At 41.7% G+C, this 269,118-nt stretch overlaps 6 protein-coding genes and 1 long non-coding RNA gene across 24 annotated transcripts; 5 read left to right on the forward strand and 2 right to left on the reverse strand.

Annotated features, from left to right (window-relative positions):
• Positions 1–3,435: 3,435 nt before the first annotated feature.
• SERPINA9 (serpin family A member 9) lies at positions 3,436–13,281 on the forward strand. The gene is made up of 4 exons (XM_019744343.2): positions 3,436–4,068; positions 8,876–9,149; positions 11,071–11,218; positions 13,066–13,281. Exons 1-4 carry the CDS (start codon positions 3,438–3,440, stop codon positions 13,267–13,269), a joined length of 1,257 nt encoding a protein of 418 aa, XP_019599902.2. The 5' UTR covers positions 3,436–3,437; the 3' UTR covers positions 13,270–13,281.
• Positions 13,282–16,978: 3,697 nt separating this feature from the next.
• Positions 16,979–62,996, reverse strand: LOC141570507 (uncharacterized). Its single transcript, XR_012494550.1, has 3 exons — positions 62,903–62,996; positions 62,015–62,111; positions 16,979–17,098 (listed from the first exon to the last, which is right to left on the reverse strand). It is a non-coding gene; the product is annotated as an uncharacterized LOC141570507 (long non-coding RNA).
• SERPINA11 (serpin family A member 11) lies at positions 18,510–31,074 on the forward strand. 2 transcript variants are annotated; one of them, XM_019745987.2, is made up of 5 exons: positions 18,510–18,662; positions 21,844–22,489; positions 25,748–26,021; positions 28,817–28,964; positions 30,715–31,074. In XM_019745987.2, the coding sequence occupies exons 2-5, from the start codon at positions 21,847–21,849 to the stop codon at positions 30,916–30,918; spliced, it is 1,269 nt and encodes a 422-aa protein (XP_019601546.2). In that variant the 5' UTR covers positions 18,510–18,662; positions 21,844–21,846; the 3' UTR covers positions 30,919–31,074. The 2 variants fall into 2 exon arrangements, with proteins under 2 accessions (XP_019601546.2, XP_019601529.2); XM_019745970.2 differs by lacking the exon at positions 18,510–18,662 and adding an exon at positions 20,145–20,312.
• Positions 61,516–73,308, forward strand: SERPINA1 (serpin family A member 1). Of its 5 annotated transcripts, none has more exons than XM_019745926.2 (6): positions 61,516–61,825; positions 63,256–63,359; positions 69,027–69,673; positions 70,880–71,150; positions 71,962–72,109; positions 73,037–73,308. In XM_019745926.2, exons 3-6 carry the CDS (start codon positions 69,031–69,033, stop codon positions 73,226–73,228), a joined length of 1,254 nt encoding a protein of 417 aa, XP_019601485.2. In that variant the 5' UTR covers positions 61,516–61,825; positions 63,256–63,359; positions 69,027–69,030; the 3' UTR covers positions 73,229–73,308. The 5 variants fall into 5 exon arrangements, with proteins under 5 accessions (XP_019601485.2, XP_074183090.1, XP_019601496.2 ...); XM_019745937.2 differs by having other exon boundaries at positions 61,682–61,825; positions 63,256–63,363; XM_074326987.1 differs by having other exon boundaries at positions 61,702–61,825; positions 63,259–63,363.
• A 20,892-nt stretch (positions 73,309–94,200) lies between these two features.
• On the forward strand, positions 94,201–117,855 carry SERPINA6 (serpin family A member 6). 5 transcript variants are annotated; one of them, XM_019745889.2, is made up of 6 exons: positions 94,217–94,339; positions 94,659–94,782; positions 105,302–105,930; positions 113,069–113,339; positions 115,751–115,898; positions 117,343–117,855. In XM_019745889.2, the coding sequence occupies exons 3-6, from the start codon at positions 105,321–105,323 to the stop codon at positions 117,526–117,528; spliced, it is 1,215 nt and encodes a 404-aa protein (XP_019601448.2). In that variant the 5' UTR covers positions 94,217–94,339; positions 94,659–94,782; positions 105,302–105,320; the 3' UTR covers positions 117,529–117,855. The 5 variants fall into 5 exon arrangements, with proteins under 5 accessions (XP_074183091.1, XP_019601448.2, XP_019601439.2 ...); XM_019745899.2 differs by lacking the exons at positions 94,217–94,339; positions 94,659–94,782 and adding exons at positions 99,937–100,039; positions 102,040–102,130; XM_074326990.1 differs by lacking the exon at positions 94,659–94,782 and having other exon boundaries at positions 94,201–94,339.
• A 5,572-nt stretch (positions 117,856–123,427) lies between these two features.
• On the forward strand, positions 123,428–132,135 carry SERPINA10 (serpin family A member 10). Of its 4 annotated transcripts, none has more exons than XM_019745846.2 (6): positions 123,454–123,580; positions 123,776–123,884; positions 126,152–126,898; positions 128,077–128,350; positions 129,916–130,066; positions 131,784–132,135. In XM_019745846.2, exons 2-6 carry the CDS (start codon positions 123,791–123,793, stop codon positions 131,973–131,975), a joined length of 1,458 nt encoding a protein of 485 aa, XP_019601405.2. In that variant the 5' UTR covers positions 123,454–123,580; positions 123,776–123,790; the 3' UTR covers positions 131,976–132,135. The 4 variants fall into 4 exon arrangements, with proteins under 4 accessions (XP_019601422.2, XP_019601405.2, XP_019601411.2 ...); XM_074326997.1 differs by having other exon boundaries at positions 123,542–123,672; XM_019745863.2 differs by lacking the exon at positions 123,776–123,884 and having other exon boundaries at positions 123,428–123,580.
• Positions 132,136–135,640: 3,505 nt separating this feature from the next.
• On the reverse strand, positions 135,641–236,507 carry PPP4R4 (protein phosphatase 4 regulatory subunit 4). 6 transcript variants are annotated; one of them, XM_074326992.1, is made up of 25 exons: positions 236,089–236,507; positions 234,541–234,614; positions 201,411–201,513; positions 177,613–177,760; positions 177,028–177,101; positions 174,526–174,632; positions 173,604–173,711; positions 171,127–171,248; positions 168,727–168,849; positions 167,544–167,713; positions 167,086–167,205; positions 165,008–165,085; positions 164,062–164,145; positions 163,290–163,472; positions 158,371–158,476; positions 156,715–156,862; positions 152,277–152,421; positions 149,673–149,714; positions 149,499–149,573; positions 147,319–147,388; positions 146,801–146,881; positions 146,406–146,499; positions 145,326–145,396; positions 139,908–140,055; positions 135,641–136,722 (listed from the first exon to the last, which is right to left on the reverse strand). In XM_074326992.1, exons 1-25 carry the CDS (start codon positions 236,209–236,211, stop codon positions 136,698–136,700), a joined length of 2,622 nt encoding a protein of 873 aa, XP_074183093.1. In that variant the 5' UTR covers positions 236,212–236,507; the 3' UTR covers positions 135,641–136,697. The 6 variants fall into 6 exon arrangements, with proteins under 6 accessions (XP_074183093.1, XP_074183094.1, XP_074183095.1 ...); XM_074326993.1 differs by having other exon boundaries at positions 135,641–136,713; positions 236,089–236,491; XM_074326994.1 differs by lacking the exon at positions 149,499–149,573 and having other exon boundaries at positions 236,089–236,491.
• Positions 236,508–269,118: the final 32,611 nt, after the last annotated feature.

A 269,118-nucleotide genomic window follows, 5' to 3' on the forward strand; every position in this document is an offset into this window, starting at 1 on the left:
TAGGTAGAGCAATGAATGACAATGTAACTCCCAGAACGATTGTTGCCAATTCCACTGGGATTCAGGCAGTCCTCTGTCTCCATCCTTCTGTGGGTCCCACAGCCCTGTATACAGAGGGTGCCAAAACAAGTATACACATTTTAAGAAAGGAAAAAAAACTGTATGAAAATTACACTGATGGTAACCACTTTGAGCACCTCTTGTAATTGCAGAAGTCAAACGTGACTTGTGTTCATCTTTTGTTATGGGTATATATTGAAAATTACAACTTTAATACAGTTTTTTCCTTTCTTAAAATGTGTGTACATTTTGTTGGCCCCCTCTGTATGTCTGCACAAGGCCTCTGATCTCTGCAGCCTGTCTCTCACCACCCCCTTTTCCTCCAGCCTTTCTAGGGATCAGGCTCTGTTTCATGGATACTTTTCTGTTCTCCAGACCTGCCGTGTCCAGGCAGTTCTCTCAGCCTAACCCTCTCTTCTCCGCTTGTCCCCTTCACCTTATTAACGCTTCCCAAGTCTTAACAAGCTCACTTCTGGTAGAAGCCATCTTTACCGTGAGATAGGTGTACCCAGTGTCTCTACTTACCCATCACGTACACTTCTCATACCAGTTGATACTTGCTAATTGTCCATCATCCCAATAAGCTCTTGAAGGGCAAGGACCCCGGTTATAGTCCTCCATTGGAGCCCCAACACCTCATAGAAAGCCCACGTATGTTCACACATCCCACTCAATGTATTGAATGCATGAATTATAATGAAATGGTCCCTATTCCTCAGATAACTTACTAATTATTAGGCAGACATATGTGTGCTCCACAACAATCCATGCGGTAACAGAAGGAGAATCAAGTTTAATAAGTAGGAGGAGAGAGAGTGATGGAGTCACGACAGGGAAGGAGGTCGGGGGTCTCTCAAGGAGGTAAATGGCTACGTCGAGTTTTCAAGAGTGAGAAAGAAGGGCTTTTCCATGAGCGATGGGAGGGGCATCTCAGGAGCGGAACCAGCTTGTTCCAAGGCATAGCGGTGTTAGGAGCAGGGAGTGTTGTGTCAGAGCGGGGTTGGGGAGGGGAAGACGGGTGGAGGGAGGTGGATTGAGCAGTTGGTCATTGCTGTGGAGTGCAGAAGGGCTGTGGACGGGTGTACTGCTGGGCAGTGGGGCTGAAGAGAGGGGAAGGGGCCAACTCTCGGAAGGCATGTGCCACACAGAGCGTTTGGCCTCTGTCCCCCAGGAGATAGTCTTTGTGCAGAGACAGACTGGTGGATTTCACTTCAGCAACCTGGAGAAAAATTGATTTGAGGGAACGTGGCTGGAGGGAAGGAGATGAGTCCCGAGCCTTCAGAACTGTCCAGGGGAGAGCTGCAGAGGATCTGGACCACGGGAAGGGCAAGGCGGTGGAGAGAAGGCGGGCTTGACATGTCTCAAGGAGGAAAATGGTTGGCCCCGTCCTGGATGTGGGGAAGGAGGGTGACTCAAGAATGCAGTGTGATGGTTCGTCTTCTGATTTGGGTAACAGCGTGTGTAATGTGACCGCCTTGGAGAAGAGAAAAGAGGGAGCAGCCTCTGTGTGGGAGATAGCTTAGGAGGTCAGTTTAGGACACGTGGATAAAGAGTCCAGTAGGTGGGTGGATATAGGTGATATACATGAGGGTAGCTTAGGGAGAAAACTCAACTTCAGTCAGACAGACAGATACAAATCTATGAAACAAAAATAGCCAGTCCAATAAATGGAAATGGAGAGACAGTCATAATGTCCCCCATTTGGCAAAAATATTCCTCATATAGTATCTTCTCATTTTAATCAGAACCTGGTATTGTACATTGCTATTCTTTTGACATGAATTTGGTTTCGCCAAACAGGTTGTTGGGAATGTGGCCATCACATTAGAACGGGCGTGACATAGGCAAGTGACCTCATCACACTCGGTCCTCTAGGAGGTACAGATACTCATCCTATATTACAGAGCAGAAGAAGAAAACTGAAGTTCAGAGACGTTAAAACTCACCCATTGTGAACGTCAGAGCTGGGGACAAGCCCACTCCTCTCCTGCTTCAAAACGACTAGTTTCCAACTGCCATTTGGTCATTTAGTCTAAAATCTCCTGGTGCCAAAATCTCGTTGAATGAGACCTTGGAGGGGGGAGCAGGCAGGTGGGGCTATAGCCATGAGCTTGTCAGCAACCCGCACTCAGGGCCCTTTGAGGACCACAGTTCTAGCGCAGACTCCTGCTCCGGTTTCCCCCTTTTGAGGGACATCAAGTCAGTAAACGCCTGTGGCTAAGGATGTGTGCTGCAGGCATTTACTAGTATGTTGTGTAGGTTTGATCACGGTAAGAAAATGATCAGATATACACAAAAGGGACAAAGAATGTTTGGAGGGATCTCTGAGGGGTAAGATACCATTTTCTGGCACTTTGCAATCTGGTTTCACTATCTCACTTCTTCAAAAATAAACCTGGGCCGGCCCGGTGGCTCAGATGGTTGGAGCTCTGGGCTCCTAATTCTGAAGGCTGCGGGTTTGATTCCCACATGGGCCAGTGGGCTCTCAACCACAAGGTTGCCAGTTCAACTCCTCGAGTCCCGCAAGGGATGGTGGGCTCCACCCCCTGCAACTAAGATTGAATGTGGCACCTTGAGCTGAGCTGCCTCCCAGATGGCTCAGTTGTTTGGAGCGCGGGCTCTCAACAACAAGGTTGCCAGTTCGATTCCTCGACTCCTGCAAGGGATGGTGGGCAGTGCCCCCTACAACTAAGATTGAACACAGCTGAGCTGCCGCTGAGCTCCCAGATGGCTCAGTTGGTTGGAGCACGTCCTCTCAACCACAAGGTTGCTGGTTCGACTCCCTCAAGGGATGGTGGGCTGCGCCCCCTGCAACTAGCAATGGCAACTGGACCTGGAGCTGAGCTGCGCCCTCCACAACTAAGACTGAAAGGACAACAACTTGAAGCTGAACGGCGCCCTCCACAACTAAGATTGAAAGGACAACAACTTGATTTGGAAAAAAGTCCTGGAAGTACACACTATTCCCCAATAAAGTCCTGTTCCTCTTCCCCACTAAAATCTATAAAAATAAAAAAATAAAAGCAAACCTACGAAGCAGAAAGAGCAAACAACACAGGATCTGAGATTTGGGTTTTGAAACCTGACCTTGAATTTCACGCACAACGGACTAGCTGTATGACCTGAGATAAATTACATGATCTCTCTGAGGCCTGTTTCCTCATTTGTAAAACAAGGGCAACACTATCTACATGAGGGGTTACTGTGAGAATCAAATGAGGTTATATGAGAGAACCGGCTCTGTTAACTGTCCCGCTTGTCCCCATTCAATTGCTAAGGGTGTGGAGTGTTGCAAGGTCTCTGATTCATGGGCTGGACCCTCAGCGTACCTCTCCTGAATGGTTCTTTTCTCTCTTGCAGACTTACATCGTTCCAAAATGGCATCTTCGTTTTATCGAGTTTTCTTAGTTGTTAGCCTCTGTGTACCAATCTATGGTGTGTCCCCATCCTGTCCCCCCAGCAGAAGATCCCCCCGACCTCCCTCCACAAAGAGCATCCCCATCTCCCGGGTGTCTTCCAGCAACACCGACTTTGCCTTCCGCCTCTACCGGAGGCTGGCTTTGCAGACCCCGAGTCAGAACATCTTCTTCTCCCCCGTGAGTGTCTCCACTTCCCTGGCCATGCTCTCCCTTGGGGCTCGCTCAGCCACCAAGACCCAGATCTTCCAGAGCATGGGGTTCAACCTCACACACACGCCAGAGTCCGCCATTCACCAGGCCTTCCAGCATCTGGTCCGCTCACTCAGTGTGCCCAGCAAACACCTGGACTTGAAGATGGGGAGTGCCCTCTTTATCAAGAAGGAGCTACAGCTGCAGAGAAATTTCTTGGACAATGTCAACAAGCTGTATGACTCGAGAGTCTTTTCTACAGATTTCTCCAACACCCCCACTGCCCGGCAGAGGATCAACAGCTATGTGGAGAAGGAGACCAAAGGGAAGATTGTAGACTTAATCCAAGACCTTGAACCTCTGACAGCCATGGTCCTGGTGAACCACGTTTTCTTTAAAGGTAAGGCTCTGAGGGGTTGATATTGATGGCAAAGTTCTATTCCTTTTTTGCCCCCAGTCAAATAAGGACGCTAGACAAACCCTAGACAGCAGGGAAGAGCAGCGGGAAGGCCTACATTCTAACTAGCTGTGTCACTAGCTGGCTGCGTGACCTTGGCTATCTCATGTCCCTTCTCTTAGCTTCAGTTTGTCAATTACAATGGGGGCTCCTTCAGTTCTGTCTTTGTATAGCCTGATTTTGTGTCCTGAGGGGCTAATGTTGGGCTCAGTGGGCAGCTCATAGGAAAAGTCTTCTGGAAATTAGCTTGGGAGAAAGGACGTTATCTCTTGCCACCAGTAGCTGCCCCAATGCCCCCTGAAAGTTTCGAGGAGGAACGCAGAGCTCCCTGACACCCCAGTGTAAGAAGCAGTTTCATTTACACCCCTCACAAAGCGATAGCCCTCCTGCCCCAATCTACTACCCCCCAACATTGTATGTAGCTGTTACAGTTCCACTGACTCTATTCCTTATGCTGTACGCCACATCCTGTGACTATATATACCTGAAACTAATTTTTAAAAATATTAAATCCAATAAATTTGTACATTTTGGCAAGAGATAAAAAAAAAAAGCAATTTCAAAGGTGAGAACACCTTCATAGGTGTGGAAGCCCGGACAGGCCAGTATAACTGTCAGTCACATCCCCTGTACATCCTTCTAGAGCTTCACAGTTTACAAAGACATTTTCAGTAGAACGAGCTTCAGCCTTAAAGCTGGACAGCCCTGGGATTGAACGCCACCTCTCTCCCTTGCTTACTCCATGAGGTGCTGCTTTAAAAGACGTCATATATTAAGTGCCTGATGCATAAGCCAGGCTTTCTGCTAACTGGATGGATGGATGGATGGATGGATGGATGGATGGATGGATGGATGGATGGATGGATGGATGGGAAAGATAGCTTCCTAAGGTTGTGTTTGTGGCTGAAGTGCCTGGACTCTCCAGGCAGAGTTATCATGGACGCTACTGCATCATTCCCTCCCTCCCTTTCCTCTCTCTCCTTCCCTTCCTTTCTCCCTCCTTTCATGCATCCATCCACCCATTTATCTGTATCCACCTGCATCCACCTACTCACCCATCCTTCCACCCATGTATCCATCTATTATGCAAGGTGGGAGGAGAAGGGAAAATAACTAATATGCTTTGAGCCACTACTAAGTTTCCTGCACTTAGTATATGTTGTTCCATTTGACTTAATTTTATTTTTTATTGAAATATAATTCACAAACCATAAAATTCACCATTTTAAAGTATATGATCCAATGGGGTCTGGTTTTTAGTGTATCCAAGAGGTTGTGCAAATACTTCTACTGTGTAATTCCACACCATTTTTATCATCTCAAAAAGAAACCTCCCATCCATTAGAAGTCACTCCTCTTTCCTGCTCTTTTCCCAGCAACGAATAACCTATTTTCTGTCTCTATAGATTTGCCTCTTCTGGACATTTCATATAATATGTGCAGGTGTTTCTGTGAACATAGTTTTTGAATTCCATATACCAAGGAGCATGATTGCAGGATTGTGTAGCAAGAGTATGTTTGGTTTTTAAAGAAACCACCAACTGTCTTCCAAAGTGTCTGTACCATTCTGCATTCCCACCAGCAACGTGTGAGAGTTCCTGTTGCTTCATATCCTTGTCAGCATTTGATATTGTCACTGCTCCAGATATTGGCCATTTGAATACATGTATAGTGATAGCTCATTGTTGGTTTAATTTGCATTTCCGTGATGACATACGATGTAGGAAACCTTTTCGTATGTTTATTTGCTATCTCAATATCTTCTCTCAAGGTCTTTGGCTCATTTTTTAATCCAGTTGTTTATTTTATGTTGTTAAGTTTTAAGAGTTCTTTGTATATTTTGGGTAACAGTTCTTTATCAGATATATGTTTTTGAAAATATTTTCTTCCTGTCTGTGGCTTGTATTCTCAGTCTCTTGACATTGTCTTTCCAGAGCAGAAGTTTTGAATTTTCATGAAGTCCAACTTATCAATGATTTCTTTTATGCATTGTGCCTTTGGCGTTATAGCTAAAAAGTTATTGGCATACCCTAGGTCATCTAGGTTTTCTCCTATTTTATCTTCTAGGTATTTTATAGTTTTGTGTTTTACATTTAGGCTGTGATCCCTTTTTAGTTAATTTTTGCAAAGGGTGTAAGGCTTATGTGTAGATTCATTATTTTTCATATGGTGTCATTTATTCCAGCACCATTTTTGAAAAGACTTTCTTTGCTCCATTGTATTGTCTTTTGCTCCTTTGTCAAAGTTCAGTTGACTGTGTTCATGTGGGTCTATTTCTAGACTCTGTTCTGTTCTATTGATCCATTTGTCTATTCTTTCACCAGTACCACACTGCCTTGATTATTGCAGGTTTATAGTAAATCTTGAAGTTGGTTAGAGTCAGTCCTTCAACTTTGTTCTTCTCCTTTAATAGTGTGCGGCCTGTTCTGGGTTTTTTTTGCATCTTGATATAAACTTTAGAATCAGTTTGTTGATATGTACAATATAACTTGCTAGGATTTCTATCAGGGCTCCATTAAATCTATAAATCAAGTTGGGAAGAATTAACAGGTTTCTATACCTTGTCAGATTTGATTTCCTAAGATTTTGTTGAGGATTTTGCATCAATGAGAGATATTGGTCTGTAGTTTTCTTTTCTTATAATTTCTTTGTCTAATTTTGGTGTTAGGGTAATGCAGGTTTCACTGATTGAGTTAGGCAGTATTCTCTCTGCTTCTTTCCTCTAAAAGAGATTGTGGAAAATTGGTATCATTCCTCCCTTAAATATTTGGTAGAACTCACCAGTGAATCCATCTGGACCTGGGGCTTTGTGTTTTGGAAAGTTATTAATTATTGCCATTCTCTTTAATAGGTATAGGTCTATTTACATTGTCTATTACTTCTTACGTGAGTTTTAGCAAATTGTATATTTCAAGGAATTGAACCATTTCATCTAGGTTATCAAGTTTGTGGGCATAGAGTTCTCATAGTATTCCTTTATTTTCCATTTAATGTTTAGGATCTGTAGTAGTGTTACTTCTTTCATTTCTGATATTAGTAGATTGTTTTTTCCTCTGTGTATTGGCCATACTTTGTTACTTTTCATATGTCACATTTTTGTGTGTGTAAAAGCTGGATTTTTAAAGTAATGTAATGTGGCAACTCTGAAAGTCAGATTCTTCCCCTCCCCCGCCAAGGGTGATTGTTGTTGCTTGTTGCAGTAGTTGTTTGTTTAATGATTTTTTTTTAACTAATTTTTAAAAGTCTGTACTTTGCCATGTGTGGCCACTGAAATCTCCTCTTGGTTAGTTAAATAATCAGCTATGATTGGGCAGAGATTTCTTAAATGTCTGGAATAAATAAATATCCCAGTCTTGGCAGAGGGTTTTTGTGTGCATTTTGGGGCACACCATCAACACGCAGCAAGGCAGATTTAACTCTGATTCAGCTTCCACTTTCTGTTTGTGCAAACCCTCAAGGTCAGCCAGAGGTAAGAACTTACAGCCTTTTCATTTTTTTTTTCAAATATGCATACAGCTTTACACATGCATACAGTCTCTAAATGCCCAGGGTGTACTTTCCAAAGGCTCTATGGAAATCTTTTTCCTCAGCTTTCTTTTTAAACGTTTTGGTTAGTCTATTGTTTGTGCCATCTGTTATCCTCATCCAGGTAACCATGAAGCTAAAACACTCACCTGTAATTGTTTCTAACAAATACTCCCTGACCTGGGGAGGAGGAGGCTTTTAGCACTGAGTGAGCTCCAATCAACGTTGTAAGTGTGGTCTTTCAGGAAACTATCAGACAGGTCATGCAATTATAATTCTTTGGGAATGAGGCTTTGAAATTTCTCCAGCTCTGTTCACCTCCCTCTGTATTGGAAATACAGTCTGCTGTTTTTCAAGGCTACTGCTGAGCTAGAGAGTGAAGGATGAAACTAGTGCAGGTTAAAATGTCACAACATTGACTGTTCTCATCAAGATTGAGCCATTTTAAAAAAATAAACTTCCCAGTTTGCTGCAAGCCTTAAGTTAATTTCCAGAGTTCAAAAAAAGCTGACTATTTTTGCCAGTTTATTTTGTTGCCTTTATGAAAGGGTAAATTTACAGAGGCCCTTACGCTGTCATTTTTGCTGATGCACCCCCACCTTCACCACCAACCTGTCCTGTTAAGCTTTTTGATTAGTCAATTGTTTTCCCTAATTATTACCCACTGTCTGAGGCAGCTGCAAAATTTATCACTGCCTGTAACTATTTTTGACTAATTTTCCCAGAGGAAATAGCTTTTTGTATTGGTTGAGCTCCAAGTCAGATCAAATAGAGATAACTTTGCAAGTTAAGTCTTTCAGGGAAGCACAAGACAGCTCAAATAATGACAGTTCTTTGGGAATGAGTCTTTGAAAGGGTTCCAGCCTCATTTATTTTCTTTAGTGGCTGTCAGGTTACCAGAATTTACTGCAAATTCATGCTATTATTTTTCAAGGCTACTGAGGAGCTGGGGATGAGGAATGAAACTAAAGCATGTTAAAATACCACAAAGTTCACTGTTCTTACCAAGATTTACCTGTTTTTCTTTAACAAATTGTTTCCCAGTTGCTGAAAGCATCTGGTTAATTTCCACTAACCATTGTTCATTTCCATTAACCTCTGTTGGCTTTTTCTCATTGCTTTTATGGAAGAGAGCGTTGTCAGAGGCCCTTACTTCACCATTTTTGCTGTTTCACCTCACTAATCACATTGTGGCATAAAGACCTCTCTTCTCTTTTTGTGTCAGCCAAGTGGGAGAAGCCCTTTAACCCTCTGTATACGAGTAAACAATACCCATTCCTGGTGGACAAGAGGACCACTGTGAAGGTTCCCATGATGCACCAGATAGAGCAATTTGCTTTTGGGGTGGATTCGAAGCTGAATTGCTCTGTGCTGCAGATGAACTACAGCGGAGACACCGTGGCCTTCTTTGTCCTCCCTGACAAGGGCAAGATGAGGCAGCTGGAACAGGCCTTGTCATCCAGGACACTGAGGAAGTGGAGCCACTCACTCAAGAAGAGGTGGGCATCCGTGTCAATTTACAGGGGCCTGAGGCAGGTGACAGTGTACATCTAAGCGTGGGGGGAAGACCGTGATAGCAGCTGTTGCATCATCACTGCTGAAAGTGGAACAGTGAGCTGGGTTCTCACTTGCACTTCACAGTCACCTGACTGCTGAGGAATGTTCATTACCACTCCCATTCACAGATAAAGGCCATGGAGCTAATCTGTCCCCATTATGTCACTGTAGCTATTCGGTGCTAGCAGAGCTCACTCTATCAGCCAATCCAATACTTCATTCCATGGCATGATTCCATAACATTAAACAAGAACAGCAACAGAAAAACATTGGTGCTCACCTACAAAATGTGGACCGGATAATAATATTACTGAACTCACAGGTTGCTGAAAAGATAAAATAAGTTACTATTTATGAAGTGCTTAGAAGATTGCCAGGGAGAAGTAAGTGTTCACTAAATGTTAGCTATAACTAATATTATTATTAGTTCTGTAATTACGTGATTATGAACAGTATTAAAAGGAAGTTAACCGCACGACAGAAAGAAGTGTCCAAGTCTTACGTATAGTCTCTCAGCGATATTTTCTTGGCATTGTGAGCATCAGTCTTAGGTGCTCATCGTTTAACAGGAGCAAAAAGACAAGATCAGGGGTAACTTAACTCAAGAAAGACAGAGATCAGTGCCCAGGAGAGGGCGGGCAGAGAGGGCTGAGCAGCGTCGAAGCAAAGAGATCACTTTCAGCAGGGATTGAGGAAAGGCTTCAAGGAGGTGGCACATTTGAGCCAAAGTAGGACTAGAACATGAAGGTGTGGATAGGACATGGAGGCTTGGGAAGGGCATTTGGGGTAAAGGAAACGGCACAAGGGAAGACGCAAAGTTGGGGATCGAAGGACACTGGAGGATGTCGCAGAGGTTTCTTTTTCTTCTCAGACAACAACCAGGGCTGGATAGCAGGAGAGGAGCCAGCACGGAGGCTGGTGGTGGGGTGTCCGTAAAGAGGCAGAGCAGAGAGAACACGGAGATGGCCAAGCCAGCGCAGGGAAGGCAACAGGGAAGAGAGCTGTCCGTGTGCTAGAGGTCACAAGAAGTGCATCAATGAGGATTGAAGTGTCCATCCCATACTTTTGTGCTTTCATTTCTGTGATTTACTAAGCATGGGACCTGGGGGAAAGCACTCAAATTAAGATTTACCATCATTTGAAATAGAGATAATGTTCATGAATGTACCTGAGACAATGCCTTGCACATAGTAAATGCTTGATAAATGCAGGCTGTTCACTCTTGGCTCAGGGAGACCGTTGCAGAGGAAGAAAACATTGTACCAAGCTCTAGGGCTATGCTGTCCAACACTGTAGCCACTGGCTACATGTGGTTATTTAAATTTAAATTCGTTGAAATTACATAAAATTAAAAATTTAGTTCCACATCGGCACCAACCACGTATAAGCTGCTCAACAATCACATGTGGCTAGAGGCTACCATGTTGAACAGCACAGATATAGAATAATTCCAACTTTGCAGAAAATTTTATTGGACGTTGCTGGTCTTAGGGATTAGCAGGGTTTGGTTCTGAAAGGGTTAGTGGGGGGCACTGTGGTCCAAGGGTAGTAGACGCACTTCCGTTATCGCCCGGTGTCTCCTATTGGTCTCTGCCATAGGCTCCCTTGCTGGGCCCCCTTCTCTGCTCTGTCCCCTACTTCATGAGGGGGCCCATTTTTCCTCTCATATGTCTTCAGGGCTGGACTTGCTCATCCAGCGGACTTATTTCCCGAGCAACCTGGGTTGGTTGTCTGGGATGTGTTGACCCCTTTGGCAGCAACCAGCACTCCCTGGCGGAAGAAGAGTCTTCTGAAGTGCCACCTAGAAGCAGAGATGGGGACCCAGGGCCTGACTTTCACCTCTTCCTTTCCCCTTCTCCACAGGTGGATAGAGGTATTCATTCCAAAAATTTCCATTTCCACCTCCTATGACCTGGAAACCATCCTCCCGAAGATGGGCATCCAGGATGCCTTTGACCAAAATGCTGATTTTTCTGGAATCACAAAGAAAGGCTTCCTGCAGGTTTCCAAAGTGAGTTGGTCAATGAGAGTATTTGCATGAAAACCTGCATTGGAAGAGCCTCTAGAGGCTGACCCATCGAGCGCTCTCATCTCAGTGACAAGGAAACAGAGCCTTGGGAGGCACAGTGACTTGTCTGTGGCCACAGTAGGGTGAAATCTCCCGGCTTTATGGCCACCATCCCTCTGCTACACGGCCACCCTTTATCCCTCTTCAAACAAATGTCCCTAAGGTCCAACTACAGTTCTTTGAGAATCAGACATCTCCTTGGCAGGCAGCACCTACTGCAGACGGGCTGGTGTCCCCCTGGCCTTCACCCTCACCTCCCTGGAGCCTACGTCCTCACACTGACGTCATAATGTGGCTGCCCATGGGTCATTCATACCCTGCAGATGTGTTGAGCTTGGCCTTCAGTGTTTAAAAAAAAAGAAAAGAAAAGAAAAGGAAAAGAAAGAAAGGAAAAGAGAGAGCTGACTTCTAGAATGTAGGATATTGGACCTAAAAATCTAGCCTCCTGATTCTCTTGAAACAAATCATCAAGTCCAACTCCTACATGGCAACAGTGAGTCTAAACCTCTACACTGTAGCCATTGGCTGGAGCTGAGCTGTACGCTGCCCTCCAGGTTCCCCATTGGCCCCATTCTCTTACGAGAGGTCTTCTCAGCTCATTGGGTTACATGTCTTGCCCCCATCTGCATATGGGTTTCTGATCCCTGACCCAAAATTTATTTTGATTATAACAGATTATAAGGGTCAGAAGTGGTCCTGAGCCACTGAAGGGCACCTACCTTTGTCATTGGTGTCCAGGGAAGGAGTGCAGAGATCCCACAGAAATATGATGAGCACAATGGACCTTTCCCCACTATGTGCTTATGTTCACATATAAAATAATGGCTATAATTGTTCACAGGCCCCCTGAAGCTTAGCAGTACACGAACCCCAGGTTAAGACTCTCTTCTCAGGCTGGCCCGGTGGCTCAAGTGATTGGAGCACCAGGCTCCTACCGCAGAGGTCGCAGGTTCAATTCCCACATGGGCCAGTGAGCTGCACCCTCTACAGCTAATATTGTGAACAACGGCTCTCCCTGGATCTGGGCTGCCATGAGCAGACAGAGGTTGGCGTGGGCTGCTGTGTGCTGCCGTGGGCCACTGTGTGCTGCCATGAGTGGCTAGCAGCCAACGTGAGTGGCTGGCGGCCATCATGAGTGGCTGGCAGCCAGTAAGAGCTGCTGTGAGAGGCCGACCTATGACTAGTGACCAACTGCCAGAGGGAGCACAAGGCTCATAATACCAGCATGGGGAAGGGAGCTGTGTCCTACACAAGTAGACTGAGAAACAACAGCTTGAACCAGAGTGGGAGGGTGGGGGAGGCAGAAGAAAGGGGGGGCAGGGAAGAATCTCTTCTCTAGAAGAACAAGAAGGGATCCAATATTTAGCAATACATCACCTGTGTTTCCCGTGTAACCATTGCAGCAATTCCTATGGCATACCTACTTCGTATGATTTCTTTCAATTCACCAAATAATCTTGTGGCACACATGCAGTTATCATCACCCTTTTGTAGACTTGGAAAGTGAAGCACACGGCATCTAAATAACGTGGCAGAACTGGGACTCAAACCTAGGTCTTTCTGGTCTGTGTTTGCAATTATTCAACTCCATGCTTAAGGACCAATTGACCCGTAGCAACAACAGCTGCCATTGATTAAGCAAATCTCATGCCAAACAGTTGGCATATACTATAATTTTGAAGCCTCTTGAGGGGTGCGTCCCCATTCCCAGGCAAAACACCAACTTTTAAAAACACCAGTTTTTTAAAAGTGTCTCTGTGGGGCTCTGACATTTGTTCCCCCCCTGGCAGGTTGCCCACAAGGCTGTGCTGGATGTCAGTGAAGAGGGGACCGAGGCTGCAGCCGCTACCGCTACCAAGCTCACGATCCGGTCAAAGGATGTCTTCCCTCACTCCACCATCTGCTTTAATAGGTCCTTCTTGATGCTAATTTTCAACAAAGCCACACAGACCGTGTTCTTCCTAGGGAAAGTTGAAAATCCCACTAAATTCTAGTTGTGAAAAGGCCTGTTGACTGATGACATCTTGACAATGCACAGGGAATAACAAACCACATTGCCTGATGCTCCTGTTGTGACATTAGGACGTGTGCCCTCCTGTTCTGAGGGTCCCCCTGACCCCAGAAGAGCTGTAGTCTCCATCCAGATACCACTGTTGAGTCTCAATCATCAAAAGTCAGCAGAGATGTGGGTTACAAACCAAAGCCCATGAACCCCAGTCAATGCCCTTTTCCACAAATCTCCCAGCTTCATGGAGTGTTTCTGGGTTGACATATTTCCATTCCTTAAAGCCTTTGGGAATGGTAACATATGGGCCAGTCACCTTTATTGAAGAATTACAGGATTAAATTCAATACACCTAAAATGTGGATTTGGCCAGTAACAGTGCTCCCACATGCATCCAGCATCATAATTTGAAAATAGTTTATTGGCTGACTCACAGTGACCAGGTTGTCACTATGTGACATTTCAGTGACTGCATGAATTCATCCATGCATTCAACAAAAGCATATTGAGGACCTAATATATGCGAGGAATAAATCAGACAGATAATGTTCCTGGCTTATTGGACCAACATGGGGGTAAGAGACCACCACCATAACAACAAAACCAAACCTATAAATAAACGTGATTATTACAGGTTATGGTAAAGGCTGTGAAGGCATTGACTAGGTGATTGGAACAAGCAGTCACATTGGAGAGACAGAAAGAGGCCCTTGTGTCTGCAATGGTAGAACCAAGTTCAGAGAGATATAAGGTCAGATCATGTAGGATGCTGTTGGCCAAGGAAAGGAGTCTGGGTTTGGTGGGAGGTGCCATTAAACCAGCTGAGTTTCTCAAACAGAAAGGTGAAACATTAGTGTACAGGTGGTAAAGACCTTTCTGAGTACATGCGTTGGTTTTCCACCCAGACTTTGTCAAGGCTGGCTGCTTTCCTGGCTCTGGCACTGTCACATACACACACACAACCCTCTGGGTGGTCAGCCTCCTCCCTACTGGTTTGGAGTGACAATGGCCTGGCTCTCTTACTCAGAGTCACACATGGTGCAGTGGGCCACAAGGGTACCAGGCAAGGCTACTCTGCCATCCTTCCCCCACCCTCTGCCAAATGGGCTGTTCTGGCTCCTCCCACTTCACCTTTCATTATCAAGGTGTCTTCTGTGGCCTCTGGTGGAGTGGAGCTCCCACTCCCATCAGATCCAGATACTCCTTTTCTGGGGCGGGGCTCGTACCCCACACCCCCTCAGATGTGCTGGGGACCTTACATTGGCTTTTTGAAGCTCTTTTGCAGAGAAAGAAAGAAAAGAGAAGGGAGTGCTGCTAGAGAGTTATAGAAGCTTCAAGGGAATTCCCACACTGCCACCTTATTTCTGAATAGGAGAACAGAGACTCAAAGGTTGACAACAGTTACCCCAGGCCGCAGTGATGCCCTCGGCAGAATGAAAACCAGGACCAAAGCTCAGATGTTGGGGCTCCAACGCTGAATCTTTGATTGTGCCACCTGTACCAAACTCCATTTTATGCACGATGATCTGCCCTCGGGCATGCCATACAGGTCACAGTGTCTCGGGAGCTCCCATAAGACTGTCAGTTGATTTCTCAACATACACTTCTCAGGCCAGAAGGGATTGGCAGGAAACATTCAAAGTGATGAAAAGTAAGGACCTACAACCAAGACTACTCTACCCAACAAAGCTATCATTTAGAATCAAAGGACAGAGAAAAGGCTTCCCAGACAAGAAAAAGCTAAAGGAGTTCATCACCTCCAAGCCATATTACAATGAATGGTAAAGGGGCTTCTTTAAGAAGAAAAAGAAAAAGAAAGATAAAAAATATGAATAATAAAATAGCAATAACTACACATCAACATTTTCAATATAAATGTGTTAAATAGTTCAATCAAAGATATTGGGTGGCTGAATGGATAAAAAACAAGACCCTTACATATGAAATGAAGAGACTCACTTCAGATTGAAAGACATACAGACTGAAAGTGAAGGGATGGACAAAGATATTTCATGAAAATGGAAATGAAAAAAAAGCTGGGATAGTAATACTTATACCAGACAAAATAGACTTTAAAACAAAGTCTATAACAAGAGACAAAGAAGAGCCCAGTAATCCCATCTCTGGGTATTTATCCAGAGAAATCCAAAATGCTACTTTGAAGGGACACACAAGCATCCATATGTTCATTGTAGCATTGTTTATAATGGCCAATACATGGAGGCAACCTGGGTGTCTCTCAATGGATGACTCGATAAAGAAGAGGTGGTACGTACGTACAGACAATGGAGTATTACTCAGCCATAAAAATAAATGAAATCTTGTCATCTGCGACACCATGGATAGATCTACAGGGTTCTGTGCTGAATGGAGTAAGTCAGACAGAGAAAGACAAATGCCATATGATTTCACTTATATGTGGAACCTAAAGCATAAAACAAACAAACAAAACAGAACCAAACTCATAGATACAGAGAACATTTTGATAGTTGCCAGATGGGAGGGGGCTGGGGTGTGGGTGGAAAAGGGGAAGGGATTAAGAAGTACAAATTGGTTGTTACAAAGTAGTCATGGGATTGTAAAGTACATCATACAGAATATAGTCAATAATATTGTAATAAGTTGGCTGGTGTCAGATGGGTATTAAGTTTATCAGGGTCATCGCTTCGTAAGTTATATAAATATCTCATCACTATTGATACACCTGAAACTTATGTACTATTGTATGTCAACTGTAATTGAAAAGTAAAAAATTAACAGAAAAAAAATCAGTGTCTTTATTGATATGATCATATAATTTTTATCCTTCACTATTGCCAGATGAGAGAGGGTGAAGGGTGGGAAAAAAAGGTGAAGGTGATTGAGACGTACAAATTGGCAGTTATTAAATTATTAATCACAAGGATATAATGTACAGCAGAGGGAACACAGTCAGTAATATTGTAATAACTAAGTATGGTGCCAGATGGGTACTACACTTATTGTGGTGATCATTTTGTAAGGTATATAAATGCTTAATCGTTATGTTGTATACCTGAAATTATTGTATGCCAACTATAATTTTAAAATAAATGTATGTATATATGTATGTATGTATGTATGTATATATTACTGGAAAAAAATTACAGAGCAGACACCAGTCATCCTGTCCTCTAAGGAGCACCCTGGGTAAGACTGGCTCCGTGCACAGAGAGTGTACCACAAAGGAAAATGATTCGAAGATAACACAAAGGAAATGGCGTGCACGAAGAATTCGCTAAAGCTACTTTTGTCATTCACGACTACTTGTTTCTTCTGGTAGCTATTGGGAGGCCCCATTAGTTAGGGTTGGGTGATGACGGCTGTCAGCTTTCTCCCCCACAGCCTCACTCCCTAGGGGCACATTACAATGAGAGCCAGCCTTCCAGCCCCCATTCAGACTTGCATTAGCAAGCAGGCACAAGATTGTCATAAAACATATTCTGTCAACTTGGAGAGATCGCTTCTCTCCTGCGTTCCGATGTCTCTTTTTTGCACTGGTTTTGGAATGTGCCCAGGATGTGTTTTAATCGGGTCTGGTAAGATGGCAGGCACAGAGACAACTGCCTTGGAAAGAACTACATTACTTAACAGCTCCTGGGAGGAGAGCATGGCAAACCATGCAGGGACACACGAGGAAGCACCAAGAAGTAGGAAGAGTGAGGGCAAAGTGAGGGCGCGAGCCTTTCTTACCATTGTGGGGGCAAGTAGTTCCCTGGGCAAATCCCCGATGGGGCAGGAAGCGACTCACAGAGGTTGAGGCTTGTGGTTGGAGGGTTTCTACTATGATTTTCATGTGCCTGTGAAAACACAGAAATGGTGTAGATGTAAACAACTTTGGCTGTTAGTTTGACCCATGATTTCAAGATGCCACATCATCAATCACATAATATTGGGAATGATTATTATAGAATTGCGTGCAGCGTCACTCAGGGCAGAAGTGACTATATTCTAAAGGCAGATGCAGCTAACTTCGTAGTCAGAGCCAGGTGATAAAACCTCCAAAGAGCATCTAAACAAACCAACAGACAAAAACAGGGACAGCGTGTTCTCTCGATTACTTGCACTGCAAATGTGTTCTTATAAAACACCCAGAAGGTTCTCAGCACTGTTCTGGGCCCAGGGGTAGGGTTTCCATTGCTGGGTGCAGCAGAGCCCATCAGTGCCTGGCCCAAATGCCCTTGGCCTTCACCTTTCCAGCACACGCTGACTGAGTCTCACCACGAGCCCTCAGGCCTCTCCACCTGGGGTTTTCTTGTGCCTCACATGAGACAGGCCAGAGCCACAGGCGCCTCCAGCCCCATCCCTTGGAGAATCAGCTTCAGTCTCCCAAAAGCCTTTATGTTTTGAAAATGCCTCTTGATTGGAACCACTGTGCCAACCAGAACAAGCTTTCATTTTGCTTGACATGTATGATTAAATAATTTTACTTTTTAAGATTGTTTTATTGGTTTTTATTATAAATAAGATACATGCTTTTTGTGAGAAATTAGGAAAATACAGAAATCTACAAAGAAGAATATGAAAGTCACCTCAATTCCATCACCTAAAGGTTCGTTCATAAAAAATATTCATTTAGTTCTGGGCTACATTCTAGATCTTGGGGGATACATAGGTGAACAAGAGTCAATATATGGGGCTTTCAGTATAACAGGAAAGAAGATTTTGCTCTATTTTCTGAATTTCCTTCCAGTCTTTTTTCTGTACATGGACTATATTTATTTAAAGAATCAGTAAAGTACTGAATGGTATGGTGTGGTGGTGGGGGTTTGGCTGGGGAGGCAGACGTATGTTCTGAGTGTGGCCCCACCTGACTAATGTAACAAGCAAGTTATTTAATGTCACGGAGCCTCAGTTTCCCATCTCTAAAGCAGGGATGATTGTGCCTCTGTCACATTCTTTTTTTTTCCTTTTTATTGATCAGTAATTGACGTGCATCACTGTATAAGTTTAAGGTGCACAGCATGAGCATTTCAGTTACACATATTTTGCAATGGTGACCACAAGAGGTTTAGTTAACATCTTGCATTCTTATTGTGAGGGTCTTCCTCAAAGACCAGTGCCTGAAACACACAAAACACCCCTGATGGGTCAGCAGCAACCGCATCACAACCCCCTGCCCTCATCACTGATATCAGACCCTCCTCAAACCCAGCTGGGTCCAGAATCACAATTCACCATTTGTAGGACAGATACTTTGGAAAAAAGGTCCCTTCCTGTTTGCTGCGCGTCGTCTTCACACCGGTTCCAGGAATTGACCTGACAAATATTGACCAGGCTGCTGTGATCTTCAAACAGGATTTTCCTGTGGGTAGGAGGTGGTGCAGTGCTGAAGACCCAGGGCGCCAGCCCAGGCACCTTGCTGTAAGTACCAGAAACAAGGCAGAGGTGGCGGCTGCCTCTCTGTGTCTGTCTGTCTGTCTGTCTCTCTCTATCTCTGTCTCTGTCTCTCTCTCTGTCTCTCTCTCTCTCTCTCTCTCCTCCTTGCTTTGACGGTGGGGATGGGAGAACTAAGCCCCCTGAAAGGAAAAATGTGATGATGTATTTATTGCTTCTAAGGCTGGAACTGGGAACTTCATGAAAACGTGGTCTTCAAAAAACTTTGAGAGGGAAACTCCCAGTATGCCTGGCAGTTAGGCAAGAAAAAAGAACAATAAAACCCGAAGCAAAATGACAACATTGTTATAGCAAATTTACTAGAAACTCTGTTATACGAAAAGGGTCATGCTTCAGAGCCATGGTCTGGACTTTGAATCGTGCTCCTGCCTCTTAACCAGTGTTCGTCTTGACCCTGAGTCTCAGTTTCCCCATATGTACAACAGGGATAATAATACCTGTGTCTCAATGTTCCAATAAGGATTCAGTTAAATGACATGAAGCCAGTATCTCTCCACAAGGGCACTGCTGGCATTTGGGCAGGACCAGTCTTCATCACATGTGACTGTTCTGGCATTTCCAGAGCTTTCTCTCTCCCACTAAACTCCAGTAGCACCCCCTTCTCCAATCTTTGAGACGATCCAAAGTACCACCCCCCTCTTCACATTCATTCCTCCCTTCGCATTTTAGAACCTCTCTGGTTGGAAACCAGTGATACAATATATCTAATATCCTTACCACAACATAAACAATAAATGGGAATATTATAATTAATTAAGGGAGTTCTTAAGTTTCTCTGGGATCTTTCTGGAAAAGGAAGAAAGACAGAAATTAGGTATAATGACACGAGCGTCAGTAGAAAGGGGTGAAAATTAACACTGAATACTTTCCCTGTACCAGGTGCTTTATACATTGTGTGTCCTGTAATCCTTAAGTGACCCCATCCCAAGAAGGCAGGCATTGTGATTTGCATTTTACAAGTGGGGACACCCCCGCGGTTCAGGGGGGTTCCTTTGCACAGCATGACAGTGAGTTACTGCAGAGCCTTACTTCAAACCCAGGCCCCCTGCTTACAATCCAGTCCTCTTTGGGAAATAGGCCCTTCTGCAAGTCTGGGAATTCTTGGGGTGCAGCATGGTAGAAAATGGATAAAAAGAATAAACTAGAAATAGTTTTGTCATAGTTGTATTTCTTATTTTCCCCAGGAGCAGATCACTTTTTAAATTGTTCTACTTCTTCCAAACCTCCCCTCAAAAGAATTTTCAGCGTGAGTGGAAACTGTACTAAGCGAGCCCACTGCAAGCTGTGGTGGGTGGAGGCACTGGCCTTGGGACATGGCCTGGAGAACTTTGACCAGCAAACGAGTTACAACATAACTGATAATGAGGTTACATTCATCCCTCCTGACAACTGGCCTTTGGGGTTTGGCAGGGTATTTAGGGCACCAGGTACCATGAACGGTCTGCAAAAATATGATCTCTCCCACACGACCACAGCGTGTGTACTCGCTCCAGAAGCCACTGGTTTGGGCAACAGGTATTCAAGGTGCTAATTAAGACACAAACATTATCAGGACAAACAAGGATGGGATGGTCATCAGGGGAACAGCTGCTGTGGAACGGGCCAGGGGAAGGAAAGGTCAGTGCTGAAGGGAGCAGAGGGACGATACTCTCCTTACGGGGGACATCAAGGTGGGCTCTGAGTGGCAATGTGGCGGTGTGTGCTCTGTGCTCACGTGAGGATGTGTTTAAGGGAAAGTGGGTCCTAGACAGACACAGAGAGAGCAGAGACGAGCCTTCTCCACAGTGCAGTTCCACCTCAAGCTGGAGCTCATTCCTGGCCCGGAAGCAAGGGGTCTCCTGCCCCCGCATCACCTGGACCCCCTAGAGGTGAATCAGAGGCTTTTCTGGCTCCTTTTATAACTTAAAGCACAATACATAATGTATTGGTTTCCCAGGGTTGTCATAACAAAGTACCACAGATGGGGCAGCTTAAACAACAGAAATTTATGTCTCACAGCTCTGAAGGCTGGAAGTCCAAGATCAAGGAATAGGGAGGACAGGTTCCTTCTGCGGCTGGGGGAAGCCCTGCTCCAGGCCTCTCCCCCAGCTCCTGGTGCAGCTGTCAGCCTTCAGTGCTCCTCTGCCATCCTCTCACATGGCGTTCTCCCAGAGTGTGTGTCTGTGTCCAGATTTCCCCTTTATATAAGGACACGGGCCATGTTGGGTTAGGGCCCATCTCATGATTTCATCTTAACTAATTACATCTCAACGACCCTATTTCCAAACCAGATCACACTCTGAGATACTAGGGGTTAGGACTTTAGCATATGAATTTGGAGGGAACACAATTCAACCCATGACATATCTTTCCCAAATCTCTGCACCAATTAAGATATAGGTTTCAGCCACTGCAGGTGACAAGAGGTCTTCAATATAAGAGGTTTGATGGAGGCAGCGTTGATCTCTCTCTCTCTCATCTTCCCAGGCTCCATCCATCCTCTGGCTTTGCCACCCTTCACGGGCTGCCCTCATACTCAAGGTCCCCGTGGCCGATCACCACAGCCACACTCCCGTGAATGGAAGGCCAAAGATTGCAGGGCTCTCGTCTCACTGAGGGCCTGTCCCAGCAGTTGCATACATCATCCTCTCCCTCCAGTTGGCAAGATTGTAGTTAATGGCCACACCTAAGTGCAAGGGCAGCCAAGCATCATTCGTTGTCACAGGGTCCTGAACAATTGCTCCAGAGTATTGAGTGCCACCACAGTCACTGAATGTTAATGGATGATCGAAAGAACTAGAAAGAAGAAAGAAAACCAAAAGGAAGAGAGGAAGGGAGGAAGGAGGGAGGAAAGAAGACAGGGAAGAAGGAGGGAGGGTCCAGGGAGGGAGGCAGGGAGAAAAGACTATGCAAGCTTTTTTTTTTTATAGCCCGGAGTCCTTTTCTCAATAAAATCTTATAGACGTATCAATACACAAAGCAGGTAAAGGGCGGCTGCTGGGACCGAAGGCTTGGGGGAGAGTGTCTGGAGCCCTGCTTGCTCACCCCCACCTTATCCCCATGCCCCTTCTGTGGGATATAGTCTGGATGTGAGATTTCTTGTGTAAGCAACAAGAAGCCATGACATGATTTACGCAGCAGAGTGATGTGTTGGGCGTCTTGTTTTCAGAGGATGGGGCCAGCACGGCTGTGGCTGCTGGGAGCAGGGATCCTGGTCTCCGTCCACTGCCAGCCCTTTCCTGCCCATGGAGACAAGAGCGTGGGGGTGCCTCAAGCGCCCAGTGGTCAGCTCTCAGAGCCAGCCCCCGCCTACCACACCATCACACCCGCCATTACCAACTTTGCTCTGCGTTTGTACAAGCAGCTGGCAGAAGCAACCCCAGGAAACGTCCTCTTCTCTCCGGTGAGCATCTCTACCACCCTGGCGCTCCTCTCTCTTGGGGCCCAAGCTGACACCTCGACTCAGATCCTAGAGGGACTTGGCTTCAACCTCACGGAGACCCCACGAGCCAGCATCCACCAGGGCTTTCAGAGCCTCATCCACACACTTGACCTGCCCAGCCCCAAACTTGAGCTGAAAGTGGGCAACTCTCTGTTCCTGGACAAGCAGCTCAAGCCTCGGCAACACTTTCTGGATAACATCAGGGAGCTGTATGGAGCTTTTGCTTTTTCTGCTAACTTCTCAGATTCTGCTACAACTGGGAGGCACATGAACGACTATGTGAGAAAGCAAACATACGGGCAAGTGGTGGACTGCCTCCAGGAGCTCCCCGAAGACACGCTGATGGTCCTGTTGAATTACATCTTCTTCAAAGGTGAGCCCTGGCTCAGGCAGAATTATTGCCACCTCCACCACCTAAACCCCACCCCAAAAAGCACCTGTCTTTGTAACTACCTCAATATATTGAAATAATGTGCTTATACCACTACTTGATTTATCAATAGTTGGTTTCTCTTGCCCTGTGTTTTTCTATTCCATTTTGATTCTGATTTCTTTGTTATGCACTCAATCTCACTTTTCTATCAGTAATTCATTGTTTAGAAAAATTCTATTTTTGTATATTATCATCTATTTCAAACATACAGAAATACACAGAGAATAACATGAAAACCACCATACATGCCCCCCGTGAAGAATGAACACATATTAACATTTTACCATTTGCTCCAGAGTTTTATTTTTTTTAAGTATGACATTGCAGATACAGTTCAATTTCTTTTTAATGCTTTGCTTGTCCTATTTCCCTCCTTCCATGCCTCCCCAGAGGCTGTGTGACAGTTGCTCAGACTTTCCTTGCTTTTACTGACCTTGACAATTGTGAAGAGTACTGACCAGGCATTTTGCAGAATATACCTCAGTTGGGATGTGTGTGATGTTTTTCCCACGATTGAGACTGGGGTTATGAGACTTGGTGAGGAAAACCACAGAGGTAAGGTGCCATTCTGATCCCATCATGTCAAGGACACATATTATCAGCATGACTTATTAATGTTGATGTTGACCTTGATCCCTTGGCTGAGGTAATAATTGTCAGATTTCTCCACTGGAAAGTTATCCTTTACCTGCCTTTCCGTCCTTTGAAGGAAGTCACTATGTATTATACACATGCATGGAGGAGAGTGTTGTGCTCCAGGTCCCTGAGGGAGAAGAATCTACATCAATTATTGTGAATTTTTGGTTTTATTAGCCCTGCTGATTCTAAGAGAGGATTGAAATTTTCAACTTTGAAATTGTGTGTGTGTGTGTTTGTGTTTGTGTGTGTGTGTGTGTGTGTGAGAGAGAGAGAGAGAGAGTTTCTTATGGCCTATTGTGGAAATGTCTCTAGTGGACAAATTCACATTTTCTTCTGGTCTAGTCCTATTGGTTTCACTAGTTCTATAGTAATTTCTAGGTTGCAGAGTTCCTGTGCTGAGTGAGTAATGCAAACAAAGAAAATAGAGTAGGTGACTCTTTCCCCTCTGGCCTTGGAAATGTGGTGACCTATCCTATCTTATCTCTGGGCTGCTGGGCAGTTTTTCAATCCAGGCTTCCCAGATAAGGAAGGGATTGCCTTTCATAACTCCTGACTATTTGTATAGAGCTCAGTTCCAAGTGTGAGCCTGAGTTTTATCAGGCTGAGTTACCCCTGAGAAGACATTAACCACCACCCCTAAGAGCGGCATATGGATTCTGATAACTCTTGAGCCAGACGATACTAGCTCCAGATCAGAACTATGCATTTTTGGTTTGTTTCTGGAAGCTCTGCTTTTTGTTTTTGAGCTGAGAACTATTTGTTTATTTTTCCATTATTTTATCCAGAATGTGTAAGTGTTTAAGCAGAAAAACACACACAGGTTTTCCTGCCTCCATTCAATCTATGATCCTGACCAGAGGTCTCAAAGGCCTGAGTCTTAATTGTCTTTGATTTTTCAGAGTCTGACACAGGACTAAGTATACCTGAAAAGTTTGCTGAATAAACTATTTCAAGTTAACTTAGGTCTCCTATTTGAGGCCTCCAGGAATGCTATTCATTCATTCATTCATTCATTCATTCATTCATTCATTCATTCAAGATCATATATTAAATACTGACTACATCACAGGAACTGTGCGAGCCTCTAGGGGACATTTATGAACAAGATAGTTTTCTCAGTGTAGCTCACAGTCCCATGAGTTGTAAAAAGGCAATTACATCTCAGTGGGAAAGTGAAGCTCTGCTTGAGTGGGTTTGGGTGCCTGGAGCTCTTAAAAGAGACACTTATCCAGACTGGGGGAGTGAGGGAAGCCTTCCTGGAAGAGAAGGAATCTGGACTGAGACATGAAGAACGAGTTGGATTTACTCAGGCAAAGAAGCTGCAGGAGAGGTGGAGAGACGCTTAGTCAGATTGAAGCAACAGAATGTGCAGAAGTCCGAGCAGAAGAGATATCATTGCATTTTCAGCGACATGAAACAAATTTAGTTTGACTGAAACACAGAACCAACAGGGAAATGCCTGGGGTAGGGGGAGCTGAGAGTTGCAATGAAAAGACAAGCAGGAACTATGTTGAGAATCCTAGACTTTACCCGTAGGACCCCAGGATTACCAGAAAATTTGAAGCAGTGAAGTGACATGACCACATCTCTTTTAGAAAGATCAGTCTGGCTACGATTTGGAAAATGTTTGGAGGGGAGAAAGGGTGGCCGAGTAGAGACAGGTAAGATGTTCTCAAAGTGGTCCAAAGTAAGTAAGACGGTGGCCTTGAATGAAGGTGTGGCTCTGGAGATAGAATCAGAAATACGTGGTCACTGATTGGGTATGGATGCAGGAGACAAGATGAGCCAGCTCCTTGCTTCTACCACCAAGACCACTGCGTTTAAGAGGCCAAGTCAGGAGGTGGTTGTAGGCAGAGACATAAGTAGAAAGGAAAGATACCATACACACGGATAAGATGGTGACCACCAAACTCTGCATTTCTAACTATGACTTAATGGGCTTTTGCATTATATATTACATCTCATTAACTGAATTCTTTCTTTTTTCCAGTTTGACTGCTAGGGAGTTGGGAGGTAGAGGGTGGCTCTCCAGCTTCTCTGTAGACGGTGGTTGTTGTCTAAAGGCATCTTTGTCTAGAGGTCGACTCTGTTTGCAAAGAACCTGAGCTATGGAGCGAGAGTCAGGCCCATCTCCGCTCTGCCACTTCATGGCTCTGCAAATTTGGAATGTTTCCACAAATTCACAGAGATGCAATTTCTAGTCTCTAACATGGAGATCATATCTGTTTAATAGTAATTTTGATGGCGATATAAAGAGATCGTGCCTCACACATGGAAGGTGCTCAGTAGATTGAAATACTACCTTTTTTGCCTCTTGAAAGTTAAGTTGCTCTGAAATGGAACAAAATCCTGGGCTATTAGAGCTCACACTCAGGGACTTGCTCTGGTGGCTGAACCAGACCTCCGTTCTGGCCTCCTGATTCTGTATCCATGCCACTTCTTTGCCTCATACTTATATACCCAAGAGGAAGTCACCAAACGAGTGTGGCTTAGCCTATGTGTGTCAGAGCTGCTCCCTTGGCCTGTGCGCTCATGGTTCTATGCGTTTTGTGTCCTAAGCCAAGTGGAAGCACCCTTTCCATCACTACCAGACCCAGAAGCAAGCGAGCTTCTTTGTGGATGAGAGGACCTCCCTCCGCGTCCCCATGATGCACCAAAAGGAAATGCATAGGTTCTTCTATGACCAGGACATGGCTTGCACCGTCCTCCAGATAGAATACAGCGGGAATGCCCTAGCCCTGCTCATCCTTCCTGACCCGGGGAAAATGGAGCAGGTGGAGGCCACCCTGCAGCCTGAGACCCTGAGGAAATGGGGCCAACTGCTCCTGCCCAGGTAAGTGTCAGAGGGGCACAACTCCTGCAGACCTTGTCCCAGAACCCGAGCAGTTCTTGTCACCTCCAGTTGCAAGAGTCCAACCCCTGGGCTCTTCACCAACTATGTATTCCTGGGTAATTTTTTCACCTTTTGGGCCACAGATTTCCTCCACTATAAAATGAGGCCATGAGAACCACCACATTGGGTCGCTTGGAGGATTCATGGAGTTAATACATAGAGAACACTGGGAGTTCTACCTGGTATATGAGAAGTATTCATGGGGCATTAATCATTATTATCCTTCCTGGCCATATTTCTGCCACTCTCCTTTCCTTTTCCTTCTCCCTTCCCCCAAATAATAATTTACTATTAGAAGGTAGTTAAGTGAAGACATAAAAATCAGAGCAAGGACAATTATTAAAAATAATTATGACACGTGCAGAACAGTGTGTATTTCTTAAAAGTCCATCCTTCTTAATTAAAACATTCCTTGAAGAAATTAAATGCCAAGAAGAGCACTGTAAAACCGAAATGCCAGTTTTATGGGACCTCAGTCCTACCCACTTCTGTCTCACTTGCTTTCTGGTTTGTAGTTTTCTCACAGTAATTTCAGTCTTCTCTGGTTTGCCTTGATCTCCTTCACATGCCAACCCTTTCTTGGGTGTATCTTCCTTTATGAGGTGCTCTGGGATAAATCTGACCTTGAGTTGTAATTACCTAGTGCTGCATAACAGACCACCCCAAAATGGAACGACTTGAAAAAGAACATCTATTATCTCTCTCGAGTCTGTGGGTGGCCCAGACTAGCTGGGCAGTTCTAACCTGGGGTCTCTTCTGTGTTGGGGTCAGATGGCAGCCAGGGCTGGAACATTGAGGCTCCTCCACTCAGGTGTCTGGTGCCTGGGCTAGGGGGTTGGCACAGCTAAGACTGAGCAGGCATCTCTATCTCCATGCAGCATCTCCATGAAGCAAGCTGGGTCTTCTGTGCAGCATCTCAGCCTAGTTGATATTGTTATATGGGAGCTCAGGGCTCCAAGAAGGAGTGTCCCAAAAGACAGGAAGTGAAAACACCTGCTCTCTTAAGGTTGGGCTTGGAAGTATCGCTTCTGCCATATCCTTTTGATCAGAGCAGTCAAAGAACCCACCCAGATTCGAGGGGCAAGGTATAGACCCATCTTTTTTTTTTTTTTAATTGGGGAATATTGGGGAACAGTGTGTTTTTCCAGGACCCTTGACGGCCATCTTTAATCTACTACCACCTAATAGGCGCCAGTCCCCCTCATGCCCACAGGAGCCTTCCCTCAGCACCCCAACATCCCTGAAGTAGCAGAGACAGAAAGGGTGTTTCATGTTTGGGCAGAGATTCAAATACCACAGAAAAGATACAGGTCAAGGACAGAGGCCAGGAAGTACGGAAGTATCCCTGTTGTCTAGAAAGCTCCATAGCTCTCGTCAGTTTCGGATTCCAGTCCTGTAGTCTCAGGCTCCCTCGGGGTGAGCGGGCCCCTTCCCCTCTCAGGAGGAAGCACCGTAGGATTCTAGACCAACAGATTTTCCTTTAGGAAGGGTCTGTTTTGACCTCTCACTTTGACCTTCAAGAAGCAAGACCAACCCAACTTACTTTTCTAAATCTCAGATGCTTCCCATTACCGTTTCTTGTGCCAGCATTATAATATTACAGCAGCATTTTAATGGGTTTTCAGGCATGACAATTTCAGACTGCCAGCTCTCCCTCCATTGGGCTGTGAGGAAGGTTAGGTTGCCTAGGGAAATCACACTTCCTGGGAACTGCTCATTCTGCATTTACGCTGGTTGAACACCTACTCTGTGTTGGGTTGTCCACCAGTACCTTTCTGCTAGCTTCTACTCAAACCCCCTCAATGGTAGGGCCTACGCTCTAAGTGCTGCCTGTTCTCCACCTCCATTTCCTCCTCTTCAGTTTAACCCTCAACTTCCAACTGCCTCCCACTTTATTTAGGCATCTGGACCCTTATACTGCTCCCAGGAGTTAAACTGGCAATGATTCCTGTACCTGAATTAGGGTCTCCAATTTGAATTCTTTGGAGGCAGAAGTTTCCAAACTGGCTATTCATTAACCAGTACTGGGCAGGTGCCCAGTAACTGGCAAACAAAAATTAAGAAGAGTAATCCCAAGAAGAAAAGGACAGCTTTACTCTGTGCCAAAAGAAACTTGCGAACTTAACCCAGCGAATGTGGTGATCTGATGGGAAAGGCATGCCAGTAGCAGGGGGGAGAGTTATTCTACTGATTTCGTGCCCACACTTTACATACACCATCTCTCATCGGATCCCTGAAGCTCAGACAGGTGGGAAATGACAGTGGCATGTGTCACGGTGGTTGCCAATAGATGGATTTAGTATGTAGTTCAGAAGTTTGGCCAACAGAACTTGCTGATGAATCAGATGTAGAGGGAGTGAAATGTGAACCGTATTTATCTTACATGGTTATTACGTGGATCTGATCAGTCAAACTTTGTAGAAACTCTAACCCAAGACCAGACATCTAGAAAGCCCCCCATCAGTGAGCCAGAAATGAAGCTAGATGGCTGAGAACACAGGGTCTTCTCAGATCCAGACACGAGAGGTCTGAAGAGGTCTGTGAAGCGGTCACAAGAGGTCTGTAAGGTCTGAAGAGAAGGGGGTTCTGGGTCATGGAATGTTCCGGCCTAGCAGGTAGTGTCGTGGGAAGACTGGTTCCCTGCACTGTGGGAAACACCCTCCTTCCCAGCGCTCAGGGCAGGAGAAGTACAGGTAAGGAAGTAGCGCCCCTCCGCTGTCTGATTCTCTCTCCAGCCTGTTGGACTTACATTTGCCAAAGTTTTCCATTTCTGGAACATACAACCTGGAAGAAATACTTCCCCACATGGGTCTCACTGACATATTCAACTTGGAAGCTGACTTATCAGGAATCGCTGAGCAGCTCAACAAAACCATCTCCAGGGTAAGGTGGTGAACGTGGATATTATATGTGTGTGGTGGTGGTGGGGGGGGTGGGGGTGTCTTTTCTCCTTTGACAGAAAGTGTTTGTTTGAAAGTCAAGTTCCCCCTTCTTTCTCCTAGCCTGGCTTTTTAATAACACAAACTTTAAGGCTTCTTTTTATGGGCAGCTCCCTTTCCACCTCCCTCTATAATCTTCAGAGCAGGTACACAGAGCCCTGAATCAAGTAGGCCCATATTCGGGGTCACCCACAGAGTCAGAATTTCCCCAGGTGTGGGACTGTTTTGTTTTCACCTCTTATGCTTCCTCCTAGGGCAGGCAGTGAAACTATCTGCCTTTGTTAGAGCCAGAGACACTAACGAGGGCGTGAACAGGAGGTGCAGCCACGAGCCTTGCTGTAGTAACAACCCCAGAATCTCACAGCCTTATCAGAACAGAGGCTTATTTCCTGTTCGTCTACAGGTCAGAGGTGTGTCACCACCATCTGGCTATAGATCTGCATCACATGGCTTCTTCCTTTCAGGACGTTGGTTAAAGGAGAGGACCCTATTTGGGACACGCCATTCCCACAACAGTGGGAAAAAGCAAGAGAAAATGTGCAATGGCTCTTAACACTTCCCATCACGGACAGCCTATGTCAAAGCCACTCACGTGCCACTGGCTAAAACCAGTCCCACCATCAAGACAGACGTCAGTGGGGTGGGTGGGTCTGTGTTCCTCTCCTGCAGGAGGCATCGCTAGTCACAGGGCATGAGTGAGGATCGATAGTCCCTTATAGGAAGGGAGAGTTACTATTGGGGAAGAGTAATGCAATTTTCCACAGGAGGGAAGGCAGCAAAATCCCTTCCCTTCTCTTCAGTTATCCTTTTTGTTCTAGAATAGAGTCAGTGATTGTCATTTGAGTGCTGGCTAGGAATTTCATAATGACAGTATTCTGTCTTTTATTTGGGAAAGACCAGCTGACATTTGGGATGTGAAACCAAGACAGTCAGGATATGATATTGTGTGTGTGCACACGCGTGCATGTGTGTGTGTGTGTGCATACATGCACACTCACGGTGGAGAGGGTGAACAAGAAGGGAAAGAAATTATTTCACCTTTTAAAGAATTTCTCTTCCACAGTGACCTTAAATGCCAGATTTATCTCTTCATGGGGCTCTTTAGAAATGAAAGGGATTGTCAAGGCCAAAGTTTTTCAACTTTTTTAAACCCTCAGAATCCTTTCTTCTTAAGAAGCTGTGTAACAATGAGTTTTGCTTAAAAAGGAATTCTTCTCACAGAGGTCGGTAGAGGGCTCGACACATCAGGCAGCGTGGTCCCACTGAATTCATCTGAAAACCACTGAATTAGGCTGAGCAAGCCATTCAAAAAATGAGAAAACTGCGGCTTAGCGAGGGGCAGTGCAGCTTGCAGCAGCAAAGGGCACTGGGGCCTGGGCCACGTGCACCCCGGTGACCTAAGAGGGTGTTTGCAGCCTGGCTCATGCTCACGGCCCTCAGCCCTGCTCAAGCCCATTTGTCTCCCCATCAGGGAGCAAACGCACCCTCAGGGTGAGCCTCCCAGATATGGCAGAGGGGGAGAAGTGGGGAGAGGGGGGAAGTAAAATACAGGCTGGAGTTTCTTTCTTGGGAGGTGGGCCTGTGAGGCCTGAATGGGGTGCCTCTGCCTCCACCTTAATGCTGCACGAGGTGGAATCTGTGCCCTTGAAGGGCCCTGAGCTGATGCTGTCTGTGCCCCTCCTCTCTCCTTCTAGGTGTCACACAAGGTGGCCATGGACATGAGTGAGCGGGGAACTGAGGCAGGGGCTGCCTCAGGCGTCCTCTCCCAGCCCCAGTCTCTGAACACGACAGCGGCCCCACATGCCCATTTCAACAGGCCCTTCCTGGTGCTGCTCTGGGAGGTGACCACCCAGAGCTTGCTCTTCCTGGGAAAAGTCGTCAACCCAGCTGCAGGGTGACTGGTGGGAGGCCGGGGGCTGGGGGTTGGGCTTGTCTCTCCCCCGCTAAGCAAACAGGAAGCCAGCAGCAGCCGGCATCATGGGCTGCGGTGAGGACGAGTTCCTCAGTGTGCAAAGAGCCTAATAAAGTTGACCTTGGGTTTTGTGAACACTGAACAGCAATGCTTACGAGGAGGGTCCACTCCATTGTAGCCATTTGCTCTACAATCTCCTTGAATCTGGGGTCAACTATGGTTAGAAAGTTGAAAATGAGAACAGCCTCATGTTAAGGCTTTCTGGGAGATCCCCGCCACCACTGTCACCACTGTGGGTCTTTCCCAAGTGTCCACTGGGGAAGCATCCCGAAAAAGGCACAAAGGACATCGGGAGGAATAAGCGTCTCTCCGTTCACAGTGGCCGATGTTGGCTGCACAGCAAAGCGAGGTCATCCTGAAATGTCATTGGCTAATCACCTTCAGTGGAGATGGGTGCCAGGGCAAGGGGCAGGGCGTAGGCCCCACACCATGCCAACTTCCTGAAGAGAAGGTGGTGCGAGGATGGGCCAATCCAACTTGGGAGATCACATACCCACGGGCAACCCCAAGACCAAAGGAAGTGGGAGAGTCAACATGCCCAGCTGGCAATGGGTGTCGCCACATTTTTGGTTAGTGGGATGAATTGAGGGTGGTATTTGATTACAATGGAGCGTCCTTCAGAGGTTGGGAGTCCCACTCCCACAAGTGTGTCCCTCCAGTCTTAAAGAGGCATCTGCCTGAAACTAGTGGCGAAACACAAAGGCATGCCAACTTAGCTGCATGTGTGTACCATGCAGGTGACAATACCCATCCCCACAATGCAGTTGGTGCCAGGACCTTGAGGGTGGCTGTAAGTGGTGCAAGTATAGGGAGAAATCACACACAAAAGCATCATTGGTACGACACCATCCCCCAACACCCACCCCACGTTGGTAAGACCTGAGTTGGAGTTTGAAAATCAGGTGGGTCTTAAATAAAGGCAAAGAGGGTAAGTCAGTCTGGGGGATGGTGGGGGAGACATGCTGTGGGCAAAGGACTCTAGGGAAAGAAAGAAAAGGGTAGATTCCGATAAAACAAGAGCAAACCTGTTTTGCAGCAATAGCAAGTTCATGGAGGGTCACAGTGGAAGGTAATGCTGGAGAGCTACTCGGAGGTAAAAGGATGGAGGCTTTGGCTGTCAGGGGAAAGGCTGTGAACTTTGTCCTGCAGACAATGGGGAGTATCTGGATAAAGTGGTGACTGGGGAAATCATCGGAGAGCCGGGCATGGGTAAGACCAAACCCAGGGTGAGTGGCCGGCAGGCAGGTACTGCATGGTGAGGTCCATCCTAACCACATGCCCCATTCTCATCCTTCCCACATCCCTCCTCCACCAGGCCACTAGCACACGTGATCCCACATCACAGCTAGCACCCCTGGACCCTCTATAACCCCTCCCCACCCTGCCCTACCTGCCTATTGGGTCTGTGGACACCACTTCCCTTATCCAAAAGGAAGGAACTACCGAAGACCCAGCCCACATTCGGAGCAACCTGCCATGCACAATACCCTTCTGTTGCTTTGAACTAAAAATTGAGTAATAACTATATTCAAGCACTTAAAGGTCTGCCCCAATCCTCTCCAGCAGTGGAAATGGCTCCTGCAGAAACAAGTGACTGACTTTCCAGGGGACACACAAGCCAAAAATATTACAGAAGATCCTTAATCAAACATCTTACATTGGGTCAGGCATTCTGGAAGATTCTGAGAGTGGTGTGGGAAACTTGACAAACACCCATCCTCATGGGACTCACAGACTTGCAGAGGAGATGGACATCGAACGCGTACTTATATTAGAGTGTGTGGACAGTCATTATGTGGGCTCCATGTAGGAAATTGGGGCACGCACATTCACCGCTTCAACCAGATTGATTGAACCCCCAGCCTGTGCCAGGTACTGTTTTAGGCCCTGGGAATGGAGACGTGAACAAAACAGACAATAAACTCTGACCTCATGGGGATTGCATTCTAGTGGGGAGAAAGCAGACAGTAAACAAAACAAGTAAGTAAAGTATACACTATAGAAGAGCAGGGAGGTCAAGTTTCCTGTGGACAACAATATACCCAGGAGAGTCCCTATGTTGCATGTGAAAGGGCAGCTAGAACCTCTGATGGTGACCAAGTGGAGTGCTTGGTGGTGAAGCTGGATTGAAGCTGAAGGCTGTAATGTGCTCGCTTTCATCCTATGAAGGGAAACTGTAGCTGGAAGATACCCCTCTGTCATCTCTTCTGTCATCTCAAGGTAGTCAATGGCCTACATGTATTTATTAACTCTCTGCTCTGGCCCAGGCGTGGTGATCATAGAACCACGGAACAACCCCCCTTCGGTCTCCCTCTCTGCGCACCATGTCTCCTTGCAAAAGTACACTGTGCACTTACTATGTCCTGGACACTTATAGGCAGCTGACAGATATCAACAAACTTAGCACTCCCAGCAATCAGGAGAAGTAATTTCTGCTATGTCTCCATCTACAGGTGGGGAAACAAAGGCACGATTTGCTAGCCTATAACAGAGCCTGGATTTGAACCCAGGCTAGAGGGCTCCATAGCTCCTATCCTTGACCTCTCTGCCACACCTCCTCTCAGGAGCACAACTCAAAAGCCACTCTTCCACAGCCTCCTGGCTGCTCCTCTGCAAGGACCTGACTCTCAGGGGCTGGAGGCGGAAGAGCAGGAAGAAACTCCATGAGCAGGAGCATTTGGGGAAGATTACAGGGGAAGCCCCAGAAGCATGGGTGGAAAGTGATGGTTTAAGTAGCACTTAATGCGGGAGGGACGCCCACTCATCTAAGTACTGACATTACCTGAGACCGGACTGGCCCCAAATAAGCAGCATAAACCCTTAACTAACTTAATGCTGTCAGGGGTGATGGGAAGTAGTTTGCCACCTCAAAATAGGCCTTTTTGGGATATTGATTATTTTAAGCTGGTTATTTTTAAGAAACAAAAGACTCAGAAAGAAACTTTGACCCTCCTCCTTACCTACCTAAAGGAATTCAGATAGAAAAACGAGATTAAAGGTTAGCGTAATATAAACTAATTGTGGCAGACAGAGAGGAATCTAACTAAGCCTTTTTGTTCAACTCCCTTCTGTGTCGCATTGTTTGGGGTGGCCCAACAGGAATCTGTCCACCACATCTTTGCTCTTTCTCAGCTACCTGTGAGTTGCCTGCTTCCCCTTGGAAATCCCAGGCACGTGCCTCCCTCTCTTTAGTCCAGATGGCATAGATGCCTCATCTGCCTCATTTGTCCTCAAGAACCACGTTCTTATGGAACCCCCATATGTGCATATGGCATACATTTGGTTATTTTCTTCTGTGAATCTGTCTCATGTCAGTTTGATTATTAGACCAACCAGAAGAACTTAGAAGGGTAGGTGGAAAATTATTTTTCCTCCCCTACAGGGGAAAGTGATGTCACCTGGTGGAATTTCGAGGTAAAGACTCAGAGGTAGGGAAGAAAACAGCTTGGTGAAGGACACAGTATAAAGGTACACAAATTGCGTGTGACACTTTAGTGAGAGGGACCCCAATGTACTCCAAGCTGTGTAGACAGCAGTTTTTTTTTCAGTCTTCCTCCTTTCCTCTTTCCTTGGGGAAGTAAGACTTCTAGATTCTAGCGAATTCTTACACCGTCCCGCTGGTCGGGCGGCCTTGGACTCATTGCTTGATCCCTCTGTGACTCACTTTCTTCTGCAAAATGGAAAGTATAAAACCCATTTTACAGAATTGTTGTGAAAATCATATGAGGTCCTAAGAGTAAAGTGCTGTCGTTATCCAGTAGGTGCTCAATGAACATTTGTGTTTCTTCCCACTCCATCCTTCTGGCTGCCCCAGCCATCGAGGCGTCCTTTATTTCCTCAGAGCACAGCTCATCTCTGGGGAATGTCCAAATCCCAAGTGACCACTGGTGTAGGTGTCAGATCTGACCCCTCCCAGTGAAACCCTGTAGGTAGCTCTTCTTCAAAGCCCAAAGGTGTGGATGGAAATGCTTTGGGCACTTTGCCTGGGCATGAAAGGTTTCATCTGGAAGGCAAGACCATTCTTGCTGCAGGGACATTTGCTATGACATTGTATCGCTAAAAGGAAGTCCCTGGCCCAGGGATCAGGGCTGAAACTGCGGAGGCTCATGTGAGTAAGAGCCCTGGGGCTTTTCTCCACAAAACATCATTGTCAGTGATCAAATACGCTGTTGCTTCTTCCCTCCCTTCTTAAGCTGTCCCTTTCAATCACCTGTGATTTAAGTAAGATTCTTTCCAACTGGAGATTCCAGGTGTATTTATACTCCACTTGGACCTTTTAACCATCTGGAAGAACCGAATCACTTTCACAGTAAGTCAACAGCTACCTAAAATTTATGTTTTTAAAAATCTTGTGATGCTCTCTCCAGTGGGTCTTGAGCCATCTTTTTAATGCTATTGAGGCCCAGATACAGTTATTTTGTCTTCAGTTGCAGGTAACTAGGCTTTGAATGTTGGTCCTAAGCCTCTGGCCAGGAACAGCTTACATGAACTCACAGGACCCCATAGTGAAAAGATCACTGGAGCCATTTGTGTCTGTCATCCCATCTCATAATTCCATGTGTCCCACCGAGCCCATGAAAACTGTCATAAAAATCTCTACTCCCTTCACCCCAGCCAGGAGCAGAGTTGAGAGCTTTAAAGTTGTCTGTGAAAGAGTGGGTCTGTTTCTAGACTCTCTGTTTACTATTCAATGTAAATATTTATCTTCTCTTGTGTCCACACCACACTGTGTTAATCAATGAAGTTGTATAATAAGTCTTGATATTAAGTTAAATCCTCCAGCTTTGTTTTTTAGAGGTATTTGCTTGTTTTGTTTGCTTTTAGTGCTTGTTATGTGGCCCACGCCAGCAGTTCAGGCTAAAGTAGTTGGTGACTCTTTCTATGATCCTTCAGCAGTGCCCTTCCAGATCATATGGCCCCCAATCCACCCACACTCATGTAAGCCCCAATTCCTGTGTTAAATTTCTAAAACTACTTTATTACAAAAAAGTACTTGCAGTGCCTCTGTTTTCATGATCAACAAAACAGATTGATTCACCTGAAAATACTTTTTTTTTTTTTTTTTCCTCTGTACTAGCAGGGTATTTTCATCTGGTTTAGAATTTTAGGTAGATAGATGTTTACTTTCAGTGTTAGACAGATATCATTCCATTATATTTTGACTTTCACAATTTGGGTTGAAAAGTTGTCTATAATTCTTAATATTATCCTTTGAAGGAAATGATTTTTTTCCCTCTGCCTGCTTGAAAATTTTCTCTTTGTTTTAGTCTTTAACCATTTTAAAATGATGTCTCTAGATGCAGTTTTTCTTGCATTAATTCAGCTTAGGGTCCGTAAACTTCTTGAATGTGTGATTTGATGTCTCTTTTGGAAAATGCTTAGGCACCATCTCTTCAAACATGGCTTCTATTCCAATTCTCTCTTCTTTTTTCTGGGACCACAATCACACATGTTAGATGTTTCCATTATATCCATATGTCTGTTATGTCCTCTTCTGCATTTTCTATTCTTTTTGCTCTCTGGGCTTAATCTGGATATTTTCTATTCTATTTGTCTCATCCCCAATTCTCTCTTTGGCTATGTTTGATCTGCTATTAAATGGACCTATTGAGTTCTTAATTTCAGTTATTTTAACTTTTAGCACAAGGATTTGAATTGGATTCTTTTTACGAATACAAATTCTCTGTGAAATTCTCTATCTTTTCATCGATTTTGTTATATAGAACAATGATGGCTATTTCTAAATCTGTGTTTGATAACTCCAATACCTAGATTCCTGTGAATATATACATCTCCTTTTTTCTCTTAGTTTTCCATTATTTTTCCTGTTATTTAATATGCCTAGTCATTTTCTATTGAATGCCAGACAGTGTGTATTAAAAATTATGTACCTTTAGATATTTGCTCCCTCCAGAGGAGATTTGACTTTCTTCTCTCCAGCAGATAGAGTCCAGTAAAGGCTGGGTTTCAGTGTTGAGGCCTGGCTTGTTTGGCCTTGACCCCATAGTGTAGCCGTTAGGAGGTCTCAGTGCAGAGCCTGGCTGTCTTCCAGGCCCCTCCCCCTTCGTATGTCCATAAACAAATTTTTGTCTCCTGAGCCCAGTGAGCCAGCTAAAATCTGTTGTTTTAGCCAATGACTTCTACATGGTTACTCAGTATCTCATCCCACACGTGCACCACTTAGGAGAGAGAAAATTCCTCGATGAGAAATTGCACGCCGACCCTTGGGTTTACCTCCTTGGGGTTACCTCTAGGACCTCGGTCTTTCAAGTCCTAACTGAAATCCAGTTTTTGTCCCCCCAGCCCAGTGGCACTGTTATAGCCCCAAGGCTACAGTTTTCTGTCCATCTCTCTGCCCCAGATTGCAAATCAGCAAAAGTCCCAGAGGGAAAAGGCAGCAGCAAACATAAGCCTCATCTCAGTGCATTTGCCTTCTCTCTGGAATCTTCTTCTCATCTTTAACTCATGCTTCCCTCATTGTATTCCAGTACCTCCAACCATCTATATTTTGTATTTTATTCAGCATTTATACTTTTCTTGAGGAAGAATTAGTCTCATATTGGCATTTCTGTCATAGTCAGGAGCCAGGTGTATTCTTAATACAGCAAAGAGAGCCCCAAGCGATGATGACCACGCCAGCTATGATAATGCCACATGATAATTTTATGTGTCTACCTGACTGAGCCATGGGGTGCCCAGATATTTGGTGCCCAGACATTATTCTGAGTGTTTCTGTGAGAGTGTTATGGGTCAGATTAATATTTAAATCTGTAAACTACGTAAACAGATTGCCCTCCATAATGCTGGGTGGGCATTGTCTAATCATTTGAAGGTCTCTCTAGAACAAAAGGCTGACCCCCTTCCTTGAATAAGGGAGAATCCTCTTGCCTGATGGACTTTGAACTGGGATGTCAGCTCTGCAGATTTTGGACTTGTCAGCCTCCATAATTACTTTAGCCATTCCATACAATAAATCAGAGAGCTATAGAGATAGAGATAGAGACATGACTGTAGCTATATAGATATCTCCTCTTGGTTCTGTTTCTCTAGTGAGCCACATTGCACTCACCTACAATCTCCAGAGACAACTTCATTGTGTGAGGTGACCCTTGGTAGTAAGAAAAGCTGTTACCTCTTTTCTAGATTTCTCAATATTGTGGAATAGGGTTTTATTTTGTTTTTGTTCACTGATGTGTTAGAAATCAGTGTGCTATTAAGACTGTAATGGAGCAAGGATCTGGAAACACTCATGAATTTCCCAACAGTGATGTCTGAACATGGTGCTAAAGGCAAATGGAAATCCAAGATCTGTTATATTGTTGGCTGTGGCTTTGAACAAATATCATCACAAAACTCTGGTCAACTGGGCTGGACCCACTGACATAGGCCTCAGAACCACAGGGCCTGTTTCACCCAAAGCCCAAACCCAGCTCTGGGATCTTGTTCTTAAGATGTTTCAAGACAGAAAGCCAATGGCAGGTGAGGGGATGAGGGTTGTACCCAGAAAGCAGACTGAAAGGGAATATGTCCCATGCTAAATGTGGGACAGGGTGTTATCCTACCCTGGCTGCCCATGGAAATAGAAAGCCCTCCCGCCAAAGTTAAAGAAAAGAATGACCAAGCCTGCTTAAAGGGCTCTGGGAGGTATATGGGGATGTTAGAAAGTGAGTGAGGTAACTGAGCCTTCTCCTGCGAGGAGAGGAAACCAGAGGTGAGAGTGTGTTCCTTGACTGACACTTTAACCCACAGGGTCTGCACCCCTGGGCAGAGTTCCCAAGTCCAAGTCTCAAGTTCAGTTGGAAGTATCTGTGAAATGTTCAGGCTACTGAATGTTTACGTAATATCAGGATAGCCTGGGCAGCGGAGTCCGTTTTCTTCAGCACCAAACAGAGTAAGAGTTATGAGCAAGTCTGAATCATGAGTCTACGGAGATGCTTTGATCATCTTCATGTTTGAAGGGCAAATGTTTCTCAAGGTAATTGGAATCTCTCAGATAATGGGTACCCTAAGCCTACATTTTATCACCCACCACTGACAAGAGAGAAGCACTGAGAAGAAAAGATGTTTATCCCACACCCACCACCCCAAAGGCTTGTCCTGCCCCCTACTGGTTACAGAGGGTCATTGATGCATCGTAGAAGCAGGTCCCCTTCTCCCCTGAGGCTGGGCTAGGGAGTTGTGAGAGGGGAGGGTTCCCAGATAAAATACAAGATGCCCAATTAAACCTGAATTGCAACAAATAACCTTTCAGTATAAGTATAGCCCATGCAATATTTGGGACATACTTATACTAAGTATTGTTGTCATCGTTTATATAATATTCTGATTAACAGGAAGTACTGTATTTTTACTTGTTAAATCTGGCAAGCCAGGGAGGGGCGTATATAGTCAACACTTACGCAGCAGTCAGAAGAAAAAGACCTGTCAAGCTAAAGGGCAGGCTGGTCTGAGTATCAGGATAGAGAGAGCAGTGAGTTCGGTTAAGAGAATTCAGATGAAAGCACTGTGAGACGGGCCCAGTCAGGACCCTTGTATGTGCTGTGTGAACGAATGTGGGTTAGCCGCTGAAGGATGCGGGACGCCTGGCTCAGCTTCCCCCATCACCGTGGTTGCTATCCAGCCTCTTGCAAAACTGTGAGTGAGGCCATCCTAGGCCACTGAAAAGTCCTGCAGCAAAGAAGCTTGCCTTGCATTGTTTAATCCAGTATTTATCAAGGTCATCGGATCACAGAAATATGTTTTCCTCCTAACACTTCCTACATCCCAGAGATTTAGTGTTCTGCGTTGCCCATGTAGGACCAGCACTCTGGTCCTGCATTATGTTGTCTAGTGTAATTTCTTCTTTCTTTGTCCCCCCATTTGTAAAGAAGCGCCTGAGGCCTGAAGAGGTAGTTGTCCCACCCAAGGTCACCCAGTCCCTTAGGAGCAAACCTGGGCATAGACTATTAGGCAATGTCAGACACAGTTATGCTACATATAGGAAAAACCAAGCACAGTAGCATGGCTGCCGAGCATTAAGTGAAAGGCACTGGTTTGAGATACTATGGGGGTCAGGAGGCAGGTGAGAGATAAACCCTCCATGTTGAAAGAGAAGTAAAACCAAAGAGCAAGTGAGACTCTTCTGTGAGAGCAGAGTTCTAGGCTGCTCTCTGCACCTGGACCCCTGGGCGCACACTCCTCGGTAACTATCTCTGCGCCTGGAAGACAGAAGCTGGACTATGGGGGCGGGGGGCTCTCGAGCCAGAGCAGGTTGAGTGAACTGGCAGGTGGGCTGGGAAAGTTTTGGGGCATTAGTGAACGATCAGAGCCCTAGCAGCCACAGGCCTCCATCATGAGGACCTCAGCCACCAACACTGGGCCCCCATGTCGGTGCTGCAGCCCTCCACGTGCAGGAGGAGACACCATCCTTGGCTCCAATGCCCCCACTTCATGCTCCCCATCTCTGGGTTCAATCCCACTGGGGACTGAGGCCTGAGTCTCCAGGGCTGGGAGCCCTCAGAATATTCCCTCCTTTAGCCTCTGGAGCGAGAGAAAACCAGACAGACCCTGCTGCACCTGCTAGGGTCACCACTAGCACCCCCCGCACTATTCCTGCAGGGCTGAGTCTGGACCTGCCAGAACTGGCTTTGTAACTACCACTTGGCATCTTTAGAAGCCAGGCCGACTATAGCTCTTGCTGAAGGCCACAATTTCTCCATCATTTCGGCCTCCCTGAGAAGGGGTCCCGAATCTAACTTTTATCCAGAAGGATTGAGGCTGCTTATATAACTACACAATATGAAAGAATATAGCTCAAGATTTTTTTTACATACAAGAAAAGCCATTTTAAAGACTATGAAAAAATGCAGAAATACGTGTGTCCATCATTTATATTGTTTGTATGCATGCACTGAATTCAGTTATAAGTTCTTGGCTTTTGAAGCAAAAGAAAACATATAAGCTTACATAGTTTTTAGTGGCAAGAGAGAGCATTGAATGGTTGTGGGCATAAAACGCTTTGTTCCCTTTTGAATTCCAGCTTCAGTTGGTCTTTGTATTAGTACAATCCGTCCTGCTCCGATTTTAAAAGGCACAGAAGTATTGTTCAAATGACTGATGCTTGCAATAGCTCTAAAAAGGTCAAGAATATGCCATAGATATATCTGACTTAGCTGAACTGGATAAAATAATCTGAACAATTGGGCTTTGAATCTGAAGCTCAGGTTTCAGAAAAGCAAGACAAATAGGAAACTAAATTAAGGTTCAGATTTTTCACTGTCTGCCAAGACATTTCTCCCCGAGATAGCCTTCCATTAGGATGGATGTGTCCTGTGACTAAATGAGTAAGACACTTGGTGATGTCATCAATAGTATGGAGTAGCAAATGAGACAGGACTATTCTACCAATGAGGATTTTCAATCACTTCCACAAAAGCTGCCTTTATTAATATTTAATTACATGCGTCATACATGGTTGCTATCAGCACTTCACAAAATCCATGAAAGCTCTACGGAAAATAAAATTTAGTCACTCAAAAGCCCACCATCCAGAGTAAGTCCCATTAGCTTTTTGCTATATATTTTTCTTATATAAATACATACATTGCTAAAATATACACACACACACACACACACACACACACACACACACACACACTCCTCTCTTTTTCTCTCTCTCTTACCAAAATGGGATCTTACTATACCTACTGTTTTTTTAACTTTTTCTGGACATATTCTTTTAATGGCTGTATAATAGTCCATTTTAGGTGTGCCACACATAAGTACTTAGTCTAAAATTCTCTTTTAACAGACTTTTTAGTTGTTAATTTTAAAAACACCAAGATGCACATCCTTTGAAAGTATCTGTGGAATTAAAATTGCTCATGCGAAGTACATACAGATTATAGGATATTGAAGTTTTGTTTTCAAATTATTTTCCAAAAAAAAGTTGTAGCAAATCAACTGGGTAGCCATAGTTTATTTGAATTGTGATCGTTTGTAAATCAAATTCTTATACACATTTCTTGATTCTCTCTTACCTAACGTGAACTGTCCATGTTTTTGTACCTGGCACCATAGGTGTTAATACTATAGTTTTATTATATAGCAGAAGTCCCCATATGACTCTTACTTTAAAAAAATTTTCCAGGATTTTTTAATAAAATGATTCTTCTAGATAAATTTTAGAATCCTCTTGTCAGGCCCCAAGAAACCTTCTGCTGGAATGTGTAAATCAACTTAGAGAAAATTTGTATCTTATAAAATGTAGAGTCTTTCCATCTAAGAACAAGACAAATCTCTTCTCTTACTCGCATCTTTATGTGGCCCTAACCAAGTTTTCTTTTTCTTTTTTTCCTACAGCTCCTGCACATTTCCTATTGATTTCATTCATGGGTGCATTATACATTTTGTGCCCTTACGCATAAATCTTTCCTTCCATTTGCTGACTGGCTTTTATACTATATATAGCAAAACTACAGACTCACATCTTAACTGGCCACCTGAATGAACATTTTGAACATGTTAATTGTGTCTAATAACTTTTCAGTTTTCTTCTCTTCGCTTTCCCAGCACTATAACGTAGGACATAGTCATATAATGATTATTTGTTTCCTCAAAATGCTTTATTCTACTCAGAGCCAGAGACGGAAGGGAGAGCCACCTTCTCTTCCAGATGGTGGCGCCCGTCTGAGCTCCACTGCATTGCCCAGCCTCTCCTGTCCCTAGCGTGGGTTCCAGGGCAGCTGTGTTCCCATCATGCGCTCTGGCGATGTGAAGCTTTACTTCCTTTATGTGGCCCATGGGGGTCTCAGACGCAGCAGGCAGAGACAAAAGACCAGGAGGCATTTCCTGATTCCCTCTTGAATCTCGCTCTGCCCCAGACCCATGGTGAAAGCTCAGCCCACAGTGCCTTGGGGACAATGACACCCAGAAGGGTGGATATGGACAGCAGGCACCATAGCCAATGCTTTAAACATTGTCTCCTTGTCCGCTGTTTCCTGTTGGTTCCCAACTCTATAGAAAGGGCTTCTTATTCATTTGGCTTTTCATTTTATGCTCCTCTCAAGCAGAGGTACTCAGGAGAATCTTCTACAAAGAGAATTATTGTTTCCATTATCCCAGAGTGGGGGGAATAAAACCCACCTGTGAATTGTACAAATCATGTAAAAACAAAACTTTACTGGCCTTTCCCTCCAATTCTAAGAATTTGACTAGTTAAATATAACTCTGAAAACCATTACAATTTCTGGAAGTACATTGCTTCAACATTCCAATTTGTGCTTTAGATGGCAGTCCCAAACAATGGTTTGGGTGTTTTCTTTAACACCAGTGCTTGTTGTTCTTGAGTTCGATTCCCATAGAAACCTTTATCACAGATCTATTGTACACCTGGGTCTTCTTTGCACCTCTTTGTAGCTGACTGTCACACATTTTCCATAAGCCTCAAAGACAAGCTTCTACCTGCCCCTCCCAACTTCCTCCACAACCTTTTTATTCTAATAAAAACACCTATCAGAACTATACCAATTAGCTCCAAAGAACAAGAGGCAACATAAAGTGGTAGCATAAAAGAACACACACACACACACACACACACACACACACACACACACACTTCATTCTTAGCTCCACTCTTTACTATGTGACTTTGGAAAGTTACTTAAACTTGCTGAGCCTCAGTTTCCTCATGTGTAAAATGGGGATAATAAGGTCTCTGTTTTATTAATAATCTTAATAGCAAACTCCTTTGAGTGCTGAATTTCTATCAGGTACTTTGCCAAGTGCTTATGTCTTATAGTTATTTTTTAATCATAGCTTAATAACAAAGAATTAAAATTTAGAATTCTAGAAGATGCTCTAGGGCTAGCAGAGAATATCCAAGGAAGGACCAGCTGAAAGGGGGTCCCCTCCCCAAGGGGTGCAGACCTCATTGGGGAAGGTGCCGTTGCAGTCCACTGGTGGCAGGGAAGTTCACTGGTTTGCCAGAGCTGGTCTGGCGGCACTGGGCAAGAGGAGGCAGCCCTCCAAGGAAGGCACACACAGGCCACAGTCAGAGGCCGGCTGTGCAGACATGCAGAGGGAGTGTGGGCTCTCCTGAAGACAGGAGGCCACGTGGTGTCCGTGTAGGGACGGCCACAGCCTCAGAAGGGCCACGGGAGACAAAATTCCAAAGGGACAGACAAGCAGAGGGAGTGAGGCACCAGTGCGGACAGGACGCCTGAAGCTCCAGGGGTCAGTGAGGGCAGAGCTGTGTTATGGCGGCCACCATGCTGGGCCAGGGCTATAAGGCTGCCCAGGGATTGCACATTTCTGGCGTGTTCTGGGACAAGAGCATCACAGGATGTCCTCACAGCACAGTCCTCCCACTGTCCTCCCAACTAAGGCAACTATCAGCTGCTGGGAGCCTCAGGGGAAGCCGGCTTCCTCCTGCAACGCCTCTCCAGCGCCCCCTACGGAGAAAGCTTAAAGTACTCACTCACTGTACAGGAAAAACGCTCAAAGGAATCATGCCCACTATCAAAATCTTCAATACAGAGCATGTACAGAAGAGTGAATTTAGAGGAGAGGCAATACATTGCTACTTATCGGACCCAGGAGAAAAAGAGAAAGTTGCATACTGATTTAAAACTTCCAAGATAAAATTAATTACTTGCAATTAATCAAGAGCTTGATACTGTATATAAATTATTTTTCTTTTATTTGAATATTCTGTTCTATGCCTAGATACTAGGCCTTACATTTAGTCTCAGAAAAATATAAAAAAAACAATGTGCTAGAATGCTGAAAAGAGGTTCTGAAATAGTGTTCCCAGCATTTGTACCCCGAATAGCTTTGGTCTTGCTGGTCTAAGCCTGAAACTGGGAGTTTTTCCCACAGGGAGTTCAGCTCCTGCTCAGCCCCTGGCGCTTGGTACCTCGGATAGGGTGACCTGGATAGCCGGACCTGGATGCTCTTCTTGGCTCCAACAGCCCCATTCCTGGGACCCCGTGCAGAACCCCCGGCATGCTGACTGGATGTGTTTCTTGCAAGCGAGCCCTACCCAAGTCAGGACCGTTCCCATCACAGGTCAGTGTCATGCAGCCACAGTAGAGGCACTGGCCACGTGGCCGGTTCTCCTTGGCCTCGATTCCAGAGCCAGCACCTTGACCCACAAAGCATCTTTCATCTGTTCCATTTTGCTTTCAGCCAGAGGAGACAATTGTGCCCTGGACTTTTCCCTCAAATCCATCTAGGTCTCACTGTTCCCCTCAGTGAAGGAATAATGCAGTTCAAGTGCCTGCACAGAGTAAGTGCCATAAAGTGTCATTTAAATAAAAGTACACCCCTGCTGTGCTTGAATGAGGACATTCCTGGGGGCTGATGCTTTTCTAAAAAGTAACCCAAAAATGTGCCCCTCCCTTGGAGAAACACGTTGTAAAAGCACCTGTGTTCCCTTATCTGTGACTTATGAGATTTTCACTGTTGTCTTCAAACTGGGTTTGAGATGACTTTCAATATGAAAACCAAACATCACATAGGATGAAACTCGAAACTGAACGGAAAATCGAGTAGAAAAATTCAGATGCTACAAAGCACCCAAGGAAAATACACGCAGATTCTATCAAGTTCACTGGAAGTACATTGGATCTGAAAGACTGGAAGAATCCCCAATATTTATTCCATGGACACTCAAAGCCTTGTGCCTGAGAGTCTGTTCCTATGCGTCCCTCAGAAATAAAGGCTTTTGAGCATTCCAAGTCTTGCCACTGTCATCTTTACAGGAAGCATACAAACTAGAGTGGGGTTTTATGAATCCTATTCTGGAAAACAGTGCAAAGAGTTGTGAAAAATAATAAAAGGAGCTGCTTAAAATGAAGGCAAGCTGCCATCCCAGAGGAACTGCCTTGCACGTCTTACTCTGCAAACCTTTGGAATAACAGGGAAAAATAAACCTTTGGACTGGGCCTAAAGCAACACTGTTTTCCAAAGCACTGTTAGGAAAGATAACAAGAGAATAGTTATTATGACTACAGGACTGAATTTTTTTTAACTGTTTTGAATTAACCTCACTATGCTATGCTATGTACACCAATAGCAACGGCTTTCTTTTATTGATATCATTGTTCCGCTTTCCTTTCTCATAAATACCCACTGCCTTTGTCCCCTATTAACTGTTGGAACATTTGGCCTTCTGCCTGAGTCAACGTTTCCCAAATAGCTGTTCCTTTTTTTTTTTTCAATCTCAAATAAATGCTTGTTGTCGCATACCTTGAAATGCCTTTATATTTTTATGTTAACAGAGTCTTTGGCATGATGTATTCCAGATATATTCAGCTTCATGACTACTAGGCTGTCCAGATGTTGACTCCCTACGGCTATAGGATTTCTCCAACAGTGAGGTGGTGAGAGCACCCTTGTGGGTCTCAATATCACCACGTCGTTCTAGGTTTTTCCAGAGACATATAGATTCCTTCCACCCCCGGTGAGGTTGAGATCTGAGTCACACCTAAAGACTAAGCCTACACAGTGAGGAATAAGAACAGGAGGGGTCCCTCCGACAGAGGGAGAAGTCACTGCTCCAGGACAGCAAGACAAAGACAGGCAGACTGTTACCCTAGTGGGAATGGGGAGAGGGCGGACAAGAAAAAGAGGAAGCCACAAAGCAAAAGATCACATTTTGAATGATGATAATGTGCCCCACATCATGTTAGTCCTTTGCGCATATTTTCTTGAATTATAATTTTTAATTATAAAAATAATACATAAATCATATATAAATATGAACCAACCATCCCACTAAAAACAATGAAAATTTCTGGATTCAATATTTTTCAGAAATCTTCCTCTACGCATGAAAAAAGCTAATAGACGAGTGAGGCTCCTTGCGCCAAGTTTTAGGAAAGGACGAAAATCCAGAAAGGTAAACTGAGACCACCATTAACGAGGAGGTGTTTGCTGATCTGGAAGAGACTACTGGTATAGGAGGCTGATAAAAGGCAGAGCAGCATTTTTGACACCCTCAGCAAGCTAGATGGACACAAGTCGGAGTCCAGACTGTGCTAAAAGCAGAGGCATGGTACACCAGGGAACCTGATGTGGGGTCATAAATGACTGCACCTGGGGTTTAGAGTGAACCAGTTGTAATTTCAAGACCCAAGTTGCATGAGGGTAAGTCCAGATGGCTTATACTCCCAGACACCTGGAAGAAACAAACAAAAACTTCTATCTGAAAGAAGATACCATTATCTTCGACCTGAAATTATTTCTTCAAATACCTTTTCAAATACAATGTCTAGCACACAATCAAATATAACTAACCTGAAATACCAAGAGACAAGACAACATGAATGAAAATAAGCATAAATAACAGACAAGAAAAAAAAGTCTGGAGTTCCCAAACAAAAACTATAAACCAACCATGTTTCTGAAGACTAAAAATAATCCTTTTAAACTTCAACGAGGAACTAGACAATATGAAAAGTGGCATTGCAGATTTGGAAGAAAATTGATTCTAGAACTGAAACTAAATTAAGAAGTCAATGGATGAATTTAACAGCAGAAGAGTATTCATCACATAGTAAGTGAACAAAAGTCATTTACTAGGAGCAATTGCTTTTTATACCCTAATATATTCTAGGCATTGTTCTAAACACTGAGGATAAGTCAGTAAACAAAATATAGTCCCTTCTATGATAGAACTTACAGTATAGTAGGAGAATGAAATATATAGGACATGTGATGATGAAGGATATTTATTACTATTATTATTCCCATTACTATTATCTGTGGGATCCCAAAACTCTATTATGGTATGTGGTCCTTTTCCATGGCATGAATGTTTGTATCCCCACAAAATTCATGTGTTGATATCCTAAGCTCTAACGTGATGGTGTTAGGAAGTGGGGCCTTTGGGAGGTAATTAGGTCATAAGGGTGGAGCCCTCATGAATGGGATTAGTGCCCTTAGAAAAGGGACCCCAGAGAGCTCGCTCACCCTCATATTACTGTGTGAGGACATGAGAAATCAGCAGTCTACAACCTAAAAGAGGACTCTCACCAGAATCCAACCATGCCAGCATCTGACCTCTAGCTTCCAGCCTCCAGAACTGTGAGAAATAAGTTTCTGTTGTTTTTAAGCCACTCAGTCAGAGGCACTGTGTTATAGGAGCCAGACTGGACTAAGAGCCTTTAACATAAAATGGATTTGGGTTAAGGCACACGCTCTGAGACCATGATTGGGCTTCTATGAATACCGTTTTGGAAGAAAGGCGTGAACGATGTACACTTGACTATGTATCATGTCAGCCTGGGACCATGAAACTATGGAAAACATTCAAGGACACAATCTGACTGAAAGAAGGGATATGCAAATCATGGCCAAAAGAGAAAACTTTGGATAACAAAAATATAAAGCCCTACCCTGCTCCCTGCCTCAGGGAAATGTATTCAGTCTCCTCTGGAGCCTGGGGGACTTTGATGACAAAGCCTGAAAAGCACAGATCTAGGAAGCTCTGAGTGACATCCAGCCAAGCAACCAGGGCAGAAGGGATTCTCCTGGAAGACCCGAATTGTTCTTGGTACACAGTCCATGGTTAATCTCTGCGTGAGGCAGCAGGCAGATGAGCATGTCTGTTTCTTTCTGAGAGCTAGAACAATCCATAGCAACCCATGTTGTTAACGCTGAGTGGATTTTCAAAGACCTCACCACATCAAAGCATCAAGGTATAGAAGCCAAATCTGACCAGGACGGCAGGCACAATTCCTGGTCATCCCTCATTCCAAGTGAGGAATTATAAACCCTTAAAACATTTAGTTAAAACCTGGAACCCTCACTACTCAAAGGAAGTTATCACCAGAGCCAAACTTATCAACACAGTACAGATAGTGGCTTATTCTGCCTTTGTTCACGTTTAACTTCACTATTTAGTGGTTTTCTTCATTCTTCCTCTCACAAGCCAGTGGAGACATCCAGTTGTGTCATCTGCCAGATAATGAAGGGCTGAGCCCACACTGCTGAGTTTCCCCTGGGGACCCTTGCACCACTCCCTTGGTGCACTCCACACCCTGTAATTATGTATGAGTGGTTCTGGCACAACCCTCCTAGTTCCTGGCATAGTTTCTACTTTTCTCTTCAGAACTTTTCAATCTTCTCCTAGTTCTAATACCTATTCTTCCAAACAACCTAGACAGCAAGGAACAGGTTTGTAACTCGTAAGCAAGCACATCCTTCTTAACAGAAGAGACAGATTGACCACAAAAAGAACTCATAATCCTACAGAGCTGCTTTCAAGGAGACGCCAAACAGGCCTCGAAGATACAGTATGAAGCAAGCAATTGTACCGGGAGGATATGTCTGTGGTCTCGATACCAAACCTCCCTTTTAGCCAAACCAAATGTGACCATCCAGAGGGGACCTCAGTGTCCTCTTTGGCAAAATTAGATTATTTACTGGCTACCTCTAGCTGCCTCACAGGAAAGCCGTGAACAAACACCGCCAGCAATGGCCAGTTCATGGTTCTCTTTCTAACAAAGGGACACAGCAAGGACAGAAAAACTGGAATTCATATATAGCACATGACACAATTTATATTTAGCCCAAAGGGTCTTCTTTGCTCTCTGATATGTATCTTTCCTCTGCATTGCACCCTGTTTGAGGTTCGATTAAGAAAAATCCAAATAGATTCCCTTGAACACCCTCTTTTTTCCTGGCCCAGCCCTGAGCCACTAAGGTATGAAATTACGTCCGGTGTGCAGAAGTTGCGGGGGGCTCAACAAGGGAACTAGGGCTGGCGTGACTCTCCTTGAGCTGGGGTCAGCATTGCCCAGGTGACTTGAGTAGCTCCAACAAGAGAGAAGCACTAGGGTCAGACCCATCTCTATCCAGGGGGCAGAGGTCACTTTGGGAGATAGAGGTCATTTGGGATTGGCAGTATGCCTCCTGCGCCCGCATGCAGGTCAGGGCCTCCCCTTGTGGGGCTGACTACTACCTGTGACTCAGGAGGGTCTTGGAAGAGGCCGGGGTGTCACTGATACTCTCCCCATTCAGAGGCTTGCCATCTGCAGCGGGGAAATGATCAGCAGCCCCCACCCAGGTGGAGGGAGAGGGACATTTGGGGCCCCCCACCAACTATAACAGCAATTATTCCAGTGTCTCTACTCTTTCCATCTCAGCCCTTGGCCATGGAGGTGACCCATTAGGGATAGAGTAGCCTCACTGCTGGGGATCAGAGGATGTCATCGATGTAAGTGTGCTTTATAAACTGTGAAAGGCTGGGTTTTTAGACTGTGAAGGGCTGTCTGGGAGTATTGCCAAAAAGCATAGGTTTTGAAACCAAATGTCTGCAGGATCTGGAAAGAAATGTAAACGAGTAAAAGAGACAGATAGAGGACAATAGTCTTAAAGGGTAGGGGAGGCAGTACCCCGTGCTGGTGGGGAATACGGGACCACTTGTATTGTACACCTGCCGAGCCACCTCCCAGCTGGGGGATCTTGGATATACTACCTAACCTCTCAGTGCCTCAGTTTCCTCTTCTGTAAAACGTGTGATACTAGTAATCACCTAAAGACTTGTAATGAGGATTACATGCCTTAATACATGTAAATCACTTAGAAGAGCGCCTGGCCAGCAATAGGCACTCAGTAAATGCTAATTACATTTACGTTATTATTGCTATTGCTGTTATTTGGCCTCAGCCAGTTGTCGCCAGGTGGGAATACATCAATGTTGCCAGATCTTTTAATTTTCTAAGCAAAAATGAAAAAGCTCTTGATTTTTTAAATACTGGCAACCGTATTTTTTAATGCGCAGACATGTGACTAAAGTCTAGAGTTTAGTTAATTTAGTTAGACAAATGTACCATGGCTATATATGAATTTACCGTGTTTCCCCAAAAATAAGACCTAACAGGAAAATAAAACCCTAGCATGATTTTTCAGGATGACATCCCCTGAACATAAGCCCTCATGCGTCTTTTGGAGCAAAAATTAATATAAGACCTGGTCTTATTTTCGGGGAAACACGGTAACACAGAGGAAACTGGATATATAGGAACTCAATCTTTGTAACTTTTCTATAAGTCTAATATTACTCAAAAATTATAGGTTGATTAAAAAACTGCCAGGAGCAATACACACGTACACACACACACACACACACACACACACACACACACACACGTTTGACATTTATGGGCCAGGTTTTGCTGCAGAGCCACCAGAGGCAGTTTGGATAAAAGGGCCCTTCGTTGGTGCTTTGATGGGACTGAGAAATACAGGAATGAGTCTCTCCTTTCTCACAGCTGATAACTAAGGGCAAACACAGACGTTCATTGTTAAAAGGCAACTAATCAAATAAATACCTGTGTCTAGGTAGTGGCCAGCTGCTTTATTTGAATCAACCCTACTACTGATAACAACTAGAAAATCTCAATGTAAACAAAATTCTTAGAAGTATCAAAGAGATAATATGCAAAATTACTTACTAAGGCAGAAGGATAAGAAACCAAGACTCCATAGAGATAAGCAAACACGAAAGAGGCTTTTACACTGAGGGTGTGTGCTAACCTCACAAAATTGGAACATTCATTTTGACTGTCCCTACCTCTCAAGGGACAGAACGCCCCAGCTGACACCTGGATTACTTGTGTATACTATGTACACGTATTTCTCTGGGCAGAGGAACCATCTTGTCCAATAGATTTTCTTAGGGGTCCTTGACCAGACAACCAATAGGAGGAGTGATATATGCTTAAGAGGAGTGAATGCAAAGCAGCTCGTCAACCATTTTCTGGTGGGAATTAAGACTTGGGAAGAAGCCTGCTGCTCAGAACCTTCCCCGGAGCTTGTCACTAAGGCCTGCCATCCCACCACCAGGGGAATAGGACTGGGAACAGCAGGGTTTTCAACCTCGCCAACCTGTCCTACTCGGTATCACATGGTCCGATCTTCTCCAGAGAACAGGCCCATGATATGAGAAGACAGAGAATCCTGGAGGTCTGCGGGGGGCTTGGAGGGAAGGGATGGAACGGAAAAAAAAGGGGCCTCCCGAGCAAGGACAGAATTCAGAAAAGGGTGACCAGCGTGGGTGCAGGCCGTCTTCCAGGAACTTTTTTGTCTTATTAAAATCCAGATACCTCTGTCCTTGCCCAGCCAGATTCCTCCAACATTCACTTTGTTTCCCTCACCCGTCCAGCAGGGGTCGCTCTCCCATCTAGGCAAAGTTTGAAGGTAACCATTCAAGACACACCCAACTCTACCCTGAGGTCCAGTGAGGAAAAGCATCCTGCTTAAGGTTACCCATGAAACTAGTGTCGCAGCTAAACTGAGACACTTACTTTCTGATGCCAGGCCGAGTCCCTCACCTGTTTGGCCTGAGCAGAAGTCAGTGAATATTGGAGAATGACTTTGGATGATTGTAAACATAACCACACTGGTCCACAACATGGATGATGTTATGCCAATTGCGGCCAGTGAGCAGGAAAAAAGCAAGTACTTTAGCTCCCCTAGTAATACATGTGCATATTAGAGACACCCAGAGGCCTGCCACCTCACTGGAGTTGCTGGGGAGTCAGTGGTCTGGGCCATGTCGAGATATCCTCTCTAGGGTGAAAGACAAGTTGCTGTATCCTGGACCATCTACCATGAGAAAGGAGGTCCAGTGCTTGTTAGGCGTTTTTGGTGAACTTAAAGAAATGCACATTGGAATTTGTGGTTCACAGTTTGTACTGTTATTCTCCGCGTTCCCTCTCTAACAAATATCTCCCGCCATTTTTCTACTTGCTATTATGCTCCAGCCACATGACTTTTTCCTATAGGTCCCAGCATACACTGTTTCCTGCCTCAGGACCTTTACACTTGCTATTGTTTCCTTTGCCTCGCATGTTTTCACCCTCAGCCTTTATCCTGTAGTATCAACTGGACTTCACTTCTTCATAGATGACGTCCCTGATCACTCTACCTAAACCAGGTTCCCATACACACCTGTACTGTCTGTCTTAGCCCTTTATTAGTTTCCTTCCTACCATAACATTTCTCTCCTTGATTTGTTTCTCTTTCCTGAAGAATTTTAGCTGCTGGTTCATTGTCACACTCTCCAACACTTCTTACTTAATTCTTCACAATTGCCATGTCTGCATACGCAGAACTTTCCAGTCCCTAGACGTTCTCCTCCCCTCCAGTGATGTTTCCCTCTACTCTAAGACACTCCCTCCCATGGTCACACCCTTGATCTTGTAATTGCCAGTCATTATAATCACTAAACTAACATGCCATGTTCTCCCTTTGTCACACTGGCAAACCAAACCCTAATTAAGCCCCATCCTTCATCTGCTCCACCGTAGAGCTGAATAACCAAAGACGATGGGACAAAAGCACATGGCCGTAATGACTGGTCACACCTGAACGTCACCATCACTGTAATCACAAGAGACTTTTAATGCTACTCAGAAACCATACTACCTTGCCCTAACCCACCCTTTCCCATTTTCCTATGACGACCTCACACATTCTCCCCTTTCCTAACGCTGCCAAACCCTCCTCTCCATGCTTATTCTCAGCTGATGACTTTATTTTTTTGCTACTCTGAGAAAATTGAAATAATGAAAAGAGAATTTCTATAAGATTCCAGCTCAGCCTTCTTCTACTTTCCTACAAATATGCCCTTATTCTCTTCCTTCTCTTCTGCACTTGGGGTGTTGTGGCCATGCTCCCAGCCATGACCAACGCCTGTACCTGTGCACTAGACCCACCTCCTTTGCCAGCTCAAGGAGCTGCCCAGACATCTCTCCCCGCCCCCGCTCCTGTACCACCATCTTTTCCCTCTGTCCTTGACCTTTGCCTTCTGCTAACAAGCGGAGCATACCCCTGCCAGACACCGCGTCAGGTGCCCCTGGATGCACAAAGATGAATCAGCAGGTTCCACAAGTCAGCCTTTTCCTGTTTGTGTGGGTAGAGACAAAGGAACTCTCTGTTCTCTCTGTGGGGTGATGAGAGGTGTCACCAGCTCCATGCAGAGCCACACGTTAGAACACAGAAGACACAGCAGAAAGGTTTTGAGCAATGTCAATCTCTGGACTTTTGTGACTATTGTTCCCTCAGAACTTGGAGGCCCTTCACAGGGAAAGTGAACCTCATCGCCGCTGAGAAGCGGGCTCATTTTCCCTGGTTACAAAGGCAGAGTAGATGTGATTTCACAGGCACTTAGCTCAGGTGCTAACCTCACGTGCATGTATGTGTGTACCTACATTTTGCATTGTTCATGTTAATACCCATGTGGACTTCCAGGGATGGTCGCTGAGTCTCTGATGCCACAGCTCCAGACCGCGCAGTCTTACATGGCTTTCCCTGACTAATCCAGGGGTACCCCAACAGACGCAGTGGATCCACAGGAGCACAGGAAAAAACACTGTAAAATTATATTATTAGTTTTAGCTCATTCCTAAAATGTCTTATTTGTTTTATTAAGGCCAGTGCTGCATCGAGGTGGTTGCACAGGTATATAAATTATAAAGAAACGAAGAAATATAAATTGGAGGTACTGTTTTTCTATTTCATTACTAGAGATGCATCAGCTCATAAGGCTGATTGAAGCCTTTGTCACACACGTAATTGTGAGTCACAGCTGCTCCCGGTGGAGGAGAACGTTTCCAACCTGCTCTAGCTGACCACATGACCAACGCTCTGAACAGGTTTTGGTAGGTGCTGATTTGCATCTGGAAGATGTTCTTTAGATGCAGAAATATCAGGTATCCCTAAGTCTTTCCTTTTCAGTGAGGCTAACAGGATAATCTTGAAATCCAACCATGGGGGTTTCCATCCCCAGGAGCCCTTCCGTGTCCCATTAGAGGGCACATCTAGGGTGCAAACTGCAAGAGGACAAATGAATGACCAACACAGACCTTCAGCCTCTCCAGGCACCAGGATCAAAGCCAAAATATGACATAACCATAAATTACACAACGTTTATGTTGTAATGTACAGAGAAGAAGGAACACTGCTGACTTTCACGGCAAAACTGGACAAGCCCCTTAAGTTCTCCGAGTGTTTGTTGCTCTCCTGCAGAGCAAGATAATAACAGGCAGTGCCCCCGGCACAGGGTTGTTGTGAGGCTGCAGGGGCCATCTCCTTGGGGACCATGACCGACACATTGCAGGGGAGGCAAGCTGCTCCTCCAATTGCTCAAGTTTCTACAGGCTTGGGTCATATATTGCCATCCTGCTTGGCCTTCCCCAAACTTCTCTGAAGTACATACAACTTCTATTTTTTGCTGGGCTCACAGAGAGATTGAGGCATTTTCCTCAGGTCCCACCTAGTAAACATCTGACCAGGATTTGAGCCCTGCGCTGGCTGACTTCCCTGGGAAAGCTTTTCCGCCCCATCAGGCTGAGTGACGTCCAAGGGTTAGGGTGGTTGGAGGGAAGCCAAAGATGTGAAAGAGACATCCCAGGCAAGCCACCTTTTTGGAAGATCCAGATGTCACATACAGCATCCTTCGGTTTGGTTATAAAGTTAAAAGGAGTCAAACATGTGCTTTTTCATAATAGCAACCCGTTCTTGTTGTGAAACATAAACACACAAGAATATACAGAAGATGAAAAGTCCCTCCAACTGGTAAGTGTGCATTCCAGGATAACCACTGGTTTATCTCCTTCCAGAAACTTCTATACATATACTTTAGTTTCTAGATATATAAGCTCTTGCCCTATACAGTTGTTCTTTTACGTCTTCATGTTCAAACCAAACCAAAAAGGCAGAAGAGGAAGGGGGAAGAGAAGGGAATCAACGTCTGTTTTATCTCTGGTCCTTTACGTATATTCCCTTATTTTATCCTAACAACCACCCTAAGACTTTGGAACTCTAATCTCCATTTACAGATAAGGATGGATAGTGGAGCCACGAGAGGTTAAGTAACTTGTTCACAGGGACCGAGGCTGCTCTGCTTGGCCCATAATCCCATGGTCCACACCGTCCCCGGCAGTGTCAGAGCCCCTGAATGCCCCCCTCCCCCGTGAGCCGGAGACTCCAGCCCCCGGGATGGAGAAGGGTACCTCTCTCTTAATCCTACCCCACTACCTCCGGGACCTGAGTGGAGTTCCTTAATGGGGCGTTTCCTACCTGCCTCCCTCTTAGCCCAGGGGAGGCAGGGGAAGAGGGCAGAGGAAGGCCCAGAAAAACACGCATCCTGTTGTTTGCTCAGCACAGACCTTCTTCCCAAAGGCAGTGTTGACTTAGCTATGTTTACCTTGCTTGCCCAACACTCCACAAGGTGAAAACTTGAATTCAAGCCCCCGAGAACTGGTTTAAGTAGAATGGAAATCATTGATTTTTTTCAATAAATTCCTGGACCACTTTGTTATTTTGTTCCCAGGCATTTCACTGAACTATTTAATTTCCATTTGCCTGTCATTAAAACAACAGTCACACAGCCCCAAGGGTGGAAAAAAACAAGGGAAATGATATTTCTTGAGTCAGGGCTTTCATGATCAGGGCGTCCTGTAATCCTCACTGGACCCCCACAATATCAAGGTCATCATCCCCAATCCACAAAGCAGATGGAGTAGCTGGCGCCAGGTTCTCAGCATTTAAAGGCAGGTCAGGGATTTGAACTGCTTCTCCGCTGCTGTCCTGGAAGCCTTCACAGACATGGGCAAGGGGAGGGGGGAGAAGAGAGGGACAGTCCTTATAAAGTTTAGCACACGCTACCCTAGAATTAGCCTCCGACCCAGGAGAAATGAAAGCAGGTTCACACTGAGACTCTCACTTGAACGCTCAGAAGCTTTTTTCATGATGGTCAAAGTTGGAAGCATCTAGACATCCATCAACAGATGAGCTAATTGTGGTACATGCTTACAATGGAACTGTACTCAGCAAGAAGCATGAGCAAAGTGCTGATATAGGCAGCAACTTCCATCAATTTCAACAACAACAACAACAACAACATGATGCTGAACAGAAGAAGCCAGATGCAAAAAAAAAAAAAAAAAGTACACAGTGTATTTCCATGCCCTTCTAGAAGGGGTGAAACTGATCTATGGAGACAGAAGTCAGAGCAGAAGTGACCTTCCGGGGAAGATGAGGAGATTGACGGGAAGGAATGTCCTGGGTTGAAGGATTTGTTCTTTACATCTCAGTCTGAATGGAGGTTACACAGATGTACACAAATGTGAAAATGGATTGAGCTGTGCACTTAGGGTTTATGGTTTCACTGCTTGTAACTAACACCTCAATAAAAATAAATACATAGAAAGTAAAAGCAGGGAAGCGATGATGGCACGTACAGGTGGTAACGGTGGAGAGGTGGTGTGAAAAGAGGCTTCAGGACAGGTTTTACAGGGTCATCCTATTTATTCTCTTTGAGCCTCACCTGCAAAATGGATATCATGAAACCTTCCTTGCAGAGCTGTTGGGAAGATGAGGGTGTGTGTTCACAGTGCCTGGCAGCCCTGTAGCCACACAGAATGGGTTGCTTTTGCTGGGGTGATGCTGTGAGCAGCTGTAGGGATGGGGAGATGGCAGGGTCAGCGCCTGGGCAGCGGGCCCAGGAGAAAGGCTGAGCCACAGGGAGACCTAAAGGAGGGGACAGCGGGTGTGATGCAATCCCCTTCCCTTGGTGGCATTTCACTATTCCATCTCAGTCCTCGCTCCATTGTTCTCCCATGAATGGGTCCCCTTTTCTCAGGGCTGACTGAGGAGGCAGATGGCAGAAGCAGCTTTGGGTGCTGGTGGGAGCCCAGGCTTGGTGAGCAGGAAAACCGGGCTTCAGGTCCTGGCTGTGAGGGGCAAGGTCATATGACGGCTTCCAGCTCAAACAGACGAAACAACCGTTTGTTCTCTAGGAAGTTGCATGCCTTATACAAATTTTTGCATTCTAAAGGTTTTCACACTTTCACCCTCGCAAGACACCTGAACCGTCTGTCAAATGCTCCGTTTCTACTCTGTTTCATTCCTTTTAACTCACCAAGCATCTGCTGAGCACCTGTCTCTTGCTCAGCACAGTCAGAGAGCTGGGGAAAGCCCGGCTCTGCCCTCAGGTGAGTGCATTCTGGGGTGAGAGCTGAGCTCTAGGCTTGCCCTCTAGTCACATAGCCTGGTTCACATCTCCCCTCCGCCACCCACCAGCTCCGTGACCTAGAGGTAGTTGCTTGACGTCTATGAGCCTCAGTTTCTGCGAAATGGGAGTAACAAAAGCACCACCCTGTAGGCGTATTGTGAGGATGGGAAGAGTTAATCTCTCTTAAGTGCTTAGAATGGTGTCTGGCGGGGGGCAGGTACTACTGCTCAATCATTGTCACCTGTTACCATAAGCGTCCTAAAGGGATATGTACAAAGTGCCAAGGAAGCAGCAGGAGGGAGACCTAACCCAGCAAGGCCAGGCTGTGGCCTGGGGGATCAGGACAGGGCCATGAGTTTGTCCTGGGCCTGGAGGTGGGGACACACTGAGTCCGCCATGTGAAGAGAAAGGGGAAGGTGCTTCCATCTTGGGACAGAGAGAAGCCTGCACAAAAGCTGGCAGCCAAGGAGGCAATGGTGTGATCGACAAATAGAGGTGGTGAATGTGACTGTCACCTCAGGCAGGGACCAGCAACTTTGTTCTGAAAAGGCCAGATAGTAAATATTTTCAGTGTTGCAGGCCACAGTGTTGTTGTCACAATGACTCAATTCTGCCACCGTAGCACGAAAGCAGCCATGGGCAATAAATGAACAGGCATAACTAGGCTCCCAGAAAACCTTACATGTGGACACTGAAAACTGAATTTCATATAATTTCCTTGCGTTACAAAATATTATGCTTTTTTTGATTTTTTCGTCTCAACATTTAAAAAACGTAGAAACCATTCTCGACTTGCCGACCTTACAAAACAGGCAGCAGGTCGGATGGGCCTGCGTTGTCAGCATCTCGCTAACTCTCTGTGCCTCAGTTTCCACCTCATCTGTACTAAGGGGATATTAATGGCACCCACTGAATGCCATTAAAACAGAGCCTGGCAGATAGTATGTGCTCAAGAAATATTAGCTATGATGCAGACAGGCCGCACAGTGGAGTTAGTTTGGGGATTTGTATTGCAAAACGAAAGCAGTGAGAGACTCGTTAAAACCAAGCAAACAGAAATGCTTAAAATCAACAGGAAAGACAACAAGGTGAATCGAACCATTGCAACCCAAGGTCCGAGTTGGGCAAGTTTTAAGAGCCCTATTGCTCTCTATTATCTGATCCACCCACGTAGGGCTTCTATTTCTGAAAAACAAGTCCCAAGGTCCTTGGGGGTCTCCCACAGTCCGCAGAGGGTCACTGGTGCCATGTCTTGGGACAGGAGAAAATGAAGATGGGCCTGGGACACATGTCATTGCTAGAAAACAAGCGTGTGCTTTCTGAAATGTCAGCAAAGATTGCTGAAAGCTGAAAGAGATAACTTAAAGGATCTCCTGTTCATCAAAATGTGACAACTTGAGCTTCTAAAAGGAAATATCAAAACTAGTTAAATAGGACAAGGTCAGTCTCCTCAAAATTGAAAGTCCATAATGGCCGCAATGGCCCATAAATTCAAAAGGGTAAAATTAAAGTGTAGAAAAGGTTAGCTTTATAATAAAAACATTAGTGTTTTTTGTTTTTTTCAATTTTAACAAGTAGAGGATGAAGCTAGAGACGTGTTTTATTCCTTCTATTAACTATAATGTCACTTCCAGTGCATAGATTTTTCTTCTTATTCTCTGAGCAAGGATGGGGTGTGAAGACAACACACTGTGAATTAGCCAAATAGTTCAGAAAAAGCAAGAATCGAACCACACACAGGAAGTGGCTCCAGAAGAAAGAGGAAGGAAACAGGGCCCACTAGGGTGTTGCAAGTTGCAAGATTTGCAACAAGTCATGAGAAGATGAACCAGGGGTGCAACTTCAATTCATCACCTGGAAGTTAAAACCTAGAACATTTGACTAACGAGTTATGAGAAGACAGACAGTGCCGGTTATGTGAAAAGAGCAGGCCTGGTGTTAAACACTTCACAAGCATCCCCTCATAAGAACTCTAAGAGAAAGACTCATATTATCCCCATTTTACAGATGAGAAAGCTGAGGCTCAGAGAGATGAAATGAAGTCCTCCCCTGAATCCGAGTTGGCCCAGCTCCATCCACCCCATGCCCAATTCGGCCCTCTGAACCTCACACATGCTCAGAAAGATGCTAACTGCACCTGGGCCTGTGCCCTTAGGAAGCAAAATGAGCTCTTGGTCCCGGGACAAAGAGTGCTGCTCCCCAAATCTTCCTCCTGCTCGGTCCCCTGGGACCCGTTTGAAAGGTTTCCCAGGCCCAGGACACATCCCCAAAAAGCATACAGTGGTTGGCATTGCCTTAGGGCCCATCTGTGCCTGAGGCCGCCCTAATTCTCACATGTCATCATCTCATTGACTCTTTGCAAACCTGGGAGAAGTGACCATTCTTCTCACAGATGAGAAAACTGAGGCCCAGAGAGCTAACATGGCTAAGACCTCACAAAAAGAGACGGGTGGAGTTAAGGATTGAACTCAGATGCTAGCAACCAAGCCCATACCTGACCCTTACTGCCCTTTGAAGAAGAGAGCCAGTGCCTAGAGGGGCAATCCCATAATGAGCATGGGGGATCCAAGAGTGGGGGTACATGTGGCATACCTGTGTGTGTGCATGGGACAGCTTGGCTCCCACACTCCCCAGGGAAGTCTGCCAATGGGTAAAGCACCCCTAAAGGTCACCATCGCTCTCCTGACCAGTCCAGGTCTCTGGTCCTTGATGTGCTTAGTCCAGGGCCCCTCGCACATTTCTCCCCTCTCTTCCTGTTGCAGACCTCACGCCTCAGCTATCAGGTTTCCCTCCCTCCTACTCCCATCTCTAGGCAGGGCCTATGGAGGGGAAGGGTGTCCCCAGGTTCCCATTATTTACAACCAGACTACAGGATCTTCCTCTGATGCATTCACTCCTAGGGAATTAGTCCAGACATTGCAATCGATGATTCCAGAAGTAACCAAGGGGACAAGACGTTCCCTACCATGCGTTGTGGTTCAAGGGACACAGTGCCTTCAAGAATGGCCACTGGGTTCCCCCACCCCAGGAATTTTGTGCTTTCTCGTTTCCCAGATCCTCTCACCCCCTTCTTCCCAGGACATGTCCAGGAGACCTCCCTGCAGAGGAATGGGGAGTGAGGGAGTGTGAGGATGCGGGTAAGGAAGGGCTGAGCATAGAGCCCTTGACTCAAAAGGGACACCCCTGAGCCCCTCACTTTCTCCAACTCCTCCTGCCCCCTCATCTTTCTTCATTCCTCCTCCAATGTTCCGGACTCCCTATGATGTCTTGCATCCCTTCTGTACCCAGCCAGGGTCTGGGACACACACAGACCCCTCGCAGCCTCCATGGGGCTCCCACTGGGCATTTCAGAGGTGGCTGATCCTCTTCTCTCTACAGCTGGCCCTGGAAACCTGCCAAGATGCTGGTGCCAGGCCCTGGGCAGGAGGGGGATGCCTGTCATCCCCATTAATCCTCTGAACTGGGTGCCACCATCCCTCTTGCAGAGGAACTACGTGACTTGTCCTGGGTCACATAGGCCAAACAGAGCAGGAACAGCAGGTGACACACAGGACTGCCTGGGCTGGGAAGGGCCACCTGATGTCCTCCTAGCTATTGGCAGCTTTGTGCAAAGCAACTTCCTGCCCCAGTTCCCCGCCCCTCCCAGACCTGCTGCCTCCACCGGCCACTCCTTCCTCCTAGGCGGGCAGAGACTGGACACTGTGCTTGGAGCACGTGTGGCCTGCATGCTGCAGTCCTCAGCACCCTGAAGCTCCAGAGGAAGAGGAGGAAGAGCAGGAGGTTGGGGCGACAGGAGGCGAGGCCACCGCAGCACTCGGAATCAGAGGTAGAGGGAGGACAGCCCCCTATCAGTCCCCAGGCCACCGGGCTGAGGGGGCCGAGCTTGGCCATAGCCTGGAAGGTGGGGTGCTTGCTGTTGTCCATCCAGTGCGAGAGGTGGGCGGGGCAGCCGAGCTTGGAGAAAAGCCAATGTACAGATGGGGAAACTGAGGCACAAGGAGGTTAAACGGCTTACCTGAGATCTCATGGCCCATGAGTGGGGAGCCAGTTCCCTGGTCTGAACCTGTGTGCTAGACAAACCTGAAGGTCATTCACCTGGCAGAGTTCCACAACTGAGAAGGGAGACAAAAATGTCCTCACCTATGTACTCATTCAACAAATACCTGTGGAGTACACACTATGTATCAAGCAGGCGTGGGTGCGGGGAGGGTGTACGGAGTGTGAGGTGGTCTGCCTTAGGTTTTTAAAGGGGTCGCAGTCAAGTGGGGGCCTACTGGCCTCAACCCTGCACCATAACCCCTAACCTCCACCATGGCCCCTAAGGGCCTGCAATAGAGTTGGAATGGGGTCACATTCAATCTGAGGAAGATTCCAGCAGTATGTGGTTCGCACTGGTCTGCCAGAAGCCATATCCAGTGGAAATAGACAGGTCTGAGCCTGATGGAGAATTGAGTCTCCTTTTGCCCAGAGAAGCATGGAGAGCAGGGCTTCCAGAGGGTTGTGTAGACCAAAATAAAGAGCCTACTGCGGCACTTTACGTAAGTCATTTTGTATATCCCTGACAACCATGGTACCATAGGAAGTGGGACTTCCAAACCCCGATGGTGCAGGTGAAAACACCCTCTGGTTCAGAGAGGTAAAGCAGTGTGCCTAAAGCAGCACAGCTCTTCTTTCTAAATTTACTCTCTGACTCCTGACCTGTGCCCATGGCCACCCAGCCTAAAATGGTTATGTCCCCATCAGTCAGACCCCCGTTTCTACTCAAGGAAGTTGAGCGAGGTTTTGTATCTGACTTTGAATGAGCAGCCTGTCTATTATGGGCCTCAGTTTCCCTGTCTGACAAGTGGGCACATCACCTATTGCAGCCTCCACCCCTCAGCCCCCCCCGCCCCCACACACATACCCACTGCTCATGGCAGCAGTGCATCTTCAGCAGCAGGTATTTCAAGGCTGCTCAGTAAATGGCAGCTCTCGCTACCGATAAGGCAGCCATGGAGAACTCCCCAGTGGAAATGTAGGGCCAGGAAAGTAATATTGTGCCAAAGTGCCTGAGTCACACCACCCCCACCTTGGATGCAGGATGCTGCGATTTACGAGCGGGACAATGATTCCCTTTGGTCTGTGGAGAGCGGGCTGTGCGCTGTCCAGGCCGAGCACATACAGGCAGCGTGGGCGGGCTGCTCATTGTCAGGAGGACGGACTTAGGCCCTGTTTGCTCCTCCGATAACTGGGTTGACCTTGGTTAATGTTCACCAGCAGCCTCCCCCATCGCCCCTCTGGGTCCACTGCTTAAATACAGACGAGGACAGGGCTCTGTCTCCTCAGCCTTGGTCACCAGCCGCGGCCCAGGACAGTGAATCGTAAGTACGTATGCCTTCCGCTGGGGAGAGTCTCTGGAGGGGGCTTCCGGGTTCCTGCATGCCCAGGCAGCACCCCACCCTCACCCCTGCCAGAGATGCATGGAAAGTGGAGTGGGGTGGGGTGAGGCCTCCTGTCGTCATAGCAATAGCATCCTGGAAGATCCTCTCCTGCTCCCAGAGCCTGCCCAGGGCCTCTCCAGTACCTACTGGTGAATAAACTGGCCCTCGATAAGCAGAAGTGGAAGTGGGTGTCTGGCTGTGGTGTCCTGCGACCACGGAAGGAGCACGTTTCTGTGGGCAGAGCTGCACCCTTCCTGCCAGTAGTCTCCACTGGCCTCACCTCTCCTACTGCTTGGCTGGGTATCTTTTCCTGTGCTACAGATGAAGAAATTAAGGCCCAGAGAGGGACAGTGGGAAGCCCAGGCTAATGAGGGGACGTGGCAGGGAGGCCAGTCCAGACTAGAAGCCCAGAGTCCCAGCTGCTCATCGGGCCTCCACCCTCTGCAGAAATGCTCAGAACAGAGCTGTGCCAGGCTTCAGCCTGGAGGAATCAAAACGGGCCTCCCTGTGCGCTGGCCTCTGGGTGTCCTTACGCGCAGAGCAGGATGGGAAACACTGGGAGGGGCACCATCATGGGGGCGCCGACCTGTGTTCCTGAGCCCTCCCTCTGACCAGGTGGCTTCTAGGCTTCTTGTAAGCAGTCCCACATTTAAGCCCCACAACAACCTTCTGAGGTGGTTACCGTGGTTACTCCCATTTTATAGATGAGGATGGAGAAGTGTATAACTTGCCCCAAATTACAGACCATCCAGGATTCAAACTCGGGCCACTTAGTTCCAGCACCCATACTCCTGACCCACTTCTTACTGCGAACATTAATTCTCTGGGGCCTTGGGCGCCACTGGGACGTGGGAAGCTCCACGAACGCTGGGCAGTCTCAACTTCTCTCTCCTCTTGGGCAAAATGTAGATAACCTTTACCTTCTTTCTTCTCACCCCAACCCCACTGGCCTTGACCTCTGGAGTGTTGAAGGATATGATTATTTCTGTCATTGGATTTTGGAGATGGGGCTACAAAGATGACCAAGGCCAAGGCAATTAGACTCTCATCTAGTGCTCTGAAAGACCCACAATGAAATCAGTATCAACTGATGCTTCCTGAGAGCTGACTGTGTGCCAGGCATTTCTTGGCACGTTGCACATATTTAAATTGCACAATAACTCTATGAGGAAGTACACCCTTATCATTTCAAGAAAACTGAGGTTCAGAGAGGTTAAGTAACTTATCCAATGTCACACAGCTGATAGCACATGGAACACAAGCATTCTGGCCTCGTAGCCTCTGAACTTAGCCACAAAGCGATGCTGCCCCTCTTCACTTAGCGGGCCACCTCTGCAGTTTTCTGTTTCAAGGCTTCTGGCTTCAGCTTGATACATAGAGAAAGGTTGAATGCCAGGTTCTGAAATTGAAATGCCTAGGGTTCAATCCCAGCTCCGTAAGCAACTAGCTCTGTGGTTTTCAGTAAGTTACTTAACCTCTGTAGGCCTCAATTTCTCCTTCTAGAAAATGGGGCTAATAATAATTCCCACCCAAAAGGGTAAGCTTTGAAGGAAGATTAGATGGAACAGTGCATATCAAGTACCAGATATTTACGAATTGTGATGATGACGACAGTGCTGTGATGTTTGCTGGGCATAGGGTTTGGCAGCTCATAGGCAATAAATAAATATTTAGAGGATTGAATTTAAAATTTTCCAAACTCAAAGGTGGTTCATTGCTGAGCAGGGGCTCCTTCTCTGGTCCTGGGCAATGTGCTGACTGGCCAGGAAGAAATCTGCCAGTTCTCCAGCGTGGCCCCTGCCTATATGCAGGTACAGGGAAGCTGCCACACCTGGTAGGTGCCCGCTCACCCATCACCTTGTTTATTTCTCACAACTGCCCTGTAAGAGATTCTTTTCTCCACTTTACAGACAGGAAGCTGAGGCTCAAAAAAGTGAAGTCGCTTGCCCAAGGCACTTGCCTGTAAGTGGCAGAGCTGGGTCACACCTGGGCTTATTCAATGCCAGGTTTCAGCAGGTTGTGACCTTGCACAGTTGTTGCCCTGAAACCCATTAGGTCACCGTCAGGCACTCATTTTGTGCTCCTGGGTGGACATGGTATGAGATTAGCCAAAAGGGATGGTTCCCTTCCCTCTACCCTACCTGCCACAGACTCTGGAAACATCATCACGGTGCCGTCATTCCTTTGGTCCATACACCTCCGGATGCCTCACTTCTACTTTCTCATCTTGGGGTGGCTTCCCTGGCACTAGGCTTTGGAGGGTGTGGGGTGCTGCCTTTGACAGAAGGGTGAGGAGAGAACAGAAGTCTTGGGCCCCCAAAGTTTTAAGAAACAGATTGGGAGGCAAAATAAAGCCAACAGGAGGCTCAAGGTCAGGGTCCCTTAGGGCCCAATTCTGACAATAGTAGAATCTGAGACCTGAGGACATGGCTGTCTCAGTCTGTAGTTCAAGTGGCGAGAAAACCAAGGCTTGTTCCAGCTTTGTCACTGACCACTGTGTGGCCTTGGCAAGGCCCTGACCAGCTTTGGGCTTCACACCCCTTACTGCAGAGGGAGGAAGCCAGAGCAGGTGATCTAACACCCAGGAAGATGGGCTGGGGGCAACAAGCGCTCACCTAGTTGTAGCCCCTCTCCACCTCAGCCTCACGTCAGGCTTGCCACCTTCTAAGTGAGAGGGCACCTCACCACATCCTTCCCCATGGGACGTCTCAGTCAAGTTTGCGCCACCAAACCTGGCTGCCCCTCTAATTAAGAATCCAACGTTAGTGCCCAGGAACTTCAGTTAGGTCTTTCCCCACCTTGATTTATCACGTGGAGAGAAAATGCCCCAGGACAAGAAGATTTTTACCCAAGTCCAAGTGGACAGTAGTGGCCTTGTCAGGGCTAGAAGCCACAGCCTCTGGCCCTGAGGTCTTTCGGCATATTTCATGTCCCCACCCTGCCAAGGTCCAATCCCTCCTGATCTCTGGGTCCTGCCTGCAAAGATGGGGAATTTCCATGAAATCTGAAGGACCACACCTAAGATCTCTGATCTCTCCTGATCTCTGGGTCCTGCCTGGAAAGATGGGGAATTTCCATGAACTTTGAAGGACCACAGTGGGGAAGTCAAAAGAAACCTGAGGCAGATGGAAACATACAGAACTACTTTTAGTAAGATTCAGCTCTAAAACCACAGGCTAGTTCAAGAAAAATATAAACACATATTATGTAATGCATGGTCTGCTTTGTGTGGATTATTTAGAGGCATGAATGCCAGAAAGAAGGTGGTGGGAAGAGACCAGTTTGCTGCTTCTTTTTGTTGTTTTATTGGGAAAAAAACTTTTAAAAGCCCAAGGGAATAGATGAAACCCAGCCTTTCTTATTTCCAACTTTTTCCACTCAGGTTTTTATGTGCCCAATTCAAGGACTCCTTTGTCTTTGTATTTTATAAAATGATAGTTTTAGTTATGTGAGGCATAGCTAGCTGCGAGGTATGATCAAAAGATATGGTGAATGTTTAAATTTTTAAAAATTTATTACAGTAAAAGACACATTGCCATTAATCCCTCTCAAAATACTCTCCTTCTCATCAAACACACTTATCCCATCATTCTCGCCACTTTCTGAAGCAGTTCTGGAAGTCCTCTTTCATGAGTGTCTTTATTTCATGCTCTATCAGACGATGGTCCATGTCACACATCGCTTCTGGTATGGAAATTTCTGTCAAATAAAAACATACGGTGTGTCCTCATCCACCTGACACCATGTGATTTCTGGCTTTTATCCAAAGTCAAAATGCCCATGAAAGGGAAACGTTTTGAATTGATTCAGAACATGGAGGCAGCCATGACAGTGCAAGTAAAGACACTCACAAAAGAGGACTTCCAGAACCGCTTCAGAAAGTGGCGAGAACGATGGGATAAGCGTTTTCGAAGCGAGGGGGGGGGGTATTTTGAGGAGGATTAATGGTAATGTCTTTTACTGTAATAATTTTTTTAAATTAGTTTCAGGTGTGCAACACAATGTAATAGTTAGACATTTATACCCCTCACAAAGTGATAACCCTCCTCCCCCAATCTACTACCCCTCTGTCATCATATATAGCTGTTACAGTTCCACTGACTCTATTCCTTATGCTGTACTCCATGTCCCGTGACTATATATATATATATATATATATATATATATATATATATATATATTAAATTGTAGTTGACATTCAGTATTATTCAGCTTCAGCTTCAGGTGTACAGTGCAGTGGTCAGGCATCTACATCATCCATGAAGTGGTCTCCCTAATAAGACAAGTGTCCATCGAATACCCTACAGAATCTTTACAACACTATTGATTCTACTCCCCAAAAGTAATACATTTTTTTTTATTTCAACATTCACCATATTGTTTGGTCACACGTCATTTGCGGCCACAGGCACGTCTTCCTCTGCTTGCACCTCGACATCCATGAGCAGAGCAGGCTGTGCCTGGGGGCTGCAGACAGGCGCTGGGAATATCTGGGGTGGAGGGAGCTCTGTGGGGCGAGCAGGGCTCCGTGTCGCTGCTGTGACAGTGACCGTCCCTACATAGAATCTGCTCCTGCTGGGTCAGCCACAGGCCTTGCCACTCCCTCCTGTCTGTCCCCACCCTCACCCCCAGCCATGGATCACATTTCCCTCCCTGCCTATCCTCTGAAGGCTTCCAGTTTGAACCCCCGACTAGCCTCTCTCTCATCCAGCTGCTCTCTCAGAGCCCCTCAGTGTAAGACTTGATGTCTATACTTATTTCACTAAGTTCTCCTAACAACCTCACTCTCTATATGAGGCTAAGTGAGGGCCAGAGTGACTAAATGATTTGTACCGAGAAACCAGGTCTGCGTGAAGAGAAAAACGATGCTATTTCAATAACTGCCCCTCTCCAAATACACAGAAGCCCCCACTACACAAGAAAGGCCCGTGTCTCGAACACCCAGTCCTTGCTGAGCCCAGAGCTGGGACACACACAAGTGGTGACTGGGATAAGCAGCTACGCTGACTGCAGGGACGACACCACATTTGTATGGCCGAGACCACAGACTCATTGCGAGGGCAGCCCTCTGGCCGTAAGGGCTGAGGCTCACGTGACTGTTCAGGGGACACAGCCCCCACCCCCACCCTGAGTTTCCTCAAAGCTCTGCTGTGTTCTGGTTGTACGTCCTTGTGTAAGATCCTCCCCTCTGGGCAGTAGCCTCTCTGTCCACCAAATAACGGGGTTCGATGGCAGTGCTCCTAGGGCTGTTCCGGATCCAATCATTCTCACGTCTAATCTGGCCACTTCCTGAGTATCATGTGCATGTACCTTATGCTTCCTGTTCTTCAGTTACCCCTTTTGTAGAACAGGAGCTTTGGCACTTGCACCTCAGGGCCATTGCAAATGTCAGTGGGGACACTGAGAGTGTGAATTCCAGACCCAGACTATCCGGGTGTGATTCCGGTGTGAGTCTTCCAATGATGATGACATAGGCAAGTGCTTGGCACAGGGCTGGCACATAGTAGATGTTTAATAAACTCTGGATGCTTTTCATGGTGTTAATCAGTGGCCAGGGGGACTCACCACGTGCCTGACTTGGGTATGGGTCCCCTTCTCCTCTTGCAGGACAATGCCATCCTCCATCACATGGGGCCTCCTCCTGCTAGCAGGCCTGTGCTGCCTGGTCCCTGGCTCCCTGGCTGCGGGTCTCCAGAGCGACGGTGTCCAGGAGACAGATGCATCCAAGCACGGTGACCAGCCGGCCAGCCACAGGATTGCCCCAAACCTGGCAGACTTCGCTTTCAGCTTCTACCGCCAGGTGGCCCATCAGTCCAACTCCAGCAACATCTTCTTCTCCCCAGTGAGCATCGCCACAGCCTTCGCGATGCTCTCCCTGGGGACCAAGGGTGAAACTCATACCCAGATCCTGGAGGGTGTAGGCTTCAACCTCACCGAGAGAGCAGAGGCCGATATCCACGAAGGCTTCCGGAGTCTCCTCCACACCCTCAACCAGCCAGACAACCAGCTGCAGCTGACCACCGGTAATGGCTTGTTCATCAGCGAGAAGGCGAAGCTAGTGGATAAGTTTTTGGAGGACGTCAAGAAACTGTACCACTCAGAAGCCTTCTCCATCAACTTCCAGGATTCCGAGGAAGCCAAGAAACGGATCAACGATTATGTAGAGAAGGGAACCCAAGGGAAAATTGTGGATCTGGTCACAGAGCTTGACAAAAGCACAGTTTTTGCTCTGGTGAATTACATCTTCTTTAAAGGTAGGTTGCACAACTAGCCTGAGCTTGTTCCCATGGAAAGAAACATCCCCAAATATTCTCAAACAGTCAGTTTTTAAACTTTCCTTGGCAGTGCACGATGTGATATGGCTGTGCACCTCTGCATGTGTTATTCAAGTGTCCTCACACAACCACTAAAAAACTTTCCATGATGAAGTAGGTTAGGGAGCGATGGGTGAAACAGTGAAAGCGCCATGTTCCTGGCAGAACTTCAGAGCCTTTTACGGTATGAACGTTCTCATGTGCATTGCACGTCCCTACCAGGGAGGGAGGGAAAACATGCAAGTGTGTCCTCCAACAGAGAGCCAGAAAAGCAAACTTTAGCAGAGTGTGTGAGGGAATAGCGTTTCATGGAACAACCTAGAACAACTCTAGTGTAGTGGAAAGAGGAACCCGTGGGGCCCAGAGGGCATTCTGAGGCCGTTTAAACAGTCTATGGAAATAGCCTGGGGAGGGGCGGTGACAGTCAATGTCAGGGGCTGCTTCCTTCACACTGTGGGCTCCGTGATCTGAGGCGGATCTGAGAGCAGCGAGGCTGGAGTCAGCCCATCATGGGTCCCAGGTGTGCTGTGGGACTTTCCGCAGGTCTTGTTCCCTCTGCAGCCTCAGTCTCCCCCTCCCACCCAATGAGAAACTTGAACTCAGGGGACCCCGAGGTTCCCATCTCCTCTGACTTTACAGGATGGTGACAGTCAGTGGGGACAGCAGGGAGGGAGATGGCCAGGCCCCTGCATGTCACATGTTGGTCCAGGAAAAGGTCATTAGAGTAAGAACAAGAGTGATTTCCCTGAATGCCAAGAACCGCCAATTAGCAAGGGGCAGGGAGACTCGGACGAGGAGGTGCCACGTATGACTGACACCAATAATTTTCATTTAGAAGCTTCTAAGCAGCCCTCAATTAAATAAGCATGAAATGCAAGTTCAAAGCGCACGCTGCCCAGCCAGGCTGGCATCCCTTAGCCTCTACAACACAGAAAATCTGGACCCTCGTCTAGGCTGGTGTCATCCTCACAAAAGTCCCTTCAGTGGACAGATGTGCGTTTTCGCTCCATTTTACAGATGGGGAAGCAGAGGCTCAGAGAGAAGCATCTCATCGAGGAGGCTCAGGGCTGCTTTACTCTCCCACTTGTTCCTAACCCCCCTACCCACCCCCGCCACCGGCTGACTTGCACCCTCCCCTCTCTCCAGGCAAATGGGAGAAGCCCTTCGAGGTTGACCAGACCACCGAGGAGGACTTCCACGTGGACGCGGGCACCACGGTCAAGGTGCCCATGATGGTGCGCCTGGGCATGTTTGACCTGCACCACTGTGACACGCTGTCCAGCCAGGTGCTGCTCATGGACTACGTGGGCAATGCCACCGCCTTCTTCATCCTGCCGGACGAGGGGAAACTGGAGCATATGGAGAACAAGCTCACCAAGGAGGCCCTCACCAAGTTCCTGGTGAAGAGACACCTGAGGTGACTGCCCAAACCATAGGCTGGCCTGTCACACCAGGCCTGGCCACGGGGCGGGGGAGAGTGGACTCACCTTCCGTGGGTCAAGCAACTGTGTGTGGCCTTGTGCTTGCAGACACAGAGGCCAACGTCCATTCAGGTAGCACCAGCCAGGCTCCGTGAGATGGATGGTGTCCACAGCTGAGGAGGAAAAGGTCCTGACCTTGGGGACTTCCTCCACAGCATGGACACTGCCTCTTCCTGGTACCCACACCAGGTGCAGGGAGAGTAACACCAATACACGCCATGAGAAACCCAAGAAGGGAGCGATGGGCTTCCTGGCAGAGATGGAGTGTGGAGTGAACAGATAGGAAGTCCATGGCTAGGATCATGTCAGGCCCTTCTCGGGGCCACACTTTGTCCCCATGGAAAACAAGAGCTGAGCCATCAGCCCCAGGCAGTCACTCATCACTCACTGAGCAAATGTCACTCAGCACCTGACCCCACGCCCCACGTTCCCCTGGGATTCCACCCACAGAGAAGTCCCCGTCTGAGGGTGACCAAACCCGCCAGGGCAGGGTGCAAAGTGCCTCCACAGGACACCCGGGGTCTGCCTGGACAGCTTCTCAGAGGAGGTGGCATTTGAGAGGTATTGCAGCACAAGGAGATCCCTATCGTTCTAACACTCTCCGACACAGGCATAGAGGACCCAAGCTTAGAATAAACCAACATCCACCTCCACTGAGCAAAGAAGCAGGGCGCTGAGTGGGAGAAATGACCAGAAAAGGAAACTTCAATGCTGTGAAATTCCTTTGTTTTCCCACTATTATGACAGATCTGCCACTTTACATTTGCCTAAACTGTCCATTTCTGGAACCTACGATCTGCAAACCGTCTTAGGCAACCTGGGCATCACCAGGGTCTTCAGCAACGGGGCTGACCTCTCCGGGATCAGTGAGGACATACCCCTGAAGCTGTCCAAGGTGAGTCTGTCCGTGGCGTCCATAGGTCAGAATGTGTAAGGAGACTGCAGCTCAGGGGTGAGCTGAGCAAGGGCCAAGGGTCGCAAACACACCTACAGACTGAGGTGGCCGAGGAATGCCACTGGATCCACCAAGATTGGGATGTGGTCAGATGGCTGACTGGAGGAGGTGGCCTCATGTGCTTTGGACATTTTAGGGACATCCTCTGAGGTGGTGTCACTGACCCTCTGCCTCATCTTTGGTCAGGGCCTTTCCTTCTTTGGGCCTCGATGGACCCATATTTACAAAGACAAAGTTAAGGTCAAGGATTTCAAAGCACTTTTGGCCCCCGTGTTCAGTGACATTGGGAGCTATCGATGAATCACCGAGTCTGAGTTAATGAGCGATTTGGGCCAAAAATGCCATTTGTTCAGAAGAATTAAAGGTGACCAACTACAGTTCAATACAGGCTACAAACTGAGTGCCTGGCTGTGAAGGTCCCCATCAACGTCCTGGCCCCCCAGGAGCTTAAAATCTAATACTACAAACAAGTGATATGTCAAAGAAGACAGAAAGTTCAAGTAAATGTTGTACCTCCTGAGGTGGTGGGTTGTTTCCGGGGAGGCGGAGAATGTGGTCAGGAAGGAGAAGTGAGGGTGTGCGGTTGGAGTCAGGCACAGGCCTCGAGAAGGTGGATACAGGGCCGTGTGTCCCCTGCAGGGAGGGATGACACGGCTGGGGAAGGACAGGCTGGTGGGGACAGGGCCAGTGAGCCCCTCCCTGGGTACCGCTCTCCTCTTCAGTCCTTGCTTCCAGGTTGTGGGGGGGGGAGCCTGTGGGGGGGGGGCCGGTGAGCCTGTGGGGGCAGGGAGCCTGTGAGGGCGGGGGAGCCTGTGGAGGGGGGAGCCTGTGTCTGCTCAGAACAGGCCTCTGCTCTCTCCCCTGCAGGCCCTGCACAAGGCTGTGCTGACCATCGACGAGAAAGGGACAGAAGCTGCTGGCGCCACACTTGGGGAAGCCATGCCAATGTCCATTCCCCCAGAAGTTGAGTTTAATAGGCCCTTCGTCATCATCATCTACGATAGAAACACCAAGGGTCCCCTTTTTGTAGGAAAAGTGGTGAACCCTACCCAAAAGTAACTGCCTCTCTGGTTCAGCCCTCCCCTCCCAGGCCAGGTCCCCTTCCTAGATGACAATAAAGAATGACTGGCCCGGCCAAACTTGAGTGTGACGTGTGCCAATCCCTCATCGTCTTGTCTGTGAATCTCCCTGTATGTCTCCAGGATGTGTGTGGGATCCAGGCCGAGCGATCTTTCATGTAGCCACTATATTAACGTGTATTATATTAAACACTTACCCTGTCCAGGCACTGTGCTCGGCCAAGGGAACAGTGGCTGAAAGCCACCGTTTACTGCCTCTTCCCCAATCACTATGGAAAGGCTCCATGTTTCCAGTCTTGTCTGCGAATTGCTCAAGGGGAATCACACGCTCAAATTCCAGTCCAGGGCCCATGCCTCTACCAAGGAGGTCCACCAAGGGTCCCCCAAGTCCTCCTGCTCAGCCTCTACCTCTGTGCCCCCGTGAGAGCCTCTCACCCTGCAGGGCGGCTGGCACCTGCCACAAGGCTGCCTCCCTGGTGCTCCCAGCCTGTGGGAGCCGCCACGTGTCCAGCAGCGGAGCTCAAAGGCCAGGGCCCCTTTTCATCCCACATTGTCACCTGGGCCAGGCTTGCGCCCCGACTGCTCACAGGTCTTTCTGCAAACAGCTCTGGCTGATCTTTCCAGGAGTCCTTTCCAGTGGGATTGGACTGGGAATATATATTCTGTCCTTGTCATTCCATCTCTGCCTCAGGTCCTTCAAAAGCATCTTCCTAGAAGCAGGTCTTTTCTCCCCAGGGGAAGACAATGGTCTCTGCTCTTGGTCTGTATCACCTGTTCAAACTGACCAGGAGGTTCAACCCCCAAGACACGTACCCTATGTCCTCTTGTCCTCCCTCAACATATGGCCAAGATATCTTGGGTGGCTGTGGAAAGTCATTCCAATGATTCTTTGGTCATGGGAGAGGAAGTATAGCAGACCCCTGACCCCCACTGACCCTGCCTGCCCTCCCTGGCTGAGCTCTGACGGATGACACATTTTATAGATGGTCTTCGAAGGGAAACCACAGCTTCTGGGCCAGAACTAGAGGCTGCCCCAGGAGCAGCCCTTTTCACCAAGGCTCCTTCTGTGTCCACAAGGCTCCACATGGCTCCTTCCTGTGTCCAAGGCCCTGCCGAAGGGCTACAGCAGTCAGGACAGCTGGCTGGGCCCCCAGCCTGAAGGAGCGAGCTCGCGGGGCTCTCAGGGGATTTGCTTGTCCTGGGGAAGGGCTGCTCCATCTCACACAAATCTAGTAATCACCGTCTAAGCCACTCACTGGGTTGAATGTACACCTAAAGAACATGGTTGAGTCCTAGAAATGCACACCTTTTAAGTCAAAATGGCCACATATGTGCAGTTTTACATCATTTAATATAATGGGTTCAACTGTTTCCTAAATAAGCCTCATATCCTCTTGAGTTTTCTCTGTGTAGAGACTTCCAGTTTCCACAAATCCCAATAATGATATGAACATTGTCAAACACCTACAGTGATGCCAGACGTGAGGGTCTAAGGACCTGGATCAAGTTCAGACTCTGCCACTTTCCCGCTGTGTGACTTTACTGAGTTTGCCAAACCTCTCTGAGCCTCAGTATACACTCATGTGTGGACATAAAACGTACCTTGAGTGGGTGTGAGGTTCACACTGAATAGTTAAAACAGCTTGTAAAGAACACAACAAGGTGCCGATGTCAGGGACTTTATTTGTGGCATGCTGAGCTTCTAAGCCTGGCTCTCGGGAGGGGTTATTCAAGCATTTTCTCACTGAATTTTCATAGCAGCAGTGTGATGCCGTGAGCAGAGCTGCTTTTTTTTTTATGACCATTCAATAGATGAGGACATGGAGGCTCAGAGAGGCTAGCTGTCTTGCTCATGGTCATGGAGCTAATAAGTGGCTTTAGGGCCTTCCTTGTTCCTCCAAACCTCATGTCACCATGCTCCCTCTCAGACGGCCCCACTGGACTGATGCAGAGCTGAATTCCTCCTTCAAGTATAAGGAAGGCTGGAGCCGACAGCACATACCTCTGCAAGAGAAACACCCCTTGGCCCCAGTGGGAAAGTGGCTGAGCTGCTACAGCTGTTCCCACCGCCCCCCAAGTTTACAGAGTGCATAGCCCTCAGCAAGCAACCTGCGCAACACTTCACATTCCCCAAATCGGCATTTCGTGGGAGAAAAGGGGCAGATGCCAAGGCCAGTTGGAACTCCTGAGAGTCCAGGGAAAGGCCAAGAACGCTGAATGAGCTGGGTGTACTCACCTAAGGTACCATCATTTCACTACTGAGAATGGCCTGTCCTTACATTAGTCTGCACTCTGATTGGCTGGGATCCAATTCAAATTAGCTTAAAACCCCAGAGGGGAATTCATTGGCTCAGAAGGGAATCAATAGGGTTCATCATGGGGTGGGCAAAGAATCAGGGCCACCTTGTCAGAAGGATGACGAGAGTGTGCCACCAATCAGTCAGGACAGCCAGGAGCCTCAGCTTTGCCTGCTCTTCAGAGCATTTAAAATATATCCACTGTTTATTTATCTACCTCCTCCCTTACCAGGGTCAAATATAGGGTGATGGAAGGAGAACTGACTCTGGGTGGTGAACACACAATGTGATTGATATATAGATAACATATTACAGAACTGTACACTTGAAACCCACATAATTTTACTAATCATTGTCACCCCAATAAATTTAAATATATATATATATATATATATATATATATATATATATATATATATATATATCTCCACTAGCTCTCGAAACCAGTCCTTGAAGGACATAGGCTAGGAATCATTATCCCCAATATACAGATGGGGAAATGGAGTTTCAGCAGGTTGGAAAACCTGCCAGCCAGACCTAGAAGGCAGGTCCCTCATTTAAGCCTGGGCTGCCCCGACAGTACGCATTTTCCAGACATCTCAGACATTATGAATAATTCCAACCTCCCAGTTCACACAGGGTCCACCTCTCTAGCCTAACACCAGCTGAAGACACAGCTTCTGGGGGTTCGGGACTGGTCCAGGTCAGTTTTCCCCTCCAGCAAGGACCCAGCTCTTCTCTGAAACACATGAGAAGGAAACACACAGGCAGGCTCCAGGCTGAGGCGGGACAGCATGGTCATGACATTTGCACCTCTCCATCAGTTTGCAAGGAAAGACACACCAATTCAATTTTAAGCATAAATAACAAACTCTTGAGTTTAAGTGCGAGCTCTGTCCTGACTGGGACATCTGAGCTTCATTCATAAAATGAAGACAAAAGTCAAGGGAGCGTCTGGGCTCTCACACAGGTGCACTGGTTCAGAAATGGGAAATACAGATCACACGTGGATTTCTAGCTCACGTGCTCCTTTTATCCTCTCCACAAGCCCAAGGAGTGGGCATTTGTTCAACAAGAAAACACTCATATTTCCTGCGTATCTGCAATATCCTGGGGATAGAAAAAGGAGGCCCAGGACCCACCCTTGAAGAACGCTGATCTGTGGTGGTAGACAATGGGTAACAAATCAGGCCTTGCAGTGTGGTGAGAGTGCATGGTCGGAGTCCTTCCAGAGCCATCAGCGACAACCCACAAACATCCGCAAACAACTTAGACAACTGAGAGTTCCTTCAGAAGCTGGGGCCTTTCTGTAGTTGTTCTCTGTTGGACATTCATGACTGGTGCTGCAAGCAATCACGCGGCCACACTCATGGCCAGGCCCTGCAGGATTGCGTTGGAATGAAATCAAACCAAGTCTTGCAGGACTAATGGAATTAGAGCTTCAGGGTGGAGAAATCAGAGGAAGGCCCTCTCACCAAGGCATCTCCCTTCCCAGCAAGGACACAGGCAGCAAATCAGGGTGCTAGCCATCGAGGTTCTGAGCAATTTGTTACCGCAGCAAAACCCAGCCCATCCTGACTGATGCAACTAGAATCGAGAAAATGCACTCAAAGAAGCCTTCACCTAAGAAGCAAGCCTTTAACGACAGCTAAGATAACAAAGGACAAGGAAAGGTAGAAAGACAAACCTCAGGAGGGAACTGGAAAGAAAATGTCGGAACAAACCCACGCCAGGGGGAAACAGTCCAGGTGGCCATTGTAAGCATGTACTAGGAAATTTGGGGGATGTGAGGTGGAGTCGCATGGGAAAGGGTAACAACAGGACAGTCCCACAGGGAAATCCTGATGCCAGATGGGGGTGACAGATAATACCAGGGACATTTGGTCTCCATGACCAGATGCTCCCTTGGTACTTTTTATCACTTTGGTTACCTGAGAACAAAGCGAACACCAGGCATCCTACATCAGCCTCTAATTAGTGTAGAACCCTGGCCAGGCCATTTGGTCTCTGTGTGCCTCAGTTTCCATTACTGAAATATGAGAATGATGAGACCTAACTCAGTCAAATTTCTTCTATGGATTATTCTGTGAAGTGTGTCTTAGTGCTGGTTCTTACCAAATGTTAATCACTCATCAAGTCTGCAGATTCCAAAAGTAATAGTTTGGGGCTAGCTTTCCACTTTCCTGTCTCTGGAAAGAGTAAATTACAGATATTCACACAGTTGGCTACCGTGGACGCTGAGCGGGAGTCAGACAGCCTGGGAGCTTTCCACAGCCTACCACTAACATTCTCCGGGAGCTGGAGAAGTCACCTCCCCACTGCAAGCCTCGGTTTCCTCACCAGCGAAACAGGAGCATTAAGATCCTTTAAGGTCTTTGATATTCTGCAAGATACTAATGACATGAGGGTGGCCCAACGTCATTCATTCTTTCACGTGGTTGCTCTGAGCCTTGGCACTTGGCCGGTGCCTGTTATCTCCCTTCTGTGCCAGGACAAATGGACTTTGGAGCCTGAGGGTCACGGAGCCCAGCTCTCGACATGAGCTTTCTTAGGGCTGGTACCTTGACAGCAACAAGCCCTGTGACTTCAGGCCACTGACATCTATGTATTAAAGGACAACCATGTCTCAGGCGCAGTTCTAGGCTCTGGGTGTGTTTTAATCACTTACTCCTCTCAATAACTCTGTGAGGTGGGTATCAAAGCGAGATGAACCCTTGGTCCTGCATGGTCATGGGCTCCCATCAGCCCACCCTCAGGTGGCCTTGCACCTGCTGGTTCCGCTAAACTAGGCCACTTCAGGGAGGCACAGCAAGGCCCTCCACTGGTATTAGGCGCGCTCGCTGGCCAGGGACGGGAAGCTCCCCAGGCTTATTTCCTGCATGAAAAGTGGGGGCGGGCAGTTATTGGGCTATGGAACTTGGCATCCTATCCCCTGAGACTGCCCTATAAATAGGTGAAGCCATGAGAGAGTGTGGGACAGCCCGTGGGCAAGACCGGCCCAGCGAGCCTCTCTGGAGAATAAGTGAGTTTCACGTGCTGAGCGAGTCATCCTCCATCAGCCTCCTGAGCTGGCGCCGGCGTGGGGTGAGGCTGGGCCACCGTGCCAGGACTGTTATCTCTACTTGATAGAGGAGAAAACAGAGGTGCAGACAGGTTTGGCTCCATTGGCCGGGGTCAGGATTTGAAAGCAGTCAGCTAGCCTCCACTGTCCTGCTCAGCACGGTCAGTGGGTTATAGAATCACTCCCCTCAGATGTCCCAGTGCACAGTAGGCCCTCTGTGACCGCAGGTGCTGGTGGGCATAGCTGCTTTGCTGTTACTTTTCTCCTTCCCCTCCCCTCCCCAGGCTTGGACTGGACCCTGTGGCTGTGGTGGTCTTCAGCTGTGACTCTCCCACCTGCAGAGGCAGGAACGAGCCACCTTAGAGGCCCCCAGTTCTTCACCACGCTTCTCTACCCCACGGGCCTTCTGTCTTACCTGGCTCCTTAAAACTTCAGCCAGAGCCGGAGTCCTTGCTCTTACCTGTGATCCCACGCCCTATCTTACCGGATAAAGCAAATGCCTGTTCAGCTTTCCCTGTGACAGCCTGTTCCCCAGATTCCCAGAGGATGGCCCCTGGTCTCCCCCTCTGCTCCCTGGCCCCCACCCTCGTACACTGCAGTCCCCTGGCCTTGATCTCTGAAAGGTTGAGGTGTATTCATTAACTCCTCAGATAACCCTGCTGCCTGTCTGTCACCTCTTTCCCTTTCTTTTCTGGGTTCGTGGCACATCTTGCTATCTCTTGGCCCCTCACTGATCCTAAAAGCTTTAGTTTGCAAAACCCATGAACTTCTTCCCCCAAAGAGCTGATCTCCAGGCCCCTTTCTGGCTGAGTTTGATGAGCAGACTGATTACATTCACTTCTCTCAACAATCTCATTTTAAAGAGGAGGCTCAGAGAAATGAAAACTTTTGTCCTGAGTCCACAGGGGATAAATGACAGAGGCGATTCGAACCCAGGCCTATCTAAAGCTAAAAGCAATGCTTTTCCACCACCTCCTGCCTCCCCTCCGCACCCCCCATGTCACTGGAGAAAGAAGCATCTTTGAGGCCTGTCCTCTGAGCCCAGGGCTGGGAGACAGGTGCTGCCCAGGTGGGAGGCAGGTGCTTCCCAGGTGGGCAGGTAAGCTGATCAAGCGCCCGGACTGTGATTTGGGGGCTGGAACCTGAGACTCATCATGGGGTCAGCCTGGGAAAGGCTTCTGGGGTCTGTGGCTGTGTGAGTGTTCAGTGGGGGCAGCCCTCATACTCAAACCCTGCTGTTATTAAAAACCTCTTCCAAGTGGCTGCCATTAAGCTCCCAGTGGCATAAGGACCACAGGGCCATTCGAGCTCCCAGATGCCAGGTGAGGAGGTTTGTTTGCTGTGTCTCCTGAGGCCTTGGCACAACATTCCACAGCGCAATGCTGGGATCCCTAGACAGGGTCCCCCGCCCAGGAAGAATGGGCACCCCAAACTGACTGGGTCTACTGAACACTTTGGCCCCAGAGAAAATTCAGTTGGGATTCCCTTGACCCAAGCCACTCTGAAACAAGAGAAGTCTGCCCAACCAGGGAGGAGAAGGCCTCCCAAGTGGGCCTCATGTCTGAGCCCCTCTGCCCCCACAGGGGACCTCCACAGGGGCACTTTTGACCTCAGGAGACACTGGGAAATGTCTGGAGAATTTCTGATTGTCACACCGGGGGGTTGGGGGTTGCTACCAGCATCTAGTTTTATTTAGGGATCGTGCTAAACACCCTACAATGCACAGGACGGCCCCCCACATCTCAGAATGTTAATAGTACTGAGCTTGAGACAGTGGACTCCCTGTGTGCTGGCCCCTAGAAGCACCCAAGTTCCTACCTCAGGGAGGGAGTCAGCAGGACAACACCCCTGCACAGAGACCTGCCTGCCCCAGCTCTGCTTCACCAGCTGTGTAGCGACCTGCTCAGAGCTCACTTTTGACATCCAGTAAAATGAAGATAACAAGATACTGCATGAGACAAAGGTTAATGTCTGTTCTGAGAAGGCCTTGATGTTAAGGGCTCTCGTGGGCGTTTTTTTTAACAGCATCCCCCAGGCCTGGAGTGTGTAGGATCAGACATGAATCCACTTCAGGCTCAAGTGGCTGGCAGGTGTGGGCTGTAGTAGTTGCGAAAAAGGGGAGATGAATGAAGTGTGTGGAGCGGGGGCGAGTCTGGGCCAAAGTCAGGCACGATGGGTTTCCTCACAGCTCCACTGTGGTCTGGCTGCACATCACTGGGCAAGAGCCTCTCTGTCCATTAAATAACAGGGGTCAACAGCAGCCCCCACTAGGGCTGCTCCAGATCCAGTCATCCCTAGGCCTGATCTGGCCCCTTCCTGGGTGATTGTGCACGTGTACCTTATGCTTCCCGTGCCTCCGTCTCTTCTTCTGTAAGACGGGGCTGTTGCGTTTGCACCTCAGGTCATTGCAGATGTTAGTGGAACTTTCTAGAGAATGGACTCTGGACCCACACTACCCTATTTGTTGACTTTCCATATTTTTCAATTTTCTATTTCATTGATCTCTGCTCTAATTTTTATTACGTCCTTTCTTTTGCTCCTCAAACTTTTCCCATAAAAATGAAGAGGAAGGAACCCTTTCTGACTTACTTTATGAGGCCAGTATTACTTTGAAAACAACGCCAGACAAAACAAGGAAAGTATAAACCAATGTCTCTGATGAATATTGATGTAAAAATCCTCAACAATATGGTACCGTGTTTCCCTAAAAATAAGACCCAGCCAGATCATCAGCTCTAATGCGTTTTCTGGAGCAAAAATTAATATGAGACCCAGTATTATATTATATTATACCCGGTTTATATTAAAATAAGACGGGGTATTATATTATATTACATTATTATTATATTATATAAGACTCGGTCTTATATTATATTAAAATAAGACCAGGTCTATATTAATTTTTGCTCCAAAAGATGCATTAGAGCTGATGGTCCGGCTAGGTCTTATTGTCAGGGAAACATGGTAGCAAATAGAATTCAACAGAACATTACAAGGATTATACACCACTACCAAGTGGGATTTATTCCTGGAATGTAAGCATGGTTTAACATGGAAATCAATCATTACAACATACCATATTAACAGAATGAAGGGGAAAACATGACTATCTCATTTGATGCAGAAAAATATTTGACAAAATTCAACATCTTTTCATGATAAAAACACTCAAAAAACTAGGAATAGAATGAAACTACTTCAGCATAATAAAGACCATATATTAAAAGCCCACAACTAACATCATAGGAACAAAACAAGGATACCTGCTTTTGCCTCTTCTATTTAGCATAGTATTGGAAGTTTTAGTCCGTGCCATTAGGAAAGAAAAAGAAATAACAAGCATCCAAATTAGAAAGAAAGGAGTAAAATTATCTTTGTTCACAGACAACATGATTTATATGTAGAGAGCTCTAGAGATTACACACACACACAGACGCATGCACAACACACATACATGCACACAAAACTGTTAGCACTTATAAATATATTCAGCAAAGTTGCAGGATACAAAATCAACAGGCAAAAATCAGTTGCATTTCATACATTAACAATGACCAATCCATAAAGGAAATTTAAAAATAAATTTCTTTGACAATAGCATCAAAAAGAATAAAATACCTAGCCATAAACTTTCTAGGAGGTGAAAGACTTGTACACTGAAAACCACAAAGAGTCGCTGAAAGAAATTAAAGAGGACATCGATATCAACAAATGGAAAGACATTCCATGTTCAGAGATTGGAAAACAATATTATTAAGATGTCAAAAGTACCAAAGCAATCTATATATTTAATGCAATCCCTATCAAAATCCCATACACATCTTTTATAGAAATAGAAAAATCTATCCTAAAATTCACATGGAATCTCAAGGAACTCAAATAGCCAAAACAATCTTGAAAAAGAATAAAGTTAGAAATCTCACATTTCCCGATTTCAAAGCTATAGTAATCAAAACAGTGTGGTACTGGCTTAAAAACAGACATACAGACCAATAGAATAAAATGGAGAGGGCAGAAATAAAACCTTACATATACAGTCAAGTGATTTTAAACAAAAGTGCTAAACTAACAGGATAAGGACATAAGGACACATTTCTCATTAAGTGGGTGCTGAGAAAACCGTATATTCACATGTAAGAGAATAAAGTTGGATGCTTACCTTATACCATATACAAAAAATTACTCAAAATGAAAAACAAACCTAAATGTAAGTGCTAAAACTATTAGAAGAAAGCATGGGGGAAACTTCATAACATTGATTTAACAATGATTTCTTGGATATGACACCAAAAGCACACACAACAAAAGTTAAAATAAGTAGATTATATCAAAATTTAAGACATCTATGCATCAAAGAACACAATCAACAAAGTGAAAATACAACCTATGAAATGGGAGAAAAATATTTGCAAATTATATATCTAATAAGGAATTAACATCCAGAATATATAAAATACTCCCACAACTCCACAACAAGAAAAAAACAAAAAACAACCCAATTAAAAAGGGGCCAAGGATTTGAATTAATATTTTTGTAAAAATATGTATGTGGCCAACAAGCACATGAAAAAATGCTCAAAATCATGGTCATTAGGAAAATACAAATGAAAACCGCGATGAGATACCAACTCACACCCATTAGGATGGCTATTTTTACTTTTATATTTTTTTATATTTACTTTTTTTTTAAAGAAAATAACAAGTGTTGGCAAGGAGGAATTGGAAACTGTGGGCAGTATCAGTAAGAATGTAAAATGATGCAGCTGCTATGGAAAAAGTACAGTAGTTCCTCAAAAACTGAAAACTGAAGTACCATATGATCCCAAAATTTCACCTCTGGGTATAGATTCAAAGAATTGAAATCAGGGTCTTGAAGAGATATTTGTACACTGTTCATAGCAGCATTATTCACAGTAGACAAAAGATGGAAACACCCAAAAGTGCATCTACAGGTGAATGAATAAACAAAATTTGGTATATACATATAATGGAATATTATTCAGCCTTAAAAAGGAAGGAAATTCTGAGACATACTACAGCGTGGATGAATTGTGAGGATATTATGCTAAGTGAAGTCAGCCAGTCACAAAAAACAAATACACGTGTTGTATAATTCCACTTACATGGAGTACCTAGAATATTCAAAATCATGAAGGAAGTAGAATGGTGAGTTCCAAGGGCTGCAGGGAGGACTGGGAGATGATGTTTAATGGGTGTAGAGTTTCAGTTTTGCAAGATGAAAATAGTTCTGGAGATTGGTTTCACAATAATGTGAATGTACGGAACATAACTGAACTGTACACGTAAAAACGATAAGATAAGAATGACATCAGCATCATGGTAGAGTGAGAAGGCTCCTTCTTATCTCCCCTTAATCTGTAATGACTCATCTGTCTATAAGCAAACAAGGGTTCCTCTGCTCAACACACTAGCATGCCTGAGATAGCCACACACCAGTACATTCGGATGTGTGTATACTGGAATGCATAGGGGAGGCAGGATGGGGGAAGAACAGGGACAGTACCCATAGGCATGCTTCCCTGCCTACTGTGGCTGAGCCTGAAGTCCCAGCTAACACAGTGGCAGTGGAGGAATCAGTGTGCCACCCCCACACTATAGCTGGGTAGAGGGTAAGAGGGGCAGAGCAGCGTCAGTGCCCAAGAATCCAGCTCCCCACCCAAATTGCAGTAGAGCCCAAAAGCAGCAGCAGAGATCTGTCTATGGCAGCCCAGCTACAGCACAGCAACGCCAGGGGCCATAGGGAACTAGTTAGCAGTGCAGTGGGCTCACAAACATGGCTCCTCCCAACCCACAACGGCACCCCCTCCGTCCCCCAACACACACACACACCGTGGTGGTGCCCTGAAACCCAGGCAACCTGGACACAGAGTACCCACCATCCTGGTCACCCAGGTGGCAGTAACTCCCACAACCAAAGCAATGCCCCCCACCCAACATAACCTTGGAGATGCAAGTAGAGCGAGTAAGAGAAAACAAAAACTTGAGCTGTAGCACCATCTACTGGAAAACAAAATAAAGGCCTGCAATGATCAACCTACTGTATTGTTAAAATCAAGATGGCAGACACCTAAATAAGAAAACTGTTCACTCCTTCAAATGTGCCAGCAGAGGAATAATCCATCTAGCACCAGGAACATCCAAGGTAACATGGTAACACAGAAAGAAAATGACAATTCTCCAGAAACCAATCTCAAAGTCATGGAAGATGGTGATCTAAATGGTAGAGAACTCAAAATAGCAGTCATGAAAAAAATCAGAGAGAGACAAGAAAACTCAGAAAAATAGTTCAATAAGCTCAGGGATAAAATTAATGAATGGAAGGAGTACTTTACCAAAGAGAATGAAACTGAAAAAAAAAAAAAGAAGAAATTCTGGAGCTGAAGAACTCGGTAAATGAGATGAAGGATGCATTAGAAAGCATTGGGAAGAGAGAATTAGCAAGCTTGAAGATAACATTTGAAACGATTCAGGTAAAAGAAGAGAGAGAAATAAGATTTTTTAATGAAAGAACTCTCTGACTCTTTAAAAAGGATAACATAAAATAATGGGTATCACAGAAGAAGAGAGAGAGAAGGGAAGAGAAAGCCTATTCAAAGAAATAATTGATGAGATTTTGAAAGCCTAGAGAAGGGACTGGACATTCAAGTACAAAAAGCTAACACAATACCTAATTATCTCAGTGGAAAAAGACCTTCTCCAAGTCACTTTATATTAAAACTCCCAAAAGTTAATGATAAAAAAAGAATTCTCAATGTAGCCAAGGGAAAAAAAAGACAGTAACCTACAAAGGAAACTCCATCAAATTATCATCAGATTTCTTAGCAGAAACCCTATAGACCAGGAGAGAGTGGAAAGATATATTCAAAATACTGAAAGCTAGAAACCCCCAGCCAAGAATAATATATCCAGCAAAGTTATCCTTTAAATATGAAGTAGAAATAGAGGCTTTCCCTGACAAACAAAAGCTGAGGAACTTTGCCACCACAAGACCTACATTACAAGAAGTGTTGAAAGAAGGTCTTCTAATGGAAACAAAAATACTAAAGTACACAAAACTCAAAATAAGGTGACAGAAAGAAGCAGGAAATTGTGTCTCTGTTTCACAATAGGGTGTTAAACACTTAATTATAGTATAAAGTTTATATAAGAGAAAATGCATTAAAAACAGCTATAGCTACTACAATTAGGTAACAAATGCACAACATAAAAAGGGATAATTTATGACAACAAATAGATAAAAGGAGAGGAGGAAAAGGGCAGAAGTTGTATAGGTGAATGAAAATAAGATGTTATCAATAGAAAAAAGAACTATTTTATCTATGAGACATTTTATACAAACATCATGGTAACCACAAAACAAAAATTCAGAGCTGAGACATGAAATATAAAAAAAGAAAAGATGGAGAAAAACATCATAGAAAACCATCAAATTGAAATAGCAGATGGAAGCACAAGAGGAAAGAAACAATGGAGATACACAGCAATCAGAAAACAAAAGATTAAATGGCTATAGTAAGTCCTCCTATATCAATAATCACCCTAAATGTAAATGAACTGAACTCACCAGTCAAAAGTCACAGATTAGCTGGATGAATTTAAAAATAAGATGCAACTATATCCTGCCTTCAGGAGACTCATCTCAGCTCCAAAGACAAACTTAGGCTCAAAATGAAGGGGTGGAAGCTTGTACTCCAAGCAAATAGTATCCAGAGAAAACTGGGTGTAGCCATACTTGTATCAGACAAAATAGATTTCAAGACAAAAAAAGTAACATGAGACAAAGATGGACATTTCATAATTATAAAGGGGACAATCCATCAAGAAGACATAACATTTATTAATATACCTGCACCCAACTTAGGAGCACCAAAATCTAGAAAGCAGTTATTAACAAAACTTAAGGAAGAAATCGAGCAACACAACAATAGTAGGAGACTTTAACACTACACTTACACAAATGGATAGACCATTCAGACAAAGCCAATAAGGAAATATCGATTTAAATGACACATCAGACCAGATGGACTTATAGCTATTTATAGAACTTTCTATCCCAAAGTGACAGAATACACTTTCTTCTCAAGTGCACATGGAACATCTTCAAGATAGACCATATTCTGAGACACAAAACAAGTCTCAATAAATTTAAGAAGGTTGAAATCACATCAAGCAACTTTTCCCATAATGGTATGAAACTAGAGATCAGCTACAAAAATAAAGCTGGAAAAATCACAAATATGTGGAGATTAAACAACATGCTACTTACTGCACAACTATTGGGTCAAGGAAGAAATAAAAGAAGAAAACAAAAGATAGCTAGAGACAAATGAAAATGAAAATACGATATATCAAAATCTTTGGGATGCACAAAAGCAGTGATAGGAGAGAAGATTATAGCAATACAAGCCTACCTCAAGAAACAAGAAAAATCTCAAATAAGAATCTCACATTACACCTTAAAAAACTAGAAAAGGAAGAAGAAACAAAGCCCAAAGTCAGTAGAAGGAATGAAATAATAAAAAGTAGAACAGAAATAAATGAAATAGAGAATAAAAAGACAATAGAAACAAATTAATAAAACGAAGAGCTGGTTCTTTAAAAAGATAAACAAAATTGATGAACCTTTAGCTAGATTTACTAAGGGAAAAAGAGAGGAGATGCAAATAAATAAAATCAGAAGTGAAAGAGGTGATGTTACAATGGCTACCACAGAAATACAAATGTTTATAAAAGAATACTTTGAAAGTCAATTCCACCACCAAATTAGACAACCTAGAAGAAACGGAAAATTCTTAGAAGTAAACAAGTTTTCTAGACTGAATCATGAAGAATCAGAACACCTAGAAGAATCAGTCACTAGGAAGGAAATTAAAACAGTAATCAAACACCTCCCAAAAACAAAAATCCAGGACCAGATGGCTTTACTAGTGAATTCTACCAAACATTCGGAGGAGATTTAATGCCTATCCTTCTTAAATTCTTCCAAAAAATTGAAAAGGAGGAAATGTTTCCTAATTAATTTCACTATGCCAACAGTATGCTGATACCAAAACTAGACAAGGACATCAAAGAAACAAAATTACAAGCCAATATTTCTGACAAACATAGATGTAAAAATTCTTAACAAAATGCTATAGTAAATCGAACGCAACAATACGTTAAAAGGATCATGCACCTACAATCAAGTGGGATTTATTCCAGGGCTGCAAGGATGGTTCAACATCCACAAATCAATCTACATGGTACACCACATTAACAAGATGAAGAATAAAAATAACGTGATTATCTCAATAGATACAGAAAAAAATATTTGACAAGATACAACATCCATTTAGGATTTTAAAATCTCAATAAAATGAATATAGAAGGAAAGTATCTCAACTTATTAAAGCCATATATGACAAACTAACAGCTAACATCTACTCCATGATGAAAAACTGAAAGCTTTTCCTCTAAGATCAGAAAGAAAAAACAAGGATGACCACTCTTGCCACTTTTATTCAACATAGTACTGGAAGTCCTAGACAAAGTAATTAGGCAAGAAAGAGGAATAGAAGGCATCCAAATTGAAAAGGAAGAAGTAAAACTGTTGCCATTTGTAGATGACACGATTTTATACAAAGAAAACCCTAAAGACTCCACCAAAAACCAACCAACCAACCAAACAAACAAAATACTATTAGAAATAATAAATACCGTAAATTTGTAGGGTACAAAATATACAAAAAATCTATTACATTTCTATATAATAACAATGAACTATCAGGAAAAAATGAAGAAAACAATCCCATTTACAATCACAACAAAATGAATAAAATATGTGGGAATAAACTTAACAAAGGAGGTGAAAGCCCTGTACACTGAAAGCTATTAAACATTGTTGAAAGAAATTGAAAAAAGATACAAAGAAATAGAAAGATATTCGTGTTCATGGATTGTTTAACAATTAACATTGTTAAAATGTTCGTGTTACCTAAAGCAATCTACATATTCCATCCAATCCCCATCAAAATTCCAATAGCATTTTTCACAGAAATAAAACAAAAAATCCTAAAATTCATAGGGAACCACCTAAAACAATCCCGAGGTGGAAAAAAAGCCTGAGGTATCACATTCTCCAATTTCAGACTACACTAAGTTATACTAATCAAAATAATATGGCATTGGCAGAAAAACAAACACAGAAACACAGACCAATGGAACAAAATTGAGATCCCAGAAATAAACTCACACATATATGGGCAACTAATTTACGATGAAGGAGCCAAGAATATATACAATAGAGCAAGGGCAGTCTCTTCAATAAATGGTGTTGGGAAAACTGGACAGAAATAAGCAAAAGAATGAAACTAGACCACTGTCTTACACCATACACAAAAATTAACTTAAAATGTATTAAAGACTTAAATGTAAGACCAGAAACCATAAAATATATAGAAGAAAACATAGGCACTAAGCTCATGGACATTGGTCTCAGTGGTGTTTTTGTGAATTTGGCTCCAAAAGCAAGGAAAACAAAAACAAATATAAACAAAAGGGACTACACCAAACTAGAAAGCTTCTGCACAGCAAAAACAAAACCATCTTCAAAAGAAAAAGGCAATTAACCGAATGGGAGAAAATATTTGCAAATGATATTTATGATAAGGGGTTAATATCCAAAATATATAAAGAACTCATACAACTCAACAGCAATAAAACCCAAACAACCACATTAAAAAATGGGTAGAGGATCTGAATGGATATTTTTCCAAGGAAAACACACAGATGGCCAACAGACATATGAAAAGATGCTCAACATTAATAATTATTTGGCAAATGCAAATGAAAACCACAATGAGGTATCACATCACACCTGTTAGAATGGCAATTATCAAAAAGATAAGAAATAACAAATGCTACAGAAGATGTGATGAAAAAGGAACTCTTGTGCACTGTTGATAGGATTGTAAATGGGTACAGCTGCTCTGGAAAACAATATGGTGGTCCCTTACAAAATTAAGAATAAAACTACCATATTATACAGCAATTCCCCTTCTGGGTATTTATTTGAGGAATATGAATACACTAATTGAAAACAATGTATGCACCCCTATATTCACTGCAGCATTATTTGCGATAGCCAACATATGGAAACAACCTGTGTTCATCAACGGATGAATAGATAAAGAAGGTGTGGTATAAATATACAACGGAATACACTCATCCATATAAAAAGATGAAATATTGCCCTTTGTGACAACATGGATGAATCTTGAGGGTATTATGCTAAGTGAAATAAGTCAGACAGAAAAGGACAAAAACTGTATGATTTCACTCATATGTGGAATATAAAATAAAAAGTAACAAATGAACTAACAAAATAAAACAAAAACAAATTCATAGATACAGAAAACAGAATGGCATTTACCAAAGGGGTGGGGGGGTGCAAACTGGGTAAAAGGAATCAAATATATGGTAATGGAACAAAAGTAGACTTTCAGTGGTCAGTACAAAATAGAGTACACAGATATTGAATTATAATGCTGTATACCTGAAATTTATGTTATTAATAAATGTTACCTCAATAAAAAAAGAAATATTAATAAAAAGTTATGAGATGGTAAATTTTATGTTATGTGCATTTTATCACAAAAGATAAAAATTATGTTTAAGTTATATAATAATCATTATATGACCAATATTTTCTAAGTAAGCGAGTGAAATGTCTGACATATTAAGATATTACTCATAATCCTGTGCCTTTATGGTAATTTTACATCAATTTGTTGAAAATATATACATTCAACTGTCGTATCAAAAATGCATAAACAAAGCCAAAGGACAAACTGAGAAATTTTATAACAGGTATGACAAAGAAGTGATCATTTTAATTTTAAAGAATTCTTTCAAATCTATAAGGAGATCATAGGTAATCCAGTAGAAAAATGGGCAAAGGATTTAAGCAGGCAGATTACAAGAAAATAAATATAAATGACCAATGAAAATATGCAAGAATTCTCAATCCTATTCATAATTTAAAAAACACAAATCAAATTAACAAAGTGCCATTTTCCACCTAGATTGGCATAAACATACGAGGCTGGCAATACTCATTGCTGATGAGCATGAGAGGAAACAGACATTTTTATATAATAGACAGTGGAGTAAAAACCTGTGCGATCTCTTCAGAAGACAATTTTTTAACAACTATTAAAATCAAAAGAAAAAAAACTAAAACCCCTGTTTGACTCAGAAAGTCTACTGCTAAGAATGTACCCAATAGAAATATTTACAAACAACGAATGTAAAAAAAAGAAAGTCTTTTTAATTGTATCATTGTTTGAAGAACAAAAACATCCTAAATGCCCATCAATAGGGAGTCGATTATATAAATTTAGGTACACCCCTACAACAGAAAGTCATACAGTCTAAAAAGCATAAGGCTAGCTCTGTATAGGCTGATAGGGAAAGATCTCTTAAAGAAAAAATACAGTAAAAAACAAACTACAAAATAGTGTGCATAGTATGATTTCTTCTGTGAACACATACATTTATTTATCTAACAACTATTTACTGAGCACCAGCTATGTGCCAGGCACTGGCTGTGCAACTGTGAACAAAACAGACACAATCGTTCCCACAGGGGCTCAATGGGGGAGCCAGGCAACAAACCAGATAAGTCAATCCCATGTATAGAACCAGGGAAGAGGATGAGTCCTACTGCAAAAAATAATACAGGGCCAGAGGATGGGGAGTGCTGGGATATGAGACACACTCAGACAGAGTGGCCAGGGAAGGCCTCGCTGAGAAGGTGGCACCGGAAACCCAAGGCAGGTGAGAGAGTAAGCCATCGGATATCTGGGCGAAGAGCAGTAGTCAGGCAGAGGAAACAGGCGAAGACTCTGGGGCAGGAAAGTGTCTGGCATGTACGAGGGCAGCGAGGGGCAGTGTGCCGAGAGCAGTGGAGAGTGTGAGAGAAAGAGAAGCAGTAGAAGAGGGCAGACATGCACCTGCAGTGCCTGGCTCGGTGGTGGGGAGGGGCCTGCCACACTGCACTCCTATAAGGAAGGGCTTTTGTTCTGAGTGACCTGGAGCCCAAGGAGGGTACACAGCAGACGCAGGAAGCGATTTATGTTTTGACAGGATCACATAAAGAGGTGGATGGTAGAATTGTAGACCATTTTGTCTTCTCCTTTAGAGTTTTCTATATTTAAAAAGTATGAAATACGAATTTAAGGATAAAATGGAAGGGGATGCTAGGAGATAAGGAAAGGTGGGTGAGCAAGCAGAAGCTCAGGGAGGCCATTCTATCCTGGACAGAGAAACAGGGGACCTATCTTGAAGGCATTTCCCTGGGGTGCTCGTTTGTGTTACAGCGGGAAAGTCTCCTTGATGAAATGTGTTTGGAAAACGGGACAAATCTTTACTGCAGGTCTTCTCAGTTCCTTTCAAATATTACCATCCACGCGGGAGAGAGATGATATAGTATTCCATGGAGCCATTTCTTTATGAATCCTATGTAGGGTTCCATGAAATACACTTTGCAAAATGCTGCTGTGGGTGCTGAGGCTCTCGGGGGGGTCTTGGCAAGGGCATATTGCATTGTCAGCTCTCTCAGGCAGTGGCCAAGGGAACTGGTTGGAGGGGCAAGATGGGGAGACCTGGGAGCTTCCTCTCCCATCACGCACCTCTGGTGCCCCTTCTCGGCTAACATGCCCTGGTTTTCATAGACCATGATTCAGGTGCCGGATCCCCCTGCACGCTGTGACCCAGTGGCATCTCCTAAAAGCTTGCTGATGCAGCAGTGACGTTTGACATTCTTGGTTCAGAGTGACAGCACCACCTGCTGCTGCCCAGAGACCCACCTCCTCCCTGGTCATTAATTGGAGGACAGTTGAGGTGCACGAGGCAGAGTGGACAAACAGGATGGTCAGCCACGGGGGAGGAGGTGGCCAGGCCTGTGATTACACAAGCTCCCATCACCTTGGGCCTGTTACTATTAACTGTTTCCAACCCAGGGAGCATCAGCAATCTCCCCCGTCAGGGCGCTGTTTTGCTCATCTCATTGGCTGGATCTCCAGTGATTCTCACCTGGCCTCTGACTGTGATCCTGATTAGTCCCTCATAAATATGCAGTGTCAATCCCCTGGACTACACATTGTGCGTTGTGTGAGTTTCATGGAAGTTCAGTGAACAATTTTGAATTACAAACGTCTTCGTAAAAAGAAGCAAGGGCTTTGTAGAAATGTTATTGCCCTGCTGCTTTTTCAGAGGATTATCTTTCCTGATCCGTGAGGACAGTGGTACAGGTGGTACCTGAACATGGATGCCTGACAGAAGATACGGGACCTGAAATCCAGCCCATGCTGCACCTGCCCAGTGGTGTGCCCTGGTCTATGCCCACACCCATCTGGTAATACAGCTGTTCTTTTTGTTTTACACAAAGATGCTGTTACTCCACAGGGTATGTGATAAAATGAGCACAGGACAATGTTAGTGGCATAATCTAGGTGGTAGAGTTAAGCTGTTGTGGGTTGAATTGTGTCTCCCCCCAAAAAAAAAAAAAAATTTGTATGTTAAAGTTCTAGTACCTCAGAATGTGACCTCATTTGGAGCTCTGGTCTTTATAGAGCTAATCAATGTAAAACGATTACCTCCACCAGTTTCTGCCCTGTCATTAGGATGGGCCTAAATCCTATGTGATCGGGGTCCTTAAAAGAAGAGGAAATGTGGACACAGAGATGTGAACACAATGGGAAGATGATATGAAGATGCCATGAGAACACCCTGTTATCACGCAGATGGGCACACCCAGGAGGGGGGCCTGGAACAGACCCCTTCCCTCACAGCCCTCAGAAGGAACCAACCTGGATTTCAGATTTATCACTTCCACAACTGCAGGACAATAAATTTCAGTTCCTTAAGCACCTAGTTTGGGGTACTCAGTTATGGTAGCCCTCGCAAACTAAAACAGATGCCTTTTCCTGGTCTGCTCCCTGGCTCGCAGTGGCCTGATCACCCCCTCGGACTTCCAGAGAGGACACAGATGGAAGGAGGGCTTTTGGCAGTGTTTCAGCAGAGAGAAAGGAAGTGAGTGATAATGAAGGGAAGGCGTTGCCCATTAGGATATAAAGACCAGCTAATGTCCAATAATGAGACTGTAAGCAAAGAGCTTTTGCCACTGTTGATTTTTGACACCCAATGCTAGTCCACAAATAAAGACACCAGAAGAGGTTGTTTAAAAACCCACAGGAACCCAAGCAACCAAGCAGGACAAAGAGTGGTGGGTGTGTGGGTTCTACTCCTGGCACGTCCACTCACGAGGTCTGTCATCTTGGGAAAGCCACGTGAACTCAACTTTCCCATTCACAAAGACACAGGTTATTGGGAGGATTAGATAAGGCATTCCATGGAAAGCACATAGTGGGTGCTCAAGAACTGGGGACAAAAATCCAGAGACAGGATTGAGATACGCCCCCCGAGGACTCACAAACAGGCTCAAAGGCTTGTTTGCACAATAAACAAGTAGCCACAGGTGAAGGTCAGCAGGCCTGTGGATGCAAAGTCAATACTGATATCAGGTGATTTCAGGTGTTTATCCCCACGAGACACTGAGAATAGGCTATGATTTCTAGTCAATCCAGAGAAAATTAACAGTGGATTAAAAGAACACTTGCTCATGAGACAAAAGAAGGGATCGTAATTCTCACTTTGCCTCGGGTGACCCTTGGTAAGTAAGCCCCTGCTATCTCTCCAAACCTCTACTTCTTCATCTATAAAATGAGCATTGACCTAGATACAAATGGCAAACCCGTGGCCATGTGCAATTCCTTCTGCTCTCACATCCACAAACAGGCATCACCGATCTGTCATGGCCTATTTTCATCTTCGTTTAGACACAGCCTCGGGATTCTTTTCAAGACAATACTCTAATAACCACTACAATAGATCCAGGGTGGCAGTTTAGATGGGCACCAATGACCAGTTTCTATGTTTTGTGAGTCTGATTCCTTTCTTGGCTGGATATGACTTCATTTTCCATCTCTCAGGACTTCCGTGTGGTGACTGGGCTATTTCACTGCCTGAGGTCTTACGTCTGGAATTGTCCTACTGTTCCACATCCCCTCCTCTCAGACCAGATGTCCAACACCCTCACCAGGGCCCTGGAGCGTGGTAATTCTATTATTTTAAGTGACCTGGCTTCCTCTGTCCGTGCCCAAGATAGTCACAGTTAATGGATCCGGCACGCTCACGTAGAAAGATGGAGGCTCAAATGCCTTCTCAGCTCAGTCTTCCAGGTAGCACCCACTGATTACTTAACCCTGATGTGTCAGATAAAATGGCCATTGGCCATTTCACATGTTCAAGAAAACATGTCCAAAGAAAGTCTGGAGCAAATTATTAAACCAAGAAAAAAGTACCTCTGTGTGTGTGTGTGTGTGTGTGTGTGTGTGTAGATATCAGCTTCAAACCAGCATCATAGGAATAGCTTTCTTTTTACTACTCAAGATGAAACCTTCAACCCCATTTCCCCTTCTCCTTTCCCCTCTGCAGCAACCTCAGAATGTGCCTATTCCCTAGAAGTTACCTGTTATCGTAGAATATAGATCTGGGTATCACAGCTTTTCATGCCAAGACTGACTTAATCTTCACAAGCTGTTTGCTTTTGAACAAGTTACTCAATCTTTCCCTGGTTTCATCTGCAAAACAACAGCACTAGTGCTTCCCCATATGGTTATTTTAGTTCATATTCTATTACCTAGAAGACATTCAACAAATACACCAGATTGGCTGCTATTTTTGTGTGTATTACTATCATTATTAGTACTATTTCTATATTGATCTATCAACCCTTGGGTTTTTGCACAGAGGAATACGATACTGTTCATGCCCCCACAAAAACGCGAAAGGGAGCAGAGATGGATGAATGAACTGGAGAAGCAGTGTGAACACGGTGGACTCTGCAGCCCCTTAGGGCTCTGCTCAGTGGTTTCTTAGCCTGCAAATCCTCTTCCCTCTTTGTGGCTGCCCATATCCTGCCCATCCTTGAGGACCCAGCTCAAGTCCACACCCCTATAGGAGCTTCCACTGAGTATTCAAATCCCTACTCTGTCTGGTACAGGACGCTTAATCTTAGTTAATTCTAGTTGAATTCTGTTTATTCAACATATCAACTCAGGATTCTTTCAAGGTCAATTCAAGGTTTCCTCAATCCAGAGTTCCATACACCCCACTACCTAGCCCTGAGGTATTTGGTATGGAAACCATAGGCATGCACAGTCTCAGCAATGCGATTAGTCTAAATCTTCCCTTAATGCCCAGGCAAGGTTAAGCATATAGCAAGTGCTTCAGAAGTGGATGGATGGGAGGATGGATGGATGGATGGATGGATGCGTGGGAGAAGGAATGGTGGGTGGGAGGATGGGAAATCACTCCCCACAGAATGCGGCATCTGTCCTTCACCGTCAGCCTCTCTGATAGTGCAGTGAGGCCACTCTCCATGGCCAGGTCGGTTCATCATTTCCTGTTTTTCTAGTTCCCCATGCGCCAGTGAGCCCTGCACACCATATACCCAAAAGATGTAGGTGCAGTAGGCTGAAGGCTGGAACATTGCCTGAGGAGGATACTACCTGTCCTTCCCATGTGTTTTTGCATCTTTGACCACCAGAATCAGCTGTTGATGTTGGCTACCCTCTCTACTCATCAGCCAAGGAGAGCTGTGCACATGGGCCAGCCTCCAGGGTGCTGTGGATGCATCAGACTTCTAGTACCTGGCCTATAAGTAAAATTTACCTTCCCTTAGCCTCATGTCTTGTCCCCATGACTCCCAGTTAGTACCTGAGGAGACAGAGCTCTCTGTATGGTTGTGGGCTGGGTGAGGGGGCGAGTAGTCAGTAAGGAGAAGAAGCAGAGCAGCGCCACAGGACCTGCAGGGCTCACGTGCAGGTGGGTCATATTGTAGAGAGTAGCCTTATTCTGAAATAGCAAGGCAGTAAAGGATAAAATCAAGCTTTTAGAGGCAGCAGAGTTGGACTTGGAACTTGGCTCAATAACTGGCTAGTTATTGACTTTGGATAAACAGCTTTACCTTCTAGGGACTCAAATTTTACAGGGGTTGGTTGTGAGGATTAAATGGAGTATTACTCAGAGTCCCCTCGATGGTTCAAAAGATGATGCTTTTATGAAGATACTACGTAGGAAGTTGTAGAAAGGGTTAAGGGAAAAAACAGGAGGGTGTCTGACAAAACACCCAGAGGTTAGCAAAACCAGGGAGTTCTCACCTGCCCAGAGCTGAATGAGCAAAGAGAAACATTCACCCTCAAATTAATAATTCAAACTGAAATCCATCTGGATTTTTTTCAACTTGGCAAATTGATTCTAAAGTTTCTCTAGCGAAATAAACCCGCAAAAATAAGTAATGATGTTTTGAAAATGAAAATTTGCAGAGATCCAAGATGGCAGAGTAGATAAACACTGTGCCTGCTTCCTTCTGTGAACACAATAAAATTACAACTAAATTATAGAACAATCAACCTGGAGATTCAACTGAAATCTGGCTGAACAGAAGTTTTATAACTAAGTACATAAAGAAGAAGCCATGTTGAGACTGGTAGGAGGGACGGAGCCGTGGAATAGGCCCCAAACCTCTGTGTGGCGGTTGAAAACTGGAAGGGATATCTCAGCCATGGAGATTCTCTCCAGAGGACTGAGAGACCCCAGCCCCACACCAGCCTCCCCAGGCCGGAGTACTGGTGCCAGGAAGAGGAGCCCCCATAACATCTGGCTGTGAAAAACAGTGGGGATTCTGATAGTTTGGGTGGGCCAGAAGGCTGCAGAAAACCCAGACGTCCTCTTAAACAGCCTGTGCATAGACTCGCTCGCTCCCTTGCAGACACTCACCTTGGGCTCCAGCGGAGGGACAGTCACTCGGAGGACATTGGAGGCATACAGGGGCAGGCAGAGGTGTGTGGCTTCAGGTGAGGACTGGAGGGAAAGTTGCCATTTTGCCTGCATGGGGCTTTCCTTAGTGCAGCCGGCAGGCAACCCACCACCTTTCCTGTGTTGAGCCTGCCCCCTACGCTTACGGCCAAATCTGAATCTGATTGGCCTGCCTGAGCTCCACTGCTCCACCCTGCTGACTCACTGGGACCCCGCCCCACCCAACTCACCCAACACCTGAGGCACTTTCTCTAAGAGCAGACAGTCCAGCCTGCATTGACCTCTTTCTTGAAAAAAAACTGGGGAGTCCACAGGACCTAGGTGGGCAGCAGCTGGCCTTGGTGGCTCTGAGATTTGTGCTGAGTTGCTCCAGGCTCAGCACTGGAATCACATCAAATTCTACATTAACCTGGTGACCACAATTCTTCCCACTCTAATGATTCCCTCAGATCCTGCCTCACCCAACTTGCATACCAAATGAGGCTTTATCAGGGGCTGATTCTTACAGGAGCTGGCATGTGGCAGCAGGTTTCTGGGTGTCCTGGCTTTTTGCCAAGCTACCCCAGGCCTGGTACTGCTGGCAGACATCTTCAGTTCACAATGTGTCCTCTCCTACCATATAGAATTGTAAACATGCCTCAATAAGTTCCAAATGTTCTGTATCACATAGATGATATCCTTTGACCTCAATGAAATAAAAGTAAAAATTAATACCAAAGAGTAGCCCAAAATTCTAAATAAACTAAATGACATATTATTAAATTACCCTTGGGTAACAATTAAAACAATAAAAGCAATTAAGAAATACTTAGAAAAAAGTGATGATGAAAATAGTAAATTTCAAAAATTTGAGGAACATAGCTAACTCAGAATTCAGATGAAAACTTTCAACTCTAAGTACATTATATGGAGACTGAAAATGTTAAAAAGTAAGGAAGCTAAGCATATAATTCAAGAAAATAGGAAAAGAGCAACAGAGAATTTGAAAGGATGGTAAAAAATATAAAAATAAAAATAAAGGCAGAAATCAATGAAATATAGATTTTAAAATACCAATAAGAATTAACAAAACTAAAAGCTGGTCTTTTGAAAAGATTAATTAGCTAGACAGATCTCCCTAACAAAATTCATTAAGAGGAAGAAAAAGACAAGAAATGTGTAAAGTATAGAACAAAAAAATAATAATTACTGATTGACATATTTAATAATAATAATAAATTCCTAGATAAAACTTGAAAATTGGCTTAAGAAATAAAAAAATTGAAACAACCAATAAGTATTAATAAAACTGAAATCCCCTCAAAACTCTAGCCCCAGCCATGTGCCCGATTTTCCTCTTTCCTCATGGAAACAGCTCCCCTCACCCCTGGAGGGAAGTAAATGGCACTGTCAACCCAGCAGAGGGCACTGGACCCTGGCTGGGCATTTTCAAATGCCTATTCTGTACACTGTAATCAGTCCAAGAACAGACAATCATGTTCAAAGTCCTTTGGGGGACTGACATGAATACTGAGAAAAAGTGACTCTCTCTCCTGATATCAAAGGATCCGTTAGAACCAAATAACCTGGAGCCACAGTGGCCACCGTTGTCTCCGCCTTAGAGAGACTAAAAGAGGAAAGCAGAAGAAAGCACGCACAGCTCAGAAAGAATTTTTTAAAAGAGAGACAGATAGATCTGATGACTAACTTGGGACCCCTGGATCCAGCCAGGCCTGAAGCCCTCTTCACCCTGCAGAACTCTCATTCAAGAGACCCAATAAATATTCTTTTTTGCTCTAAAGCAGTTTGAGTTTGGTCTCTGTCAATGCAATCAAAAGAGGACTGATGAAAAAAATATGGGGAAGAGGGGAGTTGTTAGATTTTAGAGTTGCATGGTCTTGGATTTGAATCTCAAGGACAGCTCACTTCAGTTCCATGTGCCTCAGTTGCCCCATCTAAAGAAAAGTAATAACAATATCCACTCATAGAGTCGTTGTGGAGATTAAATGAGATAATCCATGGGAAGCACTTGGCTGCTTTTATTCCATGTTTGTCTCTCTTACCAGAATGAGATCCCCTTAAAGGCAGGACCGTGCCAGGCTCATCTTTAGCATGAGGTTAGCACCTGGTTCTTCAAAGGTATTAGTGCCATCATGCTAATTAAGGGTACCTGTGACTTCTGTGTCAGCTGCCACTGGGCAATCACAGACATTGATGCAACACTAACCACATTTTGCTATTAAAAAATAAAACTTCAGGGAATCGAACGGAAAGTTAATTTGGAGCATTGTTGTGCTTACTCAAATTTCCTGGAAAAGCCTCCCTTTGGTTAGTGGCTAGGGGGAGGGGATCACCAATGAGGAAGGCCATTGGCCCCCCCTCTAACCATTAACCAGCAGGGAAGCTGACTAACAAGATTTAGCAGCAGCTGCTCCGCTGGCTTACTTACACACACAAGGACCCAGGACAGCAGGACCCAGTCAGCAGGTGCAGCCTGAGCTCTCTGCAGACCGTGAGTAACACCTGAGGTCACTCCATCCTCCCGCTCCGGCCAGGTCTGCAGAACATGATGACAGCAACTTGCTTATTTGAGTTTTTTAATGGGGCACTGAACATCAGAACAGACAGAGGAACAGGAGGCAACCCTGGGAGGGCTTCCCAGAGTCTGTGGGTCGCCCATGTGAGGGCTGATTTCCTCTGGCCTCCTGCTTTGCAGGGGTTGACACGCTAAGAGCTGTCCCCATCCATCACTCTCCCTGTGCTCCAAAGCCCAGCCAAACAACATAACAGCCCCGGAGACCAGATGGATCAACGCAAAGCAGCACCCTGTTGGGGACGCAGGGTGGGAGGGAGAGGGTGCCTGGCTGGCACAGAGCAGACTGTGTATTCTACAGAGTCACACACACCTCCTGGCTCGGTGACCTGGGGCAAGGATACTACACACCGAACAGAACTGGCTGTATTTACACCACATGTTACGAGGTTTCAATGCAGAGGGCCCACGACTATACTGGCCCACAGGGACATTTGTGGAAATAAAGAACACAGTGGGTGTTTACTGTGTGGGTCACTTCAGAAATGAGGAACAAGGAGGACACACATGAAATGAAAGTCATGATAATATTAATGCTACATTTTCACAGAGCTGAGTACCTTTTGGAAAGCGTTTTACTCATTCTTTTGCTTTCTATAGAGAATGGCATGGCACAGACTCTGCAGTCAGACCACACGGCTTAGAATTTCAGCTCTAACTCCTTGGGTCTCAGTTTTTTCATCTGCACCATGAGCCCAGGAAGACCCATTAAGTGAAGTCACATAAGAAAACACTGACCACAGTGCTGGCTGATCTTCCCAACCTTACTGTAGAGTTTTCACCCATCCTGAAGGATTAACACAGGAGGGGATGCAGTGAGAAAGGGAAAGCAGGAAGAGAAGGGAAGCACGAGGAACCTGGATGGGGGCAAACCCACCCCACTCCACGCTGCACAGTGCATGGGGTCCTTGCCCAAGACAAGGGCAAAGACAGAAATCTAAAGCAAAAATTTCACTGCAGTGTGATGGGGCAGTGACAGAGAGAAGCACAGAGGAAGGGCTTCCTGGAGGAGGTGACCTGGGACCAGAGTACAAGAGGCAGTGAGCCAGGCAAGGCAGGGAGGGGATGGGCCACATAGGGCAAGGGTGGGCAGGTGCTTTCTGCCCAGCTCCCAGGTCAGCACCAGCTCCGCAAACATTGGGGAACTGAAATGACCTTGCTGGGGAATTGAAATGACCTTGCCTCCCTGACCCCAACAGAGGGAATGAAAATCTGATGTGTGTGGGGAAGAAGCCCCTGAGACAGCCAGTGTTCTGCAGCCAAGACTTCAAGGGGTGATATTTGAGGCTGGAGTCAGGGCTATCACCAGGGATGAGGTCATGAAGATCAACCCCGCCTGGGGGCAATGGAGCCACTGAAAGGTTTTCAGCAGAACTCCAATCAGCTTGAATTTTAGAAAGATGCCTCTGGCTGCTGAGGGGAGAAAGGATTGGAGGGAGCTGAGCAAAAGGCAAGGAGCCCAGGTAGGAGGTGACTGCTAATCCTGGTGGTTAGTAATCGAGATGATGAGCCCCAAACTCGGGCTGTGTACAGAGACTGGAGAAAATTAGAAGATCAAGTGGGCAAGGTCCAGGGCAGGTATTAGTATCTATCTTATACTAAGGAAACTGACATAGAATTGAAACAGTCCCCCCATGTCACCTAGTTCATGACTAGCAATGCCGATTTCCTAATCCACCTTGGTTTGCCATGAAAACCAGGAAAATGACAGAATCATCTACAAAGACAGGCAGCTGGGGAGGGACGGGGCAGGGTGGCCGGGTCGTTATTGAAGCAGAGAAGCAGAACACAAAGGTGGGAATTTCAGCAGGAATTGTTTTTCCACCCCATGGAAAAAGGCACATGGGGAGGGTTGGAAGAGAACTTAGGGAGGTCAGAGGGATGTTTGCACATGTCTCGTGCGAAGGTTCTGGTTTCAGAGCGTGCAAGGAAAACGGCCTCGGGGCTGTTCCCACCAGTGGTGCCCACACTCTAAATGCACCGCATTCTCCTGGGGACACTGGTTTCACTGTGAGTTCCTGACCCCTCCCAGAGTGGCTGGTCCCATAGGTGGGGCAGTACGGGGGGGAGGGGCCTGTTTCTCCTATAAGCATCCATTCTTTATTGGCATGTAAGGTGGCTCCATAAAGCACAGGGCTTTGGACAACTGGCCTTGCAGACAGAACATCCACTTACTGATTCTGACCTTGGCTGAATTTTTTTTCAATTGCTCTTACCAAATATATTTTAATGGACTATATTTAAGTTATGTCAATACCACACTGTTGATTATTGTGGCTTTATAGTACATTTGGAAATCGGGAAGTATGAGACCTCCAAATTTATTCTTCTTTCTCAAGACTGTTTTGGTTATTCAGGGTCCCTTGAGATTCTATATGAATTTTAGGATGGCTGTTTCTATTTCTGCAAAATACATCATTGAGATTTTGATAAAGATTGCATTAGGGAGTAGTAACTCTTAACAATATTAAGTCCTCCAATACATGAACACAGGATGTCTTTCCACTTATTTATATCTTCTATAATTTCTTCCAGCAATTTTTTTTTTTTTTTTTTTTTTTTTAGTTTTCAGTATGTTAGTCTTTCCTTGGTTAAGTAGTCAACTCCTAAGTGTTTTATTCTTTTCAATGCTATTGTACATGAAATCGTTTTCTTTACTTCCTTTTCAGATTGTTCATTGTTAGTATATGGAAACAACTGATTTTGGGGTGTTGACTTTTTATTCTGCTACTTTGCTGAATTAGTTTATTCATGCTAACAGTTTGTATTGTGGGAAGTGGAATCTTTAGGGTTTTCTGCATATAAGATTATCTGTAAACAGAGGTAATTTTACTTCTCTCTTTCCAATTGGGATGCCTTTTATTTCTTTTCTTTTTTTTTCCTCCCTAACTGCTCTGGCTAGAGCTTCCAGTGCTATGTTAAATAAGAGGCAAAGGCAGGCCTCCTGTCTTGTTCCAAACCTTAGATAAAAAGTTTTCAATCTTTCACCATTGAGTATGATGTGGGCTTTTCATAGATGGCCTTTATTATGTTGAGGTAGTTTCCTTCTATTCCTAGTTTGTTGAGTGTTTTTTATCATGAAAGGGTATGTTGAATTATGCTAAATGCTTTTTCTGCATCAATTGAGATGATCATGTGGGTTTTTTTTTCTTCATTCTGTTAATGTGATGTATTACATTGACTGATTTTTTTATGTGGAACCATCCTTGTATTACAGGAATTAATCCCACTTGGTCATGGTGTGTCATCCTTTTAATATGTTGCTAAATTATAATTGCTAGTATTTTGTTAAGGATTTTTGCATCAATGTTCATAAGCGATATCATCTGTAGTTTTCTTACAGTGTCTTTGTCTGGCTTTGTTATCAGGGCAATGAATGAGTTAGAAAGTGTTCCCGCCCTTTTCAGTTTTTTTGAAGAGTTTGAGAATTTGTGTGATTTTTGTTTGTTTGTTTGTTTGTTTGTTTTTTTAATGTTTAGTAGACTGCAGCAGTGAGCCCATATCATCCTGGGTTTTCCTTTGTTGGGAGGTTTTCAATTTGATTCCATTTCCTAACTTCTTTAGGTCTATTCAGATTTTCTCTTTCTTTGTGATTCAGTCTTGATATGTTTTGTGCTTCCAGAATTTTTCTGTTTCTTATAGGTTATCCAATTTGTTGGTATGTAATTTTTTCGTAGTATTCTCAATTTTTCTTTTTTCTATAGAACTGGTAATAATGTCCCCACTTTCATTTCTGATTTGAGCAATTTGAGACTTCTCTTTTTTTTTCTTACTCAGTCTAGCTAAAAGCTTATCAATTTTGTTAATCTTTTAGAAGATTATTATATTGATTATTATTATATTAACTATATTGATTAGACATATTTTACTTTAGTTTTATTGATTTTTCTCTAGTTTTTCTAGTCTCTATTTTATTTATCTATGCGCTAATCTTTATTGTTTCCTTCCTTCTGTCACCTTACTACCAGCCTCTCTTGGTAACTATTTGCATGAAAATTTTTTTCCATTCTTTCATTTTCATATTTTTGTCTTTGGATTTAAAATTAGTCTCTTGTAATCAATGGATAGCTGGATAATCTTTTTTTTAACCCATTCTGCCAATCTATGTCGTTTGATTGGCTAATTTTATCCATTTATATTTAAAATAACTACTAATAAGAAGGGACATATTTTTGCCAATTTCTTATTTGTTTTCTATATGCATTATAGTTTTTCCTCCTCAGTTCCTATATTACTGTCTTATTTTGTGTCTTGTTGCTTTTTTGCAGTGAAACATTTTAATTCCCTTCTCACTTCCTATTTTCTTTATAGCTACCAGGGAAATTACATTTAACATCCTAAAGTGATAACACTCTCATTTGTTATAACACTCTCATTGAATTTATGCCAGCTTCACTTCAACAGCATACAAAAACTCTGCTCCTATATCTTCGTCCCCACATTCTTTCAGTTTGTCACAAAGTATATCTTTATTCATTGTGCATCCAAAAACATAAATTAATAATTGCTTTTTATGCATTAGTCTCTTAAATCATATGTAAGATAAAAAGTGGAGCTACAAACCAAAATTACAATGATACTGAATTTTAGATCTGCTCATGTATTTACCTTTACCAGAGATCTTTATTTCTTTATGTAGCTTCTATTTGCACCCTCGTGTCCTTTCATTTCAGTCAGAAGGACTCTCTTTAGCATTTCTTGCAGGGGAGATCTAGAAGTAATGAACTCCCTCAGCTTTTGTTTATCTGGGATGTCTTAATTTCTCCCTCATTTTTGAAGGGCAACAGTATGGTCAGACGAAGAATTCTTGGTGACAGTTTTTCTTTCAGTACTTTGACTATATTGATGGGGTAGATATTTAACCTTTCTGAACCTCTGTTTCTGCCTACCTAAAATCAGAATAATTGTCTACTTTACTAGTTTGTTAGCAAGAGTTAGATGAGAAAATATAGGCAAAATACCTAGGTCAGCATTGGGCACCTGGTAAGAACTTGGTAAATCATAGCAAGTATAATTCATACTTTCAGATGAGGAAATTAAGGCCCAGGATCCAAGGTGGAGGAAGGAGGTGGGGCTTGACTAGGGTCTTCAGTGGACAGTGGGGTCTTCTGCCTACTGTTCCACCGTGGCGTACTCTCTTGGAGACCCCGCATCATCTAATGAGCATTTCTAATTGTCCAGGGCCCAGCCATCCTGAACGATGCTGCTTACCCTGTACACCTGTCTCCTCTGGCTGTCCACCGGTGGCCTCTGGACTGTCCAGGCTCAGGACACCGATGCTGACATGAGCACGAGGAGCCATCACCGGAACTTGGCTCCAAACAATGTCGACTTTGCCTTTGGCCTGTACAAGCACCTAGTGGCCTCAACTCCTGGCAAAAACGTCTTCATCTCCCCCGTCAGCATTTCCATGGCGTTGGCTATGCTTTCCCTGGGTGCCTACAATGACACACGGGCCCAGATTCTCCAGGGCCTGGGCTTCAACCTCACTGAGAAGTCCGAGGCCGAGATCCACCAGGAATTCTGGTCCCTCCACCGCCTTCTCAGGGAATCAGATACCAGCTTGGAAATGACCATGGGCAACGCCTTGTTCCTCAACCAGAGCCTGGAGCTTCAAGAGTCATTCTCAGCAAGTACCAAGCGTTACTATGAGTTGGATGCCTTGACTACAGATTTCCAGGACTGGGCCAGAGCCAGCAGGCAAATCAATGACTATATCAAGAAGAAGACACACGGGAAGATCGTTGACTTGTTCTCGGAGCTGGATAGCCCAGCCATACTTATCCTGGTCAACTATATCTTCTTCAAAGGTATCTCTACCCATCCCATTCCGACAAGACCCCATCTACTATTGCCAAGGACAGTAACAGTTATCAGAACCCGGGGCACACTCTTAGGCAAAGCCTTTCATTTTACGAAGCACATGCACATCTGTGACTCTCCATCTTCACCATAATCTTAGTAGGAAGGTGGAATTATTAGGTTGGTGCAAACATAACTGCGGTTTCAAAGGTTAAAAATAATTGCAAAAACCGCAGTTACATTTCCACCAACCTAATATTTAATCTTATAAAAGATCAAAATGACAACCAGCATAGTGGAGTGATTTGCCCAAGCTCTGACAGGTGATTTGAGGCCCAAACATGGAATCCTGAACACTCTGGCTGCCTCATGAGCTACAAAGATTGGCTGAGTCCCAGCACTGAGTCAGGCACTGGGCCAGGCACTGGAAATACAGCCTAGGACCAGACAGACCTCAGGAACTCTCAAACTGTCCCTGAGCCACTGTATACACATTTCCTCGGCACTCACAGCCAGCTCTGACCAGGTCCCGCCCATGCCAAACTTTAGCCCCTCCCACCAGTTTGGAACAGACTTTCCAAAGTGCCTGTTCATAAAAATGACCAGGGAGATTTGTTAAAATTATAGATTCCAGATCTCACACCAGTGCCACTGAAGCAAAACCTCCTAAAGAAAGCCCTAGAATTTGTATTTTTAACAAGGTACCCTCCCCTAATCATTTTAATGATCAGATGATTTAGAGACATACTATTGTCCTTGAGAATAAATCTAAATGCCTTAGCTCTCAACCTCCATCCACCCTGAGGGACATTTAGCAATGACTGAGATATTTTTGGTTGTCACAGCTAGGCATGGGGTGGGGTGTGCTACTGGCATCTGTTGGGTAGAAGCCAGGGATGCTGCTAGACACCCTACAGTGCATGGGACAGTCCCCACAAATGGCTATGGTCCCAAGGATGAGAAACCCTGGCTCAGAGTCACCTGCTTCTCTGTCCTTTCTAGCCTCATATTCACATTTTCCCCCCACACACAAACACACACCACACACAGAATGTCTGACTACACTGAATTCCTTTCATGTCCTTGAGCATGGCTATCCCTGGGGAAGCCTGTATGAGTTCCCTACTGCTGTTGTAACAAATTACCACAAACTTAGTGGCTTAAAACAATGCCATTTATTATCTTACAATTCTGGAGGTCAGAAGTCCACAGTGCATCACGCTGGGTTAGCAAGACGTGCTCCTTCTGGAGGTATAAGGCTCTAAGGAAGAATTTGTTCCTTGCCTTTTCCAGCTTCTAGAAGCCACCTGCATTCCTGGGTTCATGGCCCCTTCCCTTTTCAAAGCCAGGAATGCATCACTTCAACTTATGCTTCAGTCATTACATCTCCTTTCTGACCCTGACCCTCCTGCCTTCCTCTCCAACTTTAAGCACCTTGTGATTACATTGGGCCCACCTGTATAATCCAAAATAATCTCCTCATCTCAAGGTTAGTTGAAGAGCAACCTTAATTTCTCTTGCTATGTAACATAACCTAGTCACAGGACACAGACATCTTTGGGGGGCTATTCTTCCTGCCACAAAGCCCATGCCCTTTTGGTCTCCTGACCCCTCCCTCCACTTGGCTGACTGCATGACATTTCTTCCTACCTTTCAAGTCTTGGCTCCAAAGTCACCTCCTCCGTGAAGCTTCCCCTGATTATCTCAGGGAAATCCCTGCTTTTCTCTCATATGTACTCTCTGCAGTCTTCCCACAGCTCATGTTAACAATCATCTTATCAGAACTTGTAACCCAAGTGGTTCAGTTTTGGTTAAGCAGTCATATTCAAAGAAGTATAGATGAAACAGAAAAATAAGTAATTACAATATTTCACATGTGTCTATCAACAATATTAAAGATCATCCAAATCTAATCCCCAGCAAAGACTCCTCATGAGCCCCTTTTGTTTTCCTCCTCAGCTTTCACTCAGGGCCTCCCATTGGTCAACATCCCCTCTTCCCTGTCCCAGCTCTTTATTACCTAATGGACTTAGCGTCTTGGTAAGCCCCCCTCCTCCTGCCTCTGGGTCTTTCTCTGCCTGTTCTCCAGCACAAGTCTGGGAACTCACCTGGCAGAGGCCTCCCTCCTTGGAGGGTGGCGAGGGTGAGAGCCTGCCCAGACAAAGGCCTCATTCTTTTTATCCCCAGCTTTACTGAGATAGAATTGACTTATAACACTGCGTATGTTTAAGGTGTACAATGTGATGATTCGATATATGTATATATTGGGAAATGATTACCAAAATAAGGTTAGTTAACACATCCATCACCTCAGTTAGTCACCTCTGTGTATCTGTGATAAGAATATTTAAGACCGGCTCTCTTAGCAACTTTCAAGCTTATACGTAATACAGGGTTGCTGACCGTGTAGGGACCGTGCTGTGCATTCGGTCCCCAGAACTTATTCATCTCATAACTGGGAGTTTGTACCTTTTGACCTTCTTCACCCATTTCTCCCAACCCTCGGCCCCTGACAACCATCATTCTACTCTCTGTTTCTATGAATTCTATATTTTCAGATTCCACATATACGCGGTCTGACTATTAAGTTCACGAACTTGTTGCAACGCTGTTGCTAACCTTTTTTGATATCAGAGGGATTATTCATTATAAATTTGTACCAACTGGACAAACAGTAACCAAGTTGACTATTTGGAAGTGCTGAAAAGGCTGCATGATAAAGTTAGATGAAAATGACCTGAACTTTTCGCCAACAATTCATGGCTCTTGCATCACGACAATGCACCAGCTCACACGGCTCTGTCTGTGAGGGAGTTTTTAGCCAGTAAACAAATAATTGTATTGGAACACCCTCCCTACTCACCTGATCTGGCCCCCAGTGACTTCTTTCTTTACCCCAAAATAAAGGAAATATTGAAAGGAAGACATTTTGATGACATTCAAAGACATTTTGAGGACAACAAGGGTAATACGACAACAGCTGATGGCCATTCCAGAAAGAGTTCCAAAATCGCTTTGAAGGGTGGACTAGGTTCTGGCATCGGTGCATAGCTTCCCAAGGGGAGTACTTCACAGGTGACCATAGTGATATTCAGCAATGAGGTAGGTAGCACTTTTTCAAGGATGAGTTCGCAAACTTAATTGTCTGACCTCGTAAGTGAGACCATACAGTATTTGTCTTTTTCTGACTTATTTCACTAGCATGATGCCCTCAAGTTTCGTGCGTGTTGTCACAAGTGGCCAGATGTCCCATTTTGGCTGAATAATATTCCATTTTACATATATATGTAATATATTATATATTTTCTTTATCCATTCATCCATTGATGGACACTTAGGATGTTTCTTGGCTACTGGGAATAATGCTGCAATGAACATGGGAGTGCAGATGTCTCTTTGAGATAGTGATTCCGTCATGTTTGAATATATACCCAGAAGTAGGATTGCTGGATCATAAGGTCATTCTATTTTTAATTTTTTGAGGATCCAACGTAGTGTTTTCCATAGTGGCTGCACCAATTTACATTCCCACCAGGAGTGCTCAAGGGTCCCCTTTTCTCTACATCCTCACCTATTCTTGTTTTTCTTGTCTTTTTAATGGTAGCCATTCTAACAGGTGTGAGGTGATATCTAACTGTGGTTTTGGTTTGCATTTCCCTAATGCTTAGTGATGTTGAGCACATTATCACGTACCTGTTGGCCATTTGAACATCTTCTTTGAAAAAATACCTATTCCAGCCACTTGCCCATTTTTTACTTGGATTATTTGGGTTTTTTTTTTTTGCTATTGAACAATATGAATACCTGATATATTTTGGATATTAACGCTTTATCCAATACATGGTTCACAAATATTTTCTTCCTTTCTGTTGGTTGCCTGTTATTTTACTGATTATAACTTTTGCTGTGCAGAAGCTTTTTAGTTTGATGTGGTCCTGCTTCTTTATTTTTCCTTTTGTTGCTTGTGCTTTTGGTATCATATCTAAAAAAATCATCATAAAGACCAATGTCAAGGAGTGTCCTTTTTCCTATGCTTTCTTCTAGGAGTTTTATGGTTTCAGGTCTTATTTTTAAGTCTTTAATCTATTTCAAATTAATTTTCATGAGTGCTATAAGATAGGTGTCCAGTTTCTTTCTTTCTCTTTTTTTGCATGTGACTAGTTTTCCCCACACCATTTATTAAGTATTCCTCATTGCGTATTCTTGGCTCCCTTGTCAAATATTAGTTGACCATATGTGCAAGAGTTTATTTCTGGGCTTTTAATCAGAACTTCATTGGTCTATGTGTCTGTTTTCATGCCAGTACCATACTGTTTTGATTATTATAGCTTTATAATATAGTTTGAAAGTAGGAAATGTCATGCCTCCAGTTTTGTTCTTCTTTCTCAAGATTGATTCGACTATTCAAGGTCTTCTGTGGTTCTGTACAAAAGGGCAGCATTCTTTACAACTGACAGTGAGAGGGCCAAGGAGTCTGGGAATGTTTGCCCAGAAATGTTTCTGGGTGCTCTCCCAAATTCCACAGGTCATCTCTCCCACTGGACTTGTACTCTTGTGCATGGCTTCCTCATCTCTTTGGTGGCCCCAGTGCATTTGCATAGTGCTTGGCATGTGGAAGGAGCTCAATAGTAGTTGCATAGACGTTTGACTAAAACAGACTTGGGAGAAAAGCACAGCAAACCCAAGTGCAAGGAGGGCTCCCCTAAGCCTGAGAGGAGCCTGCGAGGGGGCTGGTGGGACAGGTATTGACACAGCATCGTTTGGCACAGGGCTTCTCTCTCACACATCCTCAGCATTCTCACAACCTCAGTGGAGCTGAGTTGATGGGAAATAATAGTTCCTGGCAATAAAACCAGAGAGGCTTTGAATACCTGCATGCAGGACCGGACATTGACAAGTGTGTGGGCTGCCTCGTTGCACACAGATTTTCTGTGATGCAGCAGAACTAATTGGCAAGTCCCTGTTTAACCTAGTGAATACCCTGAAATGTTTCCAGCAAGCCAGGATATAAACAGGAATGAAGAGTGGTGTAGGTATCCTCAGGACATGCAACTGTCCCTCTCATCTTCCTTACTTAGTGAACTGTCATGACAACTCTTTTTTGAAGAAGATTAAAAATGTTGTTAAAGTATTTTCCAGGGGAATCATCCTTGTTCCCTCTGATTTTCCCCCATAAGTTCTTAAGTTTCTGTAGCATGAGTTCTCCTGGCCCAAGAATTTTCAAGAAGAAATTCCTTAAAGTAGACGTTAGACCCCATTTGGATATGTTATGCTTGCTTCTAGAAAAGAAATACTCAGTAAAAAGCAAACAGCAAACTTAAGGATGAAAACCTAACACTGAAAAGTATTTAATTCATATATCAGTGAAATCATATGGTCCTCAACTTTTTCTATCTGACTTATTTTGCTCAGCATAATAATCTCGAGATCTATTCATCTTGTCACAAATGGCACTATTTCATCTTTTCTTATGGCAGAATAGTATTCCGTTGTATATATACCACAACTTCTTTATCCATTCATCTATCGAAGGACTTTGGTTGTTTCCATGTCTTGGCCACTGTAAATAAAGCTGCAGTGAACATCGGAGGATACATATCTTTATGGATGTTTTCAGATTTTTTGGATAAATACCCAAGAGAGGGATTGCTGGGTCATATGGTAATTCTACTCTTAATTTTTTTGAGGAACCTCCCCACTGCCTTCCATAGTGGCTGCACCAGTCTGCATTCCTACCAACAGTGTATTGAGGGTAAACTTTAATTAAAATAAAAAAAGTATTTAACCCACTTTTTTTTTCCTTTGGTGAATTGGACAAGTTAGCCACAAAACACCAGCCCCTTCAGTTTTGAGAACCCCAGACTTCCTTTGGAGGGTGGTTCGAAAATCATCAAATTATCTCACTTGCTGTGAGACAGATAGAGCAGGAGTTGACACTCAGTCTCTAGGGATGGAGCACACACAGCTCCTGGGTCTCCAGGGTCTGCATCCGTAGCTCTTTTCCCTATGTCCTCCAGCCTTTCCCTGTTGTGTCCGTTAGTAGCCCTTATAGTGGGGTTGAGGCCAGCTCAGAACCAAGAGTTTTGGCCTCATAATCCATAGATCCCACAGGTGGTGGGATGGAGAAGGTTCTCCCTGGAGCTACGCTCTGGCCACCTTCAGGCACCCTCAGTTGGAAAACAGAAACCTCACAAGGGCTTCTGGACCTGAGGTCAAGGGCAGCCAGGATACCTGGGATCCGCTGGACTCAGGGTCCTCAGTAATCTCCAGACCCCAGGAGACTTAACCTAGAGTCCTGGTAAGATTCAACCCAAATCTTTAAATATCCAAAAGTCTGTCACCTGTGAGAGGACTCAGAGTTGTTTGGAGTAAGCTCAAAAGGGCCAAAGAGGTCCAGCAGCCACGTGTTACAATCAGACAGGATTTGGCTCTCAGGGGCAATTTTCTTTCAATCAGAGTGGACCCGTACTGGAAAGTCCCATCTGTGAAGGTAGTGAATTGTCCATCACCAGACAAGCACACAGGCTGTGCAGTGACATCGTGGACGTGCTGGAAGGGAACTGACTCCAGCTGGGCTGGGAGCCTGGGACCTTGAAGGAATCTTCTCACCCTGACTCTGCTTCCAGGAAATGTGGTGTAGCTCTCAGGGCCACGAGGAAGGCCAGGAATCTCCTGCAGGGGAATGGATACAATCAGCTGGCAGCCAGGCTGCCTACTGGGCTTCTGTGGCCAGGACATCAAGGGGTGAGGACGGAACGAATGGTCCATTCCTCCAAACCTCCCTTGACCCCGAGCTTGAGTCCAGCACCACGTCCAGGATACACTGCAGGCCGGGGGCCATGTGGCAGTCTGGTTTACTGAATCCTACCCCAAAACCCTAAGGCCAGCATTCTCTCTTTCACACCTTCTTTGCACTTTTAGAGACAAATCTCAGAAACAGAGCTAATCTGAAATCCATGCCAAGAAGTGGAGGATGGAACAGGCTTTAAACCTCTGGCAGGGAAATCACAGTGGCTCTGGTGGGGACCTCCCAGGGGTGAGCGAGGCTGCTGCGTAACTGGCTTAGCGGTGACCTCTGGTGCTCTGCTGCCACCCCAACTCCTGCTCTCACAGACCTGTCTCCTGCCTTCCCTCTCCTCTCCCCAGGCACATGGGCACATCCCTTCTACTTGGAAAGTACCAGGGAGGAGAACTTCTACGTGAATGAGACGACCCTTGTAAAGGTGCCCATGATGTTCCGGTCAGGTGAGATCAAGTACCTCAGCGACCAGGAGCTCCCCTGCCAGCTGGTGCAGCTGGACTACATGGGCAATGGGACCGTCTTCTTCGTCCTTCCGGAGGAGGGGAAAGTGGACCTGGTCATCACTGCCCTGAGCCGGGACACCATACAGAGGTGGTGCAACTCCCTGACCAGTAGGTAAGCCCTCCAGCCGACTGTATTGACTTCTGCAGTGGACCTGTTTCCAGAAAGTGGGGAGGGCAGAAGAGGGGTCCACTTGATGTCCTTCTTCCCCCAGACTCACCTCAAAGGTCTCATGGCAGCAACAAGGAACGAGAACATTCCCAATGGAATGAAGTTAGCAATCTAAGAATTTGCAGGCAGAAAAACTAGAAAGCAGCTCTTCTACTTTGTCATGCGTGTAGGGTTTGAGCTCTAGGGTTTTGAGTTATTTTTACTTTGAATGATACACTCCACTGCTCAGGGCTGGTGCTTTTGGAGAGATGCATCAGCTCCGTGAGGGGACGTGGTGGTACCCGGGAGTCTGACCTCACTAATGCAGGGAAGAGGGGTGTGGTGGGTTCTGTGACTCAGACGCATCCCTCGTGGCTGTGTGCAGGACACAGAAGGCCTTCTTCGAGTCCTGGAACCAAACTTACCTGCCTTTGAGTGTGTGTGAGTGGGGGTGAGGGGGTGGGGTGCATGTGAGCCCGTGTTTGGGTGAGGGTAGGGATCCATTTGCTGGCTTTTCACCATTTCAAGTGTCCCATCCGCACCTCATCCGCACCCCCTGAAGGGAACCTGTAACTCAGGTACAGTGCCAGCGGTGCTCCTCACGCACCATGAGCCGAACAAAGACTGGGCCCTAATGTGTTGCAAATGACGTGGATAAACTTTCTCTTTACACCAAAAATAATCTCTTCACTAAACTACCTTGGCTTCCCATTAATGAACAACGTGCCATTTCCTTCTAAATATTTTTTTTAAATAAACATCCAATGTAAAATTTTGAACCATTAGCTCTCATATGTGATTGGGCATGAATTCTCTACTCAATCCGAAAAGTGTCTGCTGAGTGCCAGAAGACAGACCCTACGGTGCCCCACCTCCGTGCTTGTGTCACCCCTTCACCATCTCAGCCCTCCCAGCACCCCCCGCCATGTTGTCCAGTCGTTTACACCCCACCTGCCACAGGAAGCCTCCGCGCCCCACTCACAGAGCGTCTACCCTCTCTCCTTCCTCTCTGTGCCCTGGTCCCACTGCTGTGTGCCAAACCTTCTGTGCTGTGTTGTAGGGGCAGCTCTCCCAGGGTCAGGAGATGGGGCTTTGAGGTTTCTTCACATCTCTGCTGCATCTCTGCGGTGTGACTGTGGGGGGTTCCTCGGCCTCTCCTGAGCTTCAGTCTCTCAACCGGGACAATGAAGACGTTGACCCTGACTTGGGAGGGTTGTGTGAGCGTGTGCGCATTTGATGAGCTGCAGAAAGCAAAGGTGGTCCGCCAGGTGCTTGGTGGAGGTCTGTCTCCCTTACGTTCCGCTGCTATTTCCCCATCGAGAGCATTTGCATGTCCACTCACCTTCAATTCCTCCTCAGATCCCCTTGAACAATAAATCTTAAAGTTCATCTTGGCTGCCCGCCAGCCTCCAGCCCCTCGCCTCCCCCAGGGCTGCATTAGTTCAGGGACGAGGAGGCCTGGCGCCAACCCCCACCCAGCCTGCTGGGGAGCCTGTGCCCTTTCGCTGATGGCCTGCAGCCACAGGATTTCAGGCGTCTTCTCTCCCTCTAAAGAAGGAAGAAGTTTTGACATGAAACGAATGTCTTGATATATAAAAATGTTCAGGCACGCACCCCATCCCTGCCTGATTCCACTTACCTTTCTAGAAACCCCACCTGCTTTATCCAGCGGGAACTGCAGGCCAAGTCATCAAATTCCTGCAGAATCAACCTGAGAGCTTTATCACAGGAGGTTCCTGACAGGCCGTGTCGCCTTACACGGCCCTGCGGTGCAGATGAGGACCAGCAGAGGGAGGGGCGGGCCTTGGCTCTGCCACTCAGCATCAGTGGCCCGGCCTGTCCAGAGCTTTGCTCCCGGCCGGGGGCTCCCTCCAGTCCTGCGCATCTGCTGGGGGTGCTTGGGGACTTCTTGCGGACCCTTTTCTTCACTCTCCAGTAGTCCAGCTGTACCACAGGTGGAATCAGCTCAAAAAAAGGGTTGAGGGGGGTGGTAGATAAGGGTGAAGGGGGTCAAATATATGGTGATGGAAGGAGAACTGACTCTGGGTGGTGAACACACGATGGGATTTATAGATGATGTATTACAGAATTGTACACCTGAAATTTATGTAACTTTAATAACAATTGCCACCCCAATAAACTTTAATTTAAAAAAAAAAGTTGGGAAGAAAAGATTTTGCCATTCATAGACCCAAAGAGGAAGCTGCCTGTGTGGTGAAGGGAGGGGTAGAACCTGCCCTGTCCTTGTCCCTTCCCCGTCCCCAAAGTGCGTGTCTGGCTGGGAAGCAGGGTCTGGAGAGATCACAGGGCAAACAGAGTGTGACCGGCCGCTGCAGCCCCGAGAAGCTGTGACCCCGTCTGCTTCCCCCGAGCAGCCACGTGGACCTGTACATCCCGAAGGTCTCCATCTCCGAAGCCTATGACATTGGGAGCCTCCTGGAGGACATGGGCCTCGCAGACTTGCTCTACAACCAGGCGGATTTCTCAGGCATCACCCACGAGGCCCAACTGAAGGTGTCAAAGGTAAGTGTCTCTAGATCCTATCTCTTCTCTTTTCCCCCCAAAATATTCACAATATAAACAATAATGAGCTACACGGCCCCCATTCATGACTAGGCCCCGGGCTGAGAGCCCCAGGTCTCGTCCAAGCCCCTAGTGTTACGATGGCCTCAGTGGAGCCTCAGCAAGAAAATGTGCTGTCCCCCCCAAGGTCACACAGGAAGCCAGTGATCAAGGAGGGACACAGCCTGGGCGGCTACCCATTCTGCCAGGCCACACAGAGGAGGCACTGTGCAAAATGAAGTCTTCATGGCAGGCCTGTGAGAGACCCCCAGCAAAAAGGAACCTGGAAAGTGGGAAATGTCTAAATGAGATCACACTGAAACTTCTACCCAATGACATTTGTTATCTTCATCCTTCAGCCTTATGTTTTGTCATTCATCCATCCATTCATTCAGAAAATATTTACTGAATATCTACTATATGCCCCAAACTGTGCTATGCACTGGGTACGCCTCCACTACCTCGATGTGCCCCTGTCACTTGGGTGACAAAACAAGTGAGGGAACAGGAGAAAGTTGTAGTGGCAGCAGCCCCCTCACTCAAGCACACAGACTCTGACCATTGTGTATCTGGTACACAGTATGTGCTCAATAAAATGTATGGTGTGTAAAGGACCGAGTCAAACACCAACCTCTTCCTATGGTGGGTATTATCCCAACTTCTCAGTGGAGGAATCTCCGGCTCAGGGAGGGCAAATAACTCACTGTGGCCACAGAGCTAGTAACTCACAGCCTGACATTTGACCTAGGGTCTGTTCCACTCAAAACCTCACTTCACAAGACACACATTGCAGGAGTTGCTACCCCAGGCCAGCTTCCTTCTGGCCACGTGTGCCTATGTACAGAGCCACTCAGAGCCTCCAATACCTTGCTGTGCAGTCAGTGAGAGGGGTTATTAACCATAGGATGTAGTTGTTTAATTAGCTAGTTCTGATCTGTTGGAGGCTTTTGATACAAGCTACTCAAGCATTTTGCCAGTTTCAGAATTCCTTCTAATTTTGATCACAAGGGACATTTCAACAGTCAGAGATTACCCTTTTTCATACAAAGTAGGCATGAGCCCTTCACATAAATTGTACCCTAAAGTTGACCTAGTGAAGGGGAACAGGAGTGAGGGCTCCCTCTACCAGCTCCAGTTCGAACCACGAGACCGCTAACCTCCATGTGATGGGTTCCATCTCCAGGCTTTCTAAGGAGGAGGTCTAGGGGTGGCCCAGGTTCTGGAAATGGACAGACCTCAGCTCCCATCAGGGGGTTGCCCCTTAGATACGGAGCCAGCATGTGGCCTCTGAGCCTCAGCTTTCCCATCCCTAAAACTGAGGCTGAGAGGAGCCCACGCCACTAGGCGTGGGGCGCTCCCAACACACAGCAGGTGCTTGACCACCCGCTTTGGTCCGTCCCCACAGGTGGTCCATGAAGCCATGCTGCAGCTCGATGAAAAGGGAGTGATGGCAGCCACCCCCACTGCAGTCCCCCGAAACGTGACGTCTGAGCCTCTCACCATCCATTTCAACCGGCCCTTCATCGCCATGATCTTCGACAACTTCACGTGGAGCAGCCTTTTCCTGGTCAAGGTTGTGAATCCGACCTAAGGAGCCACCCTCCCGGGAGCCATAGCGCCATCTGACTTTGGGCACCAGGAAGGATCTGAGGAGTGGGAGTGTTCCCCCACTCTTCTCCAGGTTCTCCTCTGTAATAAATAACTGTCATTGTGACATCGAGGGAGACAGGTGGGACAACTGACAAAATTTGAATAATATCCATATAACAGAGTATCAATGTAATTTCCTGGTTTTGATCATTGTACCATTGTCATGTAATATGTGGACACTGGGTGAAGGGTGTATGGAAACACTAGTATTTTTGGAAATTTTTGTATGTTTGGCATTATTTCTAAATAAAAACGTACAGAAAAGAAATCATGTAACTCAAAAGCACAACAGAAAGACATTTTTAAAGTGCTAGGGAGGAAATGTCATAATAATATCTTTCAAAAAGCAAAAACAAATCTTAAAAAATTAAGGCAAAATAAAGATTTTTTTTTCCAGACAAACAAAAGCTGAGAAAGTTTATCATCTTCACTATTTTTAGGCAGAAACAAGATGATTCTAGAAGGAAACGTGGACCTACACAAAAGAAAGAAGAACACTGGAAAGGGTAAATATGTGGATAAATATAAAATATTTTTAAAATATCTTCATAATATAATTAACTGCTTAAAGCAAAAACTTATCAATTTATTGCTTCTCAACTCTAAAACCTCCCTCACAGCTGCTCTGCAAAAATGGATCTGGACTTTTTAGTTATTTTTTTGCTTTGTCTGCAGGGCATGACGCTAAACTTTGTCAGTAGAGGACGCTAGAGCGACATTGCAGGAGGAAGAGGCCTTACCCTCCTGATTAAGGGCAAAAAGCATTAAACGAGATAAAGAACCAGATGGATGAACAGGCAGATGGACAGACAGATATAGATAAATTAGATGATGATAGATAGATAGATGATAGATAGATAGATAGATAGATAGATAGATAGATAGATAGATAGATAGATAGATAGATAGATAAATGTATGGATAGGGCCTATATCTTGAATAATAAAAATTAAAGGACACTTCCTTAAATATACTACTTATACCTTTCATATATATACGTATACATATATGAACCTGAGTCCTAAAGCCATCATCTTACTTAATAAGAAAACATTAAATGCCTTCCTACTGAGGTCAAGAGTAAGAGAAGGCTGCTCGTTACATCTACCACTGTTTTACACTGTCCTGGACGTATTAGACAACGCAATTAGAAAACAGAAAGCAGAGGCATAGAATCAGAAAAATATGAAGTAAAACTACCTCTACTTGCAGATGACATGTAATATACCTGCATAACCCAAATCAATGAAAAAACAAACTGAAATGATGAAAGAATTCAGCATGATATCAGTATAAAAAATTAACATACAAAACCCCAAGAGCAGCCAAAAAGATACACCACTTAGAAATAAAGAAGAAATGTACAAAATCTATTTTCAGAAAATTATAAAATACTTTTTAAAGATGCAAAATTAGACTTGAACAAATGGATATTTCTTCTTGAATAAGATGCCTCAACATCATCTAGATATTAGTTTCCCTAAGTTAATTTGACAGTTCAATGGTATTCCAAAAAAAAATAACTAATGAATTTTTTTCTGGAGATAGACAAGATGATACCACGGTTCATATAGAAAAATAAACATGCAAGAATATCGAGGAAAAGACTGAAAAAGAAGAGATATGAAGGGTGGGGGAAGGAGAATAGGGGACAAGTCTGACCAGATATTAAAGCATGTAACACAGATTCTTTAATTAAGTCTGTGGTACTGGTACATTAATAGATAGGCAGACGGGTGAAATAGGTTAGAATGTCTGGAAATAGACTCAAGTACAATGGAAATTTGATATTTGATCAAGAAGGACTTTTAAATAAATGATATTGGGACAACTGGATAGCCTTTTTTTTTAAAAAAAAGGATAAAATTGGACCCATTTCTCATACCAAATACAAGAAGCCTTCTTTCCAGGTTTGTTTTTCATATCAGAATTCGTACAGCAAATGTGACAATATTTACAGTAGTCGACCTTATCTTCACTTTCACTTTCCTCAGTTTCCAACTGCAGTCCAAAAACATTACTCGGGAAACTTTCACGTCACTTCATCTCATCACGTAGGCGTCCACTTCTTGTGTGACATACTCACAAGAAGACGAAGGGTGAGTACGGTACATACGGTAAGACATTCTGGGAGAGGCCACATTCACATTACTTTTACTCTGGCATATTGTTATAATCGTTCTATTTTATGATTTTGTTAATCTCTTACTGTGCCTAATTTATAAATTAAACTTTATCATAGATATGAAGGCATAGGAAAAAACATAGTATATATAGGGTTTGGTACTATCCACATTTTCAAGCAAACACTGGGGGTCTTGGAACGTATCCCTCTGTGGACAGGGAGGGGCTACTGGGTGTGTTTTGCAGGATTGAGCATGAAGAGGGATGCATGTTCGGAACGGAGAAAGCAAGGAAGAGTCCTGTGGAGTAGGCTGTGAACTGGAGGCATAAGCTCATGGTTTCTAGTACGTTTCTAACATATATACATACCTGGCACAATTTGAACATCTAAGTAAATAAATATACACACACATATACATGATATAATAAAAACAGTAATGGATTAAATGCATTGAATGAAATCAAGAGTTCAGGAATCCACACTGATAACGCTGATAAATATGAAAGGAATAATGGATTTAGACTATCATACTGACAATTGATTCAGGAAAGAATATTCAATGGATGCTAAATCTGGGGCCATGGAGAGTTTGATGAAAGCAGGGTATTTAAATTTATTTCAAAGTATCTCCTCACAAAATACTAATTAAAAAAGGAGAAATGGTAGCTATGTATTGGAGAAATGGACATCAACTTAACCAAGTCATTAAAATTGACATCACCAATTAGGGACAAACAGACATCAGGGGCCTCTGCATGTGATACTCTGAGATGGTCCCAATACTTGTTTCTATTCCTGCCAACAATGTATAATCTCAGGCTAATCATGGGGCTACATCAGAACCACCCACATTGACAATACTTCTAAGACAGTTGGCCTCCACTCTTCAAAATGTCAACATAATGGAAAACAAAGGAAGGGCTGAAGAACCACCCCAGATTCAAGGAGACTAAGGAGACATGGCATCAGGTGCAATGATGGCCCTGGACCGGGTCCTATTACTGAGTATGAAAATGCCACAAAGGATATTACTGGGGCCATTGACAACATTGGAATATGACTGTAGCTCAGGTAATGTAACAAAATTAAATTTCTTGGATTTGATAATTTGATACTACTTACGTAAGAGAATATTCTCGTTCTCGGGAATACCTCATCACTTCAGATGATTCAGAATAAGACAATGCGTGGAGGGGTATGCAGATATAAATAGAGAGAGAGCAGGGAATTGTAAAACGTATGTGAAAAGTGTTTAAAAATTAGTGAATCTGGGTAAAGGGTTATAGGAGTTCTTTGTAACTGTCATTGCAACATTATTACCTTGTTTGGAATGATTTGAAAATAAAAATTTTAAATTAAAAGCTGAAATAAATAAGTGATGACCAGCAGCACAAAAGGAAAATAAGGAAAGGCTATAACCAGACAGAAAAGAGTCAAGAGCAGACGTGTGCACGCGGTGTGCATGGGTGTGCATGTGCTGCTGGGGGAGTTGTGTTTCCCGCCTGTGGGGAGTTTCAGGAAGGGCTGTTCTCTTGCCTCGGAGTTTAGTCCGGTCACCAGAGGCCTTCCTATCAGATCTTTCCCAACCTTTCTCTACAGACGTGAGTGATAAGCTGAAATCCAGGGCAAACCGGAAGTCAGGTAGGCTGGTGCTGCTCTGGTTCCAACACTGGCAGGAAGACCTTAACGGCCATGGGTCTGCGTTTTCTCCTCTGTAACGTCCAAATCGGGGTTCTGGGTGCATTCTGCTCTAAAATTATACGACAAATACCATTCATTAGCACTTCCTACCAGGTACCAAGCTCTTTACAGGTACAACCTCATTGCATCCTCACAACAGCCCTAACCACTCAGGCTTGACAGCCCCATTGTACAGATCAGGAAACAGAGCCAAAGGGAGGTTAAGGAGCTGCTCCTGGTCGCACAGCGGGCGAAAGAGCTCAAGCCATGGTGGTTGGCACTGAGTGTGAGGTGCTGGGAGCAGGGCAGGACTCGTGCTCTCGCGGAAGGAAGAGACTTTGTGAGCCACACGTCCTGGGTCCCGGGCCCACGGCCTTGGGGACGATGTTTTCCATTTGCTTCCTGCTTCCTAGCTGCTCTGAGACTTGCATCGGCCAGAGGCTCAGTTCTGGCCATTTTACGGAGGGGGAAGCAAGCTCAGAGGTTGGATTACATGCCCAAGGTCTGGCAGCTAGGAATTTGGAGGACTTGGGTTTCCAGCCCAGAGGTGTGTGATGTACACACTCTTTCCAGTACGTTCTGCTGCCTTCCTTATAAAAATCCATTTCTGAATGGCAGCAGTTTTTAGAGCCTTCCAGATGGTCAAATGCACCTCAATGACTTTTACATCCCTTCTGAAGCTCCCGTGACCACTGCCGTGCCTCACAGCATTCACACAACTGCTTCCTCACAGACACTTGGCAAAGGTTCCACACCCCCAGCCTGCAGGAAGCAGTCCTGCCTCCTCTGTCTGAGGTTCTGCCTCTCGGCTGCAAGGCACAGCGGACAACAGGCCAAGGGGCTGTTGTGCTGTCTGAGTGGAGAAGCCCAGGCCAGCTTTGCTGTCTACACTGCGACCGCTTACGGCAGGGCTTCTCCATAGAGCAGGCACTGCCCCAAAGGAACATTCTGGAAACTGGTTGGGGCACTTCTGATTTTCACAAACCTTTGGAGGGCACTACTGGGATTCAGTGAACACGGCCAGAGATTCCAGACAACCTGGAATGTTCAGGACTGTCCCACAGTGAAGTGGCCCAGGTCCCACATGGCGGAAACCTCCCACATCAAGCTCATATGGGTGAGGTTATCCGAGCCTAGACCTTCACACGCCCATGGGTGTTTTATTTCATATGAAAACACCGTTTCCTCCCAAGGTTTTAATTCCCACTGAATTTCCTGTGAAGACAACAACCATGTAAATCAGAGGAAGACTTATATTTGCTTTGTTTCAGGTTTTTGTTTTTGTTTTAACTTTCCCAAACATGATTCGCCATGGCAGACAACCACGTGGCTGGTAGTAATTCTGGGGACAGCCTGTGCAGCGCTGAGGGTCTCCGACTGGCCCCTGTGCGGCGGCATCAGTATAGACTTCTAGTGCGCTTATGCCAGACCGTCTACATATTAAAAGAAACATTATTTCCTTATAATTTACTTTTATTTCCCCTCCATATTATCGTTCAAGCAGTATTTTGCTTTTTTAAAAATGTTGTGGGTATGTTATACTAACTATACTTTTCACTTCGGGATAGTGAGGGGCACATACAATATTTGTTTTCGCAAAAGGGGAGTCTAATAGGTCTGAGATTTTTGTCTTAAAGGGTCTCCAGTACTCTTGACTTCAGGTACTTGAGGATTCCAGTCTCATGAGTCTCATAAAGCAGTGGGTTGACCTTGAAATGACTTTGTATTGCTAATAGTGATTTACATGTCTGTTTCTCCCACTGGACTGAAAGTTCCTGGGGGGGGGGGCGGTCAGGGAAGTGGTTCTTGTCATCTCTGCCCCACCCCACACACAGTGCCCAGCCCTGAGGTGGGGACTCAGGAGGCCTGGTGGGACTCCCCTTCCAGTGCTCAGCGCCTGGAGCAACTCCGTTTCACTGGGAGCTGGAGCTGAGGAGCAGGAGTTCCGATGGAGAAATTTCTGTCCCATTCAGGGTTAGAGGAGCAGCTGGGGAATATGGGAAGCCTCTCTCTGCCTTTGCTTTTCCAGAAACGCCACCATCTCCCAGCAGGACGTTAATCAGTAACAGTCCCAGAGGACCATCCTTTGGAATAGCAAATATTTGCTGCAGGCGTTTGGCTGCAAACCCTAGCCTTCTGGTTTTCCTTGAATGAAGGACCTTCCCCGGCACCTGGGGGCCACTCACCGGTAAGAAGCCACCGTTTAAAGGGAGGCCTTCACAATGTCTAACAGCGAGGGCTGGGGAGAGACGTCCTCGTCCTCTCTGGATGGGTTCCAAGGTGAGGGGGTGGGAGCCTGGGCAGCACCGAGCCCCCACTCCTAGACTGCGGAGGGCAGGAGGGGGTACAAGGCATGTTGTGGACACAGGGGCTTCCGCTGCAGGGAGGAGGCGAGACGATGAGGCTTTTCAGGCTTGAGAGCTCACGTCCACAACACTCACGTGGAAGCCACACTCAAGTCCCTGACTTTCCTCAGGGACCCTCCTGCTCAGGTGAGCGAGCTCCCCACTTCCTGGGCTGGGTGGGGGTGCTGCCCCAGGTACATTCAGGGCTGTGGAGTGTTGAGCGAGTGGTTGATTTCCTACCACTCAGATTCTATATAGGATGCTGCACCCATGGTGTGCTTGACGGCACCCCAGTGCTCAAGGGCTGCCCCTGCATTCAGATCCTGTACCGTTCAGTTGATGAACGACCCTAGGGGATACGTGGGACTGTCCATGTATTCCTGGGCTGCCACCCTGGACTGAAGGAGCTACATGGTAAGACTTAGCAACCAGAAGGGGTGACATCTGTCTGCTGTGTGGGAAGTGTTTCCTGACAGCTGTCACACAGAGAAGTGAGCTGCATTCAGGAGAACCCTGCCGTGGAGTTGATTTACTAATTTACAAAGCAGGGCTAACTATTGTATGCAGGCAGACCTCAGAGATGCTGCGGGTACTGAGGTTCCAGGCCGACCGCAAGAAAGTGAATATTGTGACAGAGTCACGTGAATTGTTTGGTTTCCCAGTACATTTATAAAAGTGACGTTTACAGTATACTGCAGTCTGTTAAGTGTGCACTAACTAGTATTATGTCTAAAAAAAACAATATACATAATGTAATTAAAAAATACTTTATTGCCCAAGAAATACTAACCATCATCTGAACCTTTAGTGGGTCTTAATCTTTGTGCCGGTGGAGGGTCTGGCCTCCACGGTGATGGAAAGGCAGTATCTGCGAAGCATGGTAAAGCAGAGCGCAGGAAATTGGGGTCTGCCTGTATAATGAAGGCACGAGCCTGGGGTACGTTTGGGCAATGTAGGAGGTCCTTACCCAGTGGTCCCAATACTGGCGTGAGCTACTGAACACGGCTGGCCATTTAAAATCGAACAGGATTCTCTAAACACAGACATTTACGAAACACAGCAGAAGTATGTCCTGAGTCAGGCAGTGACTTCAGGCTGTGGGATGAGTGAGGCCCTGAATTATGTGGCCCTGTTCACCATAAGGAGCCGTGTACTGAGTCCTGGGGCCCAGTGTCACTTTGTACCAGGCACAGATGAGGACGCAGCCCCCTGCATCAGGAATAGGCCTGGGGACTTCATCCTGTCACCACATTTTGCTATAGGTGGCCTGATTCAGAATGAGGGTCTCTGCTGATGGGAACGTCCGTAAGGTCTGCAGCCTCCCCTGCTCTGTGCCCATGGGGTCAGTGGTCCCGCCCCACCCAGGCCGTCCTGGGGCAATGAGCTGAGAGAGAGTGAGGGTGCATCTTGGTGACCAGTCAGCCTCTGGGTCACAGGCCTGGTGCTATCAGCTGAACACCAGGAACTGAGTGTGGAGACAGCGGAGGGGCACAGCCCAGCCCTCAGGCGTTTATTCAGATGGAAACTGTGCAGGTGCTTGTGTTTTCCATGCTCTGTGCCCAGGGATGCCAGGGAGCCCGGAGAGATGGGTAGTGGTGAGGAGGGCGGGATTTGGAGGCCCACTGCCGGTACTGGAAGGCTGGCTCCACCATGTAACCTGGGGCGGTGAGAGCGAGGCCACACTCCACAGGTCACTGTGAGGATTAGCTGAGTTTAGCCCAGGCCTCTGCTGGACAAGCTGGCTATCATCATCTCTACCCTAGGGAGCTCCGGGGTAGTGAAGGAAGGGAGACCTGGAAGGAGCTGTGTAAGGGGCCCCCGGGCTGGGTGGAGTGATGTAGCAGAGGGGTCGGGGAGAGACTTCTGACCACCCAAGCAGGCAAATGCAGCACTTTCCCTTGTCCTGGTCCTGATCACCACCGAGACCCTCCAAATCCCCAGCCAAACATGCCCCAGACTCAGGTCCCCGAAACCCAGCTCGATGGGCTGCTATAGGGCCCAGCAATCAAGGGCACTGAAAGAAACAGATTGATAAAAGGTCTGTGAAGACCTCCTGACCCAGGCCCTGCTCTGACCCACACCCAGTCAGGGCTGCGGGCCAGAGCGTGTCCTGTTTAGTCCCCACCCCTTCCGGGAGGAAGTGGAATGTGTGGGAAAGTTGGGGGAGACCAGCTGCCCAAGGGCTGGCAGGGGATGGGACCTGGAGGAGGTTTTGCTATGGAAGAATCTCCTCATCCCGTGAACAAACAGCACCCCCACTTGCTCCAGGTCTCCCTGAGGGAACTTGGCTGCACGAGCCAAGCCCCAGCCCCCCCACAAGAAGAAAGCGGGGTCACTGGAGGGTTGTATCATGACACAGGCAGGAGTTACTGTATTAGGCATTAAAAATAATCTCTGCCTTCTTTTCTCCCAAGTCTCGCTGCTGAAGAAAAGTGCTCCATTGGCCTCCACAGCCGAGCAAATGAAGGCTGTGCTGAGCCTCGTGCTCCCCTGCCTCCTGGCCGAGGTGTGGCTGGTGCCCGGCGTGGTCCCTGGTCCCTGGTCACCAGAGGCCCAGGCAGAGCCGGAGACTCTGCAGCCCCCCACTGCCCAGAACAAGACCACTAAGGGAGTGCAGCCTGCTGAGGGGAGGGACGAGACCTGGCTGATGGCCAGCGGGCAGCGGCTCTCTGAGGAGACCTCCAACTTGGGGTTCAGCCTGCTTCGAAAGATCTCCATGAGGCACGAAGGCAACGTGGTCTTCTCCCCGCTGGGCCTGTCCTCGGCCATGGCAGCCCTGACGCTGGGGGCCAAAGGGCAGATGAAAGCCCAGCTGGAGAGCGGACTCCGTCCACAGGCCCAGAACCAGACCCGGCCCTGGCTCCTGCCAGCCCTCTTTCGGCAGCTGAGAGAGCACCTCTCTGGCAACTGCGAGCTGGGCCTCACCCAGGGGAGCTGGGCCTTCATCCACGAGGATTTTGATGTCAAAGAGACCTTCCTCAATTTATCCAAGAGGTATTTCGATACAGAGTGCGTGACCATGAATTTTCGCAATGCCTCACAGGCCAAAGGGCTCATGAATCGTTACATTAACAAAAAGACGCAGGGGAAAATCCCCAAACTCTTTGATGAGGTTAATCCTGACACCAAATTAATTCTTGTGGATTACATCTTGCTCAAAGGTATTTTTGCTCATGTTAGGCTCTCCCAAAGCCTCTGCGTCGGTCTCTTCCTTTCCTGCTTGGCCAGCGTCTGGTTAATGCCCCAAGATTTTCTATGAACGGATTTTCAGGGTTCCCAGATTGAAACAGGCACTGACCATGTACGACGTGGCAGCCGCAGTGCGGGGCATGTTCACTTGACATCCCTGCCCTGGTGGCCCATGTGCTTGGGGTCCCAACAGTTTTCCAAGCACCTCTCCACCGCTCTCCTGTCCTCTGACATTCTGACACAGGGAATCGGGGTCATTGAAAAAAGAAGGCAAATGATCTGAGAGATTTCAGGTTACATCTTTGCTCCTTCACTCTACTTTTGTGACTTGGGGTAAGTGACAAAAAGTCTCTTGTCCTCAGATTCTTAATATAGAAAGAAAATGGGGACACTCCCACCTACTGCACAGATGAAAGAGAAGCTCAGAGAGGTCAGCTTGATCAAAGTCACATGACAGATGGCAGAAGCCAAACTCCACAAGGAGGTCCTGACATCCTGGCCCTCTCACAGGCAGTGGTCTTGTGTGGCTGCTGCTGTAGCAGATAGCTGACACTAGGGACTTGCGAAGTCCAGGAGGAGGATGTACTTCCAGTTAGTCAAGCCACACCCCCAGGACAGAGGTCTGTGTGTAGGGTCATGCTGCCGCATGCTGGTGGCCTCCCCTGGATTATGTGGTGATTGGTCAGCAGGGGACCCCTTCTCTCAGAACCACCCTAAGCAGCAATGGGTGGGGTATGTCATCACTTCGGCTACAGGGGACTCTGCTTGTATGTGGGTGTGCACTTGATAAAGGGTAGTGGGAGGGTCCCTCGTGAAGACGGGGACAGGGAGAGGCCCGAAGTCCTCTCTGGGCCAGAGCAAGCCACACGGGAGCGGGTTGTCTAGAGACACTTCCTTGCTGCTGTGTGTGATTCCAGTAGGGCCTGCGGGTGGGTCCGCATTTGGCCAGCTGGGAAAGAGGCCGGGAAAGGCTGGTCTTTGGGGAATTTATTTTGCCTACCTGAGCTGTGTTCAAAACAAACCCCGTTAAGGACTGCCTGTCCTAGTTGGGGCAGGAAGAGGGACAGAACCCTGGGCCCTATGACGTTGGCAAGAACGATGCTCTCTCGGAGGGTGGTTTCCACAACGAGTTCTCTTCTCACCTGTTTAGGGAACTGGCTGAGCCCTTTTGACCCTGCCTTCACTGAGGTGGACACTTTCCACCTGGACAAGTACAAGACAGTCAAGGTGCCCATGATGTACAGGGCTGGCAACTTTGCCTCCACTTTTGATAAGAATTTTCGTTGCCATGTCCTCAAACTGCCCTACCAAGGAAACGCCACCATGCTGGTGGTCCTCATGGAGAAAATGGGTGACCACTTCGCCCTTGAAGACTACCTGACTACAGACCTGGTGGACACGTGGCTGAGAAACATGAAAACCAGGTACAGCACGCCCCTCGCCCTGCACGAGCTCAGCCTTCCATCTCTGCAGCACTGACCCCAGGGGCGTGGTTTGATGCTGGGCTCCCCCTGTGGGCTCCCTGAGGGCAGAGGCTGCATCCGTCCTGTTGTCCACTCTATCCTGGCATCTCTCACAGTGCCTGGCTTGCTGTCTCACTCAGCCAGCACTTACTGAGGTGCTCCTGGGCCGGGCACCATGACACACGCATGACGGCGCCCTCCAGGAGCTTACACTCTAGTGAAGGGAGGGAGACAAGTCATAGTGCAGGGAAGGGGATGGGGGTGCCAGCAGGGTGCAGGGGAACGCCAGGTGGGGAGCAAAGCCCAGAAGTGACCCGTGACCCTGTGGCTACCTGGGGAGAGAAGCGTTACAGGCAGAAGTGAGACAGTTTGGGATGGGAGCGAGCTTGATGGGCTGCCAGTGAGGAGATGAGGCCAGAGAAGAACCAGGGGCCCAGCCACCCAGAGCCATACCTTACAGGCCCCCGAAAAGACTTGGGTTCTTCCGGAGGTGGACGGGAAGCCACAGGGGGCTCCGCGCAGAGGAACAACATGGTCTGAAAGGGCCACACAGCCCCTGCGCTGAGAAAAGACTAGGGGGCCGAGGGAGGAAGCATGGAGACCGGTCAGGAGGTCAGTGCAGGTCAGGGTGCTGCCCTGTGGGTTGTGGGGGTGGCAGCAGAGTGACGAACAGCAGGAGATCCTGGACGGATTAGGAAGCTGGAGGAGACGGGATTTGCTGAGGGACCGGATGTGGGTGAGAGAGAGAAAAAATGAAGGGGGATAAAATGAGCAAAAGGAAATAATGTGAAGCTCCTACTATACAGCAGATATTGTTTGGGGTACTTAACAAATATTCTTTCATGCAATCCTCTGAATGGCCCTGTGAAATTGGTATTTTGGGCTACATTTCACAGATTAAGAAATTGAGACTTCTTTAAGACTAATTTAGTGTCAATTCGTTTCGATGTTTTTTTTATTTTTGAGCCACAGAACTCATCTTTTCGAACAAAGTATTTTCAAAGAAGAACTCTAATATATATAAAACAGATAATATCAGAGTTTCTCTGGCCACAGATACATCGGGGGTTGAGAGTTTCCTTCATTCCCCTCCTGCTGTCCATCCCCAGACTCCTAAGTTTTTCCTGGAATTCTGGGCGTCTACAGAATCTAGAGATTGAATACAGACATCATCCTGGAGTCCGTAGGATTGCTGGAAGCAAAGAATTGCTGGAAGCAGCTATTGGTTTGGGTTGTTTTTAAAACACAGGGAAATGGATACAAAATATGGTATTCTTTGCTAAAGAGAACGTGAGTCATTGGCTGGGAAACAAAACCGGTTCAGTGACGCTGAAGTTATAGATACATTGGACAAGCCAGAACTATTTTCTCTGAGCAAGACCATTAAAAAGAATGGAACGAGTTATACATAGAGTCAACTGAGACTCATTCATTAATGGAAATAACCTTGGAGGAAGGAAAAAAAGAAAGTGTGACTTTTTTAGGCTTTTGTCTACATTTCACCACTATGTGTGCTTGTACCACAGAAATATGGAAGTTTTCTTTCCCAAGTTCAAGTTAGATCAGAAGTATGAGATGCACGAACTGCTTAAGCAGATGGGAATCAGAAGAATCTTCTCACCCTGGGCTGACCTGGGCGAACTCTCGGTTACTGTGAGAAACCTTAAAGTATCTAAGGTAAGTCAGGATCGCTCATTAGGACCCAAGCCCTACTTGGAAATGGGACCAAAACCAACAAATAATTTTGCAAACCATTTTAACGTTGATAACATACCAAGGTGTAGTAGAAAGTTAGATTTAAATTCCAAAGACTTGAAATAGCACTCAAGTGGGATGTTTTAAGAATGTTGATCTATTTTATTAGAGCAGTTGTTCAACTAATTTAATTTCTCTTATGCACAGCTCTCCCTCTTCTCTCTCAAACACTCCAGGAGAAATTTACCCCTAAAAAGGGATTAGTTCACAGACTCGCTTAAAATTTCATGAAATTACACCACTTTTAAGAAGAAAGAAACCCCCAGGAGTTATTTGGCTCAACTTCCTACCCCTGGTGGAAATCCCCTCTATAATATCCCTACAAAACAACCACCCAATTTCTTTAACAATTCCAGTGACAGGGAACTCACCACTTCTTTGAAAAGCAGCCAATTCACAGATGACTAAGATCGCATTGGGTTTTTGTTTTTTTTCATATGTATATATGTTTTGACCTGTAACTTCTTCCTAACTCATACTCTGTGGCCCTTGTTCTGCCTGGAAAGCTGCTCAGAGCAAGGTTCCTCTGCTTCCACAAGAAACACGTCCAGCTAATCTGTTTGCTCAGTGCAAGGGCTATTGATTTTGAGGAGAGGCTATCATCTGTCGTTCAGGGCAGCGCAGTGCATTGCCGGGAACTGGTTAACATTCCTGGCCTGTGCTCACCACGGCAGCAGTAACCCCCGGTCATTATCTCAACCAAGAAAACGTTCTGACATTTCCAAACGGCAGCTCATCTTACTGCACTTCTTTCTTACTGTGGGGTTTGGTTAGTATTTTCCCAGACAATTGCATTTCCTAATTCCAAGAAACATTTAAAAGGGTGTCCACTTAAATAGGACTCAGTAGGGCAACTTTGGCTGCAATCAGTCCTTAGCATCTCAGGGAAGGTGAGTCAGATAAACAGGATGATCCTGCAGACCAGCGCCTGAAAGAATTCGTGCTGCTGTTTTACAATGTAAATCGCAAGCCATTAAATATTCTCCCTGTTTACTCTGGGAAGTAAATTTTCACTCCAGAAAATCAGGGAATCTCCAGGTGTTATTACACTGATATTTTCATTATCTCCTCTTGTAATACTTATAGACGTAGGTATATCACTCACATCACCTGGACAAAAGGGCCCCCACACAGGACAGGAGGCCTGAGTGCAGGCAGCCAGAGTTCAGGGAGACCTCGGGGACCCCAGGGCTTGTCCCAGGAGTCCTGAGCACAGTACCAGGAGCTGGAAGCTGCTCCAGAAGACTAGCCCCACCCTGACCCACCTTGCTGCCGGAAGGTTAAAGTATTCAGGGCCCAGGCAGCCTGAGAACCTGCCGGAGGAGGACCAGCTCAGCTCAAGAATCAGTAGCACAAGCACATGCTCAGTGCATGTTTGCGGATCTGATGCACGTGGGCACGAATCGGCCAGAGTCCCTTGCGCACATCTGGGAAGTGTTTCACACTGGGTTTCCGGGGTCTCCTGGTATGTTCTGGGCTTCGAAGGCAGTCCCTGGTGCAACCTCAGACCATTCCTCTAGCACAGAGGAGCCCCGTACCACCAATTCCCAGAAGCATGGCCTCATGGGCAGGAAGGACCACAGAAAAAATGTCAAGGGGCTGCCACCCAAATGGTCTCCCATATTATTTTCTTTTCTAGGTTTTACAAAGAGCAGTGATCGAGGTCAACGAAAAAGGAACTGAGGCCGTGGCGGGAACGCTGTCAGAAATTACTGCTTATTCCATGCCTCCCATCATCAAAGTGGACCGGCCATTTCATTTCATGATCTATGAAGAAACCTCTAGAATGCTTCTCTTTCTGGGCAGGGTGGTGAATCCAACTGTCCTGTGACTCCCGTCATGCATGAGTACGTAGTGCATAGCAGATGCTCCATCAGAGGTGTGGGAACCCACACAGGACACTGGCTCTGAGTGGTACAAGGGGACCCCTGTCCTCTATTTGAGCCATGCTTAGATAAATTGGAGTATTAAACTCAAACTTGTTTTAAGGAGCTGTTTGGGTAGTCTGTCTGGTACTTTCAGCCTGTTTCTAAGAGCCTTTGTTGTTGACTCCAGACTCATTTGGTAGAACATCTTTACTTTTCTCTGTTACTCACGTATCTGGACTCAAAAAAACCAAAACAGTAACTCAGAACACTATTTCCAGATGAAGCCTTTGGGAGAAAGACATGCACACATTCTCCAAAAGTCACATGTTTCTCTTTACTTCCTTCTGGTGCAAAATAGGTGTTTTCCTTTCACCTCTTGTAGAATCATTTCTTGCTGACTAAAATGAGAAGGAAGTGTTTGTCGTCAGTCCTGGTCACAGCATCTGCCTCGGTGCAGCCCGGTCCACCCGCGGTCATCCGGTCATTTCGCAGAAGTATTAACTGAGCCACAGGCCCATATAGTCCCACACCTTCATTGTACAAAGGACAGAAAGGGGGAACCAGAGACAGGGTCACATTCGGACTTTCACGGGCCTCAGGCACTTTTGCTTTCATGGGCTCTTTCCTCCATAATGAAAGTACATATATGTAAATTAAAAATTGTATTTTATGACTGCGTTGGTATAATGATGACTATATTCTGGATTGTATTTGTCTTTATACCAATGCAATCAAAGTATATAACTTGCTTATTGCAAGAAGTAAAACACCTTCGTGGGCCCCTAAATGTCTCATAGGTCTTAGGTGCCGTGCCTACCGCACCTAATGATAAATTATACTGCACATCTCATAGAAAGCAAAACACTTGCCCAAAGTCACCCACTGTGGCAATGGCAGAGTCTCTTGACTCCAGGCCCATTTCACTCTTCCTTCTTTGTCTCTGAAACATCTGCTGAGTCCACTTACTGAGGCAGCGCGTGCTCACCTCTCAGTTACCCACTGGGGTCAAACAGCAGATAACAGACTTGAGGCCAAGGTTAAAAGGAAAACAGAAATTCCCCCGAAACTTTCTGAAGCAGCCATTTTCTGTTATAGAGACTATACAATACTTTAGGAGTAAATTCTGAGACTCATGAATACGGCTATCTAATCCTGGAGTGTCAACTGTTAGTGACTAAATGCCTAATTGGATTTCTATCTTTTTGGTGTCCAATGTTATACCTAAAATTAATTTGCTGATTAGTCATCTTAACTATCAATGTACATCAGAATAACGTGTATCTTACTTAATGTGAATAGGCAATGATATTAAGCAGCAGCATAAATATTGGCTTTTCATCTTCTAAAATCTGGACATGAATTCACTCCTGTACTCCTTCCAGCACTAGCTGACCCATGGTAAGGCAGAGGCAATTCTAGGGCCTAGAAAGAGAGACAAAAATAGAGCACTAACTCCAACTGGCATTCTTCAGTGACTTGTCAGTATTCAATTAATCAGGTTTATTTGTGGAAAAAATAGGAGAAATAAAAAAGGGTCCAGTCAAATTACCCACTTTTAAGAGATGAAATTGGGAGGGGAAAAAAAGAAGTCTATGAGAACATAATACCCTCTGAAATAAATATGGCCAAACCCAGTTAGGAAAGGGTTCGTTATTATTGAAGGGTTCATATAACATGCAGATCGAACTCTATCCTCATCTCCCCACTGCAAAACAACGACAGCATAACGATTATATCCAACATGTTGCTCTTTAAGGCAGAAAACGGCTCTACTCTCTATTTAAAAACACATTTTTAAAAACTTCCCAACATATGCTTGAAGACGCTCCTAAAACACTAGGTTTCAGATTTTCCAAGTATATTTGCATGGTGAAGAAATGCAGAACAATAAAAAGTATAATTAATCATACAAAGAATTCAAGGTTTCAACTGAGAGGAAAAATCTGACCACTGTAACAGGCTTCACTATATTCCAGTGTCAGGGTTTTACAACTGTTCCCACACAGACAGCCGGACACAGACACCCACATACACACATTCTCTCTCACACATGCTTTAACAATTGAGAACAGATTATTGAATTAATCTAATTCATTTCTCTTCGCTGTAAAGTCCTACTCAAGCTGAAGAGCCTGTTCATTTCAGTTCAAATACCTCACATATGCCACTAACTGCAAGTGAAAATGAATGCATCCTTCAGAGGAAGGCATCTGAGCTCATTAAGTTAAATAATGGAAATGATTTTTAAATGTGTATGAAGTTATGGAAGAAAAATTCTATATGCTCCTTATTTTTCCTCTATGAAGTAAAATCCTTTTCAGCCCTATCTACATTTCTACCAATAAAATTGAGTCCTGTGGGTCTGATTTTTGCTTGTAATGCTAACTTGTGAAATTCTAGGACCAATCCTTAAAAGTGCAACTTTCCATAATTAACAAACAGATGAAAGCCATGTCGCTATTTCCCCACAGCTGCAGATGGGAGAGACCTTTCTTTGTTATACAACTAGTTTAAAGGAACTACCATGTTTCCCTGAAAATAAGACCTAGCTGGACAATCAGTTCTAATATGTCTTTTGGAACAAAAATTAATATAAGACCAGGTCTTATTTTATTATAAGACTGAGTCTTATATAAGACCGGCTCTTATTTTATAATAATATAAGACCGAGTCTTATATAATATGATATAATACCGAGTCTTATATTAATTTTTGCTCCAAAAGACGCATTAGAGCTGTTTGTCTGGCTAGGTCTTCTTTTCGGGGAAACATGGTATGTGATAAAGTATTAAACTGAGGACTTTTACAAGAGTATCAATCCTGTTTCCAGTGTAAATCGAGATGTGTGTGGATATTCATAACTGTCACCAATTTGTTTTTAAAAATTGCTCTGAAAAAAAAAAAAAAAAGAAATGAAATCTTCCCAATGTAATTTTGATTGTCTGTCTTAATTGAAATTTTAGTGCCTTGGAATAAGACTGCAGCTGACTTCTGTAGATGCCTGAATTTTATAAGCAGTAGCGACTTTTCTCTGTCAAATCACTTTCCTCTTCTCCCACATGCATACTGGAAAATAAAAGTTCCTGACTCTGCTAAATTTATTATTGAACAAATAAACTGAAATTCTCCATTTTATTTAAAATCATAGTCAATACTGCTTACGAATCAAAGTGTGGGAAAGCTGATGCCGCCCTGAGGTCCCACGCGCACCACACACACTCCCGCCCAGCCCCGTGTGTTCAGTTCCCCATCAGTGATGCTGATACCTTAGGGGACACCAGTTAAGTGAAATCCCCAAAGCATGTACTACATTAGCCAGGACGATCAAGCTTCTATACCCACTCAATTGTTAATTACTGACAAAATGGGGGGTTGAACAATTACATTTACCTGACTGTCCTTAAATGAAAGATAGTAAGAATCATTCAAAGGAGCCCCAAAGAGGCCGATTGTTGGGCAAAGGGGGAACAGATGGCGTGGAAGTTGCACACTGAGTCGCTGTCCTGAGTCATTTATAGTTCACGTCGGGTGTGCTTCGATTCATTACTTAAAAGTGAACGGTCTTACGCTTTAATTATAGAATAAAAACTGCAGGAAAGTGTTTAAAACTTTTTCACAAACACAGGTATCTCATTAACCTATGTTTTATTTTTGAGTAAATTCATTATTCATTGTTTCACATTATAAAAAGTAACCACACACGCATATGCATTCACAACTTAGGTCATCTTTATCATACATCAATATATTTTAGAAAAACAAGTATTTTCTAATATCAATATAGTTATATGTTGATTGCATTTTGAAATAGAGAAGCTGACAATAGCTTCATACAGTATATCTCGAGAACTGACATTTTAAAATTAATAACCGTATATGTTCCACAGGCAAATTTTGATGGAAATATTAGCATTAGAACAAGTAAATGCTGTTGACATAGCTTAAGCATGATAGCTTGGACTAACAGCTGATTCGAACTAGAGTGATCATTTTTCATTAAGAACAAATACAACCTAAAATGTAAACAAAGTATTTATAAAATAAATTCTTCTGGGAAATAAAGGAAATCATCAATCTATTATTTTTAAGGTAGCTCTGGCTGAAAGTTATCAGAAATCTTTGTGGAATTTTCACTGCAAATTTCAATTTCGGAATGTCCAGGTATAACATATTGTCACCACGATTGGACTGATAAAATTGGGGACAGCGTTTGTATCCTTCTCGATGTGACTTTTCAATTGGGCTTGGAGCTTCATGAGAAAATGCAATGTCTTTCTTACTCCCAAGTCCCCCTGCAAGCGATTATGTAGCGAGGGCAATTTCAGTTGATTTGGATGTATAATTTTTAAATGCTAAAACTCTAGAACAATTAAATAGATGGTTTCCTGCACAAACAAACGCAGACTTGTCTCTTCAGCAGTAAAGCACATACCTAAAGTTGTTTTTCATTGCATTTCACTATAACATTGGAATTCGGTAACCACATTATTATTTGAGAAATATATATTATAACTCCTAGGGAATCTAATTTCAAACATGGAACGTTTAGCAAAATCAGCTGCCATTACATATCTCTTTTCCATTCATTAAAAAAAAAAAAAGGCCCCAGCCATTGCTTTAGCTTTTGTCCATCAATCACATTGTCTCCAGTTGTCTTGTTTTGCCTCCTTTATCAAGCAGATGATTTAAGGATTGGACTTTCTGGATTTTCTTTGTCAAAAAGGAAGAAAGAGAGGGGAAAGGAAGGAAGGGAGGGAGGGAAGGAAGAGAAGAGAGAAAGAGAAGAGAGAGAGAAGAAAGAGAGAAAAAAAGAAAACAAAACATGAAAAATTTTATCCATACAATACTTACAAAGTAAATAAAGAAATATAGATAGAATCTACTTTGAATAAACCTATAAGGATTCTAATGAAGTGAAAAAAATTAATTACACATTAAAGATTACTTGGAATTACCTTTAATTACCCAATCTTATGTGCATCTAACAGCATTCAATTCAGGGCCTATAACTCTTCCTACAGTTTTTATTTACAGAAATAATGCAATCTAAATATATCAACTGTCTGGCCTTAAAAGACTTAAGATACGACGCATTCCCATATTTCCTTTAAGACACGAGATTCCTAAACATCAGATGTGTGTGTCATCTCTATGACACTAAAAAGTTGGAGAATGTATTGCATAGAACAAAATTGAGATAATTAATACTTTCCAAAATCACTTCCTAGGCTTTTTTTAAGTAAAAAGGATATCCTTTCATTTGGCTATGGCATGGTGCTCTATTGGGAATAACAGCTCACAGAAACATAACCAAACATAACCACACCGGTCACCTGTTTCAATTATGCTCAATGTACATTCCTGAGAAAGTCCAAATCAGATCCACATTACGTAGCGCTGCCATTATGGACATATGGACCCAGCCACATGTTAAAAAAGCAGCTGTGATACCAATGTTCCTTCTCCTTCAGATTATTCAGAAAAGAAGAAACAAACTCAATGTGATTTGTTAGAGTGTTTGTTTCTAGATTCATTTTTTAAACAATTATATATAATTGATGATATAATTATTAGTATAATTACATATTATATATTGAGCAAGAGAAAATTCAATCTAGAAAAAAGAAAAACATGCTCAACAATAGAAGAACAGATAAAGATGGTAATCTGAAATAAACGAGTCTTTACAAAAAATGTGAAGTTTTAATGATCTTTATTTTTTAAAAATGCCTATGGCATTTAGAAAAATAACTTGATAAAAGAATGAATTACATTCTGATGTTATAAGTATGATCTTCAGTAGAAGAATTCCAAGGCAATCTTTTGATAGGAAGACCCCAAATAGCCAAAGCAATCCTGAGAAAAAAGGCAGTGGTATCACACTGCGTGACTTCAAATTATAGTACAAACACACAATAATCAAAACAGCATGATATTGGCAAAAAAAATAGACACATAGACCAACAGAACAGAATTGAGATCCCAGAAATAAGCCCACATATATGCATATATGGGCAAATAATTTTCAACAAAGGAGCCAAAAACATACAATGGAGAAAAGAAAGCCTCTTCAGTAAATGGTGCTGGGAAAATTGGAAAACCACATGTAAAAGAATGAAACTAGACTGCTATTTGTCACCATGCAAAAAATTAACTCAAAGTGGATCAAAGGTCTAAATATAAGACCTGAAACAACAAAAGACAAAAGAAAACATAGGTACTAAACTTATGGACCTTGGTATTGGAGAGGATTTTACAAATTTGACCTCAAAGGCAAGGGAATTTGACATCAAAGCTAAAATAAATGAATGGGACTATATCAAACTAAAAAGCTTCTGCACAGCAACAGAAACCATCAATAAACCAAAGAGGCTACCAACTGAGTGGGAGAAGATATTTGCAAACAACACCTCTGGTAAGGGGTTAATTTCCAAAATATATAAACAATTCATACAACTCAACAACAACAAAAAAACAATCCGATTAAAAAATGGGCAGAGGACCTGAACGGACACTTCTCCCAAGAAGACATATAAATGGCCAACAGATATATGAAAAATTGCTCAACTTCACTAGCAATTAGGGAGATAAATGCAAATCAAAACCACAATGAGATACCACCTCACACCTGCCAGAATGGCAATTATCAACAAGACAAGTAATAATAAGTGTTGGAGAGGCTGTGGAGAAAAAGGGTCCCTCATGCACTGTTGGTGGGGATGTAAATTGGTGCAGCCGCTATGGAAGGCAGTGTGGAGGTTCCTCAAAAAATTAAGAACACCATTACCATATGACCCAGGAATCTCTCTTCTGGATATCTAATTGGAAATTTTGAAAATGTTCCATAAAGATATATGTACCCCTATGTTGATTGCAGCATTATTCACAGTGGCCAAGACATGGAAACAACAGAAGTGTCCTCCGATAGATGACTGGACAAAGAAGATGTGGTACATGCATACAATGGAATACTGCTCTACCACAAGAAAAGATGAAATGCTGCCCTTTGTGACTACCTGGATGGATCTTAAGAATATTATGCTAAGTGAAATAAGTCAGGTGGAAAAAGTCGAGAACTTCAGTCATATGTGGGATATAAAACTGAAAGCAACAGACAAACAAGACAAACAAAGAAACCAAAACTCATAGACACAGACAACAGTTCAGTGGTTACCAGAGGGTAAGGGGGAGGGAGGGAGGTAGAAGAGGTTAAAGGGCGTCAAAGATATGAAATATATGGTGATGGAAGATTTGATTTTGGGTGGTGAACACACAATGCAATATACAGACAATGTATTATAGAATTGTACACTTGAAACCTATATAATTGTATTAACCAATGGCACCCCAATAAATTAAATAAAATTATAAATAAAGAAATAAATAAATGAATAAACAAACAAACAAACAAACAGATGGACAAGTATGGTCTGGAGAAATCTCCAGCCCACTGACCCACAACTCTGGATTCCACGCTGTAGTATTTTCTTAAGTGGCAGCGGCTGTACCCACCTTTCTGAGCACTGGATGATGACATACTGTGTGCACTTGAGCTAGTTGTTTAAAGGGATGCAATTATACCCAGGTCCTCTCAGATAAAGTCCCCGAATGCAAACATTTCAGAGAAAAACAAGTAGATCTCAGATATCAGTGGGAGCCATTTAAAGTTTCTTGTCGATTCCCTAAAACTACAATGTGTTTGCCATACGTAGGTCATCTTATATAATATAAACATTAACATAACAGAGGCATGCATGCTGCCAATCCCCTTTAATTTAGAACATTTCCTCAGTACAGACATTTTCTGTTTGGGGGAAAGTACGTAAGTGGGAAGGAAAGTGACTGAGCAAAAGAGTAGGGTTATACACTTAGCAGTACATCACTGGATTACTTACAAGGTGGCCTTACGTGGTTGCACATCTTTACTTCCACTGCTCTTTGGATCGACTGAGTTACCTGTGCCACGGGAGGTGCTTGGTAGGGGAGTGTTAGGAGAAAAGGAAGCTGCAGCACTGCTGGCATTACGAGTCCGGAACGAATCATCTGCAAGTAATACACGCATAGTCAGACATACTGAATATTCTAAGAAAGCTGTGAACCTGAGCGAAGAAAGGTTAATGATAACCAACCTTTTTCTTTTTAAATCAATGTATTAGAGTATGATTTATACACCACAAACTGCATGAATTTAAGGTTTTGACATATGTATGCACCCGTCACCACGGTCAAATGGGTACACACCCATCACAATGAAATGTTTCCTCCTGCCCCCTTGGAGTCCCTCCCTCTGTTCTCCACCCCCCAGGTAACCACAGATCTGCCTCCTGTCACTACAGATAGTTTGCAGATAGTTTCTAGAATTGTATATACATGGAATCATACAATATGTACTCTTTTTGTCTGGCTTCTTCATTCAGCATAATTATGCTGACATTCACCCATGTTGTCATGCACGAGTATATCAATACTTGATTCCTTTTTACTGCTGACTGGTATTCCATTGTGTGAATACGTCAAAATTTGTTTATCCATTCTCCTATTAATAGGCATTTGGATTTCTTTCCAGTTTTTGACTATTATAAATAAAGCAGCTATGAACAATCATGTACAAGTCTGTATGTGGACATGTGTTTTAATTTCTCTTCATTAAAAGCCTAGGAGTAGAATTGCTAGACTACATAGTAAGTGTATATTTTCACTTTATAAGTGAAATAATATATTTTCACTTTATAAGAAACTGCCAGATTGCCATCCAAAATGGTGGTATCACTTTGCATTTCCACCAGCATTGTACGAGAGTTCTGGAGTTGCTCCACATCCTCGTACACACTTGCTACTTTGAGCCTTTTTGACTTTAGACATTATAGGGGGCGTGAAGTGGTATCTCTTTGTCATTTTCTCTCATTACTTTTAATTTGCATTTCTCTAATGATGACTGATGTTAAGTATCTTTTCATGTACTGATTTGTGTATCTGCTTTTGCGAAGTGCATGGTCAAGTCTTCTTCCCATTTTAAAATTAGTTGCCTGATTAATTTAAAGATTTCTTTGTATATTCTGGTCACAAGTCTTTTGTCAGGTATACGTAATATGAATATTTTCTCCCAATCCGTGTCCTGCCTTTTTACTTTTTAATGATGTCTTTCAAAGCGCAGAAGTTTTAAATTTTGATGAAGCCCAATGTTAACATTTTCTTTTATGGTTTGGAGAAATCTTTCACAGTCTAGTCCAAAATTACAAAAACTTCCTTCTATATTTCCTTCAGAAATGTCATAGTTTTAGCTTTTATGCTTAAGTTGATAATACATTTTGAGTTAATTTTGGGTATAGTGTGAAATAAGAATTGAGGTTCAGTTTTTCGGTTTTTGTTGTTTTTAATGGATATCCAATTATTCTACCTTCCTTTTTAAAAAATACCATCCCATCACCACTGATTCATCTTAGAGCACCCATTGAAACTCCGCTGACTATGTATGTCAATGGAGGCCACAGTCTTAACTACTGGAGCTTTATAGTGTCGAAATCAGGTAATTTAAGTTCTCGAACTTTGCTTTTTCTTTTTCAAAACGATTTTGGCTGTGATCAGTTCTGTGCATTTCTGATCATAGATTTTAGAATCAGCTTATAAATTTCTACAAAAAGACTGCTGGAATTTTGATCAGGATTGCGCTGAATCTCTGGATCAATTTAAAAAGAACTAATGTCATCACAATAAGAAGTCTTCCAATCCATAAACCTGGTATATCTCTCCACTGTCGAGGCCCAAGACAAGCCATGGAAATATCCCACAAGGCATTTTGCTTCCTTTTAATTTAAGGTTACTTGACAAGCAGCCAGGTCAGAAGGGCACCTTGACCCTCCCGCCTCCCTGAATGCAGGAACTCAATCTTTCCTGTGAAAGGTGTCTGCCCTACCGCTGGAATCAACCTATCACTAGAGTTAAACAACTCTAGCCAAAGAGTCCGTATAAACAAGCCCTGTAGCGCCTTTTCTTATTTACTACTGTATTTAAATCCCTCATTAATAAATATCCAAACTTTGCTTATATTTCTTTATAATGAGCACTATCTTTCCCCCCTTTGTCCTGTTAATTTCTTCACAAACCTATTGTTTCTTTGCCTAAAAATATAAAAGGGTGCCTGCTTTGATCATTGCTCTGAGCCTCATTTTATGATCTGAGAATTTTATGATTCTCCTGTGCACACATATTAAATTGGTTTTTCTCCCGTTAATATAGTCTTGGGTCAATTATATTATTTATCATTAGTCCAACCGTAAGAACTAAAGAAGGAAGCGCGGGGGGGAGTTCTCCCTGTCCTAAAACCACTTATTTAGGTCTTCCTTAATTTCTTTCAGCAATGTTTTAAAGTTTTTAGTGTACATTTAGCACACATTTTTAAAATCTATCCCTGAGCATTTAATGTTTTTGAAGTTACTATAAATGTTATTTTTTAAATAGACTTTTAAAAAAACTGTTAGACATTGAGAAGGTAGTACAAACACTTCCCATTTACCCCCCACCCAGTTTCCCTTTTATTAATAACACCTCACATTAGTGTGCTACACTTGTTATAATTAACAAGCCAACAGTGATACATTATTAAGCAAAATCCATAGTGTGTTCAGATTTCCTTAGTTTTTACCTAACGTCTGCTTCTGTCTCAGGAGCCCATCCAGTATATCACATTACATTTACTTGTCACGTGTCCTTAGGCTCTCCTTGGCTCTGAGTTTCTCGGCTTTTCCTTGGTTTGATGACCTTAACAGTTTTGAGGGGTGCTAGTTGAATATTTTGTAGGATGCCCCTCTATTGGAATTTGTCTGATGATTTTCTCACATTAAACTAGAATTATGAGTTTGAGGGAGGATGACAAAGGTAAAGTGCCATTTCATCACATCATATCAAGGGTACATACTATGACATATTTTTATCACATTTTATTTTATTGCTTCATGACAGAGCACTAGAAATGGGATTTTTAAAAAAATTATAGAATATTTTTAAAATCTAGGATTCTTGCTGAACTTTCCCAAACTGCTTTCCAAAAGGGTCCCATCGACTTTCATACCCACTACCCATGTATACTCTGCAGTTTATACCCCGGAAACCTTACTAGCCTTCCCTCTATATTTCCTCCAGTCTGTCTGTAGTACCCACATAACCTTGGGACGTTGTAACTGATGACAGGCAAGTCACCAGAAAATTAATAATGGGCTCATGTTAAATAAACAGTATTCAATTTGACCTTCCAAACTATGACTTTGGTCTCTCCTTTCAGTTTTATTTAACACTACTCTCCCTTACACCCACTCCATGCCCAGCCAAACTAGCCTGTTGTTTCTCCCCGAAGACACCAATACTCAGCTTTTGTTTATGACGGGTACTCTGCATGGGATGCTATTCCATACCCATCTCTGCCTATCAAAATCCTAGCAGACCTTAAGGTTCATCTCACATGACACAATCATCTTGAAGCCTGTCATAAGTCCCACAAATAGATAAAATCTCTTCTTTATGTGAACACCTAACACATTTGTTAAGAGAAATGTTGCTTCCATTTTCTCTCTATATAACAGATGTATAATTGATACTGACTTTTTCCTCAGTCTGTACTTCATTAAGTAATAATAATAATAACCTAGGAGATATTTCATTCAATCTATATTCCTCCTCCCCCAAACATTAAACCTTTAAGAAAGAATATTTTTCAAGTATTTTAATAAAAGATTACACTTATAAATACACACTTTTATTTAAGACTGTGGATGTTAAGTTTTAGGATCTGTAGATCATATACACTCTCTTGATTCTAAAGGTGACGTAAGAACCAGCAAAGTAAAAAAAAAAAACAAAAAAAAAAACTGAAGAAATTACTGCACATAATTAAAACTTTAAAAACCAGTTCTGAATCAATATTCTTAATGATTTAGGCAAAGAAATTTCTTGGCAAGAATTATTACAAGTTATGAATATATATGCTCATTTAGAGCTGGGTGAAGTCATCTCCAAGGGGCCAGATGGGACCCATCCAAGTGTCAAGAGCCCCTTATGGAAATCTATAATCATGAACTCCAAGTTCAGCTAATCAAACTGACTTTCTATACGCATTTACGATTTTAAAGGCACTCTATATTGTAAATAAAGTTCTCAAACCCTGGATGTTCCTTTAGTATCTCCTAAAGAATTTACTGCTTTGCTGAGACAAAAGTAATCAACAGTTTTATTATTTATAGACCTAACTTCAAGAAATGTAGATAACTTTAGTTCTCCAACTTTCTGTTATCAAATGCTTTCAAGTTTTTTTATGATTCTCCTGTATACTCAGAGTATACCTTCAGTCTATATACTGTATATAAATATCCATACTTTAATATTAGAAAAAATTTGTTCTGGCAAATGAAAACATACTGTTTACAGAATAGCCAATGAGTGTAAATATAGTCTTCACGAGACTAAAAAAACGTAATAAGAAGAGGAAGACAGAATACTCATAACATAACCTAAAAAGGAAATATAACCAAACTTTTAAAAATTTCAGACCTTGAGTAGATGTGCTACTATTTACACTAACAAGTTGCCATCAATATTAGTTTTCAACCAATATTTCCAGAGCAAAAAGTTTAAAATATACTTATAGTCACTAGCAAGTTTTAGCAATATATTCCGCCTATTCATAGTATAATTCTATGTTCTATTGCAAAAGCCAGAGGTCAGCAAACTATAGCTGGAGAGCCAAATCTTGCCCGCTGCATGTTTTTGTAAGTAAAGTTTTACTGGAACACACCATACCTATTCATTATGTGTTGTCTATGGCTGCTTTTCCTCTGCAATGGCAGAGTTCAGTAATTCTGACAGAAATCAATTTGGCCAAGAAAGCCTAAAATATTTACTATCTGGGCCTTTACAGAAAAAGTTTTCTGACCCCTGGTATACACTTTCAAATACGTAATATTGTAAATGTTTAGCTGCATGTGATCCACAGTGAAGCCCTATGTTTTTAACTATCTTTAAAATTCCTGCAAAAAATTTTAGTCTATGCCTCAGCAGGGTCTCAAACTATGGCAAAACTTATCCTATCATTTTGTCTTTTTTCTCTCTTAAAAGTATTGAACTCTGAGTCTTGACACAGTGAAAAAAAGATAGTATAGTCAAGTATTTTCTCAACCACTAGGGAAAAGTTTAATTTCTTAGGTATTTGATAAAGATATAAACTTAGGAAAAACACTCATCTACAAATAAAGAAATTGACCATTTAAAGAAAACATATTTTATTAAATTTATCAACTTCTAGAAGAGCACAGATTTCTACTTACCAGTTAGTGAAATCATAGAAGTCTTCGTTAACCCTGAGACAGAAGGTGTATATGCTCCTACAGAACTTTTACTAGAAAAGAATATAATTAAGTTTAAAATATAAGAACATGCTGTTTCAATCCTAGTCATCTAGCACTTGGTGTTTTTAAATGCTTTCTTCTACTTATGAAATATGCTTGCTACTCTTATTCCTCATTTATATGTTACATTCCATGCCTCACAACAATTCCTGTGTCTATAACTTAAAAGCATTTCCTTACACTTTTGCTGCGTCAGAACAGTTAGTCAGGTAGTATGGATGAAATTTTCTTGGAAATAACTTATTTTTTAGTTCTAATCTCTTTGGTTCATCTGGACTATTATTAATAGCTAGGAACTCTAGATAGTTCTTAAAATATAGCTGAAACTCTGGAATAAACTATCTTTAGTAAAAGAAAAACATGTTTTTTTCCAATAACATGTTATTTTTCTGGATATATGAATACTTTCAAAGACTTTTATGTTGTTTGTCTACTGATACGCAGCTGTTATATACCCCATGTGTATGACATATAAAATATCATGTGCATTTAATTGATGCTGATTCTCTCCTAATCTTAACTGTTTATAATTTTACCTGCTGGGCCAAAGGGGAAACTAGGCATTCATCTATTCTCGGGAGAACGCGGTTGTGATCACTTTGCCACAGAAACATGTCAGTGTCTTCTTTAGAGACAGAAATAATATTAATAGCAAGTGGATGTCCACATCCATTTAGTAAACGGGCCATGTCTGCACCCATTTAGAAGGTAGTGGCATGTGTGGCATAGTACCACCTTTCTCTTAAAACAATATATGGATTCCATTATGTAATTATACAGTGTCCTGGCAACAGTCTTCCTAGAATACCAGAATACCTATTCTTATGCAAATTGTAGGCTACTAATTTTTAACATAAAATCTTTACAGAAAAATCTTAAATTATTGACCTATAAAAAACTCAAAATTAATCCTGATTTTCATAATGGACATATTTCACATAAACAAAGATGTGTGACTATAAAATAAAAATTAAAATGTGAATAGCTGCCAGATCATACCTAGCACACTTGTCTAAGTTGCCATATTTTGCATGAAAAGCTTGATTATTGAAAGACTGGCTTCGAATCAATTTGGATTTCTTGATTTCTTTGCCTAGAATAATAAGCAGAAAGAAAATGCAATTGTTCAGTTTATCTTTAGATGCCTCAACCTCATTCCCTCTCCAACTCCCACCATTTTCAGTTAAACACAGGTGAGTCTCACTTCCTTTCCTTAGTTTGAGCTGACTGGAGTATCTCTTACCCTCCCTGCCCATTAAGAACTACCAAAACAACAACCAATAAAAGGTAAATGGTGCTTTAGAATAATATCTCTCATCTAAGAGAGTGATTTTCCCTGTAATTAATTTTTATAAGAGGCAAAAAAGGAGACATAAAAAGGAGTTGTTTCTTACTTGTTGATGTGGTGCCAGAAGAGGGTCCAGGAACAGAAATGGAGATGCTCTTGGGCAGAGTTGGTGTCTTGGTGTCTCTACCTAAAACAATCTCTGTTTTAAGTGCTGTAACTTTCTCTGAGTTCTTACTAATCTCTATAAACATGCAAGACAACACAGAAAATATGAAACACTATTCCTACCAAAGCAGTACTCTTTCCCAAATATTCTTACTTTACATATTTATATATTTCAGTCTTAGTTATTCAGCGATCAGTTTCACAATCTTATCACTGTTATCAAACATTAAGTTTTTCTTTGAAGGATGTGAACCTCCACACTCATCCCCACCATTTATTCATGTATTTGTAACATCTATACCACATTAAGTAGCTAGTTTTTGGAAACAAATTTTTCAAATGAAATGAAGAAAAGCAATTTTCCACATAACATTAGTAACTCAGCATGGTCTTTTAGAATGCAAGGACGCAACATTAATTGTGTGATTTAGGTGGTGAAGACATAGGAAAATTACTTACGTTTCTTTTCAAAGGTTTTATCACTCATGGGCCTTCCATCATTTTGTTGCTTATCTTTCTCTAATTGTTCCTATTATTAAAATAGTATCTTAGCATTAAAGGTAAGCATAAATAGATTTAACAAAATGTTCTAATGAGAAATTACTCTAAGCTTTAGAGATACAAATATGATTCACAAAAATGCCTAAAAGGAGTACTTTTTCTTTTTTCCAAATTAGACTCTAAGGAAGTCCAGTTTCTTTCAGATTTGTGTCACAACATCTACAGAATTGTGCCTTTGGAGATTTGTCAAGCTGAAACAAGGAGTTTAGTATCATTGTGGTAATGAGCCTTGTATTTACCAATTCTCATTAGCAAAATATTTGCTATTGTTGGTCAGTTCCATTACCGATTGGTAAATAGCAAAATAATGTTTTTCTTTAAAAAGATTGAGAGAAAAGGAAATAGTCTTTGGGTTATTTTTAAATGTTTTATTGAAGTATAACTTGCATAGAGAAAGTACACAAATTATAAGGGTACAGCTCTACAAATTTCCCTAAAATGAACATGCCTATATAGCCACACCAGCTCCCAGATCAGTATGTAAAATATTACCAAAACTTAGGAGTCCCTTATCCCAACAGAATAAGTAGACAAGAAAATCAATAAACATACCAAGTTCTGAACGAACTACATGTATAGAACACTACACTCAACAACTGGAGAATACACATTCTTTTCAAATGCACACGTAAAATTTAAAAGAAGATGGAGAAAATAGATAAGATTTTCAAACACTCCACACAGAACTGGACTGCATAAAAAAGAACCAATTGGAAATTTGAAAACTGAAGATAAAACATGTAAAACTGAAAATAAACTATCATTAAGTGGGCTTGGCAGATGTGTTATCTATTTTCTCTATCTTTTCCTCTATTATCTTGATCATAATAATCAGTTATCTTGAATTCCTTGTCTGCTAACTCCGGTATCAGGTTCATGCAGAGATCTTTTTCTACTGTCGGATTGTTCTCTTGAGCTTAAGTCATTCAGTCCTAAAATTTTTTAGAGCCTTCTTATTCTCTACAGCTTCTACCACTAGCAATCCTGAACTAGAAAATGAAATTAAAAAGTACACCACCATTTACAGTGATGCCAAAAAACATAATATACTTTAAAATAAATCTAACAAAAGACTTCTTTGAACTCTACACTTAACACTACCAAAATTACTGAGAAAAAAGTAAAGAAGGCTAAATAAATGGAGTGGTAGACAATGTTCATGGATTAGAAAGACTCATATTCTTAAGATGGCAATTCTCCAAAATGATCTCTAGATCAATCCTAATTAAAACAATCCTCATAAAAATTCTAGCAGGCTTTTTATACTATGTTTCCCCGAAAATAAGACCTAGCCAGACCATCGGCTCTAATGCGTCTTTTGGAGCAAAAATTAATATAAGACCCGGCATTATATTATGTTATATTATATCCGGTCTTATACTATATTATATTATATAAGACCCGGTCTTATATTGTGTTATATAAGACCGGGTCTTATATAAGACCGGGTCTTATATTATAGTAAAATAAGACCAGGTCTTATATTAATTTTTGCTCCAAAAGACGCATTAGAGCTGATGGTCTGGCTAGGTCTTATTTTGGGGGAAACACGGTAGAAATGGACAAATTGATTCTAAATTTTATATCAAGATAAATTATAGTGATGGAAAGAAGCATGACCAAAACAAATTACATAATATATAATCAATTTATATAAATTCCAGTTGCAAATTAATTTATAATGGCAGAAAATAGATTAGTGGTTTCTGGGGACTGGAGTAGAAGATATGAATCATAAAGGGGCATGAGGAAACCTTTGAGGGAATGGAAATGTTTGGTATTTTGATTGTGGTGATGGTTTCATGGATATATCCATGTCAAAATTCATCAAATTGTACACTTAAATAACTGTATGTCAATAATACTTCAACATTTTTTTTAAAAAGCCTCTCAAATGTAGTTTCCTTACAGTTCATAAAATAACAGATTTCAAAAAATCAGGATTCTTTAGTCATTTAGGAAGAAAAAACGTTGTGTGAAATTGAAAGAAATTATTTATTAGGTTTAATAACAAAGCACAGTTAATATTAGTCAGAAACAAGTATGTGTGTGTGTGTATGCGTGTAAAAACAACATACCATTTCCAAAAGAAGTAGTTCTTCTCTTTCTTTCTCTTGATCCAACAAATCTTTTTCATAAAACTTTTTCTGAAACTAAGTTTAAAGTTTAAAATGAAATTGTGAAACACTGATGATGATTATCTGCCAACTTTTAAGTATTCCTTTCAACATAAGGTAAAGAGAATGACTTACAGCATCCATAGACATTTCCATTCTGTCCAATTCTAACACAGTCTGTAAAGAAAGGTTTTAAAATTATTCAGCAGTAATTAAATTAAATCAACCAATCATTTCTCAAAAAAGACTCTTTTTCCAGAGGGAGGCTCAAATAGGAGACATCTGCACTGTGTGGAAGACAACCAGAAAACTTTCGAAGTTCTTCTCAATTCTACATTGTATTTTGAGTAAACCTATATATATATTAATGTCAGGATATATTTAAACTTTTTAATGTTTTTTAACCTTAAGAAGAGCAAATCTAGAGGAATATTTTAAATACTAAACATGCAATTTAACGAATTTCTAATAATTCCCAGTTTCACTCTTCTGAATTTTCAGAAACACAATATAATTTTTGAATTTTTAAGAAATCTTTTAACTAAATATATATGAAGCAATCTATCATTTGACGTAAAATTCTCAATTCCTTTCCTTTCCACAGAAACTTATGATCATATGACACTCTAACCAACAGAAAAGAGTTTATTCTCTAAGCATTCTCTTAGTTTAGTATTGTCTTTCAGAATGTGTTAGTCTGAAACAAATTATTTTGATCAAACAATAATCCATCTACCCCAGCGTTCTGTCTCTGACAGAGGACAGTACATCTCTACAGGAGGAACTCTATTAACCAAAATAAAGTGCATCTACATATTCATATGCCAAAGCTATCTGCTGCAAACATACTGTGTTTCTCCGAAAATAAGACCTAGCCGGACAATCAGCTCTAACGCATCTTTTGGAGCAAAAATACAAGACCCGGTTTTATTTTGCTATAACATAAGACCCAGTCTTATATAATATAATGTAAGATCGGGTCTTATATAATATAATATAGTATAAGACCGGGTATAACATAACATTAATATAATATAATATAATATAATATAATATAATATAATATAATATAATATAATATAATATAATACCAGGTATAATCTAATCTAATCTAATCTAATACTGGGCCTTATATTAATTTTTGCTCCAAAAGACGCCATTAGAGCTGATTGTCTGGCTAGGTTTTATTTTGGGGGAAACACGGTAATCGAGCGGTTTTTACAATTATTTTCAACCTTCTAAACTGCAAATACTTTTGCACAAACCTAATATTTATTTGAAGCTTTATTTCTATGTTGAAATTTATGGAAATTTAAAAATGTTATGTAATGAAATATCCCTTTTAAATAAAATTAATTCCCCTCTTATAAAACTGACTAGAGTAAGTTATTCCATTTTTATCCCGAAGCTTTGTGTAGCTTCCTCAGAGTTTCCCCTACCAACACCTCAGTTTAATAAGATTATACTACAGAATTTTCATGGGACAGATTGACTTCTTAAAATAAGAACTGGACTCTAGAATAATCCATTGTAGGTTAGTAATACATTATGGGATTAGCTTTTATTATCTCAAGCTAATAAATTCTTTCAGAAACGTAACTAACTAACTAATAAACGTAACATGTTTATTAGTTTGACAAGTTAACTTCATTACCTAAACTTTTGGAATTAAATCCCAAGGTCTGAAATATCTGGTAGAAACAAATGTGTATATACATATATGCATGTTTGTAAATTTAGATGCATGTCCAGACTCTGGGTATTTCTGGTTATTTCAGTTGGTGAAGAGAAATTCACATTTCAGTAAAATAAAATTATGCTAATTAACACTAAGTTATCAAATCACATTATTAAAAAGTCCTCATGTGACATCTGGCAATGATTTATAGAAAAGAAAAAAAACAAAGGATTCTTTTTTTTCTCACATCAATGTTACATTATTTAAGACATTAATAAATTAATTTCTCTTATTTCAAATAAGTGCTCAAAAACTACGTGTCCTGAAGTTCAGATTCATAAAAGCAACCACTTTAATTTTACTTGACCTTACATTATAAAAACATTAGTTTTATATTCAGCAAAAAGAGTTTTTGAAGACTAAAGTATTTATGGTTTGACTTCACAAACCAAAATTTTTACTGTTTTAATTTTCCAACTTTCCCAAACAATCCATAGGATAAGATCACAGACTAAAAAATCGTAAGATACGATGTTACATTATTGAAAAAGGAATGCTCTTAGGGTAAGAGAGCAATATTCTAGCCCTATTTCTGCCACTTACTCATCTGATCTTGAGTAGACATTTAATATTTCTAGGCCTAGAGCTTCTGTAAAGCCAAATAGACACGGAATTAACTCAAGGGCCCTTCCGTGGCTAAATTTCTATAAAATGTGACTTTATCAATTTTACCAACACAGTTTTCTCCAATTATAATGGCTTATAAATAAAATCTGATTAATGAAGTATTCGTTATTAGTGGAACAGTATTGAGCACCCAAACTATGCCAAGCTCTCTCACGGAGCTTATATTTTCTAGTAATAAAAGTTTGATATCTCAGTGCCAACTTTCATATCCAATTGTAACAGACATCAGCCAAATCAGTTGCTAATTCTTACTCCTCTAGCAAGGATATAAATATCTTCACTTGGTGCCATCCTATCCAGCTAAAATAGTGACGATATACTTAAGACTATCTTAACGCAAGAAACGTAAAGGTCAGGGCATGCGTGATACTTACTCTTTTTACAATGGCCAGAACGTCTTTATCTTTTTCTTGACATAGGAGTTTCCTCACACACATTTCTAACTGCTGAAGTAGATGCTTATCTGCAGGGATCTTCAGAGTAGATTTCACTTTGGGCAACAAGTAGCAAAGTTTCATTCTGTAATAAATTAGATAGCATTTACTTTTGAGTAAATTTATAATTGAAACTTAATAATTAGAGAACAGCAGCAAGAAGATAAAAGAAAATTCAAGCTTCACATAGCCTGAGAGTTCATTTTTTATGTAAGAAATGCTTATGGAGTGCCCATTATGAGTCAAGCATTCATTTTTCTGGGTGCTAAAACACAAGAGTGAATAAAACCAACAAGATTCTCTGCTCAAACTAAGCAAAATGTCTGTCAAGACAGTGGTAGGTGCTCTAGAGAAAAATAAAGCAGGGAAGGAAGATGAGGGAGTACCTGAGGAGGGGAGTTACAATTTAAAAACAGGTGGTCAGAGAGCGTTTCAGTGAAGGTTTCACTGAAAAGATGACATTTAAGCAAAGACGTTAAAAAAGAAAAGAGAAAGAAAAAGGGAATAAGCCATGTGAGTATCTGGAGAATTACAGACAGTGGCTGCAGTAAGCACAAATATCCTACAGCGGGGCTTGCCTAGGTGTTGCCCCAAATTAGCAAATTGGCTCAAACTGGCCAATTGGCCACAGTGGATTAGCAGGAGATCTGAGAGACAGAAGGAAGCCAGCTCATTCAGGGCCTTGCAGGCCCCTGTTTGGTGACTGGTTTTTATTTTAAGTGCAATGAGAAGCCACAGAAGGTTTGAGCAGAGCAGTGAAATGATCGGACTTAATGTTTGTGGGGACAGAGTCCCAGAGAGCAGTTTCCAGGCTCTCGGCCTCACGTGGAAAGGTGCTGGTAGTAGACAGCCGTCAGCTGTGACTAGTTGGCCGTCAGCTGTAACCAGTGAGCCAATTAGCCACTGATGTAACTGCTGCGGCTGCACTGGTTGGTCAGTAGGTTGACTGGCAGGCAGAGAAGCGGACAGCAGGTTGCAGGTCGTGTGGATCCTGCCTCCAGTGAGACTATAGTGGTACGACTCCCCTATCTATGGCTCCGTTGGTGTTCCTTGTTGGCCTAGCCATATCCTGTGTTCTTATGTGGGGAGCAGGAGCAGAGACCCCACAGGCCACCTCACACGACAAATGGCACAGCGACCAGGGTCTCCCGCACGACAAATGGCGCAGCGAGCAGGATCCCCCGCGTGACGTTTTGAAAGTATCATCTGGTTACTGTGTTGAGATTAGACTGCAGGTGGTAAAGGACAGAAGAAGGAACAATAGAGGAGACTCAATAATTCAGGCGAGAGATGATGGTGGCTTGCACCAGAGTGTTAGCAGTTGAGGTGGTGGGAAGCGGTTGGATTCAGAAAATATTTTGCAAGCACAGGATGCCCTGAGGGAATGATGGAAAGGAGTGAAGTTTTGGACCTGAGAAAGTGGGAAGATGAAACCGTTATTTACTGAGATGGAGAAGACCACAGGAGCAAGTGCAGATGAGGAAGGTGGAGTTTACTTTTGGACAGATGAAGTCTATTAGACACGATTCAATGGAAATGCTAAGTGGGCAGTTGGCTCAATGAGTTTTCTGTCCAGGGTGGATGTTTATGCCAGAGGTACAGAGTCAGGAATCTTCAACAGACAGACAGTTTGTAAGCCAGAGGTGCAGTTTGAGAAGAGATCCAAGGATAGAGTCTAGGACACGGTCACAGTCTAGACTAGGCTGATAAGGAAGCAATGAGCAGACTGAGGATGCCAGGAGGGGGTGGAAACCCAGGAACCTGCAGAAAACCTTCGTAGGAGGAGGTGGTACAGAGGAAAGTTCTGCCTTGCTAAGTTCAAACTCTACTGCTTTGCCAGGGCTGGTGTTGGCCAGGGACGCTAGGCGGTTGTCTGTTTTATGGCTGCTGTATTCATTTATTCATCTAGTTGTTTTACTTCTGTACCAAACCTTGGGTCGGCTAAGTCCCATGCCTAGAATTTCCAGGACGCTTTCTCAGCTGAGCTTTCAGTTCCTTCAGTTAAGAATTCTCCTTATCCAACAAAAATTTGCTTTTTATTCAACCAAAAAGGGGAAAGCTCCTCCACTAGAATTTTCAGCTCTGTAAATAGCTGTAATGGTCTCAAACTCATTCAGAGCTCACCATGGACAGTGCTAAGCCTATTGATATGTTCTCTAATTAAGTGGTCTCAGTTCCCCCAAAGAGAATTTTTTCCACTTCTCGAAGCTCAGGAGAAGGTTCCTTTGAATACCAATAGTCTTTTTTGCAGCCTTAATATTTTCTAGACTCTGGATTTAAATTTTAAACATTCACTTAAGGAAAAACAACAGTCTATGTATACTTCATTCTTTATAACCCAAGGCAGGTCTAGAAAACTTATATTCAGCAAAAGCTACACCTACTATAGTAATGACTTATCTGTATGAGGATCCTGGGCCCAAGAGACGATAAAGATTTTGAGGTTAGGGGCCACGCCTTTATGATAAGTGAAACTCTTTATGTACATTAGCTCTGGTATTTATTCCTCAGCACACAATCTGAATTAGGTACTAAGGAAATGGATGCACAGGGAGGTTTTGTAACTTGCTCACAGACACACAGCTAGTGTAGAGCTGGAAATCAGCTCAGGCAGTGGGACTCCACAAACCCTCCTCCTAACCTGCATGACCCTACCACCCTTGCCTGTGGTGGCTTCCATTCTATCTCCGTATCTCTATAGTTTTTGTGCCCAAAAGCCAGTTAGTATATGGTCTTGCTGGACCCATTTCTTTGGCTGGCAGCTACCCAGGCAGGAAGTGGGAACCAAGACAAATTGTGATACAATGATCTTTTACCCCAAAACGTTGCCAATAGTCATAGCGTGATATTCAATTAATCTACATTTGGTTTTTGAATTGGCAGGTTGCTTTTCCTTAGAGTCAACGTTTTTTATTAGTCACATTGACCAGAGTAGAGATGATTTCATTTCCGTTCAAATAATTTTTGTCAACTGCTTCATAAGTGATAATTCATCACTTGGAAGCTGCTTTTCTAGAATCACAACTTCAATTTGCAAAATATTAACAATATGGTCAGATCCATTAGTTATTTAGCAAGAGCTAAATTCTAAGAATTATCAACAGGTTCTCTAAATTTACTTTAAATCTCAAATCAAGGAAGCCTCACCTGTTTTATATATATAGCACAGAGAAGATGCACAAAATACTGAAGCCAAAGCAATTGGACTTTCTGCATTTTCTCACTCAAGATGCAAAACAAAAACTAATCTCTGGATTTGTTCCCCTTGCACAGTGCTCACAAAACTCTTAAGTTGAACTTCTCAACATCTTTTGACAATTTTTCTTGGTATATTTTCTCTCAGCAGTAGCACTATCAGTCTATAATTATTGCTTTGAAAATTATTCCTGTTAGTAAGTATTACAATGTGTAATGAGAATTCATGTCAGTTGTGTACAAAAGATGCATCTATGTCACATGGCATCGGTGTGGATAGCATGTGAAAACTCAGCAGGGAGTTCTGGAGTTCTGCTCAGGGAAACCATGGCCACCTGACTTTAACTGTGTCTTTCCCTCCTACAGATCTGAAGTCAAGTTCAGAACAGACACAGAGCATAGAACACAGAAATCTAACAGCTGAGGTTCAAAATTGTCAAAATTCTCTTCAACTCATTATGCAACATGCAAATAACTCTCAAGAAATAGTATGTATGTACTTAATGTCACTGAACTATACAGTTAAAAATGTTTAAAATGGTAAATTTTATGTTATGTATATTTTACCACAATTTAAAAAAAAAGAAACAATATGCTTATTTGAGGAGGGAAAAAAGAAGACAAAATATATTTATTGTTTTTTTCCATTTCCAAGCAAACCATTTCCAGACCTTTTCCATCTAATTGAACAGTTAATCAATCAACTCCAATTAACATCTACTGGATTTCAAAAATGTAAGATAGCACTGGAAAAGGAAAGATAAAGAATGGGAAGCAGCCCTACTTCTCTGAATAAATGGGGCGCTAAAAATAGACAGATCTTCTCCAAGCCAATTCTAAACTGTTTTTCTTTAGTCTTAGAAGATAGATAAATTAAGAATATCTACTCCATTTTCTCTTGATGCCACTGTGTATATCCAAGTGGCCAGAGAAGCATGTCAGGCTGGCTTTGACGTATTGCTTTCTCAGCCCAATAAATAAAAGACTCAAGACAGTGTTAAAAAGGTATGTTTCCAAGTCCGATTAAGACTCATCAATTAAGACTACTGAGCATTTCAAAGCAAATGTAAATTCTTTACTTGATTTTTTTAACTGATTAAGAAAAATATTTTACATAGATTCATTATAGTAGATACATTAAAAATACCATTTTTTCAAATATTTGCTTGAATTGATACCATACCTCACATTCGCTACTGGATCATGTGTCAGTTCAATAGCAGGTAGAAAGAAATATTTACAGAAAAATGATTTGGAAAAGATCTCTATGATGAATTCACAGGTATCCAAAAATCGAAGTCTATTCCAATAACTTTTTCCTTGGCCTAGTTCTAGAAACAAACACAATTGTCATTAGTTTAATTTTTCCTACATGAAATTACATGTGGCAAAATCAAGCACACTATATCCATGTCAAGTTTCTTTATACCCACAATTTATTTAGCAAATACAAAGGAGAAAAAAATCATATTATATACCCCAGATTTGTAGACCTCCAAATTAACAACACCTCAAAAACCAGATAAAAATTTCTTAAACATTGCATTTATTAAATATTGACTATATCTATTATTTTTTAACCACTCCCTATGTACAAAGTACTTTATATGTATTATCTCATTCAATCCTGGAAAATAATCCATTTAGATAAGCATATCCTTCCTAACTTATTCCTCCTAAAACATAAGGACACTGAAATTCAGAGAGGTTAAAATCACAGAGCAGTTAAGTTTAGAGCTAGAATTTAAATGCAGGTCTATATAACTTCAAAATGTTATAAGAATCAAATGAACTGTTTTCTTCTCATTTCCTTAAAAAATGTTTTGAAGTAGATAGTCATATGTAAACATAGTATTGTTGAAATAATTCAATGTGTAAAGGATAATTTTCTCCTTTATTATATAAATATTCAAAAGCAAAAGTCTTAGTATTTAAAACTAAACAGAATTTTTCAAAATAAATTTTATTCTAAATGTGAATTCTTATCACTGAAAAATGAAAATCAAATTGAAATAGACTAAAAGAAGATTAAAGTATACTGAGCAAAATTTTTCTTAAATGAAATTTTATGTACTCTAAATGTTGAAAAGTGACAATCCATAGTTAAAACAGTAAACTCCAATAACCAGAAAATCGCATTACCTGCCTATGCTGGACAGCACTTTAATAAAAGCTTTAAGACATTATGGTCAAAACAAGTATACAATAATTAACAAATTCACTAAGTAGATATAAGTGTGGGCCATTATTTCGAGAATGAACATTTTTAAGGTTTTTGTTTCAATTTTGACCCTTAGCAAATTAAAACAAATTTGCATGTGGTAACAAACTTGACTTTTTTAACATTATAAACCACCTAGACTCACCAGATTCACATTTATGTATAGTATCAACTCTATTCAAGGAAAAAAAAAGATCCTCAGTCTGTTAATACTGAAAATAGGAACATAAAATAAATGCTTAGATTCATGGATCTTCTGCCTATATTTTAGTCTCCAAATTCTATTTCATCAGGGTGGAAACTAGGCATTCAACATAAGTCTGCATATTTTAATCTCTCAAGTGTAGAAATTCACACACACACACAAAGCCCCAAGTAATTATTACTTTCATTCATCACAGATCTGATTCTGTCATAAAGATTTCTAAAACGAACCACAAAAAAAATCTAACCTGCAAAACTCAAATACAAACACCTTCTATGTATTTACCAACATTAGCCTGATTATTAGTGGCAAATCGTGGCAAAATGGTACATAATATAAGTCAGCTCTAACGAAGGCCAACCCCTTTGCTTACTTTCTTTTTCTTTTCAAAATAAGAGACAATGATTACTTACGTTCAATTAATTTTTGAATGACCTCATATCTCTGCTCTTGTTTACGATTATAACGTAGAAAAATGCATAGAGTTCGTGAAGCTGCCTTTTGGACAGGTAAGACATTCTTAAAGAAATAAGAAAGACAATCAAACTAGTATAATAGTATATATTCTACATAACCTGGCCCCATAAACCAATTTTAAGTTATTGCATCTCAAATCACTGAGCTCATATCCCTCTCGTAGTGCCCTCATAATTTAATGTTAATATGATTCAGGCAAATCAACTATCACATCACATTGCAAAGTTAATTTAATGTGGCATAGTCATATGCAAATCCTCCAGACTTGATTTATGTGTAACTCTCATTTTCTTGCCACTTCATCTTACGTGACAATCTCTCCAAATACATCTTAGCCACCGATTCTCTTAGCCATTCCCTGGACCTTGTCACTCATTTATTCAACAAACATTTGCTAGATCATACCTTGTGTCAGGTACATCACCAAAAACGTGCCACTGCTAAATAAAATATTTTGAGATCCCATGATCACGTATATTTTTCAATCCTTCTGTCTCACTTTTGGCTCTTCAACCTCAATGTCATTCACTGAGGTCCCTAGTCCATGACACATATAAAGTTTAGAATTCAAAGGACACCATGTCAATCACTCTTACAGTGTTTAAAACTCCATTGTCCTTTGAAATTCTGTCATACCACTGGGCAGAACCTTAGTTCTCAATGAATTGAACCATCCATCTTTACTGGGTTTGGGTTCAAGCTATTTATTAGAGAAAAATCTCTTAACCAGATATATTGTGTCCAGTATAAATTCATGTTCACCGCCTTGACTTACACATAAATATCATAATATTCAATTCTTGAAGCTTCAGATTATTATAGTGGGGAATCTTGAAATGCAAGTAGAACTTTACATTGCTAAGAAAGTATTGCCTGCTACCTCATCTCATATTTTATACAAGCTATTTCCATTGTACTGGGTATTATTCTGGGTGGTGTTTTTAATCTGTTGAATGGAAAAAGAGAACGTTTACTATAAATTAAAACAGGAAATTTAAGAAATATACATAAACAGAAATACCACCAGAATTAAGAAAAATGAATTTTAGATAAATGAACTAAATAAAAGCATATTATTCTTTTTTCCATTTTGTGTATACTAACAGAATTTTAAATGCACATATAACTAGTCATATGAAAATATGTATATTTTGTACCTCACAGTATATAATATATATCACGAAAGGTAAGTTATCTTTTGGGCCAGAAATCAAAGATAAATGTAATCAGATCAAAAGCACATAAAAAAAAGCTTGAAGAAGTTGTAACAATTTGAGCAAATAATGACTGTAATTGATTAAAACATTATTTAATAAAAAATGAAATCTAAAAGAGAGACAAAAACAAAATTCATTTGTTACCACTGAAAGTGGCTACTGCACCAACTCCTGGCTCTGAAAATTGATAGAGGGAAAGAATTAAGAATTAATCCCATCTTTACATTCAGAAATGTGTTTCAATGTAATCAAATAGCCTAAGCAGATGAAGAAGGACATTTCTTCACCGATGAATGTCATCAAAATGTAGAAGACATGATAGAATTGTTAAAAATCACTCTTGCAAGTTCTAACGAAATAACTGACTCGGGCAAAGATCATCAATGGATGCTAAAATTAATGGGTAAAAGGTGGGTGGGAAATTGGGTGTCAGCTTCAGATTACAGTGCAAATCACAAGGGAGCGCTCATAATTTTGAAGTGAATTAGAGCAGTCATCACCTGCACAGCTAACCTTAGCTCACTTACAGATACTCACCATTCAGATACGATGCAATATAAACTACACAGCAGCATTTATGAAGTATTCTTGTCAAACATGTTTAACTTAAAACTCAGCAAGCCCTTAGATCTAACTTCTAGTTTACAAGAAGTATGGAAAAGATGAACAAATTAATCCTATGAAGAAGCAAGCTGACAAATACAGAGTTGGAATATTCCACGGGACAACTAAGTCTTTTCCAAATTCAACATCAAGAAAAAGTGGGGAAAGAGGAAGAGGAGAATCTGTTCTAGATTAAAAGAGAATTAAGATATGTAACAACTAAAGGCAATATATGGATCTTAATGGGACCCTATATGGAATAAAACAACTGTAAAACACATTTGGAAGATAATTGGTAAAATTTTTAATAAGGCTCGATATTAAATGACATTAAAGAATACTTTTGTTAAATGTAATAATTGTATTGTGATTATATAGGAGAATGTCCTTTTTTTAGAAATGAGTATTGAAATGTTTAGAGACAAAATATAGTGATATCTATCATTTAAAATTCTTCACCACAATGAAATAGAAAAAGCAAACACAGACAATCCCGACTTATGATGGCTTGACTTAGGATTTTTCAACTTCACAATGATGCGAAAGCAATACACATAGTAAATTGTAAGATATTCAACACTTTATTGTAAAATAGGCTTTGCATTAGATGATTTTGCCCAACTGAAGGCTAACGTCTGTGTTCTTAGCACGGTTAAAACAGGCGAGGCTAAGCTACGGTACTTGGTAGGTTAGGTGTATTAAATGCATTTCAACTTACGGATTGGGATGTAACCCCATCGTAAGTCGAGGAGCATCTGCAGGACAAAATGTTAACAATAGTTAAACCTAGGTGATGGGCATATGAGGGTTCATCGTAATATTTTCTCAGCCTTTCTGTACCTTTAAAACTTTTTCATAACAAAAGGAGGAAAAAGTTAGCTTATGTCATTCCTCTACTCAAAACCTTCCAAAGCTTTCCCTTGCAACAGAGAACACAATCTGGATTCCACGCCATGGCCTCCAAGCCTCCTTTCTCCGCACCACTCGCCACCATGACTAGCTGCTCCTCACACAGCCAAGGGTCCCTGTATCACACAGTTGTGTTCACTGTTCCCTTTGTGTGGCCCACTCGCCCTTCAGGCATCCACGTGGTCACTCTCTTATTTTGTTCCAGCCTCTGCGTGAAGCACACTTGATCAGAGAGGACTTTTTCCAGACCACCACATCCACAACAGCATCCTTCTGCCCGCAATTACTTTCTTCCCCTCTGCCCTGCTTTACAGTTCTTCACTGTACTTTCCAGCCCTGACGTGCTATGTGTACGTGTTGGTAGACTGCCTATCTCCAAAAGAGTGTAAGGTTTTACGTGAATAGGCCCTTTGTCTCTTTCATTCACTATTGTATTCCTAGCATCCAGAATACTGCTTGGCATGTCGTAAGTGTTCAATAAATTTTGTTAAATGAATGAAAGAATGAATATTATGACCATTAGATAAGGAACTGAAAACATAATCTTTTCTCCAGAGAAAACTGAACCAAATACATGTGTCTTCTTTCATCACGGATAGTGTGCTCTATAATCATGTATCTCCTTTTAAGTGTGGAGTTACCTCCTTGCAAAAGAAAACAGAAAACAGATCTCTTGGGCTTAAAAGTATTTTGTTCACACTCTTACATTGTAAATCATTTTTCTTTCCAATAAGAGAAGCTAAAAATGTGGAATAATTATCATTCTTAGTTTCTAAACACAAACAGGCCTACTAAGTAAATCGGCTGATACAAACAATTAAGATCAACTGCATAGCATTTATTGACACCTGTTACTACATTTTCTTATTTTATTATCTATCATTCCCCACACCACCACCACTTTAAAATGCAAGTTCCATCAAAGCAGCATTCTGTCCTGTTCACTCCTGCAGCCTTACGTCTTAGAACAGTACCTGACACATAGCAGGTGTTCAAAAAAGCAATTTCTGAATAAAATAATTAATAAATTCTGCTCAATTTTGTGTGAAATTCCTATGTGGAATCACACAGGAATCACAGAGGACTCACGCACTGTCCTCTGATGAGGACGCTACTGTCGTCAAAACCACTTGTTAAGATTATTGTGTCTATAAGGTAACCTTCATCCTCTAGGCTTTACTTTGACACGTGAAATAAGCTTGTAGAAGTGTTAGTTCATGAAATGCATGCCTGTGCTTTTTCTATCTAAGTTGTAAATGATACCAGTACTGTCACTTGTTTTCTCTTTTTAAGCTTTAAAGCTAAAACTGATTTGGGTTTTGAAACGGCGGCTAGGTTTCATTACCTCCCTTTTATTGAGAACAATGAGACTTTGAAGTACTTTTTTAATGGTTTCTAAAATGTACACATTATATGGAAATTGTTTTACTTCAAAAACTGGTAATAGGATGTCACACTAAGTGTACAGTAAACTGTGGGTTAAATAATCCTCTCTGGAAATTCTTGTGAAAAAGGCAGACAACTTACTTATGGGAAGTTTGAGCATAACTCTTTTTTCCCCCTGCTTTTGATTCTGACTTTAAAATGATCCTTAGTAGGGCATCCATGTTTTTGGTATAAACTTTATCTGTTACATAGCCCCTCTTTAGGGATTATTTTTTAAAAGTAACCAAAGTAACATTAAGGGGCTTGCGGGAGGCCGTGGCAAAATGGCAGGGCTGAGGCAGGCACTGAGGCCATGACACGTAAGAGCATACGTAAGAGCAGAAGGCACACTTCGCAGTCGAGATCACAGGCTCCTGTCAACCTTCCCCCGGAGAAGAAGTGCGTCAAGTTTGAAGGGAGTCTATTTACACTCTCCCTGGCAGTACAGAAACACAGGGGAAGTGAAGGTACCACCTGTTCATTCCTTTCTCCAGCTGGGTAGAAGATGATCAAAGGGAGAACTAGTGGAGAAGCTAAGGGAAACCTGAGTTCCCTCCTCAGGGACCTGGCAAGATAACGTCCTTCCAGGCACAATGCAGTGAACTGAGTTTGTTGTACTATTTCAAGACTGTAAAAATTTGGCAGCAATTCCAAAATCAGGTGCAAGTTCAAAGAAAGAAGATAAAAGGTATTGGACTCACATTTGTCATCATGATTGTGAACATTCTTTGTAAGAAACGGTAATAAATCTGGTCACTTGATATGACATGAGGCAGACAGGCATATTTCTGTAGTAGCTTCTCATGAGTTCTCCACTTCAGAGAGGCGGCAGCTCGCTGTTCCGCGGCTGTGAGTGCCGGAATCAAGTCAGGCAGAGATGAAAACTGAGAAAGAAAACACACCAAAAGAAGCGGTGACAAATAAATCAACTGCAGCCTTCAGTCAAATTAGTCAGCTAACAACACACTGGGGAGGAGATGCTCTCATTCATTTCAGAACTCGGGTATCACCTCAGCTGTCACAGGGAGATCATAATCTGATTACATCAAATACTTTTTTAAAATCCATAAGTAAAATTTATAACTACTGGAAACAAAATTTTGAAATAGCGATTGGGACTCACAACGCTTCTAATTAAAGTAAAATTTATTAAATTTCACTGTCAGCAAATTTGACCTTCTAAATTCCTATCCTTTTGTTCACCAGTTGCTATTCTTGGAATTGTAATTAATGTGAACAAAAACTGGAAATATGAATGTCAACTCCAAGGACAATAAATAAGAATCATGATAATATAAGAATTGAGGAGGAAATTCAAGCTGTTCAAACTCCAACAGACATTTACTGAGTACCTGCTATGTAGCAAGCACTATTTTAAATGCTTCCCATACACCTTTTTATTGATTCCTCACCAACAACGCTGTAGTGTAAGGTAATACAATGTTCAGAGACGTTTTGATACATGGGATTTACCTTATTTTCTTGGGCACTGCTTTCTCCACCAGCAGACATGAGTTCCAGGATTTCTGGAAGATGATCTATAAGAGCATCTAGTACCTTTTAACAGAGATATTGATTACTCTTACAGTGATTACTACGGTTTTTTCAGACTAGTTAATGTCACATGTCAATTACTACATAGAAATAGTGTTATTTACCAAACAACATTTTGGAGGTGTCTAGTTTCTTACTTTTCTTGTATCTTCTTGCTGGAGGGTCTTAGAAACATGATCAACTGCCTTGATCAGAACACCTATCACTATCAAACTCGCAAACTATCAAAAGAGATTATTATATCTGCCTCTTGATATTGTTCAAATAGTCTCCATCTGAAACAGCTACTTCTACACAACTAACGTTCTCAACACCTTTTGAAAAGCAGAGTTTAAGTCAGACAACACCCTCACTCATGACTAATGTTGATGAGCTGCACATTAGCAAACTAATAGTCATTTAGGATATACTAAATATAGCATCAAGATAAAGTATTTCAAATCTTTTACAAGTATACTCCCCAAATAATGAGAAAAAAAGATATAAAATGTGACATATCATATGATTACAATTGTGTAAAATAAAAACATTTATATAGAAAAAATGAAAAAAAGATAACATAGTAACAGTGATTAGAACTAAAGGCACTCTTGTCTGTCTACTTTTTGGTATTTCCAAAATTGTCCTTAACAAACAAATATACACACATATATTTTTTAAAGCTGAATATATTTTAAAACCTAATATTTTTTGAAGATCTTCCCAATTTCCAGTCTATGATACAGTGATACATTGACTTGAAACTTCTAGGGCTAGTCCGCTGAAAGTGTTCATTCAATTCCCAAGAAGTAGAAGGGAAAAAGGCATTTATATAGTCAGACTTAACAAAAAAAGAAGTAAAAGTCAAAGAGTAAGAAGATATTACCTCCAGTGATTCGTCTTGTAATAATGTTATTAGTTCTTTATGTATTAAATATACTCCAGAATTCAGAAGTTTAGACACCTAAAATGTAGCAATAAAGTCTCTCAGATTTGAGACTACTAGACATATAAAGGTTATAATAATAATTTTAAAAATACATCCCTGTTAGATACTTCTTCTAAAATGAAATTAGGTTACAACATAAATCTAAAATTAGATTTCTAGAAAAATTAATTGCATACATAATCTGCTTTTTAGTCTGCTTCATAACACACTGGAGTATATGACATATGAGAGTGGGGAATGAACACACAGGGGTGGAAAGTGCAGAAAAATGAACTTATCAGTCATAACTTCGATACCACAAGCAATAATGCGGCCATGGATGCCTCTAGTTTATGCTGGGAAGTCTTAAGAGCAGCCATCAGGGTCTGACAGGATATCCCAGGCTCACAAGCAGTATCCAGGTTCAGAGCTTCCCAAAGAGGCAAATTCTACTGAAGGCCTAAGTGACATGGTGATGGAGAGAACACCTAAGCAAGCAAAACACTGAAAGCTTTTCCATCAAAGACTTCAGCCTGAGAGGAGCTGGGAGAGTCTAGACTAATCCAGCTCCTTTGTGAAAGTATTGTTTTCCCCTCCAGGAAAACACAACAGTAGATTCACCAGTTTCCACTTCACCTTTATTTATGTATTTATTTATTTACATATTGGGCTTCTGAGTAAAGGTTTGTTTGAAAAAAGGGTTCCTACTAAAGAAAATGTTTTAAAACCTTTGATCTACAGGGTTGCTTTTAACCTGTTGGAAATATTTTCAAAATAATAAACAAGAATAAAGTCAGAACATACTAAAGTAATTATCGGAACCTAACAATAACACTGTTAGGAAAGTTTAAATCCACCAGTGTAGACCGGGGTTGAGTATCATTATTAGCCTACGTACATAGTATGATTGTGAGAATAAGGAAACTAGTCATCCAGCAAACAACTAGATCCATGATTTCCACTCATTCCTATCACTCGGCTGGCCAGTGCCCTCTGCCTTCTCTCCTCCTCCAAAAACAGATTTCTATACATATATTTTCAAAATGATTTAATTGTGCAATGCTGGAATTATGTTAATTAATTATACCATTTAAAGGAAATATTTCCTAGGCTCTGCACAATGAACATCTATTTCATTCATACCAGAAAAAAATGTTATTCAAAAGAAGCAAAGACTATCACTCAACAGCTGACAGAATCGTAAGTAACGTTTATAATGATGCTATGGATACCTTACGCACTTTCAGTCAATCTAACAATTCTTTGACATAGGACTACAGTGCAAGGCAGGGGAGGAAAAACTCTCGTTGAAGATAACAAAATTTTTATACCTCTTACAAAGAAAGGAAATATTTTATTATGCCAATCGTAAAGAGACTTTTATGTGACATTTTTGAAGTGGACAAGTTATAGTTTATACATGTTTTACCGCAATTATAAGCATGTACATACTTACTGCGATCATTCAAGAAACATGCCCCAAATTTCAGCCTCAAGGGTTAAAAAGCTAATTAAATCCATCATAAAAGTTTCAACTCACTTTTGCGTTTACATTATGGAGAGTTGTTATAATAATTGAATCTAAAAGCTATGCTCAAAAATATGATACATTTGTAGTAAAAACAATAAATTTAAATAACCAATCTCTCAATTTTCCACTTGTTCTCAAGTTCGTAAGCTTAGGTACAAACTTAAATATAAATATTATAAAGCATATAAAAACTGATTTTACTTCCAAATCTGCAGCACCCACATTTACACCACAATGTCAGCTTAAGGTAAGCACTTAGTATCAATATATTGAATGAGTGGATTAATAAATGATAAAAATATAATATTTATGTGAATGAATTCTGTAAACATTCTAAAAAAATATGAGAATTTTAAAATAAGATTTAGGACTAGAATATGAAAGAGATATGGAACCTATATTTTATAACATATCTGTAAACAGAAGTGTACAGAATATCCAAAAATTATCTAGTGTACACAGAATTAACAACAAACGTAAAGTGGTATGACTTCTTCAGACTTACTTCATAAAAGCAAATAGCAATAGTGTATCTGACTGGTACTTCAGGGTCATGACAAAGGCAGAAGAATGTAGAATAGAGTTCCATGTGGAAGTTTTTAGGATCAACAAAAACAATCATGGCCTGGTGGAGGTGGAAGGGAGAAGATGAGTGGAAAGGAGAGAAAAACATGGATCAATACCTACTACTATGACCATTTCACTTAAATTGAAATCATGTCCTCTGAGTCATAATTTAGGTAGAAATCATATCTGGAGGATCCAAATGCATGCATATAATTCTAATTTGCACATAGAGGTAAATATAAATGACACCAGTATTTACTTGGTACCTACTGTATATACCAGACATATTGCTAAGCACCAAGTATCAAAAATGGCAATATTCTTTAATGCTATCTATTTACATAATTTTAAGTAATAATCAAAATGCTTAGTCAACACAAATACATAATTTATTACCGGAAAGTTATAAGCACAGTTCTTCCTCACTGAAATATATTTCTTCTCCTGCTCTAGAATCTGGGAAGGAAACTGGTTTTCACTGTGTCCATTTTCTTGTTGCAAACCCAATGTACAAAGTTTCTTATAAAACTCCAAAAATCTCAAGTGCTGATCTGGAGTAAAAATTCCTAAAACAAAGTAAAACCTTTGCTCAACACCTTAATTGAAAACAAAAATTAAAAAGAGAAAAGTACAATAAAAACGTAATTGGAACCAAATATTTAAATAAATGGTTAGCGATCATAAATAAAAGCAAAAAGGAGGAAAGAGTAACAATTATGAAGAAATCCAATGGGTCTACTGTTTCACTTTATGTTAATTTTAATAATATTTTAATTTTAGTAGTATAAACTATGCAATGCAGGAATTATGCCTGCATTAATTTCTACAGCATAGATCATACTGTAGACCACTAACAAGTCACTATAATACTAAAATTATGGTAAATATTCAAAACTTGCCTGCAGAAAAGACATGTATATGTGTCTGCAGAGGAGCTTAAAACTCGAATCTGAAAGATGGCAAAGTAAACTCAAAATATTTTGATCAATGGACTGGTTCCACATTCATTAACTACCTTAGGGACCTAGGAACTCATTACATATTGCAATACATTTTTTCAACCGCCCATTAAAAGTCTACAATCCACATTAAAAGATGTTTTACTATGGTAGATGGTTATAATTAATTGATGCTTACATTATTACACTAAGCTAAGAGCTGAGTAATATGTTCAAAATGCCAAGAGTTATGGGTATTATTCTACATTCTAAGCTGAACTTTTCACATGATATGTTAATTATTCAACAAATGGTTAATAACAGTATACTTACTATGCACCAATAGTTAATATACCTGAGCATCTATTATCATATAGCAACTTTTACATAAATATAAAATATTCAGAAATTTAAAGGGCTATACCTAGTTCACTCCATCATTGTTTTTCAAATAAGTTCTAGTAGCGAAAAAGTCATTCCTAAATGTGTTCTAAATTATGCTATCAAAATTCTAAGACCGCTTAAGATTTTACACACTTAAAGGATAGATTTTACAACTGAAGAGCTGAAGTTTAATGGCTGAGGTGGAAGAAAAAGGAAAAAAATATCTATAATCTTGAATTTCTTAGGATGCATCATACCGTATAGTCCATGGCACAGTTTTCCTAAATGAAACGATAACGAAATGAGAATTGATTCATCTGCTTTGAAAGATTTTTCACAAAATGATTTCACTAAGGGAAGTATAGTTTGACTTCTGTCATCTGGAAAACAAAACAAAATAAAACATACTTTAGATCCATTGCCCACACTGCACACTTGGAAATTAATACATATACACAAATTCCAGAAAGAAAGATTACCATGTTAGCCATGTAGTAATAGGAAATATCTGAAAATTAGTCATGAGGGAGGTATGTGGTGAAGAAGAAATCAGAAGAGAGCTTAAAATATCAAAAACGTTAATGCCAGGCTTAGGGATTTGGACCCTACACTGTGGGCCATAGGGAATAGAATATAGTGATTACAAATTGAAAAGCTAAGGTGACTACAGTTTTGAGTCTGAATAACTAAAAGAATTCTAATACCACTAATATCAACAGATGAGAAGCAGACACAGAAAATCTTTCTGACTCTCTTTTGCATACATCTCATACCATGCTGCAGCTTTCTGATTGAAATTAAGTTAACTGGTGATATGTTCTGTATAGTAAATTTCTTCACTTTTATTTTTTAAATGAATCTTCTTTAAAAAGTTGATTTTTTTTAGTATGTATGCTTAAGTCAGAAGTTTCTGATAGATTAGTAATATTTAAGTCTTGATTCTAAATACTCTCTGCATTTTCCATAATTCTCCTATTCTTCCAGAAATAAATTACTACTTTATTAAGGATGTGAAAACACTAAGTGCTTATTAGTATTATTATTACTGTTACTATCATCACATTTCAGTACCACATCTACTGTCTTAACTAAATGGCATTAATTTAATAAACATTTGTTAAATTTCTATAAAACAATCATATTAAATAGAAGTAGAAAGATGAATAAATGACCTTTGAACTTGAGAAACTCACACCAGCAAAGAAGCCAAACGCAAAAAATATCACCAGACAATGTGACAGTGATCACATTTTCATAGCTGGTCTAAGGTAGGGGTCTGCACATCTTTTTTGTAAACGTTCTAGATTCTGCAGTCTCTCTGTCCAAACCACTCAACGCTGTCAGTGTAGTACAGAAATAGCTACAGACAATACAGAAACAAGTGGGCATGGCTATATTCCAATCAGCTTCACTGACAAAACCCGCTGGCAGCAGGATTTGGCCAATGGGCCATAGTTTGCCAATCCCTAGTATAAGGGATTTGGAAAGACATCAGAGAGGAAAACATATTTGATCTGGGCACTGAAGAAAGAGAAGCCGGCTAGGAGAAAAATACAGGAAAGAGAAAAAAAACATAGGGAGAGAAAGGGTATGTAGAAAGGCTAAAGGCGTGAAAGAATTTGGAATGCCAACATAGTGGCAAGTGTGGCTGGATCACCAGATACCAGAGAAGTAGGAAAGAATGGCAGGAAATAAAGCCATGAACACAGGTTAGGCCCAAATTGGTGACAACCAAGTGTGGAGCAGAGAAGGGGAAGAGATCAAAGATGATGTCCAGTCTCTAGTTTGGATGCCTGGGGGTGCCTCATTATTAGGACAAGTAGATTCATTCAGTCCGTCGGCCATTCATTGTGCATTGCAGTTTTTACTCCTATGGCCTATCCTCCTTTACTCCTATAGACTCATCCTATAGCCTAAATGACTGTTGTGTAACTTCATACATAATTGTCTACATTGCAATAATCCTTAAACGGCTCTCCCAGTTCAGATAAAATGTTGTTAACCCAAGCAACTCTGATCCTGCAATTATACAATAGCGTTTTGCACCCAAGTACTTGACATTTACCCCTCTGAATTCCATCCTATCAAAATGGTTAATGCTTACTGATAAACCAAAGTCCAGCATCAGTCAAGAGTCTAGTCATGTACTGAGCAGAACAGCTGATTGTCTTTGTGATTTGATTTGCACAATACTAAAAAATGCCTCCTTACCCATTCCCACTCAAATTCCCCATCCCAAATTTCTCCTGTGGGCCATGAGATTTCTAACATTAAAATATTAAGGAGAGGAAACTAATTTAAATATTGCTTTAATCAAGATCTTTCTTAGGGTCAATTAGCTGAGCAAGTTAAAGGTTAATGACCAAGCCAAATTTTTAGTCCTACACACAGGTCAGTTAAATTTTGATGAGAGAAAAGATAGAGGTACGGAATATGTAGCAATACTGGGGGTGCTATGAGGGCAAAAGGGGCAACAGAGAGGGCACGAAAAGATAAAGTGCCATAAAAAGAGAGACAGGAAGCGAAACTGAACATTCATCATAAAACTTAGCATAAGAAACCCTGTCCTGCACCTATCTTTCCTCCTTATTAGTGATACAAAACCTAAGGGAAAGCACTGCTTTCAGAAGCAAAGATGCATCCACATGAAGATTTACCTGTATCAAATACGTCAAGCAGATTAACCAAAGTTTCAAATGCTGCAAGCCGCACACTGCTGCTTTCATCCCTAGAGAGTTCTATTAATTCAGGGAGCACCACGCTTTTTGTAAGTTCTGTCCTGCACAATAAGCAGTGGAAGAAAATAAAGCAAATCAGTAAATCTGTAGCAAGAACTTACTAATAACAAGTCACTTGCTGGGTTAGATGCTATAGAAAACAGGAAAAATAAACACATAGCTCCTGCTTTCCAGAAACTTGCAGTCTGGCTGAGAAAGCATGATATAACCATAAGAGACATTAACAGTAACTGCAAAATTACTTAAATCAACTCTAGTTTCCCCAGCACAACATTATTACCTACAGAGATCTAAATGGCTAGTTTATAATATAGTTATACAAATTATAATATAGTTTTTCATTTTAAGCAACTATAGCAAAACAGATTTGTGATTATCTTTGTTGAGGCAGATAGTAGAATTCAGATATGATGGGGCTGATAGTTGGCTCTTGCCTCTGTCCATGTTTTTTTTCTTTTATCAGATTGGAAGGCTGTTGATGAAGGGGGACCATGTCGGGGAGGGCTGCGTAAGGACACCAGAGGCAACTTCATCCCGTGAAAAGAGAGATGGAGATGACTGAGTGTCCAGTATGTCTTCTGGCCCAGCCTCCTTGGAACAGGCCAATGGAAAAGGCACAAATAAATGAGGATTCTTGAGATGCTGGTGCTGGGCTGTTGTTTTGGCCAACCACAGAACTCAGGATCATTTCAACAGCACTTACGCTGGAGCAGACCGCTGCCATCAAATGACAACAAATCAGAGCCAGCCCCTGCATAGATTCATGTCACACAACCAGATCCCAGGATTCCTGCCTGGCCATCTGGGCAAGCCTGCCTATTTCGTTCATGTCATTATCCCCGACCATATATCTTACTCCCTTGTGACACCATGGAGGGTTAGGGTGTAATTACTAGCATGTAAGCTGATAAAACTGGATTTCTACAAAGATAATAGGATCAGGCTGTCCTCAGACTTCTGTTCCATATACTTCAATGCCACAAGGGATTTTAGTAGAATGGATATAACTTAGAATTCTGCCCGAGCCAGGGTGGAATTTACATTTGAAAGCAAGAGAAAGATATTCTCATAAGTACACTAACTTAGGCAGTATACAATCCACATACTTCCTGAAAAAAATTACTCCACTATAATCCAATTTGCTAAGAGAAACTAAAGAAAGGGAACTATTTGCATCCTATATGTGTAGGTCTGCCATGATGCCTTATTTCCCCTTAACTCAAATGACCATATACTTCATAAAAAAGAAAGACAAGTGGCTAATAACCATATATTCAGCCTCATTGTTCAACTTCATTAGTTTTCAGAGAAATATATTCATTTAATGAACATATATGAGCAACTGCCTTAAGTAAGCGCTAGATTACATATGGCTGATGTAACAATGAAAAAGATACAATCAATCCTGTCTTCCAGGGACTTAGAGTTTAGCAAGATATATATAGTCAAGTAGACAGACAGTTATTGAATATGAAACATTTGCAAAACAATAGTGAAATTCTACTTTTGCCAATGAAATTGAAAAAGTTAATGATCAACTGCATTATTGGCAAAGCTGCAGGAAACAACTTCAAGTACTACTGCGAGAAGCATAAAGTTAGTCTTGGAGTTCCACAACACATATAAAATTTTGCTTCCTTTTTACCTATGTTATTCCATTTTCAAGATGAGTCTAAGGAATTAGTTGTTTATGTCAAAATTTATGAAATTATAATAGAAGTAGACACTTAGCTAATATTTGCTATGTGCCAGGTACTATCCTAAGCACTTTACATAAGCTAGGTGGATTCTTTCTACTTTTCCTTTTGTAAATTAATCCTTAAATGATAATCCTGAATTAATTTTCAGAACACTGATGTGAACACACAATGACCTGCCCATTTTTAACAGTGGCAAATATCAGGTGACAAAAAAGTAGACTACAAAAAGACAACAGCACACTCTCCCAATAGGTTCTGATCCTGACGAAGGAACACAGATCTGAGTACAGCTGAATTACGGCCCACAACAACCCAAGTCAGCTTAGACGTAGAAGACCTATCACAAAAAGTTGGTTCTGATATCAAAATTAGGGAATCGATTCCTAGTAAGTACAAGTGCACACATTTTATATCGTGACATTTTCCTTTCCTGGATCTAGGCATTTGGAATGACAGCTGAGTAACTTAAGGTGAGAAGAAAAGAAGTGAACATGAATTGAATGCCTACCACCGTGTGAAGCATCTCCACTTGTATCTCTTAATCCAGGCACATTAGGAGGTACTTATTATGATCATTGTTAAGATCATATAAAGTTTAGCCTTTCAATGGCATGTTTTCATGGAATACAGGAAGAGGATAGGCCTGTTTGCAATCCAGAAATGAGAATACGACATAGAAATTGAACATATACTTACCCGATGCCCTGAGCTATATTTGCTAATTGCCGACACATACAAGACCGAACTTCATATTCTACGTCTTGACAGAGCGACTTGACTAAGGGAAGTATGTCTCTTTTAATGCTTATAGGGGGAGGAAAGAAACACACAAATACATGAATGTTTTATAATAATTAATAGAATAATTAATATTTTCAAACAATTATCCTTAAAATGTTAGCTTAGTAATAAATATATTAATACTTTAATATAAAGCTTTATAATTTACAATGTATTTTTACACAATGTAATTACATTTGGATGTTACCATCAACTACTTGTAAATGATGTATGTGACTGAGTCTTTTTAAAGTAATGGTTAATTTTAGATTGGCAGTTAAACATCTTAGCTAAGACAAAAAGCTGTAGGCAAGTGGAATATCTGATTCTAGCAACCATCAACCAAAAATACTCTTCCACTTTATATTTTAGTCTTGTCATAATTACACACCATTTCATTTCTCCCTTTGGGATTTATCATCTGGGCAGAGAGTAGCATACAAATTATAAACATTCTCATCTCAAAATAAAATGCGTTACTCAAAATAATGAATTCATAGCAATAATGGAAGAAAGCAGAAAAACTAATTTTATGTCATTTTCACAACTTTTGAAGTCTATGCCATTTTATCCTCAAAACTATACTAGGTATGTGACAGGGAGATTAAGATAGGAAACGGAAGAAAAGTTAACCTTATTGATTTTGAAAAGCCATGAGATCAAGAAGAAATGCATCGGAATAAGCAGACTTCTAAGGATTCTATAAAGTTAAAACAGCTAAATTTGTATGCAGTATGGAATAATACAAATCTAATATAACTGTTAGTCACGCAGTTATTATACATTTTTAAATCAATTTAATTTAATAAAATAGACAAAAGTTAATCCAAATACTCACATATGGGCATCAAATTTGTTGGTCAATTTTCCTAAAATTTTACAACTAACTAAACGAGACTGGACTGTTTGGGAAAGCTGTGCCTTGGAAACAAGTGGGTTCAAAATCTAAAGAGAAAGATTTAAAGAACAAATTCACAAAATTTTATATATTCTTGACACTAATGTCAGCTATATTGTTCAAAGAATATTTTAATGTTCTAAATGGTTTTAAAGAATCTGAGTAAGAGTTTGAGGTGCACAGTTGCTCATAAACTTGATCACTTTGCTTGTGTTCTAGGTTACTGTACACACACACACACACACACACACACACACACACACACACACAGAGGGTGCCAAAAAAAGTATACACATTTTAAGAAAGGAAAAAACTGTATTAAAATTACACTAAAGGTAACCACTTTGAGCACCTCTTGTAATTGCAGAAGTCAAACGTGACTTGTATTCATCTTTTGTTACCAGTATATATTGAGTATTATAATTTTAAGACAGTTTTTTCCTTTCTTAAAATGTATATACATTTTTTTGGCTATTATCTATATATATGGTAATAAATTACAAAATTAAAAACCATCAGGAACAAAAAAGATTGAATTAAAGCTTATGGCGAAGTCTGGAATGATCTGTACACACATAAAGTTTAATTGTGAAATACACATTTTCAAAAGAAAAAAGCAAATTAATTACCAGCTCCCCTGAAATTTATTTTTATTCCATATAGATTTTTATATTTATCCGAAAGGGATGCAAAACATTAGAGATTACAGCTTCAAATAGATTCTATTAAGCAATTCTGTCATTTGAATACAATAACCCAAGCCTAATACTGTATTAAGTACATACTGGGCACTCAAAAACTCAACAGCATGATAGACTGTAAAGAACTATGAGGATCAGATCCTGAGTCTGGTCCCAGCTCTTTAATTCGCCCAGGTCATCTTGCTATTTCTCATCCCAAGATTTCTCATCTACTTAAAATGGAAATTACAAGATGTCATAGTAAGATCCCCCCGAGTTCTAAAATTCTATGAATCTAATAAAAGGGTCAATGGGTTTTCCTCCTCTCAACAAAATAAATAGAATTCCTGAATGCATAATGATCACTTTGCTTGTAAATGATAAATATAATTTACAAGTAAAATATTTGAAATAAAATAAAATGCATATGTAAAATCTTTAAAAATCACATGTTAAATAACACATGGTATTCTAGAGTAAAAACTGTATTCTACTATATATTCCTCTTCAAAAAATATAAATAACACAGGTCAACATTACGTTCAACACTTAAATATATGTAACCATCTAGATGTTTGGCATCAAATATACAAACATCCTTAAAACTGGGTAAATCTTCCCATTTTTCAAGCAAGTGTTTTGGATTGAGATAGGACCATAAACTGAGGGCAAAGAAAGGACGAAGACACTTCACGAACTCCACAGAGGATACTGATAGATAACTGTTTTTTTTCAACCAGGACATATTTGAAAAGAAATATATATCGGGATCATGCTCACAGGATGAAAAATCATTTCATTAGAGAATAAATTTCCTTTCTAATTTTCCTATTCTCTAATCATAATTTACTAGAAGTTTCCGAGAAGGGTATGTTGAACAATGCTGGAAATTAAAAAGCACACAACAAATTGGTAATAATATTTGCAACAAATATAACCTAGGACTGGCAACCCTGATAGATAAATAGCACATATAGTGATCAAAGGACATAATCAGACAATTCCAAAATAATAAATAAAACAGATACAAATGTAGTACATGAGATAATATTCACAGCATAATTTTAAAAATTCCAGTTAAAATGTAATTCCATTTTTGGCCCATCGAATTAAATTGGAACACTATTGCTGATAAAAGTCCAAGGAAACAGGCATTTTCATATTGCTAGTCAACACCCTGAAGGATATTAATGCCCTCTGACCCAGTAATTTCACTTTTTTGGAAGCCATAATTAAGGAAATTATGTGAAAAACAGGGAAAGCTCTACAGAGATGTTCATTAATATCTTATTTTTAATAAAATACTGAAAACAGGCTTAAAAGTCTAATAAGTAAAGTATTTTGTAGCTACTACCAAATGAGTTTAAAATAACAGGAAAATAATGCTAAGTGTAAAACAACCACATATACATTCAATATGATGATTAATATGGCCAACAACAACCACACATAGGGAAAAATCTGAAATGAAAATATATCAGAATGTTAAAAGTGGCTAAGCAAAGAACCATGATTTTCCTTCTTACTATTTTCTGTATAACTCAAATTTTCTATAATGAACCTGTATTGCTTTCAGAGGGGAAATAACTTTATTCTTTTTTAAAATACAATTTTTATCAAAAACAAAAACCAAAAAAACAAAGCCTTAGAGTGACTTACTTATTAGTATTTACAAAAAAAAAACAAACAAAAAAAAACGACTCTGGGTGGTGAATACACAATGATACATTACAGATTAATTAAAAAAAAAAGAAAGTATTACCTCATGTCTTAGGGTTTCTTTGGGCAACACTTCTATCACAAACAGAAGAGTTTCCAGCCACGCATTGCTGACCCCTGATTGACACAGATAAAACATGCCAAATGAAATGTCTCACAAATTCAGTTTCAACTCAGCCATTAATAGGTATGATGGTATTTAATGATAAAACAGAATCATTACTTTCATTACTAGTTTAAGAAGTTTCTCTATTTTTTATCTTAGCCAACATCTGGAAAACATGTATCTTTAAAAATAATATCGGGGCGGGGGGATATCTTTAACCCAAATTGTGCATTTTTTGCCACACAATAATATAAACACAAATGTTGCAAAACAAAATATATATCTAAGAAGAAAGTATAAATCATAAGATGAACTAATGGGTCTTCAGCTTTCAAGGATCCTGAAGTTTGCGGATTTTGAAAGGAGATAACCACGGCTATTTTCAGTCACACTAATGATCAACGCTTGGGCAGCGTGGCCTCATTCAGTTATCCTCACCAGGCTAACAAGATCCAAAGAACATCCTGGCCACATGCAATAAACAATAAATAAGGATATAATTAAGCATTCCAGGCTGCTGACCTGCATCCCTGTGTTCCAGATGTAGTAGAATGACTTGGAGGAAGGAGTGGGCGTAAGTATGAATTGACACTGAATCTTCCTGTAGAATGGTCAAAAATGACACCGCGGCCGTTAACTGCATTTCCACTCCTGCAACATGCAGGACTTCCTGTATAATCAGAAGAGTTTGCTATTACATAGATGAGAGATCAGAAGCTATAATTTTTAAAACTCCAAGGTCATAGAAACCAACCATAGTCATATTCCACAAATAACTATGTATAACTTTTAAGAATATGTAATTCCTCTTACTACTTTAGTTAAGAAAAGTATATTAATCTGTCCCTGACCACATAAGTCATTACACCACATAAAGTTTAAACGTCTTAGGAATTTATGAAATGAAATAATGTTCCATTGGTTTACTGAATGAAAATTATAAAAGTATATAAACTTTTAAATAGAATAGGCATTTTTGATAGATTTCAACTTCTATCTTGCAATTTGTATCATACAGTTTGCCATCATACCTAGTATAACAACATCAAAGCTCAGATAATCACATGTGTTTTCATTATTTGTATTTCTACTTCAAAAAATAAACATTATGAAATTTTACTATAAAAAAGAAATACCCTGAAGATTGGGCAAATGAATTTTCCCCTTTAAACAACTAATAAGAACATAAATTACCAGGAAGTAAACTGCTTTTAAAAGAAGGAATTTTTAAATACAATATGTTTTTTAAAACGAATTTATTTTCATAGCCATCTCCATTCACCATTTTTTAAAATTTTGAAATGTATATTCAAAGTTAAAGCCTACACAAGAATATTAGTTTTCAACACACTGAAAAGTCAAAAAAAAACAAACCTTTTCATATAAAGCTCATCAAAAATATCACCTATACTAGAAGAGAGAGTGTGTGTATGACGTAAAGGTACTATAAGTATTACTTCATTTAATCATTTATGGCAATTAGGAAATTTTCCCTTGAATGCCTATTTTGTAAGTAACACAGAAGGTTAATAGAACAATGTGGAACTTACAGCCATGAAACAAAGTTTCATAGCTGTGATTTTAAGAAAATTAATCTTTTCTACATCATTTCCTAATATATGTAATGCGAATAATAATACTGTCTTCCTAGAAATTTAAATCATTTAAACAGAACGTACGACTTACCAACTTGTACAAATTGAGCGTTAATGACCACTGTACATCCAACTGTCTCCTCTCTACACGGGGCTATCTAGTAGGAATCTCATCTTGTCCACACCTGAAATGATCTCTTCCTCAAACCTGTTCCTCCTCCACTTTTCATCTCAGGAAACAGTAAATGATAACTCTGCTCTTCCAGCTGTCACCCCAAAACTCTGAGGCCATCCTTAACTCCTGCCTCCATCACTACCACCCTGGTCCACGCCACCGTCATTTCCTGCCTGAATTATTCCAATCACCTGTTAACTAGTCCCTGATTCCATCACTGCCCCTCCATACAACAGCCAGAGGTTTTTACAAGTCAGATCATGTCATTCCTCTGCTCCAGACTCTCCAAAGGCTTCATATCCTACTCAAAGGAAAAGTCAAACTCATTTCAATGACTTACAAGACCTGTTCCCAATTCCCCCTTTTCCCAGATTTCCACATGATTGGCTCCCCGATTCTTTCAAGCTTCTGTTCAAATACCACATTTTCAATGAACCCTCCCTAGAACCCTAATGTAGACTGAAAGCCCCTCCCTTGCCCCAGCTCTCACCACCCACTTTACAGGCTCATTACCTCCATCGTCCAATACGTTCATTTGTTTATGGTCTATTTCCCACATCTAGAACATAAGCTTCACGATTGCAAGACTTTTTGTCTGTTTTGTTCTCTACTATATCCCCTACTCCTAGCACACAGCAGGCATTCAGTACAATGGCTGGATGACTGAATATCTCTCACCCTTTCTCCTAAACTTTCTGCTCTTGGTATTTTCTCACTTCATACACATTTTCCACATCTCCTGAAAGGTGGCTTCAAGAGATTTTCAGGTGAGTCCTAAAGATTAGGGTTTGGTAGAATTAGACACAAGGCAAAGCAAAAATGGATCACATAGAAATGCATTCTCAATCCTCTTTCTATCATAGCAATAAGGAGATGTTCCTGCCATCTTCTAACCATGATTTAGACCATGTACCCAGACTCCTGGATTCAGCATGGGGGCTGCCAGCCATTGAGCTAAGGGGTAACACATGTCATTCTACAGCAGAAGAAACAGAGCCCTCAAATATTCTGCCAAAGGCCCATGAGCTAGTAACTGACAACTCTAAGGCAGAACCCTTGTCTACCTGATATCAAATTTAAGCAATGAATTCTTTCTCACATTTCCACATGTCCATTTATCATTTATTAAGACATGACTCCATCCTAAGCCTTTGTGTGGAAGGGTGGGAGATACGGCAGTGGCTTACTGTGGCATATGCTTACGTGGGATGGTTACTGCCCAGAAACACTATGTTTGTTTTGTTTTAAACTTTTCTATCCCACGCATACACATTACAATTTTTTTCAACCAATAGTCAATTATGTATCTTAAGAGTTCTTGGCTGACAGAAAAAGAGAAGACATGATAAAACGTAAAGCAGAAGCAGCAATTGGTCTCTGAAATCAGCCCATCCATATCCCCTTGTTTTACTGTTTCCAAAGCAAACATTTGTTCCACATGAACAATTCTGGATTTGGAAAATGCTTTTAAAAGATTTGATGTGGCCAGTATACATCACTTACAGGTTTCGGAAGCACAGCTTTTATTTAGAAACAGAAAGTACTTTGTGAAGAAATAGTAAAATAAATTGTGAGGGCCACAACGTACATTCCGGGTTCACATGAGTTTGCTGTTTTAAGTTCCAAGAGATGTAATTCTGCCCCCTCTTAAAAAGTCATTACAGTCCTGGGTTTTGTACATATGCAAACTTTATGCAAAGAAGGACTTGAGAAGCTCTCCAACGTCATATCTTCTTACTGTATTACTTAGTCTTGATTCCCGCAGCATTTGCCCCAACCATTTTGCATTTAATTTTCGAAAAATCCTCAAGTCTTATCGGGATTTGGGTTTTTCTCTTGTGCTGATTTCAACATCTGGGACTGTCCACTGTTAAGAAACCAGCACAGACTAAGATTTTGTCACTGCTAAAACTCAACTGATTTCTAAACATATTTTTCTGAAACATAACACAATAAGAGTCTGATACTTACCATTAAGTATTCTCGTCCACAGAGTCACACCTTCTGGACAAACATAGTGAGATCCATACTCTCTGGGTAAATAAGTGTGCATCCTCATGGACCTTGGAAGACACTGAAAAGTAAATTCCTCTATTGCTTAAGTGCATGCCTCAATGCCAGTTACCCTTCCTCTTACACACTATTGTATGGCTGGCATTCCAACCTGAATTCCTCAAAAATGTAATGAGACATTTGATAAATGAGTTAATGGTACAATTCCAAATTTAAAAACCTATTCCCATTCAAGGAAGGAAAATGTACTAGACACTTCTGTGTTTAAATTCATTCTGTAGTTAACATAAATGGTGCAAGAAAGCATTTTGTGAAACGATGGAATACAGTCCTTGCAGTGAGGGAAACTGCCCTGTCTCCAATAAACCCACATTATATGCGTCCAGAAGAGATTTCTCTTTGCAATACACGATATAGAGAAGCATTAAATAAATCACTGGCTTATTCCAAAAGAGCAAATACTTTGGATTCAGACATTTGGAAACCAAATTTACTGAATAAAACTGGTAAACACATTTACCATAAATGGTGCTGGTTAAAGGTAAAGGAAGCCCTAAATTTATGAAGTATCTCTGTATATTTTTAGAGATAACATCACTGATATTTTGAAATTAATAGGGACTTAAATATTGAAGATCTAGGACATAAAATACCTGGAGTTTTGTAGATTTTTAGCAACTAACAGTAACAGTGAACAGCTCTTTTCACTATAAAATGATAATATTTATAAAAGACTTTAAAACTGAGTTAAATATGAGTAATTGGAACATGCCAGCTCTACGATATCCTCAACAATTAACTAGGACACCCCATTCTTTTCCCTGTCACTGATTGCCACATTCCCCACTACAATAAAGGGTGGGGAACGGGTTGAGAGCGCTGAAAATCAAACTCTGAGAGGGAAAATATAGCGGAGACAATAAACAGGAACAAAAGAGATGTGCTTTACCCTTCTTTAAATCTGTATTTCAGTGATTAGCAAGGTTCATGAGGAGGTACACATAAAAATATCCCAAAGATCTCTTTCCATTAAGGCAATACCAATCCCTTAGTAACAACTAGCATCTGACCACTGTAAATGTAAATGTACAATGAAGGATCCTGCCATGCAAAATCATGACAGCAAAACAAACACATTTCAAGACAATGGTTATGAAATTGAAGTTTTAGCTGCACTACTCTGCTAAGTCATTTTTACATATAATACATTAGAATCATGTCATTTCATGATTTAGGCTTAAAATATAAATAAGCAATTTAAATGTTAAAAAGGAAAGATGTGCTTATCAAACAAAACATCTATTTACTGGACATAATGGCTCTCGGTAATTATTTCAAATGATCCATTGTAGCCATATTTAATTAAATATTTTTTGAAAAAATTATAAACTGTTTTCTGGGGGGAAGCAACACTGGAAAGTATGGCAAATTTCTATAAGCAAGTGGAAATAAGGCTTTCTTTCTAGTCAGTTACTGCTTTTCCCTTCTATCCTAAAGTCTCTCTAAAGTAACCCAATGAAAATCTAATTCTGATAATATAATTTCATTAACAGTTATTTATTAAGGACCAGCATCATACCAAGCATCCTGGGAAACTGGAGAAAAATCAAAGACACGGTTCCCTACCGTTGAGGGGCCCCTGTTGCTTATATACACTCAAGCAGTCACCAAATATTTACTCAGTTACATTCAAGACTAGGTGATGGAGACTGAACAATGAGCAGGACTGGCAATGTACCTGTTAATACTGTAATTAAAACCGTGAATAGAGACCAGGATGAGAAGTACAAGGTGGCATAAGAACATCTAATGGGTGGCCTGATCTCTTCTGAGGAGAGGGTCACCGACAAGGAACAATGAGCCCATGTGAATACAAAGAAATAACTGGACAAAGGTTGGAATAAAGAGGCAGGAAAGCAAGAAGATTTAAGAAAAAAAGAATTTGCACTGAGAAGTAAGAAGGAGTATGGCAGATTCAGGAACTGAAAGGAGGTCAGTGTGCCTGGAGCCGAGGCTAATGAAACAGACAGAGCCCACATTATGAAGGGCCTTAGATGCATGAAGCAAGAGAATGTACAGACTGCAGTCCTAAATGCTTTGAAGTATCATGCCGATCATCAAGAGGAAAATGAACCAGAAGGCGGTGAGGCAGGGTGCGATGGAGGGAGGCAGCAGGGGAGCTCACTCAGGAAGCTATCACACTCGTCTCGGCAAACCCTCAGAGTAGCTTGGACTAGGGTGCAGGCAGTGTGGTGGGACAGAGGTGGGTGGATTCAAGAAATATTTAAGAAATAAAACAAGCAGGATTGTATAAGCAAGCAATAAAAGAACAGATGGTATCAAGGATGGCTCCCCAAATCCTGGCTTGAAAACCATATGGGTAACAACGTTACCCATTAGGATAGGGGACACCGGAGGAAGCCGAGGTGTCCAAGGAAAATACGAGAAGCTCAGTTCTGGACTTGTTAACTTTGACGTGCTTTTGAGGCATCCAAATAGAGACCAAAAACAGGGAACTGTATTTGTAGATCTGATACCCTGAAAAGGTCTGCTATAAGTGAGAATGTATATGGAATAGAACTGATATGGATGGTATTTTAAGGCTTGGGTGTGGATGAGACTGCCTACAGACAAAACATAGGCGGAAAGTGGAGATATGCTACTGTAAACAAAATTTTACTCCAACAAAACAAAGGTGTTGAACTCAAAGTTTAAATAAAGAGATCCATCCTGAGTGTTTTGGCAGAGTATTTCATTTTAAGTTCTGGACTATTCCTAACACATCATTAGAAAACAATCAATCAGTCTGTGTGCAGTAAGGGTAATGACAGAGTGTGGTGAAGGGGTGTATGTAGGTGCACGACAGAAACATTTTGGGTTAATATTGTTCTGATATTAAATCAAGAAAGGAAAAATAAAAAGGAAAGGGAACATCCTCTTTCAGTATGGCAAACTAGGTAATTCTAATCAGTTCTCCTGATGGGGAAAATTTAAAAAGCTAGAAAAAAATATAAAAATCATCTACATAAAGGTATATGGAAACAAACAAGATTACCCATCCAAACCAAAAAATTACCAATGCTAGATTACCCATTTCTAGAAAAATTACCCATCCAAGACCTAACAGATAATGGAATTCCAGAAAGGTGAGCATGTAATTTGGGGCCTGTTTTTACACTGGGACCATTAGCTGATTCTAGAAAAGTCTCTAGAGAGGTCAAGAGCTTAAGTGACTTTTTTGATAGCCTTGCACAGGCCAGATAAGGGCAATCTTGAAGCAGACTGACCTTTGCAGGGAGAGCGGCCCAGCTTCAAATCATCCAATATCTAAAACTGGATTAAATGAAACTTTATTGCTAGTGCAGTTAAGTGGCTACCAGAAGAAAACATATTCCTTTCTAGAGGCAGATATCACCTTGGGCCTCAAACTGTTTCTACAAATAATTTATCAAATATAAGATGAAACATAGAATCAATAATATCCAGGCACATGAAGAGATAAAATAATATGAATAAGAACCAACAGAAGCAACAGAAAACAGAAATACACTCAAAGGAGCTCTAGGTATTGGTGTTATCTGGTACCTGGTTCAAGAGGATAAAAGATACAATTAAATATTTCAACAGAAAATTCTAAGATATAAAAAAAAGGATGTGGCAGATTTTTTAAAGAGCTAAACAGAAATTCTAGACAACAAAAATATAATCAAAATCAATAATCAGAATGAATTACAAAGGAAAAAAGATGGAAAAGATGATAAAAGAGAGAAGATATCGTGAAAAGGTCTACTGTATGTGAAATTGGAGCCCTAGAAAGAGAATAGAGAGAAAATTAGGCAGAAGTAAACTGAAAAATGTCTGAAAAGGTAATGGTCATTTTTTTTTTTTTTTTAGTACAGATAGTCTCATAGGTGTATAGCTTTGTTTGCATTTATCTAATGACTAAGCATGCTGAATATCTTTTATGTTTATTGGTCATCCACAAGTTATCTTTGGTGAAGTATCCAAATTTTTGCCTGTTTTTAAAAATTGGGTTTTTTCTGTTTTTTATTAAATTTATTTATTTTTAAATTACAGTTGACAATAAATATTATATTACTTTCAGGTGTATAGCATAGTGGTTAGACTTAACCACTTATGAGGTGATAACTTATGAGGTGATCCTCCCAGTAAGTCTAGTACCCATCTGACACCGCAGATAGCTATTACAATATTATTGACTATATCCTCTATGCTATACTAACGTAAATCTATTTTCTTATTATTGAGTTTTGAGAGTTCTTTATGTATTCTGAATACATGTCCTTTAGCAGACATATGATTTACAAACATTTCCTCCCATTCTGTGACTTGTCTTTTCATTCTCTTAACAGTGTCTTCTGATTAGGTCTTCTGCCTAATCTTCTCTCCATTTTCCATGTTTCCCCAAAAATAAGACCTGATATTACATTATATATTATATTGCATTGCATTGCATTGCATTGCATTGCATTATACTATACTATACTATACTATACTATACTATACTATACTATACTATACTATACTATATTATATTATATTATATTATATTATATTATATAAGACCCGGTCTTATTTTATGATAAGATCAGGTCTTATTTTACTATATTAATTTTTGCTCCAAAAGACACATTAGAGCTGATTGTCTGGCTAGGTCTTATTTTTGGGGAAACAGGGTAGAAGTTTTAAATTTTCATGAGGTCAAATTTATCCCATTTTTCTTCTTTCTCTGCAATGTGGATACCTTTCATTTCTTTTTGTTGCCTTACTGCCCTTGATAGAACGTCCAGTAGTGTTGAACAAATGTGGTAAGAGTGGACACTCTTGACTTGTTCCTGATCTTAGGGGACAGCACTCAGTTTTTCACCTGTAAGTATGTTACCTGTAGGTTTTTCTGAAGAAGCTCCTGACTATCCCTAGTTTAGTTTTTTGGTGTTTTTTAATTTCTCAGGAACAACTGTTGCATTTTGTCAAATGCTTTTCCTAAATCTACTGAGATAACCAGATGGTGGTTTGTTTTTTAAGTTTGTTGATATGACTTACATTGATTAGTTTTTGAATTTTGAACTAACCTTGAATTCCTGGGATAAACTCCAATTGGTCATGATGTATTACCCTTTTTATATACTGCTGGATTTAATTTTCTACTTTTCAGAAGATGTTTGCATCTAAGCTCATGAGACATATGCATCTAATTTTTTGTTTGTTTGCTTTTGTAATGTCTATGTCTCATTTGGGCGTAATCTTGGCCTCATTGAATGACTTGTAAAGTTCTTACTTCCTCCTCTATTTTCTGGAAGAATTTGTGTAGAATCTTATTTCATTTAAATTTACCCTAATTTTTACCACTTCTGGTGCTGTTCATTTCTTCACATAAATTAAATTTCCATCTGGTATCACATTACATCCCCTAAAGAACTTCCCTTACCATTTCATATTATATAAGTCTAGTAAAAAAATCTTTTCAATTTTTGTTTATTTTTTAAAAATAGGATTTTGCCTTCATGCTTGAAAGATATATTCACATTCTTGTTCACTTTTTTCTCTTTGCTTTCAGCACTTCTAATATGACATTCCATTCTCCACCTGCATAGTTTCTGACCAAGTCTGCTTTATTCTCACCTTTGTTCCTCTGTATGTAATGTTTCTTTTGTCCCTGCTCCCAAGATTGTCTCATATTTTTTCTTTATATTAAGCACTTCAATCATAGTGTGCCTAGGGTGTGTGTGTGTGTGTGTGTGTGTGTGTGTGTGTGTGTGTGTGTGTTTATCCTGCTTGGGTTCTCTGAGCTTCTTGGATCTTTGGTTTGTTGTCATTCATTAATTTCAGAAGTTTTGGCCATTATTTCTTCAAATAGTTCTTCTCCCGTCTCCTCTTTTCTCATTCTGAGACTCCATTGCACATACAGTAGATCACTTTACATGGTCTCAAAGCTATTTGATACTCCCTTCTATTTTTTTTCACTCTTTTCTATCTTTGTGTTTCAGTTTGGATAATTTCTACCTTCAAGTTCACTGACTCTTTCCCCAGCTGTGTCCAAACTGCTGATAAGCCCATCAAAGGAATGCTTCATCTCTGATATAATCCTTTTTATTTCTAGCATTTTCATTTGATTATTTTATAGTTTCCATCTCTCTGCTGAAACTCCCTATATGTCCATGCATGTCATTTGGAGGAAGTGGTGGTGCTGTGATCCTGTCCCCAGCATTAGCCAATGATCACCATGCCTGCATCAAGGGAGACTCTCTCCAGTCTCCTGCCCTTCCCCCAAGGCAAGGAGGCCTGTGGGAAAGAGCTTGCAAGTGAGTGCAAAGTTCCCTTGGTCTGCAGCTCCACGTTATTCTAAACTGTTGTGCTAGCCCACAGCCAACTTTAAAAAGCTTGTCACAATTTTAGCTGATTATTTTCCTAACAACCTTATGTGATGGTCACTTCTTCCCCCTGTACTCTGTCAAAAATCTGTGCCCCAGTTGCCATAAAAATGGCGCCGTGAGGTGAGCCTCTTGAAATCTCCCCTGGAATTTACAACAAATTGAACAACTATAACTCCACAAACAACTCCCTGCACAGCAGACAGGCAAGACTAAGAGGCACACTACTGAAATCACCTAAAGGTGGGCAAATTGCACACGCAGGAGAGGAGAGAAGGGAGAAGTGCAGACACAGGAACACGCAGGTGCAGGATGCAGACATAGCTCGGTGCTCTGAGCTCACTGCTTCCCAGAACTACTGCAGCTGCGGGAGACGGAAGAACTCGGACTGCTAGGGCTCCGCTTATGGCCCACAGGGCTGAGGAGACAGCATATCATATAACACGGCTGAAGCCAACGCTCACGGCAGAGACCTCGGAGAAAAGACTGAGGGAAGAAGGCTGAAAACGGTGGTTTAAGCCCTCACTGCCGAGCAGAGAACAGAAGCCTTAGGCACTGAGACTAGCCGCCCCCTCCCTACTCTCCCAGAGCTCGCCCCACCCCCACCTGCCCGGTGCTAGAAGCGGAACAGTAGCAGTGTCAGATCAAAAGAACAGAATATTTGCCGATCTGAGAACTGTGGACCACAGATACAGATTCGCAGCCCAACTAGTTCCGGCAAAGGGGATGGGAGCTGTGGAAGCAGGACCGGCTGTGGTGGTGGTCGCTGCCATTGCTCTGGGCCACTTCTCACAACTCACCCCGCCCCTGTCCCCACCTATCTGGGTGGATCCCTGCAGGAGTAAGCAAAACTGCTGAAACACACGGGCTGTGAATCTGGTGCAGGAAGCCTTTGGAACGTCAGAAGCTCTCCACATCCCCCCACGGAGGTGGCGTCCTATGACCCAGACCAACAGTTCACAGAGGAGAAGCCCGCCTTCCAGGGAATCCCCCCATTGTGTGAGAAGCCGGAATAGTGCAGAGAAAATATAACACTACAGTGTGAGAGAGAATAAAAGGCTGCAGTCAGAGAGAAAATAAAACATTCTACCAACACCTATTGGAAAACAAAAGAAAGACTTCTTTCTATCAACCTGTTGTAAAACCCACTCCTGTAGATGTTTAGGAAGAGAAATAATAAATCATTAGTTGCCATGTATAACCAAGGTAACAAGACAGCTCAGAAAAAAAATGAAAATTCTCCAGAAAATGAAATTAAAGACATGGAAATATGTGACTTAAATGACATAGAATTCAAGATTGCAGTTCTTAAAAAACTCAACCAGATGCAAGAAAACACAGATGGGCAGTTTCATGAACTCTGAAACACAATCAAAGAACAAAATGAACATTTTACCAAAGAGATTGAAATTTTTAAAAAGAATCAAATAGAATTTCTGGAGATTAAGAACTCAATAAAAGAAATGAAGAATGAAATAGCCAGTTTAGGTAGTAGAGTTCAGATGGAGGAACCAGATGGAGGAAAGAACCAGTGACATCGAAGATAGAAATCTGGAAATCTGGATGGAAGAAGAAAGAGACCCAAGACTTAAAAGAAATGAAAGAACTCTACAAGAACTTTCTGACTCCATAAGAAAGAGCAATATAAGAAGAATGGGCATACCAGAAGGAGAAGAAAGAGAGAAGGGAACAGAGAGTACATTCAAACAAATAGTTGATGAGAACTTCCCAAACTTGTGGAAAGAACTGGATCCTCGAATCCAAGAAGCAAATAGAACACCTAATTACCTCAACCACAACAGGCCTTCTCCAAGGCACATTGAATTGAAGATGTCAAAAATTAATGACAAAGAAAGAATCTTCAAGCAGCCAGGAAAAAGAAGACGGTAACCTACAAAGGAAAGCCCAATAGATTATCACCAGATTTTTTAGCAGAAACTCTACAAGCCAGGAAGGAGTGGAACCAAATATTCAAACTGTTGAAAGAGAGACATTATGAGCTAAGAATAATATATCCAGCAAAGATATCCTTAGACATGAAGGAGGAATAAAGACCTTTCCAGACATACAGAAGTTGAGGGAATTTTCTAACACACGACCTGCACTACAAGAAATACTGAAGGAGGCTATTCAACCTGCATAAATAGGGACAATTTGTGGCAACCAAAACATAAAAGGGAGAAGAGTAAAGGCCTGAACCGGAATATGGGAATGGAGAAAGTAAGCATGCTGAAGAAAATGGAATACTCTAAATATCAAACTTTCTTTTACATAAACTTAATGGTAACCACTCAAAAAAAGTCCAGAACTGAAATATATAATGTAATAAAAGAAGAAACAGAGGGAAAATTCATAGAATACCACCACACAGAAATAATAGACAACAAAAAGGCAAATAAACAATGGAGACACAGTCTTACCAGAAAACTAAAGATAGAATGATAGGAAATCTTCACATATCAATAATCACCGTAAATGTAAACAGACTGAACTCACCAATAAAAAGGCACAGAATAGCAGACTGGATCAAAAAACTAAACCCAACTATATGCTGCCTCCAAGAGACACATCTCAGCTACAAGGACAAACATAGACTCAAAGTGAGAGGGTGGAAATTGACACTCCAAGCAAATGGTGCCCAGAGAAAATCAGGTGTAGCCATAATGATATCAGATGAAACAGACTTCAGGATAAAAAAGGTAACAAGAGACAAAGATGGACATTTCATAATGATAAAGGGAACTATACCACAAGAAGACATAACAGTCATCAATATTTATGCCCCAGTCAGGGAGCACCGAAATACACCAAGCAACTACTAACAGAACTAAAGGGAGAAATTGACCAAAACACAATTATAGTATGGGACCTAACTACATCACTGACAGCTATGGATAGATCATCCAAACAGAAAATAAATAAAGAAATAACAGCCCTAAATGACACATTAGATGAAATAGACATAATTGACATTTATAGAGCACTTCATCCTAGAACATCAGACTATGTATTTTTTTCTACTGTACATGGTACATTCTCAAGGATAGACCATATATTGGGACACAAAACTAGCCTCAACAAATTTAAGAAAATTGAAATCATGCCAAGCATATTCTCCGATCACAAGGCTTTGAAACTGGATATCAACTGCAAAAAGAAAGCAGAAAATGACAAATATGTGGAGATTAAACAACATACTTTTAAAGAACGACCAAGTCAAAGAAGAAATAAGAGGGGAGATCAAAAGATACATAGAAACAAATGAGAATGAAAATACATCCTACCAAAATTTTGGGGATGCAGCAAAAACAGTTTTAAGATGGAAATTTATAACACTACAGGCAAGAAACAAGAAAAATCCCAGATAAATAACCTCACATTACACCTTAAAAAACTAGCAAAAGAAGAACAAATGAAACCCAAGGTCATCAGAAGAAAGGAAATAATAAAAATCAGAGCAGAACTAAATGAAATAGAGAACACAAAGACAATAGAAAAAGTTAATGTGACAAAGAGCTGCTTCTTGGAAAAGATTAATAAAATTGACAAATCCTTGGCTAGACTCACTAAGATAAAAAGAGAAAAGACCCTAATAAAATCAGAAATGAAAGAGGGGAACTTATCACGGATACCACAGAAATACAAAGGATCATCCAAGAATACTATGAAGGACTATATGCAACCAAATTCAATAATCAAGAAGAAATGGACAAGTTCTTAGAAACATATAGCTTTCCTAAGCTGAAAATCATGAAGCATTGGAAAATCTAAATAGACCAATCACCAGTAAGGACATGGAATCAGTCATCCGAAACCTTCCCAAAAGCAAAAGTCTGGGACCAGATGGCTTCACTAGTGAATTCTACCAAACCTTCAAAGAGGATCTAATAACTGTCCTATTCAAACTCTTCCAAAAAATTCAAGAAGAGACAATACTCCCTAACTCATTTTATGAGGCCAACGTTACCCTGATACCAAAGCCTGGTAAGGATAACACAAAAAAAAGAAAATTACAGACCAATATCTCTATGAATACAGATGCAAAAATCCTAAACAAAATTCTAGCAAATCGAATACAACAATGCATTAAAAATATTATTCATCACGACCAAGTGGGGTTCATCCCGGGGCACAAGGATGGTTCAACACCCAAATCCATCAATGTGATACATCACATAAAATAAAGGACAAAAGTTATATGATTATATCAATTGATGCAGAAAAAGCGTTTGACAAGATACAACATCCATTTATAATTAAAACACCTAATAAAATAGGTATAGAAGGAAAATACCTTAACATAATAAAGGCCATATATGACAAATCCTCAGCTAATATAATTAACAGTGAAAAATTGAAGCCCTTTGCTCTATGTTCAGGAACACGACAGGGCTGTCCCCTATCACCTCTGCTCTCCAACACAGTATTGGAAGTCCTCGCCAGAGCAATCAGGCAAGACAAAGAAATAAAAGGCATCCAAATTGGGAATGAAGAAGTTAAATTGTCACTCTTTTCAGATGACATGATGCTATATATAGAAAACCCTAAAGACTCCACACCAAAAAGCTATTAGAAACAATAAACGAATACAGTAAAATTGCCGGCTACAAAATGAATATACAAAAGTCCACTGCATTCATATACACTAATAACGAAATCTCAGAAAAAGGAAAAAAAATTCCTTTTGCAATTGCAACAAAAAGAATAAAATACCTAGGAATAAACTTAACCAAGGATGTGAAAGACTTATATGCTGAAAACTGTAAGACATTTTTAAAAGAAATTGAAGAAGACACAAAGAAATGGAAAGACATTCCATGCTCATGGATTGGAAGAATCAACATAGTTAAAATGGCCATATTACCCAAAGCAATATACAGACTTAATGCAATCCCCATCAAAATTCCAATGGCATTTTTTAAAGAAATAGAACAAAAAAATCATCAGATTCGTATGCAACCACAAAAGACCCTGAATAGCCACAGCAATCCTAAGAAAAAACAACAATGCTGGAGGTATCACACTCCTTGACTTTAGCTTGTACTATAGGGCAACAATAATCAAGACAGCACGGTACTGGCAGAAAAACAGACACATAGACCAATGGAATAGAATTGAGAACAAATAAACCCACATAAATACGGACAGATAATTTTCTACAAAGAAGCCAAAAACATACAATGGAGAAAAGACAGCCTCTTCACTAAATGGTGCTGAGAGAATTGAAAGCCACATGCAAAAGAATGAAACTGGACTGCTGTCACCATGTACCAAAATTAATTCAAAATGGATCAAAGACCTAAACATAAGACCTGATACAATAAACTGCATAGAAGAAAACATAGGTACTAAACTTATGGACCTTGGGTTCAAAGAGCATTTTATGAATTTGACTCCAAAGGCAAGGGAAGTAAAAGCTAAAATAACTGAATGGGACTATATCAAACTTAAAGGCTTCTCTGCACAGCAAAAGAAACTATTGACAAAATAAGGAGGTAACCAACTGAATGGGAGAAGATTTTTGCAAACAGTGCCTCCGTAAGAGACTAATATCCAAAATATACAAGGAACTCACACAACTCAACAACCAAAAAACAAACAACCCAGTTGAAAAATGGGCAGAGGACCTGAAGAGACATTTCTCCAAAGAGGACATACAAATGGCCAATAGACATGAAAAAATGCTCAACATCACTAATCATCAGAGAAGTGCAAATAAAAACCACAATGAGATATCACCTCACCCCGGTTAGAATTGCTATCATTAACAAGACAAATAGTAACAAGTGTTGGAGAGGCTGTGGAGAAAAAGGAACCCTCATACACTGTTGGTGGGAATGCAGACTGGTGCAGCCGCTATAGAAGGCAGTGTGGAGGTTCCTCAAAAAATTACGAACAGAATTACCATATGACTCTCCTGAGTATCTACCCAAAAAATCTGAAAACATTTATCCATAAAGACATATGTGCTCCAATGTGCATTGCAGCTTTATTTACGGTGACCAAGACAAGGAAACAACCAAAATGGCATTCGATAGATGAATGGATAAAAAAGTTGTGGTACATATACACAATGGAATACTATTCGGCGGTAAGAAAAGATGAAATAGGACCACTTGTAACAACATGGATGGATCTTGAGATTATAATTCTAAGCGAAATAAGCCATTCAGAAAAAGTAGAGAACTATATGATTTCACTGATATGTGGTATATAAAACCGAAAACAACAAAAGAACAGGACAAACAAATGAAGGAACAAAAACTTATAGACATAGACAATAGTTCAGGGGTTACCAGAGGGTAATGGTGGAAGGGGGCTCTAGAGGAGGGTAAATGGGGTCTAATATATGGTGATGGAAAGAGAACTGACTCTGGGTAGTGAACACACAAAGTGAGATATAGATAATGTATTACAGAATTGTACACCTGAAATGTAACTTTACTAACAATTGTCACCCCAGTAAACTTTAATTAAAAAAAAAGTCTGTGTCCCTGTGTCCCATCTTCCTCAGAGGAGCTGCTGGTCTTCTGAATTCAGTGTACTTGATTGCCTTGTGACCACCTCTGGTAAGCTCAAGAAAAATCATAATTGTATGGTTTTTGTGCCTAACCCACTATTTTAAAATGAGAGTGATGCTTTCTTGCACATGCCTGCAGTCTAAGTAGACGTGAAACTGGCAGTTTAGTTATTGAGCCCTGAAAATCCCTTACTCTCTTACAAGCTTAATTATGCATTTCAAAGAATATTTATTGTACTTTGTCCAGACTTTCTAGATGTTCTGATTTTGGAAATTTTTCTAGGATATTTAGTTCACCACACTTCCAGAAGCTTACTTAATCTATAAGGTTTTAAATCAAACAGCACATACCTTTATTACAGTGGAGTATGTGAATATCTTTGTTTTATAATTTTGCAAGGGTTGTAAATAAAAATATCTATAAATGATCCTTCATATCACTCAAATCCCTAAAGTCAGAAACTGTATTCAAGTAGTAACAGTGGTCCCATTTCCACAGAAACAAAAGATTCTTGAATTAAGAATTTCAGAAGTTCCAGTTCATTTTTATTGTAAGCAGCGTAAAAATAACAAATGATTGAATGACTGAGAAATCCATATGAGAACAGTGGTCTCCACTAGAATTTACTGGAAGGCAATATTTTTAGGTCTATTAGCAATACTAGTAAATATAACGTTTTATATATGCCCAGTAAATCTTTCCATTAAATTTAATCACTATTGTAAAATAATAATGGTGTTGACCAACTTTGTCCTTAAACACAAATAGATACACATAAAAAAGAGAAAGACATAACACAGACATTATTTTCAAAATGCATTGCGATCAAGATACTTTTTTTTTTTGAGATGTGAACCACTGAACAAAGAGTAATTTGTGTCATCTGTTCATGCTCTCTAATTCCATTGGTTAATACCACTACTAGAAAAATAGTTACATAGTTTTACGCTTCCTAGCTCATAAAACCTCCTAGTAAGGTCGATTCTGATCCTGATCATTGTTTTACATCAACTTACATTATAGGAATGATTTCATTTTCTTCCTCACCTTCCTTCACATCACAATGTCCCTAAATGTTTGGCCTGTCAATAGAATACTGTACTCCACTGTGGGCTTTGTATAACCTATGCGGTGTCTGAGACATCATGTTCTGTTTATTATAAACGTGTTTCTTTTACAAAATCCCTTTGCTTTTCTCAGAGTTTAACTTTTAACTTATCTCAGAAAACATCACCTATGGTGAAAAAGACAGGTACTTTTATTTTTGAGCTGCAAACAAAAGAAAAAAGCAATCTGCATCACCAGCTTGTGCGATTTAATTCCTTTAGTTAAGGCTATTTTTTATTATTCTTGGTGAACTGTAAGAATAAATCGTTTAATTCCAGGCTTCCTAGAAACCTCCCCAAAAGTATTCCTAGTCAAACACTGAATTTTTTAGGTCTGGATTTTCTCAACTGTAAAATAACAATAAATACATCATGTGGAATTGCTATAAAGACTTTAAAAGGATGTATCTATAGCATTAAGCACAGTGCCTGGCCCACAGTAACAGTCCCTCGTGTTATTATTGCTTATCCACGTATCTGTGCCACTTGAAATAGGACTTACAGAGTAAGTAAAGTTAAGCTTTTTATTCACAAATATCATTATTTACACAGTAAAGCCTTTCTATAAAAATCTGAAAAATTAGAGCTTTTAAAAAAACATCTACCTATATTCAGTAGATACAAAATACTCTAATAAAATCACACTTGGAGAAATGTATGATATTTTTCTATTATTTCTATAAATGAAAAGAAAGTCACACAAAATTAATATACATTGAACGAATGAATCCTTTCAGAATCAAAAGATTGGTCCACCACCATTTACTGATCTCAAATGATCAAATTTCATATCGATTAATCATGTATCTTTTATCCTTTCCCCATAGTGTATCTTTCTCCCACTCCTCCCAAAAGGTCTCTCTAGGAACACAGATCAGCATTCTATCACCCCACTGATGTCCTGTTTTTACTGCTCATCCAAGAATGCCATCAGTGGATCAGGCCAATGTATCACTGGTCTTTCAGACAGACACTTACTGTCTCAGAATATTAAGTTTAATCAATGCTCATTTCAAAATAATTTTTGAGCGCTTACTATTTGCCAAGCAGTGTTCCAGGTTCCGGGGCTACCGTGGTAAACCAGACTGACAGAGATTCTGCCCTTATGGAAACGGGGGAAAGAACGGTAGGTGATGAGGTCAGAAAGCTAGACGGCTCATTTAGGGGCATGGCGAGGAATTTTATTCTACTGAAATGGGAAGCCTCTTGTATTAGTTTTCTGTGGCTGCAGGCAGTAAATGAGCACAAAATGAGTGCTTAAAACAACAGAAATGTATTCTCTCAGTTCTAGATGCCATAAGTCCTAAATCAGTAGCACTAGGCCCAAATCAAAGTGTTGGCAAAGCCACACTCCCTCCGGAGGCGCTAGAGTAAAATCTGTGCTTTGCCTCGTCTAGCTTCCAGGGGCTGCTGGCATCCCTTGGCTTGTAGCTGCGTCACCCCAATCTCTGCCTCCATCTTCACATGGCCCTCCCCTCTATGTCTGTGCCAAATCTCTCTCTGCTGTCCTCTTACAAGGAGACATGGCATTTCGGGTCCACCTGGAAAATCCAGGATAATCTCTCTAATATCGCAACATGCTTAACCACAACTGCAAAAACTTTTTCCAAATAAGGTGACATTTCTAGGTTCCAGGGATGAGGACCTGATATCTTTGGGAGGCCATAACTCTGCCTATCACACCTCTTAAGTAATCTTCATGAAGACATCGAGATGGGATTGACGCTTTTAAAAGATCTCTCTGAAGAATAAAAAGTAACTACCATGTTTCCCCGAAAATATGACCTAGCCAGACAGTCAGCTCTAATGCGTCTTTTGGAGCAAAAATTAATATAAGACCTGGTCTTATTTTACTATAATATAAAACTCGGTCTTATATAATATAAGACCGGGTCTTATATTAATTTTTGCTGCAAAAGACGCATTAGAGCTGATTGTCTGACTAGGTCTTATTTCCCAGGAAACAGGTATGTGAGATGATCAAAGCATTAATTAACTTAATTGTGATAATAAATTTGTACAACGTGATGATTTAATGTGTATATATATATATATATATATATATATATATATATATATACACACACACACACACATTAAATCATCACATTGTACAATTTTATTTGTAAAAGAATGTATATTGTAGATTGTTCCCAAATAAATAAATTATCTCCCTGCAGAGAGGGCTCGAGGGGGCAAAGTAGAAGCACTAGGTCCAGCGAGGAGACTGCTGTAGTAACCAGACAAGAGCTGACTAGGCTTGAGAAGTAAAATTACACATTATAAATCTGTTACAGTCATTACTGGCTAATGAAAAGTTTGTGTAGTGGTTAAGAAGGAGGACTCAGGACTCAGACCTCCTGTTCAAAATCATCACACCGCTTGCTGGCTTTGTGACTTGGGACAAGTTACTCAACTAACTTGTTTTTTCCTCTTTCAACTTATAGATTTGCTATGAGCATTCAAAGAGATAAAAAATACATAAAATGTTTGACAGACTACAGTGCCTGACATATAGCAAGACCTCAATGAATGTTAGCTACAGTGATTTTTATCCGTTTCTGACATTGTAGATTTTCTATTATGTAATTTTATGCCATATATTTTGGTTCCTAAAATAAATGAAGAAAACAATTAAAAGGACTCAACAACTCAACAGGTGGAGACTATTTTTGCACTTCATTACAAAGAAGTCACCGATATTACCATTTTAAATTTTATAAGGAACACAGTATTTTAGAAATTTATCTTGGCAATCAAATTCTTTTACTTCTATATAACCAGAATTTCAAGTCAAATATTGAAATCTAACATCTAAGATTTCAATTTAATATACTGTGGAAAAGAATTCAAACTTAATAAAGACCACAAGAAAAAATGTATTTCTCTTTTAAAGGAATACCCTAGGATTAAATCATATAACATGGATATAACAGCCATACTTAAAAGTGTCTCCATATTTAGGGAATTTAAATTGAAAGTCAAAATATTTCCTTTCTGGATTCTTATTTAAATTCAATCTTAAAATGATTTACCTAATTGCACTATCATCCATTGTCTACTTCAGATAAAACTTAGAAAGTAAATTGCAGAAATGCTATGGATTAGCTCAGTTCTAATCCTGACTATATCTGCCATTTTATTTTTAACCTCGAATTCCTTTATTTCTAAAAACAGTGACAATAGCAACCTGTTTTAAAAAGCCATTTTTCAGTTAATATATTATTCTAAGGATGAAACACAAATATAATAAAACCCCCAAGAATTGAAAAATAAAAATATCATTGGTGAAATTTTATAAATTCCTAAAGCCAGAAAAATCTCCATCCTCACTTTATCTGATGTTCTTTAAGGTAAAGCTAGGTAGTGAGTTCAAAAGTTGCTTATACTACTGCTATAAATGTGGGAAGAATCTTGGGATGATCAGCTTCTTACATAAAATATCTATTGTTCGTTCATATCTTTAAATTTTCTAAAAGTAAATCACTCATAGAATGATTAGTATTAGTAAGTACTCAAACTATTTTCCCCCATGGATTTAATAAACGTTATCAACCAACATACTCAAAACCAGCAGAACCATCTGGATGCTCAAGCCAGAAATCTGGAAAGTAGCTCTCGCTTCCCACATCCCATCCGCTATGAAGTTCTGTTCATTCTACCTCGATGAATGTGACTCAGGTACATCCACTCCTCTCTACTGTCTGAATTGGCTGCCCTAATCCAAGACACCTTCAAATATCATGAGGACCTGGGCTGTAGCTTCCTGATTCTCCCAGTCCAATCCACTCTCCACACAAGTACCAAAATGATCACTGTAAAATATAAACGGGGTAAGTCACTGCTCTGCTGAAAGCCGTCAGTCGTTTTCCACCAGCCTAAGAAAGAAGAGCTCTTCATGCTCTGTCGCTTACTATCACTCTAACACCTTTTGAAATCACACCCACCCCTACCACGGGTTTCCGACCGTACATGCCTCTTTCCATTGCACCAAGCTCCTTCTTCTTCGGGGCTATCTGCTGCTCGCTCTGCATGGACCACTCATTCCTGCCCCCAAGTGTCTGCTTCCTCCTCTCCTTCAGTTTTCAGTTCCTCAAAGAGGTTTTCCATGTCCTCCCAATGCACAGCAGGTCCCCCGTCACTTTATCCTATTCTGTACACTCACTTACTCAGTTTATGTCTCTTTCCCCACTCTAGACTGTCACCTCCTTGAGGGCAAGTTCTCTGTTTTGTTCACCCTTATTTTCTCAGTGCTTAGAACAGTGCCTGGTGCATGGGAGGTACTCAGTAAATACTTACAAATGAATGAGAATGCCATTATTATTAAATGCTCACTTGTATTGCAAGATTGCTTCTTCATAAAATTAAGAAATTGTGACCATAGCACAAGTGAATCAAGTGGCTATGTGTGATTTATGCCATGGTTTTATCACTTGAAAGTAATCCCTCACAGAAGCAAGGCAGAATTGAAGAAGGTGCTAACCCTGAGTGCCAATAAATTTAACAATGTCTGAACACAATGATTTGAAAGTGATTTACACTTAAACATAGGCCTTACAATTTGACACAGGGTTACTTAAATGTTTAGCTGCCTACATTATATAGTAAATTCTCTATAAAAGACATAATTATTGCCGCCATTGAGTCTTTCCCAGTTGCTTCATTCTTCAGCATTTTTACAGAATGTCAGAATCATACAATTAAATACTCTGCTTGTTCTTTAACTTTTTTCCATAGCTTTAGGCCTTCCTGACATAGAATCTAACTTGGGACTGTCTTCCACCTTTTCTGTGTCTATTTTGTACATGGCAAGGTAAGTGACCTAAGTAAACAACTGCTTGCTGATTAACTCAAGAAATGAATAAAATCATTCAGCATTGAGTAATGGTTTTCTCAGTACATATTTATTAGTATATATTTTCTTTATAGTACCCATTCATTCAGTAAGTCTTTAATATTATGGATTAATTTTTATTACTTTAAAAGCTTATTAAAAAATCTTTATAATTATATAGTTTCAGCAGATACATTTGATTCTTTGTATAAATATATCCTATGTATGAGTGTATAATATTCTTTACACACACCCATGAAATTAAGATTTGCAGGACTTACTATTTAATTGACTACTATACCCGCATTAGAAAAAGGCTTTTTTCAAAATAATTTGAAGGTCACTACTCTCTATTCTTCATCTTTTATTTTTACTTTATGAAACTTGAGACATTCGGTATGTTGTCTATGGACCAGATTTAGCCTGTTCAACACAGTGTGTAGCATGCTCCATATTTTTAGCTTTAAATCTAATTAGCTGACATACAAATAACTCTGTAGTCAAGAAGTCCTAACCCTTCCACTATTGTTTAACTGGCATTTCCGGTGTCATGCTAATAAACTTAGGTCAGTTAATATCACTGAAGTTAATATAAAATTAAACCTGGGCTATGTAGACTTAATTCTATTGAAATTATGGCATGATTCTGAGAAAAATAGGTAATAAAAGGCTTGACTCACTTTTGAATCACATACAAAGCTAAAACAAACATCTCAATTCACCATTTTAATTTGTAAAAATATTCATATTGCCTACATAGAAATACAGGCATCTTGTAAAAATAACATGATACATTTCTGATATAAATCACAGTAACTGGAACCAACCATGCTATACATGCCTAAAAATAAAACACAAGGACACACTAATAATTACAGTAGACATGTATAAATAAACTTTTTAACTATGAAAAAGTTATAACCAAAGAGAAAGCCAAAGCATACAAAACTCACTGTTAGCAAACATGCTCCCATTAGCGTGTAACCTCCCTGAGCCCACTAGTAAGCAAGCTCCCTAAGGACACATAGACTGTTGTCTGTTTTGTTCATTCAAGTTCTTACAAAGAACAGCACTTTGCACACAGGTACAAAGAAATAATAAATATTGTCTATTAAATATTTAATATTATATATTATCAACAAGTATTAAATAAAGGAAAGAACATTATAGTAGATCAAATACTGTTGTTTAAAGCAGGAAAACTAATCCTGAAGAATTTAGGAAGCAAGAAAATAAAAATAGAACTAAAATTGTGATGACCACCATTCAATCTTTATTCGATGATTCTTTAGATGTCACCATATGGTCATTATTAGGAATATCAGTTAAATTATACAATCAATGTGATAGAATACTATTAATATAGATTTAAGTTGACAGAATACCAAGTAAGATAGCTATGAATGTGAGACTAAGATTTTTTTCCAAGCTACTGAAAAGCTAACTTTGCTAAAATGTGTCTACTCAGAAAATGACTAAAGAAATCTTTACAGCTTACGACCTGGATTTCTCCATTTCCATGAGCTAATTTCCCTACATATTTTCATCATAATTCAAAATGTGTATCATAATGCTTCCTCCATTCGGTGATTAAGTGCAAAAGATCAGCCATCAAAAGCTCTGAAATGACGACATGCTTCTTAAAAAAAATGGTAAATTCATATCTTATTTCACACCAACTTACTCTAACTTTTGGCAAGACTCTCCGCAGTGTCTCAGCAGGATTCTGTCGCATCAAATACGGAAGATTTGCAATCACACTTGTTCCTTGGATATCTTGACCAGCACTTACAAAGAAAACACAAATTTAAAATTTGTAAATATTAGCCGAATTCCTGGTTTATGATTATAAAAAGTAAGGGTTAATTTGAAAATGACTGTTTTTAATGATAAGCAGACTTTGACAAAGTTTAAACTTTAAATACATCACTTTGATATTAAAAAAACACAACTGAAATTTCATTAACTAAATTTATAACAAATGCATGAAAATATTAATTATGCTTATGCTAAAACAAGATTATCTATATACATATCTCAAGTCTCAAAGTCTTGAAGTCTATTGTTAAATACTTACTTTAAAATTCTATCTCATTTTTTTCTGTGACCTGTCAATTTGCTGTACTTTATAAAAATATGAATGGTAAAATTTCATTATGGTAAAATATTAATAACCATAACAGCAGCAGGGAAAGCAACAAAATCAACTACAGCAGATCATACAACAACTTCCTTCTGGTACAATGAAATTACCTGTAGTAACAGAATGATTCTACGGTTGCCAGAAACTTTTTAAAGACAAATTCAAAATTTTTAAAGGTCAGTAAGGTATAATTTATACAGTACCTTTTCGACATAACATTCATTAGGTCACTAAGGCTTTACCAAAATAATGTCAGTGATATTCTAGTGATCCAAACACCTTAAAAAGGTGTTCAGATTCTTCAGAAAAAAACATTTCCATGCAAAACAATTGTTTGTTTTTAAAAGAAAGGAAAACTGTATTAAAATTGTAATACTCAATATATACTGATAACAAAAGATGAATACAAGTCACGTTTGACTTCTGCAATTACAAGAGATGCTCAAAGTGGTTACCATCAGTGTCCAGACACTACTGATTACGGCGAACTACTGCTTGAGCAACGCTGACCGAAGTATCCACTTGTATATATTTTTTTGGCACCCCCATATGTACATATACAGAGGATGCCAAAAAAATGTATACACACATTTTAAGAAAGGAAAACACTGTATTAAAATTGTAATGCTCAATATATACCAATAACAAAAGATGAATACAAGTCACGTGTATACATTTTTTTGGCACCCCCGGTGTGTGTGTGTGTGTGTGTGTGTGTGTGTGTGTGTGTGTAACTAGTAAATATGGTACCATCTCAGAGGGAAAGTCCACCTATTCTTAACTGATACCCCAATTTAAATGTTAATTGATAATGCCATAGTATTTATCTTAATTAAAATTATTTTTACTTAGCTCTTCAAATGGAACTATTTGTCACTATATACGGGTAACACCTTAACATGTTTGCTTGTTTGAAGTCTCTTTAAGTATTATATTTATTTGCTTCAGAGTCTTATAAGTTCTGTTAATAAGAAGCATATTCTGATTCTAATCGAAACTGCCCTGCTGTGAAGAAAGGCTTTTTCTCTGTTGCGGTACAGTAAGCTGTGAAATACAGGTCAGCACAATCATTCCACTATTCTCACCACTCTCTAAGTAAATACTTTAAAAGACAAAATCAAGAGGGAAAGGAGAAGGGACTGAAATATGGGACCCATACCAAGATGGAGAGAAGATCAAAATGGAAATTAAAGTTGCATATAAAAATACTACCGTGTTTCCCCAAATATAAGACCTAGCCAGACAATCAGCTCTAATGCGTCTTTTGGAGCAAAAATTAATATAAGACCTGGTCTTATTTTAATATAATATGAGACTGGGTCTTACATAATATAAGACCAGGTTTTTTAATATAATATGATATAATATAATATAATACTGGGTCTTATATTAATTTTTGTTCCAAAAGACGCATTAGAGCTGATGGTCTGGCTAGGTCTTATTTTCGGGGCAATATGGTACTTGTACTGGGTTGAATGGCAGCCCCCCATAAATGTCCACATTCTAATTCTGGAACCTATGAATGTTATCTTAATTTGAAAAAGGATCTCGAGATAAAGCAATCATCCTGGATTATCTAGGTAGGCTATAAACCCAATAACAAGTGTCCTTAAGAGATACTCGAAGGAGAAAAACAACAGAATAGAAAGCAATCTGAGCACAGAGCAGACATTGGAGTGATGCTGCCACCAGTCAGAGAATGCTGACGACCAGCAGAAGCTGGAAGAGGCAAAGATTCTCTCCTAGAGCCCTGCTTACACCTTGATTTTGGTTCAGTAATACTGATTTCAGACTTCTAGCCTCCTGAACTGTAAGAAAATAAAATCTGTTGTTTTAAGCCATCCAGTTCATGGTAATTCACTACAGTAGCCTATGGAAACAAATACACTACTAAAGAAGTGAGAGAGAAGAGAAATATCTGAAAAAGTACTGTTTCACATGACAATGCCTGGCCCAGACTACAAGGTCGGTAAATGTCTTTTAAAAGGATGAATGAATGCATGGCTCACTGGATGAATTGATATCAGTAATATTTAACATTGAACATTCAATGAATTCTATTCACTAACTTTGCAATTAGGAAAAAAATATGTGATCTCTAATACATCACAGATGCGAAGACAAAACACTGCATGGATGAAACAAACAAAAAAGAATGAAATAGCAGATTTAAGCCCCATATACCAATAATTACATTAAATGGAAATAGTCTAAATATATCAGTTAAAAGACAGAGATTGGTGAAGTAGATTAAAAACATATGAGTAACTCAACTAATTGCAGCCTATAATAAACTAATTTCAGATATAACAATATCAGCAGATTGAAAGTAAAGAACAGAAAATGATACATCATAGAATTGTGAATCAAGAGAAAGCAGGACTGGCTATATATCAGTATCAGATAAAGTAGACCTCAGAGAAAAGAAAATCACCAGAGACAGACAGGGATTTTATACAATAGTAAAAGAGGTAATCCACCAAGAAGACATAGCAATCCTAACTGTGTATACACCAGAGTTACAAAATATGTGAAACAAAAACTGACAAAATTCAAAGGAGAAACAGACAAATACACAGGCAGAAATTTGGACACCCCTCTGTCAACAAATGATGGAACAATTAAACAGAAAATCAAGGATATGGAACAATTCAACTATTCCATCAACCAACAAGATCTAATTAATACTGACAGAACACTCCATCGAACAACAGCAGCATACACGTTCTTTCAAGTGCCCAAAGAACATACATCAAGAAAGACCACATCCTGGGCCATAAAACAATCCTCATTCAATTTTTAAAAATTAAAATCATATGGAGCTTTCTCTGACCACACTGGAATTAAGCTTAAAATGTATAATAGAAAAATAACAGAAAAATCTCCAAATTCTTGGAAACCAAATAACACATTTCTACATAATCCATGGGTCAAACAAGAAATCCCAATGAAAACTTTAACTATAGCACTGAACTGAATAAAAATGAAATACAACATATCACAATTTGTGGGACACAGATGAAGTAGTGCAGAGAAATGTGTAACACTAAATTTCCCCATTACAAAAAGGAAAAAACTTCAAATCAATAATTCAACCTTCCACCTCAAGAACCTAGAAGAACAAATAATCACCATGCAAGCAGAAGGCAATAATAAAGAGCAGAAATTAATTAAATAAAAACAAAACAATAGAGAAATAAAACAAAGACCTGGTTCTTTTAAAAGATCAATAAAGTTGACGAACCTCTAGCTAGACTGACAAAGAAAAAACGAAAGACACAAATTACCAACATCAGGGTTGAAAGAGAGGCTATCACTACAAATCCTGAAGACATCACAGGATAATAAGAGAATGCTACAAATAATTTTACATACAAATCTGACTACTTGGACAAAATGGACGAACTCCTCACAAAACACAAACTGCTACAACTCACCCAACATGAAACACATCATTTGAATACACATACAACTATTAAGGATGTTGAATTCATATTTTAAAATTCCTAAAATAATATCTCCAGGCCCCGATATTTTCACTGGAGAATTCTACCAAGCATTTAATGAAGAATTAACACCATTCTACATGATCTCTTCCAAAAACCCGAACAGATGAGAACATTTCCTGAATCATTTTATGAACCTGATATTACATCAATATCAAAATGATGCAAAAACAAAAAACAAAGAAACCTATAAAAGAAAATCTCTCATGAATATAGATGTAAAATCCTTAACACATTAGCAAATAAAATACAGTAATAATATATAAAAGGAAGAATTATCCATGAACAAACGGGACTTACTCCAGGGATGCCAATCTGGTTCAATATTCAAAACCAGTGTAATCCACCATGTTAACAGATTAAAGAAGAAGAATGTGACATGATCATATGAATCAATGCGGAAAAAACATTTGACAAAATCCAACACATAACCACTGAAATTAAAAACACAATACCATTTACAATCACTCAAAAAATAAAATACTAGCAAAAGTACAAGACTCATATGCTGAAAACTACATAATGTTAATGAAAGAATTCAAAGATCTAAATAATTAGAGAGACATAATACGCTATGTGAAGATGTCAATTCTCCCAAATCAGTGTACCGGTTTAACACAATTCTTATCAAAATCCCAGTAAGATTTCTGGGAGACTGTGGGGACAGAGCCAGGAGTGCAGTTTCCAGGCTCTCAGCCTCACGTGGAAAGTGCTGGCTCAGGTAGTAAATGGCCATCAACTGTGATGAGATGGCCATCAGCTGTGGCTAGTTGGCTGTCAGCTGTAACCAGTGAGCCACTGACCATGAATATAACTGCCGTGGCTACACTAGCAGAAAATGGGGGCTAGCAAGAAGATGGTGGCTGAGCTAGCAAGCGCGGATTGCAGTTAGCCAAGGGGGTTGGTCAGTTGGCAGAAAAGCAGATGGCAGGCTGCGGATTGTGTGGCTCCTGCTTCCTGTGTCTCCAACCCAGCCGCCAGTGAGACTGTAGTGGTATGACTCCCCTATCTATGGCTCCATGGGTGTTCCTTTTTGGCCTCACCATGTCCTGTGCTCTTGTGTGGAGAGCGGGAGCAGAGGCCCCGCATGACACCCCGCGTGACTCCCTGCGTGACACATGGTGCAGCGAGCAGGTTCCCCTGCACGACATAGACGTAGTATTTTTCTAAAACTTATATGGAAACAAAATTAGAAGAGCTAAAAACAAATTTTAAAAAAGGATATAGTGGGATGAACCTGTCTACTCAATTTTAAGACATTATATCGCTACAATAACCAAGACTGCACGGTACTGGCAGAGGGATAGACACATAAATCAATGGAACAGAAGAGAGAATTCAGAACTAGACCTCCACAAATATGCCCAACTGATATTTGACAGAGGTACAAAGGCAATTCAATGAAGGAAATACAGTCTCTTCAGCCAAAGGTGCTGGAGCAACTGGACACCAATAGTTAAAAAACAAACAGAAAACCTTGACCTAAGTCTCACATTAACTCAAAATGAATTACAAACTTACATCTTCCAAAAACCTAAAACTATAAAACTTTTAGAAAAAAAATTTTAGGAGAAAATCTTCTAGATCTAAAGCTAAACAAAGAGTTCTTAAATTTGACCAAAAGTCTGAAGAAAAAATTGATAAATTGGACTTCATCAAAATTAAAAACTTTTGCACCACGAAAAGACTCTGTTAAGAGGATGAAAAAAACAAGCCACAGACTTCGAAAAAATATTTGCAATCCACGTTTGACAAAGGACACGGATCTAAGACGTTAAAAAATAAAAACTCTCATTACATTGTTTTATGCACCTGAAACTAATAAAAAATGTTTAAAAAAATAAAATTAAATAAAAAATAAAATTAAAACTCTCAAAACTCAATAATAATAAGCGTACAAACCAATTGGAAAATGGGCAAAAGGTATTTTACCATCACTCATTCATTGCTGGTGGGAATGTAGCCTGGAACAGCCACTCTAGAAAACTATTTGGCAGTTTCTTAAAAAACTAAACATGCAACAATATACAACCAAACAACTGCAGTCTTGGGCATTTACCCCAAATAAATGAAAGCTTGTGTTCACAAAAAAAAAACACAACAACCTCTGGATGAATATTTATAGCAGCTTTATTTGAGCCAAAACACAAACAACCTATATACCCTTAAATGAGTGAATGGTTAAACAAACTGGTACATCCACACCTTGGAGTGACACTCAGCAAAAAGAAAGGAACAAAGAATTGATAGATGCCACAAAACCTGATGAATCTCCAGAGAATTATGCTGTATGAAAAAAGCCAACCCCCAAAGTTAGACTGTATGATTCCATTCATATACCATTCTTGAAATGACAAAATTATACAAACGGAGAACAAATTACATGATTTCCAGGAGTTAAAGACTGGGTGGGGAAGAAGGAAATAGATGTGACTACGAAAGTGTAACATGATGGGTCCTGGGTAATGGAAATTTACCTGTCTTGATTGTATCAATGGCGGTATCTTGCCTATGATATTGAACCATAGTTTCTCCAGATGTTACCACAGGGGAAGCTGGGGAAAGGGCACATGGGTATGTATCTGTATCACTTCTTACAACTACATGTGAGTCTATAATTATCTCAACATAAAAAGGTTTTTTAAAAAACATGAAAGTTTTTTTAAAAAATCAATCAATATTACAGATTTTTTAAAAAACACATATGAATGTCTCAACAGATGTAGAAATCTGACAAACCCAACATTCACTCATGAGTTCAAACTCTCAATAAACTAGAAATAGAAGGGAACTTTTTCAACCAGATAACGGGCATCTATGAAAAACTTACAGCTAACATTGTACTTAATGGTGGAAGAATGAATGCTGTCTATGTCTCAATCTCCAGAACAATATCCCCAATAAACTGTAATTTAAAAAAAAAAAGAACGAATCCTTTCTCCCTTGTCACTGTTACACTTACATCAACATTGTGTTGGCGGTTTAAGCCAGTGCAATAGGCAATAAAAAGAAATAAAGGCTTATGGATTGGAAAGGAAGAAATTAAAATCTACTGTACAAAATAGCTAGTAGAACTAATAAGTGAATCAAGCAGAATGGCAGGATACAAGGTCAATATGTAAACGTCAACTGTATTTCTATATAGTAGGAAAGAAAAATCATAAATAATAATTTAAATAGCAATTCAATTTACATTAACATAAGAATATGAAATACATTTGGAAAATTTGGTAAAAGACGTGAAAGATCTGTAGACCAAAAGTTGCAGAACATGTTGAGAGAAATAAAGAAACCTGAATACATGGGGAGAGATTTAGCACTCAAGGATTAAAGACTCAATGCTGTAAAGATGTCAATTTTCCAAATTGAAGTATTCAACGTGATCCAAATTTAAATCCCAGCAGGCTTTTTGTAGAAATAAACAAGCTTATTCTAAAAATTATACGGAAATGCAAAGAATTTAGAATAGCCAAAATCAATTTGAAAAAGAACAAAGTTGCAGGGCTAATACTATCTGGTTTCAATATTTTTTTATAAGGCTACAATAAACAAGATAGCATGGCACTGGTCTACGATAGGCACTAGTATATAAATCAATGCAAAAGAATAAAGAGAATAGAGAATAGAGAGTGCAGAAATCAACCCAAACATAAATGGGCAATTAATTTTTGACAAAGTTGACAAGACAATGCGGAAATGATCATCTTTTCTATAAATGGTGCTGGAACAAATGGATAATCATATGCAAAACAAAATGACTCTCTCCCCACCTGAAACATACACAAAAATAAACTCAAAGTGGATCACAGGCCTGAATGTAAGAGCCAACATTATAAAACGTCTAAAGGAAAATCTCAGCAGAAAATCTTAATGACTTTGGGTTTCACAAATATTTCTTAAACAGGACACAAAAGGTATAAATCATAAAAGAAAACACCAACAAAATGAACTTAAAATTAAAAACATTTGTTTTTGAAAGGGACTGTTACGAGAAATGAAAAGGCAAGCCATAGACTGGCATGTAATACTTGCAAGACATATATCTAACAAACAACTTGTATCTAGAACATATAAAGAACTCAAATCAAATAATAATAACGCCCAATAATAAATGGAGAAAAGATTTCAAAACTTTCATCAAAGCAAACATGCAAACGGCAAATAAACACATGAAAAAGATGCTAAACAAAATTAATCATTAGTCACTCAAAGTATAACGCCAGTAAGAAACCACTACCTATCTAGAATGACTAACAATTATAAAGACTGAACATACCAAATATTGGCAAGGATGAGACAGCACACCATGGTGGGAATGTAAAATGGTAGAAGCCCTTTGGAAAAGTTTGACAATGTCTTAAAAGGTCACACATACACCTACCAAACAACTGAGATTTTCCACTCTTAGATATCTACCCAAGAGAAATTAAAAAAAAAAAAAAAAATATATATATATATATATATATATTTTTATATATCTCCACAGAAATACCTGAACGCAAATATTCATCACAGCTCTCTTTGTAATAGACAAAAACTATAAACAACCCAAATATTCACTAACAGGCAGATAGATAATCAAATTGTGATATGTTCATACAGTAGATTACTATTAGCAATAAAAAGAAATGAACTGTTGATATACACAACATGGATGAATTTTAAAATAATTATGCTGAATGAAAGAGGCCATACTAAAAAGAATACATACTACTGTATGATTCCATTTATGTAAAATTACAGAGAATGCAAACTAAACTATAATGACAGAAAGCAGATCCGTTGTTGCCTAGGAATGAGGGGGTAAAAATAAAGTTGGAATTACAAGGGTGCATGAGAAAACTTTCAGGTGTAATGAATACATTTATTATCTTGGTCACATGAGGGTTTCAATGGCATATACGTATTTCAAAATCATCAGGCCATACATTTTAAATATGTGCAGTTCATTGTACATCAATAATACTTTGATAAATCTGTGCCAAATAAAGTATATAAATACAAAAAGGAAGACTGGTAGAAGGGCATCTAGGAAGATGGCAGCAGTGGACATAGTTTTTGAAAATTCCTGAATTCCCCATAAAAACAGAACAATTAGGAGAGTAAAATTTAAAACTCATGCATGACATCTACAACATAACTAAATGATAAGATTTCCAACACAAACCCAAAATCTATTCATGTCTGGACAGCAGCTAACACTGTGAATGATTTTATACATTCCAATAGCTGAGGAGTTCGATGAATCCATAGTAATATCTGAAGGGGCTGAAGTAGGCTAATCCCCATGCACTCTCAAAACATCTAGAACAAAAGTCCACATTGAAGACAAGTTCTAGGAAATAGAATTCAAACTGAGCAGCACAGAAACAACAGAACAGAACTGAAAGAGAAGGGCCAAACAAAGGTACTGTAGAGAAACAGAACCAATAAACCTCAGAAAGTAAGGCATCCCATTTTTTGACATGACAAAAAAAAGGAGCGGAATCTAGAATTCTGAAATTAGAAAAGCTATCCTGAACCACACCTGCCTCTAAGGTTTATGAAACTAATTTCACATAAAAATGAAAAATATATAAGGATCATGATCAAATTCCATATATAGTTATTTTTAAAAAGAGAACAAGGACTGAAATAATAGTCTTAAAGACAATGAAAGACAGATGTCCACAAAACAACAATAACCTATTTCTCCAAAAGCAAAAAAAAAAAAAAAAAAAGTATGAAGAAAATGTATAAGATATGGGGAAAAGCACACGAATCATAATTAGGAAAACTGAGAAATAATGTGACAGAACTCAGGAAAAAAACAAGGTGACAGAACTCAGGAAAGAACTAGCAAAAAATATTTCAGAAAAGACTAAACTAGAAAAAACATAAGGGTGAATGAATACAATAAGGCATTAAGAAAAATAAAAGGTGAAAAAAGGACAACTTTTAAATTAAAAAAAATTAAAAAGATTTGAGAGAAAGGAAAAAAAATTGAAAGAAAGTGATATATAAGACAGGCAAAGATCCAACATACTTTAATAGAAGTCCCTAAAGAAGAAAACCAAAGCAAAGAAACCCTGAAAAAAAAAACTTATTAAAAAAAAAAAAACTTCTTGAATTGAAAAAAAGATTCAAAAGAGCACACCATATACCTGAGAAAAATCAATCCAGCATAACCAACACTGAGATATACTGTTGGACTTTAAAGAAAAAGTAGAAATCCTTTGGGCATCCAAGCAAAATGAGTGAATTACAGAAACAAAATCAGATTGCCATTCAACTTTGACAACAATATTAGAAAAGAAAATAATCTTTAGGTGGCACTGCTTACTGTAAACAGGGCATGAAAAAATATAAAAGAAAGTGAAGCTAAATTGTAATCACCAGAATCTCTATCAAACATAAATTACAGAAAGTAAACTTAGCTTTTATGACTGGCCCTTCTCCCACCGATGAGGAAAATGGATATATTTGGGTGGTGTGTTGGGTATTCTGCTTAGCAGGAAAAGCAACTGGGTTAGGTAGTGGTTCTCAGCCGGGAGTGCTCCCCCCACCACGACCAGGGCATGTATGACAATGTCAGACGACATTTTTGATCAACACAACTTGGGAGATGCTACTATAATCCAGTAGGTGGAATCAAGGGATGCTGCTAAACATCCTACAACGCACAGGACAGCTGCCCACAACAAAGAATGTCAATGATCCAACAAGAAAATGTCTAAGAAATCCTGGTTTACACAAAATAGCTATTTGTTGAACCGTATGAAATGGCCAACATTACACAATTATGACCTTCAACAATGGCCATTGCATGTTTCAACCGATACATCAAGCTTAGTGGATTATCGGAGCCCTCAAGGCCATGTATACAGACTGGTAAACACGATAAGCTTGAGTGAGCACGAGTCAGAATCACCCCAGAGCACTTGTTAAAACTGTCCCCCACCTCCCCACCCCCAGAGATTCTGGGTCCGTAGCTCTTGGTGAGGCCTGACAACTTCATTTCTAACAAGTTCCCGGGCAATGCTGGTGCTGCCGGCCTGGAGACAACAGTCTGAGAGCTACCATGACAGAGGAAGAATGTGAAAAAATAAAATAAAGGAGGAGACTGCAGATTCTTCACATTTTTCAGACTCCTCAGTTTTCAGACTACATGAGTGGAATGAGCCAAGTGCACAGTAACAATTTGCCCAAACGAAGCAGAAGGTCCATCTGATGTGGACTGCCTGGGTTCACTGCTTCCCTTCGTCTGGGCCACAGGGCTCCCTTCATAATTACAATGTGAGAAGTGAGTGGATAAGAACAGCGGGCAGAGGTGGGGTAGCATGCAGTCTACTTAAGTGCACATTCGAGGAGGGTATGAGGGCCGCTTGGGAGAGGGCTGTGTGTCAGGCAATCAACATGGCGGAGAGCACACTTAGCTGTACAGAAAGTAGGGTGCTGGGCTTCGTGCTTGAGAACTTCGGGGGCTGTGGACCTGCTGTTACCTATCTCCTGCTTACTTCGGTCACAGACACTATAAATAAGCCAAATGTGTGCCAAACTGTGCTACCAATCACTGCATGGAAGGAACCCAAAAACAATCAGCATAGGTTTAAGTCAACAGTATAAAATTCGCTCTATTGCTATTCGATATGGTATATGTAATTTTAAAATAAATGTTCAATCAATGTGTGTATACAGATATATTTTTTCTTTTTACAAAATAAACTTCCTAGACTTCAAAACCTGCACTTTCAACTTGGGCACAAGGAACAATGATGCAGGCTTGAACACGAGCTGCTCCCTTCTGCCCCAATTGTGCTATTCTTTGGGACATGTTCCTTTTCCAGGATACTCACTCAGAAACAAAAAGGACACAATCCCACTCAGCAAGCCGTTTCTCTAAAACTAAAAAGAACTGGGTTAATCATCTAATCTGTACACTAGTGGCTAAAAAGGAAAGAGGAAGGGAAAAAAAAGACTAGTTAAATAAATGAATTTAGGACAGCTATCTTTTAAATTCTAAATTAATGTTACTAATTATTTTATTCCCATTGGGAAACGCACCTATTTTAAAGAGCCATTTATAGTAATATCTTAAACCAATGAAAAACAAGTCAGTCCACTCAAACATTTTTTGCGATAATGAAGTTTCAGTCTTCATTGTCATTCCAGCTCCTGCCACTGCCCTGGGTAATTCCATCATTCAGGTAAATGATGAATAGCTAGTTTTTGATCCCCTCTAATCCAGTGATATTTTGCCCAAATTTTACATTTCCCAGTGTTTAGCACACAGTAAGAGCTCTACAAGTATTTGTTGATTCAAACTGAATTTGTCTCCACCTCAGCAACCGTTGTCAAAGGCTGGATCACATCATTCCCTGGAAATGCTCCACCTCTAGAATCTCAAACTCTGTGATCTCACTTACTGCCCATAAACTTTTATCTTTCTATTTTTCTATAGCTAAATCCATTTTTCACCCTCATCACATTTCTAATCCCTCAATTCTTTCTTATTCTCTGGTTTCTCATCAATTCTCCTCGTTCCCCTTCTCCCTTACCAGCCTGAAACCCCCTATTACTTCAATTACAGTCCCACCAGTGACCTTATTTCTTCATTTCTCCTCCTGCTAATAACAACAATAACAATAATAGGTAATATACTACCGTGTTTCCCGAAATGAGACCTAGCCAGACAATCAGCTCTGATGCGTCTTTTGGAGCAACAATAATATAAGACCCGGTCTTATTTTACTATAATACAAGACCGGCAATAATATAATATAATATAATATAATATAATATAATATAATATAATATAATAAATATAATATAATAAATATAATATAATATAATATAATATAATATAATATAATATAATATAATATAATATAATATAATATAATACCTGATCTTATATTAAGTGTTGCTCCACAAGACGCATTAGAGCTGATTGTCCGGCTAGGTCTTATTTTCAGGGAAACACAGGATATGCTAGGCATTACGCTAATAAGCACGTTACTTGCAGTCATCTGATTTAATTCTCATAATATATAAGGCAGAGTAGATGCTATTATTAGCTCCATTTTACAGAGGAAAGTAGGGCTTAGAAAGATGAAGGTACTTGCCCGAAGTTACCCAGCCTGCACAACTCCAAAACCCATGCACTCACCATTACATTCCACAACACTGCCCCTCTTCCAACCTGCACACCCCCCAGCCAATACCAAATCTATCCATCTGCTTTTTCCATCCCACTCTTGATCTTAAGCTATGTAGCACTAGTAGAGGAAACTGTATAACTATGCTACTTAATGTTTTTAAAAACATACAATTTCAAAAAAACTGGTTCTCAACGATGCTGGAAGGAAACAAAATGATAAACAATTTGTGGGAAATCAAGAAAATGACCAGAAATTCTTACTATATGGTATGCCTAAAGCACTTTTAGAAACTTTATCTTGGGTCCCTAAAAAGGAGGCTATCTGTGCTAGTTTACAAGACCCCAGCCCTCCGCCCCCAAAGAAGATAAGCTGCATGTTAGGACAGACCTAGACACTGACAACATTGTCTTTCTCTAGTCTTATATCTTGCCTCAACCTTCTGAAAGCTCAAAATCTAATGAGGAAGACAGATTCACACACTAAGAATCCTGACTGTATAGCAAAAAATCCTGTCTCACAGTTTATTCACTCCTAAACCAATGGGAAAAGGGAGACGGAAGGAACAGATGCTATCCAAAAATGACAATGTAACAGTCGCTATTAGAGACATAAGTCGGAGAACTCTAGCTCTGCTACTGCTCAACTATGTATAGAATCTTAAATGATTTGTATATACAGAGCCTGTGACCCTAAACCTAACAGCTCTCATTTTGAAATCTAAAATATAACACATAAGCTGCCGACACTGCTCGAATGCTCGAATTTATAACAATAAAGCAAATGCTACATAGGCCTTGCTTTGAGTTCACAATGAAAACTAAACTTTACATAGATGACATTTAATTATTTCTTTACTCAAAGTAAATTATTAAATAGTTTTAATAAATAGAATAAAATTAAATGATTAGCTTAGAAAATTAAGCTTCCCAGAAAGACAAAACTTCCTTTTAAGACAAAGATGACTCAAGAATTTAAAGCAGAAGATACTGAATACCAATCCATAATATCAGTAATTTTCCAAATGTGGCATGTTTTCATGTTAGTGCTACAAAATTGAATCCTTCATAACGTTAAATCTCCAAAACATCACTTTAGGAAGTTTAAGTAGTTAGAGAACCATTCAACTCTGCTTATAGGCATCATGCTTGGACTCATATAAAAACAAGTCATATTTGTGACTAGCACACAAGGACGAGTAAATGAAAAAGAAAAATTAACATTTAAGGGTCTACTATGTGCCAGGTAAGGCACTTTACAGACATTATCACATTAATCTCGACAATACATACGCAGTATATTGCTACCCTTACTTTACAGTTGAGGAAACGGTCCCAGAAAATAAAAAGTGATTTACCCAAAGTCCTCCATATAAAGGTTAGAGCCACGATTCCAAACTATGCTTTCCGAGTCCATAACCTAGGCCCACCTACTATCTGGGATCACAGACTCCTCAGGAGAAGAGGCTGAAGCCTAAAAATGTCTCTATGTTGATCATTTTGCAAGAGAAAAATGTGCACATGAATTATTTAGTAATATACATGTTATAATACCGTGTTTCCCCAAAAATAAGACCTAGCTGAACAATCAGCTCTAATGCATCTTTTAGAGTAAAAATTAATATAAGACCTGGTCTTATTTTACTATAAGACCGGGTCTATAATATAATATAATATAATATAATATAATATAATATAATATAATATAATATAATATAATATAATATAATACAATATAATATAAGACCGGATCTTATATTAATTTTTGCTCCAAAAGATGCATTAGAGCTGATTGTCCGCTAGGTCTCATTTTCAGGGAAACACGGTATATCCTTTTACTGATAATTGCCACTATATCTTTCACTATCCCAATGCCATGTCAACATAGTATTCAGAAGTTTCATGTTTATTGTGAAGAAGAGACAAACTCCTCTTTTGATTAAACCAGTATCACCAGTTATGTAGACCACATTTCTTCTGAATGGGTCTTCAACTTCATGTCCAAACTTGAGCTCATTCTCCCCTTCCCTCTTTGTACCAACAGAGGTACAAACAGGTCTCTGATCCTCCAGTAACACCTTAGAATTACTTTACCCTTTCTTTGCCCCCTCATAGCCCATATCGAATCTTACAACAGTATACAAGATGGACTTAGCCTCACTTGTCCTGGAGTGGACTACACTTACTAAGGGGCACACACACCTGTTGCATTTATCTTTCCTTATTTTTGCTTTTGTATTGTTTGTTTGGGATTTTTCCATATTGTATTTCAACATTCAGATTATATTTGATGTTAACTTCCATATGTTTTCAAGTAATATATAGCAAGATAATTATTAACATTTAGTTTCAATTATATATTAGCACACACTTGTGTGTGTGTGTGTGTGTGTGTGTGTGTGTGTATGCCAGGTCACAATTTAAAGTGTATTCTTTACTGTGAGTCATGGTAAAAAACACTTAAAATCATTGTTCTACAGTATTTTACAAAGAGTGAAAGGAAACATTACCAGGGTCTGCCCTAACTATATAAGCTATAGCAGGAATACTGAAAGGTACGTAAAATATGACTTTAGGAATAACTATACAAATTTGGAAGATTTCTGGAAACATTGTAACCTCTCCTATTATTTTTTTACATCAGCCTTTGTATTTCCCCATTAACAAATGGCAATAAAAATCTTTTTTTTTTTTTTAAATGCCTTTTAAAAATATATACACGTAGCAGGGGAAAAGAGTAGCTAAGAAGACTGGGGTTACATAGCGGCCAATCCAGCAGATGAGGAACCCAGGAGGGAAAGTAGAATAGTAACTGACAGCTGTGAAAATCAGAAAATCCCTGGCACCTGCAGGAAGGAAGGATCATAAACACTCATAGCTGTCACAGGAAGGAGAAGGAACCCAAAGACTTAACCTCAGAAAACAGGTGGACTGATGTGTTCAATAATTCAGGTAGTATCTCTTCAGAACCTGCTGGGTGCCAGGCAGTGGTTCTGGAGTCTCCAATACCATCTAACCATGTTTTGGGCCCAGCCATAGAAGTCGTCAGGCAACAACTATTAACTGAGTGCTTATTACATATGGGGCACTGAGCAGGGCACTGAGCCCTGGGCAGGGAGAAGGTGGTACAGACAGACATCACGTGATCCCTGCCCTATTAGAGCTTCACAGTCACAGAAGACATGCATTAAACAACAACAAAAATCAATCAAATCATCCTAAGTGTGCAAAGACCTTTAAAGGAAAAGCACTATCAAGAATATCTCTTACTTTGGAGGTCAAGGGAAGCCTTCTCTGAAGAGTTGAGACCCTAAAAATGAGTAGGAATTGGTGAAAAGTGGAGAAGGAACAATGTGTTCAAACATCCCATGCTTGACAAGATTTATTCAATTACTTCATAACGATTTACTGAACACTTATGAATTGCCAGTCACTGTGTTCTAGAAGTAGAAAGAAAATAATAAAAACAAAGCACTCTGCTTCTGTGTATCTGAATTAGAGTAGGAGGAAGAAATGGCTTCTTGCAGAAATAAAATCGATAGGACTTGATATAAAACGAATTACTGAAAGAAAAACAATAGTACAAAATTATTCCCAGGCTTCCCTGCAGTGTGATTTAAAAGGATGGTCAGGCTTCAATAACAAGTGGAGGCAAATTTAGATTAAAAATGATGAACCCAGCTTCAGGCACACTGAGTTTGAAAAGCCAGTGAGACATCTTGGTAGAGACATCAAGGTGACACGACCCAACAAACAGTGCGGGTCCAAAGCTGGGGAGAAAAGCCCAAGGCTATAGCCACAGATTTGGAAATTATGTAATGAAGACAATAACTGAAATCTAGGAGTAAATAATTTGACCCAGAAAGAGTCCCTAACATGATACTGTGGTTCCTCTCTGTTCATTTGACTGATATTATTACAACTCAAGCACTGAATCAGAAGTGTGATACAAACAAATCAATTATAAAATTTAAAGGTACATCAGTCAACCAAAAATCAGTCTCGTAAAAGCTGTGTGAAATGATGATTGCTTTTCTCTAATGGAATGCTGGCGTTAAAGAGGGCCTTAAAAATATAATTCACCTCCTCACATTGTGACAATGAAGAAACCAACACCTACAGAGATTATGAAAGTTTCTCAAGGTCAACCAGCTAGTTATTGTCAGGGTTAGGATACTGTCTTCACAAAGCAAGAATCTAATTAAAACAAAAACAAAAACAAAAAACCCCAAACTACTGATCCTATAAGATGTCTCATGGGTTCCTAAATAACAACTAATTTATATTAAGTTCACACATATATTTTCTTCTTTAAAAGAAATAAAGTCAATTTTCTTCCTGATGTCCCTTGTAATTCAAGAACTATTTTAGACATTCATGTCATTCCTTTTAGCAATATATGAATTACCTGTCCTCTAGTTATCTTACAAGAAAAATATTGTCTAAGGAAACACAATTGTCAATTATACCATATGTAATTCAAGGAGTAAAGACTGATATATAAATAAATAATGAGTAAATTTACTCATATATATAAGTAAACAATGATATAGATAAGAAATATATGTATTTAAGATATATATATATTTAAGATATATATATATATATATCTTTAAGATATATATCTTTCCTAGATATATAGATATAGATATAGATTTTAACATGTTGTCCACATGCTATTTGTGTGGGAATCATGAAGAAATTAAGCAGTACAATGGACTTTTTAAATCACAATATGTAATGACTTTTACTATGAAATAATTATTTGATGAAATAACAAGCCATTCTATTCTTTTTTATACACTGTTTAGCTACACAAAACAAAAGCACTGAGAGCAGCACATATATTTAAATATGAAAAATATTGAACATTTTAATATTTTATAGAAAACGCCAATCAAAAGAATCGGAGCTGACTAGTACACACTGAGTTGGGTTTTTTAACTAGATACAAGCAAATCCTTCTCACGGAGTAAAGAAATAAGTGCACTAACCCCCTGAGGCAAGTTAACAACTGGGGCAAGCCCTGAGTCAAGTTTACGGAGTCACAGTGCAAGAAAGAATCTTAACAGCATGACTAGTACATCTCCCTCACTTTGCTGACAATACAGAGGAGCTAAATGATGTCACCAAGGTCACGCAGCTTTTAGTGGCTCAGTTCTATGTTTCTTAGCAACAAAATTTTTTTTAAAACACAAGTTACATAGTTCTCACTGACTGATAAAAAGAAATACAAAATTAGTCTAGAGAGTGATTATTATATACATATGCCCTTATGATAAATAAGAGACTAGAACTGAATAAAATATATGTTATTTTGGAACGTTAAAAAATATTTTCCTGAAAAAAAAAAAAAAGAAAAGGAGGCCACATCTATTTACCCACCACTATATCAAAAGAAATGAGTGTTTTCCAAAGAAAAAACACTGGAATTTTGACCCAGCAGCAGGTTTCTGCTAATCAAGGATTTGAAACTCAGTTTAACTAAACAAATATGGGGATTTTTTTAATGTTTATATCAGAAAACTTGTGAATGTTTCTATTTTGTAAAAGGAAGATTTACTCTGTTTAAATACCAGAGATGAGCAACAAGAGAAATTGAGGATACTCCAAGGTGTTTAATTGTGACACTAAGTAGATGGTGATGCCATTTATCTAAGATAAGTAGACAACCCACAATTGAGTAAAGATCTGAAGTAAATGATAGAGCTAGCAATTCAGATACCTGAGGGGGAAAAAGAACATTAAAAGCAGAAAGAACAGCACGTGTAAAAGCCTTAAGGTAGATGTGTACTTGGTATGTTTAATAAACAGCAAAAACAGCTGGAGTACACACCAAGCAAAGAAGGCAATTGTAAGAAATGAAATCAGAGCTGTTAATGGGGAAGGAGGGGGAGGTCACAGAAATCAAACAAAGCACATTCTCAAGCCATAATGGAACTAGAAATCAGTAATGAAAAAAATCTGGAAAATCCCCCAATATTTGGAAATTAAACAAAACTCTTCTAAATGACTCATGAGTCAAAGAAGGAGTCTTGAGAGAAAATGTTTTTAGTTTTTCAATTAAATCGTAATGAAGACACAACGTATTAAAATCTGTAGGATGCAGCTAAAGCAGTACCTGGAGAGAAATTTACAGCATTATAATGTATATATTAGAACAGAAGAAAGATCTAAAATCAATAACCTAAGCTTCTACCTTAAGAAATGAGAAAGAAGAGAATGCAAACAAGCAGAAGAAAGGAAATAACACATATTAGTACAAAACTCAATGAAATTGAAAACAAAAACACTAGAGAAAGATAATAAAACCAAAAGCTGTTTCTTTAAAATGATCAATAAAATTGATAAACCTCTAGACATGTTAAACAAGAAAAACAGCAAGAAGACACAAATTATCAATATCAGGAATCAAAGAGGAGACATCACTACTGATCCCACAAACATTAAAAGGGAATACTAGCATAGCATAATTCAATGCCCATAAAGTCAATAACTTACATGAAATAGAGTTAAATATAGGCATACTTCCAGATATATTGCAGGTTTGGTTTCAGGCCACTGCAATAAAGTGAGTCATCATCCTTCTACTGGTGGAGGGTCTTGCCTTCAATTTGTAAGAAACGCAACATTTGTGAAGCACAATAAAGTGGAGCGCAATAAGACGAGGTGCACCTATACTTGAAAGACAAAAACTACTAGAACTCACTCAAGAAGAAATATGTGACTGAAATAATCCTACATTTATTAACTAAATTGAATTTTAGTTAAAACCTTTCAAAAAAGAAAATTCCAAGCCCAGATGGTTTAATTAGTGAGTTCTCCCTAACATTTAAGGAAGAAATAATACCAATGCTATACAAGCTCATCCAGAAAATAGGAAACCATTTCCCCAGTTATTTAATGAGCATTCCCCTAAAACCCAAACTGACAAAGATAGTACAAGAAAACAAAACTGCAGGCCTGTATTTCCCATTAAAATAGATGCAAAAATCTTCAAAAACATAGTAGCAAATAGAATCCAGAAACATAAAAAAATCTCATACATCATGACCAAGTAGATTTCATTCCAAAAATACAAGGCTGGTTTGTTTGAAAACTGATCAGTATAATTCACCATATTAAAAGACAAAATAAGAACAGCCATGTATCATATCAATAGATTCAGAAAAAATTTTTTTTAACAAGATTCAATACCCATTCATGATAAAAACTGTCAGCAAATTAGGAACAGAGGAAACTTCCTTCCCTTAATGGTATCTATAGAAAACCTATAGCCAACAACATACTCAATGGTGAGAAACTGAATGCTTTGCTTTCCCCCTCAGATCAGGAAAAAGGTTGGGCAGTCCTCTTACCCCACTCCTACTCTCACCCAGCGATCAACATTACATCACCATTGATAAGTCATGTTGATAGCATGTACCCCTGAAATGATGGCATGAGAAAGGCACTTCTCCTCTATGGTATTCTTCCCAAGAGCCCGTAATCCCAATCTAATTAAGGAGAAAAACATCAGACAAACATGCATTGAGGGACAGTCTACAAAATACTTCACTAGTACTCTTCAAAACTATCAAGACCGGTGGCTCAGGCGGTTGGAGCTCCATGCTCCTAACTCCGAAGGCTGCTGGTTTGATTCCCACATGGGCCAGTGGGCTCTTAACCACCTGGTTGCCAGTTCAATTCCTCCAGTCCCACAAGGGATGGTGGGCTGTGCCCCCTGCAACTAAGATTGAACACAGCACCTTGAGCTGAGCTGCCTCCCAGATGGCTCAGTTGTGGGTTGGAGTGCCAGCTCTCAACCACAAGGTTGCCAGTTCGATTCCTTGACTCCCACAAGGGATGGTGGGCAGCGCCCCCTGCAACTAAAATTGAACAGGGCACCTTGAGCTGAGCTGCTGCTGAGCTCCTGGATGGCTCAGTTGGTTGGAGCATGTCCTCTCAAACTCCCCTTCAACCGACTCCCGCAAGGGATGGTGGGCTGCGCCTCCTGCAACTAGCAGTGGCAACTGGACGTGGAGCTGAGCTGCGCCCTCCACAACTGAGACTGAAGGGATAGCGACTTGACTTGGAGGAGGGTCCTGGAGGTACACACTGTTCCCCAATAAAGTCCTGTTCCCCTTCCCCAATAAAATATTTTTAAAAAACAAAACAAATGAAAAAAAACTATCAAGATCATGAAAAGCAAGGAAAGACTAAGAAAGTGTCAAAGCCAAGAGGAAACTAAGGAGCTCTGCCAACTAAATGTAATGTGGTATTTGTAATGTGGTATTCTGGATTAGATACTGAAACAGAAAAAAGGGACAGTAGTGAAAAAACTGGTGAAATCCAAATAAAGTCTGGAGTTTAGTTAATAGTAATACACCAATGTTAAATCCTCATTTTTTTCACAAATGTACCATGGTTATATAAGACAGTAGCTTTAAGAGAAACTGGTAAAAGGTATACAGAAACTCTCTGTACTATCTTTGCAACTTTTCTGGAAATGTAAAGTAATTCCAAAATAAATTTTTTTTTAAATAGTTAAAGGGCATAAGAAGATATGCTGTGTAAACACTAACCAAAAGAAAGCTAGAGTGAGTTATATTAATATCAGATAAAGTAGACTTCAAAACAAAGAATATTTCTAGAGATAAAAACATTACATAACTATAAAAGGGGTAATTCACCAAGCAAACATAATAATCTTACCTACCCTGTTTCCCCGAAAATAAGACCTAGCCAGACAATCAGCTCTAATGCGTCTTTTGGAGCAAAAATTAATATAAAACCCAGTATTTTATATTATATTATATCATATCATATCATATCATATATCATATCATATAAGACCCAGTCTTATATTACAGTAAAATAAGACCGGGTCTTACATTAATTTTTGCTCCAAAAGATGCATTAGAGCTGACTGTCCGGCTAGGTCTTATTTTCAGGGAAACACAGTATATATGCACCTAACTATAGATACCAAAATATATGAACTGCTAGTAAAAATGATAGATTTCAAAGAAGGAGAAGACAAGTCCACAAGTATGGAGACTTCAATACTCCACTCTGTAGTCAATAGAACAAATAGAAAATATCCTTAGAGATGCAGAAAATCTGAAAAATACCGTCAACCAACTTGACCTAATTGACATTTATAGAACACTACACCCAACAACAATAGAAGATACGTTGTTTCCACGTGTACATGGAATATTCACCAAGATCCACGTGTTCTGGCCAAAAAACAAACCTCAGCAAATGTAGAAGAACTGAAGTGAAGCAAAGTATGTTCCATTGACCCAGGTTAGTTAGTATGACATCAGCAGTTAGGAATTCCCTGGTAGACTGAGCAGAAACGGAACTGACCATATATTCCAAGCCTCCAGATGACGTGCTCCTGCAGGGCAAAAACCTGAATCACACTCTGGGGCAATGGGAACATTTCAAAAGTCTCCCCAGGCTGGAGCAGCAGAGCAGATCTGATAAACATACTGGTAGGCACCGGCATTCCAGTATTCCCTTCCCAGGTAGAAACAGAAATATAAAAGTAAAGCTTTTTGCCTTAGCTAGTGGGCTTCCCAGTCTCGGGTACCCCCTCCCGCTTGGGAGCTGTAACCTTTCCTCTTGCTTTAATAAACTATCTTCCTTTGCAACTCTTTGCCTCTCCCCGGTCCGTGTTTCCACTCTTCGGCTTCACGAGACACGATCCCGGCCCACACCCAGAAATTGCCGGTGAATCCTACATCACTATGACCATCACAGAATTAAACTAGAAACCAATAGCAAGAAGATATCTGGAAAAATCCACCAAACAACTGGAAAATTATGTGAGGTACACATTCTGCCCAAAAGTTATTCAAACCAAATCTACAACGTACAGAGCTCTTTAAAGAAAATATTGTTCAACTGATGTATTTCAGTTCTGCAAAATGAACAATATTTTTTGTTTTATTATAATATTGCATCTAATCCTTCATGAAACACAGGCAGTTTCTGAATTATGAGTATCTACCTTACAAATGACCCTTTTTGAAAAAAAGCTCTGAACCTGTTCACCTACCCGAGGAGTTTCTGCGCCTTCTGGGACGTCCATTGGCATGGCCTCGTGGATGAAATAAGAAACTGGAGTTCAACATCTTTTCTTTTCCTTAGAATTGAGGATAGCCTACTGAAGCAACGTGGAACCTTAATTTCTATTGGGCCCAACCCATAATATCCCATGGAAGGAAGAGGAGGGAACGGTGCCGAAGAACTGGGTTTTACAATAGCAAACTGGCTCTTTCAATTGCACAACATAGCCATGTGGGGAAAATTAACTTCAACCCTTACCTTATACCATACACAGAATTGAACTGGAAATAGATCACAGACCTAAAATTAGGAGCTAAAACCTTACAACTTATAAAAGAAAACAGGGGCAAAAATCTTAATGACCTAGAATTTGGCAAAAAATTCTTAAATATAACACAAAAAGTACTATCAAGGAAAAAAAATCAGTAAATTAGACCTCATCAAAATTAGACCACAGCAAAGTAAAAAATCCTTTGCTCTTTGAAAGCTATTCTTATAGAAATTAAAAGGCAAGCCACAGACTGGGAGAAAATATTCGTAAAGCAGATATCCAACAAACGGGCCAAAACTTGAACAGACACTTCACCAGACATGGGAAAGCGTGTTTGCTGCTCTCTTTTAAGATGGACATGGCTCATCAATACATGTAAAGACGCTCAATGTCCATTGGTCATTTGGAGAACCCAATGACAAGTCCAATGAAATACCAGTAACTAGACCACTAGAAATACCACTAGAATGGCTTAAAAACAAAATGACTAAACACACCAAGTATCAGCAAGTATACGGAGCAACTCAATCTCTCATCCACTGCTGGTGGGAGTGTAAAATTGCACAATCACACTGGAAATAGTTTAGCCATTTCTTAAAAATGTAAACATATACCTATAGTACGATCCAGCTATTCCACTCCTCGCTGTTTATCAGAGAGGAAGGAAGGTGCACATCTACACAAAGATTTGGACATGAATGCTTATAGCCATTTAGTTTGTAATAGCCCCAAACTGGAAATTACCTAAATGTCCATCGATTGATGACTGGATAAGTAAAATGTGTTATATTCTTACAATGGAATAATTATCAATAATAAAAAGGAATAAACTATTGATATATGCAACGTCATGAATGAACTTCTAAATAATTATGTTGCGTAAAGGAGCCAGACTAAAGAGAAGCTACTGTATGATTCATTTCTATAAAATTCTAGACATTGCAAACTAATCTAGAGGGACAGAAAGCAGATCAGCGGTTGCCTGAAGTAGGGGAAGGGATCAGAGAAATGGGAGAAAATATTACAACGGGGCACAAAGTTTCTTCTGAGGGTGATGGATATGTTCATTATCTTAATTGTGATGATGGCTTAATGGGTATATACATGACAAAATTAATCAAATTGCACAGTTTAAATATGTGCAGTTTAGTGGATGTCAATTATACCTCAATAAAATGGTAAAAAAGAAAAACACATAAAAATATATACGCACTTACCATATGACACCTAGCATTCCATTTTCAGGCATTTACCCAAGAGATATGAAAACATATGTCTACATTCCAGAACAGAAAAACCCAATCTATGGTGACAAAAGGCAGATCATTGGTTGCCTAGGGTCAGGCTAGAGGATTAACTGCAAAGGGGCATCATCTGGAGAAAAAACCTTATAACCACATGAAGCTTCTGGATGGGAATTTTCCTATACATCCAAAGTAAAATATGTTCTGAATTGCAAACAGATGATTTCAAAGACCGGTTATCCTTTACTGAACATAACTCGGCACCAAGCACCGTGCCCTCTACATACATTTCCTCTCATCTTCTTAACAATCCCACACTGTAGATATTATTATTCCCAGTTTAGATTAGGAAGCTTGGACTCGGAGAAGATAAGCAACTTAACCAAGGCCTCTCAGTAAGTAAATGAGCAAGGCTCGGCCCCCAAGAATAAATCTGGATCTGTCTTCATATAAAGTATGTATTTCTGACACAACACACTGCCTTCTCAATGCCCAATACACTTGTTAATTGGGGATGACTTCCATGCTGTTGACATTTAAGAAAAATGCATTTGTTTCCTTAAACAGGTACTTCCTTGAACACAAGTATCTGCTGGTACAATGCCATTCACTCCTCAGGGGGCACCTAACAAATAAGTACTCAGTAAGCATTTTGTGTGGTTAAACCTAAGATGTATCCTAAAGTAGCTATTAGTTGCATTACAAATCTTCTCCATTACTAACATCTCTGATATGGATGGAAAATAACACTATAAGGGACATCCATAGGTGAGGATATAATAGCTTTTGTAATTATTTCTGACATGTGCACCACATACCAAAGGACGAAGCCGCAAGTGGTGACTGAAGAATTAAGCCTGAAAACTGCTCCATGCCTCCCACCTGTTCAATGGTTTAATACCCATCATGTGACCCTAATTCTAAGAGATTTATGATTTTTACCACTTGGTACAGCCAGCATCTTAATTCACAATTGAACACTAAGAAACCACTACACAACTCAACAAGATAGTGAGCCAAGGAATACAACTCCAAATTTTTACCAGGAGCTAATTAGCTATGATTTGGGACAAAAGGCAATCTTTCTGTATCTCACTGAGCTACTTTCCAAGGGTCAGTGTGAACTAATTGTTCATGAAAATACACATGCACACATACATACATGCATTTATAATATGCACATACATACATGTTATGGTTACACTGTAGTTACATAACCCACCTTTTATTCAAATCTGTAAAATCATTTTGATATTACTTTATAGTGTTTTATCATAGAAATTTGTAGATATTTTAAGTAGGTAATCAAACAGCTATACTAAAGAAAACTGCTCAAATCTGTCAGAATCATCATTTTATTATGCTCTAGGTCTTTCCAAGAGATTATATGGGTCGCCTTTACATTGACAAAAATAGTTTACTTTTAAGCGTTTCCTACAGATCTCATAAGAGCATTCTGCTTTCCACTGATGTCACAGACACAGCCTGCTGAAGCTTCAGTCAATAGGAGAAAAGAAGCAAATGCCTCCCATCGTTCTTCTCTAACAAAAGCCAAGGAAAAGGAGATGGGAAGTAGTTGCCAAACCCCTTATATTCAGAGACCCAGTACTTTTCCAAAACGGGAATTCAGAGTTTGCCAAGACTTAAGTAATTTGGCCTCAGTGATAACGGAAGATATACAGCTGGAATCCATTATGTATTCTTCTTAATACGTGAAACAGTGATCTCTCTAGCCTAAAACATGAAAATGAAGATGCTTCCTATTTCTATCTACAAAGGCAAGTCATTTGTGCATCATCTTTACAGAAGATGGTAACTTGCTTTTTTTTTTTTAATGGGACCTCTTAGGATCATTAAAAATGCAGCAACTGAAGGTGGTACTCCTAAAATAAGAACTTCTAACCAAGGGTCTTCTAACCAAACAGTCTAGCAGCATAAAGATGAATTGTAAAAACTTATGGAAACTGTCTTTCTTGTAGGAAAAGAAAAAAGATGATATAAGTAAATCATGCAGAGAAAAACAGAAACTTCTATGAGCTATTAAGTAGGTATTTCATTATTGATATGCTAGAAATTCGTGTACTATATAAAGTCTGCCACTTTTGTTTCCTAAGAAACATAGGCTGGAATCACTCATACACTGCTGGTAGAGGTATAAATTGGTACAAGCACACTCTGGGAATTGTTTAACAATACCTTTTAAGATGGACATATGCATATGCTATGACCGATAACTCTATTTTTATGATGATACCTAAAAGAAACGCATACATACTCATATATTGACCAAAAGGCTTGTACGTGAGTGTTCACAGCAACATTATTTATGATAGCCAAAAACTGGAAACAAGCCAATGTCCATCAACAGAAGAATGTATAAACTGTGGTATATTCATATAATAGAATACTATACAACAATGAGAATGAACAATCTATTTTTCCATGAAACAAAAAGGACAAATCTTTTTTCTAAGGCTGAACAAAAGAAGCTAAACACAAAAACAAGAGAGAATATCATGGGTATCCAAGGAGGAAGCAAAATCATCACAGTGCATGCTTTGAAAGGGGATAGTATCCCTCTCAACAAGGTCTCAAAAGACTGCCATAGGCGAGCTGAAAGCTCATAGCTAATAGGCTACTCTCTAGAATACCCACAGACTTCTGCTCTCACTAGCTGAGTGGCTCTCTCTCTCTCTCTCTCTCTCTCTCTCTCTCTCTCTCTCTCTCACACACACACCCCTTATACATCTCCTCACTGAAACAGTATAAAAGACAGAAGGAATGAAAAAAAAAAAAAATCAAGACAATAGTGAAAGTAAAAGAAGTGTAGGTATATAGAAGATCTTCGAAATAAGGGCCAATAAGGAGTTTTCACACGACTTTTCACATTTGCAGAGCAAATAGGATAGGTATTTTTAAAAGATAACCAAATATAAGAGAGTAGCAAAGCTTATCACTGGAGTTCTTCCTCACTACCTCATTGCTACCATATTCCAGTCGGGAACGCAAGAGTTCCCAGATGTGATTAGCAATAGCCACAGTTTACAGCACTTTATTTCCAGATTTGGCTGCAGAAAACTCACTCTGTGATATCACTAGGGGGAGCACTTTCGCCTTAAAAAAAAAAAAAAAAGATGGGAAGAGAAAGAAAAGGGGAAATGTTCATATGATGCCCTTTAATCTTGACTCTCCCTGAAAAGTAAAGTGCAAAATGTTTTAAAATTCACAGCGCCAAGTGAAAACTAGTGACAAGTGACTGTAAAAGTAAGCAACATAAAAGTGTGTTCCAACATCACTAATCATCAGAGAAATGCAAATAAAAACCACAATGAGATATCACCTCACCCCAGTCAGAATGGCTATCATCAACAAGACAAATAGTAACAAGTGTTGGAGAGGCTGTGGAGAAAAAGGAACCCTCATACACTGTTGGTGGGAATGCAGACTGGTGCAGCCGCTATGGAAGGCAGTGTGGAGGTTCCTCAAAGAATTACGAATAGAATTACCATATGACCCAGCAAATCCCTCTCCTGGGTATCTACCAAAAAATCTGAAGACATTTATACATAAAGACATGTGTGCTCCAATGTTCATTGCAGCTTTGTTTACAGTGGCCAAGACATGGAAACAACCAAAATGTCCTTTGATAGATGAATGGATAAAGAAGTTGTGGTATATATACACAATGGAATACTATTCGGCGGTAAGAAAAGATGATATAGGAACATTTGTGGCAACATGGATGGATCTTGAGAATGTAATGCTGAGCGAAATAAGTCAGACAGAAAAAGCAGAGAACCATGTGATTTCATTGATATGTGGTATATAAACCAAAAACAACAAAAGAACAAGACAAACAAATGAGAAACAGAAACTCATAGACACAGACAATAGTTTAGTGGTTACCAGAGGGTAAGGGGGGTGGGGGGTAGGAGATGAGGGTAAGGGGGGTCAAATATATGGTGATGGAAGGAGAACTGACTCTGGGTGGTGAACACACAATGGCATTTATAGATGATGTAATACAGAATTGTACACCTGAAATCTATGTAATTTTACTAACAATTGTCACCCCAATAAATTTTTTTAAAAAAAGTTTGTTCCAGTACATTAACCAATCAACATATTGAATACATAATGTAAATAGCAAATATTGCTTAAGATCATTTGGTAAAAAATATGTATATAAATCTGTAAAACAATCTGATCTTGTCATCACTCAGTTTAAAAGGCTTAATTATAATTTGTGAAGATCTGGTTTCTGATAAATACTTCTAGTAAAGGAAGTTAATAGATATTTATCACAAACGTCAGTTATTTCACTTGCCTGTTTGTTCAATTATTGGAAGGCTAAATTAATACTTTTACCCACTTTTAAAAGTTTGAAATGTATCTTGAGCACCTAAGAAGCAAGGAAGTAGGGAAAGGGAAAAGGTCACAGAAGAGAATTAACATTAACTGGGTACCTATTCTGTGTCAGGGGCCATAAGCAACAACCTGGGGAAACCAATTATTATTTCCATTTACAGGTGAGAAACCAGGGCTTAACAACCATAAGTAACTTGCCCATGGTCACACAAGTAATAAATGGTGGAATAGGATATAACCTAAATCTGTCTGATTGTATTTCCTATGATACAAAAAAATCAGAAGCTGCTTAATCCACCTAACATTTTGGTCATCATAAAAGAAACAAATATACTTTATTCTATTAAAAGGTATATATTTATATCACAGCAAAGATCAAGAAAGAACCAAAAGAGCAACAACACAAAATATGGCTTGCCCTAGAAGAACTTACAATCCAATAAGGAAAGGCGAGAGAGAGAAAGAGAGAAAGAGAGAGAGAGAGACAGAATACAAAGTAGTGATTAATTACTAGTTGATGGATGCCAACACTAAGTGATATGGGAGCTCAGACAAGCCTGGGATCCATGTGTTTCAGCAGTTAGGAAAGGCCTTATGAAAGATGCAGGATTCCAGCTGGATGCTGGGGGTGGAAAGTGTTGGCTAGATATAATGAAAGGGTATCCCAGGATGGGGAAAAGCAGAGTTAAGGATGAATGCAATCTATGTAACAGTGAAGAGACCAGCATGACTACTTCAAAGAGTGAGGGACTGAGTGGAAACAACCCAAGTGCCCACCAACTGATGAATGAATAAAACAAAACGCGATGCACCCTCACAATGGATTCATCGATAAAAAGGAATAAAATACTGATACATGCTACAACACGGATGAAACTTGAAAACATGCTAAGGGAAAAAAGTCAGTCACAAAAGGCCACATAATATATCATTTCATTCACAGGAAATGTTCAGAATAGGCAAATCCATAGAGACAGAAAGCAGATTAGTGGTTCCCAAAGGCTGAGAAGGTTGGGAAGAAGTGGGGAGGAACTGCTAAGGCGCCGGGTTTCTTACTGGGGTAATGAAAATGTTCTAAAATCGACTGTGGTGAGGGTTGCACATTCTGAATACACTAAAAAGCACTGAACACTACACTTTAAATGGGTGAACTATATGGCATATGAACTACATTTCAATCAAGCCATTAAAAAAATGTGACGGCCTAGTGGGACACCACATTGTACCGCTAAGATGGAGTCACTTAAGCCAAGCGTAAGGGTCTGCAATTTATCTGATAGGCAATTAGAGATATGAGTAAAGAATTACCTTGTGAAAGCACAGTATGCATGCTTAGGATTCTTCTTTAACAAAATAATCCAAGTGTTTTAAGTACATTCCTAAAATATATACCAAAATCACAAAGAAGAGACAGAACAGGAAAAAGATGTTTGGTATGATTTTGACTAATCCACAAGCTGTGACTATTAGGAAAAGTAGTTTTGCTTCAGTGTTAAATGCCGCAGATGGGTATATCAGCATCTTATTTATGCAAAACCACAAATTCATCTGTGTCACATCTTTAAATACCATAATGTTCTAAACTTAATTGTGAAAACAGCATTAATAAGTGACCTGCCATACTTTAGGGTAAGATGATGAACACTGTGATTTGTTTTTCATTGGATGACGGTGTTCTGTATATGATTTTTTAAAAAAATATTAGGTTCAATTTAAATGCTATCAGAATCTCCACTAATATAAAGCATTTCCTACTGACATTTGCACATTTGACTCTGAATTCTAATTTAACATACTATTCCAAAAGTTTTAATATACAAAATAAGAGAGCTAAAGAAACAAATCTAGCATTCAAAAGCAGAGAGAAAAAATAAAAAAAACAGTATTACATACAAAGGAAAAGGTAAAGCACTAAAAAATAAACTTGAAAATCCGAGGGGGGAAAAAAAACAGAACTCAGTATTAGGTTCTACAGCATTGGAGAGTACAAATTTTCAAAAAGCAATAACTTACATTTTAAACAGAAGGGTCAGTACCTGAGAGCAGATAAGGCTTTAACAGAGGCAAAGCTTGGAACATGTCTACAATTGGACACCCTCCCCTGAATCCCATGGAAGAAAGAACCTTTCAGGCAGTCTTAGTGCTATCCCTTCAGAAGCTGGCCTAAAGGGGAAATCCCACTTTCCCCTAGGAGGTGGTGAGATGGTAGAAACACAAAAGAAGAACTCAGCCGGAGAAGCCATACACAACCAAACTAGTGTTTGCCTTCTCAGTCACCTTGCAAAGCTCCTTCAAGGTAGAAGAGCCACAAGAAACTAAAGGAGATATCAGATCTCTCTTAAAATTCTCTTGTCTAAAAATGAGAGGACCCATCTGTCTCTATCAGGGCTTTGTAAGTTCCAGAACTGGATGTGTCTGTTATGTTCTGTGTCTGAGAAATACAGACAACTCAGAAGACCTGGTTCGCTAACAAACAATAAAAGCAAAATAGAAAACAAATAAGCTATCCTAAAAAAGAAGCCTTGTCACTGATATCTAGAATACAGTATCTGCTGTCGCAAGTAAGTAGAGCAAGACTCTCCATTTCCTAATTGTAAGCCAGCATTTATACAAAGAAAAGAATTCAGTAGGAGTGAATAGGAACTTATTTCAAATCATTAACTGCTGGATGTTAAAACAAACTTATCCAAACTTTCATCAATCGTCTACCCACTCCAAACAAAGAACTGTGGGAAAAAGCAGATGCTTACAACGATTGTTCACCATTTTGGAAATGTTAATTATTAAGGAATAAAGTACTTAAAATATAACAATAAAATATCAAAATAGGTTAAGTGTTGGAATATTCTCTATTAAACAACAAAAACACATGCTACTAACTCATACATAAATAAAAGTTTTCTTTAAACAGGTAGAAGTGATGAAAGAAGCTACCAAATAACACAAAAAGAACATGAACATAAGGTCTAAGATGTAGAAACACTTTAAAGTGATAGAATTATCGGAAAGAATGGTCTAAATTGTAAGCATGCTAAAATTCTTACTAAACTAAGGACAGAAACACAAGATGCCATTCACTAATAGGCTAAAAAATAATTTTTTAAAATGGACATATTGAGATGGCATTTTTTTTTACAGGATCCTTCAATGAATAACATGGGGCTAGAAATATGATCTATTAACCAAGAAAGGAAAACAAGAAACTTGTCAGCACCTGAAACTGGCAAAGTAGACCTAAGCTAAACAAACAAGGATGACAAATATCCCAGGAGATAAATAACACCAGTTTTCAAAATCTGATTCTGAAAAACAAAAGTGAAAACTAATTTGTCAAAAAGGGGGGGAATGTGCAAATAAAAGAAAATTTTTAAAACATAGGTACTTAAAATACCTTAGCAAATTTTGTTTCTGAAGTATTTTCATAGCTATGTTCATTAATGTTCGCTGCATTAGCTTTTAAGAAGCTAAATCCACAATTTTTAAAACAGTTGAGAGAAATTTTGTAAATATTTGCAATAACCATTTGCCTTAAACAATTCTGTAGAGCTTGTGAGATGAAACTTAAATGAGAGTAGACACAATTAAATTTTTAAATCTCTCATAAAACTTTATACAGTTCACATAGCAAAAGTAATATGAACAGGCTATCCTGAGCAATAAATTGAACTACCATATTCTATTGATATATAGTATATAACATGTAAGGTTCATACTCTACAATTAACTTAAAATTAATCCCTGGATATTCTTAAATCTCATCTAAATGTATTGGATGTTGTATGAGAACCACCAAACCTGGAGAATAAAAAAAAAAAAATGAGGTTCAAATCAAATCATTACTTGTTCTTTTCCTCCTCCTCCAAGCAATACTCTGTAAGCAAGATATCTTATTTGATTTCAGCTCTCAAATTTATAAGTTCATACCTAAATCTTAACTTATAACACAATAAGTGCTATGCATGAAAAAGTACTCTGTTCAAATGGTTAAGTAAATCTACACATAACTATAACGTGACATTTCAGAAAGCATTCACTATGCAGCCACAGGGGAAAAGCAGCAATGTCACAGAAAGACTTTCAGAAATACCTGAGCAGATAAACAGCCCTTTCAATATCACTGAGGTCTTCATCAACTGTCAATCTTTCTATTTCTTCTGGTGTCTGTCAAGTGTAAAATACAAATTAGGCACACAAATATCCATCAGTCTTGTCCCCCCAGTCCCCCTCCAGGGACCCTATATGACTACTACTGACTAATGGAAAAGTTCCACAATTAAGCATCATCGTTAAAAACTAATCAATGGCCTGGAGACTCTAGTGATGACCTCAATCTGAGAGGTCTCTAATTGTTAGGTTCGGGTGGTGGAGATTTGGGGTTTGGTTTTTGTTTCTCTCTTTTTTTACTCTCTAGCTTTTAGATTGACGCTTGAGAAGCACATTGCGGCTTCAGAACATTGCTGAAATTAATTGTATATGCATATATAAAATATATCTATACTTTTTATCTCTACTACCCCAAGGCTCTCCAGCATTTTCCACCCCAGGATATGCTAAAAGGGTAATGGATGAAGACTGCAGCCGAGTGGGAATGAAAAAGACGAAATCTGGAGGGGGGGTGGCGAATAAAATCTGGGGCTGGGAGGAAATCAGAGATTTGAGATATTGCGGCAGGTGGGAGTAAGAAGAGCTAAAAAAGCTACTAAGAGGATGGGGGGTGGGCAGGGGGTTCCGCAAACTAGGTTTGCCAGCAGTGAGGGTTGGAGCCTCCGGGAAGCTGGGAGAAAGATGACTCTGCGGGGTGGGGGAGCCAGTGGGGGTGGGGGGGAGCTAGAGAAGGTTGACTCCCTCAAGGAGGGTGAGAAGCAGGGTCCCCGCTACAGTCCTGGAGGGGCTGGGAGGAAAGGAAGGAAAGGACGTGTGGTGACTCAGGATGGGGGCAAAGGATTGAGAGCGCTTTGATGATATGATGGGTGGTAGCACAGGATGGCTCTAGTATGGGTGCTGGTTGGGAGGCGAGGGGAGACCCGAGCGTGCTCTGATGCGGGGAAGGAGCGCGGGTGGGATCTGGGGTGTCTCGGGGAAAGGTGGGGGGAGGAGTCGCGGCTGTGCTGACTGAGGAGTGGGGCCAGAACCCGGGCAGTGCCAGGGGGCCGCGGAGGGGGGCACCCAAGAGAGGACCGAGGAGAAGCCGGCTGCTGCTCCGAAACGGAGTTCTGCAGGGGCGGGGGAAGTAGGGCCGCAACTGAGGGGCCACGGCTGTCCGAGAGGGGAGGCGTGGGGGGAACACGCTGGACTGGCCGGAAGGACAGGGTCTCGGCCGGCCGTTCCTTGGGGGCCGGGTTGGGAAGGGGACTAGGGAGCCGCGGGGCCGACCCTCGGGGAAGGGGACTAGTGAGCCAGGGGCCCGTCCCTCGGGGATGAGGGCCAGGCTGAGAGAACCCGGGCTGCGTTGAAGAAGGGGCCCAGAGAGGGGCCAGTTTAGGGTGACACGGCGACCAAAGGCGGGCTGAGGGGCCAGCCGGACTCCGAGAGGGTCCCGGTCCACCTCGGGGACGGGACGGGGAACGGGACGGAAATCGGGGCCCGGGCCGGCCGGCGGGCGCCCTGCAGGCAGTTCCCCCTCCCCGGGGATCACCTTGAGGCTCCGGCGGACCGGCCTCTCGATGATTGTGAGCTCCTGCAGGTCCTCCATGTAGCCGAACAGGCTGTTCTGACTGAAATCCATCGCAGAGGCGGCGGCAGGCGGCGGCGGATGCATGGACCGCCGGGCCCCCTTGCCGCCCGGGCCGGAGCGGCCCCGGGATGCCGGACGCGCGCAGCCCCGCGGCCGCCCACCAGCAGGACTTTCTCCCGCTCTTGGCCGCGGGAACCCGGCGGGCGGCGAGCGGGCAGCTGGAGAAGGAGCGCGGCCGCCGAGGGGGCGGGACGGGCAAGACGAGGAGGCGGGGCGAGGCGCGCGGGCGGGCTGCGGGGGCGGGGCCAGGGGCGGGGGAGATGCCACCGCTCCCGCCTCAGCCCCGCCCCCCCGGGCGCCGCGCGCTCGCGGCCTGGACGCAACTGCCGAGCAACGTCGCTGCGGCCCCCGCTGCCCCTCTGACCACGCCCCTCTCTGCCCTCTGCCAGCCCCCGACCGAGTGCGCCCCACCCCGCGGCGCGTGCGCAGAGCCTTCCACCTCCCGCAGCCGGCGGGGGCGGGCTGGGGGCGTGCTAGGGGCGGGGGCCGGGGGCGGAGAGGCTGAACCAATAAGAGGGAAAGCAAAGGATAGGGAGGTGGGCTGGGGTCTCGTTTAGTCCGCTAGAGTAGCGTCCCGATTATTTGTAGGTCCGCTCGCCCTAGCTGGCTAGCTTCGGGCACAGAAAGCAGCCTAGCTCAGCTCTAGCTCTGGGGGGCGGGGGGGTGTACCCCAAATAAGGGATTACACCGTGGCGTGTGGCGGGGTGATGGGGAAGGGGTGCATGTGAAGGCAGTCCTGGACGGGCTAGCATTTGGGGGAAAGTAGTGATCAGGAAAGGACTCCTGGAGGGGAGACAACTCAAACTGAATCTTAAACGATCCATTAAGAGTTTTCCAAGAGAAATAAGAGTAAGGCCATGTCGGATTGAAGCCTGAGTGTGTTTTGGTTGTGGGACGTGCACTCAGAGTAGAACTTGGAGTGCGGGGAAGCGAGTGCTTGGCCAGGTGGGTGGAAGACAGGCCGGCGCTGCTCTGGGCAGCCACGTTGAGACGCTTGCTTTTTGATTCTATTAAGAACACGAAGCGATGCAAGTGAGACGGGCAATTTTTGAACCTCAGGGATGAGTTATGTTGACCGTGTTCTTCAGCTCGTGAGCGTCAGCAAGCCCCTCCCCCTTTTTTGTTGTTGTCGTTATTTTCCACTCATTCTCTCTCCTCACGCCCATTTTCCTACCCCCTCCCCATTTACCCGTTCTGTCTTATGTTTAAGATATGTACCAGTACAAGTGTATGTCCTGGAAAGCTACTGTTTTTAATTCATGTATCTATTTTTAATATACATGAGTGATATTGTGCTAAGAACGCTGTTTCTTGTTTTTCCCTCAACGTAATGCATTAGAGTTCACTAATTCCTACCATTGATGTTATTGGATTTGTGCGCCTCACACGTTTTACTTATCAGTTCCTTAAATAACGGACAGTTAGGTTGCCAGCAGTTCCTTGTTACCACAGGCAATGCTAGGATGGGTATTAGACGTGTCTCTCATGGACCATAAGAAAGAAATGGAATTTCTGGGTCATGGAGGCTCCACTGCCTGGTTTCACTCTGCCACAGTTGCTTTCCAAAATGGCTTTGTCAGTTTGCACTCCCACCAATGAGTGGCACATAAAGATAGGAATATTCCTATTTCCCCACTCTATACCGTTACTCTTGGTAATTATCTGATGTCCTAATTTATATCAATCTGATATTGGTAAAGTAATATGTAATTTTCATTTGTATTTCTTTCATGATTTGTGATGTTAACCATTTTTGCACATATACTTACGAACCATTGAGATTTTCTCCTGTGAAGTACCCATTGACATCCTTTGCCTATTTTTCTGCTAGATTTCCTATCATTTTTCTGAATGAATTGAAGGAGTTCTTGTATGTTCTAAATATTAATCCCTGTCAGTCTTGGATATTGCAAATATCTCCCAATCTTTCAAGCATCCTGTTATCTTGGTCTCTGCTATCCTACTGAGTAGGGGAAATCCTTAATTTTGGTGTAGCCAAATGCATCAAATATTAGCCTTGCGGAGTGTGCTTTTGGCTCTTCTTTAAGGATCTTTTCTACCCACGGCCGCAAAATATTCTCCTCTATTTTCCCCTCTTTAGCTTCATACTTTTACCTATCATAGTTAGGTCTTAATTCATCCAGAGTTGGAATATGATATTATTTTCACTACACAGTGAGCCGGTTTTCCCAGCAGTACCTACCAAACAATCCGTCTTTTCCCCACCAATGTGTGATGGTGTCTGTATAGTATGCCAAGTCTCCATAGACACATGTCTCTGTTTCTAGGTTCTCGTTGCTGTTCCACTGATCTACACCACTGCTGCCCTGATCTTGTTGCTTTGTTATGTCCTAATAATTGGTAGAGTGGATTCTCCCACCCTTTCCTCTTTTTCCTTTTTTCAATATTGCCTTTTGAAGATCAAAGCAAAACAAAACGGTCGTTACCCCAAAGCTGAAATCCAGGTTTTCGGATCCCCATGCCACTAAGGAGGGAAAGCAAAAAGGGGTAGATCTTCAGGGGATCAGGACAGAGAAGGGGCAAAGAGGAGAGGGAGGTGGTTTTCCTTAGCAAATACCTTGCAGCCTCCCTTTTCTGTCATTTTGTGAAATTCTTCTCCTTTTCCTCTCGATTTGTAACTGATACTGAATAATACTTGCAAACTTGACCCTGTTTCAGCTAAGAAGTATTATCTCATATTTGGATTTTGTAAGAGCATCATCTCACACTTGATAACATTCTTAATGACAATTGAATACACAGATGTAGCTTTGATGTTGGCTGTTACAGGGCAGGAGGTTGTTGAAGGGGAATGTTCTGTTTGATGGCTGGAATCTGTAAGTGCTACAGTTACCACCCTGTGGTGGAAATAGCCCACCCACACCCACCCCTTGGGCTGCCAGGAAACCTGAGTCCCCGTCCTGGCTCTGCCAATGACACCCAGTGGAACGACTTTTGGAGCCCATTTTCCTTATCTGTACTGCTTTCTTAAGACCTGTCTCGTGCCCCAGAAGCAGCCCTGTAAAGTACAGAAGAGATGCACGACTATTCCAGTTTTACAGATAATGGAACTGAGGGTCAGAGAAGTTAGGTGACTTAGGCTTGAGCACGCAGCTAAGGGAAGTTAAATGTATTCACTTCATTCGTTCATTCAACAATAGAATGGGGGTTATGCTCATGGAATTTGGAGCCCAACTGCCTGGTTTTGAATCCTGGCTCTGCCACTTCCTACTGTGGGCAAGGTACTTACCCACTCTGTCCCTCATTTTACTCACCTTAAAAACCAGAATAAAAGTAGTGTTTAGCACAAAGTCTTGTAATAAGAATTAAATGAGATAATATGTATACAATGCTTAGAGAAATTCCTGGCACAGTGTTTGCTATTATTCTTGTTATTGTTGTTGTGGTTGTTATTACCACCAGACCAGGGTCCCTCCATACCCAGGTTCAAGAAAGATTTGATAAATTGCACTGAATCAACTGATTGTTTTAGGAGGTAGAGTAATACTCTCCCAAAGATGTCCACATCCCAATCCCCTGAACCTGTGACTATCTTAAATAGCAAAAGGGACTTTGAAGATGTGACTAATTTAAAAATCTTGAGGGGAGATTATCTGGGATTATCTAGGTAAACCCAATGTAATCATAAGGGACCTTATGAGTACAAAAGAAAGGCAAGAGGGTGGGTCGGTGTCAGAGTGATGTGATGGATGAGAAACTTGGCTGGCCGTTTGCTGGCTTTGAAGATGGAAAGTTACCACAAATTGGCAGCCTCTAGAAGCTGGAAAAGGAAAACAAAACAAACAAAAAACTCAACTCTCCTAGAGCCTCCAAATGGAAATGCAGCCTTCCTGACACATTGATGTTAGTCTGGTGAAACCCACTTCTAACTTCCAGAACTGGAAGATAATAAATTTATATTGTTTTAAGCCACTAGATTGATGGCAATTTGTTACAGCAGCAATAGGAAACTAATGCAATTATCCGTGTGAGAAAAAAATATTTAAATTAAATTTCTGCTTCAGACCATATAAAAAAAATCAATTTCAGATAAATAAAAAAACCTGAACATAAAAGACAAATCTTTCAAACTTTTGGAAGAAAATATACGAGAACAGTTTTATGATTTCAGAATAGGGAAAGCTTTCTTAAACAAGATAAAAAGCACACATTATAAAATAAAAGATTGATAAATCTAACTGCTTTAAAATTAAGAACTTATATTCATCAAAAAACACCACAAAGACAGTGACAAGACAAACAGAGATTGGGGAAAGATATTTACAACAATTTAACAAAAGAAGGATTGCTGTCCAGAATCAAGAACTCCAACAAATCGGTAAGAAGACAGCTAAACAGAAAAATGGGAAAACATATAAACAACCAGTTTACAGAAGAGGAATCACCGATAAACCTATGAAAAGAAGCTTAACCTCATTAATAATCAGGGAACGGTAAAAGTACACACTCACCAAATAGGCAAAAATGTTGAAGTCTGACCACATCAAGTGTTTGGAGGATGTGGCGGAGGAGTAACTCTTGCATAGTGTTGGTGGACATGAAATATGGTGCAACCATTTTGGAAGCCACTTTGGAAAATAATTTAGCGTTCAGTTGTAAAATGGAATACACCTCTTCAAGGTATATATTCTGGAGAAACTTGCGCACACTTGCGTAGTTAGAACTGTACAAGAAAGCTCATGACAATACAAATTGCAATAGCAAAAACCTGGTAACAACTCACATGTCCATCTACAGGAGAACAGAAATTAATTGTATGATACTCAATTGGTGGAAAACTATGATTCTGAAAATGAACCACAACTACATAATTCAACAAAGAAAAATCTCATGAATGTGTGGAGTTACAAATGCAAATGCCAAAGATTATCTACACTATTTATATACTGTCCAAGGACAATTTTATATATTCTCTCTCTCTCTCTCTCTCTCTCTCTCTCTCTATATATATATATATATATATATATATATATATATATATATATATATATTCCATAGGTGGTTTAAATGACCAAGGAAATGAAAGGAGATAATAAACACAAAATACAGTCTATTGTTAATCTCTAGGACTGAAATGTGATCAGGAAGGGGGTACACAGAGGGCATTGGTGATGTGTTATTTTTTGAGCTGGCTAGTGATATCTGAGTGTTTCGTTGTCATGCTTAAAATATGCATATATATTCCATATGATATCTTATGCATGAAACACCTTAGAATTTTTTAGATTGGGGAGATTGCGTGGTTTCCTGTTGTAGTTTAGCCACTGCATTCATCCATTCATTCATTCAAAAAATGTTTCAAGAATTCTGGCTATATTACAGCAGTTGTTCTGGATCTAGGGATACAAAGCAAGCCAAGTATGGGCCCTACCATCAAGGAGCACACATCATAGGAACAACAATGGAAATAGAACCAATAATCATGTGAATAAATATATAATTACAAACTACGATACCAGCTATGGGAACAATACAGGGAGTTACGAGACTGATGGAGGAGAGCCACCCCACCTACTTTTGCAGAAGTGAGAAATAAACTTTTATTGTGTTAAGCCACTGAGATCGTGTGTTTTCTGTTGCTGCAGTATGACCTATCTATCCTGATTAATGAAAGATTGTCGGGACACAAGGGTGACATCAGAGAGACCAGGTGGGAAATGATGGTAGCTTGGACTAGCGTCATCATGATAGAGATGAGTGATGTGAATAGAGTCAAGAGATATTTTGGAGGAAGTGGGAATGGGTTGGGGGGAAGGGGAGAGGTCAGGGAGACAGAGGCATTAAGGATGATTTCCAAGGTTCGGGTTGTGCAGCCGGATGGATGGTGACATCACCACCCAGTGCTCATTCCATCTTTCTTCAGTGTCTTAGTAGGCTGCAGCTGCTGACACTGCCACAGAGCTCCATCTGCAGCCGCAAGCGGACTTCCCGAAGTCTGCCCCCAAGACGGCAGCTGCTCCCGGTAGCTCCCTTCTCTTCAGCTTGGGTCTGGGCAAATAGACAAGGCTCCTCGTGGGCCACGTCTGTCGGAATCTGCCCAGCATGTGACACAATGGTTAGCACATAGTAAGGGCTCTGTTGATGTTAACAGAGAAAGTGAAAAAAGAAAGAGGGAAGAGGCAGGAAGGCTAGAACAGGGAGCCTAAATTGACATAGCAGAAGATCTACCCCTGCGGTCCAAGCCGCCATTATTTCTCACCTGGATTAACAGAGCCTCTGCCTTTGCTCTTCCACTTACAAAGCTACTTCCAACACAGCCAGACTGATCCTATTAACGCAAAGTCAGGCCCAGTTACCTTAGGCTCTATACCAGGGCTTCTCGACCTTGTTACTATGTGGGCCCCAGTTATTCATTGTTGGTGGGGGAGGAGCGACTGCATTATAGGATATTTAGCAGCATCCTAGCCTCTGCCCACTAGATGCCGGTGTCCTAGCCTGACTTCTCCTCACCCCCACCCTCAGTTGTGACCATGGAAGATGTCTTCAGACATTACCATAAAGGACATTTGGGGGCAAAACCCCCTCCTCCCCCGATTGAGAACCACTGCTCTACACTCTGCAGTAGCTCCCCATCTCATGCAGAGAACGTCTTCCTACATTCCCCTCACCTCTCTCATCTCGTATCCTCCCATTTTTCTCCCTCACCCGCTCTGCTCTCTTCATGCATGCTCCTCCTCAAACACTCATGGTGAAGACCAGAACACTGGCGGTATGACCCCAGTCAGAGCCATGAAGCCTGCTGTTCCCTATGCCTGGAATGCTCTTCCGTTGGCTTTTCAGATAATGCACTCCACCATGTCTTTGTGGGTATTTCTCAGATGGCTGCTTCTCTGTGAGGCCAGCTTGGGATGCCTTTTATGAAATTAAAATCCCACTGTGTTAGTTTGCTGAGACAGCCATAACAAAGTACTTAAACAATAGGTGACTTAAACAACAGAAATGTATTGTCTCACAGTTCTGGAGGCTGGAAGTCCAAAATCAAGGTGTTGGCAGGGTTGGTTTCTCCTGAGGCTTGCAGATGGCCAGCCACCTTCCCACTATGTCCTCACGTGGTCTTTTCTCTGTGTGGAGGCATCCCTGGTAGCTCTTTGTGTGTCCAAATTTCCTCTTCTTATAAGGACACCACTCGGCTCGGGTTAGGGCCCACCCTAATAACCTCATTTTACCTCAGTCACCTCTTTAATGGCCCTACCTCCAAATACAGTCACTTTCTGAGGTACTGAGGTTTGGACTTCATCATATGAATATTGGGGGACACAGTTCATTTCATAACACCACCCCCTATCACCTCCACCAGCACTTACCGGTCTAGCATTCTGAGTATTTTACTTACTCATCTCATCTCGTTTACAGTCTTGTTCTCCTCCAATTCCCCACTCAAATGTTGTGTTCCATAAAGGCAGGGGTTTTGTCCATGTTATTCACCACCGCGTTCCCAATGACTAGAATAATGCCTGGTACACAGTAGGTGCTCATTGATGATTTGTTAAAGTAATGAATAGGCATAGCTTTTCCCCCACATTAAAGTTGGGGGAAGTCACTTTATTTCTTTCTTTTATTTAATTTAATTTTATTATTAGTTTCAGGTGTACAAAACAGCATACTGATTAGACATTTACACCCCTCACAAAGTGGTAACCCCACCTAGTCTGCTACCCCGCTGACATCGTCCATAGCTGTTATAATACCATTGACTATATTCCTTATGCTGCACTTGACATCTCATGGAAGTCGCTTCATTTCTTTGGACCTCAGCTCCCTCTGTGAAATGAGGGGATTAGGTTGGATGATACAGAACCAGAATTCTGTTCTATTTGACTCTAGGTGCTGACTTAGTCCAGATTCCCTAGAAAAGAGTCTGAGGCAAAGCTTCAGGGCTAACCCTTCCTTAGGAGGTGCAATCCTGGGACAGCCAGAGTGAGGGGAGAGTGAAGGGACGCAGGGCAGGATGGGCTGCCAAGCTGGCCCCCAGTGCATGAGCAGGCACATCCAGGTGCTCGGCCACACAGGACGTCTCCAGACAGGCTGTGGAGACCTCTCCTTGGGAAGGAGGCAGGGAAGGCTTCCTCCTCCCTTTTGCCCCCTGTTGGGCAAAGTTGGCTCCTTGAAGCATTAACCCTTTCCACCTGGTTCTTTCAGCAAAGGCTAGCGAAGCCAGATCCCGGTGCCTCAGGAGGAAGGCTTCATCCCAGTCAGGAAATTGGGGGAGGAGCCTGAGGGGTCGGCCTCAGACTGCAGGGAACCAAGAAAGGAGGGTAATCAAGACAACAATCCCTGGTCCCCAGGGCTGAGCAAGTGGCTCCGAGCCTAGGAGACAGGTGAGACCCAGAGAACTTGACGCGGGTCTGACATGTATCCAAGACAGGAGGGGTGAGGGAAGGGAGAGGTGAGGCGGGAGACAGTGGAGTGTGTGGGACAGAGATCAGGATAGAGCTGGGAAGCACAGATCAGCGCCAAGAGTCCAGGAAGGAGCTCAGAGGAGCTCGGCCCTGCAGGCAGGGTCCTTGGGTGGCCCCTGAGCCTGACGAGCTGGATGGAATTGGTTTTTTTGATGTCCTGTCGGGACTCCATGTCCCTAACAGCCTGGCCGCATGAAACTGTTATGGTGGGGTCCTTGAAGAGGGCTCCCAGCTGCATTACCTGCAGGGTGAGACTCTAGATGTCTGTGGTGATGGAGGGGCTCCAATTTCCTAGGCAAGAGGCCCTTGGGCTCAGCAGCCAGAGAGCTGCTTCACTCTCGCCAGTCCTCCTCCCTACTAGCCACCACAGCCCCTCTTTTGATGTCACTTAGCAAACTCTTCCCAAATTCCAGCCGCCCCCTCAGCCGTCTCTGGAGGGAGAGAGGACGTTTACTGCCACAGCTCCCCCCCTCCAGGAGGGGGCGTTTTTTCTCCTGTGTGGGCTGTGTGTGTTGGGTTGTGCTTCAACTCGAGGGCAGGTTCCTCCCTCCAGGGGTGATGATACACGCCGCCAGGAGCAGATTGCACATTTGTCTCCTGGGAGGCAGTGGGCGAGGGAAGCAAACTCGGTGTGTGAGCCTGAGGAGGGGGTGTCTGTGGAACCGTGATGGGGTGATGGGCCCAGAGAACCGGGAGCTGACTATCTACTGTCACTGCTGCTTGTGTGCAGAAGCAGCGGGAGGCTGATTATAGGGCTGGGTCCCGAGGCCCTGGATGTGGGTGCAAGGAGCTTGACTGTCAAGGTGGGGGTGATGGTTACCCTGGTGACCGGGCTAGGAAGTGGGTTGGCCTCGCAGGCAAAAATGCTGGAAAGCAAATATAACAAGTAATGGTTGAACTTCTCTCTCCCTCTTTTCTTTTAATGACAGGAGTACCGGTTAGATGGAGACTTGTCATCATAAATGAAGGGCAACTTTCAGTGGTCGGGCCCATCATATTCTCTTCTGGTTCCCTGTGGACATCCCACTCCACACCTCTCAGCCTACTAAGCTGGCCTAGAAGACTTGTCTCCTAGTCCTAACTAGCCCTGAGACCTGGGGCAGGTCACTTCCCCTCTCTAGACCTCACTCAGACCAGTCAATATCCCAGATGCCTTCCTGCTCTGATTCCTGGGCCCCACCCCCAGACATTCTGATTCAGCAGATCTGGAGCTGCACCTAGCAATCTGCATTTTAGTCATTTCCCCTCCACACCCCCAGGGACGCTTGGCATAGAGAGCACAGGCATGGGGATCAGACAGACCCAGATCAGCTCTGCCACCTCCTTGGGCAGTTTCTCTGTAGCCCATCTGAGCCTCAGTTTCCTCGCCTCTATAAGAGGGGAAGGAGGACTGCCAGCCACGCAGCATTACTGTGAGAATCAGCTTAGATGAGGCAGCAAAAGACAGCGCAGTGCCTGGCATGTGATGAGGGTCCAATGAGTGTTAATGCTTTTTAGCTTGTTATTCTATATGAATCTGTAGTGTCTCTCCTCTCCTCTCCTCTCCCCTTCCCAGCATCCCTCTTCCTTCTGCTCTTTCTTCAGTCAAATCCCACCTCCAGGAAAACAGTCTCTGCTGTACGCAAGGAATCATCAGCTAGAACTCAGGCAGAGGAGGAGGGACAGTGTGCTCGCAGCTGGGGCCCTCATACCCAATTCCAACTTCCTTTCATCTGTTGCCATGGCAACTCATACCTTACCAACCTCTGTGGGGTTAAATGATTTCCTCCACCATGGGGGCCCTGGATGTGAATGGTCATTTGCACCAAGAGATGGGTGGGCCCATCCCCATCCCAACCACCACATTTTCATCTCAGGAGAAAGTGAGGGCTTCTCTAGCATGAGGACTTAGCTGAATTTCACTTCAAAGCCCCAGTACCTAACACAGTGCCTGGCATAGAGTAGACGCTTGAGAAATGCTGGTTGAATGAATAAATAAATGTGGTGTGAATCTGATTCTCTACAATCTCTAAATCAACAATGAGCTTCATTTAGGAGGGAGGTATAATGGAATTAGGACTCCAGACATCTGCCATCTGTCTTTTGATTTCTTCCCCATCTATTCCCTCCGGGAAAACTGCATTCCAGTTTCTTTTGATGGCATTTATTCACCTTATCATCAGCACATTAATATATAGGGAAGTCCAGAGCATACAGATACAACTCACCAGGCCCCCAAAGTTTTGACGTAGTGTTGCCTCAACAGATTTGTTCATCTAAGCCTTTCTGAACCAGAATGGTTATTAACGTATCAAATTCTATACTCTGTGAAAATTAATCTTTCCAGCACTGGAACTTGCTTCCCCTAACCATGAATTGTTCATGCCCCATCAATTCCCATCCTCCTCTCTCTAGCAAAAGATGGAATTGATGAAACTCAAATTTGCTCAGTATTACAGCTGACTAACACATCTCATATAAGAAAAAGGTTCAAACTCTTGGCTCAGAAGTTTTTTTAAAAAAATTATCTGAGAGATTACTGTATCTATTCTGTCTGCCATGAATGGACCATTGTTCGGTCATAGAAAAATCTACATATACTGGTTTCTGCCCCTGGTTCCTGGCATAGAGCTCCTAAAATCCTGGTGATTTCTTAAGTGGTAAGAGCACTAGGAGCATCTTTTGTTCTAATGAGGCGATGCTGGGTGGGCTCCTGGATGGGTGGGGTGCCGGTCAGTCTCCAGAAAGACCAAGCCGAGATCAGAAGCTTAGAATTTTCAGCCCCACCCCTATCTTCCAGAGAGCGGAGAGGGGTAGAAATGGAGTTAATAATTGATTATGCCTATGTGAGGAAGCCTCAGTAAGATCCCTATAGTAGGGGGTTCAGAGAGCTTCCAGGTTGCTGAACGGGAGAAGGTTCAGAGAGAGTGCTGTACCCAGAGAGCTCACAGAAGCTCCACACTTCTTCCCACCTACCTCGCTCTATGCATCTCTTCCATTTGGCTGTTCATCTGTATCCTTGATCATATCTTTTTATAATAAGTAAATGTAATTAAGCTGTTTTCCTGAGTTCTGTGAGCCACTCTAGCAAACTAATCAAACCCAAGGAAGGGCTCGTGGGAACCCCTCTCTGATTTATAGCTGATTGGTCGGAAGCACAGGTGACAAACCTAGACTTGTGATTGGCATCTGAAGTGGGGGGCAGTCTTGTGGGACTGAGTACTTAACCTGTGAGGTCTGATGCTATCTCCAGATATATAGTGTCCGAATCCAGTTATTAATAAATTGCGGAACACCTAGCTGGTAGCTTGGAGAATTGCTTGGTGGATGTGTGGAGGAAACTACCCCCCACATTATAACTGGGTCCTAGGATCATTTCAACAATCGAGCTTTGGTGAATGAGGCCTGTGCTTGAGATGTAACACTTGTTCATTCATTAACCAAGTATTTATTGAGTACTTACTATGTGCCGGGCAGGGCCAGCTTCAAGGGGCTTACAGCCTAGACATTTGCATGGGGAGGGCCTGGTGCTCAGAAAGGCCTGTGCTTCAGGTTTAGTGCTCTCCTGTTACCATCTTGAAATTCTTAATTTTATCTTTGAACATGAGCTTTGTACAAGAAGTCCAGTGGAACACTAGAGCAGACGCATGAGCAGAGGAGATAAGCAAAAGGTACGTACGAAGGTGAGTTTCCCTCGTTCACTGGTTTGGGGGGCCAGGGTTCTGTGCTTCCTAGCCAACACAATATTTTGTTTTGTTTGTAATTTAGATTTCAAAGCTATGAAGGGAAGCAATGCCACCCAGTTGCTTCCAACCTCACTGTTCCCTATTAGCGTCCACCTGGCCATATCACACATTTGTTACTTGTCTGTGTTTTCACCTTGGAGTCATTCATTAGTCCCTTCAACAAGCAGAGCTGAAAGCTGATTTGGGCTCCTGGCCTACATGCTCAGTTCCTTTGCGTTAAGGAAGTGACTCTTTTATGCGAACCCAACGTGAAAACCTTATTCCGGCCTACAAAAATATTTATAAAGCATCACTCTACTTACCTACCACCATGCTCGGAGCTAAGAGAGAGCAAAAGGAGTATAAGGGAGAAGCAGCCCTTCCTTATATGAGCTTATGATCTAAAAGGAGAAATAAGCTTTGCAGGATGTTTGGTCCCTATCCAAAATGTCCACAGAATCGTTTGGTCCCCACTGACCCACCTACCTCACCCCGGGGGCCAGGACCAGCAAGGCTCCTGAGGCAAGAAGAGTTATTATTGGCAGAAAGCCACAACACAATTACTGGACCAGTGATAGTATTTTTTATGTATTAATCTGGTAAACAAAAAGTATAAATAAACGTTATGGGTTGTTTGAATGCAGGAATGTTTTCTAGACGTGGACATTTTGGACAGGACCAAATTCTGCTAATTGAAACAGGATATACGAACTGTTAACAGGTACAGCTTCTTACAATGATGATATAAATGTTTTGTTTTGCTTTTAACTTTTTAAATTCATTTTTCCATTTCAGTTGACATACAATATTAGTTTCAGGTGTATTAACATAGTGATTAGACATTTATATACCTTACGAAGTGATCACCCCAATAAGTCTAGTACCCATCTGACACCATCCATAGGTATTACAACTTATTGACTGTTCCCTATGCTGTATTTTACATCCCCGTGACTATTTTTATAACTGGCAATTCATACTTCTTAATCCCTTTCACCTCTTTCTAGTGTTTTAAAACCAAAACTGATCGTAACTCAAAATCAGTTCTAAGGCAAAAAGGAGGGTTGGGAGCAGGGGTGGAGGAGAAAGTGTGCGATATAACTTCTATCCATAGGTAAATTAAATATTTGTACTACTCACTCCTTCCCCTTAAAAAGAGGTAGGAGAGGGAGTAAGAATGAAGATGGATGCTTACGGTTTGAAGAGATTGCATCAGTGAATCTTTAGCCATCAAATGTGTTCCCTGAGTCATCTGGGAGACAGGAATGAAAGTCTCCTCCTCTGAGGAAAAGGGAAGAGAGGAGACGGCCAAAACACAAAGAGACACAGTAGTGGAAAGACTTTCAAAGACAATGATGTCTAATAGTCAATATTACGCTATTGGCATTGCTGAGTTGTAAAAGTCCCTCCTTTGCCAGTAAATCTTCAATAAAACCTGTCCAATAATGACACTATGTCTCGTGAGTGGGACTTCTTCACCATAAAGAATGACATTCATTTTCACATCTCCCAGTTTGTCTGGCACTTGGCAAGAAATTGATGAGCATTTATTATAAGAGAGAAAAAATAGAAGTGATTAATGAATAGACACAAATGAGAGCATGAGTGATGGTTCGCTAGCACAAGGGTTTCTCTAGCCCTCATTTCCGGGTACAACTTGGACATACCGAATGCTCAGTGAGGTGCCTCCAGAGCGTGTGGGTTGGACGGGGAGATGAAGCAGGGTTTTTGTTAGTTTATATTTGGAAACCCAGCTATAAATAGATGCTGTGGCCCGAAAGATTCAAAGCACCTCAGAAGTAAGCCTGTGTCAGAATGGCTCACATTCAGGATGAAACGGACTAAGCTGGTATCAAATATTTCTACACAATTTCTCAGCAAGACAGTGCAAGGATCTTAATGCTGTGCACGGTTACAGCATTTGTCTTGGCAAACAGAGCCCTAAGCTGTCCGTTGCCACCTGTTTCGCCACAGCACCCGCTAATGCTCATTCCTGACTCATGCTGGCTCACTGTTTCATAAGAGGGGGCAGCTCTGTTTCTCTCCCTGTGTCACCACAATAATTATGGAGAACAATAATTTGAATAATGAGAACTTACAATTCTCTGGTAACATGCAAAAGTAGTGTCGTTTACTGCAAAATAATCTCCTGAGCGTTGGGTAATGGAAACCATTATGTTCTGCTTCAGATTGCATGGCAAGCATAAACCTTGCCTATGAATTAGACTTGCTCACTCATTCATTCATTCATTCCTTCATTCATTCAGCACATATTAATAGAATACCAGTGACATGGCAGGAAGTGGGAAGTGTACACCACGGAGTCTAGAGTCTGGCTTTATTCCCTCCCATATCTTGATCTAGAGGGAAGGCCTGCCTGAACAATGACCATTTGATACTTGACTCTAGGAGAGAGATAACATACATCATAGACACCCAAGACCACTATGGCTACCATGTTTAAGGAGACACTATAGGAACTCGAGTCGCAAACCAGAAACCTCCATATCCCACAGACATGACACAGTGGGCTGCTCTGGGTCTAAACCCTAGTCCTACCCTCACTAGCTCAGTGGCATGGGCATGTTTCTTCTCCTCCTGAACCTCTATTGCAGAGTGTAAAAGAGAAATAAGACATTCTAAGATCATTTGAGCAACAAAAAAATAGGAAGAGTTGATGGATTTAGAAACTAAGGCAGAGCTTCAGAATGGATAGTCTACGCTACTCCAGGCAAATTGCTGTAACTCAAAGCACAGCACACAGGAAATGGTAAGCATAAGCAGATGAGATTAGCTTCTCTTAAAATTAGCTCCAGACCCATGAAACAATTTCAAGAATAGTCTTTCAGGGGCCGGCCCAGTGGCTCAGGTGGTTAGAGCTCCGTGCTCCTAACTCCAAAGGCTGCCGGTTCGATTCCCACATGGGCCAGTGGGCTCTCAACCACAAGGTTGCCAGTTCAATTCCTTGAGTCCTGCAAGGGATGCAACTAAGATTGAACACGGCACCTTGAGCTGAGCAGCCTCCCAGATGGCTCAGTTGGTTGGAGTGTGGGCTCTCAACCACAAGGTTGCCGGTTCGGCTCCCGCAAGGGATGGTGGGCTGCACCCCCTGCAACTAGTTACAGCAACTGGACCTGGAGCTGAGCTGCGCCCTCCACAACTAAGACTAAAAGGATAACAACTTGAAGCTGAATGGCACCCTCCACAACTAAGATTGAAAGGACAACAACTTGACTTGGAAAAAAGTCCTGGAAGTACACACTGTTCCCCAATAAAGTCCTGTTCCCCTCCCCCAATAAAATCTTTAAAAAAAAAAAAAAAAAGGAAAAAACTATTAAAATTGTAATACTCAATACATACCAACAACAAAAGATGAATACAAGTCATGTTTAAAAAAAACAGAATAGTTTTTCAAATTCTTTGTTAGGTGACTACATAGCAATAGAGTCTAGAGAAAAAAAATCAATTCATGAACAAAATGTCAATTTACATTTAACAGTGACTACAGCTCTTGATAGGCATGAACCCAGACACAAACAAGACCTACTTAACACAATTGCTACTTTGTTGCTAAGAAACCATGACTGCCTAGTATTAGTGTGTGACCACTGTGTGTCTTGTGTCAACTCATTATGCCAACATAATTAGAGGGAACTTCACATTGGAGAACAGAGTGTGGGATTGCATTTTTCATCACCTACAGTGAGTCTATTATTGTCCAGAAGCCTAAAGAATATTTTTCTGAACCAGGTGAAAGAACAGAGAGGTCAAGGAAGAATTGAGATCACGTGGAGGGAGGAAGGGAATATGAGTCTTCGCATGACAATCCACAAAGGCTTACCAGCTGGATAGCAGCTGTTCATCTTCTGTCCTTTTTCTCTTTCAAATACTGTGCTGTCATACTGATCAAACCTGGACATCTCGGGCTTGACAACATGATGGAAGGAGAAGCGCGAGGGGCAATACTTCTATAGTTAATGGTCGTCATTCCCCTAAGCCACTCCCATCTAGAAGAACAAAGGCTGGTGGGAACATGGTTGAATTCTCCTCCCCAGGAGTGAGAAGGTCGAAGGTGATTGGCGTTTCTTCCTCGTAGCTCTGCCCTCCCCGTCCTGCCTGTCCCAGATGATGGAGCATCCAGCAGCCTGCTGGTGGCTGTAGTTTCTCAGAACTCCACAACCACCCTGGAGCCCAGAAACACAGGAGATGGTTTCTTTCTGAGCTTTGACAGGACATGTCATAAATTACTTCTCTTAGGAAAGCAAATGATCTCAAGATAACTCAAAGTTATTCATTCACTCCCTTGGCTAGATTTCAATTCCCTTACCCTGCTTCACTGGATGATCCATTTTTTAAAACATCGATCCAAGCAATGACGCACTAGCACCAGAGAGAGCACAGGAGACAGATAAGTTAGCAAATGACAATTCAGTGCGGGGAGCACCACGGTCAGTGTAGACACATAGAACCGTGGGGCCCCAGGTAAGGCAACTATCCCTGAATGGGGCACAGGATGTGTGTGTCAGAGAACAGGTCCTTGAAGAGGTGACCTATGAGGACCTGCAGCTGTGGCTTCTCCACTTGAGAGCAGATCCTTGGTCTGAGTCATCTTTGCATCTACTCTATGCCTAGCACGGAGCCTCACACTTGGTGGGTATGCTGTGACCGTGGCCTTGGGTTATCACCTACTCAGCCATCTTAGATGACCCCTTACCCTCTCAGCCATGGATTTCACCTTTCTCTAGCTTGCTCATTCCTTAAGCCCTAGGTTAAGTTCATTTATGTTGGTTTAACTTTGATTCGACAATGTTATGAAAACCGAATCAAAGCCAGCTTCCAGGCTCTCACCATGTCTTGGAAAAGGAGCTCTTCCACTGGAGGTGGAAGCAGAGCCAGGCACCCCGGGCCCCCTCTGGGCATCATTACCCTGAGGATCCTCAGACCAAGCCCTCCTTTTCAGCACCTGCCAAGGGTTCAGCCCAGTCAGGGAGCAAGTGGCAGGGCTCTAGCTACAGGTGCCTACTATTTCCATTGTCAAAGCAACAGGGCTGTTCTCACAGCTGTGTGGTCATGCACGTGATTTTTGTTTAGGGGCAGCAGCTTTCCAGAAAAGTAATACAAGTGTCAGTTAAACTCATTAAGTCAGAAAAAAGGGAAAAAATGACTTTATGTGTTAGTTACATTTTGAATGACAGCCCTGTTTAAAATATACACAATGAGAGAGAGAAAACTTAGACAATGTGTTTAAAAGCCACTTGTTATTAATACCTAATTTGCAGAGTGTATCACGTGCGTTCTTCAAAGTCCTGGCTTTGGCGATAAACAGTGTACCTTGGCTTTTAATCTCCCTTAATTTCTGCTTTCATCGTTTCACTTTTCTGTTCAAGACTGGACCTGATGCCTTAGTCTCATTGCAGCCAGTCCAAAGTCTCGGCCCCCACATTTTTTATAGCGAACGCCCTCCCCGACTCAGCCTCCAGCTCTCAGCAGGATTGTTGCCTCTGCTTGTGCTGTAAACCACGCTCACTCCTGCCTCCACACATGTGGCTATGCGGGCCCCACCATGAACACTCTTTCCTTTTTCTCCACTACTGGTAATTCGCCTTGCCCTTGAAAGTTCAACGTATGTTGGCTTTCCCCCTGGAACTATCTCAGAGAATCTTCATCTTGTCCTCAATCTGGAGGCCCCACCATTTATCCGCATGGTCTGTTTCTTTCTAGTCTTCTATGCTCCAGGGGTTTTGTGTCTCTGTTGTAGATGTGGAAGGCAACGTAGTCTGACAGGAAACTCATTGCAGTTGGCATTGAACCTCAGCTCTGTCACCTGTTTGCTTGGTGCAAGTTACTTAACTTCTCCGGACCTTAGTTTCCTCGTGTGTAAAAACAGAACAATAGTGTCTACTTTGCAAGATTGTGGTGATGATTAGAGGTAATGGGCGTAAAAGCATCTGGCAAATGGGGAGTTCAATAATGTTGGCCACCGTTGCCGTTAGTGACCACGAGGCCCGTTTCTTCTGGGCTGGCTGTGATTAAAGAGAGCTGGCTGGCTGCTGCAGGAACACGAAGACCTCGCTCCTTCCTGATCCCAATCCTGCCTGAACATGCAAACCCCTCCTACCTCCCTCCTCTCCTCCTCCTGCCACACACAAAATGCCACTCGCCATTGTTGGCTCTAAGATAAATTGTGCATTTTGATCCAGGAGTGTTGTTTGCTCCTCCTTCTGCCTCGATCTGGGCGTTGCACATAAATGTGTCCTCTTCACGCCACTCCACCACGTACGGCCCAGCTCAAATCTACCTCCTCCCTTGTCCCTTCCATCCACACCTGCCTGGAATGCCTCTGAATCCTCACCTAGCCTTCTGGGTCCTTTGCTCCTGCCCCTGTGAGGACTAAATGAGTTAGCCTATGAAAGGCCCTCAGAATAATTCCTGGTGCAGAGTCAGCCCTATGGAGGTGCTGGCTTTTATTATTACCATCTTCGTCCTCCATCACCTACTAAGCTGTATGCTACTCCAGACCCAGTCTGTCCCCTGAGGCTGAGTCCCAGGCACTGCAAGACCTGGCTCCTTGCTTCTGATTCCTGCTGGGTGTAGCTAATGAGGAACCCTGAGGAGGGATAGAAAGAGGGACCAGATACTGTCAGGGTGTTATTTTCTCCCAGCTCTTCGCTGCAGGCTGCTGAGGATGAAAGCTACAGAAGCCCCCTTCTCCCCACAGCTCTCTCCCTGCCCATGTTCTGACAACAGCTACCCGTTCCCCACCCCCTTGGGCTGCCTGATGTTACTAGCCCCAAAGCACTGTCTTGTCATTTTATTGAATTCTCCTGAAGTTACCCCAATTGGCTATGTCCTCTGTTTCTTGCCAGGACCCTGATTGAGACACCTACCTTCTAAGTATTGAGACACCATAACAACACTTGATTTAGTCAAATGTCATAGGTCGGTCAGATTCCCAGAGGCTTTTCTGAATTTATTTAAGATCACTTTAAATACATATGTATTTTTAAGATCATTATTGGTATGAATTCTTAAATATTTAACCTTGAGGCTCGCTGAGACTATGTCAGAGACCGCTGGGATTTGGAGGGCTCTGTGAGAAGGCCAGGCAGTGGCCCTGGATGAGGGTGGCTGAGGAGGCACTGAGCAGGCCCTTCTCAGCGCCAGGAGCGTGAGTCTCCATGGATCAAGCCCAAGCTCTCGGGAAGGGGTACTTCCTGTCCCCTCCTCAGAGTGGCAGTGTCCCTCAGAAAACAGAGCAGCCCCCTTTGTCAGCTACACTGGGCAGCAGAGGGCACAGTGCATACCAGGGGTATCTTTCCTCACGCTGCTCTGGATAGCAGAGCCCAAGGTGTGCTGGAGGGAGCCCTAAAGAACAACCGATAGTCAGCCTGTCCCACACCTTGATAATGGCAGCTCCAAACCAGATTTAATTTAGTTTAAAAAATAAAGAAAGGAGACATTTCTTGAGCCTCATTGTTGTGGCAGGGACTGTGACTGGCTCCCTTCCTATTTTGTAGGAGAGGCCTTATTTTCGGGGAAATACGGTATGGATATGTGTATATACATGGGTGTGTGTATATACACACACGTAGTGTTCAGTTGTTTGCCTGATGCGTACAGTGCTCCAGAACATTGTTACTCAACGTGTGGTCCGCAGAGCAGCAGCCACAGTTATGGTCAGGCTCCGTGATGAGATAGGACCTTGTGCTAGAAGATCAATCAACTCCTTTATGAAGCACACGCTTTAGGCTGTAGCGACTTTTCTTTTTCACAGTAAGACTTTCTCAGAGAAGTTAACAGTGTGTTGATTTATGTTATGGTGCAAGCTCCTTCTGGAGGAGCAGATGGGCTCTTGGAGTAGCACTGCTCCAGAAAGTGTAGCTATGATACTATCCATGTTATTTACATAAGAGCATTGTAGCAACAGTCCCTGGAGGCAGAGACAGTGGCACTGATCTCTGAGTGGCCAGTGCCAGGCACAGGACCTGGCTGGCAGCCAGTAGATGTCAAGTCGGTTTTGTTGGAGAAGCAAACAAAGACTGAAAGGAAAAAGACTTGTGCACACAGCTCATCCACTCATTTAACTGACGAACATTTATTGAGGGGCAGACAGATCACCCATGTACTCTAATGCAAGGCATACTGAAATGCCAGCTGAATAGTGGCCCAAGAAAAGAGTCTTGCCCAAGGACCAAAAGGGGTGACAACCTGTTGGAACATACATTTTTCCCCGATCCTAGACATTTTGCCTTTTTCTGTGTGCACGCCCAGAATGAGTCATTCTCTCCAAGGCAAAAACAGTGCCCTGCTACCGTCTGTTTGAAATCCAGAGCCCCTTGTCTGGCTTAAGGAAAGTCAGACAAAACCTGGCCCATGAAAAGGCAAAGAGGTGCATGAAGCAAGAGGGGTAACTTGAGACTACAGTACAACAGCCAGCACCCTGACCCGTATGCTGCCCTCAGTAATCTGGGTGGCCTTGGGCAGGTATCCCTCCCTGTCTATGGGCCTCCGTTTCCCCAGCTGCCCAGAAGATGGACTGGGCTCTCACACTCCCTCACCTCCACCCCTCCTACCTGACTTTCTCAGATCTCCTTGGGCTGAAATTGTCACTCATTAATTGCACCCTTTCCATCCTTTTTTTCCTGCCCGAGATCTGCAGCTCTGAATGTGTTGGTCTTTGGCCAAAGGCCGGTGAGCTTTGACCACAGAGAAAAGCGTGCATCCCTGCTGATAGGATATCCAGAAGCTGAACACCTGACTTCAACCTCCCCTTCCTTCTTGAGTTCTCTTGATGCCCTTGGCACAGCCCACAGTTCCGCGGCAAAGAAGTCCGTCATCTCTACCATCACAGACTTTCTGGCAGACTGCAGCAGCCTCTGTTATTTCAATGTATAATTTATATGGCCCATTTCCACTGCCAAGGACAGTCCACAAAGCACACCTGATCCTGCACAAGGAAACCACAAGCTCTGCCCTCTGAGCCGTGCGTGCTCTTCACCTATGGCCACACACAACTTGCCTGAAGTCTTTCACTTTACTGGGGCACCTCACTAGGCCAGGAACAATGGGACCTCAGAATAATAGGACAATCACCACAATTTCAAGGCTGCTCTTGAGACAGGGGCATAGATGACATTAAACACACAGAATGGTTTGCAGCCGCTGCAGAGCTGTATCTGGCCAGCTGGAGCCCACGACTTCACGCAGTTCCATCTTGGAGTCAAGCAGCATGGCAAAGCAGGCATCAGGTTCCCAAACAGGAACCTAGGTTCCAATTCCTGGGTGCTGCCTGCTACCTGGAACATGCCATGCCAACTCTGGGCTTCAGCCTCCTCACCTGTAAAATATAAATGCACTCGCTCCTGCCCTGCCAGCCTCACGGGGTTGTGACAAGGATCAAGAGGGAATAACCCATGTAGACTGGCTTGTAAGACACTCTATTGGGGCTACTCAAAATGTGGTCCATGGGCCAGCAGCAGCAGCATCACCTGGGAGCTTGTTCGAAACGCAGGATTCCAGGCCTCTATCCAGACCTGCCGAACAGAATCTGATTTTTACCACCCTCCCCAGGCAATGTGTGCGGGAGCTCTGTGATATGCAACCCAAGTGTGCTGCAGTTTGCAGCCTAGAGCCCTTAGTTCAAATTCAGCTCTGACACTGCCTTCGTGGCCTTGGGAAAGCTGCTGGAGCCTCGTTTCCTCAATGAGAAAAGAGGGTCACGCTGCACAAGAATGTGGGATGACGAAGAGAGAAAGCAGAGGGCAGAGTGGCAGGGACACATGTCTGGTGGGGTGAAAGGAAAGTAAGGGGTGAGGGAGCGCCTCTAGCTAGATGGGAAACAGAGAAGATAAGATGATGGAGATGAGGAGGAAATGGATCGGTGCTTCCTTCTACCTGTCCTGTGTCACCTCCACCCCATTCCTCTCCAGTCGCCAAAGCAAAGCCTCTTGACATGGATTCTCAAGTTAGCCATTGTCCAAAGGCAGCTGAGAAGCAGACAGCTCCCACTTGCTGCAGGTGACAACCCCTGCAGATGGAAGGAGAAGGCTCAGGGCTCAGGGCTACAAAAGTTCCCAGGTCCTCTAGGAGAGCTGGAGGTTTTTCAGCCTGCCCCAGGCCTCAGAGCCTCCCACATGTGGTACCTGGAGACCCAGGACTGAGGTCAGCAAGTGAATGGGGGAACCACAGAGCAGCCCCACCCTCCTTGCAAAGGAGGGGGTTTTGCAGGCTGCCTCGGAGGCATTGCCTGCACATTGAATGAGCGACATTCTTGTTATACTGGATTTTTTAATTCAGCAAGCTTCTTGATACGATTTGAAGGTGAGGGTACTTGATCTGTGTTTCAAAATTTTCCAGCAATGCTGGGAAATGGATTGCATCACACTCGACAAAATTCCATTCGAGCAATTACCCGGGGAGAGCGGTATAATTGCACAGATGCAAGTGCTCCATTTTGTGGGGTTAAAAATACCGACTTCCAGAGCTGTGGTGATCATTAAATGAGATAACTATGGACCGCTCTTGGCACGGGCTCCTTGCTGGTCCCTTCCCTGAAGTCTTGCAGATGGATTGAAAGCTTCTCTCTGACCCAGAGACCTCTGCCTTGGCTTTGGCCCCAGCAGCTGCATCCTAATGGCTCTGCTAATCGATACTTCAGGTCCATGGTGATGAAGCCCCAGGCCCTGATCCTAAAAGCCCCGACTCATGGTTGGTAGTGTTTTTTCATAAAAAAATAACCACCCCTTCTATTTTTTTTCAGCTACCACAAGCACCGTTGCCCTCTGTGCTTTCTGCAGCCAAACAGATCCCGTGAGCAAATCAAGTTAAAGAAATCCTCACAGACAGTAATTTTAAGTGCCCCTGGGTGTGCATTCCAAACCTGGAGAATATACAGGTCAGCATGTGGGCTACACTGGACAAGTATGTACTGGGCACTGATGGGTGTGGGAGATTGAATTACTAGCCCCCATTCTTCACCCCTCCCAGTATCTACTGCCTTGCCACAACCTCATTTTGGGCAGAGTAATTCCACACTCCTTGATTTTGGGCTTGACCTTGTGGCTTGCTTTGGCCTATGGAATGGAATGGAAGTGACAGCATGCCACTTTCAAGCCTAGGCCTTCAGACGCCTTATATGTTTCTGCCATCGCCATAAAAGAACTTCCCCTGAGTGGCTGCTGTCCCATCATCTTGCTGGACTTTAGAATGAACACATGTGGGGCACAGCCACCCCACACAAACCATCAGTAAAGGTTGAAGCTGCTGTAGCTGCCACAGCTTGAAGCAGAGCCAGTCAGCCAAACCCAGCCTAGATCACCAGAACTGCCCAAGCCTACTTGCAGAACCATAAGGAAAAAATGATTGTTGTTTTAAGCCACTGTGTTTGGGGACAGTTTATTAGGTGGCATTCTTGTGGCCATAGAGAACAAATACATTATGCAGTAGAACTGAAAAAATAAAATGGGAGGAAAAGAAATGGGGAGGGAGAAAAGAAGAGCAGCAAGGAGAGAGGTGAGAGGTCCTTAACCTGTGTTAGGTCATTCAGGGTAAAGACGGGCAGGAGCTGTTACGCGTTCTCAACTATAGACACACACAGTGATAACGCACCCCGGTGTCACACTGGGAACAATCCTGGGAACCGAGGTAAGACCAAGCCCAGTAGAAGAGGAGTTTACAGGGATGCAGAAAAGCAAATTGATACAGGCTCCATTAACTTGGGGACAAACAGAGACATGTGGAAAATATTTGATAAATGAACTCCACTTTGATACAAGCTCCATTAACCCTGCTTTGGGGCCATGAAAGTTCACCTCACAGACCGGTAGGTATTCTGTCTAATTCTCCAGGATGGCAAGGGACAGCCCAAGGGAATCTTACAATAAGCTAGTGCCCTCCTGTGCAAAGGAGATGGAGGGAGGTCATTCCGAGGGACACAAGCCTGGCCCCAGGGGCATCGAAGGGAAAGACTGATGCTGGGGAAGGAAAGCCTTTCAGCCCAGGGCCTGGAGCACAGTCTGGTGGCCTGTGGGCTGGATCCACCCAGGATGGGCTGACCATGCGTGGTGATTCTTGTGGATGTTCATGCTATCTGAATGTAAGACTGTCCAGAGACTTGGCTCATCTTCAAAATCCAAAATATCTGGCCCTAAAGAACCCCACAGGAGAACATCTCTCATCTGTCCCCTCCTTTACACAGGACGGGAGCTCTCTGGGTTCCTTCTGCTGTCATTTATCGTGGCATTTGAACTGCAGTTTTTCTTATGTGAAAGCACTATTTCTCAATGCGCACGTCTCTATCAAAAGTAGGACAATGAAAGATGTCCTGGGCGGATGCTGTGTGTCAGTGAAACAGGAGAGAGGACTTACATTGTGAATACAAGAGAGTTCCTGACTGTGTAATATGCAAAGACCTGGGTGGTCCCTGATCTGCCTGGATGGAAGCCCTGCAGTGGCAGACTTCCCCTCCCCCACGGCCCCACAGTTCCCACTTGGCTACCCAGGGAGGTCTGGGCAGGGGAGGGCATCTCTCCTCCCAAGAAAGAGGAGACCAGCCCAGCCCATCTTTCAGCTTTTGGTCTCATGGGAGAAGAAAGATAGAAACTCCTAAAAGGGAACAAATCAAATGGGCAAAAACCTGGAGATATCTAGAAGCCCAGCCTGTTTGGGGGTGAGGCACCATTCTTCTCACAAATGCATCCTAATTACTGCTTAGGACCCAGACCTGCAGCCTCCAGGGGGTGTTACCCACTAGTCCTGAGGGTGCTTTCAGTTTCAGAGTCTTGAATGGATCCCCCAGGCTCCCCAATGAATGCCAGTGTCTCACTGTTACCTTTAAGACATGCAGTAGGATCATAACACATACTCAGATTGTTCCCTCCAATTGTTCCTTATCTAACTCAGAACAAAAGCCGGTCCTTTCAAGTGTCCACAAAGCCTCTAGTCTCACTCACACTCGCTTCCTCAATGTTCTTCAAACACCTCCTGCCTCAGGACATTTGTCCTTACCAATCTTTCCTCCAATGCTGTTCAGCAAATTGCTCCATGGCTCCTTCTGCTTCTTCGGTTCCTCTAGGCCGTTGCTCAAGGATCACCTTAGCAGAGAATTCTTTCTTGACCTCTCTGTCTACAAGAGCAGAATTTTCTTTTTGTTCATTGCTCCTTCCCCAGGTTCTATCACAGTGTTTGACATGTAGAGATGGTCGGAAATTTCCAGGGAAAGAACCCCAGTTAGTCCAGATTTGCTAACTCCCATCACTGGTTCTGTCGATGTGGTCTTGGAAGTAAGGTCATGTTCACAAGCCTGGATTAGGAGCTCAACCTGTGAGTGGGGAAGAAACAGCATTTAATGGCATGGGTGAGAGTTGGGGAGACATCCTAAAAAGAAGTTACTGGAAATACTCTTCCAATGTGAGACCTCTGCTCGCTCAATACAAAAGTTTGCTCCAAGAAAGGGAGCTACCCTGGCAGGACTTGCAATTTGAGATTCGTGACAAACTTGCTCCAGCCTTCAAAACAAACCTCTGTCCCAACAAAGCTGAATACTGTTTGTGTGTTAATCCAGCTCACCTGCAACTGTGCTTCAGTTTGAGATATTGTCACAAGGGGGCGCTCACAAGCAGGAATCGAATTCTTCCCAAATCCCGTCCTGAGAATTCCACTGGAGTAGGCCCAAAGACGTTAGTTGTCGGTGCTCTGTGAGGCTGACAAAGACTCAGAGTGTAGGACCCAGGATCTCAGCATCCTTGGCCTGCTGCCCAGGCTGAACTAAATTTATTTAATATTTAAATTTGCTTTTTCTATTTATTCTTGGGTTAGCTCTGTAATTTCTCAAGCAATGTCCATTTTACTTATATTGTCAAATTCACAGGCAAAAATTTGCTTATAATATTTCCTTAGTATCCTTTTAATGTTGTGGAAATTACTCTTTTATTCTTGATGATAGTGATTTTTTTTGTCTCATTTTCTTCCTTGATCAAGGAAAACTCTAGCTAGGGTTTTAACAAGTGTTATTAAAATAAAAATTGGGACTGTTTGTTTTTCCCGTTGTTTGTTTTTTATTTCATTGATTTCTGCTCTTATCTCTAGTTCTTTTCTTCCACATACTTTGATTTTAATTTGCTTTTCTTAATTTGGAAACAGCTAATTTATTATAAATCTTTCTTCTAATATAAACATGTAAAGCTGTAAAAATATATCTATATATCGGGGGGTGGGGGGTGGGAGATGAGGGTAAGGGGGATCAAATATATGGTGATGGAAGGAGAACTAACTTGGGTGGTGAACACACAATGGGATTTATAGATGATGTAATACAGAATTGTACACCTGAAATCTATGTAATTTTACTAACAATTGTCACCCCAACAAATTTAAAAAATAAATTAAAAAAAATATATATATATATATATTTCTATGTGCTGATTTACTCACATCCCATACACATTTTGGTGTTTTATCTTCATTCAATTCAAAATATTTTTAAATTTCATTTATCATTTTTTAATTTGTCCCATGATTTATTGAGAAGTATGTTATTCGATTCCCCTATATTTAAGGAATTTCTACATATTTTATTATTGTTGATTACTAATTTAATAGCTCTGTGGTCAGATAATGTACTCTATATGTTTTCAATCTTTTGAAATTTATGAGATTTGTTTTATGGCCCAGTATATGGTCTAACTTGGTGAATGGTCTATATGTTTTTTTAAATAGTCTGAAAAAACTCTGCCTTTTATATAAAGTGTTTGTTTCATTGATATTTAAATAACTACGTTGGGTTTGATAATCAGTATGGTTGGGTTTGAGACTACCATTTTGTTTAGTTTTTCTTTTGCCCATATATTCTTTTTTCCTCCACTCATCCTTCCTTGCCTTATTTTGGGTGAATTAAGTATCATTTAGTATGCCATTTAGTTATTCAATTAACTTTTTAGCAAAGCCTCTTTGTGTTGTGTCTAGTGTTTCTTCTAGAAACTGAAACATGAATTTTTAACTTATCACATTCTATTTTAACAAATAGTGTTCTACATCACAAACAATATCAGAAACTTTCAACACTCAGTTCCAATTACCCCTCTCCTGCCCTTTGTGATCTGATCATACGTTGCACTTCTGTCTATGTTATAATCCCATAATAATACATTGTCATTATTTTCAATAATTATTTTTAAAATTACATTCATATGTGTGTATAAAGATAATTCAAAAGGTCTTTTATATTAACCCACATATTGACTCTTTCTTATGTTCTGGGTTTCTTTCTGCTCATTCAGGCCTCTATCTGGCATCAGTTTCCTTCAACCTGATATTTCTTTAGAATTTCTTTTTTTTTCCCCCTTTTCTTCCACTTTCCCCCCACCCCCACTCTGGTTCAAGCCATTGTTTCTCAGTCTAGTTGTGTAGGACACAGCTCCCTGGCCCATGTTGGTATTATGAGCCTTGTGCTCCCCCTGGTAGAAGCAGTCGGTCACCAATCGTTGGTCAGCCGCTCAGAGCAGTAGAATTTCTTGAAGTGTGTATCTCCTAGCACAAAGCACTCTAAGCTTTGGTTCATCTTAAAATGTATTTATTTCTCCTTCATTTTTGTAAGATATTTTCATTAGATGTAGAATTCTAGATTGATAAAGCTTTTTTCTTTCAATACTTTTTAAAAGTTGTCATCCTGTTATCTTCTGGTCACCATTGTTTTATTATTTCAAAAAATTGCTATTAATCTTGTTGCTATATAAATGTTTCTTTTTTCTCTGGCTGCTTTTAATTTTTTTATTTTAATATTTGATTGTCAGAAGTTTGACTACAATGTGCCTTGGTGATTTATCCTCTTTGGGATTCACTGAGCTTCCTGGATCAATGAGTTACTGTTTTTTGTTTTTATCAAATGTGTACAATTTTTAGCCAATATTTTTTCAAATATTATTTTTCACATATTATTTCTCTTCTCACCAACTACATGTGTATTTGGCTACTTGATACTATTTCACAAGTTATTGAAGCTCTGTTCATTTTTTCATTTTCTTTCTTTCTATGCTTATTTGAATTATCTTTATTCACCTTTCTTCAAATTCAATTCTCTTATTGTGTCCAGTATGCAATTAATCACATTCTGTGAATTTGTAATTTCACGTATTGTATTTTTCATTTTTATAATTTCCATTTAATTCTTTTTAAGAGCATCCAACTCTCTCCTGAAGTTCCAGTCTCTTCAATCATTATATTTATACTTTCTTCTAGAGTCTTTCATATATTTATTAAAATTATTTTAAAGTATGCATACATTTCTGATAATTCCAACATATGGGTCATCAATGGAACTAACTATGTCCATTAACTGATTTTTTTCTTGACTACGATTATACTCTCCTGCTTCTTTGTATGTTTTGTGATTATTTTATTTATTTGTTGGTTGGTTTTTGATGCTGGACCTTGTAGCTAAGAAGGGCTTATCTCTTTAGAATTTAAGTATTTTATATTTCTTTGTCTACAGCTCTTTGATGACTTTAAAATGGGGCTTAGCCCACAGTCCAAATCCAACTCACTACCTGCTTTTGTTCAGATCATGAAATAAGAATGGCTTTTACATTTTTGAAGGACCATGGAAGAGAAGGAGGAGGAAGACAAGAGGGGGAGGAGGAGGAGGAGGAGGAGGAGGAGGAGGAGGAGGAGGAGGAGGAGAGTATGCAACAGAGACAGAATATTTGTCAACACTGACTTTAAAGAAAAAATATATATTTTGTTTGTGTTTTTTGTTTGTTTGTTTATCCATTGATTTCTTGTTTTTCAGCAGTAACAAAGGTCTTTCACATCTTAGCCAGAAGCAGAACTCCTCATATTGTGGTTTTAATTTCTATTTCCCAATTCTCAGTGAGATTGTGCATATTTTCACATATTTATTTGATATTTGAATAGTCTCATTTTGTGATTTCTTAAGTCTAGATAGTTTGCCTTTTTATTGAGTTGTAAGAGTAATTTATATATTCTGGATATCTGTCCTTTGTTAGTTATATTTGTGACACTGTTTTCTCCATTGTGTGGCTTGACTTTTCATTCTTTTCATGGTGACTTAGTTGAATAGAGCTTCTTAATTTTAATGTATTCAAATTAATAATCTTTTCCTTTATGGTTAATTGTTTTTGGTGTTTGGTTTAAGCTTACAGTCTTTATCTGTGAATTCCAGAAACCCAGTTGGCACTATTCAGGGGAGACTAAGAAGGTGGCTGGTATACATTTGAGTTTTAGGTTAACCTTGATACAGCTTTCATAAACAGCAAAGTCTATTTGTGGCTTGGATTTGTTAACTAACATTGAATTTTTTGAAATAAAAACTAAAAGCTTATATTGTTAAGTTTTTAGGTTTAATTAAAACCTTAATATTCTATGTCTAAATCTAAGAGGATCTTTACAACCTAGTTAATCAAATCCCCTAAATATTTTAGGTTGTGTGCATATTAACATAACCAATTTTCTTTTTAAGTTTCTATATATAATCAATTTTATTTTTAAACACTGCATTTGTTTCTAACAAGAAAAGCCTTCCCATGAAAATTGGTGAGTCTTATAATCTAATGAAATAAACTTATACAATTTTGAATTTTACATTTTCTTAAACAATGTTGTTTACAAAATTGGTTTAAAAATAGAATACGTCTCATCTTTATAACCACAAGATTAAATCTCTTACTGAAGTACACAATTAAAATTGGAATCATAACTTTAATCTGTCACATATACCAAATTCTTGTGCACAAGTAAAATATTCAAAATGCCAAATTACTCTTAAAACAAATGCCAAAATATGAATATCATTGATTTTATATTTTGTTTTCTCTTTAAATAATTATCAACATTCCTAGGTTTTTCACGTTAGCTTCTAAGATAGTCGTTTTTAATAGGGGTGGTACTGCCCCCTAGGGGACATTTTCAAGATTTGATGATGTTTTTGGTAGTCACAGTGACGGAGGGATGCTCTAGAATTTAGTACATAGGTGCCAGGGATGCCTGAATCCTAAAATATTTAGGACAGTCCCACACAACTAAGTTACCCTGTGCAAATTTCATGTAAGTAAAAAACTCATAATTATCTGAGCCTAGAACTTCACATCTTACATGTATTTTTTGCATAGTTTTGACACAGATTGAATTTTCCAGAAATTGCATTTATCCTGAAAATCAGATAGAAACTGTCTTTTGATGTGTTCTGAAATTTACTAAGAGTTCTTGATCATTTCAGAAAATTGTGTTGCCAGTAGCAAAGTCACTCGTGGTACTTGAATCAGTCTGTATGTGCAGCTGTCACATTCATGGTGATTAGATATAGATACATGGGAAGGAATATATAGATGTATTTCTTAAGCTCCTGTTTCAAGTTATCAAATATAAAAACTATTCCTAATTTTCAGTTGAATATTGTATTATCTTCATCTAAACGTAAATGAATGCAAGCAACTGATTCATTGTATCTTCTGGTATAACAGTGCTTGAGCATATACATATTGAAATGTACCCTTTTTTATTATGAATAACTTCCTTTTATTTCTCTTCTATATTACAGTTTGGGCAGCATATTGTGTGTCACTAGATGATATTATATATGAATTCCATTTCCGGATAGGACAAGTAGAGATTATTACATAGTATTTTTAAACTTCACAAAAAATATATAGCCCTGGACCCACAGTTCTGATACTGCTGTGCTGTATACTGGAATTGAACAATTAAGCAAGTGGGTGACAGGTGAAGGGAGCAATGTTTTCTCTGTTAGAGTGGAAATTAACAGGGAAGAAAGAGGAGGAGGCCATGTGGTGAGGGATTAGAGTTGGAGACATCGGTGTAAATTCATGTTTAGTTCAACATTAATGCAGGTGGTTACAAATAGAAAAATATAGGTATGTGTATATACTGTGTTTCCCTGAAAATACGAGCAGGTCTTATATTAAGGCTTGCTCCAAAAGACACATTAGGGCTTATGTTCAGGGGATGTCATCCTGAAAAATCATGCTAAGGCTTAATTTTCCGCTTAGGTCTTATTTTCGGGGAAACACAGTATCTGTATTAGTGTCCATACATCTATATCCTTGCTCTGTAGCTGAGAGGGCCTAGGAGCAACGACACCCCAGTAGCAATGAGCACACCTACCATGCAGACGTTGAGGTTAAATACCATGCTCTAATAAAAGCAACCAGGACTCCAGTGCTAGGACTGGGACAAGAAATAGAGAAAATGAGCCTGGAGTGTCATATAGTGCTGGAAAGTAGGGAAGTGCTACAGACACAGACACACAGATAGATACACAGATACACACAGACACACAGACACACACAATGATGGGGGCAGGGAGGGGTGTCAAAGAGACACAGGACCACCTGAAAAACTTGCAATGGCCAAAGCTGGAAAAACAAAAATACCATATTTTGCCGTGTATAATGTGCACCCAGGTTTTTGGCCCAAACTTTCAGGGGAAAAAAAAATCTTTCGTTTTAATTTTTTCATTCAAATTTTTATTTGCTTACATTTAGGTACTTGTTTTTTGTATTCTAAAGGAATTTTAGCATTTCTTTTCTAACATATTATGGTACAAGAAATTTTACATAACAAATAATTACAAAATAAAAGAACAGATACAAGGTACAAGAAATGTTATGTACCAGTAACAAATTTACAATATTTACACATCATAGAAGGCCAAGGACTCTGCGTCATTGGAAGTTAGTCTTAAGTTCAACAAAACCGATTATCATATTCCAGGGTATTATTTTGCATACGGATATCGTTATTGATTTCTAGAGTTACACTTTTAACTCATAAGCATAAATAAAAGAATTAAAAACATTTATATAGGTATGGTGTCACGTAGGGCGGCCTGCAGTGTCTCTAGTCCCACTCCCCACATAAGAACGCAGGATATGGTGAGGCCAAAAAGGCACATCCACGGAGCCATAGGTAGGGGAGTCATACCACTATATTCTCGCTGGCAGCTGGGTTGGAGACACAGGAAACAGGAGCCATACTATCCGCAACCTGCCGTCCGCTTTTCTGCCTGACAACCGACCGACTTGCTAGCTGCAATACGCTCTTGCTTGCTCACCCACCATCTTCTTGCTAGCCCCCATTTTTCTCGCTAGCCCCCATTTGCTGCTGGCGTAGCCATGGTAGTTATATTAGTGGCCAATGGCTCACTGGTTACAGCTGACGGCCAACTAGCCACAGCTGATGACCATCCCATCACAGTTGATGGCCATTTACTACCTGAGAGAGCACCTTTCCACGTGAGGCCTACAGCCTGGAAACTGCACTCCTTGCTCTGTCCCCACACTCCACCCCTACAGGGTCTCACCTCACAATCTATGCGACAAGCGTCTTCTGCGAGGGGCCCTGTGCGAGGAGCCTGGAGGTGAATGCAATATCCTGGACACAGCCAGGCTCTCTGGGCACAGCCAGGGCCTCTCAGGGCACTGCACTCTCTCTGGGCAGAGCCAGACTTCCTGGACTCAGCCAGGGCTCTCAGGGCACTGCCACTCTCTCTGGGCACAGCCAGGGCCCTCACATATTCTCCACAGTGGTGGCCAGTAGAGACACAAAAGCAAACATCCGCCAGTTCCACTACATGGTGGTACGTTACCAAGCAAACTGTCAAGCGGTCCATTAAATTAGGGATGGAGCCTATTCCCCATAGTCCATAGTCATTCGCCAGGGCTGTCCTGGGGGTGAAGGATGATCTTGGCCTTGCCCTCATCTCCCACAGAGGACTCAGCAAGCCTTTCCTCCTGGGACTACAAGTCCTGCATCCGGGCTGCATCAGCAAGCACTTC

Source organism: Rhinolophus sinicus, linkage group LG03 (genome assembly GCF_036562045.2).
Source record: "Rhinolophus sinicus isolate RSC01 linkage group LG03, ASM3656204v1, whole genome shotgun sequence".
In the NCBI taxonomy this organism is placed as follows: Eukaryota; Metazoa; Chordata; class Mammalia; order Chiroptera; family Rhinolophidae; genus Rhinolophus; species Rhinolophus sinicus.

What these genes read in the sequence shown, in the direction of transcription:
- SERPINA10 (XM_074326997.1), top strand. An exon ending in CTGAGAAACATGAAAACCAG is followed by an intron (nt 128,351 to 129,915) that starts GTACAGCACGCC and finishes CTTGTACCACAG; the next exon opens with AAATATGGAAGTTTTCTTTC. An exon ending in GAAACCTTAAAGTATCTAAG is followed by an intron (nt 130,067 to 131,783) that starts GTAAGTCAGGAT and finishes TTTCTTTTCTAG; the next exon opens with GTTTTACAAAGAGCAGTGAT.
- SERPINA11 (XM_019745970.2), top strand. Translation starts at nt 20,259, where the DNA reads ATGGGATGGTCATCAGGGGAACAGCTGCTGTGGAACGGGCCAGGGGAA. An exon ending in GGCCAACTGCTCCTGCCCAG is followed by an intron (nt 26,022 to 28,816) that starts GTAAGTGTCAGA and finishes TTCTCTCTCCAG; the next exon opens with CCTGTTGGACTTACATTTGC. An exon ending in TCAACAAAACCATCTCCAGG is followed by an intron (nt 28,965 to 30,714) that starts GTAAGGTGGTGA and finishes CTCTCCTTCTAG; the next exon opens with GTGTCACACAAGGTGGCCAT.
- SERPINA6 (XM_074326990.1), top strand. Translation starts at nt 105,321, where the DNA reads ATGCTGCTTACCCTGTACACCTGTCTCCTCTGGCTGTCCACCGGTGGC. An exon ending in CAACTATATCTTCTTCAAAG is followed by an intron (nt 105,931 to 113,068) that starts GTATCTCTACCC and finishes TCCTCTCCCCAG; the next exon opens with GCACATGGGCACATCCCTTC. An exon ending in TGCAACTCCCTGACCAGTAG is followed by an intron (nt 113,340 to 115,750) that starts GTAAGCCCTCCA and finishes TCCCCCGAGCAG; the next exon opens with CCACGTGGACCTGTACATCC.
- SERPINA1 (XM_019745926.2), top strand. Translation starts at nt 69,031, where the DNA reads ATGCCATCCTCCATCACATGGGGCCTCCTCCTGCTAGCAGGCCTGTGC. An exon ending in GAATTACATCTTCTTTAAAG is followed by an intron (nt 69,674 to 70,879) that starts GTAGGTTGCACA and finishes CCCTCTCTCCAG; the next exon opens with GCAAATGGGAGAAGCCCTTC. An exon ending in CTGGTGAAGAGACACCTGAG is followed by an intron (nt 71,151 to 71,961) that starts GTGACTGCCCAA and finishes CTATTATGACAG; the next exon opens with ATCTGCCACTTTACATTTGC.
- SERPINA9 (XM_019744343.2), top strand. Translation starts at nt 3,438, where the DNA reads ATGGCATCTTCGTTTTATCGAGTTTTCTTAGTTGTTAGCCTCTGTGTA. An exon ending in GAACCACGTTTTCTTTAAAG is followed by an intron (nt 4,069 to 8,875) that starts GTAAGGCTCTGA and finishes TTTTTGTGTCAG; the next exon opens with CCAAGTGGGAGAAGCCCTTT. An exon ending in AGCCACTCACTCAAGAAGAG is followed by an intron (nt 9,150 to 11,070) that starts GTGGGCATCCGT and finishes CCTTCTCCACAG; the next exon opens with GTGGATAGAGGTATTCATTC.
- PPP4R4 (XM_074326992.1), bottom strand. Translation starts at nt 236,211, where the DNA reads ATGCATCCGCCGCCGCCTGCCGCCGCCTCTGCGATGGATTTCAGTCAG. An exon ending in CATTCAAAAATTAATTGAAC is followed by an intron (nt 156,863 to 158,370) that starts GTAAGTAATCAT and finishes GTTTGTTTCTAG; the next exon opens with AACTAGGCCAAGGAAAAAGT. An exon ending in TTCTGGCCATTGTAAAAAGA is followed by an intron (nt 149,715 to 152,276) that starts GTAAGTATCACG and finishes CTTTCTTTACAG; the next exon opens with ACTGTGTTAGAATTGGACAG.